Source organism: Carassius gibelio, chromosome A17 (assembly GCF_023724105.1).
Source record: "Carassius gibelio isolate Cgi1373 ecotype wild population from Czech Republic chromosome A17, carGib1.2-hapl.c, whole genome shotgun sequence".
In the NCBI taxonomy this organism is placed as follows: Eukaryota; Metazoa; Chordata; class Actinopteri; order Cypriniformes; family Cyprinidae; genus Carassius; species Carassius gibelio.
This window is the reverse complement of record NC_068387.1, coordinates 18,329,524-18,617,881: the sequence shown is the minus strand read 5'-3', so window position 1 is coordinate 18,617,881 and position 288,358 is coordinate 18,329,524. Positions and strand designations below refer to the sequence as shown.

The following is a 288,358-nucleotide window of genomic DNA, read 5'->3' as shown; positions in this document are numbered from 1 at the left end:
GTATTGTGAGACTTTAAAATTGTTTCTCAACTTTTCTATTTTACTATATTTTAAAATGTTAATGTAACAAAAAGCTGCTTTCGAAAATGATGGTTTCCAGTTTCAATACTGCTTTATGTATGGACTCAAAGTATTTTTTTTCCCTCTGTTCCCCTTTTACAGTCTGCTGGATGTATTGATGCAGGAGTCAAAGTTATACCTGGTGTTTGAGTTTCTGTCCATGGATCTGAAGAAGTATTTGGACTCCATCCCATCAGGCCAGTTCATGGAGCCCATGCTGGTCAAGGTGCATTAAATAATGTACAATGTTAAAACAAACTTCAGCTTAGTTTATTTGATAAATAAATGGTGCAAAATTTTAACATATTTTCCTTTATTTACGTCACATTGTTTATTATTATTATTATTTAAAGAAGTCTTTATTTAAAGCTGCGGTAGGTAACTTTTGACGCTCTAGCGGTTAATAAACAGAACTGCTTGCGTCTTGTGGAAGAACATTGTAGCTGGAACTACTTCTCTCTGTTTATGTCTATAAAGAATCACAAAGGTACTGGGTTACTCCGCCGCGGTACCCCCGAAGCAATCTGAAATAGTCCGAATATAAACACTTATTATAGGTGCACCCTAGTGATTCAGGACAAGCTAAAAACACGGTTTGGAAAATGGATTCATGGTGTACTCGCTTGTTATATACATTTTTCTACATTTTGAACACAAACAAAGTTACGGACCACAGCTCTGATTGGTTGATTTCTTACCGGGATCGATGGATTTCTGCAAATGGCAATAGGACCACTGGGAGGAGCTAGAGGAGCTTGATTTTTTTTTTTTTTTTTTTTTCACAGATTATTTCTCATATTCTACTGTCAGGACATAATGACAGGTTTAACAAATATTTAAAAAATGTATTTTTACAAAAGTTACCTACTGCAGCTTTAAATCTTAAATTAATTTTTTTCCCTACCGTAGATCTTTGAAACCTTTGTAGTGATGTCTGCTTTCATAATACAGTATTGTTTGAAAGGTTTTTTTTTTTTTTTTTTATAAAACTAATACTTTTGTTCAGCAAAGATGCGATAAATTGATAAAAAATGATTATGTATGTTTGAAATTTTATTATGTTAGGTTTTGTTTCAAATATATTTTATTATGAATTTTATATTCATCAAAGAAGAATTGCCTCACAGTTTCCACATTGATAAAAATAAGAAATGTTTCTTGGGCACCAAATCACATATTATAAATATTTCTAAAGCATCATGTTACGCTGAAGACCGAAACTTATTAATATTTCACAATATTACCATTTTGATTTGTGTCTGGATTGTACAGTAGGTCCCAAATATAGAGTCTGTCCCTGGAGATAACTGTGTCTGTGTGCGTCCTCTCTGTAGAGTTACCTGTATCAGATCCTTGAGGGGATTCTGTTCTGCCACTGTCGCAGGGTTCTGCATCGTGACCTCAAGCCCCAGAACCTGCTGATTGATAATAAAGGTGTGATTAAGCTTGCAGACTTTGGGCTGGCACGTGCCTTTGGAGTCCCGGTCAGAGTGTACACACATGAGGTACATGACAGCAATTTCTCCTTCCTCAAAGCGTTCAGTTATCAATCCGGCTGAGGTGCTTATTCTCACTGTGTGATTCAAAGGTGGTCACTCTGTGGTACAGAGCTCCAGAAGTCTTGCTGGGAGCCTCACGTTATTCCACACCCGTAGACGTCTGGAGTATTGGTACCATCTTTGCTGAACTTGCTACCAAGAAACCGCTCTTCCATGGAGACTCAGAAATAGACCAGCTCTTCAGGATCTTCAGGTATATAGACTTCTGAAACAACTTTGATCTTGTTTGAATGTTTTAATTTTGCGGCTGGTACGATTTTAACGTTCAACTAACTGTTTTCTATGTCAATATATCTTAATGTCATTTATTTCTTTGATGGCAAAACCTTCAGAATGATCCTTCAAAAATAATTATAATTTGCTGATTTGGTGATATGCTGGTTTGAAATAGAAATATTTTGTAACATTATACACATTATTCTCACTTTTAAACTATATAATGGATCCTTTTTTAGTATTAAAAACATATTCAGCATCAGTTAGAAAGAATATTAACATCTGCCATCCCAAGATAAAGTGTTCTGCTACAGTATTATGAAAGATGCTACAAACAGCTACGTGCATACAAATGATTTTCTGTGGTTGGTTTATATTTAGGACTCTAGGAACCCCTAACAATGAGGTCTGGCCAGATGTTGAGTCACTCCCGGATTATAAGAATAGCTTCCCAAAGTGGAAATCTGGGAATCTGGCCAGCACTGTGAAAAACCTGGACAAGAACGGCATTGACCTGCTCACGGTAAAAGGGCGTCCTAACATGCTGATGTCCTACTTATCTGTTTGGATTTGTCTCCATTTCTCACTTCACATATTCATTTTTATTGTCTCTTTTGTTTAGAAAATGCTGATTTATGACCCTCCAAAGCGGATCTCAGCACGGCAAGCAATGACACATCCATATTTTGATGATTTAGACAAAAGCACTCTTCCAGCCAGTAACCTCAAGATATAGACTTTTGATCTAAAGCAATGTAAGCCTTTCAATACGCAATAATTTTGTTGTTGTTAATTGGGTGGTTTTTCTACTTTTGTGTTGTCTGTTTTGTATGTCTTTTTAATGTTCTATTTTGTGTTAGATAAAACACTCGTTTGTAAATAAAACTTATATTTTTTTGTGGACCTTAAGTGGCATATAACAAAAATAACTGTTTATAATAAAGAGCACTTTGTAGGATCCCATCATGGACTGATGTCTTCTGTTTTCATGTACATTAATACATTGTGTGATTTTATACTTCACTTGCTCGCCAATGGATCCTCTGCAGGGAATGGGTGCCACCAGAATGAGGAAAAAATCATAAGTAATCGACACAACAGTCCATCAGTTAACATTCTGTGAAGTGATAAGCTGTATGTTTGTAAGAAGCAAATCTATTGTTAAAGAATTTTAACTCGAAACTAATTTCTGGTCAAATTACTAGTCCATAATCCATAATAACACCTCTTCAGGTAAATAATTCCACCCCCCATTCTACTTTCACATCAAAATCCAATGACATATTAGATTTTGAAGTTTTAGAACTTTTTCTGCTTATATACAGTGCTTGATCTGAGCCTATTTCTCTCCTAATTCAGACAAAATGACTTTTTAACTTGAGAAAGCAATTACATGGATAGAGGACTCATTTTAGCCAGAAGCATAATTTTAAAGTTAAAATGCCTTCGTGATGTATTTTCTTATCACAAACATGCTGTTTATAAGATGTCAATTGATGGACTTGTTTCTGATGGCACCCATTCACTTCAGAGGATCAATTAGTGAGCATACAATGAGGAAAATGATGCAAAATCAATTTTTTCTTTTTCAGCATGAAAGCATACTTTTCTCTTGCTTTCTGTGTTTACCATAGTGTTTGCCAGAAAATATAAAGGAAATGTCATCCAAGTCATTTGGTTCTATTGCCTTATGATTTCATGTTCTTTTCCATGTCTACTCTGTAAACAGTTAAATACTATTTCACTACAGATCACATCATGTTTCATATCATATTAATGATATTTTTTCTGAAATCGTTTCTTTGTTTAAACAGTGAATGAATAAGCTTTCTTTACACTCACTCCAAAGATACCTCTCCAAATGTGATTGCACAGCAAGCTCTAAATGACTGTGTGTACATAACCTATCCCATTTCTGAATAGCATTGGACACAAGAATGTTGTGAATAAAAATTCTTATACACTATTTTAACTAATTACTTTATTCTTCAGTACATGACTACCATGTTAGGTAATAAAGCTTATCACATCTTAATATCAGTAATACTCTGTGAAACTTTCATTTAAGTCAGTCTTACTAGTATTTTTGACTTTTCTAAGAGCTCTGCAATATAATGACTTCACAAAGGGTGCTGTCACGAATATTATGTCTTATTATGCACTGAAATTACCAAATGTATTACTTCAAAATGCCCCTGTTGTCCATTCAAATCTAACTTTTTTGTTGGTATCCGGTTTCATTCTTGTGGAGCTTTTCCTGTTTCCTCTGGCTAAAAATAGAAAAATGTTTCTGCTTAAATGTTTAATGAAATAATGCGTGTTTTCCTGCTTTAGGAATGTGTGTATGTTTCAGAAAAGGATGGGGACAGAGACAAACAACCAACCCAGTGTTTATACTTTGAAGACGTGCAGGAAACTGAGAGATACTAATGTGAATGTAAAGTATGAAAGAAAATGAGAGGATGTGGTTATACAGTATTTAGCAATGAAATCCAAAAATCAGATAACCAGCACAGATCATCCCACATATAAAAACATGGAGAATCCAGATAGGAAGAAACTAGACAAAAAATATTTATTTGAATAGGTTCACAGGGTTTCAGCTGTGTTAATATCTAGTTAAAACACATGCTCCTTTGAAAGATATACTAGGAACTGCTGTAGAGCAACTACAGATTCTCTCATCTTACAGGCCAATTGCCTCAGACTGTTCTCAGGTCAGAGATTATCAGAGTCATATCTGAACGCACACTGCGAGTAATCATGCACGAGCAGACCCCTTTTAAACACGTGCACACTAGATAAATGTGCATCTGCCTCTTACATATCATAAGAAGTTCTCTTACAGCTTGTGAGTCTGAAAATCTTGCTTCACCACAGTGTCTGGTATACAAACATTGTCAACCATAAAAAAAAGTTTAATAAATCTACTATTGGTCCTAGTTTGGTTGTGTATAACATATTCAAAATACATTTCTAAAACTGCTGTCACCCATGAATGTGTTTTTAAGCAGTATACGACAGGGGTTTTCAATTTTTTAGATGCCACAGACCCACAAATATGATCGTCCTGATGTGAGGGCCCCCATCCTAAAATGTATACGTTTTTAACATATAATTAATATTATAAATATATGTAAAAGTTTATTTGGAAAATAAAGATTTTTTTTTTTAATTATGTTATAAAATAGCACTGTATACTGTTAGATGTGTTATTTATTTATTTAAATTATTTTTTAATCAGTTATTTTATTTATAAACTTTTCCACTGACCCCACAGAATTTATTTTACTTCAGCTAGTTGTCGTTGCAACATTTCTCATTTAAAACTACATTAAAATTGAATAACTAACTACATATATATATACACACACACACACACACACACATACATAAATGGATAATTAACTAATTATATAAGCAATAACTAATAAAAATTATAAAATAACCAAAATGATGGTAAATATAAAAACAGAAAATAATTAAAATATCAATAAATATTTTAACAGTATCTTATTAATACTAGCACTCCCCTGCTGCCCCCTGGGAGTCTCCATACCTCGATTTCAAGCAAACCATCTGGCACAGTTGGGCATACAATAAAACGTATTTCTATTAAAGACATTACATTACATTTCTTTTTTTTCCTTCCTTCATACTGGGGGAGAGGTAGATGATGATGATGGTGGTGGTGGTGATTGTGGTGGTGGTTTAAAGACTTGACAGATAACTATCAGTCTGTAGAGGTTGAGGATGACCACTAGAAAGTTCTTAATAGCAAAGAAGACCAACATCTGATGGAACACATCAAAGTATATCATCACAATGAGACGTACCACAAGAAAGGGCCCATCCTGGATAAACAAACTCTCCACGATGTTCCAAATGTCTGTACTGTGTCTTAAAAAGACAATGTTACAACAGCCGTTTCCACCATCAGGCTCATCTGAGTTCTGTGGCCGGGATGTCACAACTGCAACACAGACACATAGATATAAACATTATTATTACTCCAATCCAAACAAAACCAATTTGCATGTTATACTAGTCAAGTTTAGACAACTTTTCTTTTCTTCGTTCTTGCAGGAAATTATGTTATGCTTTGGATCATGTTTGAATTGTTTCAATAAGAGGTTAATTTGTAAAAATGTTTGTTTTTAATTGAAGTTGAAGGGTTTTTTTGGCAGAGGGCCACTATGACTGTTTTTCGGACCGCAGATCACTTTGCTACAGAAAGTACAGGAAATCAGCGACTCTAAATGTTTATGCCAATTTATTTGTTCTTTGAATGGATGATTTTAATGCATTGTGTGTTAGGAAAAGAATATTATTTTAACATACTGAGTATTTATGGAAAACAAAAGCAAAACATAAAACAAGCTTCCATAGTTTACAAACCAGTGAGCACTGAGCAGGGTAAATTTGCAGAAGTGAAGTCAGTTGAACTTAAGGCAAATGGTTGAAAAGATCCAAATAATTCCACCCCTCTGCTCTTCCTATGGGGTTTGGTAATGTTTAAATACATGCAGCTGCCAAAGCGCTCATTCCTCAAAGGGAAACATGCATAGAGCATAACGCAACAAAAACACATGCTGTTGTTCTTCAAGTGACTGAAGCGATGTTACACTACACGGAGTTAGCATCCCAAACCGCTAGTCTATGTGAGCTCCAAGGGTAAGAAAAATACTTTTGATGGAGCAGGATGAAACATTTTCGATATGTGAGCATCAGACTGAAATTTAACAGAACAGCAGGGTCCTCCTTCAGTCCCTTGAGGGATCCTGAACTATTTTATAAGTCATGTTGCTGCTTTTCAAAGCAACATCTGTGACATTTGATGGTGAGATGTTAAAAAAAATGCAAACTGGTGATCACAAACCTGCCAGGTGAAGAGGAAACTGCAACATACTCCATGTCCACACTGCCAAGATTATATACACCAGCTGATGGCTGTTCTCCCTATAACACAGTGAGGAATGTGTTATGCAGGTTTGCATCAAATAATGCTTTAACATTAAAATGTGAGTCTTTATGAATTTGAAAATCAACTGGGTATTATGGCTGGCATTACGGAGCAGACACAAACAATCAACTCTGAATATCTGATGGCCATTCTCAGGAAAGGGGCCATTTGTGTTTGCGTGATTACTGATATCACTGGCAGGAAAAAACAGAGATACTGAATGTAGTTACAATATGTGACCCTGGACCACAAAACCAGTCTAAAGTCGCTGGGGTATATTTTTAGCAATAGCCAAAAAAACATTGTATGGGTCAAAAGGATCGATTTTTCTTTTATGACATAATCATTAGGGTATTAAGTAAAGATCATGTTTCATGAAGATATTTTGTAAATTTCGTGAATATATTAAAACGTAATTTTTGATTAGTAATGCATTGCTAAGAACTTTTTTTGCACCCTCAGATTCCAAATTTTTAAATAGTTGTATCTTTGCCAAATATTGTCCGATCCTAACAAACCATACATCAATGGAAAGCTTATTTATTAATTTATTATTTATTGTTTTATTTTAATGTATAAATATCAATTTCAAGATTTATTTCAAACCATTATGTGTGGTTTGTGGTCCAGGATCACATATATGATTGATTAAACTGTATTAATTGTGTAATGCAAAAAAAAAAAAAAAGACAGACAATTTTTTTTTTCATATTTGCATGTGACTATTACATTTTAGTGGATTAAATTAAAATAAAAAAAAGTCTGCCTTTTTAAATATATCATTTGCTTTGTCCTTTATTTTTTTCTAAAATGCTTAAGGGATTTTCTGAGATAATGCAAAATTTCTCTTTGTCCCTCATTAAAATGTGGTGTGGTGTGATGATATTTCCTAGTAAATGCAAGTAACATTAACCACACATTTTGAATGTAACATGGTTGACATTTAATTGCACAAAACACAAGTTAAAAGAGAAATGCCACTGGTTTTAAGTATTTATTATTATGTGAAATTTATTGTGAGTGATGTATGAGACATATGTTCCATTCCACTTCCTGTTTGTTGTTGTCGTTTGCACTGTGATTGAGCTCCGTCACTATATTTCTTTTTAAAGATATATTATTTTGATATTCTTGAAAAATATATTTTATACACCATCGTTTCTCTTTGATTTTCTAAGTATACAGCGTGCTGCTAACAGTCCCACCACGTCTACTCCGTGTGTTTCTCTGCACAGGCCTGGTGCACCCAGGACGCGATCTTCCCAGGTGTCCTTCACTCTGGTGCCTGGACACCACGGACCCTGGGTACATCCACAGCAGAGGACACAAGACAGGCCCTGGTGATGACTTCTCCCCCTCCGGTATTCGAGATCTCCACCCGGAACCGATTTGCTCCCCTCCGCGAGACGGGAAGCGAAGCTATGATCATCGGAGGACTCCATCGTCCGACACGTCCATGCTACGTTAGCAGAAGGTAAAGTGCACACCCATTGTGCTCGTTTCTGTGCAGATACCTGCAATCCTGAAGGCCGACGAGAGCCCCAGAGCGGTCGTGCTTCACACCGGGGTTAATGAAACCACGCTGCAGCAGACGGAGACGCTGAAGAGGGACTTCAGGAGCCTGATCGAGACGGTTCGCAGCACAACGCCCGCGGCGACGATCGTCGTGTCAGGACCACTGCCCACGTATCGACGAGGACACGAAAGGTTTAGTTGGCTTGTTGCTTTAAACGAATGGTTGTTGTCATGGTGTAAAGAACAGAAACTGCTATTTGTTAATAATTGTAATCTTTTCTGGGAGCGTCCTAGGCTGTTTCGCGCTGATGGCCTGCACCCCAGCAGAGTCGGAGCAGAGCTGCTTTCTGACAACATCTCCAGGACACTTCACTCCATGTGACTAGTAAGACAATTCTCAAATAACTATTATGATGACTTTTATTCCACCCGCTTTAATGATAAAAGTACTTGTGCTGTACAATCTATTAAGACTGTGTCTGTTCCCCGAATAGTGAGGTCAAAATATACATTTAATGTAGGATCTAGAAAAAATCTTAGCGTGATTAAATCAGAAAATTTTGAAAGTAAATGAACAAAAAATATTTTTTACGTTTGGGCTCATAAATATTAGACACACCCAAAGTAGTTATTGTAAATGAAATGTTCACAGATAATAGTTTTGGTGTACTCTGCTTGACTGAAACCTGGCTAAAACCAAATTATTAAATTGGTCTAAACGAGTCTACTCCACCAAACTACTGTTATAAGCATGAGCCCCGTCAGACTGGTCGTGGGGGAGGTGTTGCAACAATATATAGTGATATTTTCAATGTTACCCAGAAAACAGGATACAGGTTTAACTCTTTCGAAATACTTCTGCTTAATGTTACACTGTCACACATGCAAAAGAAATCTAATGTATCTCTTGCTTTGGCTACTTTGTATAGACCACCAGGGCCATATACAGAATTCCTAAAAGAATTTGCAGATTTCCTCTCAGACCTTCTAGTTACAGTTGATAAGGCGCTAATCATGGGAGATTTTAATATTCACGTTGATAATACAAATGATACATTAGGACTTGCGTTTACTGACCTAATAAACTCTTTTGGAGTCAAGCAAAATGTCACCGGGCCCACTCATCGTTTTAATCATACACTAGATTTAGTTATATCGCATGGAACCATTTCCTTGTGTCGTGCATGCTGCGTATAACTGATATTAACTATATGTTTCAGCGTTACCGTCTGGGCAGAACTATTGTTCAGGCCACCAAAGACAGATTTGCAAATAACCTGCCTGATCTATCTCAACTGCTATTTGTACCCAAAAATACACATGAACTTGACGAAATGACTGGCAACATGGGCACTATTTTCTCTAATACATTAGAAGCTGTTGCCCCCATCAAATTGAAAAAGGTTAGAGAAAATGTACAGTGCCATAGTATAACAGTAATACTCTCAAGAAAAACTCGTAGTCTTGAACGCAAATGGAGAAAACTAATGGAAACTAATCCAGTATTTTCTAATAAGATTACCAAGGGGCAACATGTATATTGAAAATAGAAGGGGACCCAGGACGGATCCTTGTAGCACTCCATATTTTGGAATATTAGATACACGCACAAACTGACAGTCACCACTTATAAGCTACTACTAAATGTTGTAGAAACGTAATTTTCTGTAAAGTTGCTTTGTAATGATTTGTATTGTAAAAAGCGCTATACAAATAAACTTGAATTGAATGAATTGAATATGTTTTACTGAATGTTCAGCGTTCAACATTTCAAATGAAACTACTAATTACTAGTTGCTGATTTTGATAGACAAAAAAGGCACCTGAGAATGGACCGACAGTAACCATAACTCCAATCCAGTAATACTGCACTGTATTTCAGAAATACTACTTTAATCTTTTTTTTTTTTACTAAATGTTATGATGTAATTTATTCCTGTGATGGCGAAGTCGAATTTTTTGTAGCCATTACTCCAGTCTTCAGTGTCAATTGCTGCTCAAGAAACATTTCTTATTATTATCAAAAAATTTGTGTTGCTTAATATTTCTGTGAAAACTGGGACAAAATTTTAAAGATATTTATATGAAATAGAAATCTTTTGTAACATTATAAAAATCTTCTAAAAATCTATCACTTTTGATCCATCTAATATGTCCAGTAGTGTCAACAATAGCATATGAACTAGCATTCAATCAAGCTTTCATGAGAACAGGAAGTACCCACTTGACATCAGAGAGTGTTTCACTGGTAAATTCTAGAATGTCTGCCGCCGTGCCAACAAAGATGAGTAAAAGCTGAGACAGCTCGTCACGCGTCACTCCTCCTAATGGGAGGAGCCACTTTCCAATGATGAGAAGAATCAGCAGAACCTGATGAAGACCAAGGATCCAGTCATTCGCACACACCGAGGTGAGCATGCGCTCCAAGTGCTGGAAGACACAATATGAACAGTATCTGAACACATCACACCATTGCATAATGAGGAGAACTGTCTGTGCTGTGAAGCACAGGAAATAGATTTCATCACAAATTGAATCCCAAACATGTGATTTGTGCATACACAATAGATAGATAGATATAGATAGACAGAGAGAGAGAGAGAGAGAGAGAGAGAGAGAGAGAGCAGATGCATCACAGTCAGAGCATTAGTCACTTTTGTACAGCAAAGCACTGACCCACAAATGAAAACCTTAAATATAAACAAATACAAATTACATTTCAAGATTACCTTTAGTGTTTCGTTACCCATTGTGTTGTTTGAAGGCAATATGCTCTTGACATTGTCCCAAGAGTCCAGTTTCCTACACTGCCAGACACAAAAAAGCACAGAGAAGAATTTAATGAGTGGAAAGGGACATTAAAATGGCTGTACTCATCCAAAAACGAATCAGACATTTTTTTGCCACGTATTGTTACACACACAATGAATTCGTCTTGGTGAGGCTTCCAATGCACAGAAAAAATAAATACATAAAATAAGAAGACAAATACATACAATACACACTGCAGGCCAAAAGTTTTTAAAAGAAGTCTTGCAACCAAGGTTGCATTTATTTGATCAAAAATACAGTAAGAACAGTAATTTTGTGAAATATCACTACAAAATAAAATAACTATTTCCTATTTTAATATATTTTAAAATGTAATTTTTTTTTTTTTTTTTGATAGAAAACAGCTTTTTCACAAAGAGTGCAAGGTCAAACGGGTTTGGCACAACATGACAATGAATACAAGAGGGCAGAAGACTCCAAAATGGAAGAATTGGTATACAGAATAATACCTGCGGGTCACTGGCTTTGTTCTCCTGATGATGTAACTCTAGAATCCATATGGACGGAATAATGCTGATGAGGAAGAGCAGGATTGCTGGAGAAAACCTAAGAGAAGACAGAAGATGCTTACATCATTTTACAGAACACACAAATACACACACACTGAACAATTACTGAGACGGTGTTGTAGTTGTTTTCTTTTAGTGCCAATCTAAAGCTCATTGCTGGAGACCCTTAAGATTATACTACAGTAGACTACTAGTATTCTTTATACACACTGTGTCACTGTGTCTGCAGTAACAATAGGTCTAACAGGATGTTTGTGAGGGGGAGTGAGGGAGGAAGAGAGGAAATGTCTATAACTTTTTAGGAAAACTTAATTAAAATATAACTGAAACCTAAGAACAGCTAAATAAGTCAAATGAACGCCACACACAAAGAGAGAAATTAAGCTAAATATTGAATACAAGTTACTTATACCACGAAGAGTGATTCATCCAGCAGAAACGAATCAACAGCAAGATTAATCTGTCAGTAATGTTAATCGTTTATTAATCTGTAGAACTGTAAAGGCTGTCACTCACCATTTGTAGTCTTTCCCTTTCCTTCGTTTTAAAGTGAAGATCATCTCCACGACCAAAGGGAGGTAAAGAATAGTCAGTAACCAGTACATGTTGTTATTTTTCACCGTTTTTACTCTCCAGACGCCGATTAGAGAGACCAAAATGAATAACGACCTAGTTATGATCGCGCACACGAATTTAACTAAAATCATGGTGAAGGCGAAGGTGTCCCGGGATTGTGCGGTGGAGAGTGCGCTTGTAGAGCCCCGTTGAGTGCCCAGTTTGTGTTGAATCCTCCCACCAGCGTCAGTGTGTGAAATCACTCACAGTGGTCAAATGTTTGTTCTGAAGACACAGCTGGATGAAGCCTGGAAGATCGTATATACAAGATAGTGCCATTTAAACGTACGTTTATTGTATATCTGGAAACTCTTTGCAGTTTGGCAAAACTTTCCCTGTTGAAAAAAAAAAAACAGTTTAAACCAGCCTAAGCTGATTGGATGGTTTTAGCTGGTTTAATTAAGATGGAAGTAGGTGGTCTCCCAACCTGACCACCTAAAGAGGTGGCCAAAACCCCTCTAAACCAGACTTTTTTTCAGCAGGTTTTTCAGGGTTCTTTCAGTGACAAAGGACACGTGTGAAACTTTAACTGACCGATAGAGGGCAGCACTCACTAATTATTTCAATATGCCTATAAAAAAGGTACACATTTGTATTGCGTTCTCTGTATGTCACGGACCAAACGGTCCAGCCATGAGGAAAGCAGAAGTTTCGTTAGAAAATGGGTTATTTTATTACACCCAAAAAAAATACTGAACAATAGAAACCAAAACAGAATATGAAACAGCACACAACAAAACAGAATATGAACTTAACAACCTCACCTAACAGAATGAAACACCAGGGAACATATATAGTGGCTTGACCAAACCAATTTACACAAAAAGGGGAAAATAAAAAATGGGAGACAAGTACAAACAATCACAGAGCCAACAAACTAAACCCAAACCCCCCTCCAACATGGCAGCACATGGTATGGCTTAATTGACAGGTCACATGATATCACAGTCCTCCACCCTTGGCCACACCTTTCTTCCCCCCCAAGACAGAGCTCTCTCCAACATGGTAACAAAGAAACAATGATTAATAAACAGAAAATATTTACATAGCCCTACAATGTAAAAATGTGTGCACTCCATTTAAACAGTGTGTTGCTAAGACAAATAATATTATATGATAACTGAAATAAACTATATTATCAATGTTTCTAAATCATGAATTGTTTGGGGTGTGTCTATTGCAAAAAATTACTTAACTTATGTACCTAAAACATAACTTGGGTGCTGGTATTACCCTTCCTTGCCAATTGGTCATCCTGTGTGGCTTGGGCCACCACACTGTATATTATGGCATCTCATTCACAACATCTGGAAAGTCGTACACCTTTTATGTACAGTATTCATAATTTAGCACAAAAAGCTACACATTCTAAAATATTAGCAAAATCAATATGATTCAAATTTTTCAGATTTGTTTTTTTTCTTTAATTTTAATATTAACATTAAAATTGTTACTGAAAAAAATCGTATCAGTCATTAAGATTGCTTGCTCATAATGTTTATTTTCAGTGATTAAATGCAGTGAATTTAGCCTTATGTCAGAATACAGCAACAATGACGGTTTAGCATGGACTACATTTACATATGGGCAACTGTTTATAGTATCAGTCATTTCACATAATAAACACGACGCATATAAAGTTATATAGATTAAGGTATATATAATGTATTCAAATACTAATAAATAGTTGAACTTGCGCAAATATTGAACATAGTAATAACTTCATTTAAACACGTTCATTTAGCAAACACAGTAACAAATGAAGAATGCTACAATGGTAGAGAGTCACATTATATGTGCTGCAATACAAAGCTGATTTCACTGATGTTTTTAAACGTAATATTTCAAGATAAATCAGCAAATAAAACAGCAGGTGAATAACAATGTAAAAAAATTAATCAATACATCAGTTTAATTCAAAATGAAAAAAAATATTTATACTTATACTTTGGAATTGCATGTGTAGAAAGCACTATTACAGATCATACATTTCCCTTTCACTGTAACTTTTTTTTATTATCAATATGACATTTTTGAGAGAAGAAAACTCCAAGCTATATGTCAGGCACTTTTACTGAGGCTGATAGAGTTTTCACGAGCGAAGACTTTCATAGAAGTTTTATTATTATTGTTAATTAAATCTAAAACAATAAAAAATAATACATAATAAAAATAGGCTTAAATACTAAAAATACTAAAAATGAAATATTTTTAAAGCTAAATATAAATATAAAAACAAATAAATGCATAAAGCACATACAATTATAAACTATAGGTTTTACATAAATAGTTTTAAGTGTTATTGAAATAAAAGGTTCACGTTGTACTTCAAAAGTTGACGTTCAGCCTACCTATAACATAAATATTAATAATTGAGTGTCTGATGTCATAGTTTTTCTCAAGAAAGCACAAGTAGCCCTTGACTTCTGGGAATGTGCCATTAAAAATAACAGAAATGTCTTCATGTCCAATTCTCTCCTTTGGAAAGAATACTCTGCCCTGAAACACTGGATCCACAAACAGAGAGTCAGATTTCCACTGAAGCACCACCTGACTCCATCTTTTCCACTGAACAAATGCAGCCTGACCAGTCAACACAGCAAAAACAAGACAAAACGACCCTCTGTCCTGACCCTGCAAACAACACTTTTGGAGATCTGTGGGACTAAAGAGAGATAGAAAATGCAAGTGATAGAAATAAATATAAAAATATACTTTGAGAAAAGCATTATGACACAAAAGTTTACCTTTCACCTCAAAGTCAACCTCTCCAAGTGGCACTTTTTCTGTCCATCTTTAGTCAGCACACATTGGTACCGACCGCTGTCACCTGTCTCTGTGTAAATAATAGACCGAGAGAAATCTACATTTCTGAGGCCTTCTGCAGAAAGATATGTCCTGTTGAAGTATCTGCTGCCCTGGATAATTCTGCCAAGCTGGAACCACACAACAAGATGCTCTCCGGTCCACCACTGGATGTCCAGAAGATCAGACGTTATGATCTTGTGATGGCTGTCCTGACAGAGAAGAGTGACTGATATACCATGCTGGATGTCATCTTGATGGGTCAGTACCACAACCAGCCTCACTGAAAATAAAACACTGAAGAAGACTGAAGGGACTCGATCACTTTACAATGAACAGATTGACTTTTTTCACATTTAAACATTGATCAGGGAACATAAACAGAAAAACTGAAAATGTGGACTAAACCACATGATGCATACGATTACTTCTCTTTAGAGGAAGGTTAGACTATATTTCAGAATAAGAATATCTACTGTATATTCATGCTTTATATATATTCTGTGTTGATGCATTTATTTTTTTTATTTATTTATTTTTTTGCTGAATTTGTCATTTATGTTAATTAGTATGGGACAGATATTTGGTCTCCTACTTCATTTGATTCCACCATCATTACAAGGCTGCAAGGGACCTGGAAAAATGTCATCCTGTCAAGCTGAAAACATCTTCAAAAAGGTACATTTGGACATTTCTGTCACTACCTATTGTCTGCCTCAAATATTGCCACATGAGTTGTATATGAAAGACCAATATAAATAAAATCAGTTGGAGAGCTGACCTTGAGTGTTATTTTTGTCTTTGATGTGCAGCCACCCACAAGAAGAACAGCTTGATTGCAGAGTAGAGACCACACAGCCATACATCTGTCTGAAGACTCTTCATTTTATGTCTGATCTTGAACATTAACACCATACAATAGCATTTTTTGTTTGCACCGAAAAGAACAATTTATGAATAACACTTATAGGATTAGAACAACACAAGGGGTGTTAAATACCACATTGTGTAGAATTTAAACAACAATAGCAGTATTACACTGTAAGGTGCAATATTAACACTAAAAATGCAACACTATGAATGGTGTACTTTTAACACTAGACAAACCTTATATTATCTTTAGTAGTGTTAAAATTGACACTTTAAGTGTTGAATTGACACTGAATGTTTTACTGTGCAGAACTTGCCAGCATGTGCATGAGAGCTAATTTTTATAGAAAGACTTCCCAAAAACTGGCACACTTAACACACACAGTAGTCTCACTCTGGATGATCTTTAATGAACAGTCACATTTGGTATTCATAAACATGGCAACAAGAAAAACAGTATTTACTGATCATATCTGTCAGTCTTGAGGCACATTCACACAGAGAGCTTGATTTTGGTTACTGTCCTGTGCAACATTTTATACAGGATAAGATTAGAGTAAGGCAATAAAATTCATGAATTTGTGGAGTCAATAAACACATTTTTTTTGTTCCCTTTTCACCTTTATTTCACTAATGAAGGGCACAGATATTCCTGTTTCAAACAACAGACAACAGGCTTCCTGTGTAAAAAAATGTAACTAAGCAAACAGTTCCCGCTTTATCAGTCAAACAGTCATATCTCCAGCTGACACCACACTTGTGTCTAAACAGTTCTCACACTTAAACAGTATATACAGACAAAACATTCAGACAAACACAATCACACACACACACACACACACACAAAATCAGAACTCCCATAAAACACAAAACACTCACTGGGGTTTATGTTTTTTCACTACCATTAAAAGATTTGGGCTCAGTAAGATTTATGAAATAAATAAATAATTTTATTCAGCAAGGGTGCATTAAATTGTTCAATGGTGACAGTAAAGGCGTTTATAATGTTCCAAAAGATTTCTATTTCAAATAAATGTTGTTCTTTGTATTTACCAAATAAGCATAAAAAATGAACCAAATCAGCATATTAGAATGATTTCTGATCATGTGGCACTAAAGACTTTAGTAATGGCTGTTGAAAATTCAGCTTTGCCATCACAGGAATAAATTACATTTAAAATATATATATATATATATATATATATATATATATATATATATATATATATATATATATATATATATATATATATATATATTTATATATATATTTTTTTAATTGTAATAATGTTTCACAATATTAATGTTATTACAGTGTTACAATATTACAGTATTATAATGTATATTGTACTTCTTTAAACACACGCACACAAACTTTAAGAAAAAACCTAAGAGAAAATTTATGAGTACATAAAGTGTAGAATTTATTATAGTTTAAAAAATAATATCCTAATATTTTATTTTAAATGATGACCACAGATTTTAAGATACTGGCAGAGTTTTCAAAAAATTTAAAATAATGCATCCATGTCTGCTGCCATTGGTTTCTATTTTTGGAGCTTAAGGAACAAATAACAAGTTCAGAAACAGTAAAGCACAAAATCTTAGATATGCATCTCTGAAATTGAACTTTTTCACCACCAGAGGGTGCAAGAATGACCCCATCAGGCCTCTGACAGGACAGTGCAAACTCCTCAAGAACCTGGACAGAGCTGTGTCCAGAAATAGATATGTTCTACACAAATCAGTTCTACTTACTGTTTGACATTCTATCAGAAATCATCACACACCATTAATACTGCAACACATAAAACAAAAAAAACTATGAAACAAGAACATCAATATAATAATGAGTAAGAAAGGTTAAAGGAGAATTGCGATCAGTAGAAAATGAAAAGACTGAGGTTAAAGTAGAAGGTTTCAAGGCTGAGGTGGCATGTAGGTTCTTCAATGATCAATTGGCGTAAAACTCTTAAAGCATTTGTTTTTTTGTCACATCCATCTGGATAATGTAATGATATGCAGTATGCATGCAGTAGAAGACCTCAGAGGCGCATGTCAAGGGTGATTACAGGCACGCAGACCACAGGAGGAATGATCGGTGTAACTAAAGAAAATCCCCGTATAAAGGTTTAAAGGCTGAGGTGGCATTTAGATGCTTAAAGGATCAGACTTCATGCAGTACAAGTCCAACATAAAAGACACGTGGAGTTTGCCACAGCAGAAACTGAACAAGACATCCTTGTCTGAGAGTCACTGTGTTATAAAATAAAATCACAAATGGTTTGGGGATAAACAGGGCTGGGGTCTGAATTTCAAGCAGAAAAAGCACCAAGAACACATGAAAGATTCACAGTGGGAGATTAAGGTTTTTTTTGTGTGTGTGTGTGGAAATTTAGCTTTTACTCTTTGTCTCCGTTTTCAAATTTTTCAGTTTTTTTTTATATTAAAATCTTGATTTGTTATCCTTTTTGCCTTAAATCAGTTTTTATTTAATCTTTCGCTTTTATTTTTTTTTCTGTTGCACTTTTTTTTAACACTTCTTAGTTCATTGAGCAAAGATATACTTTTCTAGCATTAGCTGAGGGGAGCTGGGTGCCCCCCAAAAGGGTCTGATTGCCACATGGGCATATCTGGAGGATTCTTTTATCTTGGGCTTCATCTGTATCTGGTTCTGTAATGTACCAAGCTGAGGTTGTTATGCATTTTGGGCCTGTTTGAGAATGTTCGCCCAAGTTAACGCCCAACGCTGATGTTGCAGGTCTTGCAGCTGGGGTCTTTCTTAGCATTGACCGTTGACAAGCTCATCAACTGGTGGCCGCTGATCTGAGAGACAGTCCCCTGGGCCAGTTGCACCGGCTCAGTATAAATCAGCTCCAGGATCACATCCTGCGCATGCTGAAACACCACCCGCCCATCCTCCCCGCTTACACGTGTGAGAAAGCGGTTGTTTGTCACATCCAGCTCTGGCAGGCGATCTCTACAGTAAAGGTCTCCACGCGAGCCCCGGGGAGCCAGGACGAGGATAACATAATGATAGGCAGTGTACATGCAGTAGAAGTCCCCGAAGTAGAGGCGAGTGTCAGGGGTGAACAGAACCTCGGCGGGTATCTGGAAGCGGAAGCGGCCGTAGGGGGAATCCTGTGGCGGCTGACCTGTGTTAAACTCAGTGTTGCAGCTGAAGAAGATCCCCTCCAGTTTACCGCTGAGAGGTGAACCATGACTACCGCTGTTATCCTTTACCGAGGGCATCATTCGGCTGCCAAGGACATCCCTGTGAGAGAAAAAAAGACATTTCTAAAATTCCTTATTCACATGTCTTTATATCATTACTCTACTGTTAAGTTGCTTATGCTCACTAAAGCAACATTTATCTTATTTTGCAAAAACAGTATTGTGAAATATTACTGCAAATTAAAACAACAGTTTTCTATTTTAATATATTTGATAATTTATTGATTTGGTGCTCAAGAAACATTTCTTATTACTATTAATGATGAAAAGAGATGTGCTGTTTTATTTTTTTGCCATGATAAGTTATTTTACTGTGATAAATTTTTTCAGGATGAATACAAAATTAAAAAGAAAATAATTTATTTGAAATAGAAATCTTATTATAAAAATATTATTTTTCATATAAACAATTTACAAAATATTATTCAACTATAATATAATATAATAAACAACTATTTTGTATTTATTGTAATCAGATTAAAGTGTATATGTGGAATAAAAGTATATATATATATATATATATATATATATATATATATATATATATATATATATATATATATATATATATATATATATATATATATAGATATTTTTTTTTTTTTTTTTTTTTTTTATCATACTGACCCCAAACTTTTGAACATAAATGTAAGTGAAAATATAAAGGCATTTCACAAAAAGCAGAAAGTAAACCTGACTTATTAATGAGGAAATTATTCCACAAGAGGGAGCTGTTTGCTTCCTAATGCCAAACTGAAAATCAGAAGTAAAGAAAGATAATCTTCATCTTCCTCAACCTGGATTACCTGGATTACCTTTCCCTTCTCTCTCGTATCCTTAGCATTTTTTACTAAGTTTATTTTTTTATTATTACCTGCAGTGTTGGAAGTAATCCTCATTCTGATTTCGGTAAAAGACGGAGAACTTGAGCATCCTGCCAGCAATGACTTCAGCCTTCTGCAACAGCTGTGTCAAATGCACTGAGGAATAATCTAGAAAATTGATGAAAATATTTAATTAGTCTTGTTAACCACATAAAAAGCCGATCAATATCACAACATTTTATTATCTTTATTCTCCTATTTCAGATTATTTTGGTATTAGGTATTTAAAAACATTTTTTTGTGAAATGTATGTGTGTTTTTACATTTTAATTTCAATCTCTTTTTCTAATACCAATTTACAGCACTTTTAATTACCTTTGTGTATCAAACAGTCTCTATAGTCTTGTCTTGCATTCTTTTTTATATGTATGTGTGTGTTTGGGTGATTTACCTGCTGTACAAAATTCAACAATGTCACTCCATTGTGATACAGAGTAGTCTCCATCCGTCTGTTTGGATGCTATTTGCACGGCAACTGTGTATTCTGTCCGTGGACTCAGGAACCAATGGCCTCGCACTGTCATGGGCAACGGGACTGCCTTAGCAACAAGCTTCGTAGGCACATCCTAAAGACAGAGAGTCATCCAGGAAAGAATTGACTAATTAGTGACATTTAATCATTTTTTTATTATGACTATGAACAACAGAATGAAATGTACTAAAACTCTCTCATAAATAGGCACAAAAAAAGCCAATTAGTATTATAAACTTTTACAGACTTTGAAACCCCAGGCAATATGTCACATGAAAAAAATCTACAGAATATTTGTAGAGTCATTGTGAAAACTAAAATTTTACTTGGCTATATATTTTTTACATAAAGGACTAAATAATTTGTGTAGTGAACTGAATCATTGAGTACCTTGTGTTTGAATTTGTTGGAGTTTTTGTTCTCCTTCTTGTTAAGATCAATGAAGTAATGTGTGATCTTCTCTGTGGTATGAGGGTCCATTTCCCAGCAGATCTTAAAGGAGTCACATGTGATGTTACTGATCTTGATGTTGCGAGCAACAGGTAATTCCATTCCCACCACTCCAGGATCCTCAGCCTTACCTGAGATAAAGAAAGAAAGTGTGTCTAACATCCTTTGTACTGTTTGAAATATTTATCCGTATGTGTTTCTCTATAAATACTGATACACTGACCCACATACACAATCGCACAGAGCAAGAAAAGTGCTTTGTTGGCTACAGTGTGTGCACTGTGCTATCTTAGTGTCCAGAAATGCACAACAGGAATGCCACACACACTCTAAACAAAGCACAGTGAACATTGAACCGCCTCTTAAAACCATGAATGGGGTCATGATAAAGCTTTACTGTACAATAAGCACCCTCAGCTCACTGTTCACTACACTGAGCCCTTTCTCTCCTAAACTGATTTCTTTACTACTGCTGACATATTCCTCTGGAAATAAATGACTATAATATGAACTCTGTATGAGTATTGCTTTATTGGAGGATGCATATCTGAATATGGACAGATGCTCTTATACTAAATGAATTATTGAACCCTGAAGTTTCACTAACATTTATGGACAAATTAAATTGATTAAAAAATGACAGTAATGACATTTATAGTGTTACAAAAGATTTCTATTTAAATTACATTCTGTTGTTCTGAACTTTATTAATCATATAATCCTGTAAACATGTATCATGGTTTCCAGAAAGTAATAAACACTGATAATAACAATTTTATCCTGAGCACCAAATCAGCATATTACAATGATTTCTGAAGTATTATGTGAAAAGCCAGCTTTACCATCACAGAAAACATTTTGAAAAAGTTATATATTAAAATTGAAAAAGGATATTTTAATTATAATCATGTTTTGCAATATTTTTACTGTATTTTTAATTATTGCAGCCTTGGTAAGCATAAAAGACTTTACAAAAACATTGTCAGAAACATTAAAATTAAATCTTACTGACCCCAAAATTTTGAATGCTAGCGTATGTTTCATGCACCCTTGCTTATGACCACAGAACAATCCTTTAAAAGCCTGTTTCTGTCTTTGAATAAAAAATCAATAATGTAATAATGAGACTAAACGAAATAAGAAAGTCAAAATTTTGAGAAATTCACATTGTGTCACAATTATAGTTTCAACTACAATAAATATAGTTCAAAACAAGAAATGAAGTCAGCATAGAGAGACATAAAGTAATTTGGAAATACAAAGCCACATTGTGTAGTAAAAAGCCATATCTGTGATGAAGTCGCAATTATAGAAAATAAAGTGACAGTTTCAAAAAATAAAGTTGCACTTATTTGATATAAAGTAAAAAATTAAAGAGACAAATGCACCAGAAGACTAATAAAACAGTGAAATGTCTTCTAGAAAAATAATAGTACTCACAATGTTCGGCTGAGTTATAGATATGTTCCTGTACTACACTAGTCCTCCTACAACACTGGCTCTAACAGAAGAAGCTCTCCAAAACCCGCTTCTACCAACAGCCTCTCTCACACAAACAACAGATGTCTGTTTATCAACCTTTGATTTTCTCTTACGTCTTCTCACTGCAGAATCTGCTTTCCTTCACACTTTAAGAAACTGGTTTGATGCTGCATACGTTTAGAATACGCAAACAATTTTATCTCCAGCAAATGTTAATGTAATCTTATTGAAGCCTTGGTCAAACGGTCATTAAAAAAACTCACTACAAAATCATAAAGCAAGTGCGTAGAAATGAGATTACTTTATTTGCACCAAAAACAAGTACAAGACCAGCAGTATGCATCTCTCTAGAAACACCCACAGGTCCTTCGACATGCTTTAACAAAGACAGATGTTTCCATGGAAGCAAACCAAGGCCATTAATCAATGTAGCATAATTTAAAGAGGAAGATGGCAAAACCTTCACATACACAGTGATTACAGCTGCAGGAAGATAAATTAATTTTCATTGTCTCCATTTCTCAGAAAAGATGACACCTTTTATACATCATGCACTACCGTTGAAAAGTTTGGGGAAAGGTTTTTTTTCTTTTAAAAGAGCTTAATACTATTTCATTTGTCATCAAAAATGACAGTATAGACTTTTTATTGATCAAAGTACCCTGGAAATAATGCATCACGGTTTCCACAAAAATATTAAGCAGCACAACTGTGATAATAAGAAACATTTCTTGAACACCACACCAGCATGTTAGAATGATTTCTGAAGGAATAAAATACATTTAAAAAATATAATAAAATAGAAAACTTTTTCTATTTTATATTGCAATAATAATGTTTTAGTGTTATTTTGATCAAATAAATGCAGGCACATCAATCAACCACAAACTTTTAAATTGAAGTGTATATATAGACAAGAATTTGAGACTCAAAACAGGAGAGCACAGACAGAGAAATACCTGCTGAATCATGGGAGAGTATCAGACGGGGAACGAAAAGTGTGGAGCATCTGGTTCTATATCGACTCTAATAATGTCTAAAAGCCTCCTGAGGGACCACAGTCTATTTAAAGCAACACACACACAGAAGAACCTACACTACTGAAACATCAGACATTTCAAATAAATCATTCACCAAAGTCCATTTTAAATATCTCCTTCATAAACATCTAAACAACCACGAATATCCATCAACAGAGAAGCTTGTGTGAGCTGCTTTCTCATAAAACTGCATTATTGCATAACAAAGCATAACAGAAATGTCCAGACCGCACAGACAGCACATCTAACATACTAAATAGCAAACACTCACAAATCCAAAACTACAGCGAGGTCTTAATGTGAGCAAACAGCACTGCATTTGACTACAAAATTGTATTGGTCCCTGTGCAAGCAAACAATGCTTTTCTCCTGTACGAGCTTCAACAGAGAGCGAGATTGCTGGTTAAATCTGTAAATGTCTCTGTGTTTTTGCAGAATGCTAGTTTAGTAGGGTTTAGATTTTGGTTAATGAGCTCTGGACCCACTCCAAACTGCACACAGAATTGCATATTATTAAACACATTTTCCATTTGCATAACAACAATCTGTGCACAACAGTAAATTCATATTTTAACAGTTTAGTCATAGTTAGTCAGGCTTTACATGTTTTATGATATCTACTGCAAGTGACAGAACCTGCCACCAAACTAGCATGAAAAAACTTGGTTAATGGTTATATACTGATTATTAAAAATATTTATCTACACTAAATAACTTTACATTTTGTTTTATAAGGTTTTTAATGTTAATCCAAAGCAAACCATTCAAACAATTCCCACAAAAGCCTGCTAACATCTAACATGAGCAAAAAATATATAATAATAATACATTTTAAATGTTAAATATATATATATATATATATATATATATATACATATATACACACACACACACACACACACACACACACCCACACACACACATTTCTACATGATTCTCTTAGGATCCTAGCTCCAAATATGTGTGGGGAATTTTGCTCTGAGCATAATCTGTTTCTCTCCGCCTACAATAAAGACACATTTACTTTGCAATTAACTTTTGCCAAGATGAGCTGCAGAGCTCACAATGAGTGCTGTGCACATAATATAATGGTAAAGCAGGCTGCTGTTTTCTAGTTTATGAGCCCACAGCTTCTCTAGGGGAGGGAAAATGAACTTAAGTCAAGCCTCAAGCAACATATAATAATTACAGCACTTAATCATACAGAATGAACTATTTGCATTTAATTATGGATGATTTTCCAACCAGTCTACCAATTAATTAAGCATGTGCTGTCTGTTATTCAGTAATTCAAAATGAATGTCTTCCCTAGCTGGGAATTTGTTTCTTTTCTTTTTAAACAGCGCTGAATTGTATAGATGTTTTGTTTGTTAATTCTCTTATATTTCACTTATCACATACATCAAAGCCTAGTCTTCATATTGCATCTCTCTTCATACTTGTATCCCTTGCTCAAGGGCACAATGATGGAAGAAACAGTTTACAGTTCACTGGTTGCCTCTTACTGGAATCAAATCTACAGCCGCTTCACTACAAATCCAGGTCCTTATTAGATAGGCTCACTTCAACATCTTAAACTGTTTATGTTATTTGTGCAACGTTTCTCTAAATGTATTTGTTCATTTGTTTCCAGCTGCAGTCAGGAATTCCCAAGGTTGCTCAACATCCTGCATGGAACACATTCAGGTTTCTAGCTAATCTGATTTAGATATTTACACCAGCACTCAGCTGATGGATTAGAATTAGTCAATCCTAGAAGTTTCAATCATAATATGAATGCACACATTAACTAAAATCTTCTTTAAGAGCATAGTTTTTCAATAAAAATATCCTAAACATCATCTTATAAAGATCTTAAATTAGGGTGTTTAAAGTCAGATACAGCTGTGTCTGGTTAGGACATCTGAACAGATGAGAAGTATGGTCCATGTTTACTACAGATAATTAGAGAGTTCAAGTAGTACCTCAAAAACAAACTCAGTTTGTTACAATTAAACAAAATGAAATGAGCACTGAAGTGTAAACGTGGTAACTCAAAGAGATAAGAAGCACTGTGCTGCCAGTACAGCAATCTATTCAGGCTAATTAATGCTGATTCAAATACATTCATGTGGGGAAGATAAAAGGGGTGAGTCATTGTGGAACACTGCATTCTTCTGAAGCCTGCCAAATTGCGTATTTGCAGTTTGTTGCTTCAGTCATTCTTAAAGAGGATGACACATTTTGACATTTTTCAAACACATGCTCACTATTGAAGCACTGATGGTTGTAGTGCTTATTAAAAAGACAAAGGTGATTCCTTCAATTAAATGGATTTGCATTTATAGGCTTGCACTTCCACTCAAACAAAATGAGATGTTATCAAGTGATGAAAGTGAAAGGCAATTACTGTATCCTCATGTAAGACTCTACATCAAGCCTGTATGCCTTTAAAAGCCACAGCAGGTTCCTCCCAATATGAGTCCTGCTCAGTATGTGTGCGCAAGCACCTGACTTCACTTTCTGCTGTGAACATGTAGCTGTTAAAAATGTCTGATGCTCCTTGTAAACAGCTAAATAAGTTTAGTGATTCAAGAAATGTGTTTATGCATTATTTAACACATTTTAAATATTCATATAAAGTCATAAAGTAACATAAATATATGTCTCATGCTATATATTATATATATATATATATATATATATATATATATATATATATATATATATATATATATATATATATATATATATATATATATTGGCATGTGCTCCTTGTAAACAGCTAAATATGTTTGGTTTAAAACTATAGTCTTTTTTTTCAAGGAAATGTTTTTTCATTATGTATATGAATTATGCATATGAATGTAATGTATACAAATTATTAAGACTAAACTAATATTTATATATCCGAAACAACACATATGAAAACAAATAAATTGCAAACTATAAGTATGCTATGAGTTGTTTAGGATATATGAATATATTTGACTATTATTTTTATATATTGCATGATATAAGTATATAAAATATACAAATAAAAAAATGAACATTAAAATATATATAGCTATCATTGTCAAAAACCCTCACCCCCAACACATCAGCATCAAGTGCTTTAGGGCACCTGAGATTTTTATATTTATATTATTTTCTACAATACCAGTTTCTTGGTTTCAGCTTGACCGACCGCATGATGATGAAAGGAGATTGCAAGAGAAAACACAGCTGACTACATGAGGGTAGTGTCCATGGTGCTGAAACGAAAGCCTCACACAGACAGTGAGATCAGATACCACAGCCAGCACACACAAAGGCAGCCTGCCATGTTTCACTATTCCGCTTTTCATGGATGTGACAGGCGATTTTTTTCCTACAGCAATGTATAACCCCGTGTTACTACAGTCTCTAAGCGCTCAATACATAAAAAAATAAACGAGGTCCCTTAGAAAGGTTTGTTAATAGGGGAAAACAGGCGTAGATAATAGTGTCAAGTTTACAGTCTCTCACTGTGTGTTTCTTACCGTCTCTCTCGCACAGCTGGAGCGACTCCAGGCTCACGTTCTTGGTCATGCCCTCACGCGGTCTTACCGGGCTCGCGACCCCGTGTGCCTCCATGTCTGCAGAGGCGTGTGGATGTCTTTGGAAATAATTCTTCAGCTTTGGCTTGGAAAACCAAGTAGGCTGAGTCTGGTGCTCTGTCTCCTTGATTCCTCTCTTTCTTTTCCTTGTCGTTTTTGTGGAAAATGCGTCTTCACCACCACCACACTGTTGGACATGGATACATGGCCAGAAGCATAGACACTAGAAGTAGATTAATTTAGTTTAGTGGCTCAATAAAATGAAGGTAGTTGTCCTCATCTTCAGAAAATAGAAAGGTATCTTAAGTTCCCTCGTTCTGACAAACGCCACAAGTGTTTTCGATGTGGAGAAAGGGATTGACGCGAAATGAACAGAAGAACGGCGCGTTCAATTATGGTTTATGTAAAGAAGAGATCACGCTCAACACTATCGTTGATTCTCAATTTCAGCACACTTCGATCCTTTACCTCCGCTCTTTATTCCACCACCCATTTCGCTGACGTCACTTTAAACGGTCGAACTCATGTCCTTATTTGGTACCGAATCGGCCCCTGCGTGAACAGGGTGGGGATATTGATTCATCCAGTGATTCGAATCTTTTGAATTCGTTCTGTAAGACAGTGAACCCTTACATCAGATCACGAGTAAATGATTCAATAAAAAAATTGTATTCATGACCGACAAAACTTCAATTATATTGTATTAAAATGCATTTCTAGATTGTGTATGGTCATTAGACATTTAAAACAGTGGGTGGTGTTATGAGTGACATTAATTCACGACAAAGTCTTAAAATGAGTGTCAACACTGTGTATTATCAGCCATTTTTACATATTCATAAGCGAAAAATAGTCACTGCATTTAAGTGCAGAAGAATAAGTCGTTCACTTTCCCTAAGGTGGCTTTACAATTTTGCTAAAACGGTACAAACTGATGGATTATTTGGAGCACTTTTCCCCCCACAAGGCTTTTATCAAATTAGCATTTCCTATTGATGTACTTTAAAGCAATCTAGGCAGAAATAGATTCTAACTGAAATCTACACCAAACAAAAGCTTTTCCCCTTCATGCATCTGATCTTCAGTCTGCAGTTTCTTTAGCTAAGGGTGGTTTATGTCTCACAGGATTAAATTAGCTTATTCTAAAATGGTTAAGGTTCAAAGATTAGTTGCTTGTTAAATTACACACATTTATTTTGCATTATACTTTTTCACATCATGCTGACAGCTTCACCCTCTGGCCTCCCTCTCTCTCTCTCTCTCACTCACACACACACACACACACACACAGTTCCTCATTTAGAGGCAGATGTACATTGATATGCAAAACACACCACAAAATCCCACACGATCACCCATGTCTTTGCTTTTACTTGAATTTACAGAGAAGTGCCTGTCTCTGTCCTTTGAGATGTGGGAAGCAGAGTGATATTTTAGTTTTTCTGTGAAATTGCTACTATCATCAACCTTAAACTTGACCAGTTAGCCTCATTTAATTTGCATTCATCAGACAACAGCCATACATTTATACCTTTTTCACTCCCTCTCTTTGATTTGATTGTGTACCTAAATAAATTGTAGTTTATGTTGAATGTCTATAGATTTATAGTAACATATAAAGATCATTTGATATGGCTTGCAAAACATTTTATTTTCTAGAACAAAACCACAAATCAGTGGGAAACATTTGAAATTTTTGTTCTTACACTTTAGCTTGAAATCCCTTTCTTGATACGTTCATAGAGGAATACTCTGGCAACACTCACAATCACAGGCAGCAAATGGCTTCTGTCCATTTTAAGAGACACTGATTTGGATTTACATAACATTCTAACAAGGTAAAAACATGAACATTCTTTCCCTTTGTCAAAGACTTAAATGTGATACAAATGCCAGTGTGACATCCAAAACAAAAACATTTCTCCCAGAATGCTCCACTCCAAGACAATGGTAGCACAATTAGAACAGAACAGTTGTTCTCTCAAAAAAAAAAAAAAAGACACTGTTAAACCAGTGAAGTTACTTCAGTTGAAATGTTGGAATAACTGAATGAACACACATGATTTGTTAAATGCAAAGAAAACAGCATAAATCTTGATTGCAACATACTCACTGGTTCCATTATGGTGAGGAATATGGAGGTGAATCTTACCTTTATACTTTATATCTCTATAAAGTCTGTATTTTTCATGTGAATGTTATGGTATTTTCACCTTGGACCTACAATCAAGCAATTAATATCACTGAGCAATAATACAAGAGTACCACAAGCATTCTGTGCAACGTTTCAATATTGTCCAAAAAAAACCAAAAAGAAAACACACAAGCATAAAAAGAAATTAGCATGGCTTCTTATGGTGAAGCATTTAACAACAGATGTTTCAAAAAGCTCTTTTCTCTTATGCATTATACATTCCTGTTTGTAGGCTGTACCGTGAATATAATACAAACCTAACATAAATGAAAACCAATTAAAGTCCAACACTGATTTACTGTGAATGCTTCTATTAATATACACAATCTGGTTGGAAAGGAACAACTACATACATATGTATATATATAAACTTAATAGAATGATGAACAAAAAATGTAATTTCTGATCAAAAGCAAGTATCTGAAAAATCATAAATTTACCAACAGTAGCCTTCGAGTTTCATTTATGGCTTTGAGATATGATTAATGGATTAGTACAAACATGCACATAATTATGCACACAAACCTGAAAAAAAAAACACCTGCCAGATACGTGTTTGCACATACCAACATTAAACTTCAACAAACACCCCACTTAGACTTGAAAAGTACCTAAGACAGCTTAAATTTGATGTCTGTGCTACGAGTAATAATGTAAATACTTATTAAAGATTTTCCTAAACAAATAACAGGAATTTTATGGATAATATTTCCAAACATACAGTATTCCTTCAAAAAAGACTTCATTTACACCATAAGAATGGCTGACATCTGTCTGAGATTACTATTACACATTCTGACAAATCTGACCACAGATTAAACAATAAAAACAAATTATGTCAAAACAACCAAAACAAAAAAATAAACGTAATGCCTTTTAAAAAGATTAACATAAAAAATATGAAAACATAATGAAACTATAAAATTAAATAGAATATATTTAAAATACAATAAGACCACAATAACCAATGCGTAATTAAACTGAATATGAATATAACAGTCCGGTAAACAACATAAGCATCAGCTGGTTGTGATTGCCAAGCAGATGATCTTTTGAGTGTTATCTGGAAATTCCTACTAAATAAGTGGCTTTGCTACTGGACAGCCCACTGTTACAAAAGAAAGACACTGCATACAACCTACCGGCAAAAACAGCAGAGTTTAGAGATTAAAGTGCTAGACACCAATACTGAAGCACTCTTGCTGACAGTACGGTTAGTTTTTAACTCTGTGCTTTGCCTGTTCATCCAGAGTAAACACGACAACATTAACAGCACATTCTCTTAACAAAAGTTTCTAAATTCCCTTCCATATATTTAGGCACAAAAACCAACCTTCATAACATTTTTTTTTTTTTTTAGATCTGAGACAATCTGCATTGCTTTATGGCTTTCTGTATCAATAAGAGTCCTGTATGAAGTGGTTTGGGGTTCACATTCCCACAGGTAAGAGATCACCAGCGACCACTGACACTCGCCATGTCTGGGTGGAACTGGCGCAACAGACGACCGCTGGCCCCGCCTTCTAGGAAGGAGGAGCGAATGTTGGGTGTATCAAAGAGCTTCCTCCTGCTCTTATTCAACTCTGAGGAGACATTCAAATATCATCAGTAATCTGTCAAGTAAACACATGAGCTGTCTCTCTGCCTACATACAGGCAGCTGTATTTTAAGACAGAATCTTAACTTAAATGGAACTTCATAAGTTACTTATTTGAAACGCTCTACATAGGCAGATATTCTTTTAACAGTCACCAGCACACATCACATACAAGTAAATGATAACAGCATTTTTAGGTGCTGTCTAGATAGGCTGGTTCACTAAGTTTGTAGTAAAGATACTACATAGTATTCCAATGTTAAGAATTTATTAAAGGTCATCATGGAAGAAACTGCTTATTTTACAAAGCAGTGATTTCACATCATATTCTTTCCACATCTTTTATTTGAGTTAGTCTCTTTTTTCTGTTGAACTGTAGCTTAGATTTAAACCAAGTTTACTGACCCGAGATCGCCAGTGACATTTTCCTGCGAGCACCAAATGTTGAGATTCCCAATTCCTTCAGGTCTGGATCCGTTAGTGTGACAAATGTTTGCAGATCTATCTATTAGACAACAACGTACAGACATACACATACTGTAAAACCACTAATCCACATTTATTACAGTGCTTGCAATGTGAAATAACAAAACATCTCACTTTATTTCCTAATGCAAGTAGAATAATCAACAAAAAAAAATAATCAAGGCATATTTTCCACACCGTTTTTTTTACTAAAAGAACACAAGAAGGAATAAAATAAAATAAACACTTCATTGACCTTTTTTGAGTGACGATGCACACAATAATTTGCTTTTATCATTGCGAACACATGCAGATCTAAATTCATTATTTAAATGTTGTTCATGAATTACCTCCTGCTGCTGGAAGATGTCTGTGTATTTGCCGAGACCGAGTTTGCTGAACAGCTCAGGGAGATCTGTTCCTTTAAGAGATGAACTGAGGGAGCAGCCATTGCTGCCAGACATAGAGATACTGTCCATATAATTACTGCTGCTGAGATACTGCTCACCTACTGACCCAAACACACAGATAAAGTGAAAGACAGAATTCCTGAGTAGGCAGTTCATTTGTTGCATCTTGTTTAGAAGGAGTAGAAACTCTTTAGTCTTACGAGATTTGTTCTTGATTCTCTTTGAGCTGCTGACAGCAGGGGAATATTCTGAATTTCCTGGCAGTCCGTTCCCATTCAAATCCCCCCAATTATCAGATTCGGTGTCGTTACCCAAACCCTCCTGACTCCCAGATTGTGAGAGAGATAGATGAGAGTCCTGAAACCATACAAACAAAAAGCAACGTTGAAACCCTGCTTTTTGAAATAATTTTTGAAGACATCATTATCAAAATCCTTAGATGAAACTTCAATTAAACAAAGTTCAGGCTGCATGTGTCTGTGCACTAGTGAGTTCGTACCTCATAAGTTGTGCTTATGCTGGGTTTATACGGTACATGGTGTGCCCTGCGCAGCTCTTTCATGCTCTCTGCTGGCATTGATTTAGAAAAGCCCAATCCGCTCCAGGTATCTGTCGGGGTCCGAACCTCTGTCACAATCGGCTTCTTTAGCATGGCTATACAAAAACAACACAAGTGTTTAACCACAGCCTAACTAGTGATCACACATTCAGATGTTATTTCATGTATATTTTTCCTTTCAGATGTTATATTAAGAGATCAAGTCTTTGCTCACCTTTAGTGGCCAGTAGCTTCTTTTTTTCATAGTCAAAAGCCTGAAAATCATTAGTACACAGTGTGACTATGTTCTAATTTGTGTACACTTGCATGTGAAAACAGTGTGTGTTTATATGTGTATATAAACCTGCATATGTGGGGCAAGTCGTCTTTCTGCAGCTCTCTCACTTCCTGGTGCTCTTTTGTCCGCCACAGGGTTCTCACAATCAGAATCAGACAACACACACTCAACACTGCAGACACACATACAAACAATATTTTGAATACTGCCTTTCATGCAGTGTGTAATGTAGCTTTACGTGAATGTAAACATTCTACAAAAGAAAAAATAGACTCTGAATAGCCTACACGAGTCATCAGTAATTCGAAACCCACTTCCATGATGGCTACACCTGCCTTTTTTCTACGTTGTTCGTAAACTTGACCTCACCCTCAAACACTGTATCTTGTACATGTGGTTAACATCATGTCAAGAAGATGCTGTGTCCTATGGTGTTAAAATAAATTTGTGTTATTTTCACTTCTGAAAGATGAGGCTACAAAGAATCAGTGGTTTTAATTATTTTTTTCCACTGTACCACATCAGTACAGCCCCAATCTTTTTTGTGTTCCCATCACGACTGCTTCTGTAACCTCGTTGAGTTCAACACAGGATTCACAAAACGCTTGCACTTGAAAGATGTCTCAGTACACAGTTTATTTGGACCAGCTGGCTCCACTGAATCACAACCTGTATGTATGATAAATAATAGATGTTTATATGTGTTTATTAGTATTATTTTGTATATATTTATATTTTTGAGTGTTCAAAATACGAAACTATGGCAATGGGCATATGGTTTCTGGCATGTGCTGTTCTCTGCAGACCAATCACAAAAGACTGGGTCATCTGACCAATCAGAGCAGGGTAGGCTCATAGAAAGGAGGGGTTTAGATGGACTGAATCTTAGAACTGCTTCAAATTAATTGTTTGAGAATCATTGGAAAATTAGGAAATACTAAATGCATATTTTAAGAAAACAAAAGTGGTTTTGACCTTGCATGAATGCCAATCTTTTGTTGGAGACTCCCATAACAAAATAAGAAACCTTAAAAACTGCAGAATTGGGGCACTTTACAGCTGCAGTATAACCTTAAATAAATGAACAACTGAATTGTTATGATGAGATAAGGTCATTTTCTGATTAAACCTACTGAAGAATTGAGTTCTTGGCTCTCTGCAGAAGTTCCACTGTTTGTCGTTTCCCTGACGAGGCCAGCATCTGCTTCAGTTCACTCCCATTGGCTGAGTGAGACGGGCTTCTGGGCATGCCCACTTCAACAAACGTATCCGTGCCTGATACACAGATAAACAGTTGAATAACTATATAATGCATCAATACGGTGCAGAGAGAATTAGAGTTGCAAAAAAATGTGAGATAGACAAGACAGATATTCTGCATTTACAAATGCGCAGTGTAAAGTCATGAAAACACGTTGCCTCTGAACTCATGTTCTGTGGAGTGACAAATCATGCTTGACTATTTGGCAATATGATAGGAGAGTCTGGACTGTGCATAACTGTGCCCTAGTTACCTCACAAATGCTCTAATGGATGAATTGGCAAAGATTTCCACAGAAACGCTCCAAAATCTTGTGGAAAGCCTTCCCAGAAAAATGGAAGCTGTTATAGATTCAAATGGGGGACCTACTCCATTATTAATATCTATGTATTTAGAATGTGATGTCATTAAAGTCCCTTTTGGTGTAATGTTCAGGTGTCCCAATACTTTTGTCCATATAGTGTATTAAAATAAAAGTGTTTTATACCTTCATCTGTAGATTTATTTGAAATCGATTCTGATTGGGCATGTCCAATAACTTCCTGGGTTGTGTCACAGTGGGCAGAGTTCAGTGATACAGAGGAGATTCGACTGTAATAACTCTGGACATGCAACATCCAGCAGAAACACAAACAGGAAACATAATGAGATTAAAACAGTTTGAACAGATGCACTCATATTGGCATTGTCTTATCCACAAAGGACACATATGATGCTGCCTTGATTTTGGACAAAAATACTTTTCTTAAAAAGCAGCATATTAGATTATATTAGATTAGATTCGTCTTTATTGTCAATATGCAGAGTACAAGAACAGAGTTAATGAAATGCAGTTTTTAAATCCACAATGCCTAAAATGTTGCCTACACATAACAGTTTGGTAAATCTGATGAAGTTTCTCACATGTCCATTGAGATGTTCTGCACTGGCTGGTTTGTGTATTGGTGCGAGTCCAGGTGGAGGGGATGGTGTGTGAGCATGTGCTTGACTCTGGACCCCTGAGAGCAGAAGACCACTGAGAGTCGACTGAGAAACTGACTGCAGCATCAGGTCTGTGGAAAACCCTGAGCCAACGAAAAAGAGAAAGAAGGTTATGTAAAACACACACACACACACACACACACACACACACGTATGTGTGTGTGTGTGTGTGTGGTTGAAAAGAGCACACACTCACCTGTTGTGTTAGCTGATGAACTGAGTGCACTGGCCCAAAGTGAAGGTGTGTGACCAGGAGCATGTGAATGTGTCTGTGAAGGTGAATGAATGTGCTGTGTGTTGTTCAATGCTCCGTTCTGAATCTTTAACACAGAGCCGTGCCCCTTAAGAACACAGTTTGGGTTTGGGGAACCATTAGGAATGGAGCTGACAGATGACCTTAGAAGACCAGCTGATGATGAGAGAGAAAAGAAAAAGTGCAAAGTAAATTCTTTGTGCACAAAGTGTATACTATTCAACCTTTTTTTTTTTTTTTTTAGTTCCACTATAACTTTCAAGTGAGATACATTTCAACAACAAAGAATATTAGCATACTACTTGATCCAGAGTTATTTTGTATCATTCATACACTTTCTGTTAATTTTTTTAATTCAATTTAATTATTTCAGATTTTTATTTTATTTTTATTTATAATTTTTTTTTTACACTGAACAAAATTATAACTGTATACTGTAACTGTATTGCAAATATCCATAATTTGTGCATGAGAACAACCAGGCTTGAGTCTTGAGAACAACAGAAGTGACTGATTTAAGTCACATTAATAGTGTGTGTGTGTGTGTGTGAATGTGGAACACAGGCAAACACAACTGTAGCTTATTATGGGTCTGCTTGGCAGCATGAGTTGTAATCTACGAACACAGACAGTAGTAATTATAGTGACTGCAGAGCTAAAGCAGGACTGTGTATGCAGTATTGATATAAACAGGCCTTGCTTTGAATACACAATCAGTGAATTACTTTTACATCATAAATGTACCTTACACAAGCCATAAAATATATATTTAAAAAATATCTAAATATACAACTACATTACCCAGAGTGCTTAGCCTCAGTCCAGCTGAAGCGAGGGTGTCCAGTCCAATGGAGCCAGGCAGGGGAGGGGAGGCAGGAGCATGTCCGTTAACAGCCACATGGCTGATAGGAGGCGGCACACAGCTGGACTCCAGCCCCAACAGTATCCTGCGTACCTCATACATACTCCCAGCATTCCTTTCAACACTCTTTACTATCACAGACTGAGAAAGAGACATATAGTCAGTGACAGAGGCTAAATGTACCATGTGTACACAAAAGAGCTGGCTATTTACTACCTTTCTGGGTTGCTTCGGTTTAGGTTTAATACTGATGAAGACATCCAGCTGCTCCATAAGGGTCATGATGACCTGAGACGCCACCTCCATCTCCTCCTTAATGTCAAACAGCAACACCAATGGCAGACAGCCCTAAAATATACAGACACACTTATAAAATTAATCCCCAAAAACACACCTTTGTATCTTATAAACCCAAAACCAGCATAATTATACCAAGTTTCCTTAAAGAAATGTTCCAGGTTCAATATCTTTTTTTATGTATTATTATTTATAATTATTGTGTTTTAATATATACTATAATTATTATATTTAATATACTACAATTATTATAATATACTATATTTATTCATGACTATTATAATTATTTTTATATGATATAATATATTAATATTATTTATAATATTTGTTATTTATAGGTATTTTTGCTGTTGACAGAGCTTAATCTTTTTAATCAGAATGTTCCTTTAAATCATTTTTATAAATCGAAATAAAGCTGCATTAAAATGTAAATACTACATTAAAAACTTGTTGTTTTGCCAATTAAATGAAATAACGTTAAGCTGAGCTTATTTTAAAAAGTATTTAAAATTAAATAAAAATCTTAAATTACTTATAACAAACTAAAATGAAAATGTTGAATATAACGTTCTATAATAGCATAGAAATAATACTAAAATAAAAGTGTTGATTAGTCTGCTACTCCTACAATTCACAGACCAACTGATTTTGAAAATATGTCGTTTTGCACATGCCTATTATGAGACCTCTAAGATTAGATCATAGTTTGAAATGGCAGTGAGACTAAATCTGCGTTTCCAGTTTTGAAAAAAAAAACAAGATCAGAGGAGAAGAATAAGTCTGGCATGAGTCTTGAAATCCCTCTGGTTGGGCACGTTTCTAAAGCCTCAAGGTCTTCAGCCAGCCCAGCATGAGTATCATCATCTGTCAATATTTACAGTGACTTTCATCCAAAGATCTCTCTCAATTTCATCTCTTTCAACATATTCACCGATGAGCCACAAACATGGAGAGAGACAGTAAATTAAAGAGCATAAGACAGAATAGAAAAAAGACAGACAAACTGTTGCCATACCATTAGCTGCTGTCTAGCCGCACATACGGCATCAATGCTGCCCTGTATGTAGACTGAAGAGCGGCTAGTGAGTGTGCTGTGAGTGTTGAGCTCGGGGAAGTGTATGTGGGCTCCAGTGTTTTGGGAGATGTTCTTGACGTTGGCTCCGTTGCGCCCCAGAAGGAAGTTGTGGTGCTGGGGTGCGATGTCCAGTTGTGTACTGACCAGCACTGAGCTGGCCAAAGACCCAGCTAGGTGCTCCAATAACAAAGCTGTACCATGCTGAAATACACACAAATATGTTAGCACACACTTGATATAGATCTGCAGTTGCAAAAACACACACAGGGATGCCAGCGTGTGAGCTTACACATAAACGCACTAATAAAACCATCACCCATGTCCTGTAATGTCTAACATTTCTTGGTAGAGGCTGCTTTTTCTGGTTTCATTTCTGGCGGCTCTACTTGAAAATTAAATCTCTCCATTTCATGAAGTGACCTAGTTTCTGTACTTCTGCTGCTCAAGAGCTTCACTCATTTCATATCTGCTAATAAATGCAACTGCTGTAGGAGGTTTTGATTTTTTGGGGGTACAAAAATACACACTTTTTGGAGATGAAGTAATAAAAAAAAAAAAAAAAAGAATTACATTTTATTTTTGACATTTTATGAACATCATCACATTAACATCTCATGGAAAATTTTACCAAGCATTTATAGTAATTTTTTTCACCTGAAATGATTTTCACATTACCATTCAAAAGTTTCAGGGTTAGTGAGACGTTTTATTTTTTTTATACTTTTCATCAATTTAATACATTCTTGCTGACTAAAAGTGACAAAGAGTTTTAAATTGTCATTAATATATTGTTCTTTTGAAATTTCTTTTGAACTTTCAAAAATATATCCAGCCACGAAAACAACAACTTTTTTCAACCCTTATAATAATAAGAAATGTTTCTTGAGCACCAAATCAGCATATTAGAATGATTTCTGGAGGATCATGTGACACTGAAAAATTACATTTGAACTTAATTATAGAAAACAGCTGTTGTTGTAACTGTATTTCCTGTTGTTACTGTATTGATCAATTAAAGACTGATCTAATGTTATCATCAGTTTTTATTATGCAATCATATATAGTTCACTACTTAAATAATACAAGCATAATATTGTATAATGAAATTATAATAAAATAGATTAAGTAAAATACAAACAAAAAACAAAACATTAATTTTTAAGTCTATCACTTCATCCCTCACCTTAACGCCACTGGCATTGTTCTGGTTGCCACGGATGATGGCAGTGTTGCCATAGAGACGAGAGGGTGGTTTGAAGGAGATGGAGACGTTGTAAGTGTGGGAAATATGCTGAACTACAGGAGAGGAACAGTCCACGTGCTGCACCGGACCACTGCATTCAAACATCAGCATCAACGGCAACAGCTCCTACAGAGAGCATGGGGAAGAATGATGCTTTTGAGGAAATAACAACACAAGGGTTAAAGATGATGACATTTCTACCACTAGGGTGCCGCACATAAAGCTCCTGGTTGAGGCTAGATGTCATACAGCAAAAACTACTTAGCATGCATACATCAATAGAGAATAATTTTTCTCACACTGCACAACAATTACTATTTTTGCATTATTATAAGGGGTAGGTTTAGGGTCACAACCCTAAACAATGGTTTACTTTTCAAACAGGCTCGCTAGGGGGCGCTAAATAAGCCTTGAGAAAATAGACAGAAATGCTTATAAGGCTGTCAGTGTTATTAATTATACAGCCTTATACATTGATATAGGTTTGTAAAACTATTTATTTTGTAAGTGTAACTTATAAAATTAAGGCAAAATTCTCTATAATCCAAATTTAATTGAAAGGGTTTCTCTTCAGTCTTTACATTGAATACTGTAATGGTGGGTAGAAAACGATTAGCTGTCAGCTTAATTGAACATATTTATAGAAATATTTGTTTACAGATTATATTTTAAATTGGTTAAGATGTAGCACAGACACAAATAAAAGACGATTCATATTCAAGACATTGTTTTTATAATCCTTGCTACATTATAATTGTTCCTTTGTGTGAAACATGGCAACAAAAAGTTTGAAAACCTGCACTTAGTGTCAAGTGACTATGAAAAAAAAAAGAGAGCCTGTAAAGCAAAGGTAAACTTTTTAAAAATTCTCACCCGTATTTTAACTCTGGCTGCTTCCACGCCAGTCAGCTGCCCCGCTATTGACACCTGAGAGAAAAATAGAGAGACAAAGAAGTGATTGTACTTCATGATCTTTCTTCAGAACACGTGCAGATGTTTATTTCTTTCTGACATCCTGAAAGCTTTTTATGTTGAGCTTAAATAAGACACAGTGTCCCATCCAGAAACCTGATTTATTACCCATCAAATATTACATGAGAGTATGTGTGTGGCAGTGCACCAGTAAAAAAAAAAAAAAACATAATTAAGGTCCTGCATGTTTTTTTTTCTTTCCATCATCTCATCCCGACAACCACACGTTTAATCACGCCCTGTGAGAATTAATCCCGGTTCGGCCCAGTTCAGAGAGTCCATCTGGTTTGGCTCTGAAGTCGGTGTTTGTCCATGCATGCACTTGTATACGCTGCTAACATTCCAAACTGTCTGCACTCCTCATCAGACCACTCAACAGTCTATTTAAACCTGAGAGCCATCCAACAGCCAATCAGATGCATCATACTCCAAACCATTCTTATCCTCCAGCCAATACAAATTGCTTCATGTCCCTCAGCCAATAAAATGATTCTGCTAGAGCTTAGCCACTGCTATATAGTAAATGTTGACTGTTTTGTGCTAAAATTTGCTAAACATATTCCCATATCAGGGATAATTCAAGCAAAAAAAAAAAAAAAGTGGTCATGTATTCACCCTCATGTCTTTTAAAATCTGTATAAATTTATTAATTTTTTTAAATCTGTATACATTTATTTCTTGTTCCCCGAAGCCATGAATTTTACACATTAAAACACCAAAAAAAAGTGCAATAAAATGTTATGACTTGCGCAGTATATTTCTTAAGACCAAAATGCAAGTAATTATTTGCTGGAAATCTTCCCTCAAGTGCATCACGATTAGTCCACAATACATGCAAGAACCAATGACATCATCAGTTACGTCATCTTACAGCTTTAAAAAAACAAAAGCACCAGCACATGAAAGAATTTTAGGGGGAACTTTTACGAAAATAAAAATGGAGATCGTGAAAATAGATATGATAAAATGTTAAGATGAAAATGTGTATGGCTGATCTGCTGGTCTTGGTTGTGTCTGTTACATTTCATGTGTGTGTGTGTGTGTATGTGTGTGTACCTGGTTGCTCTTCTCGCCCTGGCTGTGTCTGTTGGAGTCAGGGAAGTGTATGTGACAACCAGTCTCCTCCATCACTCGTTTGATGTTATTCCCTCCTTTCCCAATAACATGGGAGTGCTCGGTGTGTGACACGTCCATCTTCAGGGTCACACGATTACTCTGTAGGTGTCAAAGGTCACAGTTCGGAAAAACAGCAGCGCATTCATGGAAACCTATTAGAGCTGAATTAAAATCCTTTAATCCTACTCCTAACTCTTAGTAGACTGCATTCAAATACATTAATATTCAAAAAGGTAATTTAGCTTTTGTAGAGGTTTAGTGTTTGTTTTTTGTTTTTCAAGGAAAAAAAAATATACTGGTTTAGAAAAGTAGGTCTTTGTAGATTTTTCCATGACAATCATAAGCTTAGCACTTACCTTTGTGTCAAGAACGGACATTATTTTCTCTTTTGCCTCTTGCACATCTTCCCTTTTTCCGCTGACCTTAATATGTGGATCTGTGAGGAGGAGGTTGAAGAGAGCAGATGAAAAGAAAGGCATACACTAATAAAGATGCTTACATTCCATTTGTTTCTCAATGCAATAAATTAAACGACAGCTGCGGATAGACAACCCTTTACATACATCATGAGAAACAGATTTACTGCTACTCTCTAAAAATAGCTCGTGTAGTGTAACTTCTTGGAATTCTGTTTTTCTCTACACACATTCTCTGACTGCCGCACTTCCCCTAAAACACTCCCACGAACTTTGGGATTGGGCCTAGAGGAGCGTGGGGGGGAGTGGGGGGCTTTGGGATTCAAACAGGAAGGATCACTGTCTGAGACACACACATACAAAGTACATTGCTATTAGGAGAGGTATTAGAGTAACACCAGCAGGGGTCTCCTTGTCCAGCCCACCACACTATCCTCTTCCTGCCATGTGGTAGTCATCAACTCCAACATGTGTGTGTGTGTGTGTGTGTGTGTGTGGGGTTGCATCTGTGGCCAGTATGTTTATGAATGGAGAACGTCTATGCATGTCTGTGAGGAATGTAATAGTTCATATGTGCATATATGATGTTACGATACCAATGCCCATGTCTGTCTTTAATTTGAAGTGCTTAACATATAGATGAGGCCGAGTAGCTATATATTATAGATTATCTTTCCTTTTTTGTGTTGATTAAATATATATAATAAATAAAGAAAACCCTTGACCTCAAGTATCTTTAACATGGTTTCAATAAATTAATTTATTTCTGTTCTCAACCAAACTGCCTGGTCTTTTCTCCAGTTGAGAGTGACTTTTTTTTTGTCTGACAGACAGCCTCATTTAAAAGTGCTTTACTGACTCAGGACGGAGTGGAACAGACATCTCTCAGATTGAGAACATCTGTTACAGAGGCAGACAAAAGAAAAAAGGAAAAAAAAATCAAGAGAAAATGAGAAACCAGTTGGAGACCTGGGAAAGTAAAATATAGTATGTGAGTCACAAAAACAGATACAGAAATACAGAAAACACGGAGAGAGAGAGAAAAAAAAAGATCTTGGGCACATCATTAAAAAGAATTGTGATTTGGCTGGGTATCTTATCATGGGGTGACCTGCACTATGTGAACGAAATCTTAATTTATAAGGCTACCTGATAGGATTGTGTCCATTTTACGGGGGTTATGTGATTTTGAGGAGGATTGTTATTCTGAATGTTAATTTCTTTAGGAGTTTTAAATAGACAAATTACTGAGTGTAGGTGAACCTCCAAAAATACACTCTTTGAATCTTTCCGTCATGTGGCAATGAGCAACACACCCAAAAAACGTTTGCAAACATTCACAGTCAGACAGATAAGCACAAAAACAGGTTCACAAAATACTAGCTTCAAAACTACCTTCATATGAACATTCATCATCAATTGTATGGAAATGCACAAAATAAGAGCCTGTAATTTTTTGAATGAGACTCACAAGAATTAAAGCAATCTGGCCTCTTGTCTTTTAAAAAACATTAAAAGGTAGCAAAGAACATTAATCTCATTTTAAGACTCTTAATCCATCCAATTTCATGTCACTCTTCAACCACACTAGAATCAGTTTTTTTCCTCTCACATTAATCATTTAGGAAAAAGCCTCAACAGCCTGATTATGTTCCACACTTTGCTATGATGTATTGCCACAGAATATTAGAGAACTCACAGACTTACTCCACCTAATCTCCATTACACAATCAGGCTCTAGTTAACATTTACATTTTACATACACCAACATTTAAACATTTGGGTCTGAAAGATTTTTTATGTTTTTGAAAGAAGTGTCTTGGGCTCACCAAGGCTGCATTTATTTGATTTAAAAAAAAAAACAGTAATATTAAGAAATATTATTACAAATTAAAATATCTGTTTCCTATTTTAATATATTTGAATTTATTCCTGTGATTTCAAAGCTGAATTTTTCAACCGCCATCAGGGTCAAATTATCTTTCAGAAATTATTCTGATATGCCGATTTGATGTTCATAAAACATTTCTTATTATTTCAATATTAAAAGCAGTTGAGCTGCTGAATATTTTGGTAGCAGGTAGTTTATTTTTGATAAACAATCTTTGATCAATGCCTAAATGGGAAATGTTGTGTACCTATCGAAACTCTTAAACAGGTCCCTAAAACAAAATCTCTTTAAAACTGAGACAAAAACAAACTGAGAAAGACAGCAAGTCTGAATACAACCAAATTCTCCATCGGGGCAGTTACTTATTAGCAGATTGTAGGTTTGGCGTGACATGGGGCCAAGTATGGTAACCCATACTCAGAATTTGTGCATTCATCAGAACTCTCTAACCATTAGGCCATGACTGCCCATGGTTTTGTGGATTGTGGCATGTGACTAGCAGACCTACTTTCCATCTGTCTGTCTGTCTGTCTGTCCGTGTGTGTTGTGCATACCTTTCTTTGACTTTGCTCCAATCTTCAGTTTGGATGGCCAGGCAATCTGAGTGTTGGTTTCATCCATGACCTTATACACAAAAACCAATGACATAAGTGGAGGCAAATGAACGTTAATCCAAATATGAATTCAAAAACACATAAGCCTGCTAAGGTAATATTAGCAAATCCATGTTTAGCCATTCTCAAACACAAACACACAAGAACGCACACATTTCTGTTATGCTAAAATATTCACACTGACAGTCTTACAATCATCTCTCTGGCTGAAACATGCCACACTTTTTCCCGTTCTCAAACACAGCTGCTTCGAAAGCCCATGAAACATGTTACAGCCAGTTGGCAGAGCGTCTTTGACAGCCCTAGTATGCTAACCAGTGGCATATGTGAAGGAAAAGAGAGAGAAAACAAGAATGTGTTTTGTGTGTATATAAAATACACAAAAGAGAAACTTATGGTCATTTGCAGCTACATGAAAACACAGGTTCGATGTTTATTAAAAGTCTGCCGTGATTTGCCTGGAGCGCAGTCCTCCTCTGGAGCGCTTCACTATTTTTAATGGTGTTGTCTTTAATGTAATTCATTTTTTTAAGAGCAAACCGCAGCTTTGGCAACACAGACCTTTGTCTCTATACAAAACACATTTCTGTACCCGTTTTGTGGCGCACTTTCTTATCTTCCTGCCTAGAAAAACCTCTTGGCTTTCATGGTCAGCAAGGCTTTACTGTACAGCAGTTCTCATGAGAAGTTTTGGCAAGGAACCCAATTTCTTTCAGGAAAAAAAAAATCTGAGCATGAAACTGCAGAAATGAATACAAAAAACCTCCAGTGTAGATTTCCACATGACATTTAAGAGAACTTCAGCCTTTGTGCTAATACCAACAAGGATTACATTTATTTTAATTAAACGTGGCATAGCTTTGCATCTGCTCCTCTCTGACAGATTGTCTGAATATAATAAGCAGTCATGTAGTTTTATCTCTTCAAAGAAGCTTGGAAAGGACAGGCTGTCGTGAGTGATCATGACAGTTACACTCATGCAGTGTAAATACTCCAGAATGCATGTTTACACCACAGGCTGCACGTGCTTGTGCATAAACTGGAAACATTCAGCCTCATGTGCTCTTCTAAAATTTACAGCCCATGCTTTTCCAAGTTTCATTAGTCTTGGACCTGTGGTTCAACAGCAGGCTTCAGTTTTTATCTTGGTTTGACACCCTAAAGGACAAAAAACATGAGAATGTTTTTTTTAACTGAAGGAACAAGTTTATTAATCTCCCCAGATCTTCTTAAGACTGTAAATCATATGCACAGCTGTGATTCATCCTGTGATTTAGAAATGTGAAATTAAGGCTTGAAAACAGCAAAGTTCAGCAGAGCTACAATAAAACAGCAATCTATACACACCCTGTCTACAGTGTGCTTAAATCAGGCAGTTTCCTTCAATATTATAACATGCAAACACATCAGCAGTCTGACCCAAATAAAGCATAACAATTCTGACTATTAAAACATCAACATATAAATTACAGGGTTTTTCAAAGTCCAAAATTCATGCTTCATTCTCGATCATTCTGCATTTGTGATTTCATGAAAAACAACAACAAAATACATCTTAAGTTTGTTGATCTTTGTTTCATGTGTATTTATGTCTTGAAAACAGATTTTTTTTTTTTTTGCATTTATTACATTGCAATTTTTACAAATTCTGCTGATTTGAATGTCACCAATGTAACAATATGTAATTAGCTAACAGAGAAACAGAACAGAAAATTATAACTAAAAGTATACAACTAAGTATTAAACATACAGGTCCTGTGAAAAAGTTCTTTATTTTCCATAATGTAATGATAAAAATTAAACTTTCATATATTTTAGATTCATTGCACACCAACTGAAATATTTCAGGTCTTTTATTGTTTTAATACTGATGATTTTGGCATACAGTGTCATGGTCTTGTCATGATCCTGTCTCTATCTCTCTCTTTTTCTCTCTCTGTCTCCCCCTGCTGGTTTATCCCCTCCTGTCTCCCTCGCTCTTCGCTTCTGTGTCACAGCTGTCTTCACTTCTCATTAAGATAATTTCCCCTCCACCTGGTTCTCATCTTGCCTCGTTATTTGGGCTACTTCTACCCTCTCGTTCCCGTGTCTCTTTGTCAGATTGTTACTTCCGAATGAAGCCGTTGCCTTTGGCGTCCATGTTAGCAGTTGGTCTTGTCCTGTCCTGTCCTGTCTAGTCGGGGTGAAGTTAGTTGTCTGCTATCATTACCTGTACATCTCTGTGCTCACCCATTGCACCCCACAGAACCTTACCTGCTGTTCTACGCCGCGACCGCCCCGCTCTGCGAGCTCCGATCCCCGGCTCTCCCCTGAGCCCGGTCAAAGCCTCCACCTCGCCAGCCTTCTGGTCGTTCCAGCCACAGAGGTTTCCTGTGTTAGTTAAACCCAGCCTTCGGGTCTTCCTTGGTTTTCATCTTTGTACTCCTTAGTTGGATTTTCCTGTGGCTTTCCTTTGTTTGATTAAAGACTGTCATTTTGCCCTCGCATTTGAGTCCTCTCTCTTCAACATCCATCACAGAACAATCTGACCATATGATGGACTCAGCGAGTGGCAGCCCGTTCCAGACCGCCGTTGAGCACCAGGGCGTCCTCCTCGGGAGGCATGAGGAGGACATCTCCGCTACCCGACACGCCGTCGGTTCTTTGGCCGCCCAAATGTCCGAGCTGTCCAGCCAGGTCCACAACCTCCGTCTCCAGCCTTCCGCCTCTTATTGTCCTCCTGGTCAGACGGAGCCTCGGATAAACAATCCTCCGGTCTATTCGGGTGAGCCAACTCAGTGCCGCGCTTTCCTTACCCAGTGTGAGGTGGTTTTCTCGCTCCAGCCCGTTACATATGCTAAGGAGAGGGCCAAGGTGGCTTTCGTTCTTTCACTCCTCCACGGGTGGGCTCGCGAATGGGGAACGGCCAACTGGGAGACGGAGGCAGAGAGCATCTCAATCTTTGAGCGCTTCAAGGAGGAGATGATCCGGGTCTTCGACCGCTCCGCCTACGGAGAGGAGGCGTCCCGTCGGCTTTCCACACTTGGATTTCTCCGTTGAGTTCCGGACCCTCGCTACCACCTGTGGGTGGAACCAACCCGCACTGACTGCTCGCTTCCTGGAGGGCTTGTCTCCAGAGGTGCGGGATGAGGTCCTCGTCCGTGAGATCCCCGCCCGGCTCGACGACCTTATCGACCTGGCCATCCGGGTGGAGAGACGGTTTGATCAGCGCCGTCGTGCTCATCGCCTAGAGGAGAGTCTCTTCTCGCCGCCTCGAGTCAACCCCTCCCACTCAGAACCGGAACCCATGCAGCTGGGTGGCCTGCGTATTTCACCTAAGGAGCGTCAGAGGAGGATCTCTAACCGCCTCTGCATGTACTGTGCTAGTGCCTCTCACTTTGTGTTTTCGTGTCCTGTAAAAGCCAACGCTCGCCAGTAGGAGGAGGGTTACTGGCGAGCGCTACCACTAAGACCATCCCTTCCACTTCCTGCACGACACTTCCAGCGCATCTCCAGTGGGCGGGGTCGTCAGCCTCCTGTGCGGCCTTGATCGACTCTGGGGCCGAGGAAACTTTGTGGATGAGAAGTGGGCGCTCCAACAAGGTATTCCGCTCACCCCGCTAAGAGACTCCACCTCTTTATTTGCCCATGATGGCAGCGCCCTACCTAGGGTACAGAAACAGACTATCCCATTAACTCTAACCGTTTCTGGCAACCATAAAGAGACAGTTTCCTTTTTTATTTTTCAGTCTCCTTTTACTCCTTTAATACTGGGGCACCCTTGGTTAGAACTTCACAATCCACACATTGACTGGGCTAAGGGGTCTGTTTTGTCTTGGAAGTTGTCGTGTCATGTTAAGTGTTTAGCCTCGGCTGTTCCCCCCGTGTCTTCTGTTTCTGTGTTGCAGGAGGAGACGGGAGATCTGACTGGGGTACCGGAGGAGTATCACGATTTGCGAGGGGTTTTCAGCCGTTCTCGAGCCATGTCTCTTCCGCCCCACCGTCCGTATGACTGCGCTATTGATCTCCGCCCGGGGACCACGCCCCCTCGGGGTAGGCTCTATTCTCTTTCTGCTCCCGAACGGGAGGCTTTAGAGAATTATTTATCTGAGTCTCTCAGCGCCGGCACAATCGTTCCGTCCTCGTCGCCTGCCGGCGCCGGATTCTTTTTTGTTAAGAAGAAAGACGGTTCTTTACGCCCATGCATAGATTATCGGGGGCTGAACGACATCACTGTTAAGAATCGTTACCCCCTGCCACTGATGTCCTCAGCCTTTGATATCCTGCAGGGGGCAAAAGTCTTTACCAAGCTCGACCTACGTAACGCTTACCATCTCGTACGCATTCGGGAGGGGGACGAGTGGAAGACCGCCTTTAACACGCCCCTCGGCCACTTCGAGTATAGGGTCCTTCCCTTCGGATTGGTTAACGCCCCCGCTGTCTTTCAAGCTCTGATCAATGACGTCCTTCGGGATATGCTCAATTTATTCGTTTTTGTCTATCTCGATGACATTTTGATTTTTTCGCCCTCTCTCCAGATTCATGTGCAGCACGTTCGCCGCGTTCTCCAACGTTTGCTTGAGAATCGACTCTTTGTTAAGGCCGAGAAGTGCTCCTTTCATGCTTCGTCTATAATGTTTTTAGGCTCCGTTATCTCAGCAGAGGGGATCAGAATGGACCCTACCAAGGTCCAGGCCGTGCTCGATTGGCCCGTCCCTGAGTCTCGTGTCTCGCTACAGCGCTTTCTCGGTTTTGCTAATTTTTATCGCCGCTTTATACGCAACTTCAGTCAGGTGGCCGCGCCACTCACCGCCCTCACTTCGGTTAAATCTCGTTTCGGTTGGTCCGGTTCTGCGCAGGAGGCGTTTGACCGGCTTAAGACCCTTTTTACGTCCGCACCCATCCTCCGCACTCCAGATAGCTCAAGACAGTTTATCGTTGAGGTCGATGCCTCCGAGGTAGGGGTGGGAGCCGTTCTTTCCCAGCGGTCAGCGTCGGATAATAAGATACACCCTTGCGCGTACTTCTCCCACCGCCTCTCCCCCGCTGAACGTAATTATGATGTCGGGAATCGTGAGCTCCTCGCCATCCGCCTGGCATTGGGTGAGTGGCGGCAGTGGTTAGAGGGATCCTCTGTTCCTTTTATTGTTTTGACGGATCATCGCAATTTAGAATACATTCACTCCGCCAAGAGATTGAACTCGCGTCAGGCTCGCTGGGCCCTTTTCTTTACGCGTTTTGATTTTGTCATTTCATACCGTCCGGGCTCTAAGAACGGTAAACCAGACGCGTTGTCTCAACTTTTCGATCCCTCGATCGGCCGCACCCCCCGAGAGGAAATTATTCCTTCCGGTCGGGTGGTGGGGGCTACGGTCTGGGGGATCGAGAGACAGGTTAAACGCGCTCTCTCTCACGTCGCTACTCCCCGTAACTGCCCTAGGGGCAGCCTCTTTGTCCCAGTTCCCACACGATTAGCGGTTCTTCAATGGGCCCATTCCTCTAGACTAGCGGTTCATCCCGGTGCTCGAGGTACTGTCGCATTTATCCGCCAGCGTTTCTGGTGGCCCTCTTTAGAACGTGATGCGCGCCGTTTTATCGCTGCCTGCTCTGTTTGTGCCCAGACCAAAGCGGGCAACTCTCCGCCTGCTGGTCTCCTCCGACCGCTACCTGTTCCCTCTCGCCCGTGGTCCCATATAGCTCTCGACTGTATCACCGGTCTTCCGCCCTCAGCCGGTAAGACTGTCATCCTGACGGTAGTCGACCGCTTCTCGAAATCGGCGCACTTCATTCCTCTTACCAAACTGCCCTCTGCTAAGGAAACGGCCCAGATTATGATTGATAATGTGTTTAAGTATCACGGGTTGCCCACCGACGTCGTGTCCGATAGGGGTCCGCAATTCGCCTCGCAATTCTGGAAAGAATTTTGCCGTCTCATAGGTGCCACTGCTAGCCTTTCCTCGGGTTTTCACCCACAGACTAATGGCCAGGCCGAGCGAGCCAATCAGATTGTTGCCCGCATGCTCCGCAGTCTAGCCTTTCGCAATCCCTCGTCTTGGGCCGAACAGCTTTCCTGGGCTGAGTATGCTCATAATTCCCTCCCTTCCTCGGCCTCTGGTATCTCTCCCTTTCAGTGTTGCCTCGGCTATCAACCGCCCTTATTTTCATCCCAAGAGACCGATTCTCACTGCCCGTCCGTTCAGACCTTAATCAGTCGCTGTAAACGGACCTGGAAGAGGGTGAGATCCGCACTTTGTCGTTCTAAGAGACGCATGTGCGTGGCTGCCAATAGATCGTGTGTCAAGAGTCCTCGCTATGTCGCGGGTCAGAAGGTTTGGCTTTCTACATCTAATTTACCCCTCCAGTCTGACTCCCGTAAACTGGCTCCCCGCTTCATCGGGCCATTCCGCATTATCAAGATCGTTAACCCTGTCGCCGTCAAACTCCGGTTGCCGCAGAATCTTCGTCGTGTTCACCCGGTGTTTCACGTCTCCTGCATTAAACCGGCCTCTCGCTCCCCCCCTCCCATGTCCTTCTCTGCCGTTCGTATCGAAGACTCCCCGGTCTACACCGTCCGCAGGATCATAGATAGGCGGCGTCGGGGTCGTGGACACCAATATTTAGTCGATTGGCAGGGGTATGGTCCTGAGGAGAGGAGTTGGGTCTCCCCTAAGGATATCCTGGACCCCTCGCTCATTGATGATTTCCTCCGGTCTCGCCAGCATTTCCCCGCTGGAGCGCCTGGAGGCGCTCTTTGAGGAGAGGGTACTGTCATGGTCTTGTCATGATCCTGTCTCTATCTCTCTCTTTTTCTCTCTCTGTCTCCCCCTGCTGGTTTATCCCCTCCTGTCTCCCTCGCTCTTCGCTTCTGTGTCACAGCTGTCTTCACTTCTCATTAAGATAATTTCCCCTCCACCTGGTTCTCATCTTGCCTCGTTATTTGGGCTACTTCTACCCTCTCGTTCCCGTGTCTCTTTGTCAGATTGTTACTTCCGAATGAAGCCGTTGCTTTTGGCGTCCATGTTAGCAGTTGGTCTTGTCCTGTCCTGTCCTGTCTAGTCGGGGTGAAGTTAGTTGTCTGCTATCATTACCTGTACATCTCTGTGCTCACCCATTGCACCCCACAGAACCTTACCTGCTGTTCTACGCCGCGACCGCCCCGCTCTGCGAGCTCCGATCCCCGGCTCTCCCCTGAGCCCGGTCAAAGCCTCCACCTCGCCAGCCTTCTGGTCGTTCCAGCCACAGAGGTTTCCTGTGTTAGTTAAACCCAGCCTTCGGGTCTTCCTTGGTTTTCATCTTTGTACTCCTTAGTTGGATTTTCCTGTGGCTTTCCTTTGTTTGATTAAAGACTGTCATTTTGCCCTCGCATTTGAGTCCTCTCTCTTCAACATCCATCACATACAGCTCATGAAAACCCCAAATTCCTATCTCAAAAAATTAGCATATTTCATCCGACCAATAAAAGAAAAGTGTTTTAATACAAAAAAAGTCAACCTTCAAATAATTATGTTCAGTTATGCACTCAATACTTGGTCGGGAATCCTTTTGCAGAAATGACTGCTTCAATGCGGCGTGGCATGGAGGCAATCAGCCTGTGGCACTGCTGAGGTGTTATGGAGGCCCAGGATGCTTCGATAGCGGCCTTAAGCTCATCCAGAGTGTTGGGTCTTGCGTCTCTCAACTTTCTCTTCACAATATCCCACAGATTCTCTATGGGGTTCAGGTCAGGAGAGTTGGCAGGCCAATTGAGCACAGTAATACCATGGTCAGTAAACCATTTACCAGTGGTTTTGGCACTGTGAGCAGGTGCCAGGTCGTGCTGAAAAACGAAATCTTCATCTTCATAAAGCTTTTCAGCAGATGGAAGCATGAAGTGCTCCAAAATCTCCTGATAGCTAGCTGCATTGACTCTGCCCTTGATAAAACACAGTGGACCAACACCAGCAGCTGACATGGCACCCCAGACCATCACTGACTGTGGGTACTTGACACTGGACTTCAGGCATTTTGGCATTTCCTTCTCCCCAGTCTTCCTCCAGACTCTGGCACCTTGATTTCCGAATGACATGCAAAATTTGCTTTCATCCGAAAAAATTACTTTGGACCACTGAGCAACAGTCCAGTGCTGCTTCTCTGTATCTCATTTCCTGCACACGCCTGTGCACGGTGGCTCTGGATGTTTCTACTCCAGACTCAGTCCACTGCTTCCGCAGGTCCCCCAAGGTCTGGAATCGGTCCTTCTCCACAATCTTCCTCAGGGTCCAGTCACCTCTTCTCATTGTGCAGCGTTTTTTCCCACACTTTTTCCTTCCCACATACTTCCCACTGAGGTGCCTTGATACAGCACTCTGGGAACAGCCTATTCGTTCAGAAATTTCTTTCTGTGTCTTACCCTCTCGCTTGAGGGTGTCAATGATGGCCTTCTGGACAGCAGTCAGGTCGGCAGTCTTACCCATGATTGCGGTTTTGAGTAATGAACCAGGCTGTGAGTTTTTAAAAGCCTCAGGAATACTTTGCAGGTGTTTAGAGTTAATTAGTTGATTCAGATGATTAGGTTAATAGCTCGTTTAGAGAACCTTTTCATGATATGCAAATTTTTTGAGAAAGGAATTTTGGGTTTTCATGAGCTGTATGCCAAAATCATCAGTATTAAAACAATAAAAGACCGGAAATATTTCATTGGTGTGCAATGAATCTAAAATATATGAAAGTTTAATTTTTATCATTACATTATGGAAAATAATTAACTTTTTCACAATATGCTAGTTTTTTGAGAAGGACCTGTATTATAAAATTGTTATTACTATTATTAGATTTATGTTTTTCATGCAGTTTTAATATTATAAAAACTGACATCCTGTCAAATTTAAATATTTTAAATTATTTTTTTTTGTTCTGTTTTCTGTTCCAATTAATACATTTTAAAAATGTAATTTATTCCTCTGATGGCAAAGCAGATTTTCCAGCAAAAAATCATTTTTGTTAAATTTATTGCACAAAGCTGATGAGTCACTTGCAGACACTAGAAACAAGACAAGATCCTGTTATTTTTGCCACATTTTACTCCTCAGTAAAGTTAAATATTGTGTTTCTGTTGAACAGTGGAAAAACGTCAGAACACTGATGACCTTGAACCAAACGAAGGCACAATTAAACATGCCTGAAGGAAACTCGAACATTTCAGAAAGATGAAAAGGTGAATGGTGCTTAAAGTTTGTACAGGCAGAGCACCAGTTCCCATCTCAATTCTGTGTGTTTGCGCTGTGCCGCCACACTGCTGTGCATTGTATAGGTCTTTATTCCCAACCTGCTCTCACTTTCTCTCTTGCCTGCTTTCTTTGGCTCCGATCTGCAGATGAGGGAGATTTCTGACAGACCACACAGTAGTTTTGGGGTCTGCGGTTTATTTTTGTGAAGGACCAGCACATACCTCTCAAATGGGTCAGACGATTTCAGAAAAACTGGGTTAACTATACATTTGAAAATGTTCCTTTCCTTTTCCCCTCACACCCAATATCATCCTGTCACAGGTATGCACTCACCGTTAACAGAAGAGAGAGTTTGAAACGGCAGTGACTTCAAAGTACTGGAGTCACACTAACTCTGATCTTCATTAGGTCATTAAAAATGGGCACCGTGATGTAAAACAGAGTGTTTCTATTTGACAAATGATGTGTATGAGAGAGTGGATGTGCACGAGCATGTGTAAAGAGATCTGCTTCCGGTTTCCTTTGTTGATTCAGCTGAGGAGCACTCAGAAGAACGAGCAAAGAAAAGAGGTGTAAGGAGGAGAAAAGGAGGGAAACGGAATGAGAAAAAATAGAAAGTGCTGGGAAGCCTTCAGTTTGAATGGAGGCTGAGCAGCACAGGTGTGTTCTCTGGAAAAAACTAACAAATCCAATATAAACTCTGTAGTATATTTACTGATCTATAATACAGGCTCCTTTTGAACTGATGGGAATTAAAGCAATACTCCACACAAAAATGAAAATTCTGCCATTATTTACCTCACATCATTCCAAACCAGTAAGCATTGCTTTTCTGATGGAACAAAACAACACTGGAGCCCACTGACTGAGGGTAAATAAATACAGATATTAGGGGTGGTGAAAAAAATCGATTATTGATTAATCGCGAGTATGTTATGGACGAGTATGAATCGATTATTAAATTTTCAAAAATCGATTTTTTTTTTATTTTTATTTTTTTTGCATTATTTTATTTTGTAAAAAAAAATTATACCGGGAGTTGAACGTCACGAACGCGCCCAGTTCCAGTTAGCAAGCAGCCAGAACAGGTGTGTAAAATGGAAAAACCAGGAGCGAGCAACCAACCGAACCACCCAGCTCCATCTGGGCTCAAAGCAAGCGTGTGGATTTATTTTGGTTTTCATGGCAGGAGCTCTAACCCTCTTGGCGCCATGGTCGAGTTTACTCGACAAGATGCGGCACTGAATAAAACGGCCGATTTTGTCAAATAGGGTGTCAAATTTCACGCGACCTCCCCTGCACCAGATAGCAGACATGTAATACTTAATCTCTGACTCAAAAAAACGTAATGCTCCTTAACAAAATATTCGAGAGCGCATTGAATCAGTGCGAAAAAAAAGCGGAGCTAGTGTGAGAGTGAGCCATTTTATCTGACCAATGTTGTCAACGTCAGCGAGTATTGGCATTAGATTATTATTATTATCATTATTATTTTTATTATTATCTAATGGCATCAATAAAGCTTCAATAAACCCTCAATGAAGTGTTGGGACTTCTATTCGCGGACACTGATTCTGAAGGGGAATATCTGTATCCAGAAGATGACGGTGATATTGAAAGTGAAAGTACACCAAGCACAAACGGTGAATCCTTTGCCCAATGTAAATGGTCCTTTGCCAAATGTCAGAGGTGTGAACAATGTTTGCAGGGGTCGGAGTGTTCATTGCGAAATTAGCAGGCGTGTTAGTGTTGCGGGGACGAAGCGGGAGATTTTTTCCGCGCTAGACATGTCTTCTGACCGCACCTCTCCGCAATCGCGGTGACAGTATTGTAGTGGAAACTTTGTCTAATGCCTCTGGGTATGTTAGACGAGGTCGAAATATTCATAGGACAGTTAGGAGGCAAGGTGGGGAGTCGCAATGACCCTGACAGTAGTCCGAGCTGTGCACACTCGGCGCGTGCGCGAGGCAGATCTGGCCGCGCTGCTCATAGCAGAAGCAGAGGCGATGTGACACGGGGCATAGATTTTGAACTAAAAAGGTCTTGTCTACTTGTGTTTGTGTGTCATATGAATAATATATATGTGCCCCATACATGGAATCAGAGTGCCTGCTGCATGTAGTAAACTGAAAATCCCAACCGCTACATGCATTCGGTTTGTTTCTACCATTTATTAGTAATGATTTACACAGTTTGTTTACTACTTACTGTTGTGAAATGGAAAATCAATAATCGTTAATCGAGAATCGTTAATAATCGAAAATCGACTGTAATCGAATCGGGACTTCAATAATCGTAATCGAATCGAATCGGGAAATCAGACAGATTAACCACCCCTAACAGATATATTTGTATTATACACATTACCGTTCACATTTTAGGTTAAAATGAAAAAAATTTCTACCAAGGACACATTCTATTTATCAAACATGACAGAAGACATTTATAATATTAAAATATTTCTATTTCAAACTAATTTTGTTTTATTAAAAAAAAAAAAAAAAAAACTGAAAAAAAAAAAAAAAGTCTCACAGATTCCACAAAAATATTAAGCAGCACATCTATTTTTAACAGTTATAATAATACTAAATTTGTACTAAATACTATAGCACCAAATCAGCTTACCTGAATTATTTCTGAAGGATCATGTGACATTGAAGACATCATGGATCATGTCATTACATTGAAGTAATGATGCTAAGGAATAAACCACACCCTCAAAGGAATAAACCACATTTTAAAATATATTAAAATGAAAAATCAATTTGTTTTATTTTTACTCCTTTATTTTAAATTGTAATATTATTTCACAACATAACTGTTTTTACAGTACTTTTGATTTAATAAATGCAGCTTTGGTGAACATATGAGGCTTTTTTAAATAATTTTATATATATACACATACACACACACACACACACACACACACCCCCGCCCACTTTATTAGGTACACCTGTTCAATTGCTTGGTAACACAAACTGCTAATCAGCTGATCTCATGGCAGCAACTTAAAGATGAAGATGACTTGCTGAAGTTCAAACTGAGCATAAGACTTCAGGAAGAAGTGGGATTTAAGTGACTTTAAATGTGGAATGGTTGTTGGTGCCAGACGGGCTGGTCTCAGTATTTCAAAAACTGCTGATCTACTGGGATTGGCAGTTCTGTGGACAAAAATGCCTTGTTGATGTCAGAGGAGAACAGGCAGACTGGCTAGAGATGATAGAAAGGCAACAGTAACTCAAATAACCACTCGTTACAACCAAGGTATGCAGAATACCATCTCTGAACACATATGTCGAATCCTGAAGCAGATGGACTACAGCAGCAGAAGAACACACTAGCTGCCGCTCCTGTCAGCTAAGAACAATTTGCACAGGCTCACCAAAATTTGACAATAGAAGATTGGAAAAACAAAATCCCCCTGACTGATAAAAAGGTCTCTGAAGATGCTTTATAATGGCAGTGGATGGGTGGTGAAAGCCCAAAAGTGAAGCAATGCGTTTGTGTAAGAAAAATATCCTTATTTAAAACTTTATAAACCGTAATCTCTAGCTTCCTCTAACTGTTGTACGCACGTTAATGAGAGAGTGGCGTTCCAGCGGATGAGGTTTATAATGACTGCTATTATAAAGCTTGGGAGAGCCAGGATATTTTTTACTATAACTCCATTGTATTCGTCTGAAAGAAGAAAGTCATAAACACCTAGGACTGCTTGAGGGCGAGTAAGTAATAGGGTCATTTTAATTTTTGGGTGAACTATCGATTTATTACTGAAACTTACTATGACTGCAGAAGTGTAATGATTCAAGATAACAAAGGTCCAAGATAATACTCATCATGTAATGTTCAAGATATTAATCATAAAGATATGGAAACAGAGACACAAAGAATGGCTGAAAAGCAAGTATGAGCAACAGTCATAATTCCAACCCTTTCACAACAGGGAAGGAAACTCAATAAAATGTTTAATCACTGAAATGATGACTCTCTACTGCCTGCCTCCCAGGAAACCCAGTGATATCGCTTCCCATGTCACCACTAAAAATCTTTTTTGATACTAGTTTACTAGTGGATCATTCTCAAAAATCCAAAATATAGACAACATCAGACAGAACAAAATAGTACAAAAAAGGAATACACATGACATACATAGGCAAATGTACATGAGACACAGAAACTATAAACCTATATTTATGAGGGTTTTATGCCTTTAATGGGAGTGGACATTGGAGAGCTGACAGGAAAGTGTTGGGTGGAGAGAGGGGAGCGGGATCGGCAAAGGACTGAGAGGCAGGAATCGAACTTGGGTCACCGTGAGCCCAGTACCGCTATATGTCAACACACTAACCACAAGGCTATTGGCGCAGACACCTTTATCTATTTTCTAAACATATGTTATTGATCTTATTGTGAATTATTCATCTGTGCAAAATTAACAGCTCATAATTTATCAAATTGTCTTGAAAAGATCCCTCACTACATCAATTTCATATAAAATAAAACAAATTAAAATCACCTACACACCAAATAAACTGCCAATAAATTTACCAACTGAACAGTGAATTGTGCTTCTGTATTGTTTATATATCATACATAAAAACCTGAATCATCAAGTCTGCTGTAATTTGATCTCTTACGAAGATGCATACAAGAAAATGTTTTCGGATGCATAAAAATGTCTAAATGCACCATGAATTTCCTGGGAACTGGCATTTGCTAAAAAAGATAACCACAAAGGCCTTCTGGATCGACCATAGGAAGACAGCAAAGTGCAAGTGAGGACAGAAACCAGTGATCGTATCAATACCGCAATCAGAGAAGCACTGTTCATAGACTATACACAAACCACAATCATTTGAGCCAAACCAAGAACATTCTGATAATTTCATTGGCCCTTGTTATCTCGGTTTATTAGAAACCTAAGCAGGGATAATTTTTGGACCAAGTCAATCAAACTTCTGAATTGGCTTCTCCATCGAGTATCTTTGGTCAGATGTACTGTGTGTTTGAAGAAGCCTCACCACAAACTCACACACACACACACACACAAACCAATATACGCTGGAAACACCAGCATGCTACTGCAATATGAATGACAGCTGTGATAGAGTTTGTGCGTTACATATCTACACTGTGGGATGCTGCAGATGGAAGGTCTACTTCCATCCTGTTTTGAAGCTAATGCTGAAATTGGTAACAATAAATGCATTCTTATCATTTAAACATAATACAGTGAAGCTTGACGAGCTGGCTCCCCAAACAATGTATATACAGGTAAAGTGGGACATCACAACATCAAAAACTGGGCCTACTGTTCAAAATTCTTGCGTTAATAAGATTTTGAAAGATTTACAAATGTTTTTTTTTAAATATGTCCTTTATGCTCACCAATAAATTTATTTTTGATCAAAAATACAGTAAAAAAAAAATCTATTATATTTTAAAATGTTTTTTTTTTCTTCAGTGTCACATGATCCTCCAGAAATCATTCTAGTATGCTGATTTTGTGAACGTGACCATTTTTTTTTTCAGGATTATTTGATGAATAGAAAGTTCAACAGTAATTATTTGAAACAGAAATATATTTTAACTTTAGAAATGTGTTTCCTGTCGCATTTAAATAAAATATTTAAAAAATATCTTTAAATAAAATGTTTTCTAGTAAAAGTATTAATTTCTTTAAAAAGAGAATGTTACTGACCCAAAACTCAAAACAAATTAAAAAAAAAATGTATTACCTTCTGAAAAAAATCCTCTCCTCCATTTATCCTACCCTCACTGGCCGCTGTGTGAGAAAAAAAGAGAGACATTTAGATTAACAACTTTCTGAATGATATTTATGCAATAGGTTATGAGAATCCATGCTATATTGTGAATGAGTTACATTTTAAGGTTGCTATCTGGCACGATATGAACATTTTAATGCCAGATGCACATTCTCAAGATGTATTCAAAAGACAACTACAAAACACACACATACTAGAATCACACAGCATTCTCATAACCTGCTGAAACTAAATGCAATTCATATGTGACACACATGCTTTTCTTTTACACACACGCAAGAAGCTGTATGCAAGCTCACACTCATGCACTGAGTTATAGATGACAAAAAAACAGTTCATAAATCTTAATAAACACACTCACAGCATCCCACACATGGTATGACGCTCGCACATGGCTTAATGCATGTACAGCATGTGTCTAAACTACTCTTGGACACTGCAAAAAATCTATTTAAACTGAAACATTTTTCCAACCATTATCTATTAAAATGTAATTAAACTGTGATGTTGAAAAACAAAACTGTTCGAAGACTCTCAGTCAGGTGCGATGAAAGCATTGGGCTCACAGGAAAATCTGAGAATTTGTTTGCTTTGGTGGGACGCTGAGTCTCCAGATGTTTGGTTGAGATTGATCTATCATATAAAATGAAACATTCTTGTGTATGTGGCTACATAGAGGGTGACTCATCTAATAGTGCCTAACCCTCTCCTTCACTTTTCTTTATCTTGAAATAAACTGAAATATGGATTTCATTGAGAGGTCAGAACAACAAACCCCAAAATGGGAGGAAATAAAAGGGTTGGAAAAAGGACAATCTTCTCATCTAAATGTCTTAATGACCCTAAAAAAACACACACACACACACACATCCACCCATCTCTCCTGATCAAAACAAGGAAAGGAAGAGCTACAATTACAAGAAGTGCCCATCTTATTACCAAGGTTTGGTTTGATTTAAAGCCTCCTTCAATGCACAGCATTGCACCGGCTAATCAATGGAGCAATGCAGGGATTTATACGGCAATGATTACATTTGGAGATTCCTTTGGAAAACAAAGAAATGGTATCATCACAATTTCTCAACAGTGTCTGGCATGTGGTAGAGAGAGAGAGAGAGAGAGAGAGAGATGGATGAAAACATGGACATAGAAGTGGTTTCAATCTTCAAAAAACCCCTGTGTTCCCAAAACAAAATACTTTCATTTATTATACCCGGTTTTAATAAACACAATCAGTGTTAAAAAAAAAATATATTATTTCTTGTACGTTGCAATTTTTGCCTGTTATACTAAAATTTGAGACATGTCTAAATACAGTTTAATATGCATTTTTGTTTTTTTTTTATTTAACAATAAAATCTAAATTAGATCAAATTGTACCATATTCATGGAAAATACAACTACTTCACAAATTTTAGTCAGAAAACCACTTCACACTTTAAAAATCACAAGCAACTACACTTTAAAACAAAGAGCCATTCACATTAGCTCACACAAGTCTGATTTTAGGTGAAGTGAGGACAGAGGAAGTTGTGAAATCACTTCATATCTCTTCTATCAGATGGTGTAAATTGAATCAACAGTTTCATGGGATGTTTGGATAAAATTGTATCCCTGCAGCATCTGTAATGAATACAGCATGCAACAGATTAACACTTCTGAAATAAACCTGTCCCCACTACGCACAGACCAGAACATAAATGCTTATGGTTCCATGTTAACTTCAAAAATGTTACTTTAAAATACTCTTCTCCTTCTCATACTCAATGAAACAGGCGCACATCCAATAGAAAACATGTACATACTCAGGCTCACACACAGAGAAAAATATGAAAATAGCTAGCCACAAACCAGACAGAATGTTAAATGCAGAGAGAGAGAGAGAGAGAGAGAGTGTGTGTGTGTGTGTTAATTTCAGGCCTTTCCTGTGCTCTATTTAGGATGTGTGTCAGAAAAACTCCAGAGAAGTGTTTGATTATAGCACGGCTCCAGTAAACTATGTGTGCGTTAGGAATGTGATGAATAAGCGAGTGTAAGAACAAAAGTGTATAATTTGAGTGCAACTTCCCTTCAACTCTAGAGGACTGAGAGTGGGCAAGACATCAGAGAAACTGACCCATGATCATCATCTGGATTCAAATCTTATTCAGAACTATTAAAGATTTGAAGCCATCGGTTCTGAGTGGCGTCACAACCTACACTGCAGTTCAAAAGTTTGGGCTCAGTAAGATTTATCTTTGGCAGAAGTTAATTTTGTTCAGCAAGGACACATTAAATTGATCAGAAGTGACTGTAGACATTTATTATTTTATAAAAGTATTGTAATTTAAATAAATGCTGCATGAAAAAAATATTATGGCTTCCACAAAAATGGGCTGAATGCTTCTCAGAAACAATGTGTACCACTAAAAGACAGAAGTCTGCGAAACTATTCAACATACGATGGAAAATAGGGCAATAATCAGGCAACATGAACTGCAGAACTATTTGGGATTATAAATTACAGATGTGCTGAAAACCCATTCAAGACCTCTCCAAAGGTAGTGAGTGAAAAGGATTTGTCTGTAATGAGAATTAAATAATGTGGACATCTCATCTCTTGATGACGATAAGGAACTTTACCCCTGTCTGACAGGTTATATGAACAAAGATGAGCTTTCAGCCAAACTAAAACTCTCCCGACACAGTTTTAGTATTCCAATACATCAGCTTCTTAAGATTTATCACTCAACTATTCTATTAAAACAATGCAAAACCTAGACCCAAGAAACTGATTTATATTTGCAAACATACAAACAGAAGTCTTCTTGGAAGAAATCTGCACCAATTCTGACAGTGAATTTATAGCACTAGCAAAAAATGACCTGCCAGTTGCTGAAACTGAAAAAAAAAAAATGAATAAAATAATATTAAAAATCAGCATGGTGCATCTGTCAATCAATAAAACTTTTGTTATCAAGACAATAGTACCTCAAAATTCATTCTAATCTAATACTACAACATGTAATTAATAATTCATAATTACACATCAGTTATATTGATTTGTTGCTTAAATGTATTGTGTGCCTTTAATATTCAAACTGCACATGTATGCATAAAAAAAAAAAATCTAAATCCAAGACAACAGACCTGTGCTTCCCTGACAACAGTGCGCTGAGGCATGAGCACATTCCCAAAACACATCGCAATTCCTGTTGCTTTGCTCACCAATCCAGGCACATGCAGCATGTTAAGAATGATGGGATTATATTATGCACCCAAATTATACTCAATAAATAAAACCCACATGTCAGAAAACATGCTGCACGCACAAGCAAATTAATAAAATACACAGCACAGTTATGGTGGTATCAAACCCGACCTACACACACATTCACACACAAAATATTAGATAGAAAATTAACTCACCGGCAGGTCATCCAAGATGTAGAGGAGTTTGTTTCTTTAATTAGAACAGATCTGGAGAAATTTAGCTTTACATCACTTGCTCTCCTGGTTATCCAATGCAGTGAATGGGTTCCGTCAGAATGAGAGTTCAAATAACTGATAAAAACATCACAATAATCCACAAGTAATTTAGTCCATTCAATAGTATGTTTGTAAAAAAACAAATCCATAAAGAATCTGGCCAAAATACGAGTCTATAATCCATAATAATGCTTTCTTCAGTGAAAAAGTCCATCCCGTGTAGTCCTCTCACATCAAAATCCACAGACATGTCGGTTTCGAATAGTTTCCGCTTGTAAACTATGCTTGCAATTTTCTCTCCTAGTTCAGACAAGACAACTTTTTCACTACAGAAAGAAAAATTATGTATAGAGGGCTTGTATTTTAGCTGGAATCAAAGGTTTGAAGTTATAAATGCACAGCTTTTCACTTCACAAGATGTTAAACGGTGAACTGATTCCTGATGATTATTGTGTTTTTATCAGCTGTTTGGACTTTCAGTCTGACGGCACCCATTCACTGCTGAAGATCCATCAGTGCGCAAGTGGTGCAAAATTTCTCCAAATCTGTGAAGAAACAAACTCTTCTAGATCTTGGATGGTGTGAGATGTACTGACATTTGGATATTTAATATGTAGTTTCACATCCTGCTGCAATAAAGAAAAACCTACAAAATCACAAATTTGGATCAAAAAGCCACTGGGGGGGGGGGGGGGGGGGCATACGATTTCCATAAAGTCCCGAAATAAACTCCGTTAAACAAACATTAAATTATTTTCTGAATTCCTTATCACATAGAATATAAGGTCAAATCGTCACATTCCTCAGTTTTTAATTAAAACCACACATCTAATGTAACAGCCATAGGGGTAAAGTAAAAACTGAATCCTAATATACAAACTATTCCCATAAAAGTAAGTGAGAGAGAGAGAAAGAGACAATGCATTATTAAACTGTTTACATACTTTTCCCTCCGAATCGTCACTTGTTTGAGTGATTGTTTCTACATAAAATAACTTTTGTGCTTTCCTATTAAACCCTAAAGCTGTTCAGATTCCCTTGCGTGAACATTAATCATAGGTGAATCACTTTTCTCCATTAGTCTTTCTGAATAAGTCTTTAAAAATGAGCTGATATAGTTGTAGACTGGCCAAAGGGGAAAAGCACAAGAGTGGGTCTCCCTTCTGTTTCTCCCTCACCACGTTCGTCAATGTTCTTTTTAAGAAAAATTATTTTAATTGTAACTCTCTCTGTCCTGTTTCTCTCACTCTCTCTCCTATTTCCAGGAAAAGGGGAGAGAAACTGTGCCACACAATAAACTTTCACACAAAAACACACATCGCTAGATTTATGATCACGTCTACTGCTGCATCCGACCAATCAAAACAACAGCCATTCAAAACACCTCCAGATGTTCCACATCATCCAGAGCAAAGAGATGATTACGAGTCACTGAATCATAGGTGTGGGAAAAAATGCACTCATCACTACAACGATTGTAGAGTAAGCATATGAGTGTGTGTGATGTGAAAGGAGTTGTCGACAGTCTTGAAAATGTGGTAGCCTGGTGCTCTTAAGCACTCTTGTGCTGAACTGACCTTTGACCTGGGGGTCCAAATATCAAGGAAGCATTTACTCATGCAATCACACACATGAAGACATAAAAGTGGTGGAACGGGACTGAGAGTCTCAGTTTTTCCACTTTTTTCAACCATATAGTTGTAAAATGCAACAAAATACTAGAATGTAGTAGATATCAAAAATATATAAAGAAATATGGTGAATTTTTGTGAGGACATTTTCACCTGCAGTTGCTACAGACATAAACTGTTTTTGTGAGGAATAGCTTATCCAGAAATTTTAAACACTGTTATTATTTATTAATTCAGCAAAATACGCATCAAGGAATACACACTCACACACACACATGCACACATACATATGTCATATACAGTGCCCTATACAGTGTATTGGAACAGTAAAGACAAAATGGTTTCTCTGCTGTGGAGTCAAGACATTTGCAAATATGATTAAAATATGAATGTGCCACAAAACTACAGAATGTCACATTTTATTATTAGGTCTCTCGACACATACATGTTTAACCAATTAAAAAGGAAAACACTTTTAGAGTTCATCCCACTATCTGATGTGAGCAAAAGTATTGGAACAGTTGAATTTAAGGCAGATGTAAAAGATTAAAAGCTAATATTTAGTTGCAGATCCCTTGAATGCAATCAGATTATTGAGTCTGCAACCCATAGACATCACCAGACTCTCGGTCTTATGCTTTGAAATGCTTTTCCCCAGCCTTTAATGCAGCCAATTCCAACTGTTTTGGGGAGTTTCTGTCTTTAGTCTCCTCTTCAGCTGGTGAAATTAATGTTCATTCGGATTTAAATCTGGAGATTTATTTGGGCAATCTAAGACTTTACATTTCTTTGCCCTGAAAAAGTCCTTGACTGAACTGGCAGGGTGTGTTGGGTCATTGTCCTGATCCAATATGAAGTGCTTTCTATTGAATTTGGTGGTATTTTCTTGAATATTAGAAAATGCCACCATTCATTCCGTTACTGCCATCATACATTAAGTCATCATTAAAATTAAGAGGTCATGTTCTAGAGACAGCAATGCATGCCCATGCCATGACACCACCTCCACCAAGCTTTACAGATGAGGTTGCATGCTTAAGATCATTTGCCGTTCCCTTTTTCCTCTCCACACTTTTGATTTCCAATCACTTAGATTAAGGTTAATCTTTGTCTCATCGGTCCATCAACTCAGTTCCAAAACTCTACTGGCTCACATTTGGGAAGAAACTTGCCTTTCTGTTTTTGGTGCTGATCAGAGGTTTGAATCTTGTGTATCTTCTTGTAATCCTGTGTCAAATTCTCCTGCCGGTAGTTTCCAAACTCTTGATTTCTCCATGCCCTTTGTTTTTCCTATAGTTCTAACTGACTTCCTCTTTTCTTTTAGCATCAAAATAGCTTGTCGGCTTCCTCGTCTTCATCATGGTTTGTGTGTGTCATTGTCGAATGCAAGACTTAGAATGCAGAAGCAATGGATATAACTGATAAGAAACATTCCCTGCTTTTAATATCTAAAGAATTAACCCAACAGGACACAGCTGAACACTTAGAAAGACCTGGGAGGCAATTGTTCCAATACTTATGCTCACATCAGATAGGGAGATGAAACTCTGAAAGTGCTGATTTTCTTAGCTGGTAAAACATCTTTGTGTTGAATCACCCAATAATAAAATGTGACATTCTGTAGTTTTGTCTCATTTTCATCTTTTAATCATTTTTACAAATTTCTTGTTCAAATTTCCAATACTTATGGAGGGCACTGTATATATATATTCTATATATATTCTATATATATATATATATATATATATATATATATATATATATATATATATATATATATATATATATATGTATGTATGTGTGTGTGTGTGTGTGTACAGTGGGGCTCGAAAGTTTGGGCACCCTTAGCAGAATCTGTGAAAATGCGAGTTATTTTCAAAAAATAAGAGAGATCATACTAAATGCATGTTATATTTTATTTAGTACTGTCCTGAGTAAGATATTGTAAATAAACTATATTAAAAGATATTAACATTTAGTCCACAAGACAAAAAAATTGCTGAAATGATTCAAAATACCCCCCTCAAAAGTTTGGGAACCCTTGGTTCTTAATACTGTGTTCTGTTACCTGATGATCCACGACTGTCTTTCTGTTTTGAGATGGTTGTGCATGAGTCCCTTGTTTGTTCTGAACAGTTAAACTGAGCAGAGTTCTTCAGAAAAATCTTTAAGGTCCTGCAGATTCTTCAGCTTTCCAGCATCTTTGCATATTTGAACCCTTTTGAAGCAGTGACTTTATGATTTTAAGATGCATCTTATCACACTGAGGACATTTGAGGAACTAAAACACAAGTATTTAAAAAGATTCAAACATTCACTGATGCTCCAGAAGGAAACAAGATGCATTAAGAGCTGGGGGGTGAAAAAGTATATATATATATATATATACTGTAATTCCTCAAATAAAAACTGGTAGTCAAATAAACGGTAATATATATATATATATATATATATATAATAAACGGTAATATATATATATATATATATATATATATATACACACACCAAAAGTTTGGACACACCTTCTCATTCAAAGAGTTTTCTTTATTTTCATGACTATGAAAATTGTAGTCACACTGAAGGCATCAAGGGCTATTTGACCAAGAAGGAGAGTGATGGGGTGCTGCGCCAGATGACCTGGCCTCCACAGTCACCGGACCTGAACCCAATCGAGATGGTTTAGGGGTGAGCTGGACCGCAGACAGAAGGCAAAAGGGCCAACAAGTGCTAAGCATCTCTCAGGGAACTCCTTCAAGACTGTTGGACCATTTCAGGTGACTACCTCTTGAAGCTCATCAAGAGAATGCCAAGAGTGTGCAAAGCAGTAATCAAAGCAGAAGGTGGCTACTTTGAAGAACCTAGAATATAACATATTTTCAGTTGTTTCACACTTTTTTGTTATGTATATAATTCCACATGTGTTAATTCACAGTTTTGATGCCTTCAGTGTGAATCTACAATTTTCAAAGTCATGAAAATAAAGAAAACTCTTTTAATGAGAAGGTGTGTCCAAACTTTTGGTCTGTACTGTATATATATATGTACTGTATATATATGTGTGTGTGTATATATGTGTATATATATATATATATATATATATATATATATATATATATACAGTACAGACCAAAAGTTTGTGAGTGTGTATATATGTATATATATATATATATATATATATATATATATATATACACACACACACACACACACACACACATACTTATGAGTCAACATCCGTAACTATATTGAGTTTGGTTGGCTTGTATGTATGGTAACAAATGCAACTACATGGCCTGCTATAAAAGACCAGAAGTTTTGTGCATGTTTAGAATACGTCAACACCAAACCACTACTGACCTAAACTTTAAAATTCTTTAACATAAAAGTTTAAAATTCTACTGTACTAAAATTACAACAAAAGAAAACCAAAACGAACTGAACATTATTCTGCAGTAAAATAAACTGAAAATGGCCCCACAAATTTAGCTAATCATGGTGAAATCTGACTTGTGAAGTGGTCCTTACGATTTGAAATGCTCATACATCAGCCAATTTGGCACAACTGGTTTGTGTGAAGTTCAGTTTATGGTCAGAACAGTAAATAGCATTAACCTAGATTAAAAGAAAACTCTGTGTCTATGAGAGTTCCTCACTGGTATAACTTCAAAAGACACAAAAACGACATAAATAGGTTTCTATGTGGGATAGTTCAACGAAAATGAAAAGTCAACATTCATTGTCATTCCATACCTGTATGGCTTTTTATGTAGAACATAAAAGAACAAATTTTCAGAAATGCCTCAGTGTTTTGTTTTGTCCATTCAGTAGAAGTTAACGGTAACCAAAACTAGTTCTTCCAAAGAAGAATGAAAGTCATACAGTTTGGGAACCACATGAGGTTGAGAGCATAAAAAACAGTATTTGTGTAACTATGACAGAGGTTCCCTTGATGGAGGAGTAATATTGCTCTCATATTTATAACTTACATCTGACATTTTATTGTGATGCTACTGAATTCATTGACTGGAATTTGGAATTTAACTTTCATGGCAGTACAATAATAAATGACTGAACTTATTTCTTAACCATGTTGTGAATGTCTAACCGCCACATATTTGTACTCAATGAACATGAAGAGCTTTTTAATAGTTCAAGTGCAGTTAGTTCATGTGACTGCGGGTCGTATTTGGCTACTAAATTAATCTTTTTATCACCCCAATGCTGGTTTTTATGTGTTACACAACGATCAGTGTCCTCAGCACTTCTCTTTCAAGAGGGATTTCGAGGAAACATTGTGTTATTTTTATACACAACTATTTATGCTTCTCGACGCCATGCAACACTGCTAAAAGCATTTTCCAGACATCAAATTGTCTTCCCAATTCATTATGACAGTGTTTAAGAAGTTAACATACCCAGTAACATAGTTTCGAGTTTCTTGCGGTCAACTCGAAACCTTTCCTCGGTCCAGTCTGGGTCAGGCGGGGAGATGTGGCCGCAGTGGCCGCTAGAGTCATCCTCGGACACGGCTGACGGCGAGTCGTCACTCCGCTCGCTGCTGGAGCAATGATCATGATGCATGAAACCCAGCGGCTGTGCCATTGCGCTTTCAAGTGTTACTAACGTTCTAAACGCGGTTCATATGTGGAAGAGGCAAACGGCAAGTCAATATAAGGAGTAAAACATTACGTTTCCAGGCAAGTTTTTCCTATTCTGCCTTTGAAGTCCTTTAAGCCCCTCTGGCCAGTTACTGCCCCCGAGAAAAATCAGTCTGCCCCTAGATTCTTCTCCCCTCCACTTTTCCTCTGGCTCCAAGACCAGAACACACTATTGTTGGAGGACATGGATCCGATGCATGGATGGATTATGCTCCTTTGGGAGCATTCACGTGTCAGGATCACCGCCCACTCTCCTCCCAAAACTTTCTCATCATCAAATCCAGTTTGCGCGCCTAGTTTCCCGTGCACGCGCAAAATAGAACATTATTACATTTTTAAAGTTGAAAATAGATTACAATGCAGTCTTACAAAACGACTTTTATGCACATTTTCTAAGATTCTATGATAGACATGTTTTCAATTACTGAATTAAATATATTATTTATATGTTGCCTATGCATGTATTTATTTATTAAAAACCTTTTTGACTTAAAAAATGTCTAGGCAGTGTAACTCTAGAGGAAAAAAAAACATAATTAAAAGAATGGCATTCTTGAAAAAAGAATCGTTGGCACTAGTTAAGTAGTTTGCTGGAATGTTTTATAAATATCGGTGAAGCATTTATTATTCCAATAGACGTTTGCAGTGTGGCCTAGCATACATGAATTTCATGTTGTTGTCGCTTAAAACGAAAAACCTTATACACACACACACACACATTTCAATAAAAACAGAAAATAAGACAAATACACCTATACCTTATTCATAAATTGAAATATTTCATTCTGATTAAATGGAGCAAACTCTAAAAAAAGGTAATTCACCTAAAATTTTACGTAAACGTCTTTGTATTTTTATGTAAGAGAAAGTGTTTTCACTTCACAAGGATGTTGACGTTTTTAGTCAACAAATCAACCCTTTTGTAGAAAATATTTTTAAATGTATAAACATCGCCATCTAGTGGCACAAAGCTACGACACAACATAAAATTTGAGCAGAATGTGTTTAGAAGGTTGTCCAAACTCGGTCCAGGAGGACAGTTAGTGACTCCTGCAGAGTTTAGCTCCAACTTGCACCTTCCTCGAAGTTTTTAGTATGACTAGTATTACCTTAAACAGCTGGTTCAGCTGTGTTTAATTGGGGTTGGAGCTGAACTCTGCAGGGCCCTCCAGGAGCAGGATTGGACACCCCTGGTGTATAGTTGCATCCCTGATGTGAGCTAATTCCAAAATTACACAGATATGGAAAACATCTCATTGTCAAACAATATACCAGAGTCATCATAAAACAGCTGCACTGAGACATATTTTATAATAACACCTTTTTAATGCAAAAACAATAAAAATGATCCAGTATTGTATTTATTTCTATACAATAAAATTTCTAAAATGTAACTAATTCATTGGAAAATAAAACAATATTTTTTTGTTATGTGTTAACTGACAGTTTGTTCCAGGATGCCTCTGTGAACAAGGGACAAGTGACTCGGCCTCCTGAACAAGGATTTTATATGTATTTACTGTACGTGTGTTTGTGTTGGGGATGTTTGTCTGTTGATAAACGTCTCGTCTCTGTACAGTTGCATTGCAGAGTCGTGTGCAGTAATAGTGTCCATGTGCAACCATGTCAGAATCTTGCCATCCAGTTACATCGCATACTTCTGAGTCCATTCCCTTGCCAGTCTGTTATACCTAAAAGACAAGAATAGACATCTTCATTAAAAGGAATAGCACTCTTGATGAAGCATTCGGAGTCATTTGGGTACTCAAACACTTTTTGTATTAAAAAATAGTAATAAAAAAAGAAAATGTAGAAAAGAAATGCAGTTTTGATTGACCCAGATGGTTCATACAGACACATCCCACCATATCGCTACCAATTTTATCCCCAGTGTTCATTTGCAGTAAAAAGATGACAGAAAGTTCAATCTCTTTAAGTTATTCTTGACTGTGCTGTGATTATTGACTGCTTTGATGTCGTGCAATAAGGTAGGACATTGTTTTGATACTTCTATCCCCTCCTTCTATCTCCCCCCAAGAGTTAAATGCATACAGATACAGCCATTTTACAAATAAACTCACACTTAAAAAAGCTCACTTACTTATCTTTGTCCGATTTGTAGATGTGTGCAATATCTGGAACTAAAGGGTCATCCGGATTCGGGTCACAAAGGAGGGAGCATATGGATAATAAAACTGAAAAACAGCAACAGAAAACAGCTGATTAATTTTAGTGGTGCTAATAAAAGTAAGATGAATATTTCTCATATTTAATGAAATAAAATCACTTAAAGCCTTAATTCTGAGCTCCACCTCTTTCAGTTGTATACTCCTTGCAATGGAGGATTATATTTCCTTTATCAGGATCTAGATGTAATCTAATTGGACGTTTATGATGAAAAGACCATATTTGTGCTCTCTAACCTTTGGATACCGTGAGGGCGGGTGACCACTGGGAGCGCAGAATGTCCAAACAGATGCTTCCATTACTGTTGATATTTGGGTGGTAGATTTTTGTTGTGAAGGCAACCTTTAAGCAACACAGTATCAGGTTATCTAATGACAATTCAGTCATTGAAGGGGAAAGAACAGTTGTATTTCTCCACTCACTTTTGGTGGTTTAAAAGGATAATCAGTCGGGAAATGGATTGTGAGGAAGAAAACCCCTCCCTGATATGGACTATCACTCTAGGGGGAGATAAAAAGAAAGCATTTGTGTATGACAGAAGCCAATCCCTTTGTTTTACTGAGCCAATAACTAATTTCCTAAAATAAACATTAACCTGGAATTACTCATGTGTACTTACTGGGCCCATTATTGTCGCCTGCCAGTGAAACACTGAAAGTGCAAATAGAAGATATATTGAGCAGACCGTCCTGTCAAAGTATTAAAGGCCAGTGATGAGTACATAGTTAGCAGGCACACTTACAGTCTTCTCCAAGTGGTCCAGCTGAGCACTGCGAGGGTGGATCCCGTTGCAAGTCCTGTAGCTCCTACAAATACAGTATAAATGCATGTAAATGTCTATGCTTCAAAAACAGACTTGCATGTTGCTGTCAGTTCAGATAAAAAAAAAAAAACGACAACAACAACCTAATATCAAGTTTTGATATATATAAAATTCATAAGCAGTAACCCAGGTCTTATAAATGAATAATAGGAAATAAAGAATGTGTTTTACAGTATTGATTTAATAGCTTAATCTCTCTTTCTTGTTATTTTAAATGTTTATTTTTAAGTAAACATTGTTATGTGCTTCTGTAATTTAGTCAGTTTTGTACTTTAAATTCAAACTATTCATTTCAGTTAGTTTCCAAGGCTCTGTTTACGTTTTTCATCGCATATTTACATTTCATTTTAACATTATTTTCATTCATGAAAACATTTTATTTTAATTTAACACACACAGATATATATACATACCAACGTTATATTATAATCAGTGTAGTTATGACTTTCATATTATATTGTACGCTACATAGATAATTATTTTATGAAATACTTACTATTTAAATAAGGTAAACCTTTTTAACTAGAGCTGCTTAAAACATCCGTCGACAGTCTAAATCAATACAATGTTACACACATTAGAATTATAATGTAACATTTTTGATGTCCTGTAAGACTTCTTACAGTCCTCTTTGTTCTCAACATCAAGCTCTTCTCATCTGGCCGACAAATAAATTCTTCTACCCTTCTGACTTTAGTAATGGGGACCGAGAGATGGTTCACTGTATCAGCCATGTGTAGATCTTTTGGATCGCCGGTATGCTATTCTTCTCTCACGACATCTATTCCGTTTAGAAAAAATATATATATATTACCTTTTGGATCCTTTTCAAAGCCATCAGACCTCCGCTTCTTTTCTCCGCCTGAGGATGTGAAGGGAACAACAATGAGAGGGCGGACATTAGGGCAGTCTACTTCAAAATAAAAGTCTTTGTAACCTGTCATGGAACTGTGCGCAGACAGCAAAATAAAGCACCGTGTGGGATGGCTTATTCTGTGAGGTTCAGGATGAGAATGATTTAGATTTGATTTAGAATTACTATGACTTTAAATAATAATTTATTTAAATTAGTTTTAATGCATTAGAACACAGACACTTCTGTTTATTTGAGAAATTCAGATGGCTGTGCTCAGCCCTCATTTTAATGGAATTAGGTTATTGGACACTGGAGTCCTGGCAACAAATAAGAGTTATCCATAAAATCCTGCACTAAGTGTTTGTATGTTCCCAAGGAATGATCAATGAATACTAAGTGATTTAAAGCACCTGCCAAATTAATGCATGTAAATGTAGCCCAAAATGTATTAGGCAGGAAGGCAAGGCAGAGTGTTTAGTAGTGGATGGGTGGCGAGGGATTACTGTAATTCATTTTTGATGCAGGATGCAGATGTTCTGTTTGCTGATCGCAAATTAGAGCTAATCCCAATAAACAACATATCAAACAGAATTACTGCCTGCATCATCTGCAGTGGGCTCCACTTCACTGTGGTGTGTACATTTACTTGTTGGAAATAATCTGCCTGTTTGTGTTGTGCCCATATCTTTCAAATCATGTCTGTTCAGAGATAATTTCATGTTATTGTTGATATGTTATTGTTGTTATTGTTGATATATATATATATATATATATATATATATATATATATATATATATATATATATATATATGGTATATATATATGATATATATGGTATATATGGTGTGTATATATATATATATATATATGGTATATATGGTATATATATATATATATGGTATATATGGTATATATGGTATATATATATGGTATATATGGTATATATGGTATATATGGTATATATGGTATATATATATATATATATATATATATATATATATATATATATATAATGTTTATATATTATTATATTATTTATATATTATATATAATTTAGAAATGTATTGTGTTATATTTAATGTATTATATATTCTAAACACATTTTCAAAATATGAAGCAAAGGGTTTAGCTCTTATTTATTTGATTTATTGCAGCTTGCAGCCTTCTTTCATATGGCCACCAGATGGAAGCACTACACGATCAAAACATGTTCAGCTGTTTGCGTTGCATCTCTTTGCATTCAGATTCAGGACACTCAGAAAATGTACAGTAAGTTATATATTATATATCTGCCACCCCATTGAACGCAAACACAAACAATATTATTTATTGGGGTTTAGTGTATTGTACCAGCTGAGGTGAGTAGACCTACACAGATTAGCCTATGACATTAAACTTTAGTAGTCAAACCACGAAAATTACAACATTGGCTTGGGTATGTGTTTTAGTGATGCATTAAAATGCCAACTGGTCTCGCTTCAGACAACCTTGTCAATTTCATCAGGGAAACGCTGAACTAAATCGGCTTTGTTCAGTGATTTCACAGGGCTTGCCAAACGACTACCGAGTGCCAAAAACACATCTGCATGTTTGGATCTCTCCGCACTGCTAAGCTACTTACAAATTAGCAGTGGACATAATATTTTCTCTTCATCATTATCATAAACATCACAGCTTTGGTGTCTGCCAATCACAGACACTACAAAAAACATGGCTAATTCCTAAACCGCTAAATCCTTTGTGGGGTTAAAGTTAAACCTATAATCAGAAAAGATGTTGAAATGGGATTATTATGATTATTCTCTGTTATTATTATTATTATTATTTAATTATTATTATTATCTGTTTTATATGATTATTATTATTATCGCGACATTCAGCGGTCTGTCAGATGTTGCACTTACAAAATTATTCAAAAAGTAACGGGGTCTACTTTTAGAGGGGAAAAAATAAACAATCACACCATTATAAATCACACCGTGCTACAGATGTTTATTGTGACTCTTTTTTGGTATATGCCCTAAAAAAAATTTTTTTTTTCATTAATAGCCATGAAACAAAATGCAGGATTATCTTCCGGTCTGATCCTGTGTATAATAGTTTAAAAAGGACCCATCATGTTATTCTGTTAAGGGCAGTTGACACGAAAGATTATTGGGATGATAGTATTTTAATAATTTAATTCCTGGGTCCTGAGCTTGTCTCGGGCTGAAGTGTTTTTAATCTCTGTTTTCATGCCCCTCTCCTTTGTTAATCTGTTTTTCTATTATTCTCTTTAAACCCCTAAAAAAACAATTACTTTCCCTAATGACATATTATTGAGATTACCTCAAAAGCAATAGATACTATCAAATAGTTTATATACCCATTAACAAATGACAGTAAATTTAGCCTAAATGATAACTGGTATAACACGCCAATACATATATTATTAATAAAGTAATAATAATGTTTAAATATTATTTTGTTTACAATTATTTATGTTAATATTTGTTAGATTATTCCAAAGTTGCTGAATTGTAAATGGTTGTTTTTAAAGCAAAGCCATCTGTGTGAGAATATGAATTATGATGATATGCCACGGAATTAGAGCTAAACCTTTGCATTAAACAACTGGATAAAGAAGTGATTTTAATGAAAAATGAGAATCAAAATATGGTAATATTACAAACACTGTGCTAATCGGTTTCCATTGACCAGATGTGACTTCAAACATGGAGATCTAAATAATAACTGTCTAGAATAGAATAAAAAAATGAACGTGATTTTGTAGATCTGCAGGTGATGTTATTGCAATGCTGCATTTAAAATATCTGCAGAGCTTTTGCTGAGGTTGTCAAAATAAAAATATCTGGTAACGGATCGTGCAAGCTGCTGTGTATTAAATATGAATGGGCTGTTGAGTAGTTTGACAGTTTCTGGGAAACAAACTGCTTAATCTTTTTTTTTTTGTTTGGCTTAAATAAGTGTTAACAGACCATCTAATGGATCAGTTGTATAATGGAAGACATCTGTATACGTTTCTCATGTGTTTGACAGCAAGAAGACTGGGACCAGTGATGAGCCTTTTTCTTAAACTTCCTCTTCTATGTGACATGTCAATGTCTTTTTTTTTAAAGTCAAGGCAATATTTTTATGTCTGTGTGCTGAAACATTAAAGAAAACAGAAAGCAAGTTTCAAAAGCATAATTTTTGTTGTTGTTGTTTTCATGATGTGGTTTTGTTTTTGCTGGTATTATATTGCTCTGTTGATGACATTGATCAATGCAAAATATTTATCATCACAGCAGGTGAAGTGCTTTAAAATCATTTCTCTTCCATAGACACACACTTTTTGACAGAAAGAGAAAGAAAATAGAAATAATTTAAAACTCATTTTAAATCAGATTTATGGATAATTCCCATAATATTTAACACTTTTTACATGAATATTTTTTACACATGAAAGATACAATAATTTAGAATAAAACAGTCTCATATTCAAATACTTGATAAACAACAACAAAAAAATAAATCATAACACAGGAAAGCTGACAAAACAAAACCATTTTCAAAAGATGACAGACTGTATAAACCTTTAGTCCTTTTTGTCCCGTTTTACGGTGTGTGCACTTCAATAGTGTCCATATTCATTTGCATATTTAACTCTCAGTTTCAGAATCACTGCTGTCTCCTGTGCAAGGTGGTGATCTTTTCAAAGTGCATTTACTCTCTTGTTTTGAAGTGCTGGACAAATCTATTGCCATGTCCTCTGAGTCGTCTGCTCCGGTAGTTCCACTCGACCATGTTGTGTCACTGTCCTTCCCCTTGTGTTCGTCTGAATATGAATCTGAATGCATTGATTCAGGTGAACCGGGAGCTTTTTTTGTGATTTCCAGAGATTTTTTGTGCATTCCTGAAAGAATAAAATGCAGATGCAATTTAAAAAAAATGTAGCTTAAGTTGCCAAATATTTGTAGTTGGATTACAAAACACTTTTAGGTCAGAACCTGGATCTGTTTAAAGCCCAGTTCATGTAAATGTTAATTTTATGCATTGCAAGTGTAAAATATGGGCAACAGCAGACAGACATTCACAAGACACCTCAGCTATGTATTCAAGTGATCAAATACATATTTGAGACTTTGAGTATTAAATAGAAAAACCACCTGCTGGCTCACCTAGAAGCCAGGGAGCACAGGAGCCCATCATGCCATTCTTGGCTGAATTGATGATGGATTCTGGAAGTGGAATGGAGTGACGGACCATGGCACCATACAGCCCATATTCTGCCATAACGCTGCTGCGGCCCCAGCACTTCTCCCTTTTCCTCCACTTAGCACGGCGATTTTGAAACCATACCTGGGCAAAAACAAATCTGAGCATTAGCTAATGGAAAGAGAGAAAGATCAAGTAAGAAAAAGAGAGGGAAAAACTGTGAAAATCATTGTATACCTGTATCCTGTCCTCTGGTAGCTCTGTCTTCATGGCCAGCATTTCTCTTGCATACACATCTGGATAGTGCGCTTCATGGAAGGCTTTCTCCAGCTCCTCAAGCTGATGCGAGGTGAAAACTGTCCTGAAAATCAAAACGAGATGTGTGGTTAATAAAATGGATCACCAGATCCTTACATAACAAACATTTAATGTAATATTTAATTTCATTACATACCTGTGCCTTCGCTTTTTCCTCTTTTGTGAGTTCCCTGAGTTTTTCCCATCATTGTGATCCCCAGAAAGACAGTCATCATCTGTAATTAAAAACATTATTTATTTTTATAAAAAATAAAATTCCTTGACAGATTATAATAGAATTTCATATGTTTGGTAAAGGAGATTTATTATAATAAAACATTATATATATATAATATATAATATATATATAAAGTAACTAAAATGTTCTTTAATTTAAGTTATCAGTTTTTACAAATTCAAAAAAGTCTAAAACATTTAATATGACTTAATAAACCTGACTATATTAGGTAAAATCATCAATTATATCAAGTAGATATTTTTACCACTAAAGATTGCCAATTTTTATTTAGATTATTATTTCAGATTCTATCAAATTAGAAGTAAATGAAAAAAATCAAATAAAAAAATAATTGCAAAAAGATAAAAGGTAAATTTCAGGGTCAGTTTCAGCACCAACTTCAGTGAACAGCTCTTTGGCTGATTCAACAAACAATAAAGTGATTTGTACCAGAATAGGCGTCCCGTTGCTGTTCTAAATTCTGCATGAAGTGACTCTCTGTCCGTGACTGCAGGAGAGGGATGTGGCTCGGGAGGAAACACGAGGAACCGGGAGGTTGTTGTGCTGCCAAACTGCAGAGAAAACCCAAGCCGAGCGGAAAAGAGCCTCCGGGGAAAGCAAATCCTCCGAGCGCCGCGCTCTGCGCCTCTCCATTGGACCCCCCACCAGGACCGGACTGATGCGGCTGAAGTTCCGACTCCAGACCGAGCAGATCTGTGATTGCGAATCCTTTGGACCTAAATCCAGATCCATTAAGACGTGATTTGTCGATTCCGAATGATGGATAAAGTTTAACCTTAGGTTTTTCGTCTATAGCCTCTTCTTTACCCGTCATGGTGGCAGTGTGTAAAAATTCACTCTGTCTCTGAGGAGGTCAGGTTGGTGGGACGGTTAAGCGCTCTGGCGGGACCATTTATCCGTCTGTCCAGTCCAGCAGATAGCCCTACTGTCCAATCAGATTCAAAGTCTGATACGTCCATGAGAAGGCGTTTCCCTTTTTCAATCACAAAGGATTAATTGCCACCAATTTTCCCTTTAATCCGATAAGGATTTTCCTCTTCTATCTGAACTGGTCCTAAGAATTTTTGCCCCTTTAGATGGAAGATTTCACTCATATGCGCAGACTGTAACGCGTTGTGGATTTGGAAAATGTTTAATGTTTCATTTGGATTCAGAATATAAATTAATTAGAAACAAGAAACCAGAACGAGATAGATATTCAAAATTGTAGTGACTAACTAACGTTTCGTGATATTTCTTTATCATTCGATATCTGTAATCTAATTTGAAATATAATGCCGGAATAAGGCTACTATAACAAGGCTATTAATTAGCCTATACTGAGACAAAATAAATAAATAAATAAATAAAAATAATTATGTTATAAAATAATAAAAATAAGAACTTAAAACAATCTTCTTAATCCTATAACCATAACCATTCATTTAAATTATATATATAAGTTTGCACTGGACTACATAGGCATGTAGATTAATTGTAAATAATTAAAAAAATTCTCAAATTGCAGTTGTTGCGATTTAAATGATTTTTTTTATCTGCCTTAAAAATGCATATTAAAGAGTCTTTTCATATCCTCCTGACAAACAGATGGAGTTTGTCCTCGAGGACATCATTTTTTAGCGATTTCTCTGACCACTTCCTTTCATTGATCTTTATAATGGCCGATATTAATTTAGTGATCAAATTCAATAACCTTATGGAAATATGATAACATTTTGTAATGATCATTTAAATCGGACAATTTTTCCAATTGTTTCTCATAAATCAACATCTCAGGAAAATGTTATTAGGTTTGAAATCAAAATATGACTTTCTTTTACGAAGCATGATATCCATTTCATACATGTCCACTATAGAGGACACTAAAAGCATGTTTATTGCACATTTTGGGAGACAACAAATGGACAGAAATTATATTTCAATATTCCTTTGAAATATAAGATATTATTATGAAAATCTTGCCAATTATTATTCCCATTATTAAACTTTTTTTTTTTCTTTACATGTTGACCAAAATAACAAATTAATATGCAAATTATATACAGTGAATGTACATTGCAAATTATGGGACCGCCCGTTTATGGCCATTTTACGCACATGCTGCATTAAATAAAATTGTAGCCTATTCCCACCTTTCACCAAATTTCCTGTCTGGAATTATATTGGAATAAAAACCTAGTTTTCTCGACGTGATAACAGAGAATCTGTTTTATTTCGTCGAATGAATTATTACGTCAGCAATGAGGAAAAAAAAGCTCTTCAAGCATAAAGTATTTTGGAAAATGAGGTCAAAGTTAGGGTGACGCTGTCAGGTCGACGTGAAGCAGTAGAGTAGCAGAGGGTATCACATGTTTCAATAACAGAGCGAAAACATCTCAGCCAGTCTGTTTCAAAAAGCAGCAATTAGAGAAATCGTCTTACACGAGATAATTAAATGAAGTCCATTAAATTCGTTTACAACATTAATCTTTCATATAAAGAGCTCGACTCTGTAAAATCTGCTTTTAGTGCCCGTTTCCACCAGGACAACCTCCAGGTTGGTAGAGAGCTGCTCCACATAATCCTCAACTGTAGCCTAATGTAACATAACTAAAACTATACCTAAATGTGATCATACTGCAGAAAAAGGAGGGATGGATGGAGATCATTAGAGGTCACTCTGAATATTAATCTCTGATTTTTTTTTATTTTTTTATTAAAACAACACCAACAATATTACTACTACTAATAATTATTATTATTGTTAGTAGTAGTAGGCTAGTAGGCTGTTATTATTATTATATTAATATTATTATTATTGCAGCAACAATATATATATATATATATATATATATATATATATATATATATATATATATATATATATATATATATATATATATATATATATATTGTAACTTGTGAACATATAGGCTAATGAACTAATAATTTCATATAATAATTTCTTAAATCGATCAAGAAAATGAAAAAAATTTAATTATAATGGAACCTTTTTTAGCAATTATTTCATATAAATAGATACATTGTGAAATTGCGTTAACATAATTTCCTCACACTGTTTTCTATTTCAAACGCAAACCCTTATATATTGTTAATTTTGCTAGTTAATTATTTTGATTCTATTGTAAAATATTTATGAAACCATTTAAGTAACGCATCTTTCAGAGTAAAAATAAAAATAAAAATTCTTGACGGCTGATTTTTGGTCTTGCTTTTGTTTTTAGGCAGATCAAACAATTTAACGGAAACAGACGAATAAAACAAATCCTTACAGAAATCATGGCGCTGAAAGTAACTGAAGCGAACAACACACAACCTGTGCTTGCGTTAAAGTGAGGGACTAAATTATGTTATTTTAAGGGCCAGATTACAAGGCTGGGTTTCATGGTGTCATCAGATAGGATAATCCTGGATTAAACTAATCAGTAAATGTTTCTCCGCTCATTATTTTCCAGAGAAGATTTCCAACCGATTCTCCTCCGCCAAGATTATTAATCTTTTAAAGAGCGTAACATCAAAAAATCGCTCTTTGCTCTAATTTTCTCTGGACATGGCGCGCGGCACATGTATGGAGGTTGTTTGACTAATAGACGTGCCACGTGTCCCAATTCTGAGCAGCATCCGCCTCTGGGAAGAGCAGCAGCCCCGCACGCGCGCACTCGTCACCCACCCAACGAGCTGCAAGCAGACTGGCTATTAAGCAATGGGATTTCATACAGATTTCACATTTAATATAGGGGAAAATATTCGATTTTATAAATTAATCTAAGTATGTAAAAAAAAAAAAATATATATATATATATATATATATATATATATATATATATATATTTGCAGTTTCTTAATTATTTGTGAGACTTTTTTTTTTCCAATGTAAACAAGAAAAATTACCACAGGACCTTCACATTTTTCTTGAATGGCTTTAGAGGAACAAGATTTCTCAAAGGATGCTTATTGTACAACATTGAGCAGATGTTCAAATCTGAATCCAAATCCTCGACTCTTGGGTAGCTGTGTGTGTCTGTGCTCAAAGGTCAGAGGTCTTATGCGTTTGTTGTGGAAACATCTGGGCCCTTAGATTTCCAGATGTTCCACCCAATCTATTAAGATTCCAGCTGATTTGTAATCATCAAGAACATGACACACTGCTACTTAAACTCAATCTGACCAATCGTCAGTGCTCAACAACTTCTCATTGCTTTTCAACAACACTAGACGATCACGCTAGACAACTTGTTTAATGTTCCACAAATACGCCATCTGGAACACTTAGTAGTCTAAGAAATTCAATCAGAAGAAAGCTGCAACGTCAAGGTTAAGCTTCATCCTGAAATGGCAAACAAGCTGTAACCCAGCATCCTATTTGTCCCAAACCAGAGCAAAATATTAAAAGCGTATATTATTTGTAAGCAAAATGAAATGCCCTCATCCCAACCCTATATAATCTTTTATAAAATAATGAAAAACCGATGCAGATGTCCATTCGACTGCTTTCAAACATGCAAAGGGAGACCAGCCCGATAATCATTTTGCTGCAATAGAGGAGAACAGGCTTAACAGCATTTGTGCACAAAATTTCTGAGGGCAAAGATTTGCGTTTTGATGGGTAATATTCTGTAAGCTGCTGATCGTTTTTCCCCCTAAACGTATGCCACATTAATGCCATGAAATGTAATCACAAAAGTATTCATCCTCATGGTAAATAATTTATGTTGAGATTAGGTTTTTGCATTCTTAGCTCCTCTGGCAATTCATTCTGTTTTTGAAATTGGATTTCCTTTTGTTGCTTCACTATCCTTACACACTCTAATAATTGCTCGTCTGCGTCTGTATGTTTATTTTCACTGGATCTTCAATAAGTCCAGTTCTCATGAGCCAGCAAACCCTGCAAGGTTCAAGCATGCTCTAAGAAATTATTCTCCTCACTGAAATGTATCAATTTTGTTTCACATAATTTCTTTCTCGCAAAAGACATTTGAACATCACTGAACATTGATTTAAACTGTATGAAAAAAAATTGCCAGAAAAAAAGAAAGTCAGGAACGACATGAGAGCAACTAAATGACAGAATTTACATTATTGGGGAACTCTCTCTTTAAATTTGAATCAATGCATGACATGGCAGGTATTTGACAGGTATTGAATACCTTATGACTTGTTTATCAGTATTAAATGTCTTGCTACTGACAAACATCTTTAGAATCTGTTACCACCCACTGAGAGCAATAAAGGCAAAAAACTAACACACACACACGCTCAAATAGATGCATTGTGGGAGGACGTGTGCTACAGAGAGTGTGTGAAGCGGTAGGACGCGGTTTTCTCCCGCTTTGGGGAATAAGTACAAAAGCACGGAAGAGCCCACCTGGGACTAAGAGAGCCGGGTTAATTAAAAACCTTATGCACACACACACTCATATTCACCCTCTGATTAGATGACCTCTGATATCCCTTCTGTGTCAGTTACACTCAAAAGCAAAGAAAAATTGGCCAGTCAGTTACAGCTATGAATCACTTATATTATGTGAATTTGCCCCTCGGGAAGACACTCCAAATTAAGCTAAACTGCTGCTTTAAAATATATATTTTTTTGTGTGAGCATGCTGGATAACAGTCTACTAGAATGTGGATTAGTGAAGTCCAATGTGTCTAGTTGTAGAAAATGTTGCAGATTTTAGGGGTTTCATTAGTTAGGTCACACTTCAGTTTGGGGACCAGTTATCAATATTAACTAATTATTAACTACAACTTTTGCCTCAATAAACTCCTGGTTTGGTGCTTATTTATAGTCATAAGGTAATTGTTAATGGTGTAGGATTAATGAATCTAAACTATGGTAATGCATTAATATTTGCTTAATAAGTACTAATAAACAGCCAATATGCTAGTTATATGTATGCTAATAAGCAGCAGCTACAAATAGTGTCATAGACTTGAGTATCTTTTTAGTTTATCTTCCACAGAAGAAGGAAGTGAATACAGCTTTGGAACAACATTAGGGTTACTTAAATAAACTAAAAGGGATAGTTCACCCAAAAATGAAAATTTTGTCATCATTTACTCATACTCATTTACTCATGTTGTTCCAAACCTGTATGACTTTCTTCTGTTGAGCAAAAAGACATTCTGAAGAATGCTGATAATTCTACTTCTGTTGTATGGACAACAACAAAAAAAGGGTGCCGAAACTGTTTGGTTACCATCATTCTTCAAAACACCTTGTTTTATGTTCCACAGCAGAAAAAAGACAAATTGGTTTGGAACGACATGAGGATGAGTAAATGATGACAGAATTTTTATTTTTGGGTGGACGATCCCTTTATATGTATCATTACACCTTTAACAGAATCAACAAAAGCTTTAACTGTTAAAAGGCAAGGCAATTTGGCAGATGGAAAAGGAACTCATAATTTGAATCTTGAGTGTTTGCGCGGCACATTGTAAACGATAGCAGTAATTGCTATAATTCTGTATCCAGACAGTGATTATGTCCTGGGTCATCTTTAACAATGCCCTATAAACACCAGACCCAAATGAGTTTGTTTTTAATTGTTTAGCTGGTCTATTGTTTATACTAGATAAGGAGGCAACAATAGTCTGGCCACGCGTCACCCCCTTCAAATCACACCCGTTCACCGCCTCTGGCCCACTAATTATTCAAAAATGCACATTTATGCAAATAGCCCTTGTAGATTAACCTAATTCAGTGATGTAAACAATGGATAGTCGTGGGGTTGAAGTTTTGTAAATTAGTCAAGACCACTAATGATATCTGATGTCTGTCAAGTCTGAGGATATTTGGTCTTCTTAGAGCTTTATAGTCTTGTGGTAATCTCACGTCTGAAGTGAGGCCACGCCACGCGGTGCGAGACATGTTACAAATATGTCAACTTGCGTAAACAACGTTTAGCAGAGTAACAGTTTAGGATTAAAATATTATTAGGGGATGCACAGGGTCAGAGGTATTTTATAAATATTGTAAATAAACTCCATTAGCCTTCCTTTGTAATTATGTTTGCCTTTATATGCAAATAAGCCACGTGCTCAATACAAAGCAAGCTAGATTCTGGCAAGATGCTAGTTTGGGATGGTTCGAGGTAATTTTGGATAATTCAGTCATATAAGAACTTTTTTACATTTTATATGATAACTATGATAATATGATATGAAATATTATAATCAAAGAATAGTGATTGAGTCTTAATCCTCTGGTCCATTGCTTAAGTGTCCCATCTTCAACACTTTCACTAAAGCTGCACATGCAGCTTCGGTCATCCTGAGACACACATGATTAGCAAAGCTTTGTGACCCTGAAAGCATACATTCAATAAAGGAAAGTTTCTTTCTGCAAACATTAATAGAAAATAAATAAGAGCCGAAATAGTGGTTTAGACAGCATGTCTGTATTCATTTATTTCTATGTGGGCAAAGCTGCATTTTCAGCATCGTTACTCGAGTCTTCAGTTTCACATGATCCTTCAGAAATAATTTGGAAACTGTTTTTCTGCTCAATATTGAGGATTACTGAGGAAACTGTGCCTTTTTTCAGGATTTTCTGATGAATTGAAATTCACATTTATTTGAAATAGAAATCTTTTGTAACAAATGTATGTATCACTTCTTATCAATTTAATGCATCCTTGCTTAATAAAAGTATTAATTTCCTTAAATCTTACTGAACCCAAAAATGTGAATGATAGTGCACACATATTACTACTGGATGATTGACTGGAAAGCTACACACACAATGAAACAGCTATTTTTAGGAATAAGCTATATATATATTTTTTGTATAAAATAATAAATATAGTTTAGTTACACCACTGCCAGTAGCTAGTTACACTCCAACCATGATTACTAGTTACTAGACACATGATTTCACAATTTAAAAAAAAGAAAAAGAAAAAAGAAAAAACATTTTGGGGGAGGAAAAGCAAGATGAATGAGAAGGAGACAGATGAGGTGAAAATATAAAGGTTAACAGATGCGCCTAACCACTGGTTGAGCGCTGGGTTTGTTTGATGAGTAAGCCAGTTCACTAATGAACGACACTCTTTGTATAGCTAAACTAACTGAACAAGACACACTAAGTTCATTAGTGAACTGGCTTACTCATATTCACACGCCATAACAGGCCTGTCTGACTCACTCAACCTATTAGACCATGATTCTTCTTTCACCCACTCCTTCCCTTTCCCCCTCACTCCTGTCTCACTCTGCCTTCTTTCTATTTTTTTTTCTCCCAATTTACTTAAAGTGTGCTAATTGGAAGGAATCAGGTCAATTAAAAGATGGGGCCTCATTATGAAGCCGTGATCAGTGACACAATGTAATGTCCAGACAACCAACCGTCACTGTGCCGCACCATGGAAAAAGAGCCAATGCACTCTTTATCTAAATGTGGCAATAAAAAGCCTCTGTGTCTCAGCTATCTGACTTAGATTTTTAGGTGCTCTGGAATGTTTCATTCTGATTGCTCAGGTGTGGAATTCTGCAGCTGGATATTTTCATTCGATGACCTCGAAACTATATATTTAATCAATGACCCAGGCAAATGATTTCTGTGCTCTCTCGTGGGTCACATTAGAGAATATCTATTCAAATCAATATGATTTCTGTTTTCACTGACTGCACATTATTCCTTACTACACATTATATCCTTACATCTATGTCCAAGAGATGATCGGTCTTTCATTCATAGACTATTGCTCAAAATGTTTTTTGTTAATTAAATATTTGATTCAGCAAGGACATATTATATTGTTCAAGTGTGTCAGTTAAGACATTTATAATGTTATAAAAGATTTCTATTTCAAGTAAATGCTGTTCTTTTGAACTTTCTCTTCATCAGAGCATCCTGAAAACAACATGTACTATGCATTCCACAAAAATATTAAGCAGCACAACTGTTTTCAAACTTGGTAATAATAAGAAATGTTTCTTAAGCATCAAATCAGCATATTAGAATGTTATTAGATCACGTGATATTGAAGTAATGAATGCTGAAAATTCAGCTTTTCATCAAAGGTATAAATTGCATTTTAAAATGTAAAAATAGGAAACATTTATTGTACAATATTTGTACAATGAGATCAGATGAACTAAAGATGTAGAAACAGATGTAGATTTAAATAACACATGTACACTTTGGCCATATTAGAAATTTGACAAAGCTGAACTTAAGTTGACTCAATGCACCCCTTGTCCTCAATGGATGGAGAGGAGCGGTTTAGCTTTAACTGGCAGAGGACTTTTCTGAAAGTGATCGCTAGAAATCATAAGAGTATTATAAAAGAACAATGAAAACAAAATCTGTCTTTGATTTGAATAATAGTTGCGATGTTAAATCGGACAAAGGGATTATTAAAAGAGTGGAGCGACTATTGTCCTTTTTTATGTCCATCTTAAAAATAATCACATACGTTATGAGGCATATGGTTCATATCTGGGCGGAGGGGAAAGGAAAGAGCAATCTTGCACATGGATTACCAACTTATATCTGCAAGTATCTTTTCTCACAACGATGATGACGTGATTATAATTCAACATCCAGGTCAATGGCAGAAAGTAATCTGTCTTTAACTGTTAGGTTACTGTATAATTGTCATGTTGAGGAGTTAAGAAATATATTTTTACATTGATATTGATATAAATAGATAATATATTTTCTAAAATCACCTGTCCAAGGGTTGCAAGATACAATAAATCTTAAGGAATTAAAAAAATTATATTAAAACCATTAATTAGCAGAACATGAGGTTTGATGAAGTGCCCTAAAACCTGAGGTGTTTGGTGCTGAGTGGCAGATGTTGAGTGCTAGGATTCAAAAACTAACCTTGAGGAGTGAGACAGCCTTGAAAGTTCCTAGCCCTTGTCACAATGTCTCTCAGTCTGGCTTCAATGTGTCACAGGTGATGCAGAGCTCCATGAGTGCACAGGTTTCCCTTTCCCCAAGGCCATCCCATCCACCTCATCTGACAAGATAACTACATTTGCCTTTAGATTGAAGTTCTAGTGCCTCAAAATTCCTTTTAAGAACAAAATATATGAGGGAAATTAACAATGAATATAAAAGGAAGAGGCATGGAGTAATGACGATTTTAAAATGAATAAACATTTTACATAAAGTACGTAGAGAAAAATAAAAAATAGGTGAGTTGCAAATAAATTCTTGCATTTAAACCAACCACAACCCATATTTATGAGGCGATTGTACTATACATTCAGCTCATTTTCTCAGTTAAGTGCCATTACCCATAATCCAGCATAAGCACTGGAGAGCGCTTGTCCCCATCTCTGAGTCCATCTCACCCTTCTTTACCACCAACCACCATCCACTCACCCGCCACAGCCACCCCACCCTCTGCGGAGGCAGGATTAGGCCAAATGAGGCTAAGAACAGATTGAAAAAAAGGAAGAAAAGGAAAATAAGAAGAAAATCGGATTTAAAAAAAATGCAAACACTTATTCACAATGGATAACAAATGAATTATCCCGTCCTTTCATTTAGAAATCAAAAGTTTGTGGTAAACAGGCACAAATTTAAGTGAAATTTTCATTAAACTGGGAGAAAACATGACAATTAGTAAACATTGTTCATTGGTCTTTTGTTCTATATGCCCAGTGGAAAATCAAAAAATGTACATCTAATAATATATATATATATATATTATTCATTACATTTATACTTATATAGTGCTTTTCTAGGCACTCAAAGCGCTTACATAGTCAGGGGGTATCTCCTCCACCACCAGTGTGCAGCATCCACTTGGATGATGCGACAGCAGCCATATTGCGCCAGAACGCCCACCACACACCAGCTTACTGGTGGAGAGGAGACAGAGTGATGAAGCCAATCAGCAGATATGGGGATTGTTAGGAGACCAGTGGGTGAATTAAGCCATCCTGGGATTTTTATTGACCACAGAGAGTCAGGACCTCGGTTTAACGTCTCATCCGAAGGACGGTGCTTGTTGACAGTATGGTGTCCCCATCACTAGACTGGGGCGCTAGGACCCACACAGACCACAGGGTGAGCACCCCCTGCTGGCCTCACTAGCACCTCTTCCAGCAGCAACCTAGTTTTCCCAGTAGGTCTCCCATCCAGGTACTGACCAGGCTCAGCCCTGCTTAGCTTCAGTGGGCAACCAGTCTTGGGCTCCAGGCTGATATGGCTGCCAGCCATATATACATATGTTAGTGCTGTCAAATGATTAAGCGTGATTAATTTCATCCAAAATAAAAGTTTTTGTTTACATAGTATATGTGTATGTATTGTTTATTTATTAAGTATATATAAATACGTACACATGCTGTATATATTTAAGAAAAAAACTTTTATTTTAGTTTTGTATATTTTAAATATATTTATATATAATATACATTTTATGGATATAAATATAATATATACATATAAATATAATATAAATATTTTGTTCAAAAGAATGCTTGAATCTGAATTCTAAAGTCACTTATGAAATTATTCTTCATATTTTTGTACAATTAAACATATAACAAGCATTATCATTTGATAGATTTAAGGCATGTGCTTCAGAAGATTCTTTTACTGCATGCATTAGAAATGTCATTGAAATGTAAGCAATATTTAAATATCATTTAATGACGATGATAAAGAGAATCTTATTGATGGCATATCACTTCATTTTATGGATTATGTCATTGCAGGCCAGAAATCCAAGATAACACAGATTAAATGATCACAGGAAAGACATCAGGAGGAGGCAGACATCTTTATGAGTTAATCTTCTCACCCACTAATGAGTCTTCTACTGGATTGCTTAAATTAAAAGCAAATGTTAAGAGTGATTTGGCTGGCTTGCTGAGAGCCATCCTACATAAAGCATTAAGTTATTTGACTTCGCTCTCATTACTGTTATTATGCCCTGATAGGACAAAACAATGAAATGACCAGGTTATTCGGATATTAAACGGTTCCTGTTCAGAGCTCAATCAGCGTTAATGACAACAGGGTGGCAAACAGAGCTGAACAAAAGAAGGGAGACTTTGAGAGAGGGCTGTAAGATTTAGGGCTTGAGTACTACTTGAGCTGCTTGATGTCATTTATTATTTACTGACTTTAACAAGCTGTGAATGCATTTTCATTCAAATCTGATTTTCCAGTAAAAGCTCCTCTCCTGTTGTTGTAACACAGTGACATGCTTATGTTAAGGACACTTTATTTAAGGCTTACAATGATAAAACAGAAATATGTTTTCGTTATATTTCTGATAACGAATCACATGCTTTAGTGCTGATCTTAGCTCTGGCGGCTGGCTTTCTGGTGCATGCGAAGGGGATTTTAGACAGTGACAGTAATCATCCTTTCATTTTAGAACAAAGAACAGCTAATCCTCATAATATTTTATAGCTAATACCAAAGCAGGGTTTTTTTTAATGTAAAGCGTGGAATTGGTGTAGAAAGTGATGTCAAAGTGGACAGGCCATCAAATCTGTTGCTAAAAAATACCAGAAGCATTGTTTTCTTTCTTGTTGTTAAGCATGACATTGTAAGAAATGTTAAAGTGGACAGACCACTGGATCTGTTTGATTAATACCAGATTGTCCCTGAAATGAGAGTTATGCACTTATAGCAACATGCACTGCCATACAAAAGTGTGGAAATGGATAAGACCATGATTTTAGCACATATATTCATTTCTACATATTTTTGTGAAATATATATGAAAGTCAGAAAATCATAATTGCCAAAAATGTAATCATAATTATAAAGTATGTGCATTATTTTATTTTACTAATTTATTTTTGCTCTAATAAACTAAAGTAACTGATGGTGAGAGAGTCAGAGAGGATATGATTTTAGTTGGGATTCTCCCTGTTTTTGTGATTTACGGAACATTTCTTTGAGATTAGCCAAACCCACGCAGAGCACATTAACTAAAGTAAATTTACTTAAATTATTCCATTATTATTATTATTTTCCTTGTCCGCTCTCAGAAAAACATTATATAATGAATCAAAAGGCATTAGCCCTTTTATCCTTTTATATTCCATCTATAAATGGTAGAATGTTGGTGGATGAGAATTGGATTTGAACAAGCCATCCATAACAAATGAGAGTCTGGATGAGGTTTTAACGTGCAGCAGAGCATCATGGGAAATCTCAGAGCTGTTACCTTCACTAAGGACAAACTGATTATTATTTTATTTTTTTTGGGTTAAATCATATCATGATACACTTAGAAATTATCCTATAATCAAGGAAATAATCTAAGTTGAATAATTTTATTTTATTTTTTAAATTAGAAACTCTTTTTTTTATTATAAAGATCTTGCACGTTTCACAGTTTACATTGGAGGCACAATTTTCTGCGAAAGACACACTTGCATTATGACTCACAAAATAAAAAAGGTGAATTATGCTTATAACAGTAATTATGAACTTTTCCAAATGCGACATTTGGTCTGAAAACAAAAGAAGATTATAATTGCCTCACATACATATTGACCCTTTTGTGATGGCATGTAAACAAAAACCCAATTTAAGAAGAAAAAAAAAAAAAAAAAAAAAAACGATATTAAGTTGAATATTTTTTAAGTGTTTATTTTATTTTTCTGAAGTTTTGTCAACATACAACTTTCAGGAACACTTCTAGAAGTTAATGCATCTTGATGAAGCTTTTAAAATATATATATATATATATATATATATATATATATATATATATATATATATATATATTTTTTTTTTTTTTTTTTTTTTTTTTTTTTTTTTTAAACTGATCTGCAAGAAAAGTAAGGTCAATTAAATGTGTTTTTTCAACAGTCATAATTAATTAACTACAGTTAGTCCTTATTATTCTGTGAGATATGATTGCGTTGCAATAAAGATGATTTTTGATTGTTGCATGACTAATTTGACTCTTAGTTCATAATTAACAATTAAAGGAGCTTGAAGAATCTCATTATGTTATGTCAGCGTTAAGCATTGGTGGTCAAAAACTTTTAAATGCTTTCAGAATTGGTTCTAGTTAAAAATCTCTCATCATTTTTAAATACATCAATAATACTTTGCCTTAATCAGAAAATACTGAAAGACAGGCTATACCATGTGATTGCCCCCCGCTCTCTTTATGTACACTCTTTCACATACATGTAATACACGTGATTCTGTATAAGAAGGATTATTAGAAAGGATTTAGAGCAGGATTTTATTCACAATAAGTATATTAGAATAATTGTTAATCGATGACTCCTATTACATCTCTTAAATCTTCAGTTGGATTACAAGAACATCTGGACAGCAAGAAATTTCTAATTTATCCTCTATAGTTATTGTATATGCAGCCCACGTGGGGTTTCTGATGTTCAGATATGGGGTACAGTTTGGTTGTAATTGCTTGTGTCAATCGTCTGCTCACTCTGTTACATAGAGAGCAAAAATGTTAGATCCTTAAGAGCCTTAAATCACATTGGATTATTTACACTGCCCTCTACATGAAAATATATAAGATACAAAAATGAAATCATAATGTGTGTTCAATAGGATTTTCAGGGAATTCCCGGCTACGCTTCCTGGAAAAAAAACAAAAAACACTAAGATAATAAGGAAGAATAACTAATTCCGTTACAGTACATATAATGTTATATTGAATGTTCTGAGGTCTTTTATTCTCAGATTAACAGAGCAGGGTTAGACTATTGTTTCATTCTAGGAAGATCTTAGATGTCTTATTTCCTGTGTTTGAGCATAGACCTGAAAGAAATAATCTGTTATGAAACAGAGTTTATAATAACGAAATACTATTAAAAGACTTGTACAAGTGGTATAAATATCAGAATTAAGGACGTTTACACAGAGGGGATCACATTATTACATGATCCATTGAACGCCAATGAATTAAGAGAAAAATACGTTTGTATAGGATAAATATGCAAATTTGCTATGCAAACATGCAACATTAGAATATAGGGAAATAAAATCATATATAATGTATAACTAATTTAGACTAGTAAATCCATCTGGATTTTGGTCACTTGTTTTGAAATTATGAAATATTATGTTTCACCTTAAAAGGGGTGTTTGGGGGTATTGGTGATGGTCTTTGTATTTCCATCCATTTTATGTCATCTGAGTCTAAAGACTCAGGTTTAATCATCATTGTTAAAAATATGTGATTAAGGGACCATTAAACATTAAATTGCCTGAAAGCTATTAGGAGCTTACATGCACCATACAAAAAGTAATTTTAACTGTAAAAGATTATAAAAATGCAGTAAAAACATATTCATTGTTCAGTTTTTTTTTATTTTACAGTAAAATATTATTAAATGTACAATTTATGGAAGTGAAATAATTAAGTCATCTTATAATTTCAACTGGATTTTTTTTTAAATTACATATTAAAACTCTATATTGATGCTATATTGAGGAGTTTAAGAGTGTGAGTGGAAAAGTAGTTACAGAAGAAAACTTGTTCAGACAAACACACTGGAAGATAAATTACCCAGAAAGACTTGTGGTGGAGAACTAACACTGTCTCTTCATCTAAATAAAGAAAATGAACAGCAGATGTTTTGTTAAAACTCCTTTTATCAGCAATACATGCATTTCTTGACCTTCCTTCCCTTTTTTCTCTCTATCCATTTTTTACATTTACATTACATTTATTACATAAAAATCTATTGTTGTCTTACTTTTTAAAGTATTCTCAACAGTTTATTTTATACAGTGTAGGGGAAGCCATGTATGCATTGTTCTTTGAGGGGGTGCAGAGTGCAACAGTTTGGAGGGATGGCCATCATCCCCTTCCCCCTCACAGCTGTCTGCCCACACAGATTTTTGATAAGTGAGAATGGTCTAATATTAAGGGGGCCGTGGCCCCTCACCCCCTGTTGGACCTTGTGTCCTAGATAGATGCGCTAACACACATGCACGTAAAATGAGAGCATATTGTCCTTTCAAGCTTGCACTGTGCTTGCAGACACACTCAGTGGGAAGCGTCAAATGAATATCATCAAAACCATCTCCATTGCCTTCATTATGGGTCACTCATTGGCTTAAATTCATGCTAGGATGGGGGCATCACATGTTGCATGAGAAAGTGTAGGAGGGAACCACAGACTGGACCATACAACAGGCCTAATGATGGTTAATTAAGGTAATGAATGGAGATGTGCCACAGGTCATGTAGCTGCCACAGCCTGGTAAACTTTAACAAAACTTAGAGGGCCTTGGTGGAGACACCAGCTGGTGCCATACTGAAAACAGCACAATGAAAGTGTAATTGGCTCTCTGGGTCTCAGGAGCTTAAGAGGAAAGCATTAAACAGTGGAAATGGGGCTTGAAAATGGCAAAGGTAACTTTAAAGAATTTGTGCAGAACCTGTTGCTCATATGACAGGCACATTTCAAGCAAATTATTTCATTAATGGAAGATTGTATGTTTGTAAATCATTAAATAGATGTATTGTTCAAAATTTAGACAAACATATTTAGAATAATGCCACTTTGATATTTTGTTTTCTTGTGCAATTAAATGTGGCTCAAATGCCCTAATGCAAATCTGCTCAAATAAAATGGATCAACAGATTCAAATTATAATTTGGACTTTTTGGGGGTGGGAAGTATCAATTAACCAATTATTTTCTTACAATCTAAACTGAAAATCAAAATAACTAAAACTAACTTTAATAGTGTTAGTTTTAGGCGTGTTCATGAATATAAATATGTATATATATGTAACTAAACAGGAAGGGAATAAAGGCATTATTATCAACTATAATTCCGAATTTGTCAAACGAAAATATTTGAATTTAAAAAAAAATTATGTAAGTAATTTGGAACCTATAGTCTTTTTTTTTTTTATAAGCACTCGTTTATTATAACATTGCTGCCAGTACACTGCTGGGTGTGTACGAGGGAGCGCGCTTTTGTATCATTACATCGAGAGCGCTTCGAAAGCTTAAGGAGCCGTCTGCTCTCCATACCAGTCCTCCTCGCGGTACTTTTTGATGTCAAACACCGATCAGTCTGTGTAGCGTCGCTTCAAGTCTAACAAACCTATTGGAACGAGTAGTAAATATGATCCTAGTATTGTGGTTCCGAAACTGCAGTCTCCGAATGAAGTATATTGATTGGAATGTGTGACGTGCTATTCGCTCCACGTCACCTCCACGCTGGACGTTACTGACGTAATCAAAACGAGACAAGAACGACTTTTGACGATATTTCAAAGGGAATATCATGCCAAATTCTGACAATGGGTATTCATCGACAACGAAAACACGACTCGCATTCGAAGGAGTATGATCTCGCCACAGAAAGCTAGGTATAACCGTCTTAAATATATAACTACATTGACTCATAATACGGAGATTGATATCCATTCTCACACTGTGTTCTTGAGAAAGGAAGCATAAGTTAGTTTAAATAAAGTAAAAGTAAAGTATAAAGTAAGTATTTTGGATCAATTTGCTCACCACACCTGTTTTGGTGACTCTCTAGTTTGTATTTTCTCACTTAGCGTTAGTGTATGTGTGCTTATCGCCCACAAACCGATTTAATGCGTCAAATAATGATGATAAATATTGGGAAATCGACTATTCACTTAAATGAATAGCGTACATAGCTATATTTTGAACTGTCATCACAGTCAGAAAATCAGTGTTGACAAAATAACCTTATTTTTCATATAACGCATACATAATGCAGCAGCGGTTTGTTTTTTCATATAAATAATTTTTTTTATATAATATGTTATACGAGAACAGGGATGTAAATATGTTTTGGATTTGTTAAACATGTAAATGTTTGTTATCTTTAAATCAGACAACATTGTTTTCACTTGGGTGGGTGATATTTCAGACTAGTTTTATAGCAAATTAAATCTCCTTTTTGTGATGTTTTGTTGTTGTTGTTGTTTTGGAGGTAGTGGAGAGAGTCGAGAAGCCTGCTGCTGCATTAGGAAATTGACTCCACATCATGTACCTCTGGCTCCCATTATGAGGTTCCCAAAGCTAGCTTTCATCTTTATGTTTGTGGTCTGCCTGGTGGTCTACCTCACCTACGTCAAACGTCATTATGACGACTCCAAAACACCAGTATCTGACCAGCTGCCCCAGCATAGGATGGATACCCATAAACAGTGGACCTCAGCTCAGGTGGTCAGTGATAATTTCCAGTATGGCATTATGTTTGATGCTGGAAGCACTGGAACCCGGATTCACATTTTCAAATTTCAGATCGAGCCAAATGGTATGTTAAAATTTTAAAGGTATTTGAGTCCACTTGTCCATTTCAGTCCACTTAAGGACACACTGCAAATAAGACCGCATTTTCGGCCTGTTCAAAATAACAAAAGCTTTCTTCTGTAAATGTAGTCTGGTAACTTCAAATATGTTCACTATATACAAAAAATTAGCATGCAGTGTAATTGTTATTAAATAAAACATTTAAAAAAAATTAATTGATACGAAGCTGAAATAAATAAAAATGTAAATGTTAGCTGAAAAGTAAAATTACTAAAATATATATAAAATAAAAAGAAATAAAAATAAAATAAATGAAAAGGAAAAAAATCTAAATTGAAAATAATTAAAAAGGACAAAAGCACAGAAATGACTGTAATAGTTTATAAAATAGCTCTATGGTAAATTAGTATGGTAATATTTCCCACCAAAATCCATAAAGTCATCGGTAAATGGTAAAAAAAGTAATAACGATAAATACAGCTATGGTTTTTGGTGGAAATACTGTGGTAAATGTTTGTATTTCCTGGTTGGATCAATTTGACTATTTAAATAAAACAGACTGATATTTGAAACCAGTAGCCAAACCATATTTTTACAGTTGTGGCTGTCATTGAAATACCGTAATGCTTACTCGCCTAATTATTTATCAAGTTACCTTACTGCCAAATACCATAGCGTTGCTATAGTAAAGCCATGGATATGTTGACTGTGTGGGCGTTATCCACAGATACTAGGTTTACTGCCTAGTGCAGCACTATTTGTCTAATGCCATAGTTATTAAATCCCAATTCTGAGCTAAATCAGTTAAGTGCTGCTTTAGCCTTTATTGTTAAACCTATGATTGTCATATTATAATAGACAGCAAATAGTCTATGCCATTAGGCACACTTTCTCATCCACATACATGCATGTATACATCATAGCTGAGCCTGATGGGTCAAAGGTCAAACTGGAGAGTATGGTTGGATTTGATCAGAGGCTGAAACATTTGTTTATATTGTTTATTATGCAAACATTAATATAAGCCATGAGAACACATGATTGTACTGTTATATACATTATTACTTTTCAAAAGTTTGTTTTTAAAAGATGTTTTTGAAAAGAAGACTTTTCTGCTTGTCTTTGTGTATTAACAGAAGCTCCCAAATTAGCCCATGAGACTTTTAGAGCTATAAAACCTGGACTGTCTGCATATGCTGATGACCCAGAAAAGGTAACCAGTAAAATGTGATTAAGTTTTATAATTGTGAACCTCAAGGTTGTGATTATCTTTTCTGTCTGGAGTTTAAAGATGATATTAATGTTGTTTTAAAGAGTAAGGAGGGGCTTTTGGACCTGTTAAAAGTTGCTAAAGACACTGTTCCTGAGAGATTATGGGGTTCTTCCCCTCTCGTACTCCGAGCCACGGCAGGGCTCAGACTGCTGCCTGGTGAGAAGGCCACAATCCTGCTGGACAAGGTCAGAGAACCATTAGCCGCCAAGTGAACATTCACTATATACCCTCTAACAGTTAGTACTTATGGCTAGTGCTTTCAGTTAACTAAATGCATACGATTATTAAGGTTTTAAGGGATCTGAATTGCATTCACATTTATTAATCTGTCAGAGGTTTTAATACTGTAACCCAATTTGGGAGATGTTAAATGACATGGTAACGTTAGAAATGCTGTAATGCAAACAAAGTTCCAAATCAACTGTAAAGGTGGAAGTAACATCTATTATTTGTTTAAATTCATTAAAGGCTTAGTAAATATTATAGAAGTGTGTTAAAGGTTACCGAGACTAGAGCTATGTTTTCAGGCATTTCGTGTTCAACCAGTCGACTTGGTATATCCTAATTATTTCAGTATCTGTAATGCTGTGTTAACTCTAAAGTCTCTTTGCTCCAGGTGCGGGAGGTGTTTAGCGAATCCTTGTTCCTGTATAGACCAGACAGTGTGTCAATCATGGATGGCACAGATGAAGGTATTGTGTTAATTACTCCTGTCCCGTATGTTAGATAATGCATATATGGGACTTTAAATCAATCTTTAAAAATAGTTCACACTAGTAATAATGATCCCATGGGATAATGTCCCATGTGCACTATAATCTCAGCAAACAGATTAGCACCCATTAATTTGCTATGCAGTAAAGTCTTTTTTAAAGATACAAAAACTAGTGTTTAGCAAAAGCCAAGTTGATAATACTTTTTTGTTGACATACAGTTGCTTTTTCTTAATGGGCACCAATTTGTATTTGAGATTTTGTTGTAAAATGAATGTTTAAACTCTATAATAATCTGAGTCTTATTATCAGTGTGAGTCTAAACTCTCCTGGACGCACAAGCTTACCCAACCAGTTTAGTTCATCGCAGCAAATCATACAGACTTATTGTTAATGCTGTGCCTAAGTAGTATATGTCAGGGAAAGAGCAGGGATGGGAGTTTATAGACACTAAGCGAGTTTGGTTATTTCTGAGTGCTACAGCCCCATTCTTTGTTAAGAAGTAACCTACATTCAAAACAAACATACCATTTATAGGAGTTTTAGCATAAAGATCCAATGATGCACTCATTAGATGCCTTTGTGATCCGGTCGGACCTTAACTTGATGTTAATGCTAAACTCTCTAAATTCACCAGCATATGTTGTACTCTCAGATTTGATTAAAAAAATATATATTAATATTTTTATTCAGCGATAGTTAATTACATTAATCAAATGTGACAGCAAAGACATTTATAATGTTAGTTACTAAAGATTTCTATTTGAAATAAATAACTTTTATTAATCAAAGGAAAAAAATGAATCTTGGTTTCCACTTAAATAATGGTCAATGCAGTTATTTTCAGCATTGATAATAATAAAAAATGTTCCTTTGGCAGCAAATCAGCATATTAGAATGATTTCTGAAGAAACGTGAGACTGATGGCTGGAGTAAAATGGCTTCTGAAAATTCAGCTTTGCCTGCACAGCAATTTTACAGTGTTTTTGATCTAATATATTTCAGCCTTTTTGAGCATAAGACACTTCTTTCAAAAACATAAAAAAAGTCTTACCAACCCTAAACTTTGTAATGGTATGATAGCTTAGATTTGTTATACTTTAAAGGTCTCATATGATGTTTTTATATACCTATGCTTTTATGTACCTTTGGTACACTGATAATGTTGGTCATCATTTATTTCATGGCCCTTAAAATTAAGTCTGTTTTTTTTTTAAGCTATATACGATAATGCTATATGCAATTTCAATAAGCCTGTCCTGATGTTTTTGCTCTGACCAATTATGCAAACATGAGTTGTAAATGTGAACTGATGGATCATCAAATCTAAACGATTAAGGCTCTAAGATGTATATTTGTTATTTAAATAATGATTGAAGATAATTGTTTAAATTATGTAGTTGATACTTTTGATACATCCCTTTTCTTAAAAAATGTTTAAAGGCTGAAATGTGAAGTTCATTATTTTATATAGCCTTTTGATTACTTGAAAACCTGTATCTGAACTGTAAGTCATGCTTTTACAGTCATTTTAAATTAAATTAAAATTAAATTAAATTAAATTTATGCATTTAGCAGATGCTTTTATCCAAAGCGACTTACAGTGCATTCAGACTATAAATTTTTACATATCATGTGTTCCCGGGGAATCGAACCCCCAACCTTGATAGCCCAGTGCTCTACCAATTGAGCTGCAGGAAAACTACATTTTACAGTTTAATATGTCATCATAGACATTGCTCTACGCTGCTCATATGATATTAATTGTATTTGTACAGGTCTTAAAAAGGTCTCTAAAAGTCTTAAGTCTAAAATCTTATTTTGAAAATCCTGCAGATACCGTGTATGCAGAATTCTTGTACTAACAATTAATGAACATTTGTTTTAACATAGGCATGTCAGCTTGGATTACCATCAACTTTTTAGCAGGTAAGAAAATCTTAGTAGTCACATTATATTTCATGTCATAACTGATTAATTTGGACACAAATTTATTACCCTGCCCTAATGCATTTTTATTCTTTACTGTTACTTGAAAATGTTTGGCTGGATATTAATATAATTATTTAAAGTCTCTCTCTCTCTCTCAGGTGGTCTTCATGGTACTGACACTCCTACAGTAGGCATGCTGGATTTAGGAGGGGGCTCGACCCAGATCACATTTGCTCTACAGGATGAAGTGAGCCATGTATATTCATATACGTGCACATATAGCTCTAAATCCCCTCTAATGAAGCTATGTCACTCCTAACAAACTACCTTGATGGTCTCCTGTCCTATGCATTAATTTTATCCGCAAATGTCCTGCTAATCCGATACATAACGGTTGTTGTACATTTGGCTGAGAGAGTTAGAGAGATTCTTGCTCTTGAACTAGGTCAGGTCTTGTACAGGGGATTGAGGACCAATTTATAATGTCATGACTCCGTTTCTCCGAGAGCTTTAGTTTTAAACATGAGCTCGGAGGAGAAGTGCTTTGCCGATTTCTGCATAGTTATAGTTGATGACAGATATTGTGTTAAATATATAGTCTTGACAAGAAACTTGCTGAAGCAGGCTGTGATGAGATTAGTATTAGAATAGTAATATTTGTCATTCTACCAAATTTCTACTTAAGAAGAGAAGAAAGCAACCTGTAATGCATCAATATTTGATTGTTTGTGTTTTGTTCCTGTGCAGAAAACCATCCAGACCTTACCCATTGATTATGTGACATCGTTTCAGATGTTCAACATCAGTCACACTCTCTACTCACACAGGTAAAGTGACCGGGGCTTAGGTTGGCATCAGAATTGTGTGCCAAATCATGTAATGAATAAAGCATTGTTAAATGGTTGAGTTTCTGGATATTGATCTGATATTGATACTTCTGGTGTGCGATATTGTTATAAGAATGTGCAAGCTGACATAATTAAGAATGTCACTCATTTTGCAATAAACAAGCATAAAAATGTCCAAAAGCATTCACTACATGATGAAGCCTGTCAGCCAATAACTGATATAGTGCTGATATCATGCAGCCATCAGACTAGTCTTCATTACATTCCATTTAATAATCTTCAGCACTCAGAAATGCAGTATCACCATATTACTCCATCTGTTTAAAACTTCTCTGTGGCTTTTCTGTACAGTGATGTGACTTGCAATCCTCTAGCAATAGGGTCAAACCTCTGGCCCATGTTTGACACCCCCACCCATTGGTTCCTCTGCTCAGCCAGGGCTTTCTAGGTTACGTGAGCTCAGTGTTTAGTGCAGGCAGCACAAGTGTTTATGAGGCAGTGTGTGTGTTCGCTTTGCCTCCCCTCGCACTCCTGATTAGAGCGTAATCACACAAGCCTCAAATTACAATCCCATCTCGGGACTCATCTCCAGATTACTAGAATTACTAGTTATTCACGGAGGGAGATTGGACACAAAAAACCCTCCTGCAGGGACCAACCAACGTCTGTACTCCCTGAAATTTGAAAGGCAAGAGGGTGATGAGGATTGTATGTGGGGTCATCGGTGCATTGCTTCAGAAGTGTGCAATTCTCATATCTCAATCATTCATATAAAATATAAATTTTTATTAATGTTATATCTATATATATATATATATATATATATATATATTCTATTAAATATTTAAAAAAATAAAAATATAGTCATAATAAATAAAATAATAATTGTTTTGTATATTCATCCAAATTAATGTCTGTTCTTTTTCTCTGTAGTTATCTTGGCCTGGGGTTGATGTCAACCAGACTTGCTGTGTTGGGTGGGATTGAAGGACAGCCTTGTATGTGGTCTACAATCTCTCTTTATCTTTGGCTTTTAAAGTCCTCATTCGCTTGATAAATAAGCCATTATCTAATCTCTTAATAATGCACTGAAGATTAATTCTTTGGTGGCCAGCTGTTGCACTGGATTTAGCTGAGGCCAGCGAGGAAAAACTGCCATCAGTGCAATAGATTCTGCCTGCAGTTTACTACTGTGATTTTCATTTATTACTCTACAGATGTAATCAGATTTCTTTATTTATAGTTTTGTCCACTGTGTAAGTGTATCCCGCTTCTCTCTGAGTGAGCTGTAATGTTATTAAAACCGAAGACATGCATGTTTGTGTAAACGTGTTTTTATGTTTAACCACCAGGTGGCAATATAGAACTGGTAAAAAAAAAAAAAAAAAAAGTTTGATGTGCATAAATAATTAATTTGGTTGCTGTGTGTGTGTGTTTTTATCTTCAGTAGCAGTACCCCAAGAGCTGGTTAGTCCATGTCTCGCCCCAGATTACTCTGGACAGTGGGAGCATGCTGAAGTACTCTACACTATTAAAGGACAGAAAGCAGGTATGAAAAATACTGTCTGCCTGGGTTAGGTTTTTGTATGTTCATTTTTCTGTACATTCAGTTTTACTCCCCGAAGATTTATCATTATAATCTGATCTTTTAGAAAAAATTAGTTTTTTATTAATTTATTATTTATTCAGTGGTGCTTTCTAAGGTACATAATAATTATGATAACAATTCTTATTAAATAATAATAATAATTTAACTTTGTTTAATTTAATTTGTTAATTACAATACATTTTGTGTCAATCATCCAACTTAAAACAGCATCACTTGTGTGTTTGCTCTCTTTAAGGGGAGCCCATCTATGAGACTTGCCTAACAAAAGTGGAAAAGATGATCTACAAACGTGTGAAAAAAATCGAGGGAGTGAAAGACATGGACTTCTACGCATTCTCCTACTACTACGACAGGGCTGTGGATCTGGGCCTCATTGGTATGAGATTAGTTTGATTGCTGTCATTAGCTTTCATTCAAACATTGTTTTTCAGATTTAAGTGAAGAAAATACATTGACTTTCTGTGTCTCCGACTCAGATGAAAGCACAGGGGGGACTGTCAGAGTCAGTGATTACATTGAAGGTGCCAAGAAAGGTAAGTGTGATTAACTGATTTTATTGTGATTTTAATGATTTTATATATATATATATATTTAATGATTTTTATATATATAACTTGCTGCGGGAAAAATGTAATGTCATCGTGCCATTATTACTATAATGTTAGATTATTAGAGCTGCTCAAATGCAAATGTAGACCTTTAATGCAGTCAATTTGGAAAAAGCATCTGTCAAATGCATAAATGTAAATGCATAAATTTCGAAAATAATCCACTATACTTTTGCGAAAAAAATCAGTTTACTTTTGCTTAAAAATAAAAAAATCATGAACTCTTCTGCTCCAGTGTGCAATAACATGTCAGCCGGAGGAATAAAGGAGTCTCCGTTTCTGTGTTTGGATCTCACCTACATCTCTGTACTTCTTCAGGAACTTGACTTCCCACCTGATAAAGAGCTGAAGGTGTGCTACTCTTGCTTTATGATTCCTGACTAAATAGGACTGTGAAATAGTTAGTGTGTGGTGACTTTTGGACACCATTAACTACAGCAGTGTGTGATTTATCTGTAATGTTTTGAAGAACAAATGTCAGGGGTGATCCTGTGATTTGGTTTAACCCTGTCATTTCTGTTTAAATTTCAGCTGGCAAGACAAATAAATAACGTGGAGACTAGCTGGGCCCTCGGTGCCACTTTCTATTGCATAGAGTCACTCCATAAACATGGAACGTGCTGAAAACATAAGACACTTGCAACATTTGAACCGCTCCACAACCCAGTAAAGCATGAATTGCTTTTAATGCTCTGGGAAAAATACCTACATTGATTGTATTTGCCATTTTGTCATTGAATTTATTCAAAATGTGAGTTTTTATACATACCTCTGACTTTCTGAATGTTTCTGTTTTCTTACTAGTATGTGTGAAGGTTAAATGTATGTACTGGTTTGGGTGTTTACAGCATGTCAGAATCATATTAGTCAGGGTTAAAACTGATCAAAAACACTTGATTGCCTCAAGCTTGTAACAAGAAGTTATTTCATTTTTATATATTTAATTACTTTGTAGCTTGGAGATTGGTTTAATATATTACATACAGTATGTTTTAACAAATCATGTGTTTGGTATTAAATATGATCTGCTCTCAGAGGGAAGAAAAACAGACCAGAGCTGTTACTGTCATGTCCATGTACTTTTACTTGCTGTTTAATGTGTCCATTATTAGACGTATCAAATGTTTATATAAAATGCCATATAAATACAATCTGAGAATGTAGAAAATTTTGCTCTGTGTGAAATATTGAGAAATTGGCCATAAAGTTCACGAAGGTCTTAAAGTGAAACAGCAGGATGTGGTCTGCCTTGTGTTCGCTCCCATCACATCTTTCACCGGTTCAGAAAGTAAACTTTCTCGGCATCAGCAGGTGTCACAATACTAAAGCCTGCAGGGGTTGGGCTTGGGCATTCCAAATGTGGCAATATATTGCTCCGTGTTATTCACAGGATGTTGATTAAGGTTTTTAGAAAGTGTGATTTATTTTCAAATTCATATAGTATTTACTAAATGATTTTTTTTAATGATTTTTTTTTTACCTCTATGGACCTGAATAAACATATCTATCTCTGGGAAGCATAAGCAGTAATCTCAGTGTGGCAGTGGAAGCCATTGTCCATATAATGAAAAGAGTTCATTGTAAAGAATATATTGAAAAGATGTCTTTTGCCTGAGAGCACAGCTATTCCTCTCTAAACCCATGAAATAATTGCATTGCATTAAAATAACACTTGACTCATGAATTTGTAAATGTACAAATATTACCTATAATTAGTCAATATGAGATTATAAAATATATTATTTAAAGCCATCTTTCAAGAAACTCAAAGGCAATTTGCATAATATAAATTAATTTAATAATAATTATGAATAAAAAGTCTGTAAAACTATATAGTAACGGAATTTCGGCTCTTATGAACGCAAGGAAATTGGTAAATCTTTAGTTAAAAGAGACAATACTAAACTATTATATAACAGTTCCTGGCCAAAGTTGTTTATAAAGAAAATTTTTGTGCGTAAACCTGAAGTCCGTTAGCGTTGCAAAGATGATTGACATATCTCGCAGCCTATGAAGACGGAAATACGAAAGCGTCACTGGCAGTCTGTAAAGCCCCGCCTACTTTCTCTCCAGTTGACATAAAGGGGTGTGTGTCTCTAGGGAACAGTGCTTGTAAAGTACTTGTACACCGCACCAACCTGTTCACAAGGAGTCAAGGGGTCCAGAGTTTCATTATTTGCTTTTTAAACGTGTTGTCAACATGTCCAAACCTTTAACCGACCATGAAAAGCGCAAGCAGATCAGTGTTCGAGGTATAGCCGGACTGGGGGATGTTGTCGAAGTCAAAAAAAGCTTCAACAGGCATCTTCACTTCACCTTAGTGAAGGACCGCAATGTGGCCACCCCGCGGGATTATTACTTCGCGCTGGCGCACACGGTGCGGGATCACCTGGTGGGCCGCTGGATCCGCACTCAGCAGTATTACTATGAGAAAGACCCAAAGGTACGGAGCTCTTCCTCTTCTTCTCTGTGCAGGCAGGAAGAATGAAGTGGCATGTTTGTGCAATAGTGGAAAATCCAAAAATGCATGTAATATCGAATTATTACGTAGCCCTGTTTTACATACATCTGTAACGGCATAGTAGACATAAATGCGTTTTTGAATAAATGGATAAATAGTTTGATGCTCCAACATTGCATCACTGCAGAATTGTGATACAAGTGACTTCTGTTAAGATTAAATGCATAAACCATAGTGAATCTTAATGTTGAATATAACATAGACAGTTAAATCTTTTATTGTGAGTCATTCATTAATTTCACTGTTATATTTGGAAAGTAAAGATGTTCTTTGCGCAGACATCCATTGACATGGGGTAGTCAGTTGTTAGTTTGGGCTTCTTGTGGCAATTGTGATCTGTTCCTTGTCACATTAGGCCATGTTTAGTAACAAGTATTTTGCAACCACTTGATCTTCTGTTCTCACTAGCAAGTACAGATTAACACCATGATACTGTCAAACCCAGTAGAAGATAACAGGCCTTATCTAATTAATTGACATGATCCATGTGCAGAATCACTAGTGGCTATTAATAGACTCCTTTTACCTTGGAGCTTTACTATGATTTGGGAGGTTATGATGTGTCTTTTTTTTTTTTTTTTTTTTTTTTTGGAGAGTAACAAGCTGAAAGTGGTTTTAAAGTCCGGTCTTTTTGGGTTCCACTAATGGCTCTTCCACTATAAAGTCATGTTTCTGAAAAACCTGATGTTACTTGTTTGTTGATGAATATGAAATTTAGTCTTGTATTTTGTCAAAGCAGCCTTCTGTGAGAATCTTCTGAACTTTAGGCCTTTTGGAATTAATTAATTTTTATTTTTATTAAAACACTATCACTTTTTTTTTAAACCTAGAGTATGTTGTGATTAAGCACCATCTACGCATGTTAAACCAAAGCAAGCATTTATTTATTAATGTGGTACTCAAATCTTGTTCAGTGTGGATTTGAGGCCTTCAGCAGGCTGTAAACTACTCGCAGTGCAGACATCTTATGAATGGACTCTTATGAAAAGTTGATCCCAAGCCAAAGAGATCAAATTAAGCATGTTGTACTTGAGCAACCTAGAAGCGACATGACCAGATTATGATTTTGACTTGGTTAAGAGGGAAAGCGTAATAATTTGTTGTTTTTATTCATTTGTGATTGCATTACAAATGATTCCATTGATTATTTCTGAAATGGCATAATTTTATAGCTCAGTGTTTTACTCTCTTGTTCTGCTTTGAAAATGTACTCTAGAAAAAAATGCAATATATTGGTTTACCATTACTTGGGTATTGTCAGACCATTACTTAAATACATTTGCATCTTATATTGTCATGTTTTTATATGGTCTTCTCTTCTGCCTACATGATCTGCTTCAGATGTCTCTGAACACTCATGCAGTCACTTTTATCGGGGATATATATATATATATATATATATATATATATATATATATATATATATATATATATATATATATATATATATATATATTATTTTTTATAATAATTTATTATTATTATTATTTTTTGCAGCGCATCCACTATCTGTCTCTGGAGTTCTACATGGGCAGAACTCTACAGAACACCATGATTAACCTTGGGCTACAGAATGCTTGTGACGAGGCCATCTACCAGGTAAAGTGCATCACCTATGATAGCAAATGTAATATTCTAGTACAGCATTTATTACTTAATTGCAGAACTGGCCCACAGCTCTATTACCTAAACATCCTGAATCTGTAGAAACAGCTGATGTTTTTGCCCTGCTCACCCACAGAGAGCTCATTGAGGATGTACTTTAGACCAACTGCTACAGGCTTGAAAAATGTTCTAAACTCATTTTCTGAATGTGAAACACTGAAGTTGTCAAAATATGAAACTTTATGAAGTTTAGATGATCAGTAAAAATGTTGTTGCCCGTTATGGAACATTTGTGTTGTTAGTGTATGTTTTTATAATAAGATGGTTTTTTTTTTTTGACATGATGGTGCTGATCTTCAGCTTGGACTAGACTTAGAAGAGCTGGAGGAGATTGAGGAGGATGCAGGACTGGGAAATGGAGGTCTTGGGCGACTTGCAGGTACCTTTTAAAACACCCTACACCTTCCAGTAGAGTATATGACCCCATCATAATGGGTGTTTGTTGCCCGTTTTCTCTCACAGCTTGTTTCCTGGACTCCATGGCATCTCTGGGTTTGGCGGCATATGGTTATGGCATTCGCTATGAGTTTGGCATCTTCAATCAGAAGATCACCAATGGCTGGCAGGTAAACTGAATTTGAAAAATTTTGATATATAAGTTTAACGTTTAACTCTGGAACAACTTAATTTTTTAGGTCGAGGAAGCTGACGATTGGCTGCGTTACGGTAACCCTTGGGAGAAGGCCCGTCCAGAGTACATGCTGCCCGTGCATTTCTATGGCCGAGTGGAGCATGCAGATGAGGGACCGAAGTGGGTTGATACCCAGGTCAGTCAGTCTTGACCTATTTCAGTGAATGATAGGTTGTGATGCTAAAATGATTCTGTTCTGATAGAATCACAGGAGAGAAAAAAAAACATAGCCTAATTAAAATAATAAAATTCAACCACATACAGATTTTGTTTTTGAATAAAGACTCCCCAAGGCTGCATTTATTTGATCATAATACTATAAAAACAGTATTGTTATGCTGCTTTATATTTCTGTGAAAAGTGTGGTAATTTTTTTTTTTTTTTAGGATTCTTTTATGAATATGAAGTTCAAAAGAGCAGCATTTATTAAAACTTGATATTTTTTGTAACGATAAATGTATTTATTGTCACTTGCTGAATAAAAGTATTAATAAAAAAAATTATCCTACTGACCCCAAACATTTGAATGGTAGTGTAATGGAATTGTTTGTTATAATGGTAAAAACGATGCAATTTTTAAAAGATGAAAGAGAAAGGAAAGACATACGTTTGTGTGTCCAATCAAACTTTACTTGGTGCATTAGGCACAAGGTCATCATTTAATGGAAATGTTTAATATGTTAATTGTTTAATTTTGTACAATAACAAATTTTAGCACTGGCTTGGGTTGACCAAAAACCTGGCTAAAATTTCAGAATTAAAAAATAACAATCAATTGATGTCTTAGTGTCTTTTTTTTGGCAGGTGGTGCTTGCGATGCCTTATGACACCCCCGTGCCTGGTTATAAAAACAACACTGTGAATACTATGAGACTATGGTCTGCCAAAGCTCCTAATGATTTCAACCTGCAAGAATGTGAGTCCACAGAATGATTAGCTCACATGTGTTTATACACACTCTCTCTCAGACACACACACACACACACACACATACACACATTGAGTCCTTATCCAGAAAAAAATAAATAAAAAATAAAAAGTGAGAGGTAAATACTTTTGTAAGTAAGATTTTAAATAAATGCTTTTAAAGAACCCTGAAAAAGAAAATGTATCACGGTCTGACCACTAACATGTGAAAACAAAAGTAGTGTGGCTAAAACGTTACTGTACATGCTGGGAGTATTCCATCTGGATTATCATTGATTTATAAAAAATTTATACTTCTAAATATAGTATGATTTTGAAATGCTCTCTGTTAATTGTAGTTAATGTTGGAGATTACATCCAGGCTGTGCTGGACCGAAACCTGGCGGAGAACATCTCCCGGGTGCTCTACCCTAATGACAATGTAAGTGTGTGTGTGCCTGATGGTGTAAATGTGCAGAGAGAGAGACAACCGAGAGCAAGAATTTGTGATGTGTATTACTGGTATGCAACATATGCTGTAGCTGTCTGGCCTAAGCAGACTGAAAACTCTTAATATTATGCAGTAGTGCCACAGATATGTGTAATGCAATGAGGAAGTATGAAACCACAATATGGAGTCCTGAGCAACTCTGTTGGCTGATATTTCATCATACACTAGTGTATATTAATATTGTTCACACAGCTACTGTATAATACAGGCAGAAAACACCATGCTTTATTTTAGTGGAAAAATCGAGACCGAAAATAAAGTGTTTTGTATTTTTGTAAAGCTTTCAGTGAGTATGCCTTTAATATTAATTCATTTCTTTGTATGTTCATGTGTTAGTTTTTTGAAGGGAAGGAGCTCCGTTTGAAGCAGGAGTACTTTGTGGTGGCTGCTACTCTGCAGGACATCATCAGACGCTTTAAATCTTCAAAGTTTGGCTGCAGGGATCCCGTGCGCACCTCTTTTGAAGCTTTCCCTGAAAAGGTGACAATACATTAAAGACCTTTCAATTGGTTGGTGTTTTTAAATCTGACACGCATTTTTGTGCGATTCAACCTAGTATAATGCTTTCAAAACAACTCTCAGGTGGCAATCCAGTTGAATGATACTCATCCAGCTCTGGCGATTCCTGAACTCATGAGGATCCTGGTGGATATAGAGCGGCTGGACTGGGAAAAGGTGTGATGTTCAGGCTATCCAACTGTGTGTTAAGATAAAGGAATAATAGTAACTAATAACTCATTTGTTCATAGACATGCATTTACTGAAATTAGTAGATATGGATGTTTTACGGCAGAAATGTAAAGCAAACCAATTCCTTGGTTGTTTTGTTGTTCTGCATTTTTCTGCTTCGTCATTCTGACATAAATAATAGATATAGCAATGTTAATGTAAAGAAAAGTATAGTTCACAAAGCGAGCCAACTTATAAAATAAAATAAAATTTTTATGGATTATTTTATTTTATAATTTTTATTTTTAATAGAATTTATCAAAATTCGTATAAAAGTGTGTGTGTGTGTGTACCAGGTATTCCCTACATTTATGAGGACCAAATACAGGTCAATTGTGAACTTGTGGGGACATTTTTTTGGTCCCCATGATGAAACAAGCATATAAATCATACAGAATTAAATATATATATATATATATTAGGGATGCACGATATTGGATTTTGGCCGATATTCGATATGCCGATATTTTCTAAATAATTTTGGCCGATGCCGATACCGATATCGATATATATACAAATATATACTGATATATTTACAAATATATATACTGATATATTTAAACTTTAATTTTACTGAAGAGAAATCCATGTATCTATTCTGTACTGATTCTACCATAAATTTATTATTTTACAAATGTAGACAGACATTCACATCTGAAAAACAGGTCAATTATTTCACTTGGAGAATATCGGTTTGGCTCATCGGCAGAAATATTCATATCGGCCGATACCGATAATGGTCATTTTAAGCTTTTATCGGCCGATACCGATATTGTGCCGATATTATCGTGCATCCCTAATATATATATATATATATATATATATATATATATATATATATATATATATATATATATATATATATTTTAATCTAAAACTGCAGAAGGTTTTGTTTGTGAGCTAGGTTTAGGGTAAGATAGAAATTACGGTTATACAGTATAAAAAGCATTACATCTATGGAATGTCCCGAAAAAACATGAAAACCTGTGAATGTGTGTGTAGGCGTGGGAGATCACCACAAAGACTTGCGCATACACAAACCACACAGTGTTACCCGAGGCTCTGGAGCGCTGGCCTATCCACATGTTTGAGACCCTTCTGCCACGACACCTGCAGATCATCTATGAGATCAACCAGCAACATCTGGATGTGAGCATTCTCACTTACGCCACCTCAAGATCATCATGTCGTTAAATGAACTGGTTTGTCTGATGGAGTCTCTGTTGTAGAGAGTTGCTGCGCTGTATCCAGGCGACAGGGATCGTTTGTGCAGGATGTCCCTGATCGAGGAGGGCAACCCAAAGAGGATCAACATGGCTCACCTTTGTGTGGTTGGGTCACACGCCGTTAATGGAGTTGCACGGATTCACTCAGACATCGTCAAAACCACTGTGTGAGCAGAGCACATCAGTCATATATATATATATATATATATATATATATATTAATCGGTTTCAAAATTGCATTCTGTGTAGAGGTACTAGTTAGGTCAATTGTATATTGATATGATGGATATTTACTGTAGAAGTTGGAGACACTTAAGACATGTTTTGGTGGTTTAAGATTTAAGGACTTCTGTGACATCGAGCCGGAGAAGTTCCAGAACAAGACAAACGGCATCACACCTCGTCGCTGGCTGCTGCTGTGCAACCCCGGCCTGGCTGACATCATCGCTGAGGTGACCTTCTGAAAGAAGTAGCTCTTGCTCGTTTCTCCCCCACAGGTTTTCTTTCTGTCTTATGCTTGTTTTTCCTTTCAGAAAATTGGTGAGGAATTCCTGACAGATCTTTTCCAGCTAAGGAAACTGTTGGACTTTGTCAATGATGCACAGTTCATTCGGGATGTGGCCAACGTCAAACAGGTCTACAATTATGATGTTGTTGTTGTTGTTGTTGTGTTTTTTTTATGTATCTTCTGTGTTTGGTATTTATTGTGTCAGTCTTTTTTTTTTTTCAAAAGTAAAACTTTCTTGTTCATGTAATTTATTTATTTTAGGAGAATAAGCTGAAGTTTGCAGCGTATCTGGAGAGTGAATACAAAGTAAAGATAAACCCTGAGTCCATCTTTGACATCCAGGTCAAAAGAATCCATGAGTACAAGAGACAACTGCTCAACTGCCTTCATGTCATCACTTTATACAACAGTAAGAATTACATGTACACACAGAAATGTGTTCACACGGGGTTGATCAGTCTGAAGACAGAGGAAGTGACCAAAGGTTTTACACTTTTATTAATATCGGTTTTTCTTTTACTGATGTAGGTTATTTTATTCAGTTAGATATATAGACAGGGTGTACATAAGTGATGCACATACTGTATGGGACCAAAATAAAAAATGCATTGGGTAAATAAGTTTAGACCGCTCATTTGTGCACCGACATGGTTGACCGCTATTAATGCACAATCACCATTTTAGATAAACTAATACTGAAATACTTTGTCTAGATTTATGCATTCAGTTTGAATGGAAATCTTATAATGTGCTGCTGGTTTAACAGAAAAACTGTGGCATTTCATTCACTGGTGTGCTTCTCTCGATAGCGCTAAAACCAGCAGCGCATAGGTGTACTTGCCAATGCAATCTGCTTTCAGGTTTGAAAATATTGTACATATACATATATGTATGTGTGTATAAGAAAATTTTAATATTAGCATTGTATTTTTAAATGTACTATAAAATAACTACTTTTATTTCTTACTCTTTATATATATATATAAACTAATATAATATTTTAGTTTATCATTTTATTTAAAAAAAAACTAAATACAGTGAAGTAATACTATTATTACTGTTATTAATTTTATTTTATTAAAGTTATAGTTAATGGCTCCCGCCATTTTAACTCAAATGATTGGTATTCTGCACTTTCTAGGGATTAAAAAGGATCCAAACAAGAAGTTTGTTCCCAGGACAGTAATGATTGGAGGAAAGGTATGTGCATTCAATTGAATTCAGTTCACTTTTTAAATCGTTGTTGTTGTTGTTGTTATTATTATTATTATTATTATTATTATTATTATTATTATTATTATTATTATTATTATTATATAGATATGCAGATCATGGTTATACCTCCTTTTGAAGCATTTTAAAGCTGGGGTCGTCAAACCACTAGAGGGCCTCAGCAAATATCTTAGGGGGGCTACAGGTTGGCTTCAAATGATATGAAGTTATATATAATATGTAATAAAAATATCAAACTTAATTGAAAACAAGCTACTTTGGGCCTTTGAATCTTGTGCTGGACAGTGGGAGGCATTCAGTTAAAAAAGATTGAGAACCATCGCTTTAAAAGAGTCCTAAAAGGTATTTTTGTGTTGTCCTGCACTGCCTCCTGCAGGCAGCACCAGGCTATCACATGGCAAAGATGATCATTAAACTGTTCACCTCAGTGGGGGAGGTGGTCAATCATGATCCTGTGGTGGGAGACAGACTAAAGGTCATTTTCCTGGAGAACTATAGAGTCTCTTTAGCTGAGAAGGGTGAGTAAACGTAAACAACTGTTAATGTATAGCCAAAAAAAAAAAATTTAAAAAATCGAATCCGGTTTAAGTTTATATATATATATATATATATTTATTTATTTGTTTTTGATGTAATGGTTTATGCAGATATTTGACTGAATGTGTATCATATGCTCTGTTCTTCAGTGATCCCTGCTGCCGATCTGTCCGAACAAATCTCTACGGCAGGTACAGAAGCCTCCGGTACAGGAAACATGAAGTTCATGCTTAACGGCGCGCTGACCATCGGCACCATGGATGGTGCTAATGTGGAGATGGCGGAAGAAGCTGGAGAGGAAAACCTGTTCATCTTTGGCATGAGGGTCGAGGATGTGGAGGCCATGGACAAAAAGGGGTGAGAGAGTATATGGCTATAAATGGGATAAAACAGGAAACAAGAAAGGTATGTGTTCGAGCAATGTTTCTCAATTGGTGGGTCACGACCCAAAAGTAGGTCGCAAGACTTTTCTTAGTGGGTCGTGGAATGTGCAGTCAAAGAAACGTCATCAACAACAAAAAGCTAATTCTAAATGTTTTTCTGATGCGGCACACACTGTATTTCACTTTACTGAAGCGCAAGAGAAACTTTATTTTAGGTTTTAGTTTTAGTCTACAATAACAGCACTGTTTGTGATGCAGATACAATGCCAGGGAATACTACGAGCGTCTGCCTGAACTGAAGCAGGTGATGGATCAGATCAGCGCTGGATTCTTCAGCCCCAAAGAGCCTGAACTCTTCAAAGACATCGTCAACATGCTCATGAATCATGACAGGTGGGTGTTTGCAACCTCTTTAAAAAAAAAAGTTCGCATTTTCTTATGTGGCTTTTACAGGTATATCGAATTTATTTGTTTTTATAAATGAGAATACTTACTACAGTTTTAATTTTTAATTGTACCCCAATATATTGATGTTTGTAATTCATAGCCGTTTTATGCAACAATTATCAGATTTATTTTTGCCTGACTTCTGTTTTTCTCTCTCAGGTTTAAGGTTTTTGCAGACTATGAAGCATATATCAGCTGTCAAGAAAAAGTTAATGAACTCTACAGGGTGAGTAAGGACTTCTCAGTGGCTGAGCCCATTATAGTAATACCTGAAAATTATTCCATTGAATGCAAATTTTTATTTTTTTACTAATGTGATATGTAATAAAAGCTTTACAAAAAAGATCTTTATAGATTTGGCATTCTCTATTGTTAATTATATATTATTAAACTGTAAAATATTTGAGAACTGAAAATGTCTGTATCTGACACAAGGGGGCGCCAACACTTCTGTTAATAGTTAGCTGAGGGTGATATAATCTCAAAATGACCACTGTTTTGATTGGTCTTACGTTACTTAGTCTATCACTGCTCAAAAGGAATAACTGACCTTGATGAATGGACATGTTTGTAAAACTGCTAACACAGCTGGTTTCCAATAGCTGCTGTTTTATTTTTTTATTTGGACTTTTTCCTTCGTTATGTGTAAAATTCCCCACTCTTTTCTTCAGAATCCTAAAGAATGGACCAAAAAGGTCATCAGAAACATTGCTGCTTCTGGAAAGTTTTCTAGTGACCGCACCATCACAGAGTATGCACGTGAGATTTGGGGCGTAGAGCCGTCTGATGTCAAGATCCCTCCACCCAATGAACCACGTGAATGAGGGAGTGAGCAACGTGATGGTTAGATGGTGTCTACTGACTCCGTCTTTCCCAGTGTGCTGGTGTGCCTTGACTGGCTTTACCTGATTTAGATTCAGATTCAGGTTTCTCTCTCATTCTCAGCCTCCTTGAACTTCATTACTTTAGACTACCCACAACACAGAACTCTTTCAGGTGCACTTACGTTGTAGTATGCTTTAAATCACTTACTTTCACATGCACATCCAATTATCATGGTTCTATTATGCAAATTCAATTTGTTGGTCATATGAGACTCTTTATACATCAGTTGCATTCCTTGTTTTACTTTTGAGAGTGGCTGTTGTGTCGAATTGTTACAGAGATCATGCTTTAAGGACAACTGATTTCAAGAACACAGTGGGACCGAACAAGAGCCTTTGAGTAATTTATGTAGCTAAATCTGCAACCTAAAAAACCAGTGGAGACTTTACAATCATTCACATTCTCAAATGTTTCTTAAATGCATGTCAGACTATTTGACCAACCACCTTTTCTCTGTTTGAATTCAGTAGAAATAGTCTTTTTGCTTTAAAATGCATGATATAACCAGACAGAAACAACAGCCTTAAAAAAAAAAAAAAAAAATGGATGCATGGATGTAATTTCTCCTGATTTGTGATGTGGTTGTTCAGTGTCCAAATCAATTTTTTTTTTTTTTTTTTTTCAGAAGCAGGTTAAAGGGTGCCTTGTGTGCATACTGTGCAATATTAACAACACTAGAAGAACACACCCCTTTTAAATGCTTCATAAAAAAATGATAGTGGAGGATCTATGGCAGCTGGCTGATGCAAACTCATGGGAATCCATAGTGTGTGTGTGTGTGTGTGTGTGTGTGTGTATCCTTTTAGTGTTATAGTTGCTTTTTTTTTGTCAGGGTGGACGCTGATTCAGTTTTTTGCTTTACCATTTCACATTCTATTACCAAATCACAAGATGTGTGTCATTGTATCGGTTCATTTTACAAAGCACCTTGAATTTTGGCAAATGGAGATTCATAAAGCAAACCCTGCCTTGAGCTTCAGCTCTTTAAACATCATTTCAGATTGCAGTCTGTCTTGAATGTATGCTTATGGATGTGACTTTGAACATTCACCCATTGTATTGAGGCCTTGTTTTCTTGCTACCTTTTACACAAGTACTGTATAAAATTGATGGTTTTAAAACCATGTTAACAAATAATAAAATGCTGAAAACAAAAACAATATGCTGTTGACTTAAAATGAATAAAGGCAATTCTAATCGGATGTTGGAGCGATAGAATAGGTTGATTGTTTTAAAGATTGAATGCTGTTGTCATGTAACACAATATTCATATCTGTCAGAATAGTAACGAATGACCTGAACAGGTGCTGGGTGTGGTAAAAGTGTACACATGAATGAGGTATTGCCTAAACCTGGTACAGTAAACAAAACGGCTTATCAGCACGTTAATTCAGTTAAAATACCCCAAGCTTCTCATACGTGCTTCCTCGCACTGCTTTAACTAGTTCAACAGGATTCTTCTGTCCCAGTCTAGTAAAATTATTCAACCGGTCATTGGGGTTTGTGAGGGTATTATATTTACAAGAAAAGTAATAATGTGTAAACGTGTCATTTTTTACTATATATTTTTTTTCTGCTGTAAACTTTTTTGATGTTGTATAAAAGCCTTGTAAATAATTGATATCAGAAAGTGATCCATTTCTTTTCCAGTCTTTTTATTGTTTACAAGCAAACATACTGTACTTCCATCTGTGCATGTGTCCAGTAAGGTTTAGCAGCTTAGAAGAAAACAAACATTGTAAACCATTTGGTACAGTTCGCAAAAAGTAACAGTTGTTGTAATAACTGGGCAGTATTTCATTTAATTACTATATATGTATATATTGAATTAAAATATGCAAAATTTGGTCAACATCAACAAAGATGGCAGAATCAAATCTGTGTTCAGAACAGTAACTTCCAAATATTCTGTGGTCCATTTTTGCATCCTAGTACAATGGAATACAGAAGTGAGCCGCTTCATATACATACAGTATAGGTATATATGGGTTGGGGTCTTGTATATGGTTATCCTTCAGCTTTATATGAAATTATTGCACCTGGTGATCTTGTTAAAATGAATTTTTTTATGTTATTTCTACATAGTTCTGCACAAAAATCTACTTCACTATGAAGAGATTTTTGATGTTTTTCTTTCAGTGCATCAGTCACACACTGGCAGAGGAAAACTTATTAAAAATGATTGTGATACAATTTCTTTCTGAGAATAATCAGCAGAGAGACTATATCTACGATTGAAGCTTGCATGCACACGACCTTGTTAACATTATTTCCCCTTAACAAAAATAATTAAGCAGAAAAATTTGAGATAAAACAAATACAACCTGACACACCGAGCAACAATACATCAGATTTGGAGTCTTAAAGGGTCTGCGTTACAGTGAAAATAACTTGAAATATGCAGATAAGAATTATCAAATGGTCAGTGCACAGTGAAGAATATATAGTTAGTATATTTACATGACAAGATGTAAGAGCAAGCCAAAGATGTGTCATTATTGCTCAATGTTTCGTAGAGTCATGGATCTTGGTATCAAAGTCCTTGACTTGAGTATTGCCTCATTTACTTTGTGCATGTTGAAATCCATTGCACATATTCCACCTAATTAAAATACACAATTATGAAACATTGCAAGATACACTGAAAGGATAAATTAGAATGGACTTGTTAACGTTACTTCTAAATGTAAATTATTATTTTTTTCCTTTTTAAAAAAAAAAAAAAAATTATATATGTATATATATATATATTTATATTCCTGATTTTACTAAACTTCTGATCAATTATAAAGCAGCCTTGGTGAGCATGAGACAAAAAACTTGAAAAATCTTTTTTTAATATTTGTCACTTAGGTTTCCAATTTTGGTATCCAGCATATTATGGTAATAATAATTTGATTTATTTTATCAATTTTTTTTTTTTTTTTTTTGGAATGTGCAAAGAGTGCAAAAAGACAAAGAAAATATAAAACCCACATAACCAAGAAAAGGAAAGGTTTTCTCATACAGTTTTGTTATCTTTTGACTGTGCAACAATCTTTTTCCAGTAACAGGCATGCAAACTTGTATTGATCTACAAAATGCATTAAAAAAATGAAACATCAGTGGATTTAGAGAGTCATTAAAAAAAAAGTCATTTCTAAAGCGCATTCAGTTTCTGATTGCAGCGGAGTTGCAATAATATCAACTAAACACGACAGCATAAGCACAATACATCCCATAAAAATATCAGTTTTAATGCCAAGGCAGCATAAAATTCTGCAATTTAAATTACTATTTCAATTGGAAGAAAAATAACGACAGAAAAAAAAGAATACATTTTATTGTACACAATTCAAGTTCAACCTAAAACAACTCACTGTTTACATTGAGTGCATTTCAGACTTTAAATAAGGTCCATGATATTGTCGACAAGTTTGTTGTTGTACGTTCATAAAAAAAAAAAAAGGAGTGAATTGCAGTCAGCAAGCACTGACAATGACATCATTATAGTATGTTGTCCTGCTTCTTCCCTTTGACTGTAATTCTTGTGTGGTCTTCAGAGCACCATCGCTAAAACTTCATCAGTGCGTCTCTCCTTAGAAGAGGGTTGTTGACTTGAACATTATTTCAGTGCATATCAGCATATTATTTTGCATACTTTGTGCTCCAGCTGCCCCTTTAGATCTGTTACCATAGCACCAGGAAACGGTGTAAGAAATCACCCAGCCCTGACACACTCCAAATGACTCTCTCCCTCCGTAGGTTTTAAGTTAACAAAGGAATGCAGAAGAACTTCAGTCCATGATTGTGTATGTGCATGAACACATTAGTACATTGTGTATGTGTGTTTAACTGAGAGTGTGTGAGAGAGAGGAGTCGGCTGAAATGATCCTGATTACACGTGAGGATGAGGCGCATTGAGAAAATCACTAAGAGAGAGAGAGAGAGAGAAAAAAATTATTTTAACTCAACCACTTTTATAGAAAATATAATGCTCAAATAAACAATAAAAATCTGTATTTAAATCAATATAAATTCCATTAAATGTGTATACAAAACAAAATAAGCACACTTTTCGCAAAAAAGTTGGCATTTTTTTCCAATTCTAAAACAATAGCTATATTAAATATATCCAGTAAAAATGACCTTGCAACCAGTTGCTTAAAAGTAATTGAAAAAAAAAAATGTCTAAGCAAGGCAGTTGTGTGAAAAAGTCTTATACAACAATATATTTTGTTATCCAATGCAAATTCATATAATTCACATGTGGACTCATTGTTAAACTTAAATCTTATTTGACAAATATAAGTCAATAGTTAAGCTGAATTAATAATATTATGTATAAAACTAAACCTTATTACCGATACTTAAAATCTCAGGTTACTTCACAGAAATAATTTAGATCACATCAGTTTTGTTGACAAATTGTTTGACCTCTGGTGTTCCTCCTAAAGAAATGTGCAGGGTTGCCTTCCTGAATGATCATTAGCAACCGCCCCATCTCAAATAAAACCATATCTCTGTATTCAGACAGGGTTGATGTTCAGTATCAGCACAAACTGGAACATACAGACAGTGACTTCAGTCTTAATTATTATCGCCACAGCTGTTTCTCTGGGACCTGGAGCAGAATGTAGAAACTACACCACCTGGCACAATCCTAAAAATAGCTTGTATTCTCATCCAATAGAATAAAAAGATGAATGTAGCCAAACTGTTTGGTCAGCACTAAGCAGTGGGGAAAAACTACAAATAGCAGCAGTTTGTAAAGTGTACACACCTGAGTATATTTGGTAGCTGGGGGCTCTTGTAGATGAACTTGTGTCTGTAGCCCAGAGAGCTGGGGAACGGGATGAACTGAACCTTGTGACCTCTCAGACTCTTGCTCTGAGCTGCCAAATCATACAGCTGTGAAAATTTTTTAGATCTTTAATATATTATATATATATATATATATATATATATATATATATATATATATATATATATATATATATATATATATATACACACATACACATATACATTTACATATACATATATACACACACACACACTAGGAACTATTATGATTGATTATTATTAATGCAATATGGATTTACTGTTGTTGTTGTAATATATATTTATTATAATTAACTTCAAATAGCTATAGCACTCTAGTTCTGTTTTATATATAGCATAATAATGTTTGTAAAACAAAACCAGTTTTAATGTAACCTTTTTCAATATATGATTTTCTTTGACATGTAACAGGTTGTTTAATAATTCATTTATTCTCAGTGTTATAATCTGTTGCTTAGCCTGACAACAATGGCAGATAAAGGTAAAAAGTGATCAAATGATGTGCTTTTACAATAGCCTGGAACATGGCTCCTCCAATCAGAATTTCGAGTCTGAAGTATCAGTTTTACAGTTTTAAATGAACCGTCTTATTGTCTGACACTGATGTTATACCTTCTTTCCCAGCTGGAAGGGTACAACAGTGTCATCTTCTGCATGCAGGATCAGAACCGGACAGGATATGTGGTTGACACTAACAAGACAAACAGATAATTCAGTATTTTGAGATACTCAAAAACTCTAAATAAGTACTTCCTTATAGGGATTCAGGACACAGGTCTGTTTTTTGTAGTCTGGGACCTTGCACTGGAGGATTGTGTAATGAATTACATGATCACTTCATCTATGACTCAAGAATCAATGCCCACATGCCACTGAACACTAAAGCGGTTTATTTATACACATGTACATCTAGTATGTTTCTAAAGCAAGTTCTCAGAGAAAGACAAAGACTCTAGCATGTGAAAGTGCTACAGAATAGAGACCGGGATGATTATCTCAACACAGCTGCGGACACTGTGCTATATAAACACAGAACAGACTTTGTAGATAAACAAGTAAACTTACAGAGAAATGGACGAAATAAAAGAACCTACTTCTCGTCACTGGCAAAGCGAATGTCATTTGCAGCTATAGAATCCAGGAAGAACCAGTCAAAGCCTGGTAGATATCTGTAAACCTGTTCAAATAACATAAATATTATTTGTTGCACAATGGCAGTATGTGACACCTTGAGATTGAGCAGGAAGTTGGTTTCTCACCATGGAGAAGGGATGGCTCTTGGCTTCCTCTCTGATATTGGTAAAGGGTGACTCTAAAATTAGGGAGTCTGGGGGCGTTCCTGCAAGCACAGTGGAAGAAAGCTTGCATCATTCCTTCATGTTTAAAATAGTGCCTCAACTACAGGCTTGTGCATCTTAAAGACTTATTGGAAGTGCTTTGTGATTAAATCAGTTCAGTCTTAATCCAGTAAAGCCAGTGCCTATGAAAGGTTGCCTATTTCTGAAACATCAACACAGTCATCGCTTACTTAGATTCATAAACGCTTTCTTTACGGAGATTTAATTCACCTTCATGGTTCATAATATGAGCGAACTTCTTTCAACTAATTTTAAACCCAAATTAAAACGTTAGTTGTTTACACTCAAATTTGAATTTCTTATAACTTAAATACAGCTATTTTGTGATTATTAAAAATTTAAGACTTATAATTTGGCATGCGGATTTGGTGCTTTTGTAAAACTGTCTTTACAGTCGCTTTGTTAATTTTAATGCATCTTTAATGAATAAAGGTGTTAATTTCTTTAAAAAAAAAAAACATTTGAACAGTACTGTACACACATATAAAGTTTTTTTTTTCTTCATAATTTTTCCAGGCCTTGAAGTCAAACTTTCGGATATTTATGATTTTCCAGGGCTGTGTAAAGCTGATCATTATTTAGTCGCTTTTCCTTGGGGACAAGTCCGCAAGGTTATGCTTTTCTTAGGTGACATAGCGTTCATTCATGTATTCACAGTGATTTGTAAATGGCTGGTTGCCATTGGAAGAATAAAGCCATTGTTGGAAGTTTATGCTCTGTTTGTAGTTTCACACTGCAGGCTACTATTTGTTTCAGTTGCAGCATTCTAAGAAAACACAAATGCATGAATGTATGTCCACATACCCCTGTCACAGAGCCGTCTCACTAGGTTAGTGGCCACTCTGGAAAAACAGGAACGTACAGCATCAGCAGCAGTTAAAAAATGCCACAGGGAGTTACACAATCAATTCCTTTACATCAAAGAAAAGCTCAAATGTAATTCCAAGAACTACAGTATCTACATCTAGAGAAGGAAACACCATCAACAGTGTTCTTTGAGATGACTCTGGAAAAATTCATCTCACCCTGTGCCGAGTGAGTGACCCCATATGTACAGGGGCTTCTGACCAATCCGCTGCTTTATCCACTGGTAGAGGAAGAGAGCGTCTGATGTCATGACTTTCTCTGAAGGGCTTCCATCAGAGTCACCCCAACCTGCACGAAAAAAAACCATGTGGTGCTTCACTCAAGGACAGCGAATTGAATTGGGAATTGCATGATAGGATAATGCATTAAAACTGACACTTAACGTACCTCTATAATCGAATGTGACTATATGGTAGCCTAATGAACAAAGAACCTGCAGAGACAAGCATATAAAAAAAGTGTCTAACATTAACTCAAACAGACAGATGGACAATAAGACAAGCAGTGGTTTCAAATCTTAAGAAACATTTCTTATTATTATAAATATTGAACACAGTTGTGCTGCTTAGTATTTTTGGGGAAATGTGATACATTTTTCAGGATCCTTTGATTAACTATTAGCCAACACATCTTTTGAGTAATATACCTTTTGGCGATTATAAGTGTGGAGGCTGTCAACAATGCATTTGTACACATGAAACAAACCTGTAATCATCCATTTACAGGAAAAGGTTTTAAGATCTGAGGAACGATTTCTTGTAAAACAACTAATGTCATTTATATGTTGCTTTGTCCCTGTGGACTGGGCTACATGGGTAAAACAAGCAGACTGCTTAAAACTCAAATTGCTGAACTTCAAAGCGCAATTAGACATCATGACCCAAGAAGTCCTTTCCTCTAATTATGACACTATATGTAATATTTATTACACTATATGTGATATTATATTTTGTTTTGGTGTGTGTTAGTTTAGTTTTTTGCAATTAGGTATTTTTTGGTTGATTTTCGTGTAAGATATTGTTCATTTATATTTACATACATTTATTTATATATATATATTTTTTTTTTTTGCAGACAGGTATTTCTTGATATGTATATGGTTAGTGTTTTCAGTCAATCGTTGTTTTCACTTGTATGCAATCTGTTTATTGCCATTATGTGTTTTTATATGTGGGTGATCATGTGGTTTAGGTTTGTGCTGTATATGAGGGCTGAGCTGTGTATTTGTTCATTGTCTGATGAAGAGCTTTTAGGCTCGAGACATCACCTGTGGTGAGAACATATTTTTTGTGGTTGAGCAACTTGAGTTAAAGCTTTCAGCCTGTTGGATGTGCGCTCTTTGGTTGAAATTTTAAAAAGAATTATAAAATCTTACTGACCCCAAACTTTTGAATGATTGTATAAATTCAAAGCAGTTGCTCTTATTTCTTATACCTTGTACAGCTGAACTCTGTGATCCCCTCCTCTGAAACAAACACAAAAACACACTTAAGTAAAATGACCAGAGAACTGCAAATTTATCAAATTACAGAAGAAAAATTGGACTCCATTGCCTAACCGACTGAGGATCACACACTAATGTTCAAATCATTCCGAACACGACAGACTCACACAGAAATACACGCCTTGTTGCTAGTAAATGCATAATAAATGAAGGCGATATGCTTTCTAAAATTTGGTTCAAAATATTAAACAGGTTTGTTCTCCAATGATTAGACAGAATCATAGTTGGTGCACATCATACATTACACAACTGTTGGTCAAATCCACAGATCTGATCTCCCAGACTATAAAGCAGTGTAAGTGTAGTGTTAGTGCTAAGTGTTCCCTTAGTGTTTGTGTACCTTGTTCCAGTGTTGCCATGGAGGTAGAGGATGACAGGATGACTGGACTGGAAGCTTTCGTCATACCATTCAGCATCTTTTTCCTGAGCCTCCCTCCACATCACTGAAGGTACTGTGTGCCTGAGAGAGACAGATGGATAGAGAGATGACATGATATACAAAAGAGATATGCAGCTGTTAGATTTCTGCTTCCTACGCATGAAATGGTGAAAAAGAGTACATTAAGTACATGACATGTGCTAGTGTTAAAAAATTTGAGGTCTCATATTCATCGAAATACAGTAAAAACAGTAATATTGTGAATTCTTAAATTTCAAAAAGAACAGCATTTGTTTGAAATAGATTTTTTTTGTAACATTAGAAATGGCTTTACAGTCACTTTTAAGTTTAATGCATCCTTCCGGAATAAAAAAAGTATTTTTTTATTTTTTTATTTTAAAAGAAAAAAGACTTTATCATCAAAGATTCTATTCAATACTGAATCTGACCAGTGCACAGCTTATTTATGCATAGAAAACTGCATAAAGCATCAGCGGCAGGAAGTTTATATGTTTATAAGTTCACGGTTACTTAGTAAAAGTCAAACACACACAGTCACACTCAATGGCCAGTGGCCACAGGGATTTACACATTTTGGGCCACAGGCTGCATTTCAACAAGCGCAGGACTTTTTCCACGCCCTTCAGAAATACAGCCATGGCCATAAGGCAGATAGAGAGGGACAGAAATCTGTAGGGTTGAGAACTTGAGATGAGAGAGTCAGATAAGGCAGAGAGATGGATGGTGGAGGTAGGCCAGGCTGTGTCTGTGTCTGTGCTCTCACCACACTCCAATGTTGATTCCCTCCTCGGGCTGCAGGTAGAAGTTGTGAGTGTGATTCAAGCCCTGATCCTGTGGTCTCTTCAGATCTATAAAATATGGCACTCGCACTGAAAGAGAGAGACAGAAAACAGTCAACATGAAACTGAATCCGATGCATTTCTGAGTCAAACAGGATATTGATATATATAATTTTTAAGGATATTTTAAAATGGGGAGGTTTTTCCGTCTCTTAAATACAGATACAGTTTGACAGAATAAGAAATAGTTATTGAACATTTACAAATATGGTTGTAAGTAATTTAATACAGAAGTTTTTGCAATTCCTCATACTGCCATGTTTGGTCTGAAAATGGAAAACAGTCATGTAAATTTGAATCATGACTTGCTGCAAGAAACTGCATGCCACAAGCTTTCTCAGGAGACTGATGACTTTAAGTTCACTGACCTTAGTCACATATTTTTCTCTGAGGAAAGCAGACACAGGGATGCTTACAGTCACACTTTTACACACATTCTGTGCATTATTAGCTCAAACTGAAAAACAGTAGCAGAACTGAGTGTGAAGAAACACATCAGCTGACAGGAGCAATGCAATCACTGCTGACACTGCTTCTGCTAACATCAGCCCAAAACACAACACAACAGAACGTGACTAATATCAGAGAAATGAAACTATGATGTGACATAGGAATTATTTGAGAAGACGGAGAGATGTGGGTGAGAGGCTGAGCGGCAAACAGAGTAGACATTTATCTGGATTGATGGATGAATGATATCTTTGTTTTGTCGTTTCAGTGAAAGGCTGACTATGGATTCAAACTCCAACGTTTCGAAATGTCTTAATGAATGGCATGAGATCCAGCAGACTCTGTTCTGTGATGGACATCAATTTAAACAAAAGACATCAAGTGGCAAAACAGGTGTTGAGGCATCAGTAATTAAAAACAAAGTAGAGATTGTGGGACTTTATATTGATCAAAAATGACTACAAAAGCGTGCGTGACTGAATGTTTCTCAAGAGTTGTTCTGAGCATCCTGAATATTTCACAAGGGAAAATGCAGTGTAACAATCTCCTTGGATACTACATTCCCCTTGAGGCTAATTGCTCTAAGCTTGTCCTTTCCTTTGCAGCAGCATAAGATTATAGAGACTGACCCATATTACCATATTCATTTTTTTAAAAATCTACAGAAACTAATGTACAGTAGCATCCAATCCAAAATATAATGAAAACTTACATGGCAGTTTAGCTTGAATAAACAAAATGCTAATGGAAAATGACTGGTCTAAATATAAAGGGTTAAACAAGTCAGGCTAGATCATCAAGACACTCTAAAAATGTAAATAAATAAAAAGTTTACAACGATAGGCTTAATACTTACCAAATGTAACAAAGACAGGGCTAAATACTCACATAAAAAACTGACATGAATACCAAAGTTGACAAATTAGGACTGACCAAGAAACTTGCCAAAGATAGCAAAAGTATGTCTAAAAAAACTCAAATAATCTTTAAAAACTCTAGCCTAACTATCAATGTTTACACACTGTTTGGCCAAACCATTCCCTGAAGTTAAAGAAAGACTGAAAATACTCACCAAAGTTTAAAAATACTAATTTAGCTTGTATTGATGGACAGACTTTGATGATAACAGGGATGGCGATGTAGATTCCCAGCACACAGATCAGAAGCTTCTTCAGCCTCCACATCAAACCACCCCTGCAGACACAGAGAGAAGAACTGATTACATTAAACACGCTTTCCTGTAACACCAGTGTTGGGAACGTTACTTTAAAAAAGTAATTAGTTATAGTTACTCACTACTTGTTCCAAAAAGTAACTGAGTTAGTAACTGAATTACTCTATAATAAAAGTAACTCGTTACCAGGGAAAGTAACTATTTGCGTTACTGTAAAAAGTGTTTTTGGCCACTAGCTTTGTAGATGGGTGTCACACATTACATGCACGTTCTTGCCTTTGACCACAATGAATTTGAAGTAATGCTAATATCTTCACCTTGAAAATGCCAACTTTTCATCGGATTGCTCCTCACTCGCCATCTCTGCTGCGAATCTGTGTAGCTGTTGCGTGTGTGTGTGTGTGTGTGTGTGTGTCTGTGTTTGGCGCCGCTGGCACAGCCACGTGTGCCGGCATGTGTGTAAAAACACTGGCTCTGATTGGCTACGATGAAACACATGACTCTGCCTTAGCCAATCACAACCGCTTATCTCGTCATTAACCCACCTGCTCACTCGCTGTGTGAGTCAGGGGTCCGTTCGGATAGTTTATTAATGCATAGTAACGCACCGCATTTAACGTTCAGTAACGTTAGCGGCGTTGTAACGACTGGAAAAGTAATTAGTTAAATTACCGCGTTACTGAAAAAATAACGTCGTTACCTAACGCCGTTCTTTTAAACGCCGTTATTCCAAACACTGTTTAACACACATATAGTAGATAAAGTAATAAATATAGTACTGTGTCCTATTCAACAAGACCTGCGATGATTGGTTAAGAACAACATTCTCTCGAATTTAATTGGCTGAAAAACAGTTGTAGCATATATTAAGGGAATCTTACATTTTTGGAAAATTTAGGAATGTTTTCGGACATACTCTTCTCTTTTGAACTGAAGGGTTAAAAATCCTCATAACATGGCCTGTCTTTCTCTTGGTCTCTCTCACACTCAGAGGTCAGACAGTAAGCATCTTAGTGGCCAGCGGTGACCTCTAAATTGTGCCGGGGTGTATAAAGTGTCATGATTCAAATTACAGGAGAAAGCAAGAGGAACAAACTCACCCTGTCTGACTTACAGCCCTGATCTCTACTTTATGTGTTTGTGTGCCTTATATGCAAAATAAATGGGGTCATATGATGCAATTTCAAGTTTTCCTTTCTCTTTGGAGTGTTATAAGCTGTTTGTGAATAGATAAGATCCCTTAAGTTGCAAAGAATAGTCTCAAACCCAAAGAGATATTTTTTATAAAAGTTAAGACTCGTCCATACCCACCTGAAATGCCTTGTTTTAAACATGCCCCCACATGTCTATGTCACTGTGTGGGAAGATTTGCATAACTCCGCATTTATGAACAACTAACTTGAATTCCTCGCTGTTGCCCCTGGCGCCATGTCAGATCTAAATCTGAAAATGAAACGACTTTGTTTTGCCTTCCAAAAGAGGACACAACTAGAAATCAGTGGTTAAGTTGTATGTACAACATACAACTGTGTTCTGGAAAAGTTCAACTCAAATATTCAGATGTGTGCAGCACATATTATGGAGGACTATTTCCTGATCCTGGGAGAGAAGACTACAATGTCAGCTGTTCTGAGTCTGTAAGTACGTTTACATATTTAAAGGATTTGTCACTGATGATTCAAATGTGAGTTTTGAGAGTAGCGCCTTTTGTTTGTCGTTTCTCTGATCACAAATGCAGACATGGTTAAGGGGAAGTCGTGGCCTAGTGGTTAGAGAGTTTGACTCCTAACCCGAGGATTGTGGGTTTGAATCTCGGACTGGCAATACCACGACTTAGGAGCCCTTGAGCAAGGCACTGAAACCCCAACTGCTCCCAAGTCCCCACTGGATGCTACAAATGCGTTTGTAATGGGTTTTATTGTTTTTGTCTTGTTGCTCCGGTGTTCTGACTGGGCCACGCATCACAGTATGGTAAGGGGCGTAACATTTCCGTTACACGCTTGAGGCATTCGGCCAATCAAAACGCACTGAATAGCTGGCCAATCAGAGCACACCTCGCTTTTCAGACTGATGAGCTTTGTAAAAAAAACTATGCATTTCAGAAAGGCGGGGCATAGAGTAGAAACAACAATGTTCAGTATCTGGAAAATAATGTTTTTTTTTTTTGTTTTTTTTTTTTAACCATAAACCACATAAACACATTACACCAAATATACAAAATAATGTACTTTTTTTTTAGCAACATCATATGACCCCTTTAAAGTGTGACTTTACGATTCTAGGAGGTTTGTGGTGAAAAGCTGCTTTAATCTAGCTCGTTTCATTTCCTTAAACTCTGAAAGGAATTTTCCTACCCAACTCATGACCAGGGGATTATTTAAACACTCAAATACTAACACGCAGACACGCACGTATGCACATGCAAGCTCTCTCATACACATTATACATATGTAAAACTTTATTATGGTTTCCACAAGAATATAAAGCAGCACACAATTAGCACATTTAAATGATTTCTGAAGGACCATGTGACACTGAAGACTAATGGCATTCTAAAATACACTAAAACAGACAACAGTTGATTGTAATAATATTTTATATTTCAGTTTTTACTATATTTTAAAGGTACGGGTAATAGGACCTGCCACGAGAGGGCACACTACCAAAACAATAACATTCGCATGGTTTGATGACGCTAAGAAGAAGCGTGGAATGATGGGATTTCAACTGTTTGCATGAGTACATTACATACAAAGTCAATGCAAAGGTGACTATGGATCAGACGCGTCCTCGTGCGGGCCTAGAGACGCGATGCCCCGCATTTGCTGTGAAGCTGCTTCTGCATTTGACCACGAAACTGTTGTCATGTGGTTTCTACGTCAGTAAAGGTGGTAACAAAGGGTAAATAACGTCATTGACAGGCGACTGCACTGCCCCGTGTCACTGTTTAGAATGGGAATTTTCTCATGATTTACAAGTAGTTGAAAACGTTAGAGACATTGTTAGTAATCAGCTGGACAAAATATATAACACTAGCCTAGTAGTTTTTGGATATTTTACTGCGAATATCTTACAAACTATACCTTTTATATAATAAATGCATCCTTGTTGAGCATAATAGACTTGAAAAACTAGAAAAAAAAGAAAAGATTTTTTACAGCTCTGTTTATACTGTATACATTTTACCTTCTTCACAGTAAATGCATACATAAAGATGCAGTCATATGACACCTCAATGATATTCCTAAAACTATTAATAATGCAAAACTGAGAGAGAGTCAGCAAAGGCAGGACATGAAGAAGTGAGAGAATGTCCCAGACAGGGTGAAAAAAAAGAGAAAAAGCAATTATCCAGGAAGCAACGGAGCATCCGGTTTGATCCAGCTGACCCTGGATCAATTCCATAATGGCATCTATAACATCACTACGACCTTTCCTCTGCACTCGACTAGCTAGTATGAAGAAAGACAGTTTAGAATTTTAATTTACAAATGTAAACAAATTTGAACAAACTGAATAAAAGAATATTTTTGTTCTGCATTTATGGAAAGGATTACAGGAAATGATAGAAGAAGAAATTGGTCAATGTGTCAGCATGCAAATAACCAATAAGCCACAGCTCTAACCATATTATACTTATTCCAGGTGATTAATGCAGCAGGCAGCTGATCTTGTGTTCCCTGCAGAGATAAGACTGTGTGGTCACTTGGCAGTGAGTCACAGAAGGTTTGATCCGAGTGTGTGTGTCCATGTGGTGCATGTAAGTTTTTGCTTGTGTGTGAGAGTGCAAGTTGACTGTGATGAAGAGCAAGACTATTGTGCAACAACAGCACTGTTCAGAGACTCATTACTGAACAGTGCTTGCACAAAATACTAACAAGGAGCTGTTTGTGTGTGTGTGTGCCCATGTGTACAAACTTTATGGATGTTATTGATTATCTACGCAATAGTATCTGTTAAAACTAGCCATTTATTTGTCTATGTGGCTGGTTAGGTTAAAAGATACAGTTCTGTGCTTGTACGCACCAGTTTTGCAGGTGTATGTCTGCACAGAACATCCAAACCAGAGCTTAAACACCTTCAGGGTAACACTAATGTGTTAAGTCATGCTGATCCAGTGCCATATGGGCATTATTACGGCTGTATGGACATCAGGAGTCCAGACTGCACTGGGACAGAGTGTTTCTGAGTAGTGCACTGAGCAAAAAGACAGGAAGAAATAAGACAAAATAGGCTGAAAATCTTGGCCAAAAATAGAAACAGAAATATATTTAACAGATAGGATAACAGAAAGCTTATTCATATATTAAATTAAGTGTCACAACATGTACATAAAACATTCATCTCTGTAGTTTTTGGCTGAATCACAATATATGGTATCTCAGTATTTTCTATATTTTTGTATATAATATATCTATATAGAGCATAACATGAATCATGAATCCCTGCATTGATTCATATTTTTACTGCTTAGTGATCTGTAATTAAGACAGTTTTGGTTCTGTTCTAGTGCACCACTTTAGTAATTTTCTTCAGTTTGTGTGTGTGTGTGTGTGTGTGTGTGTGTGTGTATCAGTCTCTCCGTTTGACAGGATGCAACTCTCTCAAAATGATAACCTCCAACACACTACTCCTACACACCCCAACACTCAAACACCACAACACTTCACACTGAAATCACCAAGTCAAGAGCATGCATCTTAAAATAGAGATGGGATTTTAAACTTGAAAAACCACTAGTTAGTTTATTCTGAAGTCGCAGATGGTTATCCAATGACCTATTAATAACTATTTAGTTATTAATTGAAAATTCATAGTAGAAAGTCCCTAACTTACCACATTTCTTGGTCAATCTGAAATCTACTGTGATATCAGCAATGCTCAAAAAATAAAACTAAGCAGTTGTTTGACTATTTAGCCATTTTAGTGTAATTGTATATAGCAGGCATTAACCATGTAGGAAAAGTGAGAGCCTAAATGTACGTCTGATTCTACATGAATAAATGATCGAGTCATTTTCAGGTCACCATTTTTGAACAGATGTATAATTGTGTATTACCAGAGCAGACAGGCACTTACATCCTACTGTACCGAAATGATAAACCTACTTTAGGATTAAAAACTTCACAAGAACATTGAAGTATGCAAGAAACAACCTGAACAACATTTCATCATACCCATTCTACAATACAGCACTACTGAGAAAATACTGAGACATTTATCAATGCATCTTCTTTTGTATTCCACAGAAGAAAGAAAGTTATGCAGGCCGACTTTGTTTTTGATGGATCTCAAGGGCTTCAGATTCAAACGTAACTTCTAAGCCCAAATCAAACCAGCTTAACCCCTCCTCCAACCTCAAACTGTGATCTTGAAAGCCAGTTAGATCACTTCCTCTCGATTCTTAAGAAGTCAGTTTGAAAATGTCTCAGGAAAACTTTTGTCTCTTTCTTCTCTGTCAGACACCAAAGGCTCATCTCATGTCTGCAGGTACCAGACAACAGCTCCCTAAGTGGCAGACGTTGGTATGCTCTTAGACATCTCAGCTGCAGCTGTCTAGATCAATGTCCTAAATATCCTGGTATGGTTATAGAGCACTGACTGCCCAATACTAGCTCTATCAGTGACCATGATCGATTAGCAGTCAAAGTGGAGGGGGTTAAGAAAATATATACTTTTTTACATTATACTGGATAATGCTAACAGATAAGTAGTTCAAATACAAACAAAACATTATATCGAACTAGTATTGTCTCACGTCAACATAAAGATCAGATTCTTTTATATCTGTTCTGAGCCACTTCCAGTTGTGGTTTTACAGTGAATCATATACACATCCAATATCTGGACATCTGACCTTTGTCTAAACATATATCTGGTTTTCATTGGAATTCAAAGCCACCACAAGGAGAGGACAACATGTTTGTCCATAAAGATAATTTCCCTTAATGATGTATTGTGAACCAGACATGCCCCAACGCACCCCAACATATTAAAAAAATCTTTATTTCAGAAAATGTCCGATTTTCAGAACAGATATATAAAAAAAGGACTAGACATGAGATTTGGACAGACTTTAAATCTGTTCAACATGAATATGTTAATAAAAAAAGAAAACAGTGGAAGTAGAGAAAAGTGGAGCACTTTAAAAAACCTGCAGCTACAGCTACATTTGATAGTTTATGACAGGTCTGACGGACCGGACTCTCTGAGAGATACTGAGGTGACATTGAGAAACCGAGGTCTGGTAACACAGCTTGGGGTAGGAAGAGGACTTTAATGCTTCCTGCTTTTAGCACAGCAAAAAAAAAAAAACTGTCTTCTGGTAACATGATACAGGAAGTTATCTGCAAGCTTCCCTCATTAGACAAAATTAAATGGCATTCATAATGCATTTATCTTCAGTAATGTGACGTGTTTTCAGAAGAAACTAGCTTTACGATAATAATTCTACACTTACTGAATACTTTGATTCTCTGAATAAATGAATCGAGGCATGAGCATTTCTATAACGGCACCTGAAACTGAAAACAACATAAATCAAGTTTCAAATAATCTCCACAAACAAGAACAAGGACTTTTTGAAGGAAGTAAATGTGTCAAGTTTTGATTTCCTTTAAACAACAGCTGATGTAGAATTGCATGCCACACGGTCTTCCCCTTGCAATGAACTACGTAACAGTAACGCAAATGGGATGAGATCAAGTAAAACACATATACAAAGGACATGTGAAACTGTAGACGCTGCACTCCTAAGGCTGAAAAAGAGATCGAAGCGTGCTACATCTCAAGCTCTCTACTTCCTCCCTCACTCCTTCCGTCTTCACTTTCACTCTTCTCTTCTTTCACTCGCTCCACTGAGTGTCTCTGATCCTTCAGCGGAGCTCGGAAGAGACGTTTTGACAGAGATGCCAGAATTAGTTATGGCTCTGTTTGACCCAAGATTAGGCTCCTTTAAACGGCCTCGGGAAGGACCACTATTTGACCAACCCAGAATGAGGAGTTGGAAAACTACATTTATTCAGTATCAAGAAATGGGATTGCTGCCTCAATGTCTAGTCAGCCTTAAAGAAGCTTTTAAAGGTTGGTTTCAGGGTTCACCTAATATTGGGATTTCGAAAAGCATTTTTTTTTTTTTTGCACGATGCAGTTCTTCATTTTTTGCACGATGCAAGAACAGACCAGAATTTCAGGTTGAAATGTGCAGTGTGAATAATAGATGGTTTAAAGAGAAGCAGGGGTTCATTATTTAGGTTGAAGGCTAGTCCACACCTTCTTTAGATGAATGTCTTTACGAACAAGGGAATGCAACCAAGCCATTTATTTTAAAAGATCCCATCAAATCAAACTGACGTTTTTTCAGTGTTTCAGCTCTTAAAATCATGATGGAACAGAAATAGCAACCGATCTTTTCTTCCATATTGTCACAATCAGTTAAAACTGATGACTGGAAATAAAAAATGTAAGGTGGCGAGAGAGAGAAAGATAGAAGTCTGTCGTTTTGCAAGAAGACCGAGTTAATATCTTTTTAGATAACTTATGAGGTCAAAAATAAAGTAAACATTATACATATGCTTAAATGAATCATGCTCAATAAGATAAGAAACATTTAGAAAAAAAGACATGGTGAAATTTCATTAAATAGTAAAGTAAAAATTGTACCATCACTTCCATCTTCCTGGAAGAAATACTGACACCCAAATTTCCTCTTTCTATTAACAAATAAGTCAACACAGGACAGAGCACTGTGCTCTTAAACAGTTTAATGGGGTCTTTAACTTTGAAATCCATGTGCAATTTTTACAGGGGATTTCAGCTAATTTAATTTCATAGATCTTGTGAACTAAAGCTACCTTTTTCACCTTGCACCCGGCCTGCCACGTAAAGGTCATTGCAACCAGACTAACCAGCGGCAGCTCTTGTGTCGGACACATGACCGGCTCCAGCACACAATACCCCAGACCCATACAGCACCGGAGGAGAGTCCGATTACTGTGCCATCAGATAGCATTACAGTTCAAATCAGATGTGATGGTAGAACTTTACAGTACCATTTCCTGCTAGAGTTTCATGCTAATTTGGCAGACAACATCTTTTAAAACAGGACATTTTCCAGGTTTGTAATACTGGAATCTTTCATAACATCAGCTCAGTTGCAACTGCCTGACATAACATCATTGTTCGTAAAATTATTAAAGTTAAGAGCTGTAAGTTTTTCCACATACTGCTAAATCACACTATAAATCAAATTAATCAGATCATATAACATTACAAGCTCATTTATTAAAAATAAATCTCATATTCTGACTAAGGATGCATTCATCTGATCAAACATATAGTCAAATATTACTATTGAAAATAATTGTTTTCTATTTGCATACATTTTAAAATGATATTTATTTGTTATTCAATCCAGTCTACAGTATCACATGATCCTTTGGTTAAGTTATGTTTTGCAGTTTTTTTTGTTTTTGTGGAAGACTGTGATACATTTTGTTTTCAGGATTATTTAATGAATGGAAAGTTTAAAAGAACTGCATGTATTTAAAATAGAAATCTTCTATGCCTTTACTATCACTTTTTATCAATTTAATGCGTCCTTGCTTTAAAAAAAAAAAAAATTCTTAATGCCACAAATTCTTTTGAATAGTAGTGAAACAAGGAAACAATAGCAAACATGAGACACAGGTCTCTAACTGACCTCCAGGATCAAAGGTCACAGGCAATTCACTCAAAGCCAGATAGTATTTTCATGTGACGTGGCAACCATGAAACCTAATACAATCCTGTTATCTTAAAAGCATTTTGGGGTTGCAAAACACCAGCTGAGAAGCTGTGATCTGTGGGACATCCTCCAGGAACCCAACTTGCAACATGTTCTGGCAGTACTTATTGTTTCTTTGCCGAGTGTACAATTTTTTACTACCATATCGCTGGAACAAAACATTCATCTTCCTCACACTTTGATCAGCAGAGCAAGTCCTGGCTGAGAAGAATGACGTCACTACACCTTAATTTTTTTTACTGTTTAAACTCAGCCATCACAAGACCAAACAAACAGGAGAAATTTCTAGAACCTTTGCACATAAGGCCTAATATTATGCCTGATAATGTGAGTCATGTACAGAGATATGCCTAGACAACAGCTGAACACGACTATTCCCACCATGCATCCTCCTACAGTGATGCAATCTTACATTATTTTAAATTTAGCAGAAAAACATAAACTGTATGACTCAGCTCTGCTTTGAAGAAATCTAAAAAGATATCACCTTGCATCCACTGAAGCATTTAACAAAGCATTAGTAAAATAACTCTCCCCTGTGAGTAAGGGACCTATGATGGGCTTTAAATCTGACTTTCCAGATTCTTCCACTCAACAGAATACTCTATTTGAAGCAAAAGAGCTACCATGTACAAGGTCAATGCAATTTAAAAAATGGTGAAGATTGTGATTTGTGACAAAAATAACTTCCCAAAGTCAACAATACTTGTGCCACAATTGTACCTCCAATTTACATACAATGGTAATGTAAAACCATATTTCAAGGTTTGCCATCAGAAATAGAATTAGGTTTACAGCACAAAAATATGTAAAAAAAAGCAACATCACTTTTTTTTTTTTACTGAAACTAAGTTAAAACCTTAATAGTCTTGTCACATATTAAAATAATGATATATATATATATATATATATATATATATATATATATATATATATATATATATATATATATATATATATATATATAAACCTAGCCTGTAATAATTAAATATAAATAAATAAATAAATAAAATAGATAGATAAACATTTTAAATATAAATAAATAATCTGTAATTTCTTAACTTTTAGGAGTACACTAGCATTCAGCATACAGACCTTAAAGCTACAAGATGTTGACTAAAAGCCGCAAAAACCTTGTGTCTACACATAGTTTTTAAACTTTGCACAAATATCCCAGACTTACAAGCATCTGCCATAAGACTGCCATACTGAAACAATCACTTCACACCCCACCCAGAAGTTGCTGATCTAGTTTTGTGACAGGACAACCTAAATACTGCTTAGCGTCTCAAGAGAGTCACGTGGGACTCTGATTCATAGAGAATCATCTATGTGACTTCATGCCTCAGAATAGTTTAAAGCCAACTAAGATTTTAATGGACTGACAATAGTGCATGTAATATCATATTAAAAAGCATCAAACTGGACTTTGATGCTGAAAATACATAAGATAATGATGAAAACCTATAACATCAACACAGAACCATGGTTTTTAACCAGGAGCCAGTGGAGAAGATATGCATCGTGTAATTTGCAGGTAAACAGTTTCCTGCCATTTTTACCTATTAAATGATTTTGAACTAATGTAGAACTGCTGTAAAAAGTTATCACATAGAATTTTTTTTTTAATACTGGGGTCTGTACAGGTTGAAAAAAGTTTTAAGTAAGCTTTTCACTGGTAAAAACAGATACAGAGGCAGAGAGCACCAGTGGCACATGTGCAGCAGCAGCTGTCAGTCTCACCTCCTGTAGCGTCTCCCCATCTCGGTCCCCGGTCCTCCTGGCTCAGGAGCAGCGTCTGTCTTTTCGTGGCACTGCTTTAGATCGGAGCTGTCTTCCAGTACTGTACCCGTGAACGAGCTGTCATGGTCTGCGCTGCCTTTTCGCTTTCGCATCACTGAAACTTGAAACAGCAAAGATAAACACACTCAGATGAGACTGGAGATATTATACCGCAGTCCCGCGCGTATCTTCACTGAATCAGGCGGCAATGCTTATAACAAAATCTTGCAGCAGAGCTGAATCCGTTTGCTCTCGCGACGGTGTGTGTGATCCGGTGTTTCTCCTCCCGGCGCTTGTGACATTGAGCACTTTTCTCTCTCTACCGTTAAATTGTTTTGCAGGAGTCAGATATCTCTGCAGAGACCAGCTGAGCAGCTCAGCCTTTCCCCCTTCCTTCCCTGTACTTAACCAATCACACACAGCGCTTAGTTCACGCCGACGCTGCACCAGCCAATCACACACCGCTCTGTTCCTCCAATGGCCAATCACAAGAGCCGTAGCGCCCTCTCTCGTTCAGTGTAGTGTATGTTTACCGGATCATTTGTAACATGTAACGTTAATCTTGTATACTTTTTCCTTACATCTGTGTAAGTATGCAGCATTAGCGCCAGAGAGCGCTGCACGCTTTTTCCATGTTATTTTGCACTACAAAGCAAATAGAGTGAATTATTTAAAAAGATCTGGCAACATCAAATTTGTCCTACAGAGACTTCCGTACGGACCAAACCTGCTGCTCAGCCCGCTCGGTGACTTAAAACATGTCAGCCTCAGTGCCATAGACAATAAGACTAAGTGGTCTTGTCACGTTTTAACAAATAAGTCTTAGGTTTCGCCTGTTTTTGTTTAATGTATGAGATGCGCTAGGAATCTAATAACATGTTTAACTATCGAGCAGCAAAACCGTCGCACCCTCGTCCATATCTAAATAATCAAACACACACTGTGCATGGTTAACTACCACGGGATTCAATAAACTGTGTTTTAAAAGTTTAAAATATAAATGCACATATTAGAGAAGAATTAAGTACAAAACAGTCTCGTTTGCGTCAACATGACAGCACTATCGAACTAATAAAAACATAAGTAACGTTATCCGAGTCCATGCATATGAAGCTGTTGTCATGAACTCAGTAATTATATGAATCATAAAGCCAAACCTGTTCATTCTGATGGATTTCATTGTAGAGGTGTTGTTTTGACAGGACACGTGGACTTCCCAGAGTTCTTCCAGTGAATTTCCTCTCACGTGACCATAACCCAACAATAAAGGAAGCGGAAGGAGTTTCCAGTGCCTTTAAAATAGTGGCATTTATTTATTTTTTTCAAATGAATGACGGTGTATATGAAGATTATTATATTATTTTGGTTAAGTATATGTCAAAGAAAACACATTATTATAAATATTGTATTATTAAGGTGTGCATTTAAAAAATGAATGTATTTATTAGGACACACAAAAAAATAAAGTTATTGGATTAAAACTAATAACATGTAAAATGTTCTACCCATGTTGTAACAGATTAAACTACTACAGGTAGATTACATTTTTGGGACACCAGCACTGCCATAGGCTAGGCTCACATTTAATGTTTTGAGTTGTTTTGGACAAAAGGTGGCAGTATACCATCACTTCTGTCTGCAGATTCACAATGAAGGAGGGCAATCCTTTCACCCGACCACTTTCACAAAATTACACACGAAAAGTGTGGCGTTTAACGACACAATACTTTCAAGACATACCTCTTCTGTGCCTTTTCACATATTTACCAGTAGCTCAACTGTCTGGCTTGATTTGGTTTAATATCTAACACTTAAAATGTCAAGGAAGTCTGTCATAACACAAACAAGATAAACAAAAAAAGGTACAAAACTGTCACTGTTGCAAAGTTACACTTTTTTGTGCTGGCAAAAAAAATATATATATATTTGATGCTTTTGTACATTAGGGTCACGGTGCAATTTTTTTTTTTTTTTTTTGGGTGGGGGGGGGGGGGTGTCTTGTACCACATATACCACATGTACAATATCATATGGTGATCATCTTCACACTAGCTGCTTCTACTAAGGGCTACAATTGGTTTCTATGTAAGCCCATCAAAAAAAAGAACAGAAAAAACAAAACCAAGTAAAAAAAAAAGTTTGAAAAAAGAGTTTGATTTTATGATTTATAGTTTGATTTTGATTTTTTTTATCTAACACTCAGTCTGACAAGCAACATATGTCTCCCATCCATTAGCTCTAGTGCTTTTCTCTCCTGAAGCCATTCTTCTCATTGAGACTGTTTTTAACACTCAAATTAAAAGCAGTTACTGTTGTTCATCTGAATGCTTCTGTGTGTGACATGTGGGTGTATGAGCCCTTCACGTCCGTCGAAGCCTCTCCTCCTCTGTAGGGTCGACGTGACTCGCAAAACTTCTTCTCACATTGATGCTGACATAAATTTTTGTTGCTTTTGTGCAAACAGCAGTCAGATTGGGCTCTAAATTACATGTTAACGGTCCTCTGATCCTTTTCACATCTCCGCTCAAAGTGCAAGCCCTCTTTTAATATGTCACACGCATGAGAGTCATTTCTAAAGGCTGCTTGAGTGCGTTTGTGTGTGACGCACTCTCATTAATCTGTCCCATGCTGCTTTATGAAGTCCTGATTGCCGGCTCATTGTTTTCTCATTCACTTGTTTGAATACCCAACCTATAATCAGAGCTGTAAAAATAAGGCATTAAAAAGGCATGCTGCCATTTTCATGGTGACACTAACAAAGTACATTTGCATTCACACTGACTTTTTACTCATTTAAGCCATCAAAACTTACAATGCCCATCAGAACAATCTCCAGGCTTCAGCTCTGAGTAAAACTGCATTATGGTGTTAGAATCTGAATTAAACCATGGCAATTGAAGAGGAGGGGTTGAATGCCCTCAAACATGCACACATCTCTCTCGCTGTCACTCTTTCTTTTCCTCTTTTCTTATTTCTTCATTGGGACAAAGCTAATAATAACATAGATCTCTGATTCCAGTAATTAGAGTTGACTTATCAGAAGGAATATCCGGATGACAGCCTGCTCCCATGATGAATAGCAGAATGGAAAGTTTGAAAACAAGCTTCAGGCCGATTTGCCCTTGCTCTGCCACAGTTTCAGTATTCTCAATCAAACTTAATGGTCTCTGCTAAGGCTAAAATGGAAGCTTTAACTACATTTCAAGCAGAAAATTTCAGCAAAAGGTTTTACATTTTTAGACTGTCAAAACGAGACAATTTTGAAACCTTAATACACTTAAAATGTAATATTATATTGCATTATATAACAAAGCAAGCTGCAATATGACATAAAAAATACAAAAACAAATGGACAAAAAAAAAATGGACACTTTTTTTGTGATAATGGGATAGAGTGATATATCCACTAAAATGACTAAAACATTAGTGATAAATTCACCAAAACAACGTTAATGGCTATGAAGTTATACTGTCCAGAAGTTACAGAGGAAATCGTTTGTTTGCACTTGGTTTTATAATTAATTATATAATGCACAGAAAATTATTAATTTCAGATGAGATGTAAGCGTGATGTAAAATACATACACTACTGTTCATGGATAGTTTGGATTAGTCAGATATTTTTTCTTGAAAGTCTCTTATGCTTACCGAGGCTGCATTTATTACTGTGTTGACCAAACATACACCATATTGTGAAATATTATTACAATTCAAAATAATTGTTTTCTATTTTAATATACTTTAAATAATTTGAATTACCAGTGTTGTTCTGTCTAATAAGCTCTTTTTTTGCGGACAGCATTGATTTGAAACATTTACATTTACATTTATTCATTTAGCTGACGCTTTTATCCAAAGCGACTTACAATTGCTATATATATGTCAGAGGTCGCACGCACGCCTCTGGAGCAACTAGGGGTTAAGTGTCTTGCTCAGGGACACATTGGTGTCTCAAAATGTTTTATAATAATGTGAAAGTCTTTACTGTCATTTTTGATCATTGATATGATATAATAAACATGTAATCCAGCTCTGTTCTCATCACTGGACACATACAGAACAGTACAGTATATACATTTTACTGACGCATAGTTTGACTTCAAAAATACCCAGTTCAATCATTTCGGCCCTCATCTCAGTTGTCAGGGCCCTTGTTTGACTTAGTTGTGGGTGTTTCTGTTAAACAAACAAATAACCAGACAATGAAATAATTACAGGATTACCTGATAGAGGGGCGAGGAACATGTGCTTCACAATGCTGAAAATGTGTCAAGCGGCCACTTCTCATGATTTCATGATTCTGTTGGTGACAGAGTTGTGTGTGGGCGGCACCTCTGAAGATGCTCTCTAATTATCACCCTAGCAACCAGCCAAGTTCTGACTGATGATCCCACCTCATTGATAAGCTTCCTAAATCTCTCTCTCTCTCAAACACACACACACACACACACACACACACACACACACACACACACACACACACACACACACACACACACACACACACACACACACACACACACACACACACACACACACACACACACACACACACAGAGACCCTGTCCTGTTTGAAGTTGAGTGGTCCTCCACTCTCTCCTCTGTTAAAATAACACACACACCCCTGTCGCTTGTACAAATAGAATCAGAAGAGCTTTGCGTTTAGACTCATATTTAGACGGGGTGGGATCCTGGATGAGGGTGCTTGAGTCTAAATATAATTGCTGGGTTCATAATAAAATCCTTTTATTAATACTTACCTGCCGGGCGTATGGGCGGGGACTAGTGAGGATGATGTTTTAGTGGAGAGTAAAGTACCCTCAGCACTGGAAAAAGGGGTTAATAAAAACATCCTGTAAGTGAATGATATTAAACTACTTCACACAGCCAGTTCTTTTGTTCAGTTTACTCCTGAAATGTCAGTCAACTCTATACACATAGCATTTTAAAATATAAAAAAATTGCTCTATGCGTTTAATAATTAAATATTTTTTGTGATACTTTAAATATATCTTAAATATATTGTAAGCTCATTTTATTGTATTATTATTGTATTTGTAATCATATAAAAGACACTAGGCGGCAGTGTTGACTCTTTAAAGTTATCTTTTTTTTTCAGCACTAAAATGTGCTTTGGCTTCTCAAATTATCAGATTTTATTTCTCTAATGCCAGTAATTGTTTCTATGCAGAAATTACTTTTAGGAAATACCTAAAGGTAGGCCAGAGTTTAGTCCAATGCATTAATACACACTTTATTCGTTCTGAATAGAAGGAATGCTTTCACATCAGTATACTAACTAAAGTAGTTTTTGGTTTTTGTTGGGGTTGTAGTAGGCCACAGCAGTCTGCTATATTGCTTTTACTGGCGCTTAATACTTTGCTTAACCATAATAATAGTTTAAAAAGTGTGACAGCAGATCTTTGAAAAACAGCATTTCTGAGCTTGGTTTCAATAAAAGCTGTTTTTAAATTAACAAGACAGTTGTGAGTTTTGAAACTTACAGGATGTTTTTATAGTACACTGACCTATTCTATATCAAAAGATCAAGGGATAATTGATTTCTCAATTCATGACCCCTTTAAGGCCCTGAAATCTTTAAGAGTTTTAATTGTTGTACACTCAAATTCAGCTTCAGTCGAGCCAGTCTATAGAAGACCAAAATGTCCTTGATTTCAAATAATCCAGCAATTATATGTTCTTGTCGGAACAAGAAAACAGTGGCATTTCCCTTTTGAACTGAATCAGTCATTCTTCGCAGGACACAGGAGTTAAGTGGCCACTTCTCAGTATAAAAACCTCATTGAATGGAACAGGTTACAGTTCAATGTCTCCTACATTATAGCTCATTGTCGAAGGACCTAAAATGTACTCTGTGAAAACAAACCAAAAAATGAAGGACCCTTTTCCTTCTAAACAAAAGCATATACTCTTGACGCATCCATAGAAAATGAAAAAAGGCTTATAAACTCTTAAAATCTGGTGCCATTATATGCTTTAAGTTGTCAATGTCAATGAACTAAATCAAAGTCGGTGAGAATATTGCTTTTATTTTTGTATAGAATGGTTGAATTTACAAATGGCAAATCTGCCTTTGCAATTAAAAGACAGTTTTAAAGAGGCACAGTACTGCTGTACTGCACATAACTGAAGTAACACTGCCATGAATTCATCTGAAAGAAATCTATTGTAAAGTCAAGGTCTGTCTAAAACCACCTGTTGACAGGAGGTCGGTTAAAATTGATTTCTTGGAGGATGTAAAGAAAGTGTAATAACAGGGGCGCCACATTTATAAGGGAATTAGTATCCAGAAAGAAATTAGCTTTAGAGTGTCATAGAATTCAAACAAGCAGCACCCTGCTTACTAAACCATTTTTATTTCAAATTATTTTAAACGTTTCCAGAACGGCCATATTAATAAAGCACCCTACAGCCCATACACTTATATAAGAAATCTATGAATCAGTTTGTGGGATTGATCTGATTTGGTTAAATACAATTCCAATCAAAAATAAATTCAGACAAAAATAATGTAAATTCATAAATTGTGCTGCACAACCTTTAATCACCATGACAATTTGTAACCATTTTACACTTTGGCAAATTGGTAGCTAATTTTTACAAATTCGTTCAAGCTCATTTGTATGTTTTCCTTCGATCTGCTCATGCCCCACTAATGTTTAGATTTATTTGTAGACCTATACTTACTTTTTTTCTAGAAATCATATGTTTCTGTATGAATCACATCATACAAATTCAGCCTCCCTCAGATTTAAAAGAGAAGAATGCTTTAGCACAAGGTCACTCCTGTAACATTTCATGCACAAGAAACACTACAGTCATTTTTTGAAATACACATACTTTTTATTGGGTGACAGTTTAGCTGTTAGTACTTGGCATTGAATCTTTTTGGATATGCATATGGCAAGAGCAGTGATACTGTATCCACTGATTAAAAATAACCCAGTAGGTATAGTTTGTGAGTTTACACAGCGAGTGGAAGTCCACGTCAGCTCTAGTGAACGACTAAGAGACTATCAAGCATTTAAAGCACAGACTCTAGCAAACATTGAAATTCTTCTGTTTTTCTAATCCTATGAACTGGTCGGTTTTCTTTTAGCAAAAACCAGTTAAATAAAATAATTCCAAAAAGCCATTCAAAATCAAATTCACAGTGAATTATTAGCAAACGTCCCTCTACAGCAATGTACCTCTTAATAATTCAGGCTGAGTGATCAAAATTAAACTGATAAACAAAAAATAACAAATGGATAGAACTCTTTATGTGCTTGTACAAGCATATCATAGCAAGAACTACATTTTATAAAGAGGCTATACTTTTTTTGTGTTATCAAATAAAAAAAATGCCCATGAGTAGAAAAAAAGCAAATGTTTAAACCAGATTTAATCTTTTAACATTCACACTATCAGCACAAAAAGTGTGTTTAATCCACAAATCTGGAGTGTGTCTGTGTGTGTGCTCTGCCCTACAAGTGCATGCACATTACACGTGATGAGATCACTTCCTGCTTCTATTGCCTTGCACATCAAATGAGAGAGTGATCTGTGGTAGCTTGGATTTTATTATCCAAAGATTTACAATAGAATATTACCAAAAAATAAAAAAGGTCTCATTTGTTGGTCTCTCATGCGAATCGTGCAGATCATATGCAATTATTAGCAATTAACAATCAAATGAGCAGCGAATCCAGATTACATTGATAAGCTTAAGCATTTTATCCTGCATGTATCTTGCTATTTTTTTTTTTTTTTCATTTTTAATGATATTATATTATTTGATGATGTTTTATTCACAATCTGTGCAGATGCTTTGCATGATTTTCTAGAAGGAAACTTCTGATCCATCATGTTTTGATCCAGGATCTCTGCTATTCTCACAAATATTAACTGTCCTGTGCGAAAACTATTTGCCGCTTCTTGTCTTGTATTGCTATTGCAAATCTATGGAAAAGCTACTGCATGACAGAGATCCCAAAGATCGCCGTAGTTGAGTTACACACTGACTTTCAAACAATAAAAATGTTCAGTTATCATCAGCTCAATGATCTAAAATGGTTGATTAATACATTTCCATAGTAACATTACAATTTTGCAGCTGAAGCTTTGACACACAGACTTCACAATGGCAGAACAGCATGATGGAATAAGTGGGAATACATTGTAGAACGTCACATTGCAATACCTTTATTGCTTTCTTTTTTTTTTAGCATTGCATTTATCTCAGTGCCTTCCAAACCAAACACATGAATATTGCCTGTCATTAGTGGCATAATCTACAGACCACAAATCACTCACCTCATTTCCCAAACAAAGTTCTTGTTTCAAATGATAACTGTGATTAAAGATAAGTTCAAAGGTTTTTTCAAAGGTCTTGTTTCTTATAGAGTAAACAAATGCATTTGGGAATTTGAAAATGGGAAATTAGAGGTTTGTTTGGGGTTAAGTTACAAATGGTCTACAGGGGGTGTAGTTTGGGGGTTATGGTTTTTGGGAATGGGATTACATTTCAGACTTGGGGGTCATGTTTGGGTTTGGATTAGGTTAATAAATTAATTTAGTATACAAATGAAAGCTGGTGAGAGTGGAAGAAAGAATGTGTGCTCTTAAGGCCTGCATACACACACTGTTCATAAAGCTGCTAATGCAAAAACAACACTAAAAACCTGTACAATCTCTTTAAATACTGTATATACAGAAATAAACATTTATTTTGTCACATATTCCCCAAAATAATCTCCTAAACAAAAATAGAGAGAAAAACAAATCTGTGGCTTCTCTTTCTAAGGAGCAGGATTAAAGGCAACTAGCATATAGCAATGGCTATTTTTTCAAATCATGTTGCAGGTACAGCTAGCTGTTTCTCTGTCACTGCCACTTCAAACGATGATTAAGATTCACATTCTAGGATTTATGCATTCTCATTCTGCTTAGCGCAACATACTGACCAACAATATGAAGATATGCTGAATTTCACGGTCCATAACTTCTCACATGCCTTGACTTACAAAAAATAAAATAAAAACAGACAAAAAGTCAACATAATGAGATGTAAGAACAATAAATATTAATAAAAAAAATGTTTTGCCACAGCCCTGTAGCACTAGTGAGAAAAAATGCTGTTTTATAACAAAGTTCGGGAGGAACAGTCCCAGTTCATTAACCTGATTAACACAAGTGGAGACCAATCAGTAATCAACTCATGACAAGGTATAAATAACAGCAGAACCTATCTCTGTTCATTGACAGTTTTCAGCATCCCTCCTCCACCCCATTTCTCCTCACTTATAGATCCATCTACTCTTACCACAACCGGGGGGAGTACTTTGGATTCGGGCCACATCCCGAGCTCGGAGCCCTCCACCCGGACAGCACGCCAAATACGCATAAACCTACGGTATTAATATACGTAGATGTGAACTCGTGAACTGATAGTAATGTTGTCACAGGAATCAGCACCTTTGTGATGTGTAGCTCAGGTTTCGGTACCATTCTCAATAGTCCTAAATGTTTGCGATGGAGAACATACTGAGTCTATGTTTCAGACTAACAAATTGGTCACAAATCCAGTAGTCAAAACCATCTGCTTTACCTCATCATGGTATCTGGACTGGGCCCTGAAGGTAATAGACCAGAGTTTAAGAGCAAAGCAGTATGTTTTCTAAGAGAAAAATTGTATAGTTCTGCCATGGTGTGTATTTAAGGCTAATGTAGCTGCCTTAACCTGAACTTGTCTTGCTAAGTTATTATAGAGTGCTATCCCAAATTGCACTACTAGCAATATGCAGCTGTATTTAGGCTCTATCCATGCAGAGTTTGCATCTCTGTGCAGAAAATAGCCACTAAGAATGCAAACAGACTAAAATAGAAGCATAAAGAGAATAAGGGACTGAGACTAGATGAGAATCAATGAGACAAAATGAACTCAGCATTGGCCAGATATGAGAAGTTTCATCTTGTGGAGTTCAGTTGTGGATTAGAAATGAAAGAACCAAATAAAATAACACAAATCGCACAACTACTAAAGCAAATGTCACATGGAAGGTCAGCAAAACATGGTATATTAGAGACTCCAAACCTTCATCTCTCATTCATTCTCTATTTTGAATTTTATCTTTCTTTCATGTATTCTTCTATATTGACAACATTTTACTCTGCATTCTGTTTTGCTTTCCAGTCAAAATATCTATACATCCTTTAAACAAAAAAATAATAAATTGAGATGCAAAACTGCACAAGATATTAATACTATTTTAAAGAATACATCTTGAATTAAGTTTTCCTTTTTTGTAAGCATATTTTAAAGATTAAGTGGTTTATGTTTGTAACAAGAAAACAAAAGCATTTGCAAATTTTGTTATTTGTAATTATTACCATAACTCCAGCCCTACTGTGTCACATGATTCTTCAGAGATCTTTTGAATATGCTATTTTGGGGCTTAAGATAACATTTCTTATTTTTATCAATTTTGAAAAGAGATTTGCTGTTTAATATTTTTGTGGAACGCATGATACACGTGTTTTTTTCTGGATCCTATGATAAAGTACTGTATTTTTACATTTGAAATAGAAATCTTTAGTAACAAACGTGTCTATAGTCTCTTTGGAATTTTGAACAATTGAATATGCAAGTATTACTTTTAAGAAAAAAACTATTCTAAAAATGCGTTTTAATATATTAAGCAATTTTAAAAGTAACAAATATATTTAGGTTTGTAACAGGACAACAAAAGCATTTGCAAATTTTGTTATTTGTAATTATTACCATAACTCCAGCCTACCGTGTCACATGATTCTTCAGAGATCTTTTGAATATGCTATTTTGGGGCTTAAGATAACATTTCTTATTTTTATCAATTTTGAAAAGAGATGAGCTGCTTAATATTTTAGTGGAACGCACGATACATGTGTTTTTTTCTGGATCCTATGATAAAGTACTGTATTTTTACATTTGAAATAGAAATCTTTAGTAACAAACATGTCACTTTGGAATTTGTATCAATTGAATGTGCAAGTATTCATTTTAAGAAAAAAAAGCAATTTTAAAAGGAACAAATATTTCATGTTTTAAGGATGTTTGGTTATTTTTACTGGAAAACTACAATGCTGAGTTTCTGCAGTGTGTGGTTTATGCATGCCTCATCTTCTTCTATTGGTTAAGGAAATCGATGCTAGCTTTGACACTGCGAGAGGTTGCCACGTCGAGAGCCATGGCTCTTATCTCAGTGTCTCCGAACTGCATGAGCGTCTGGATCTCTCTTCGTGCCGCTGTGCTCTCAGTACCGCTCACATCCAGCTTCAGCGTACCACACTTCCTCACACCTGGGTCCGTGATGAAACTGACCGACTCTTTTTCTGAGCAGTATACGTGAATGACGATCACCTGCTGTGACGGCTTCGCCGGTGTGTAGCTACGCTTTACCGTTTCTCCCAGCGCCACTGACTGATCGGCAGAGATGAACGTATCGAAGACGTCGGTGCACCACTGCGTACCTTCCTTCACAAGCATCTTCTCTGGTGGGTGCTTCCCCTCTACGAAACGGTTCAGGACACCCACGCCGTAGGTGAGTGGAGAGCGGCGCACCTTTATGACGCTGGGATCCAGGCCGAACAACACCGCCCCCTTGAGGATGGTCAAGCCCACATCATTGGGAATAATGATTCGGCTGCGGCCCTGAAGCATCTTCTGAACTGCCTGTTGCAGCAGAGGAGACTCTGCGAATCCTCCCACCAGGAAAAGAAACTTAATGTCTGTCACCTCTGGACTATCAAATAACTCGGCTGGAGAACATATAGAAGAATAAAAGTGGAGAAACAGGATTTTGGAAAAAAAAAATGGCATTAGTCCATTACAAGATTAATCACAAAACGTTTCAACACATGGGCATTTAACCAAAGAATGTTATGCACTCCTCCGGTTTTCAACAAAAATCCAGTTTACTAGCAGTGATGTCCCTGCTTGTAGTTTTTGATACATATCACAGCTGGGCTCAACCAACATAAGAGCCAAGGGACTGAGTTCTGACCCAGTTCTGTGTGAGTATTTTGGGCAGATTGTCGAGACTCCCCTGACTGGGCCAATGCTTGCCCTAATTGTGTCTCCCAGTAGCTCATTAGTTTATACAGCTTGAAACATTCTACTAATGCCTGGAATACACTACACAACTTTTGCCCAGATCTTTGCCCCAATTTGCAGTCTGGAGGAGCTGGCACTAGTTGTCTAAATATTGAGCACATACTGGGTCAGTTGACAGATTTCACAGAAAATCACATGGTATATAATGTGCACAGAAATTTTAGGCTATTTATCAACTTCAGGTTGTGGCTCCATGTTTGATATTTTGGGATACTTTACCAATAAAAAGAAATATAAATATTAGATGGGGGAACTTAAGTGAAAATGAAAAAAGGCGCCTTGGCAACTAACTAAGTCGAAGTGCTAAAATAACTAAAACTGAAATACAAATTAAAAGAATGCTATTAAGAAATATTGCTTTAAACTCTAGAAATATCATTTTAAACTCTAGAAGTCAATATCATATTAGTGTTCCAGTGAATTACTGCGTAGTTACTCACTCAGGTGCTGTATAATGTGGTCTATAGTTGGTTTGAAAAGTGCATTCATTGCATCTGGATTCATCCTCAGCATGCCCTGCGAAGACCACTTCACAAACTCCACACTGTAGAAGAGACGAAACTAGAGTTATAGACTGAAACAAATAACAGATTTTCCTCATTTGGCCTTGGTTCATTTTTAAAAATCATCTTGACATATTGAAGAATATTGAGAAACTTGATATTATTGAGTTTTCATTATTAGGTTTTCCACTGCTATAAAAAAGTCAGTGCATGTGTGCTAATAGGTTTCCAGTAAACAGATGCATATATTCCCAATATGGCTGCGCTGTGCAGTTTGATGCAGGGCTGAACAAACGGGCTTGTATTAAAAACTGTCCCCTGTTGGACATGAGAGCTTAAAATCCATAACATTCAAGTTAGAGAAGTCTTAGTCATTGCTCGCAAATTATTTTTTAATTACCATGTTAGGAAAGAATATAAAAACCATAAGAACCATTAAATGATGCAAATAATATAACAGGTTCACATTTTTTTAATAAAACGATAAAACTCTTAATTGGGTATTTTGTGTCAGATCTGATACTTCTGCTCAGGAAGCATCCATTACAACTAGTTTTAGAAGACATAAATAAAACTAGTTGAAATTAAACAGACATGATATTTAAAGTAATTTTCTGAGAATTTTTTTCTATCGGCTGCGATGCTAAGAAATTATAGAAGCCTCTGTAAGCAATTATCTAATTTAAAAAATGACTTGCCTATGATCAAATCATTAGAGCTACTGGGTGAAAGTGACATAAATTAATATTCACGACAAGCTGAAAATAATGCATAACGTCCCCTCTCTCTGCTGTTTTTTAGATTTTCTTGTTCCTATGCCCTTTGATTATGAGTGTTTCGCACAAAGTCAGCAATCACACACACAAACAAACATGGTATTCATTCAGCTGACGTGGCCATCTTTATACAGGCCCTGATGGCTTATTGAATGGCTGTGTGTAAAGTATTGACAGCAGTCATGAATAGACAGATTAACTCTCCAGGGGCTGTAGGTCACACATGCCTGACCTCAAAAGAGACCGACAACAATTACCACAAAGGCGGAGAGTCAGCAGGACTCACAAAAGTCACCGCTTTATGAATACAGAGAAAAGCATCAAACTTGACTGGATCGTATTAATGGGTGATTTCTCCTACAGCATTTTAGACACTCACTTGCTCTTCCTCAGCGCATGCTCTACGCTGTGTCCTCTGAATTTCTTGTAGTAGTCGATGAAAGAGAAGGGCAGGTTAATATTTAACGGGTTGCTTCGGTCAGGAGTCGCTGCCCTTTTACGGGACTCAAACGCAATCATCAGATCCACCCAGGCAGCAGGACGCTTGATCTTAAACTGGTCAATGAAATCCTGTCCGAATATCTTACACAGGAGCTTCTCAAATTCATAATCTATGCCAATAGAGCCATACGGGCCTCCTGCGGAGAGAATGGAAAGATATAAAAATCATTTCGGATGAATGGAAATAATGACATCTCAGAATAGCAGGACGCTTTTCATAGGAAATATATGTTTTTTAAGCAAAATATTAATCTCAAGCTACAGGACATAAAAGCTGTGTCTTGTACCTGAGGCTTTGTAAAGCTCCTTCAAGTGCCCTTCTGGCATACAGATCTGATGCACTGTAAGATCCACCGTCCCTCCTCCACAATCCACAACCACATAACGGTCACCTAGAGAGCAGAGCACATTTGAGTCACCATCAAAAAATAATTCATCAGGGTGGATTTACATCTCGTCTGGCGACATTTTACACTTTTTCTCAGGTACTCTCTGCAGATATTGGATGTGAGTGATGCTGACATGTCCACCAAGTACTTTTGAGAGGAACAGTGACCTACATTCACGGTTCACTGATTGATAACTCAAGTAGAAGTCTTTGGAATTAAAACTCTATGTAGGTTCTGTTGAATATACACAAACTGTATATTTAAAGAGACAGTTCACCCAAAAAATGGTTGGAGGAATGTACTCTCTCATGATGGTCCAAACCCATATGACTTTTTCCAAAAAATGGCATGTTGGACATTACGCAAAATATATTCACTTGTATTCCACAGAAGAAGAAATAAAATCATACAGACATGGAATAAAATACAATGAGTACATTTTCACTTTTTAAGTAAAGTGTCTCTTTAACAACAGAAAATATACTGAAATTTGAACTATTTTGAAGAAATGTAATTTGTGTGGGGGTTATTTCAGCAGTGTTGAATAGGAAAAGCATGCTGAGGCAATACTGATGTCTGAGCAGCTGCTGATTCAGACAGCAGAATAAGGGCAGAGCTCACCAGAGCAGGGATTTCAAACTAAGCATCTTATCTTCTCAGCAAGGGTGCATCTAGTCTCAGGAAACACATTCAAGGACCACCCACAGTCTGCTTGCTGACTCCAATGCATATACAAGCAAAAACAGCAAGTGCTGGCAAAAATCTTTGGTTCCAATCTGACCGACTTTATGACCGATTATCAGCAATATGATCATAATCATAATGGTAAAAGACTATGAAAAAAAATTCTACATTAAAAACCTTTTAATTGGTGAATGGTAAGTTCCCTATTGTTTATGGTGAAAAACTGTAATGGGATATTTAATGTATTTTTACAATAAAATACTGCCACCTTATCATTTACAGTGAAAAAAAAGTAAACTGACAAGAAATTCACAGAATTCTCTGTTATAGCCCCCATTTGACAATTTCTTTATTCAGTGATGTATTTTATTTTATTTAAATGTTTAAAAAAAAATCTAATATTGTCACATAGTTTCTATAGTGTAAGCACAGACAGGCTAAAATTCTAAACATTTTGCCTATACACATTTTCCACTATTTTTAATGCATTTTCTATACAACCACACATTAAAACAAACCAAACACCAACTGGTCACGTTACGTGTCAGTCAGACAGTCTCTTCCTGTTTGAGTGGGTGATTCTTGGGCAGAATAAGCTGCACTGAAGTACATTTTTTTGCTGAAAGGTCTGGCTATGTGAGACTAGTGTGCATCCTTCCTAAGAGCTTCAGAATTTGGGATTTCTTAACTTACTGTATGACAGCAGCATCAGAAACAGCAGGAGAAAAATACTACAAGAAAAAAAAAAGTGTGTGAGAAGACAGACTCTACCTTCAGTGAGTTCAGACCAGAGCTCTCCTATGACATTCTCCACCACAAAGGTACGGCTCTGTCGGTTACGGCGCACATGCTCCTTGGCTGGTTATTGAAAGAGAGAGACAGGAGGTGTGTGTGAGAGGGAAGGCAGCATGAAGCTGTTTGTGTGTGTGTGTGGCAGTTTTATAGGCAATGCGACAGGATGGAAAAGGAACATGGGCTGAATGTGGTTTCTGTAAGCAGAGGGATGCTGCTGGAAAAGAAGTTCCAATGGAACGCAAAACTCATTTAACTTCAGGGAAATTCAAAGAAAATTTAAAGAAAAGCAGTAAAACTGCTGTAATTTTTTGTTACTTATTTAAAACTTCAATTTTAGGGATATACAATTTTAAAGTTCTGGTTGTAATTATTACATTTAACAGTGAACGAGCATTAGATTACAGTTAGATGACCTACAACTATCCATATTTTAAATATCCAATATCAATTGATACCAATAAATAACAAAATAAAAAAATCAATATCTGAAAATTACTGCTATGGTACCAATATATTGTGCATCCCTTGAAATTTTCAAACATGCAACTTTTGTTTGAGAGAAAATCATTTTTGTGCATTTTGTGCAATAACCCCCTATGGGCCAACCATATTATATGGAGCCCTGCACCTGACATGACATGCAAGAAAAAATAAATAAATTGTGCGCACGATTTAATAATTTGTTCCCTCAGTGTACTAAAATATGCACACAATTACTATTGCGTTCCCTCGATTTGCTATTGCGTTCACTTGATTTGCTAAATTGTGCGCACGATTTAGCAAATCGAGGGAACAAATTAGTAAATCATGCACACGTTTTAATACATTGAAGGAACAAAGTAGTAAATCGTGCACACGATTTAGTCTACTATTTTTTCTTGTCTTGTGCGGGGCTCCGTAATATTATGATGTTGCAAATAACTAAATATTTAACTAAACGCCTGATATGTAAAGTATAATTATAACTCAATATTGCAATTAAACCATTAAGTCTTAAACATTTAGTGCATCTTCCCACGATTATTCCATTAAAAGACTTCCTCTCTTTTTCACTTTTGTGAACTTCCTGACTGTGACCAGAATGTAAAAATCTGTTCATTTACTGTGGAGGGGAAGATTGTCCTGATCTGATAAAGGGCAGTTGGTCTGATGACAAATGGAAAATGGCCATCCTGGCAGTTTTAAACAGGCCCAAACAGGAAGCTCTACCGCATGGAGACTGACATTTTCTTCAGTGTACAGAAAACAATGAAATGGACCAGCGGACATTTTTTCAGTACAGTGACAGCTTCTGATGGGGTGTGAGAGACCTAACCACTCCAACTAACAGTGTTTCAGACTCAGGTCTGAAATTCTTGCACCACCTTCGTAGCAAATTCATCACTCATTGCACTCACAGCCTATATTAGATGATCTAAACATCAAGTTAGTAACCAAAACGTGTGAATTCAACAAGAGATCATAACCTTTGGTTTTGTGGAACAGTTTGGGGGAATAAGTGGTTCAGATGAATATCGATTCTTCATTGAATCCCAAATAATATCATTTGGTCCACTGCTGTCCTGCTCCACAATGGGTGGCCACACACAATCGCTTCCTGTCTCAGGCTCTCCACGTCATTTAAATTTAACCATGTTTTCATTGCTGTCAATTGAATATCAAATATACTGGCTATCAGAGCACAAATACTACCGATGTTAAACTAATCAATAAACACTACTCCTTTTGTCCTTCATTCATTCTTTTTCTCCCTCTCTATCTATAGAAAAGGATATGCAAAGAGGTCAAATGCGATTTCACACCCCTTTCGATGCATCTTGATCATTTAGTTAACATATTTCACCTCTTTTATTTGTCACTGACTGTATCCTTACTGCAATTTTTGCTGTTATTTTCAAATTACAAGCAGAAAATCCATCTGATCAAATTCTTTCTCTGTAACTCCTTTTATACATGCAAAAATTTAGAGTCACAGATGTGCTTGCTGATGACTGTAGAGCTGCTGATGTCATCAGACTGAGGTCACTGATGTCACACGGAGATCACAGCATATATGTGCACGCCCGCTGATGTAGTGTTCTGTTCTGATAACTCTCTTATCATTCTTAATTGCTTAAATGTTGACATTAACCAATAACAATTAACATTTTATCAAATGTGATTAAGAAACAGTTTAAGAAATATTGTCAACATTTTTGGCATAATTGAAATTTTTGTTTGTAATGCAAGGCATGACCTCTAACAATCACACGATTATGAATAAATGCGCATGCAAATTAAAAAAAAAATGTATGAGGCATTGTGCATTTGCAAAGCTGTTTCTCATGCTGGCATCACCATTCAGCAGTGGTCCAAATGACTGTTACCTTCTGAATGAACATGAAAAATGACTTATCATTGACATTTCTAAAATCACAGGCCACTTTAATGCTATTATGTCTGATTAGATTTTACTTTGGTATGTGACATAAACTCTTCACAATATATTTACTGTGGAATGTAGGATGTTTCTTCAACTATGGGCACTTCTGACCCTGTGGACTCCTTTAAATCACACTTTTCACATTCATACTAGTTTATTTAATTTGTCCATTTGTCTTGTGGCTAATTTCATAGGTAACATTTTATCTAGAATCAGTTTAAAAATATTTATACATAAAATATATAAATAAATGATATAAATAAATAAATTAGATAAATAATAAGGTAAATATCAATCCCCGGGAATGTAAAGCTGCCCATAGTTGAAATACCACAAAAAGACATCTGTGTGTTCATGCATGGTAGTAAATACACTAGTGTTCAAAAGTTTGGGGCCTTTAAGAATACATTTTGAAAGAAATCTCTGCTGCTCACCAAGGATCTTTTCATTTGATCAAAAATACAATAAAATAGTAATATTGTAAAATAGAACATTTTAAAACAGATGTTTAAATCTATTTTAATATTTAAAAATCTATTCATCAGAATTCTGACAAACACATCTACTTGAAATAGAAATCTTTTGGAACAACACGTCTTCACAGTCACCTTTGAGCAGTTTAATGTGTCTTTGCTGAATAAAAGTATTTTAAAAGTTTTCAAAGTATTTCTTTACAAAAGACTTATGGACCCAAACTTATGAACAGTAATGTACATGCAAACATCCATCTATCACTCCCTCCCTCCCACTGTTTTCTGCAAGCATCATCACCTTCTCTCCCTCACTGCGGTGAGAGTTTAATAGGCATGTTGGACTGCAGGAATCCTGCAGTTCTAGCTCAGGAGTAATCCTCAGTTTAGTGCTACAGTAGTTTAAAATGTTAGAACTGATTTACATTGCACTGTTAATCTGGTTTAAACTCCCCATTAGGAAGGAGTGAATGTTGGAAAAAATTTATAATTTTATATTGAACAATGGAAAAACATCTTTACAGTTACTTCTACTATACTTGGTCAAACATTTTTGCAAGGTCTGTCTATATCTCTCAAAAAGAAGAACCTACATCATGACCAGCCCAACTTAACTACAGACTCTATTTGGACTTTTGAAGAACTATTCACTGGCCAAAGGTTGGTGGCTCTAAAATCTTGGTTTATCCTCAGCAGAATGCTTGTGGTTCACCTGTAATATGGTAAAAGATGATATGGGTGGCTTACCCTGGGTCATTCCCATCCCAACATTCTCAGCTGGGCTGTAACCGTTCAAAGCCGCTTGGTTGCCCAAATCAACCATTTGGTGGAGACGGAGTTTTCTGCAGTAAATGGACGCAGCCTCTGGTTCCAGAGCAATGATGATTTGATCAGGGTTTTCACGAGAAGCCAAACCAGCCTAGATGAGTATAGAGCACAACGGCAAGACTTTAAAACAGGAGTCTGAAACCCAGGCTCATCTTGACTTATACATAAAACATACCAATCATTATAAATGAAGCTTTCATTTGTTATGAACATTTATTCTCAGTAAACTTTAATACTCCAGCAAATTCACATTTACTCATCTAAACATTTACTTATTTACTTAGCATTTACTTATCTTAACTTAACTGTACTTAATTGAAATAAATAGATATAAAAAAAAGAATTGAGACGCAAAACTTAAATTAACATTTTTAAAAAGTTAAAGCAATAAATTGCTAACAGGAAATAAATGTAAAATAAAACTTAAATAAAAAAGTCATGAAAATGCATAAAATACATTTTTTTTTTTTATAAACTAAAAGTAAACATTTAATCTGAAACTATGAAGAAAAAAAATCTGGTAATTAATTAAACAAATGTTTTCTAATAACATTAACATTTTGGCTAAGTATACAGTTGCTGGTCATATAAATAGAATATCATCAAAAAGTTGATTTATTTCACTAATTCCATTCAAAAAGTGAAATTTTGGACCAATCAGACGCACAACTATTTGTTACATTTAACAAATAATATCGCCTCTTCATCTAACCAAAGGGTTTATGAACCCTTCCCCAAAAAGGAAGCTATCACCTCAAAATGGACAGAACAGGCCTCTGGTTCCCTAGCTACCAAAGGCCCACTATCTCATAACACTTATTCTCATAACACAGTCTTATTAATTGACACATTAAGTATCATATGCACCTTTTACAAAGGTGTGTTTGAACTAAGAAACTGATGTTTCCTTCAGGCTGTAGATCTGCTGAATATCAAATTGTACCATAGCTTCATGTCTTTATTTCTTTTCTTTTTACTGCTTAAGCTTTAACCCTTTTTTCCTATGCCAACTGTATGCGAGTGTGTGTGAATGTGTGTGTATGTTAGACCAGTTTAAGTGTTTATGTAGTTAATAAAGTCTTATTTGTATCACACTTGAGATTGTTCATTGTTTTCTCATAACTGAAGTCCCTAATCATGCAGATTTTTGCTACATGCTCTGAGTAGTTTTGTACAGTTAGAAAATTATTTTCCTTAACCAGGAAATGTAAGTTTTTAGAATTGACAGAAAGTTGACACTGAGAGGTCAAGTAAATATTTCAAACGGATCTAAATATTTATAATTACTCATAACTAGTTATGATTGATTATTCATATTTTCCCTTTGAGCTGATTCGTAACACTTGTATATTATATTAATTCATTACACACAGACTGATATATTTCAAATGTTTATTTATTTTAATTTTGTTGATTTTAACTGACAACTAAGGAAAATCCCAAATTCAGTTTAAATTTGAATATTACTTAAGACCAATACAAAGAAAGGATTTTTAGAAGTCTCGGCCAACTGAAAAGTATCATCATGTAAAGTATGAGTATGTACAGCACTCAATACTTATATGGGGCTCCTTTTGCCTGAATTACTGCAGCAATGCGGCGTGGCATGGATTCAATCAGTCTGTGGCACTGCTCAAGTGTTATGAGAGCCCAGGTTGCTCTGATAGTGACCTTCAGCTCTTCTGTATTGTTGGGTCTGGCATATCACATCTTCCATTTCACAATACCCCATAGATTTTCTATGGGGTTAAGGTCAGGGGAGTTTGCTGGCCAATTAAGAACAGGGATGCCATGGTCCTTAAACCAGGTACTGAAAGCTTTGGCACTGTGTGCTGGTGCCAAGTCCTCATGGAAAATAAAATCTGCATCTCAATAAAGTTGGTCAGCAGTAGGAAGCATGAAGTGCTCTAAAACTTCCTGGTATATACAGTATTGTTCAAAATAATAGCAGTACAATGTGACTAACCAGAATAATCAAGGTTTTTCGTATATTTTTTTATTGCTACGTGGCAAACAAGTTACCAGTAGGTTCAGTAGATTCTCAGAAAACAAATGAGACCCAGCATTCATGATATGCACGCTCTTAAGGCTGTGCAATTGGGCAATTAGTTGAATTAGTTGAAAGGGGTATGTTCAAAAAAATAGCAGTGTGGCATTCAATCACTGAGGTCATCAATTTTGTGAAGAAACCGGTGTGAATCAGGTGGCCCCTATTTAAGGATGAAGCCAACACTTGTTGAACATGCATTTGAAAGCTGAGGAAAATGGGTCGTTCAAGACATTGTTCAGAAGAACAGCGTACTTTGATTAAAAAGTTGATTAGAGAGGGGAAAACCTATAAAGAGGTGCAAAAAATGATAGGCTGTTCAGCTAAAATGATCTCCAATGCCTTAAAATGGAGAGCAAAACCAGAGAGACGTGGAAGAAAACGGAAGACAACCATCAAAATGGATAGAAGAATAACCAGAATGGCAAAGGCTCAGCCAATGATCACCTCCAGGATGATCAAAGACAGTCTGGAGTTACCTGTAAGTACTGTGACAGTTAGAAGACGTCTGTGGGAAGCTAATCTATTTTCAAGAATCCCCCGCAAAGTCCCTCTGTTAAAAAAAAGGCATGTGCAGAAGAGGTTACAATTTGCCAAAGAACACATCAACTGGCCTAAAGAGAAATGGAGGAACATTTTGTGGACTGATGAGAGTAAAATTGTTCTTTTTGGGTCCAAGGGCCACAGGCAGTTTGTGAGACGACCCCCAAACTCTGAATTCAAGCCACAGTACACAGTGAAGACAGTGAAGCATGGAGGTGCAAGCATCATGATATGGGCATGTTTCTCCTACTATGGTGTTGGGCCTATTTATCGCATACCAGGGATCATGGATCAGTTTGCATATGTTAAAATACTTGAAGAGGTCATGTTGCCCTATGCTGAAGAGGACATGCCCTTGAAATGGTTGTTTCAACAAGACAATGACCCAAAACACACTAGTAAACGGGCAAAGTCTTGGTTCCAAACCAACAAAATTAATGTTATGGAGTGGCCAGCCCAATCTCCAGACCTTAATCCAATTGAGAACTTGTGGGGTGATATCAAAAATGCTGTTTCTGAAGCAAAACCAAGAAATGTGAATGAATTGTGGAATGTTGTTAAAGAATCATGGAGTGGAATAACAGCTGAGAGGTGCCACAAGTTGGTTGACTCCATGCCACACAGATGTCAAGCAGTTTTAAAAAACTGTGGTCATACAACTAAATATTAGTTTAGTGATTCACAGGATTGCTAAATCCCAGAAAAAAAAAATGTTTGTACAAAATAGTTTTGAGCTTGTACAGTCAAAGGTAGACACTGCTATTTTTTTGAACACACCCCTTTCAACTAATTGCCCAATTGCACAGCCTTAAGAGCGTGCATATCATGAATGCTGGGTCTTGTTTGTTTTCTGACAATCTACTGAACCTACTGGTAACTTGTTTGCCACGTAGCAATAAAAAATATACTAAAAACCTTGATTATTCTGGTTAGTCACATTGTACTGCTATTATTTTGAACAATACTGTAGCTGCGTTGACTTTGGACCTCAGAAAACACAGTGGACCAACACCAGCAGATGACATGGCACCCCAAACCATCCCTAGCCGCGTTTCCACTTGTGAGCTTAAACCGGGCGTGCTAGTGCGTGCCAGGGCCAGTCGCGTTTCCACTGTCACTTCCGAGGCTTCCTCTGGGCCAACGGTCAGGATTTTTTGGCCCAACGAAAACCTTGGGCCAAAGCGGGCCAGCTGGGGCTAGAGGAGGGGTTATGAACAAAGGCGGAGTTTCTCCGCGTCTGGAGAGCGCCAGCGCAGCAGATCATTTTGAAAGATAATAGCTATATAACTTTAGCATTAAAGACTTTTTAAAATCAGTTGAGTTCAAAAATCACTCTTACTCAGCAGCGAGTGTTTGAAATAACTTGATCCGATGTAGATTATAATCACTAAAAAAGGCAGAAATCTTTATAAGCGATGTAAAAGATTATGCACGCTAAACATTAATAACGTTACCATAGTAAACATGGTAAATGCAACCAGGAGAGATCAGACGAGACAAGATAATTTTACATCACTTCAAATATGAAGAAAGTGTAAAAATGTAACAAAAAGCGACAACATCCAAAAATCCAAACAAACACACACACACGCAGTAATGCACACACTCACACACGCTGAGCTGAGAGACACTCTTTGTTTTTTGTGCACTGCAGGGTTTGCTGAGTTATGAGGCGACAGTGTGAGCAGAATGCAGAGAGCGAGAGACAGAGGTGAGGGAATGCAGTGTCCTTTCTTTCTGTTCTCCTTATCCTTTAAACAAAGAGCTGAGTCACTACACACACACACACACACACACACACACACACACACACACACTGAGGCAAGCTTTGCAGGAATTCCCACTGCAGGTATCAGGTGTTGCAAACTCCCTATTCTCTAGATTTTTTCTCTCTTTTCTTGATGTGTATCTATATACAGGTATGTCGCTCACTCGCTCATGGCTTCCCTGCCTCATTTCGTCTTTTCTCTGGATGGAGATGAAAGACGCCGAAGCCACACCCTGCTCTTTCTCTCTTTCTGTCTCTCTCTTCAGTGTGAGAGAATGCACCCCTTTGATGACACTTGTGATCACATCACATTTATATTGGAAACACTAATCTGTCCTGAAGCATCCTAGATAAGATTAAAGCATTACTTACTTGTTAACCAATCATCGCTCAAAAACAAAGCTTTAAACTTTGCTATTTACATGGCAAAATGAAAAGAATAAAATGAATGATCTAAAATTTCTTCACAGAAGAAACTTCTGTATGCCGAATTCTAAAACTCAGTTACATGTGATTAACACTTACGTGTAAATATCAGGCATAAATATATACAATAAAATAAATAAATAAAAAATAAATACAGCTCAAATACATACCCACCCCCAGTCATCCACAGATCCACACACATGCACACAAATCACAATGGTGGCAATTGTGACAGAGACAAAGCGTTAATCAGCTTCACATGTATGGGGTCTCTACAGTGGTCCAATGAAAGAAAATGAAAACAGACAAACAGTGGCTGTATCTAATAAATGAGATCACTGTCTTTCCTATTTCCTTTTCCATTCTCTGTCTTTCTCTCTACACCCTGTATTTCTGTATATCTCATTCCTTTTCTATTTTAGATGGACATGACAGCAGAACAGTGCTCCTTTACCTCCTCCTCTTTCACTAACGCTGGTGGAAGAGCATAACTCAGCGCTGCAGCACCAACACCCACTTTGGATTTGTACAACCCATCCTTCAGACTTGTGTGAAAATTACATTCATTGAAAACACATTACACACATTCTACACAGACCTCTCTCTAATTTCAAAACACAAAGTAGGTGGTTAAAGTGAGATGTGTATGTTTGTGCATATGTGGCTGTGAGCAAGAAATGTTATACCTTATACGATGCCTCTCTCATAAACTGCTTGGCTGGCATTTTCCAGATGGCCGGTACAGTGATGACCCATCTGACGTCAGCATTATCAAAATCTGACCCTGTTTGGTCACTCAGCTCCTGTATCCAAGGACAAAAATCAACTGTTGACACACTGATAAAGTTTGAGGTCAGTATGATAGTTTAAAGAAATTAACACTTATTCACATTAAATTGATTAAAGGGGTCATATGATGCTTTTTTAAAAGATCATTATTTTGTGTATTTGGTGTAATAGAATATGTTGATATGCTTTAATGTTTAAAAAAAAAACATTATTGAAACATAGGTTCTCTATGCCCCGCCTCTCTCAAATCCGACAAGCGCAGTCTGCTTTGATTGGCCAACTGACCAAGTGCATTGTGATTGGCCGAACACTGCAAGCACTCTTCAGAAATGTAACACCCCTTTCCATAATCACATCTTCACAGCTTCATCTTTCAAAATAAATGTAATGACAGTTAACAATGTCGTTAGTTTTACAGCACACACACACACACACACAACCTGATGCGTTTGAACATTCAATAGCAAATCCTTAAACTAACAAAACATACTTCCAGCAGCTGATTCAGAAGTGCCAGATTTTCATAGTAAAGTGAGAATTACCTCCTCTCCTAGATTCACGCAATAAATCCATAAAATGTGTTGCTGTTTTGTTGTAACTTGTACAGTAATCTTTAAGATTCCTAAATGTATCTACTTAAGTGTTTTTGCTTTCGCCCTAAATACACACAGCATCTCCTGAAATGGCTGCTTCAACACTAACTGTGGTTACTGAAACCATGCCTTCTTTCTTTTTGCGTGAATATTTGGGTGGCATTACGCAAATATTTCCACATAGTGATGTAGACGTGGGGGCGCATTTGAATGAGCCATTTTAGGAGGCGAAGTCTTAACTTTGATAAAGAACATCTCTTTGGATTAGAGACTTTAGTCTTTGCAATTTTACAAATCTTCTTCATGCACCAAGAGCTTGTAACACTCCAGAGAGAAAGAAAAAATTTTAATCTCATCATATGACCCCATTAAATGACAATAAAGACATTTAAAATGTTACAAAAGATTGTCTATCAAATGCTGTTTGAACTTTCTATTCAAAGAATCCTAAAATAAAATGTATGTTTCCACAAACATATTTTTGACAATAATAATAATTTAGAACAAAAATATGGAAAATGCTTCTTGTGCACCAAATCACCATATTAGAATGATTTCTGAAGGATCAAGTGACAGTGAAGACTGAAGTAATGGATGCTGAAAATCCAGCTTTACTATCTAAGGAAACAGATTACATAAAAAAATAAAATAAAATAGAAAATAGAAAATAGTTACATGAACATTTTATATTTACTATATCATATTTCACATATTACTGTTTTAATGTAAAACTGTCCAAAAATCTAGCATTAATAGACATAAGAGACTTCTTTAAAGAATAAAAAAAATATCTTATGAACCCCAAACTTCTGAATGGTAGAGTGCTTTTTAGAATTATGTAAGTAGGCCGGTTTTAACTGAATGTCCAGGATGATAATGGTACTAAAACATACCTTAAGTGCCTGCTCCTTAAAAAAGGCCAGAGCATAAGCAAAAATATCCAGAGCTTTCACCTTTTTCCCATTGGCCGCATCTAAATCTGTACCAATGGATAGATTCTGAAGAAGACAAAATGATAATAACACCCCTCAGAAACAAGAAAGAGCATGACATCTCATTTAAAATGTATTTAGAAACTTGATAGACTTGATCGACTTATCACCTTATTCCCAGTGAGGAAAATATACTCTAGTCTATAAAATTTAGTTTAGGGATTTATGTTAAATGTAATTAATTAGATAAATCATTAACAGTATTACTTCAGTTTCATGAAGCTTTGATTGGTTAACCTGTTAGTAATGAGTTATTCATTTGCTTGCAGTCCTTTTTATGTATGTTACCCAGTAGCAGTGAAGCATATTTTAGAGAAGTCCATGTCCTCATTCTTATGATCAGTAATTTCCTTAACACGTAAATCTGCTGGGAAATTAACACGTAAATTTCCCCTCAGGTCCAAAAACATCAAAAAAAAAATCCTTATTGTATGAGTAAGTCCTTACTGCAGTGGTGTGGAGTTTCATTTTAAACTTCTCCAGGTAGAGCCATTGCTTAGACTCAGTTGGATCCAGGTCATGGTAAAAATCTCGGGCTGCATAACCAAAACTGTGGAACTTCCTGTCTGGGGTCAGAAGAATGGTGGTGGGCGTCTTCTGATTGTATACACCTGGGTCCCCACCCTCCCAGCGCCTAGCAACAAAGGGAAATCAACCAATGGGAGAGTGAGTTTTACAAACATCTAAAGTAATCAGGAAATAATTCCACTGGGCAGAATGTGGAGATGCTATAGCTTTTCACCTCTTCTCCTGATTAGGAGAGACCTAAAATATCACCCAACAGAGCATCCTCATCCTCATTATCCATATCAAGGCAGTCATAAAACCAGCACAAGCGCGGCACAGAGACAGAGGTATTTAAAATATTCATGGGCTTTTACTTCCAGGACGATGCATAGAACAAGCAGCCTGACTGTCTGAGCTGACATAGAGCGAAGCACATATGCCAAAATTATCATAATAGAGAACTGACATCATATACATCCTGTGATTTCATAGATCCACTAAAATTATACTGAGAACAACCAGTAAAATGTATTGAAAGAATGACAACGTAACTCTTCAGAAATGGAAAAGGTTAATTCTGAGGAATGGATATATGTTTGCTGCTTGGTTTGATATTTCATTATGTAATGAACTAAAATTTAATCATATTAAATCATATTCAATAAAACAAAACAAAAAAATTATAATAAAAATTGTAATAGTCCATAATGTTTCAGTTTCAGAATTCATTATTTTGGTCTATGTAAACAACAACAAAAAAAATTACTAATGAATTCTGTGGAATCCCTTCATCTTTCTCAAAGCAGCTGTCTTCTTGAATCTAAACCGATTAGTAAAAGAGTTTTGTGAGTTTTTTAAAGGGAAGATGTGTTTATGTAAAGATTAAGGGACTAGACAACCAGTCCACCCCAAATAATCTCAAAGGAATTTTTTTTGTGTGTGTTGGGTGTGTAAATCTCTAGCAGGAGACAAACCACAATTTGAATTAACCATACTGAACAAGTGCACTTGTCTTTCAAGAGAAGGGCAACCTCTCACACTACAGTGTTGATTCAATCATGATCCTATATGTGACTGTGGTCTTAAGTGTCACTTTTTCACAATTGAGGATAAGATAATATTTGTCCGAGATACAACTATTTGAAAATGTGGAATCTAGAATGTTTATTTACACTTACACTCAAACTTTCATCTTTTATTCAAAAATGTGAACATACAGTATATAGTGAGGTGACTGTCTATAGATGTACATGTGCCTGTACTTGTGCTGTTTAACAAATAATCGTATATTTCTAACTTTCAAAATGAGTCTGATGCCTAAAATTAAGCCCACATGCCTGTTTGGGCGGGAAACACGTAGCTGTCTCTGCCCAACAGGTACTCTGGAGAACTGACCTTAGGGTCAAAGGTCACATGACCAAGTAACAGAGCAGCTGTAGGTTTATCCTATTATAAAACACACACAGACACACACTAATGTTAGACAGTTCGATATAGGGTGGGTGACATACTGGAAGACACGATTAGCCGGTAGAAATTTGTCACCCGGCAGAGATGTTTTACTATCATCTCTATCGTGGTTACATGCTCATGTGAAGTTACTGTGCTACATAGTCATGAAAACTTAAAACAAGTGATTTAAAGCAGTTGAAATGCAATCAACAGCAAAAGAGAACTCATTTCGCTACATGCACGCGCTGAGTCTGTGAAGATGGTGCTCATAGAACGCGGGAGTATTGAACAGAGTTATTTGAATTTATAGGCCTTAAATGATTAAATACACACACTTTTATGTGTCAAAATGCCCATCTTTTGCAAGTGTCCTCGTAAACACAGTAGGTCTTAAGTGAAAGCAAACAGCTGAGAAAGAAAACACATGTGGAAACGGGTCAGCTCTTAAAGTGATAGCAGTGTCTGTCATTTACATTAAACAAAAAAAGAGAAAATCTCTCACTACTATTGACTAAATCACTTTTGTAACTTTAACAAGAAAAAAATACATATTTAATTTGCACAGTGAAGGATATGCAGTGTTTCTATACAATTGACTTTGTAAAATGTAGTACAGTTTTTAGCATTTCTTATTTATTTGTTTTACTATCATCTTTTTTCAGTGAGTTTTTCTTTCTTTTTTTTTTTAATTCAGGCTTGAGTTCATTTTTAGCTAAATTGACACTGGTGACAAGAATCATCAAATCAATTTCTATGGTACCAAAATAAATTATATAAAAAAGACCTTATTTAAATCAAAAATAACTATATTGTGGTATATATCGTTACCATGAAACAAAATTACTCAAATTGTGATATAAGATTTTGGTCAAATGCCCACCCCTATTTCGGACCAGTACATAGACAGTGGGACTGTATATTTCTAATAATTTTTAACGGGGCATCTTAGTGCCCAGAAAGAAAGACACCTGTGTGTTTGACTGAAATAGAAACATGATCATCTATAGACAATCAAATTAATGTGTACAGAAGAGTGGAGAGTCTATACAGAGTAACTAAATTACTTTTAAAATTATATAATTATTAATAAAATTTTATTATTTATTTTAAGAAACAAAAAAAATTTAAAAAAATTATACTTTTACAAGAATATACTTAATTATAATATTTTAGATTTTATTTTAATTTTTAATTTATTTATTATTTCTTCACAATAAAATCACACGCAAAAAAAAAGTCTCACCTCATAGTGTAAATGAACTCTGGTTCATTAGTGAAGGCATATGCGTAGCCACTGGAGGTGGTGCCAAAGTCGATGGCCACCACCACCACATAGGGGTGTCTTGTAGGCTCATTTTCTTCAGAGTCCTTCTGAAGAAAAATGAGGGATATAGAAAGAGGAAGAGAGTATATTTCAAGTATTAAATTGTTGCATGAAATTGCAGCTCAGTGTAAATAAGAAGTTCCATTAAGGCCAGATTTGCACACTGGACATGTCCTTCATGTAATGGGTGACGTCATGCTGGCAATAAAAAGCAGCGCTCACCAGTATGTGTGTGGGGGAAAGAGGCGTGATGCCTGGGTCGCCCATACTCTTGGCTGGAGATGGAGTGGCCATTGCATCTGCAAAGAAAGAGAGAACAGTGAGAAACCAAACATTAAAACTACAAAGACAAAAATACAGACATGTTAGTAATTTTGCTTATATAGCTTGGTAATACTAATAAATTTCAATGTTTTAACAACATTTTTGTTTTCCTTTGTTCCTTTATGTTGGGTCTCTAGTAACAGGACGAATCTGAAAATGTGTTTTTTTTTTCCTAAAGAAACATAGTTACCATACATTCTTGTAAATAAACACCTCACCAATGCATACTGAACTTCAGAAACACTCTCAAAATCCATTTAAATGGCGTCAAAAGCACTCTAGGGTTCAGTTTGATGGTCACAGATGGAGAACAGGCCTAAGTGGCACCATCAATGGTGATTCTTCACTAGAAATTATTTTCAGTGAGAACGAGACTTAAAAGCATCAATTAATGTTCAACGAATTTGTCTGAAAGACCATTCATTTGGCCATACTTTTTTTTTTGTTATAACATCGCTTATGTATAACATTTTACATTATTTGGTCATAAAATCATCAAATCCTTTAAGAGCTTTAGACCACTACAGCAACAGCTGCTCCCCTTCACACTGACATTTGAATCGAATTAGAGGTTGTTTTTGTCCATTCCCGTCGTCCTCATTAGCCGGGCCTAATAGCTTTACTAAAACACTCAGATGCTGAGCACCCTGAACGCTAAACGAGCGTCTGGGTTCCTTGCTCCACGGGACGCCACGTTTTTCTGAGCCTTCATCCTTTTTTTACCCGCCTTTACCCCATACTGAGCGGTGGAGTGAACAGAATGAGCATGGTGCTCTTCAGCGAGTAATTATGGGTTGAGTGACTGGCTACCTGCGGCTCGCTCTTCATTTCAACCACTCACCACATACAAGCGCTCCAGCTACCGAGATTGATTTGAAAATGGGACAATGGAACATCAAAATCAATATCGATGGAGTAAAATGATTGTCTATAATGATAAATGCTCATAAGTGAACTGTCATTCAGAACACACTTGACCATCTTTTTATAGTTTTCTGCGAATGGATTTGCGGTTTAAAGGAACTTATGTTTGTTTACATGGCAACATGGCTCACTGTATGGGGACTTCATTATAACACATTAAAGTTGTGTGAGGGTAACTACTCGACGTCAGTGGCGACCGTTTCCCTTGCGGCTGATTGAGTTCTACTTGATTAGGACTGTGATTGTGTTTTGTATGTGTGTGTGTGTTGTGTGTATTACACAGCTTTTCACTGAGGCTCTTCAAGTCAAAACAGAGAATCCAAACATGTATAGGAATTGGAAAGCAGAAAATGGGCATAAATGGTGGAAAATTACTTGCATTATGGCCAGAGTACGGAACAGACCAATTCCTTTAATTTCCCTGCTGTTTTAAAGACTCATAAACACACGAGCATGACAGTGTTTTTATCTGCAGTCTGGCCTGACCTGAAAAAGTGTGCCACCAATTATTGTCAACAAGAGAAAAAAACACACACACACACACACACACACACACACACACACACACACACACACACACACACACACACACACACACCCCTTCTTTTACTCAGAATTGGCTCACATAATGAAATTGTTTTAACAATATCTTTCAATATCTACACAATAAACATGAAATATAGTATAAGATAAAAGAAAAATGTTTTCTCAGATACCTTGTCAGATACATTATTATTATTGGGCAAAAACTTCACTCATTTGCTTGGCAGTTTTTTTTTTGCAAAACTTCAAATCCAGCTCACATCTAAGGTTTCTGAAAACATTGAAAACAGAAGGACACTGTCAATAAGGCAATCATACTATTACATATGCGTTGATCCAAGCAGCGAAAATAAATAGAAATCAGAGAGAGAATGAGAGATAGAGTATCCTGTTTTCACCCCTCCTCTCATCCACATGAGAAAGGGAGTGAATGAACGGGTGGTCAAGCTCCATTCTGGAATGTTATAAAAAATTCTGACAGGAAGCAGGAAGAGTCAGAGGTCATACCTCCTCTGTGGAATTACAAATTCAGAGGAATTCCAAGAAACTCAGTAGACAGAAACAATAGAGCTAAAAAACATATGGACCACTGACATGCACAGACAAAAGTGGATTTAAGTCTGGAATCAATTATCTATCAAATATGCAACACTGATATATTGGAATCAAAGTTAACAGAGAGAATCAGAGATCTGAGATATTTGAAATACAATCAATCAATGTCAGCCAATGGCACTTTCCTATTTATTAATTGTATTATTTTTATAATTATTATTAATAATTGCATATACAAAAAAGGAAGTTCAAGTTTCAAAAATCTTTCCACCTTTTCTTTTTTCCACCACTCCTCACTGAGAAACTTTTACTGCCTCAATTCCCTAGAGAAAAGAGAATAAAAAGAAAGAAAAAAAAACAGATATTACAGTAATGTACTGTAGAATGACTATATTAACTGGATTGAAGGCACTTGTAGTCTGATCTTCTAAAGAGGAGATCTTTTCTTTCTTTTGTCCTGCATTATCAGACATATTCTGATAATGCAGGACAAAAGAAAGAAAAGATCTCTTCTTCAGAAGATCAAACTACAAGTGCCTTCAATCCAGTTAATGATTTTATTCCATGACACACAGAGAAAGGACAAGACAATCCCATCGGTAAAATATTACAAATCTGGAACGCATATAGTTTTGTTCTATTTTGAATTATTAGAATAGTAAATGTTAAATCAAATCTCACCATGCCTGAGGCAAATGGCCGCTTGCTCTGTAACTTTTGGTTTGAATGTGTTCCAAAAAAATTTAACCAAATGCAGATACAGAAAAAAAATCATTTATCATGATGTCAAGTTGAGAATTCCCTGGTAAGCGAAACCAGAACAAAAAGGGAGAAGGGAAAACATAAAATGTATGGATATCTCAAGCTGTAAAACAAGTGTTTTTGATAAATTTAATTTAATTGTACTAAATAGAACTTTCCATGAATGTACACATTACAGTCTATAGCTGATTTTTTAGGCCAAAGTTAAACACACTGAGCTGGTCAAAGTGTAAACAACAGTATCAAAGTGGGGCAACTAACAGGGCAGGACTGCTCCAGTTCAAGTGTATATGAAGGTCCGTTGAGATACACAGCACTATAAATGCCAAAAACAGAACACAGTCGGCATTCCTCTCGCTCACACTGACTGTCTCCAGCTGGCCCTGTTCACTCACAAACAAACACTCAATACACTAATAAACACACACATTCATACACAAGCACACATCCCACACACAGTGGGTGAGAGAAGCTGGGCAACAGCTGTGACTGCTGCAATGTTATTAGTTTCTCTGGGTTAGGGTTATAAACTTTAGCAGAGACATTCGCGCTTTCTTCATAGGAAAATAATGCACACCATTTAAGATTTTTTTAAACACACTAATATTACAATTCTGCTTGATACCTACCCACACATTGCTAATAACTTCACACTGTGGCCATGAAACAGCTGAAATTTAAATTCTGTAATATTTATTCAAAATAAATAAATAATGATTTAAAATATGTTATTTTAAATGCTGCAAGTGAACCTAAACATCACAATGCTATAATATACATAACGGAAAATGGATAGTTATCTTAAAGTAAGATTACATTAAACAGAGTTATTAGATTTCCAATAATATGGAAGATCAACTTTAAGTGAGTTGATGAGCTGATTCTGTTTGATATGGGACATAATGATCTGTGAGTGTTAGATTCAGGCTAAATAATAAGAAAGAATGTGTCTGTAGGAGTTCCTCTCATCTCATAACGCTGGAATGTGAAGTTTGGAGAAAAATGAGAGGGTTCGGAGAGTGCAGAAAACTCCTATTACCTTGCCAAAGATGGAGCAGTCGAGTGTTTCGACATCTGCATCTAGGCCTACAACTCCGTCACACCCCTAAACCGCAAGCCATAAATCTTAAATAGCATTACAAGTGCTTTTAAGACTGTTTAGAGGGGCATATGACGCATCATCTCATCCCAACAGTCTCCTCCCAAATCAATACCAGTGCCCCACTACCTCAGAGACACATGATACATAATGAGAAGAGCAGAAAGATATAAAGCATTGATTTTTGCTGAACTGAATAGAGCTTGAACCAGCGGTCATCTACACAACAGAGCAGCTTTCTCTTTGCAATGTTATACTAATAAAGTCGAGAAATCAGAGTCTCCTGTGAACTTCAGTATCTTACCAAACCTGCACTTTCGTACAAAGGGGAGGAATACATAAAATAGAAAAAGAAAACATATATAGTAAAGAATAAACATAAAGAGACATTAATGGAATGCCATAATGACCAGCTAAGACCAGCAAACTAGCTTAGGCTGGTTTAGGATGCTTTTTTCAGGAGGGATAGTTACTTAACCATAGCTATTACAAGCATAGCAAATGGAATTTTGTTAATGAAAAAAGAACACTTACTAAAAAAATTTTACCATCATGGAAACTGAGTTAATATTAACCTTTCTGAATGAAGGTGAATGCATTGGCCAATGTACCCTGGGAGAACACAGACGGTTTAAACTGTTAAACGTGACTACTAATGAATACTAAAGAAAGAATGTCTTTTGAAAGGAAGTTGAAAGTCTCTGTATTTATATGTATACTCATTTGCTTGTGTCTCTGAAAGGAAATTCTAAAAATGGTCTCTTGGACAGCCTGATTACAGCTGCAGCATCAAAGCATAAGGAAAACCTCTCAAACTCAAACAATCACAAATGACACAATCCACAGTAAATGGTCAATCAGCAACTTTCAAAAGACCATGAGGTTGCTTGAAAATCATTTTGTTCAGTGAATGTTTCCCATTCCAAAAACGTTAAGCTCTACATCTGTGACAATCTGTCAATCACCATGAAAATGATTTTGATTCATTTGAAAGACTTAAAAGTGACATTATGCATTAACTCAAGACTTGCATGATGACATTGCTTACTAAACTTTTTTATTCCAAACCTGTATGACTTTCTTTTACTGTGCAACATAAAAGAAGAATTAATTTTGGTCCATCAATACAATGGAAGTCAATGGTAATGGGAACTCTTTAGTTCAAAATATTCTCCAAAATATCTTCTGTTGTGTTCCACTGAAGAAAGAAAGTCATACAAGTTTTGAACAACGTGAGGGTAAGTGAACAATATAACTTTTTTTTTTACAGATCTTAAATTAGGCCTATTTCCATACAAATAAATAGTTTATATTCCTGCAGTCATGCTTTGAAATTCAGGTTAAACTCAGCATTGTACACTTGAAGTACATGCTTCCCTGTAATCCCACTATATAAACTACTATATATATATATATATATATATATCCATTTATCTCCCCCATTGCCCTTGAGAGTCAATGCCAGACACAGCTTGACTGGATTATTATTTCTCTCCATGCTGGTGGGGTCAGATTCCTCACACAGTGCTGTCAAGCCCACAGGGAATTATTGGCGGCATGTACTGTAAATGCTTCTTTTCATGCCCACCCTTGTTCAGAACGCTACAAAAATAAGACCACATTTTCACATGAATGCTGTCTGGTTTGAGGCAGCACAAATGTGTCACTAACAGTCTGTAATCTGGCAAAACACATCAACGTCTTTTTCTATCCAACCTGAAGATGTCTACAATCTATGAGTAACATCTGTGTGGCTGGCCACACCATCTCTCCATATACTACTGAAAGGAGTATATGAATTATTCAAAGAAATGTGAAATTATTCAAACCCTCTCCAAAAGCAAAGTATACCACCAGCACAATGCACGACAGACCTAGTAACTCTCTAAGCAACAGTCAAAATAAGGATCAGAACTGAAAAAAAAAAAAAACTAATTTGCTCATGCAGGTTGCACAACACAAAAAACATCTGCCCTTTTAATTTCTGAAACAAAGATATCAGAAAGTGATGAGTTCCCTGTTGAGGGGATATACTGTATATTTGTATATTTCCTATTGTTACATCCTATTTAGTAATAGGTTTAGCAGACTCGTCAACAGTGACTATATTAACTCAGGGTCTCTTCTATATCAAATTAATTCTAACAAAGTGTTTATTGTGTTATGATGCTTTGCACATTTTCACAGCAACTTCTGTATTTAAAGTTTGGTTTGATTTCAAAGATATAACAGCCACAATTAATTATGGTTAGAATTTAATCTAATTCTATTATTTGCTGTTATATATTCTTAAATAAATTATGTGCTGTTATATACACTACTGTTTAAAGGTTTGATTTAAAAAATATTTTGGATGCATTGTTACAACTATATCAATATATATATATATATATTAGGGGTGTAACGATACGCGTATTCGTATTGAACCGTTCGGTACGACGCTTTCGGTTCGGTACGCGGTACGCATTATGTATACCGAACGGTTCGTTGGAGTAATTAATTATATTTGAAAAAAAAAAAAAAAAAGAGAGAGAGAGAAATATAATGATATGCGTTCAACAAGGTAGCCCAATAACCCAAACAACGTAACAGGCAACGCCCCTGACACTCCCGAAGAAGAAAAAAACACCATCTTATATGTTTATGTTAGGCTACTCAGCAGGCGCTCGCTCACTCAGTACACGCTGAAGGCTCGTTGCAAAATGTCGAATGCATTTAACAGACCAGAAATATAAGATCCTCCAATAACCAACAGGTCTGGTGTTTGGGTGCACTTTGGATTCCCTTTAAGCTATAATGGTGATGGCAAGAGAGTGGTGGATAAAAAAACAACGGTATGTCGCATCTGCAACATGACAGGGTACACCAGCGGGAATAAAAAAAAAAAAAAAAAAAACACCAGCGGGAATATCTGGGATATATGCGTCAGTACTATCTGGGAAAAGACGAAAAAAAGGAGAAACATGCACGCAGCAAACTATCCCTGCAGCATTTAGACACTATAGCTTACAGGGAATCCAACCCAAACACCAGACCTGTTGGTTATTTTAGGATCTTATATTTCTGGTCTGTTAAATGCATTCGACATTTTGCAACGAGCCTTCAGCGCGTGCTGAGTGAGCGAGCGCCTTAGGGGCCGTTCACATATCGTGCCTAAAAACGCATGGAAAACGCTAAGCGCGTCTTTCTCCTCCTTTCCAAAGCGCTTGGGCAGAAGCGCTCATGAGGCGTCTGTCTTTGCTAAGCAACAATGACGTGCTCTCTCCATGAGACGCGGAAATTTCAGCGAAGGATAAATGGATTTGCAGCTCTAAAAATCGCTTGCAGTAGCTCTGCTACTAAATTTATTTCAAAATTGCAATCCATATACAACTATGATCAGCTGTTCCTTCATCTTGGCTGAGCTCTCAACGTTGTTACGGGAAAGGATGAAGCTGATTGGTTAGTTCTTGTCACATGACCCGGGGTGCGCTTGCGGCATTCTGAAAAGTTGAGATGTTTTTACATTTTGCTGTATCTAAAACGTATCGAACCGAACCGAACCGAACCGTGACATCAGTGTATCGTATCGAACCGAACCGTGAATTTTGTGAACCGTTACACCCCTAATATATATATATATATATATATATTAACAAAATATATTTTAACAAAATTTACTGAGTTGAATATCACAGATGTACAGCATATGAACATATGTGCTGGGTGGAGTCTGCTTGGCCTGACTGACTGTCTCTTGGCAGACACATATTTTGTAAACGAAAGCTTGACTGTGCATAAAGGGTGCTAAAAAGTTCTTTATTTTCAGTTGTAAGGCTTCAAATGGGTTTTTAACATAACACTACCACGTGTATGGTCAGTTGACATTTAAACTGTCCCTACTCACCCTTCTACAACCTTCTCCTTTCCTTTCAAAACCGAGGCAACCGCAGCGAAAGCCTATACCATGACGTAATGCCAGAATGGAATTTTTGAGCTTTTGTGAGTGTCGTAGCAGGCTTCCAAAACTCTACATCATTCACACCACGATTTTCAACTACATAGAAAAAAAGACCGCTTTCTGTCCCATCTGCAAGTTTTCCTGCCTCGAAACTGTGCAGTTGTTAAGATATGCATTTTATTTTTAAATGAATTATATTCAAAGCCAGATATTTTCACATAAAAAGGACTTTCAAGTAGTGATTAACGCCTTAAAAACATATAAACAAAATATTAAAGGGTCATGAAACCCCCCTCTTTCAGCTCAAGTCTAGCTCACAATCTTTTTGAAAAATGCAACTGAAATGGGCGTGGTGGCTGTGAGAAGGCGGGAGGGGAGTGGGTGTGGTACGGCAGGAGAGAGGAGAGGAGAGGGGAGGGAGGAAACTCTCATCGCCAGCATATCGACTGTCACTAAAAATAAGTGGTAAAACGTGAGGAAATACTAATAAAAAAAAATAAAAAAAACTGGAAAAGTTAAAATCTAATTAAATACACTGACACTTTATTTTTGTCTTTTCAAGAGTTACTGAATGCCCTGCTACATATATCCTACAGTAATCGTAATTCTATTTAAAACATATTAATGTACATGAGTAATTACAGTCATTATAAAATATAAAGTTGTTTATATACACACTATGAATGCATATATTTGAAAAAAAAAAAATAACGCTTAAAAAAAAACATTGCGTACATAGCATAGATCTACGCGCCCGCTGAACCCCAAATAAAGATGGACAGTGACATAGAAATTTGCAGTGGCAGCAGTACGCAGGGCTCTGTGGAGGTGGAGGACTTCTCTCCTCCTGATTCCCAAGGGCTAAATGGAGATATACTAGATGGCAGTGCAGGTCCTCTGCCCTATCAATTTGAGCCAATAGCCCCAGCCGTGACTGTGGACGAAAACATGGACGAACCGGAGGCTGTGCGGATGGGAGAAGTGTCAGAATGGTAGCTAGCTGATAGCTAACTAATCAGAGAAGACTAAAAACTCTTCTGCAGGCACTAGACCTGAAAATAGCGTTTTCATTCATAAACGTATAATTTTGCAACAGGTGTACTTGTGGTCACTGTACCAGGCTGTCTCCAAGAGAAAACTTGTGCTGTAGAGAGGTGGCACAGGTAAACGCAACTTGACACTCAATTCACTGTATTGCAATTCAGTATGTAATCAGTCAAAATAGGCGTTTTATCATATGTAGGTTTTGGGCATGTTTCCATTACACACACACATATATATATATATATATATATACACACACACACACATACACATACGTGTGTGTGTGTGTATATATATATACATATACATATAATACACCTTTTATTTTATTATTACTTTTAATTCCTAACATGTAGGTGATGCACAGATGTGAGCAGGTTGGTGGGGCAGCATGCATAACTGCTCATCCAGGTTTTGAACCTGTCGCCCTAAACACATTTGTTTTGCAAGCTGTTTATGGCACATATCGCCAGCTCTATGGTGACATGGAGAACACAGTCCTCAATAGGTTAGTAACATTCTTACCTGGTGTTAACTAAACATATCATTTCAGATTAACATACATTTACAGTACAGGTAGCATTTTAGTATTTTATGTAATGATCCATAACAAGTTAAACTAAAGTTTCAATCTCAGTTGCTACAGACACCTGGCCTATAGGAATTTTGTCCGGTGGTGCTGGGGGTACCTTGGCCGACACATTAGGGTGGTGATTCCTTCGTGTGCTGTTACCCGCATCAGAGAGCAGTTCCCTGACAACACTGGAACCTATTCAGGTTTTCAACCCCCTCCCCTTGACTAAAATAAAGAACTTATCATTTCAATTTTTCCATGTAATTTGTTTATTTACTTTCGATCACAGACAGACAGAAGGTGGTCTAAATCGTGACGTGTGTTGTGCAACAGCTTCACTCTTTTCAGGTCTTTGAAACTGTGTGCAGAGGTGGTCAGGAACTTGCAGTCCTTTTAGAGATTCCTGAAACAGTTGTGGCTGCTCCAACACACTTTCAAAAAGCAGATCCTGCAATCTGTCAACATATTCTGCAGAACATTATAAAAAGAATTAGTACATTACAAATAGATAGATAGACAAAGACAGATAGACAGACAGATAGATACATAAATATAGATAGACAGACAGATAGACAGACAGACATATACATATATAGATAGATAGATAGACAAAGACAGACAGATAGATAGATATAGATATACAAAGACCGATAGACAGATAGATACATAAATATAGATAGACAAAGATAGACAGACAGATAGATAGACAAAGACAGATAGACACAAAGACAGACAGACAGACAGACAGACAGATAGATAGATAGATTGATAGATAGATAGATAATACCAAATGTGGGATTTCTTTTCAGAAGTCGTACTGTGTACTCTCCTCTTCTGTAGCGTGGATACTGCATATGCCATCGGAGCTCCCCTGCAGCTGTTGTTGCTTGTGGTCTTCCGCTATTTTCATTGTAGTGCATGGCTGCAAGTTGAGTCCTAAAAAGTAGGATCTGAAACATTAGGCCGGTGACACACTGACTGCGTGGCGTGAGCATGGCATTTCTGTTGTGTGTCAGCTGCGTGGCGTTTGCGAGGTGTTTTCCATGTCTTTACACACCAGAAGCGTGTCTGACCGCTGCTGCTGCTAGGTGACATATGATGAGCCTCAATGGTGATATATTTGAAATATGGGGAGAGAGTTGTGGAAGGCCTATACTTCATATTAAACATAAATATATAGCAGCAAAGACATCGTCGGCAGTGTTGACGTCAAAATAGGCTATTGAATATTTTGTTCTGTACTGACAGGTGCAGTATTTGAAAACCGATAATATTGTTTTTACATTAGGCTCCATTTATATTTTTGTTTGTCAAAACCTAGAGACTTTCAAACATCAAAATTACATGTATTAATATGTATTCGAGTCAAAATGACATATAAACATCTTTTCCTATTCAGGTTTGCATGGAAACGCTTCCAAGACGCTTGTATGTTGCTTGAAAAATAGGCATCGGTTCCATTTCTAGCATGCACACGTTTTCCGAGACGTTTTCCTGAGACCCGAATCACGCAGGCAGTGTGCAAGCTCTAACCTGTTAACATGGGAGCCAAAATAAAAACGGACATGCCACGCATCCAGTGTGTCACCGGCCTTAGATCAGGTAGTGCATGAACAGTTAAGATGCAGAGATGTGTTTAGAAAAAAAGTAAACTGTAAGAAAATTTTTAATGCAATTAAACTTAATTTGAATTAAAACCAGAACATACCGGCACAACATCCCCACAAAAGAGAATGCCACGCTCTTTGGTGCAAACTTGAGGATCAGACTGTGATATGACTCCAGTCCTGATGTCTGGAAGTCAGAACTTAGGTTCTCTAGGTCTTTCAGCAACTTGGGTGCCAAGATGACCTGAGTGAGCTTTTCACATGCAGCAGTACCTAATTATAAAATAAAGTAAAAACATAAAATATATTGATAAATCACTAGTTTAGACATTATACAAAATGTAATGAATTAAACTACAATAAATGTTAAAGGTTATTTACTTGGTTTAAGCCACTGTCTTGCCTGGTCACCAACAAGAGGAGGATGCTGGCATCTTTGGAATTCACCTTCATGCTCATGGATATCTTGTACATGGTTAACAACAGATCTCCATTTTGCAACAATTTCCTTTCCTGATGATGATGAGGCTCCACACCAGTAAAGGTGATTCACGATGCTTTTTTTCCAGGGGCCAACCTCTTTGCAGCTTCTTTGCTTTGCAAGCTCATCAATTTTCTTGCCAACACCTAGAGTATGCAAAAGCATTAATACGATATGATAGACACAACAACACATACATAACATATAATTATGAATCCTTGTTTTTATAGATATGGCTATTATTAGAACTACTAAATTATTAACCTTTTGCCATGTGCCATGCATCATATCTGTGCAAAATGCTTGGTCTACTCTCTCTGAGGAACTTCATCACACCAGGATGTCTATCAGTGACAATCTTTCGCACAGTTACTCCTCTCTGCTCTAGCTCTCTCAGGCTTCTTTCTAAACCTTCCTTCTCCATACGCTGACTGTTGCCGACTTCATTGCTCTGAAAAATCATATCAACCTTCTTCAAAAAACTTTAAGCATGATTGTGTTCAAAGACAAATGTATGATCTGCTTTCCACTCATTCAATGCTAATAAACAAATCACTACAACCTTACCTGAATGAGCTGAATTTCCATGATCTTGTTTGCTCTGAGGTCCATCAGCGAGTATGTTCCATACTTTGCACTGTGTCCTAAACAATGTCATATTAGCATGTACATTTTTAGTGCTTGAAATAAACTCTGTAGTAGTAATTTATAACAGCACATTTTTATAGCTAACTGAAATGGCATATTATCAACATAACTGCACATACCAGGTGAGTCAGCACGCATGTCCCCACCCAGAACTACATTCCTTCCTTTGAGTGCTTCTGCAATCACAGTATTTTGATGCTGTTTCCACTGCCAATTGATTGTTGGGAATAGGAATGTCCTTTGGTGTTTCAGGTATGTAGTGTGGCAAATCCCCTGAATGTTGAATGCCTGCATAAACTGACCCAAAAGAAAAACAGTTAAATATACAAGTTAAAACTGTAAAAAATGATTATTATACAAATCCCACATATTTTGGAGAGAAAAAATAAATCTTACCTTGGTGACTTGCAAGAAGGATGAGCCACTAAAGAGCACAGCAGCAGCAAGCTGCAGATTCCCAGCTGGTATGTTCTTGACATACGGTTGGCTGGCCCACTGTTTGTGATGTTCACAATGAACACAGGTCTGGTCCACATGTAGAACTGTACCCACTGTTCTGCTCTTTATTGCACAGTGTCTCGAGCAGGCAGGGCAATTCTTGAACAGGTCCATGAGGTTTTCCTCATAAACAATGAATTTCCTCATTATATGGGGTGGTGTTGCAATTACAGTGCTACAACAAACAGCAATATAAATAAACATTATTAATAATAATTAAATATGAATGTCTGATGAATAGAAGTACATAAAAAAAAACATGACCAGTCTATGAGTACCTCTCATTATAGATGCTGCTGTCAGTCATTCCTGGTTGGAAACTACAATCAGAATCCTCAGCCTCTCTTCTGGGTCTTTTCAAAGGGGTAGAGGTTGCAAGAGGACCTTTTTCTAGTGGTATGAATGGTGTGGAAGTGTTGCAACCAACATGCCTTTTCTGTTGCTTCACCTGAGTGCCTATTACATTAGATATTTCTAAATGAAATAAATACATTGTGCCTAATACACTTAAATAAAAAAACTCTGAAACTATTAACGATTTTTGATGTTTAATACTGTAAAGTGTGCAACATACTCTTGCTCCTTCGTTCAGGTTTCCAGCGATGTTGCGTTGACATATGCTTCATGTCGGGATGGGTTTGACATGCAGCATCTTTTTTGGCGGGCTGTTCGGTCTGACACGCCATCTCGCAACACAGTTTAGGCTGACAATACAAACATATTAATTTCCAAAGACTTCCCAAACATATTTAAATATATTACATATTTAATTACACGAATTAAGCATACAATTGAGGTACTATCGAAATATCAAATATTTTAATAACGAGCGCTTATTTAACAAAAGGCAAGTAAAACGAATAGGTTTAAATTTTAGACACACACATACCTCTGAAAGTATAGAAAAGTCCTCGGGACTTGGCACCGCATCAATCGCGAGACGCAACTTGCATTGGTAGTCAACAAGGCCAAAGTCCACCATTCTCCAATTCTCGAAGCTCTCTCTCGAAAAATGTTTGCTGCACACATATAATCTGGATGTGTCCGTGGTTGATGGCCAACCAACCGCCCGCAGCCAGAGTCTAGCCCTGGCAGCATCGCGGGGAAACATATGCAACCCATTTGAACTTTTGCACCACGAAAACAAACACTTGCGTCCCATGATCGCCTCACTCATCTACTGCGCGATATCACAGCTTGCTTGACAAGTCTGTCGTTGGGAAGATCCACGTGGTGTCATGAATAATTAAGAGAGTGTCTTCTCATTGGATAAAAAACTCAGTCTCATTAATAATTATGAGACACCGATGAGTCATCAAAGTACTATCGTGCTCTGCCACGTCACAGCCTGTGACGTGGACAGGATGAAGATTTTAAACCCGGAAGACGAAAATAGCGTATAAAAACTAAAATTTAACCATTTCCCCCCTACTATTAAATCTAACAGATGCTAACATTGTCTTCAGTGGTGTTCAACACACATACCTCTGTTAAAATCTCAGAAATTTTGGTTTAGGGTTTCATGACTCTTTAAGGTGTATAAAGTGTAAACCACAAATTTTGGAAAAAAACCTTGCATTCATTGTATTATAGAAAAACTCACAGAAGAATAAACAATGAACAAGAGACAATGAGAGTGAGTCTGACCGACACAGATGCTGCCCACAGACAGCAATCATCAAATTAAACCATTTTAAGTGAACGTATGTGTGAAGCTAAAAGCCAATGAGCTGACCTCAAACAGCAATGCTAATGGCTCTGCTTTAAATTACATTACCCTGTCGTCCTACCTCTCCAAACACACACCCAGTGACCCAGACACCCCCTACTAGCTGAGCATCTCCTAGACTGCAAGGACAAACCTTGCATTTTACTCACTGAACACATGATGGAATACAGAAAATACTGCACTGGTTAATAAAATTCACATGCATTTTTAGATCTAGCAAAAACAAATTCACATTTTTGTGCATGAAGTAAAGTGAATGATATATTTGCTCATTTATTTCTAAAAAGACACCATCTCTACATTTTCTCTCCTCAGCCATGTGTTTTAGTTATTTAAACAGATGTGGATCCACATCACATCTTGTGGCCATACCCTGACAGTGGACATTATCTCCACTCTCTTGGTCATGTCATACTGCTGAGTCCAGAGTAACAGGGTTTCTGGGTCTGCATGTGTTAGTTTGTGTATGTTTGTTTGTTAATCATCTGTGTATTTGGCGATTTGTGGGTGTGTTTGCATGCATGAATTCTGAAGACAAACATGATACCCCATATCCCATCCATGCTGACTAAGCAGTCCTGCCCCAACCACAACTGTTTAACATGCAACCACCTTCAGCATTGCAGTCAGCCTCACTGTACTCCAAAAGACATACTATTGTGTGGTACGTGATCACAAACCTGGTTGATTCATAGATTCAAAATAGTTTTTCAAATGATTTTTTTAGCAGTGTGATTTTAGTATCATTAAAATACTATTATAGTTTTTGTTTTTATATTTTCAGTTTTCATTTTAAAGTTTTAGCTATTTTGTTGTTTTGTCATTTTTTTTTGTAGCTTTTGTTCATATATTTATGTGTGTGTGTGTGTGTTTGTGTGTGTGTGTGTACACCGTTTTTATTAATTTAATTTAAATTAATTTTTATGTCAGTTTTAGTTTTAGTTATTTTAGTAAACAAAGTTTAACTACAATAGAAAAATACTGCCTTTTTATATTTACCGTAATTTCTTTATACTTTTTAATAATTTATTTCAGTTAACATTTATTTTATTTCAAATAACAAAATAGGTTTTCATTTTAGTTTCAGTTTTAGCACAATACTACAATAACCCTGATTAATGGGGTATGTTTAAGAAAAACAACTTGTACAGTGAACAATGCATCAAATTCAGAAAATAGCATATTCATAGAACTCCATTAAAATGAAAATACATCAAGAATACATCTAAAGTCTGAAAGCCATGTTTGTTTACATAAGGCCTGAGCATGAAAAATTCACGACTACCCATCCAATAAACCATTTCTGGGTCTAGTCTTCTCTTCTGTACCCGCCTACATGCGTTACCTATGAGGCCTTTCCCCTTTCCTCAAACAATGACTGCTTTATACTCAAGGCCCGAAGTACCACCGTGGGAATGTGCTGAGGGGGAGTACATGTTTTATTCTGCTATTGGCACCCTAACCAGAGGCTGGCGACGCAAAGGTTAAAACTGCTACATACAAGTACTCAAGGCAGTTGGTGTGGAAAAATTGTCAATTTCAGGACAGTATGGAGTTAATTTGCACATTTTAACAAATGGTCCAAAAAACATTTGCCAGCAAGTTTAATGTTCCCATGTAAATCTTCTGGCGAGGTGCAATTAGCACATCAGTGCCAGATCTGCAACATCCTGATCTATTAAAGTGCCCCTATTATGGATTTTGAATATGACTTATCTGCAGTGTGTAACACAGCTATAAGTGAATGAAAACACACTCCAAAGTCCAAACCAATAGGCCACGACTTCCCCATGCAAGCAAGCATGTCAAGCCTGTTGTTGGGGACTCCAAAAAACAATACCTTTCATAACCTATAATAGGGACGTTCACTGTCCCACTTATTTCAGCGAATCGATTCTTTCGGATAGTTCTTTTAGAAGAACGGTTCAAAATGTTTTTATTTTTTAGAACGGTTCATAAATGATTCGGTGATACAGCGATGTAACTGCGTCACCACGTGGTCTCTGACATCCCGGCGTGGACTATATGATCTAAATCTAAATCTCTTCAGGTATAATGCTGTTTATTTGAAAACGTAGTCATTTAGAACCAAATAAATAATTTGGATCTCTTGGCGGATTTTTTGCACGTTTTAAAAAGAAGCTTTAACTTTCATATGATATGTGTATCAATAAAATTGTCACACAATCAAGTCAATATATGCTACGTTTAGAACGTTTTATTCATAACTTTGCAGCTCTTCGGCTAATCTTAACTTTTTCGATCCTTTCGCTCACACGGTTCAATTGATTATTGGTTCATAGCGAATCGGTTCTCGGTTCAGCGAGTTGACTCGGCATGTGCTCGGATCTATCCAGTGCGATCAACAAACCAACGATTGTGAAGCAGTGTTCTGACGATTTGTGCTACCCTGATATATTTTGCTACCTCCCATTAAAACAAATGGTAGCATAATTCGATAGCAAAAATGCTACCTACCAGATTTTGCTTCCAGCATGATATTATTAGGTGCGGTACACCTACCCCAAACATAACCTTACAGTAGGATAAATACAGCGTCGGTAGCATAATCTGATAGGTAGCATTATTCGTCAGATCACCGGTTCAACAAGAATTATTCCTTTCACGATTGGTTCGAAAAGACGCCAATGTCGTAAAGATATTACGCATCCCTCTCTCTGAATATCACCTTGACGCCGTCTAATGATGTCTACCACACCAACAACATCTGGAAAACCATGCGCATGATGACTATACAGATGTTGTTTCTGTGTCAGAGATGCGCCCCTCCTGAATCACATTACCTCGCTTCAGCAGTCAAACTGGAGTCCTTCCTAAAGCACCGACAGCAGCAGTAGTAGGCTAGCCTCGTGCTCATTTACCTTGCAATGCGCAGAACTGTCAGAAACACGCCAGACCTTCAAACAAGCAAAATACACATCCGCGCTACTGTAGGAAATGCTGTTTTGATCCCAAAGCCATGCTGTAGGATAAACAATCGCATTATAATAAATTTATCAGCAGTGCGATTATTCCGTATCAAAACGAGGAAATTACCGTTATGTTTAATATGTGTTATGGACGTATATTTAAGCACTGTGGTGTGTTTGGTTCGGTGGTCGAGGAGCCCTACCTCGTTCCAGCTTCACCTGGGATGATGATGATGGAGCGCGCAGACTTTTGCTGCAATGACTCAACGCTCCCAGGAGCGAGACCACGTGACCCAACTCTGCACCCCTTCTATCTCAGTCATCCAAATCTACACTGCGCTTTTAAAGTCAGATACAGTTTTATGCCATGGTAGTCGTGAAGGGATAAAATCCCGTACAAGATTAATAATTTTCTTGAGATGGAATATAATATTTATATCCAGTAAACGTGCTTTCCAGGTATAGGCTACACTGTAGAAAATGTCAAAACTTACTGGAAACTGGTTGCCAGAACATAATAAAATGACACCAGTGTTACCTAATTAAATCATATAACGTCCCATTTTAACAACGATTCATCATGAAAAATATTGTTATATACATTTAGATATATAAATGTACATTTTTGTAAAATATTATTTTAACTTAGGCCTATATGGGAACTTACCAATTTTTACTGTAGTAACCTATTTTTATATTATTTCCCCGTTAAAATTTACATATTACATTTTTTACAGTGTATCTATGCCACGAAATAAAGCAATTTAAAAGTTGTGGATCTGTCTCAGAGGGGTTTGTGAATAATTACACTTACTGTAAAGTAGGTGGGCTCTTATTCTGTGAACGTTGATAACGGGTTGCACCATATAGAATAAACTGCTCAAACTGTTATAAAAGTGATTTAACTTTTTAACTTACCTGATGTCGTCAAGTCTCCTAATTCCTGTTACAATCCCACTTAATGTCTAACTTTAAACCCATCTTGTTTCTTCACTATGCTCTTACACCCACCAGACTTCCAGCACAAAACTCTAAGATTAACTCTTTGGTGCTCATTTAAAAGTAAGTATCTCAAGTTTGACCAAGAGCTGTGTATTTTTCAGCCCGTCTGACACCCAGAAAAAGGAAGTGTACCAATCCAGACTTTACGTCTGTTGGCTGGCCATGCATCCCGCCCTGCCCTTCAGCTTGACTCATGTGCAAGACTAGACCATTGAATACAGTAACGGAGTCAACACAGGCCTCTGAGAACTGAAGTGGAGCAATTAATTCTGTATAGCTATACTATCTCTAGACAATGTACAATGTGAAGATATTATACATGAATTGTGTAGTAAAAAGTGCAATATAAATGTTTACACTCATAAAAACAAAACTGTCACTGGAACAGTAAAGTTAGTACCAATATGTACTTTCAAGGTCTGTCTGTCTGTCTCTCATTACACTAGGTAAAATATTGTTCCATGGAAACTCATCAAATATCGAATCATATTCCACAGCAATTGCACATGGTCAAATAATACTGCCACACTATAAACAGTATTGTTTGGAAAATAATAGTGTGCATTGTCTTATGTAGTGTTGTCATTTAATAGATTAATAGTGGGTTTTAGATGCACAAGTGGTGCTTTGAGTAGATCTGAGGAAAATTATTATTATTTTAATCAGCACATGGGTGTGATCTCAGCAGGTTGGAGTTTACATTTCCACTTTTGCATTTAACAGAGCTTTAAAGTGACTTATAGTGCATTCAAGCTATAAATTTTTTTTATCAGTATGTGTGTTCCCTGGGAATCAAAGCCACAACCTTTTGCACTGATAATGCAATGTTCTACCACTGAGCCACAAGAACACTTTTTACCATTTACATGACAAAGACACTAAATATTCATGATATCACACAGAATAAAGCAGAACACAAAACATCTCTACTGTAGACACTTTCACAGAAGAATCCTTGGGCGAAACATGGACAAACATTTCACTTTACATTTGAGGTTACCTGCTGTTACTTACAGACAGAAAAATTAATTTGGCCAAATTTTAGCCTATTAGACACATCCATTTATACATACAATTAGTGCTGGATGTTTTTAATTACTAAACTAAATTCATCGACTATGGCATTTAAAGGAGGAAACCAATGGCCAAGTATGGTTATCCCTATCGTTGCTAGAAAAGTCTCAATGCCCCATCTAGTGGTCAATCTGAATTTGACCCAGAGGACCCCAATCAAACTCCAAACATACATTGTATTAACATAATGCTAATTTTACTCTAATATATTTGTAAAAAATATTCAAAGTGTCCCATACATATTCATATGTGAAACAAAAACTTGTTTTTGAAAATGTAGAAGTTAAATGATAGAAACTAAAAACAAATGGCTATATGAAAAATTTGTCATATTTTAGATGGTTTTCTATTTCCAGACAAAAAAAAAAAAAAAAAATGCATATGTCGACTTGCACAAATGGCACATTTATTGCTGTTGGATTCCATTAGCTTGTTTTGACACTGTATTAAAGGGTTAGTTCACCCAAAAATCTAAATTATGTCATTAATATAATAACTCACCCTCATGTCGTTCCAAACCTGTGAGACCTCCATTTGTTTTAACTTAGAGGGAGTGTCAGCCACATTAAAAAAGTTAACAGCTTAAGTCATTTGTGGATTAATGCGTATTGGAGACGCGAACCGTTTAAAACGATTCAGTTCAATTTGGTGAACTGGTTCAAGAAGATCCAGTTACATCGGGTGATTCATTCGTGAACTGGATATCACTAATCTGCAGTGTTTTGAAATCTCACAACAGACCCGGAAGAGAAGAATATGCTGAATAAAGCCCTAGTTTTTGCTATTTTTGGATCAAAATGTATTTTCGATGCTTCAAAAAATTCTAACTGACCCTCTGATGTCAAATGGACTACTTCGAAGATGTTTTTCTTACCTTTCTGGACATGGAGAGTATACCGTACACACAGTTTCAATGGAGGGACTGAGAGCTTTCGGACTAAATCTAAAATATCTTAAACTGTGTTCCGAAGATGGACGGAGGTCTGACGGGTTTGGAACGACATGAGGTTGAGTTATTAATTACATAATTTTGATTTTTGGGTGAACTAACCCTTTAAGCTTCTTGTTCACTGCTTAAAGATTGGGGTGATTTTGCACCAATACCAGACTTCAAAATCTAAAATCAAATTGCTGCCCCAGTACTGGCAAATATTAGCTGGAACTCAAAAAGTATGAATGAGCCATGTCAAACTGGATTGTAAGAGTACTGGAGAGGTTTTTTTTTATATGGATATATCAAGGCAACGGTTGGTTGAAGCAAAGTCACTCAATCTGAAACACATTTGCATTTTGGATATATATATACTAGGTAATCTATCCAAAAATCACATATAAGGATATATATTTAAATGACTCAATTTAAATAGTTTACTAGGCTTGGATTAATTTTGTACCTGATGTAAAACAAAAACAGAATATCACTTTTGACACATGATGTTTTGCAAACATGATGACTAAACTATAAAACTATTAGGCCTACTGCCTTCATTTTTGTAAAAAAAAAAACAAAACAAAAAAACAAGCTTTGATAGCTGTTCAAAGTTAAAATACATGTGCAAAGAATGTTTCCTGAACAAGACTGGACCCTTCTTTACAAAATATATTGAAAATTGTATTGTTAAATTAATTTAAAATAATTCTGAATTGAGATCATTTTTCTAGTTAACTTAAAGCTGCGGTAGGGAACTTTTGACGCTCTAGCGGTTAATAAACAGAACTGCTTGCGTCTTGCGGAAGAACATCGTAGCCGGAATTACTTCTCTCTGTTTATGTCTATGAAGAATCACAAAGGTACTGGGTTACTCCGCCGCGGTATCCCCGAAGCAATCTAAAATAGTCCGAATATTAACACTTATTATAGGTGCACCCTAGTGATTCAGGACAAGCCAAAAACACGGTTTGGAAAATGGATTCATGGTGTACTCGCTTATTATATACATTTTTCTACATTTTGAACACAAACAAAGTTACGGACCGCAGCTCTGATTGGTTATTTTTTACCAGGAGCGCATGACTTTCTGCAAATGGCAATAGGACCACTGGGAGGAGCCAGAGGTGCTTGATTTTTTCACAGATTATCTGTCTCATATTCTACTGTCAGGACATAATGACAGATTTAATAAATATGTAAAAAATATTTTTTTTTACAAAAGTTCCCTACAGCACCTTTAAATCTAAGCAGTAATGTAGCCTAATCACCATCAGAATTCAGAAGATAAAAACATCTCTGGTGTTTTTTTGATACATTGTTCTAGTGTGCTTGATTTTTGAATTTGAATACAAACTTCTTTGCTTTTGCTTTGGTAGCAATCTTATTAGTCTGCTCCCGATGCACTTGTCATTCACAGTACGCGCAAATTGAAAGCGTCGCGTCTGGCGCGTCAAACAGCGCTCGCGCTTTTTTAAACTTGAATGATGTGTCCAGAAATGACGCTGATAAACAGAAAAAATTAATATTTAGAATACATTGCAATCATTCCAAAACAGATGACAATAACTCACACACCTGCATTAGCTGTACTTCTTTCTTGTTTAGCCTTTTGCAAAGGTTCGCAGCACCTGAAAGAAAGATATGTTAATTACAGCAAACATTCAGAAGGCGGGACCTGCTTTGAAACGGCAGCATTAATTGGTTTAATTGCAGGTGAGTGACAATCCAACTATATCCAATGAACAATGAGGCTAGTATTTTGCTGCCGTGACTGGTGGACTGGCACAAGGTGAGGCCCCGCCCTCGCCTCAAAGCCCGAGGCCCCGCGCAGTTGCCTGCTCTGGGCCTGCTCTGCCTATAGGTCGCGCTGGCCGTGTATAGTATAGGCCTACCACATAAACCCTTGAACACACACACACAAGTCGGGAGTTCTTTCGGTCCAAAGATTTGAGCAGCATTTACTCACAATCCATAGCTTTCCAACTGATTGGAGCCGCGCTCAATTCCAGATTCATTGACATTACAAAGTCCGGTAGTTTAGATTTACTTGTGAATGGTGTAAAAGAGACATTTTTACTTTACATTATTGAAAACAATAACGTGGCTTGGTAGGCTATATGTAGGCTAATAATGTCCTAAGTGTTAAAATAGCTACAACGGGATGCTGCAGTGTTACAGTAATTGATATGTGTAAGTGCTAGGCTATGATATAATGAATTTAATTTAGTTGCCATTTCGCGTTTATTCATTTCATAAACTTTTCACCGTTAGGCCATTAGGCTAATTATCATCAATAACATTTTAATGTCTCTTGAATGACATGCTTGTTTTAAAAAACCCTGTAAAGTTCTACTTAATTACGTTTTATAGGCTACATTGATTTCAAGAAAAGACAAAACTGCAAAGGCCATATAAATTAGGAATGAGAAAATTACTAATTGTTTTTATAAGATAGGCTATAAAGTGGCCCTGTTGTATCTGTTTTTGTTGTTGTTTTTTGATAGGGGATTAATTAACCTTATAAACTCTTAGGCTAAACTAAATACACTTCCCAGTTAGCACTATAGGCTATAAGTTAATAAAAACGCAATAAGGCTTATAGCCTAGAGATGCTTTGAAAGATTCTGTAAGTGACTATTCCTGCGTGTATAGGCTACATCTTTCAGCACATTAATAATTACGCTTCTTTTTTTGTCCCGAGCCTTCATTGTGCACACGGCAGGGTTAAATAACACTTGTCTCTTTATTTTACCAGGAAGAAAATGCATACTCATACGGGAACATGCGAAGGTCAAGGGTTTGATCTCACTTATGTATTTGGCAGCAGGGAAGGAAATAATCGAATAATTCAGCAAATCTGTTTCTCTCTCTATCTTAGTCCAGGTATCAGAGCAATGCGCGAGACCTATCCGTGAACCCTCTTTAGTGGGTTTAGGAGAGTGATTTACACGAGATCGTTTCATTAAGGCATGCAAGAACTCATTATTAATCTGAAGAGTAGCCTAAATTAATTCAGATAAATTCTGTAATCAGTTTTATACATAACAAATTAAGTTATTTTTCGTCTGTTTGCAGATATTTTGCTTATGTTGAACTGTATTAATGTATCACCGAGTTTAATCACTTAACGTTAATAGCATATAGCCTACACAATATTTAACAAACCTACAATAATTTTAATTTTCAAAATAGCCTATAGGCTACCAGTTTTAAACAGTTCCCTATATGGGAAGATGTTGTTTCGGGTCAGATTATGTTAATTAGGCGATTTCTTGTTAGATTAGCCTATAGCCTATATTTATTCATATAAAGGTTATTGAAGTATTCGTAAAATATCTATAAATTTATTTATAAAATATATTTATATTATTTATTATTTTTTATAAAATGATTTTAGATCCAGTTGTAATAAATAGGCAAATATTTCTTGTCAGGACCTTTTTTACGCTTGAATACTAATAAAACAATTACAGACGAATAAATTTCGACGTTTAGGATCCTCGTGTAGTTGCACGCTATAAACACGCAAAATTCTTATAAACAAGCTCAATTATTAGCCAAAGTTATAAAACAACTCTTCAATTAATGGCAAGGAATTCCGCACTGAGTGCTCGTGGTCGTATTAATTCAGGATGAAACACAAACTGAAAAAAAATAAATAAATATAAATAAAATAATAATAATAACAATCTATTGGTGTTTATTCAGATGACACCTGGCAAAGTTTGAAAACATGAATGGGCAAGTGCGCGGCTCTGAAAGCACTGATCAGGGCATCAGGCGATGCATCTGACGGCTTTAAGACACGCTAAGAAATGGCCCTTTCTCCAAGCAATTAAAAAGTTTGAATGCAAATGTAGCTTTTGGTGAAAGCTCTGGTCGTGACGTAAAGTGCATTAGGCTATATTCTGTGTTTGATATGATCCACATGCCTTATGTCAAAATGTATTATGCTGACAGGACAAAAACGCAGTTATGGCCTTAAGCGATAAGAAAGCAACAAGTGCCTGAGCACGAGATGGTATGTGCTTGACACGAATTAATATTTAAATAACATTAAATTTACCTGCTAGAACTTTATCATAACAAAATAATATAAATGTGGAAACATTGCTTGAGACTCCATGAAGGTCTGCAAGGAGGAACAAAACAGAAAACAAATATGTCTCGGAGTGTCTGACCTACTGGCAGTCACATGTCTTGACAATGTGGATGTTTCCAGCTTTCTTGAAAAGCCCGGACTCCTTCACAGGGTCCAGCGGTCGCCCCAACAGGCACAGGTCTGTTTAAACAGGGTGCTTTAGCCAAAGCATTGCAGGGTTTTACGATTCTCTTCATTGGGTCACTAGTGGCTCTCTTATATTCTCTTCTCTTATGCAGTAGGCTATATAGATCTGGAGATATGAGTTTGGATTGTCTCTTCCACATAGCTTAAGCCCGGATTGTCCTAAAGGAAGGGTCTATGGATGTATCCTCTCCGAAATGTAAGTCAATAAACATTCTTAATCAAATCAAAGAAATTGGATGACTCTTAATACACGAAGGCTATGTCAATTTACATATTTATAATATATTTACAGTCTTAAGTTTAGCATTATATTCAGCATTGTTAATTATGAATTATAGATCACAATGTTTGATAGTAAGCTCTAAATCTAATAAATCACTGACATATTAAATAAATTGTTTATTTGTCTGTAGTTTTTAGGCAATTTACCTGAATTCTGCGAATCGTGTTTAGTGCAAAATTTGTGTGTTCTCTTAGGCGGGATAATATCTGAAAAGAAAATAAATGTTTTCAGAATGCTTGTAGACTGAAGTCGAGTGCGCAGACGCGGCCGGCTGGTGGCGAGAGTAACATGCGAGGTGACCGCACAGTCTGTGTTTAGATATCTGCTTAAAATTAATTAAATCTAGAAATATTTGAAAACAATTATTCTCCAATGACCACGTGATTTTTTGTGAATCTTAATGTTCTGTAAAGTGAAGTTTACCTAGGTCAGATCTGAACCTTTATTTAGGTTCATAAGTGTTTTCGCACTTGTTCATCATTTAGATGTGACGCATTCCGCGTACATTGCATTAGAGATTTGAATCACGCTAATGGAATGCATCCTACTTGATTTCTGTGAAGTTTGTTTTCCCTTTAGGCAATTGATACAGTTTCTTCTTAAAATCGTATTCTTTTGCTCAATGAGGAAATACGATGAAGGCTCGGTTATGATTAAGCAAGCATATTATGGTGTGTCAGATATTGTTTGCGTGTGCCCCATCTGCACCCCAGCCAAGAGCAAAACCAATGAAACCCGCTCTGATCCGTGACGTCAGTGATTCTTGTGCCCTATCGATGACTTCCTGTCCTGATCGAAGCGACTGACCTCCGCGTGAACCTAACTTTAGTCGCGAGCAGAGGCGCATGCCACCCAGTCTCACAGGCGTTTAATTCGGAAAAAGGAGAAACAGATTGTTTATACTCCAGATTGTTCCACGTAAATAGGCTAATGGTCTCAGTACCTATACCAATAAGATTAACCTATGTTGAAATGTCCCTTTAATGTTTCTTTTAATAACCAATCTAAGAGTAGAGCATGTACCGGGGAAAAATTAAAACCTTAGTCCTTTTCCTTCGTTAATCTGGACAAGGACATTTGCCTTACAGAACTAACAGCAACAAAAGTTCATTTGAGGCACAGAAAATAATATTTTCGCAAACGAATAGCCTACTTTAAAATTTTGTGAGAATTACCTAACGCAAAAAATTATATGTAGTCAAATACAATGTAAAATATTTCTCACTATTACTCGTAACAGGCCTATATGCTAAATGGTAACAAAATATATTTCAAAAAAAAAAAAAAAGTATAGAGAAGGTAAAAACTCCTTAAAAAATACTCCATGAGCAAATAAATGAACCACCGTCTAAAACAGTTATCTGCGGAAAAAATCTGATGTTTTCTGGCAAAATAAATATTTAATAAATCACTCTTTGAACTTCTAAATCAAAACATTGCAAAAAATATCCTTATGTGCTTAATTAATTTACACTGGTAAATGGTAAAATCATTTAAGAGCCCACGCACACACGGCTAAATATCATGTAGAAAACCAAATAAAAGCAAGATTTAAAAGACGCAGAGAGAGTGTTTGATTTTTTTGTTTTGTTTTTACATCAAATTAAATTATAGCTAGCTACATGAAACAATAAAATAGTAGGCTTTCTTAAAATAATAAATTACTACTTTGTATTGTACTTTGCAAAACTGCGTAATTATAAAGAGTAGCTAACTAATTGCATAGACGTCAGCGTGAATTGAGCTAATAATCATATAAAACAAATGTTTATTTTCCTTTTAGATTTCTCTTAGCCTAGTGTATTTTTTTAATGTCATCAACAACAACAACAAAAAAATTCCCAAACCATTTAAATGATCAGATTTATCTGATAATTGCCTGCCTTAACTTCAGTTTCAGTAGCTAATTGATATGCGTTTTGTTTTCAAAGATTTCAAAGTTTGAAAATGAATAAACAACATATAAATTGCCATTAATGCTAGCTTTAACAGATTGTAAGGCAGATTGGTTTTTATATTTTATATAAAATAGAAGCCTCGGTTAACATTACACTGGCCAGTGGCGACCTGCCATTCATGTCATCCAAACAGAGAAGCAAACAAATATATTTTAATGGTAGCGACTCAAGCGCGCAGATTTAGCTACACTTTATTACGTAACATTTATACAAATAGTCTAATAATAACAAAATGTAATAACGCATTATTATTATTATTATTATACTTTTATTTTCGACAAGTAGGCTAGTCTAATAGGCTTCTTAGGCCTACATTATTATGATTATTAGGTTATAAGTAGGCTATAGTAGTAGTAGGCCTATAGCATCGTTTTATTTGTAAAATGCTTTTTCTTTATTAAGAACCTTGTTTTTGTCATTTTGTTCATTCAGTACGAAAACGTCCACATTTTGACCGCAGTTACCGCGTTACTTTCTAGACTAGAGCATATATATATAATATATATATAAATATCTTTCTTGTTCCCCCTTTTTTGTTACATATACATGGCTAAAATATGGCTAATATTTATATAGGCTAATGAAATAATACCGCCATTAAAAAAAAAATTAATTAGGCTATTTTTGGTGCCCCCTCAGCACTTGGTGCCCTACGCACAGTGCGTGATGCGCGTGGTGGGAACGGCGGCGCTGCTAATATCACACAACGGTTCCGTGAAACCTGTAATCAACAACCTGACACTGAGATCTAAATCATATTACGGTCATATAGGCCTATTTTGAATAACATATTGAAGCTGGGTCATGTTTTTTCTGTAACAAAATAAAAATGGTTAAAACAATTAAAAATACATTAGGCTACTATAAAACAGTTTTATTTTATATTAATTGTTGATGCGATCATGCGACGAATAATGGTGCTTCCCTATCATAGGTCACTTCGATGCTGCGGTGACGTCACCACGTATGGGAACACCTCCGGTGTGACGAATGTCTGAAGCCCTATACCATCCCGCCAATCCTATTGGCCAAATGGCGCATAGCACCACCCTACGCATGCGCACGCATGATATACCTGGGTGCAGCGCGCCATTTCGCTCAGATTTCATTCCTTCAGGAATAGCGAATCTTCTGTGCCCTATCATCTCGCGTTCTCCAGCGATTTTCTTCGAGCAGTGTTTAACTCCTCTTTCGCGGACGCGATGAGTCAACGAAAGGTAAGAGCCGTATATGGGTTTATCACAGGGAGGCACTCATGAGAGATTCGTTTGCAGCCTCTCTCATGTTCTCTCTGTGATAGCCTACGGCTATGGTAAAATGAGAAAAGTATCCGCGCTCTGGAGTCTATTTCTTCAGTCGCCTCGCGTCTAACCCCCACCGTTCGCTTCTGCGGTCGCCGAGGCCCCGCACGAGGTGTTGGTTAGGGGCGATATGTGCGGCTTGACTATGAGTACAGTGATGCACTGGAGTTTTCCACTTGCTCGCTCTCCCCTACTCGAGCGCGTTGATCAGAGCAGTTTTGCTTTATACTATGTTGTCTAACCGCAGCTTCTACTCAGAGTAGACTCTGACCTGCATAAGCGGTTCTCTCCCTCCGAGCGGACAGGAGAAACGCGCTTCCCCTTCCTCAGTGTGCTACATGGCGGACTGCTATTATATAGCGATGCCGTTTGACTACTTCTCTAGCCGAACGGATCGCGCCAAACTCCGCCGCGACCTAGTCTCGTCTAGACGTATCGAGTCGTGTCTATTTCGGCAAATTTTATTCTCTTATTACGGTTCTTACGAGAAGCCTCTCGCTCTTTCCCCACACTCTAACATTGACCGTCTCGCAGCACAAGCACTTCGAGCGTCACTGAACTGAGCTGTTATTTGAGCGCCCCTCAGACACTGCACAATTCAGTCTTCAGAGTTTGAGGGACGGCACAAGAGACTGGCGAATTTGGCCAGTTTATGACGGCTCACACAGCTGCCGCGTTCTCGTTAGCGGCGTGGCCCTATGTTTATCTTGTTGGATTAAATCCTGCCGTGGACACGCTTCAGGATTTTACACAACGAAACACAGCGAGTTTGACGCATGCATTTCCTTCTATGTTTGCCGGGGTCTGTGCCCTCCACTGAAGAGTGCTGTTGGACTGCTTATGCACATCCAACCCTCTCACTGCAGCCCCCACGCTCTAACATTGACTGTCTCGCAGCACAAGCACTTCGAGCGTCACTGAACTGAGCTGTTATTTGAGCGCCCCCTCAGACACTCTGCACTATTCAGCCTTCAGAGTCTGAGGGACGCCACAAGAGGCTGGCAAATATGGCCAGTTTATGACGGCTCACACAGCTGCCGCGTTCTCGCTTGCGCCGTGGCCTAATGTTTTCTTGTTGGATTAAATCCTGCCGTGAACACGCTTCAGGATTATATACAACGAAACGCAGCGAGTTTGACGCATGCGCTTTACTTCATGTTTGCCAGGGTCTGTGCCCTCCACTAGAGAGTGCTGTTGGACTGCTAATGCACATCCAACCCTCTCACTGCAGTCCCCACGCTCTAACATTGACTGTCTCGTAGCAAAGCCACCTCGAGCATCATTGGATTGAGCTATCATTTGAGCGCCCCCTCAGACACTCTGCACAATCCAGCCTTCAGAGTTTGAGGGACGGCACAAAAGGCTGGCAGAGATGGCCAGTTTGTGACTGCTCATACAGCCGCCACGTTCTCGCAATGGCGACGTGGCCCGATTTTTATCTTGGTGAATTTAATCCTGCCGTGGATACGCTTCAGGATTATACACAACGAAACGCAGCGAGTTTACGCATGCGCTTTACTTCATGTTCGCCAGGGACTGTGCCCTCCACTAGAGAGTGCTGTTGGACCGCTAATGCGCATCCAACACTCTCACTGCAGTCCCTACGCTCTAACATTGACTGTCTCGCAGCAAACAGCGCTTCGAGCAGCATTGGTACTTCCCCTGTGCACGAATGCCGCAGGCTTTTCCGTGCACGGACATTATGTGTATGACAGCGTTGCAGAAAGCGGAAATTTGAGACTGCTAGTATCGTTTTGGGTCGCGTGGAACGCTTGCCCGGCATTTCTCAATGGGTGTTACGCACAATTGTCACGGATACACCAATTCGTTTTTAGAGGCCCGCCTCTTTCCGCTGAATTCTTTCCACGGTGGTAGACTGATGGTAATAGCAGTGTTGTGACAGGAGATGTCAACTCTGCTGAGCAAAGGGGCTATAGAAGTCGTAGACCCCGTACTTCTCAATGCATGGATGTAGCTCTGGCCCCGTTGCGGCTCCAGGGCGTCCGTCTGTTAACCACTTGGACGATTGGCAGCGGCATTCCCCGTAATTTGTCTGGGGTTACTTCTCATGCGCCCTTTTCAGTGGAAAAGTGGCCGGTAAGACGAAATATTTCACCCCGTTGTCTTCCGCATCCGACGATTTCGGTGACACGGAGTTGTGTGATGTCATTAAAGCTATGGATGCCAACCGAGTTTCTCCCACCGGGGTTCGGCTGGGGATTTGAGCTTTCCCAGAGACCGTCACGACGGATGCGTCTTTGACCGGTTGAGGAGCTGTTTGTCAAGGACTACCAGCCCATGGAGTGTGGACAGCTGCACAACGCAGTTGGTATATAACCGGTTGGAATTACTGGCAGTTTTCTGGCTCTCCAGTAATTCGCGAATCTGCTGATCGGCCGTCTTGTGCTGCTCAGATCAGACAACACAGCGTTTGTCTCATACCTGAATCATTAGGAAGGATTACGCTCTCGCCCCCTGTGCAGGCTGGCGAGACATGTTCTTCTCTGGTCTCAGAGAAAATTTCTGTCGATCCGAGTTGTTCATGTCCCCGGACGTTTGAACTTCGGAGCAGATATGCTATCCAGACGGGCTCTGGAACAGGGAGAATGGAGATTACACCTCCAGACGGTGAATCTTTTATGGCGGACATTCGGCAAGCGAAAGTGGATTTATTCGCGTCAAACATGACTACGCATTGCCCGCTATGGTTCTCCCTATGCCCCCATCGCCCCTGGGCGTGGATGCATTAGCTCACAGCTGGCCCACGACCAGTCTGTATGCTTTCCTCCGATTCGTTGATCCCAGCGGTATTATGCAGAATACGGTGGGACAGAGTGGATCAGCTGCTAGCTGGTGGCTCCGCGATGGCACACGCAGCCGTGGTTTGCGGATCTGATCAGTCTGCTAGCGGGCTCTCCTTAGAGATTCCCCTCAGACAGGATTTATTATCGCAAGCACAGGGGCTGATTTGGCACCCGAGGCCGGATCTGTGGAAACTGTGGGCGTGGCCACTGAGCGGAGTGCATTAGTATGTCCCAGTCTTTCTGTTGAAACCACTGAGACTATATTGAATTCTAGAGCAGCTTCTACGAGACGCTTATATGCTTTCAAGTGGAGACTGATTACAGCCTGGTGTGGCAATCGTAATGTGGATCCAGTTTACTGCCCAGTGGCTTCAGTGCTGGAGTTCCTCCAGGATTGTTTTTCGGATGACATAACACCAGCCACTTTTAGGTTTACGTGGCAGCCATTTCAGCTTACCACGAATACATAGGCGGTGCCTCTATGAGGCGTCATCCACTAGTTTCTCGTTTCGTACAGCGTGCGCGACGGCTGAGGCCTTTCCGCCCTGTGCGAGTTCCTTCATGGGGTTTATCCATTGTGTTGCTAGGTTTATCAGGGCATCCGTTTGAGCCCTTGGAGACCATATCGGATAAATTCTTGACACTGAAGACACTTCTTCTCATGGCTTATCCTCCCTCAAGAGAGTTGGGGATTTACAGGCTCTTTCTGTTTCATCCTCATGCATGGAATTTGCACCGGGCTCTGTGAAGGTGCTGCTGCGGCCCAGGCCTAACTATGTTCCTAAGGTCGCATCTAACCTCTTTCGCTTTCAGCAAGTGGTTCTGGAAGCTTTTTCACCTGCTGAGGCTGGATCAGAAGATCTAAGTCTTTGCCCTGTGAGAGCTTTAAAGACTTATGTGGATCGCACAGCCCCTTGGCGTGGTTCTGACCAGCTGTTTGTCTGTCTTGGACATAAAAGTAAGGGCCATGCGGTTCCAAAACAGCGCATGTCCCATTGGCTGGTGGAGGCAATTTCTTTGGCCTATGAGGCGCGCGGACTCGCTTCGCCCTTAGGAATTAAGGCTCATTCCACTTGAGCTGTGGCTTCTTCTCAAGCTTTTCTCAGTGGATCTTCTATGGATGATATCTGTGCTGCGGCAGGATGGTCCTCACCGAGCACTTTTATCAAGTCCTACAGTCTGGATGTGAGGATGGCTCCTGGCTCCCGGGTTCTCTCCGCTTGAGCAGATGCTTCCTCGGATCTCAGTTATCAGGTACGTCAGGCGTTTTGGTATATCGTTCCCATACGTGGTGACGTCACCGCAGCATCGAAGTGACCTATGATAGGGAACATCTCGGTTACGTATGTAACCTTGGTTCCCTGAATAGGGAACGAGATGCTGCGGTTCTGGCCGTTCCGTACCTTGATAACTTCTTCATCTTCAGTCATGAAATCTGAGCGAAATGGCGCGCTGCACCCAGGTATATCATGCGTGCGCATGCGTAGGGTGGTGCTATGCGCCATTTGGCCAATAGGATTGGCGGGATGGTATAGGGCTTCAGACATTCGTCACACCGGAGGTGTTCCCATACGTGGTGACGTCACCGCAGCATCTCGTTCCCTATTCAGGGAACCAAGGTTACATACGTAACCGAGATGTTATTCTTCACTCACTTTGCTCACGTTTGCGAGTGCATGTAGTCCCCCCCCCCCATCAATTAAGTTTAATAATGCTTTATCAGATTTATCACTAGTTTAATTTAAAAGTCTTTTAAAGGTTTGGGAACAAGAGGTCGCGAAATACTCATCATTTAACGTCAAGAGGAATGGAGGGTCGTGTTATATTTATGGAGGCCACAACAGCGTCAAGATGGATATTGTACTTATTCCAATTAAATGCGTTATGAAAGAAAAAACACTAGTCTCTGTTCTCACGGTGTTACATCTGAGGTTGCCGAGCAACCGCAGACCGTAAACAAAGCCTGCGGTGACGCGCACATGACAGCAAAGGACTGTAAAGAACAAATTCTGTCATAAACCAAACAACCATGTCATATAAATGATTCTTGAGCCATAGAACAGTATCAAAAGAAGACCAGGGGTTTTACAACTTGAAGAACGAAGCCGCAGAATATTACAGGTCCAACGGGGTCCCGCGGAAGATAGAACGAGATTTTTTGGCAGAAGCCAGATGATATCTATGGTTATCTGGTTGGACAAATCAAATAATTATTGCTTTTGAGATATACAGTAGCAGCTGTTAACATTTTATCTAAGAATTATAATTATACAATTATAAATGACAATTGTCATTGAGTCTTCTCCAGTTTACTTGTTAATCCACCAGAATGAAGTCAGTATTGATTTAGTTCAGACAGACCCTCATAATTACAGACCAACATAATGAACTCCCATCAATAACTGCCTACTGGTCTTTTTCAGGCAAACTATTTTTTCCAGGCTCTCCTATATCTACTCCAGTGATTAGTAAAATCCCTATGAGAGAGGTGTTTGACAGAAGAGGATTGACAGCAGTTCAGACCCAAGTGTACTGCATCATCAGAAATGAGGAAAGGTATGTATATTCAGAAGTCATCAACAAGTTTTTTCCTACTTTTCAGAGCAGCTACCAGTTTGTCCCATGAACTTTATGTGTATAACAGCTGGTAGCTCTAAAGTATCCTAATTAAATTAGCTTTGCTATTAAGCAAACAAGATGGCTATCAGATCTGAGTGTCTCTGTTTTGATGTTTATAAGGAACTGGAACCTCATCGCCCTGTAACCTTTCACCGTGTGCCGTTTGCACCATGCTGTTCACAGCAGAAATTTGTAGAGACAGTGACACAATGATGAATTTAGGTCACAGCAGGTCCACATACCTATGCACACACAGACAGCACAGAACAACTAAAGTAGCAGAGCGTGTGCATTTGTACTTTGACCAGAGGCGTCATGCACATGCCCCCTCAGATTTTTGAGCCAAGTGGATATATGAATGCAGCTACCAACAGACAATAATAGCCGAATTTTTTTAATGATTTCATACAATCACACTGGTGTGATTAGAATGTGCAGTGCGGCACAGCATCAGCTGCTAAATTCAAATCTGCGTTCGCTGGCTGGTGCTGAGCCAGAGATACATGCGTTTTTACAGTGCTGCACATTGTAACCAATCACACACGATTCTGTTGAGTTTATGAATGCAATGACCAATCAGAGGCATTCAGTTTGTGCTTTGCTCTCTTGCTCTGAAGGAATTCTGCTTTCTGACGAATTCTCTCATCAGAAACAACAAAGAGTAGATGTGCCTACGATGTGAATAGGATTTCACATTGTAAACAGCTTCAGTGATTATAATGAGAGTTTTTGAGAGTGCTTAAAATGTTCTTTGATAATGTAAATGTTCTATGTTTTCTTTTTGTACAATGAAAGTGTTATAATTATTAAATTACAACATAATTTTTTATTTATTTCACATTTAATACAAAGTCAGTCGTATTAAAAATGTTTTATGGCATGACACCCATATCCGGTACTTTAGTAAAAAGAGAGGTTTTTATGTGTAGTTAATAAATTGCACTATTTACTGTAGGCTACTTTGCCCATTGCCCAATTTTATTTTCATGATTATGAAAATTGTAGAGTCACACTGAAGGCATCAAGGGCTATTTGACCAAGAAGGAGAGTAATGGGGTGCTGTGCCAGATGACCTGACCTCCACAGTCACCGGACCTGAACCCAATCGAGATGGTTTAGGGGTGAGCTGGACCGCAGACAGAAGGCAAAAGGCCAACAAGTGCTAAGCATCTTTCAGGGAACTCCTTAAAGACTGTTGGAAGACCATTTCAGGTGACTACCTCTTGAAGCTCATCAAGAGAATGCCAAGAGTGTGCAAAGCAGTAATCAAAGCAAAAGGTGGCTACTTTGAAGAACCTACAATATGACATTTTTTCAGTTGTTTCACACTTTTTTGTTATGTATATAATTCCATGTATAATTCCACATGTGTTAATTCATCGTTTTGATGCCTTCAGTGTGTACTGTATATATATTTACAGTGTATGGCTCTTGGCTGCTGTGTGTCATATGACAAGCATGATGAGTACCACCGCAAAAAAAAAAAAAAAAAAAGAGTCCATGACGCCCCTGACTGTGACTCACGTGCTTCAGCAACCAACCACTATGTGTGAACATCAGATCACTCTCTGTCTCATTCTCCATTTGCTTGCCTTATCTCTATCGCTCTGTTTGCAAAGTAAGTAAATGATGCCTTCTGGCATGGTGGCCATATTGCAGTTGAGTGCTGCTGTTTTCGTTTAGAAATTATGACAGTTTACATTGGGACAAAGAACAGGCCGACTGTAGGCTTGAGCTCAATGTGTTTTGGGAGTGCTTGAACGAGATGACTCCCTTTTCAACAGAACTTTCTGACTACTTTTCCAAATACAATACAGAGAAATCGAGCACAAGCTCTGTCCATCACAACAGCTCTGAAGTGGATCAGAGAGCATCTCAGTCCAATGCTGCAAAACTTATATAATATGGATAAAGTACTTAGGTGATTACACATGCAATACAAAATACACAAGCATAAGTCAAAGAACATGAAGGTTGTTATTATAACTAAGCTTTAATACACACATGCACAACAGAGGTTGCGTGTCTTTTGTCGGCATTGATTTCTTCATGGCTCATTACCTGGAGTACAAGGACAGCCTTAATAGATAAGAGGAGGAGGATGAGCAGAGGAATGAATCAGTGTCTGAGGCTCCTACACCATGCCGAAGACAAGAAAGAAGGTGATAAATGTAAAGGAGCTTAATGTTTTGCCATTTTAAAAAGTATTTAGCTGTATTGCACAGTGAAACATCACTGATGTGACATATTATTTGAGCTCACACATTAAATATATCAGAATAAAAAAGGGTTCCGAGTCATGTTAAGTGAGGTTGCCACAGGATCAATCAGCCCTTCCTTGTACACCAAATAAAAAACCTTGTGGGATTCAAAGACAAGAGGTTAAACAAGATTCCAGCCAATCTTCTGCACTCTGCTGTCATCTCCCTGACCTCAGACCTGTTGTAAAAGATTCCACACGTCTCTGTTATCATAGAAATCCTACTGGGAGCTACTCTCAAGAACAGTAGCAGCTTGTACTGAGTCACACGTTTCATTCTATGTGAGATGACTCTGTTTTAACCTTTTAATTGAATCCAACCTATATTGAAATCTTAGAAAAATCAAAGGTATACAGATTTAGAGGTGCCCCAGGTTACCTTTTCTACTTAAAAAAAAAATGTATCCCTAAAGAAATTAATAGTACTTTTGAAAAGGATATTTAATATGATGGCCTTCAGTTATATCAGTGGCTTAGAAAAAGCTGTTTTATTCTGCATGGAGTGGGTCTTCTCACATGGTGGCCCCTATGTCGACATTGCATGTTTAGATAAATGTTTCTCCCTTCATTTCCACAACCCCAGCATTATTGGACATGTTTGCTTGAGAAATAAGCAGGAACTAAAAACTTTCATGCTTCAGCTCTCCTTTAAGATTCCGATGACATAGGATAATATAGTGCACTTTAAACTGCAGATCCTTCAGTTTGACATCTCCATCCCCTGCACTTTCTTCTGCAGTCACTGTTCTTGTATCCAGGTAAAAAAGGCATTTTTATGAAATAGGAAAGACCTGTTGAGTTTAAGTTTTTAATGATTAGTTATTTTGAACATTTAAAAGAGTTCGAACAACATAAAATGTTTCTTGTTTGTTTTTTATTTTTTTGGTTACCAATGTGGGGAAGAGTAGAGCTTGTGCTTAGGTTTCCAATAGCTGTCATACATCCACATAAATGTTGTATGATTGTTTGATTGTGATGTGTAGAAATGCTGACAATATAGTCTGTGTAAACATGCTGACCCTCAAACTGATTTATTTTATTTTTTATTTTAATTACCATATGTACTCTTATGAAAAGGTAAAAGCCAACACAACACGTGTTCAATACTAAGTAAGATTTTTGAAGAATGCAAGTAATGATCAAGTAAAAATTTTCTCATGACATTGGCACAGTTACAGCTCATGTAGCCTATAGCTACATGAGTATATACTTCACCATAAAGGTAACCTCAAAAATCAACATAAACATAAACTCTTTTAAATGTCAAAAAATAACTAAACAAAAAACTTTAATATGTCTTTCCCTTTACCAAAAACACATCGAACAGCACTTCATTTCATCATTTATTTTCCTGGTCTCTCCCTATGCAAAGTGTGCTGGGAACTAGAAATCCACTGCCCAGTTTCAGTCAATGCAACATAAATGATTGGGTGGGTTGACAGTTCTTTTTTTAATCTTTTTTAGGGAATTCATTTCTTAGCTGTATGTGTGCATGTACTTGTCTCTGATTAAGTCTTTTTATTAAGCCTGAAATCAGATTCATTTAGTTCCTGAACCTCCAACCAGCCAAACAACTGATGCAGCTCATGAAATTACATTTTTATCATACTGTAGATTAAATGTGTTGCTGAACACAAACCAAATGTATGACAGAGTTCAAAGACCCGAGACCAATAATTTTTCTAATTAAGTAGAACATTTTTCATTAAAAGCTATGCTATTATAGGATGATTTGCACAAAAAGTGCAAAGAAAAATGTTTTTTTTTTCTTTTTTTTTAATTAACATGAATGTCAGAATTTAGCTGATTTGATTAGTATAATAATTACTGAAATGGAAAATCTTAATTATTTCTTAGTTTGATTTGTTTAGCATGTTCTTAATCCAAAAACTTTCAGGTTTAATGAAATTTTTAGGAGCAGATTCTTTCTTCTTGACCTGACCATTTACAGTATGTGTGCGTTTAAAGGCTGTAGGGTCTGGTGTATCCTTTCTCAAACTGGGCGGGCTGAGAGGTTGAGAGAAAATGGACAAATACAGTCGTCTGATGGCGACAGAAGAGGAACTGGAGCAGGAAGGGATTCTGGGTACGGTTCTATCTTTCACACATTCTCACACTTACATAATGGCAACTACTATAAGTTGCATCTATATTCAGAGAACAATGTATACCTTTGTGTCTTTCAGGTGCTAGAGAGAGAGAAAAAAAACAGCATCTTTCCAAACATTTAAGTCCGGAAGCGGCTGTGACTCAATGTCGTACAATGCATTGCAAATGGTAACAGACTGTGACCATCTCTACTTGATGTGACTTCATCTCCTGTCTGTCTGTCTGATATTATCACAGTTTTTGTCTGACCTGACTGCATGACATCAAAATGCATATTTGTTCCAATTCACATGAAAATATATTTTTAAGTGCAAGATTGTAAACAAGTGACTCATCATCACATGCACCATATTCCTGTGTGATATACTTTAGTGCTTGTATAGATGGTTTATACATTAAACAAACATATCCAAAGTCAAGTTAATTGTGTGTGTAATGTGTCAGTATTTTTTTCATTCCAGGTCCTCCAGATTTACCTGTAAGAAAAAAAAAAATTACAACAAGTTATTTTATATATATATATATATATATATATATATACAGTATATATATACACACACACCCAGTGAAATAAAATATGAATATGAATATGTAATTAATTACATAAGTATGTAAATATTTTTTTTATAAATTGTTTCAATTTGTAAAATACATCTGCAATTGGAGAAAACTCAGACAATGAACTCCGTCTCCCTTTTGTCTCCCCCACACAGACAGGTTTTTAGAGAAATCAAAGGTATTCTTCAATAATAAAGAGGCATGAAACAGCCCATCACTTCCTTCTCCACATCCTCTGCTCTCTATATACAGTACAGACAGGAGATACTAACACACACACACACACACACACACACACAGAGACACACACACACGGTGACTGAATGGGGCCAATTATCCAGCCTGTTCAAAAGGGCAGCAGTGTCCGCTTCATACAAGTGTTTGTGTCTGTTTATGTGTTTGTGTGAAAGGGTGTGAATGGACTGTTTTGTGTTAACAAGTGAGAGAAAACACAAAACCACAGCTGTGCTGCTAAACTACAGACCATAAGAATGTGACATGTTCAGCTTCTAACCAACTCGTGACATGTTCGTTATCTTGTGTACCTCTCAATTGATTCATAGAAATCCTGAATTTACTAACATTTTAACTTTTAAGTGCGAGAAACAAAGCCCTAAACGTACATGATGCAGACCAGAGAGCATTTTGTAAGTGTACAATGGCTGAGATCTGTGAAAAAAAATAGCTATTTCCACTCGGCGGGAGTGGAATGGGTCCTGACAGCATCCGCAGAGACACAAGAGAGATTTCAGACCAGCATTACAAGTTACTGTGGCCACCCACCATGCAATCATTCTGTTTGAAAAATAAACAAAATTACTTACAAAACAGACTAAATTAAGCGTTTTACACACACAAGCTAGGCTCTAAATTGTGGATTTGTCAATAGAGGTCGCTTTGTGTTGCTTGACTATGGTTTTGAAACAAGTGCAGGACTAGTGTTCCAGAACACCATAAAAAAGGAAACGTAAGAAAGACAGAAACAGCAGCAGAGCAAAAGCTCAGCATGGCGTTACATGATTACAAGCTTGTTGAGATTGACAGAGTGTTTATAGTACGTCGATTAAGAGAAACACGGAGACCAGAAGACGAGAGAGAGACTACAGTTGAGCAAGACGTTTACTCATTTACACCTCGCATCTTCAACCATGGCCAAACCAGAAACATCAACAAAGCAAAATACACTATGAGCAGGACAGAAGAGCTAGTAAAAATCTGAGTCAATTATTGATTGTATTCTGAGTGCTGTTGGGGAATGGAGTTGAATTCGCTCTAAAAGGAACTAGATGCTTTCTAGAATGTTTATTGTCCGGGTTTATGATCTCTTCCATATCTAGTTTTAAGGTCACACTAAAGTCCAATAATAATAATAATAATAGTAACACTTCACACAGTAAGGTCCAATTAGTTAATACACTAACAACTATCATTAAGTAACAATGAGCAATACTGTATATTTGTTACAGTATTTATATTTTATATATTTTTTAACATTAATTGTTCACTGCTAGTTTATGTTTGCTAAATGTTGAAATTACCATTTATCTAACATTAATACATTAAACATTTTTATTGTTAGTTAGTTGTTGTTGATAGTTCACCTAAAAATGAAAATTATGCCATGATTTACTTATTCTCAATCCATCCTAGGTGTATATGAGTTTCTTCTTTCAGAAAAATACAGTTGGAGTTATATAAAAAATAATAAAGGTTAATAAAGACCATCTAAAGCGATCTGTTTGTGAAAGAATAATATCCATATTTAAAACGTCAAAAACCATAATCTCGAGCTTAACTGTCGTACGCATGTTCACAAGAGAGTGGCGTCCAGCGGATGATGTAGGTGTAGTGTTAGACACAGGATATTTTTATGTGTGTGTGTGTGTGTGTGACCCTGGACCAAAAAAACAGTCTTGAAGGGATAGTTAACCCAAAATTGAAAATTAGATGTTTATCTGCTTACCCCCAGGGCATCCAAGATGTAGGTGACTTTGTTTCTTAAGTAGAACACAAATTATGATTTTTAGCTTCAGTCGTTGCAGTCTCTCAGTCGTACAATGCATGGCAAATGGTAACCGAATCTATGAGAGTAAACATGCACAGACAAATCCAAATTAAACCCTGCAGCTCATGACAATTCATTGATGTGTAAAGACGCAAAACGATCTGTCTGTGCAAGAAACTGAACAGTATTTATAAAGTGTTTTTTTCACCTCTGATTCACGCAATGTCCCAACTGTTAAAACTCTGGTGCTTCACAGCAGCAAGCGTGTGAAGCATTATTCTTATTCTTCTTTCATTATGGTGGATCACAGATTTATGAGTGCATTACCGCCGCCTATCTCTCAAGTGGACCATTGACACTCCTAATTGAGATTGTAGATAAATCCCTTTAAGTTACTGGGGCATATTTTTAGCAATAGCCCAAAAATCATTGAATGGGTCGAAATTATTATTATTTTTACTTCATGCCAAAAATCAATGGGATATTGAGTAGATTTTTTTTAGTGAGATTTTTAACATGTTTGTGTGTGTGTTATCATATGTTTCACCATTGAATGTACAATTTCAGCTGATCATAAGATGTAACTTAAATTTAATTGGACATTAACATTTATTGAATATGATTTAAATGAATATGTTTCAGCCTGTCTGAGTTTATCCTGCAATAACAACCTGCTGAATGTACATTATCCCACTTATTAGACGTAAAATATTGATTTGAGTTAAAGTATTTGAACGCAAAGCTTCCATGAAGACAGCAGTTGCGAGCAAGCGGCAAGTTCACACTAGAGGTACATTTAAGGGAAACGGTGCAGTCAAACCACTTATTACACAACATTTCACCAAAAAAAAAAATATATTATGGTGATATTTTTCCAATATTATGGAAAAATTTAAGACGAAAATGTTTTAAAATCTTTTTGAGTTTGTTAGATCTCTTACAATCCATTACAGCGTACAAAACATTATAGCAAAATGGCAGTGGCTGTGTTTGTATGAAACAAGAGCAAGACAGCGATAATTGTAAACAACCCTGAATCAAGTTTTTATAATTTATTAGCTAAACAAATGCAAAGCATCCACAAAGAAAAAACAGTTCAGAAAAACAGGATAACATACCTCGGAATGTCGTGACTGACCAATCAGAATCAAGTAATCCACAGAGCCCTTTAATAAAAATAAATAAAGTTGTACCAGTAGAACGGCCTAAAAGCTGTGAGGAAAAAAAATACTAAAACTTACTAGACAATATACAAAATACTTTTTTAATATAAACTTGAAATATCTCTAATATTGACTTTCATGCTATGTGGGCTTTAGTATACAGCAAGTTGACTGCATGAACTTTTCATGAACAACAGTAGATTAATCAATATTTAACATGGTTGTTTACCAGATTCACAATGTGTGACATTACAAACATCCTTGTGGCTTTCAATGGACCTCAAAGATTCAAAGCTAGATCTGAAATGGCACAACAGCATTCCACAAAGCTCTTCCATTCTCACAGCACAATGACAGTCCACACTAACACGCTTTTAAAACACTTCTCAAACACAGCCTTGAATTGGAGTATACAGTGTGTGTTATTCCCTGTTGCAGGCCAGGGTCAGGCAGGTAAAAAGAAAAGAGAAAAGAAGAGGGAGAGGAAGAGAGAGAGAGAGAGAGAGAGAGAGAGAGAGAGAGAGAGAGAGAGAGAGAATAAAGTTTCATCTTGTGTCCGGGAAGATTTAACCCCATGAAGAGCTGTAAGCCTAGCTGGAAATTGTGCCTAAGTTTGTGAAAGCCGTGGAGAGCAGTGAGTGAGCCTCAGCACAGATACACACATCTCCGGTTTCACAGCACAACTACATCACAGCAGCTGCAGCTCACCAGAGGGAATGAAATCCTGTTGAGTAACGAGGCATGACAAACATCACACCATTCTGTAAATCTGATCTAGTATGTGATTTGGACCGAATAAAATTCTTCTCTGTGGACTGGATGGGGTAAGATACAAAATTTCAAGGATCAGATTTACAGTGGAAAATGTGAAACTTAGAAAACGTCTCAAACTGCCAGTGACCAAACACTTCATCACTGACCTCAAGTCAAATGTGATGCTTTAAACCCATCCAGAATAATATTCTAGCCTTGTAGACTATCAAAAAATACCTTCACATCAAGGTCTAATGTTTTTACATTTATTTACTTATTTTTAAGCATACACACTGCCATCAAAAATTGGGGGTAGTATGATTGTTCTTTATTCTATTTTATTTTTTAAACAAAATAATATATTTATTCAGCAAGGTTAAAAATATTAAGCAGCAGCAAATCAGCATATTAGAATGATTTCTGAAGGATCATATGACACTGAAGACTGGAGTAATGATGCTGATTCAGCTTTGTCAACAGGAATAAAACATTTTTAAATATATTCAAATAGAATTGTTATTTAAACAGTAAACTATAATAATAATTCTCAATATTACTTTTGAAATAGTATTTGATAAAAAAAAAAAAAAAAAAAAAAAAAAAAAAAAAAGCCAGCATTGGTGAGCATTAAAGATGCCTTTCAAAAAACATCAGAAATTTTACCTTATATAGTTCTACAAAGTTCTGAAGGGCATTAGAACATCATTATCAGTATTTTACTTTTTTAAACAGTAGATTGCTTGTTATTTAAAAAAATAAATAATTAGTTATCACAATTTGACAATATAAACATTTTGAATTCTGCATTTCAAATAAAAAGAAAAAGTCATGACGTTTCCAAAAAAATCTATCTATGTCATCTTTGCTGTAAGTTAATATGACAAAAGCAGGTATGTGCTCAGCTCCAGACAATGGGTTCGGAAAAGTATTCTGCTGTATAATAACACCTCACAAAAGTCTGACCTGCTTTAATGAAGCATTTAGAGCATCACAAAGATCAGCCGCCTCTCACAATTTCTCCTCAGGGAGACATAAATGAAACCTCCGGGCCCGTGACTATACATATACCTGTACTTTCAAAATGCTTCACTTAAGCCACCCATTTAAACTAAACTGCTTTATACATTTTATTCAGTAATCTGTTATTGTCATGTTAGCATGTCAACAATTTGAAAAAGAATAACACATTTCATTATAGCTCAGTCAATAAATGTACAAATAGCATCAATTCATGTCTTTTATTTTAAAAATTTGCCTCAGGAATAATAGTCTTGTGAGATTGACGACCTGAAATTGCCTCTCTTCTATACTGCTGTAAAAAAAAAGCCAATTTCTTTGAAAGAGCAGTGCTAAACCTGAAAAAAATATCCAAGTTCATGAAACAGTAAAAAGATTGTTAAAAGGGGATACGTTCACACCAGTGCCTTGTAATTACTAAATGGGATGTTACAAGGTTAATGCTAGTCTAGCCAAAGCCATTTGAAAACACACAAGGTTGGCACATGTTCAAGGCTATTCACCAGCGCCCCTCCAGAAATTCTTCTCATACAGACAAAGCATGTGTCAATAACTTTGTTCAGTGAGGATGGTCCAGCCAATGTATGAGACTCTTGATTTAGTTTCAATACTATTACACACTCAAAGGCATTCAAAGTCCCTCAAAGCAAAGACAAAAAAAACACGACTAATGTGCTTGTTCCAAACAGTCATTACTTATGGGGTGCTCTTTCACAGTTCCCAGAGACTTTGTGGATTTCTGAGTATTTTTCAAGCATCAACTTTTTATTTTTCTAAAACAGACTCAAATTGTTGACATGCTGTAACAGCATAAAGCTATAAAATGTAGGCCGACTGACAGTTGAGATCGATTGGTTTTGTCCTGAAATCTTTATCCCAAAGTGTGCTCAAGTTTGCTATAGTGATCTTTTACTTCTTTCATTCTGACAGTTTCTTGTATAAGTGGCATGTACACTACCGTTTAAAAATTTGGGGTCATTATTGGGATTGTTTTGTTTTTTTTTGTAAAAAAAAAAATGTTGAAACATTTGCTCATGAGGTTATACAATGAACAAAATTATAAACGCAACAGTTTTGCCCCCATTTTTCATGAGCTGAACTCAAAGATCTAAGAATTTTTCTATGTACACAAAAGGCTTATTTGTCTCAAATATTGTTCACAAATCTGTCTAAATCTGTGTTAGTGAGCACTCCTCCTTGCTGAGATAATCCATCCACCTCACAGGTGTGGCATATCAAGATGCTGATTAGACAACATGATTATTGCACAGGTGTGCGTTAGGCTGACCACAATAAAAGGCCACTCTAAAATGTGCAGCTCCATGCATTTTGTTTGTGTAAAAAGAGCAGATACTCACAACCTATGACCTATGAAGGCTTGAGTTTATCAGTGCATATTGTGGTTGTCGGGTGCCGCAGTATGTCCTGGTCCCTTGTGTCCTGGCCTGGCTGTGGCGTTTGCTTAATCTGGGGGAGATCCAGAGCAGTACTGGAATTCACTGGATGGGAAGGGTTGAAAAGTTAAACAGATGATTTGGTTCAAGAGACAGAGAAAATGTGCTGAAGTGTGTGTGTGTGTATGTGTGTGACTGACTATTATTCTTTGCAGCCTTCAGCACTTCCCTTCGTCTATGCAGGGCTTTCTCCAGCTCAGACTTCGTTGATGGCGACGGATGGCGTGTCCCAGGCAAAGAGGAGGAGCCGGGACACTTGACGGAGTTCTTAACAGAAAAACTCTGTTATACCAGCAGCTATTTTTAAACATATTTGAATTATATTGCAATATGTTTGTTAAATTATTTTTTTATTAAAAACATATATACTTACATCTAAAAACACATGCATTTTAAGTGATAATATTTATAATCAGTTATAAATAAAATAAATGAAGCACTCCTGATTTCCTGATGTTCCTGTACGGCAGAATCTGTCTTTTCTTTCTGCAGGGAAAACCCATCAAAGAAATAATTAAGCAGACTATTTAAGTCGGTGTTATTGCTGCATATTTATAATGTTAGTGTAATAATAATTGTAAAAAATAATTTTACTATGCTGCTCTTTTTTACTATTTGGTGCTCATGAAACACTGTACACTATATATTATTTTCCATGTTGAAAACAGTTGTGCTGCTTATTATTTTTGTGGAAATCATTCTGCTTTTTTAAAACAAAAATCTTCAAGAGAATAGCATTTATTTGAAATAGAAATCTTTTGTAACATTATTAATATTTACCGTCACTTTTGATCGACTGAATGCGTCCTTGCTAAATAAAAGTATTTATTTCTGATTATATTTGATCGGCTAATAATATAAGTGATTTCATTTAATGGCACCGATTCACTGAATAAAAGAATGTTTAAAGTAGTGAGTGTTTTTGTGTTGGTATGAGTTTGTATGAAATGTGTACCGATCCTAGCCTGCCTCTGCTGGTTCTCTGGGAAACACAGAGTTGAACTCCTTTTTTGATTCGCTGCATCATCTCATCCACAGCTTGATGTCTGATGTCCTTTTCTGTCAAACACACACACACACACATACACAAATGGGATTTCTATTAGAAAACATTTAAACAGATCAACACAGATGTAGATAAACACATCTGCTGCTTTTCATTAGCAGTCATTTCATGCACAGAATAATATCAGACATACTGACACCACTAAACAGAACTGCATGGGCTTCTAGTTGCGCTGGCATGCATATTATCATAAAAAAGAAATCAAAAGAAAGTTGATCTATGTTTTTTTTTTTTTTAAAGTGGCCTTGGCAAACGCTTTTAGTCATTCTGTCATTAACTATAACAAATAAATGTGAATATTACCTGCTCACCATTTTTCTTACACTATAAAAACCGGTCTAAACATTCTCTTTTACAAAGGCTCTAAACTGGCATTGCGTTTCAGAGCAAGAGCAGAGTCAGAGCAAGAGTCCAATAAAAACCTTCTATTTATATGAGATCATAAAAATGTTGTTCAATATTAACAAGAACACCTGAAAGAAAACTGAAATGATTCGAGAAAGTATCTAAGCTTTGGCCCGCACTTATACTTATTATAGGAAGTGAAAGAATTTTAGTCAATCCATTCAAAGATCACCATTCCCTGTAAATATTCAAACCCAGTGAAAAAGAAAATCAAGCGTTAGTGATAAAAAGAAGGCTAAAGTTTAATGGTCATATTCTATATGAATATCATGCCAATAATTGAAAAAATGTCAACTTTTAATCATAAATGGGTTATGACTTATCCAAACTCTGTACAAAAGTGTTTGTCCTTCAGCAAAAAAGCTGCAAGTCTTTCATTTTTTCTCACAACTTGTTTTTTAGTATAAGGCTGAAAGAAATGCATGGCTAAGGACAAACTTGAACTCGACCAGATCTTTCATTTTTACCCACTGTGAACAGAACAGAAGTTTACTTTATGTGAAAGTGTACATTAATTACATTCCATCTGGCATGCACTGCAGATTTTTCATTGACACTTAACGCTGATCAAACAGGTCAACATAACCGCCTGAAATCTTTCATGTGGCTCGACGGCGAACACAACTGTAGGACAGCCCTGCTAAAGAAACGAAACAATGAAAAAAGCCTTGAACCATCAGCCATCAATGATTACAGGTGCTTTTAAATGATCAATCAATGTAATCTTTGCATGTCCTGTGTGAATTATTATAAAGCAAAAGGTTTACAGATTGGACGTGAACTTCACACTTTACCTTCACATCTTTTTTCTTATGAAGTATAGACAGTAATGAGCTTAAAGAGAGAGAGTCAAAAAGAAAATAGAGAATTAAAGCAAAGTGTCCTGTTTCAACAAGAAATATGTAATTGAAAGTTCCCAATGAGTAAACAGCATGGGTTTCATCACAAACAGACACTCACCTGAGTGGGTTGCTGGAGGTGGAGGAGGGTGTCCTGGGGCAGCTGGTGGTGCATAAGAGACCTGCTGGAGCTTCTTTTTCAGTTCCTCCACTACAAAACACACAAAGATACTAACACTAGGTTATTTAGAGTGATGTTCAAAAGTTTGGGCCAGTAGGATTTTTTTTTAAAATAAATTAAATTAATAGTTTTATTTGGCAAAGATGCATTAAATTGAAATACCAATAAAAATGCATAATGGTACAAAACTTTTCTATTTCAAATAAAATACTGTTCTTTTGAAATTTCTATTAAGGAGGTGGATTTTTTTTTTTTTTGTCACATTTTAGAGTGTACATTGTAGACCTTTTTAAAATGATGCATGACAGATCTTTCTTAAAGATAAGTAGTAAGTTATTGCAGTAAAGCCTAAGATTAAATGCCTTTCTACCATACTTCCTGTCTAATTTGGCAGAGCTGCTCTCTTGTCGTCTCCAGATCGATCGTAATCTGCTTCTTCTCAGCCAGGATCACCTAGTTTATCCCTCAGCTCTAACACCACTAACACAAATAAACAAGAAAATTATTTAATAATAAAAAAAAACTGGAGTACAAAACATCCTAAATTCTCAAGTGTCTGAGAATGAACTGAGAACTGCATTGTTATACTGAAATTATACACTTCTCCTATCAAATAAATCTGCGGATGCAAAAAGTGATAAAAATATTTTATTAAGCATTACATTGTTTGACAGTGCACTGACCCACCTGTAATGACAATCTGACAGTGGGAGGAGTTACAGACACCTGACTCCTCCTCCTGTGGATCTTCATCATCATCTTCTTCCAGACTGATCTCAGCGATGACATCGGCACCCAGGTGGGACATATAGAGTATACTCTTCCTCTTCAGAGAACGGTTCTGTTTGTTCAACTGAGAAAACGATATACATCTGTATATTTGAAAGATACTTTTATCCAAATCAGCTAAAAGTGCATTTAAAGTATACATCTGAACTCATGATCTGAGTGCTGCTAGCATTGCAAAGTACCAATTGAACTACACTATCAAACATGAATTGTATCGGTCTCAGGAAAGAAAATGAAAACCCAGTGTCTATTGACAAAGCAAAAAAAAAAAAAAAAAAGTTAATCTAGTGAGGTCAGTGTCATCGCATTTATAGGAATAATCACAGAAATGACACCAGTAACACCACAAATGATATAAAACCCAAGCCGGTGATTTTCTGTATTTGCCACAGAGTGAAAAGATATGAGAAATCAAATCAGCAGCATGTAGGCAGACCAGCCCACTGGAACCCCAGCAGGCGCCCATGCAATTCCCCTCAATCACACAGCCAAACACACACAGCACGAACACTCTGGAAAAGAGCAATAATCATGGGCAAAATAATAGACATTTCATTACAGGAGCAGCGGCAGCAGACACTCCTGTTTTCATAAATAATTACAGCATTCTATCATGTGCGGCCATGGACCCCCTCCCTCGCCACATGAACGTACCTGCATCCGAGAATTTACATTTTTTTGAACATCCAATTAAAGTAATTTAAGACTGGTCATTCACACTTCAATTAGGGAGGCCACTTAATGGAAATTCAGAGAGCCAATGGGAGTGGAGGTATTTAAATTAGTCCTGGATGACATTCCGGTCGGGGAGAGAAAAAGAGTGGCAAAAAAAAAGCCCCCTCTTTAACAAGCCTTTATTAATGATGCCTTCCTTTCTGCTGAATGCATCTTTTAAAAACCAATCAACAACACATAATATGGGGATAAACACACAGACACACACACACATACACACTCGCTCTGCGATAATCATCTGGCATTGATGAGAGCGCAGCAGTGAAATTACACAGTGTCAGAAATCAGATGTGCGTCCCGAGGTGGCCAGGCCCCTCATCTCCTCTGATCACACATCAAAACAAAATGTCATGTGTTTGTATTGCACTTTGATTTGACTGCCACCACCCACGAACCCTCATCCATTACTGCTTTTTAATTCAAAATGTTCTAGAGTTTAAGAAATTGATTGTGCTTTTTTTCCCCTCTTCTTCTTTTTTGTCTGCCTCAGGGTCTCTTGGCAGACAAAATTACAGCCGTCATACACAATAAATCATACCGCTGAAATGTTGAGACTATTTGAGACGATTCCACTTGCCATCCTCCGCTCGCACCTAACAAAAATATTTGACTAATTTAAATGTAAATTTGGGATGAGTCAATGCTGTAATTTTCACAACGTATCCTTCACTCTTTAAAAAAAAAAGAGGTGAGATTTATTTTCCATTCTGCAGGCTGAGATGTAAAACAAATCAATGTCTTCCACACTTATTTTATAAATGTTTTCAAAATTAGTTCACTAAATTCAGTAACAATCAATATTTCATGTTAGTTATTTAGTTATTTACTGGGTAAGAAGCCTGAAAATAAGTGGAATAATGTATAGCCTGCTGCTCATTATGACAAGATATACATAAGAATGCAACAATACTACAGATATAAATAATACCAATAAATACACCGGTGATAATTATTTTCATGGCAGACAAATGGCCAGCATTCAAATTGAATACAGTTTTCTATAAAAAAGATTAATACAAACACTAAAAGCTAAAATCAATTGTTTTAAAGTTATCCAATTTAAGCCAATAATGTACATTATGAAAAAAATGATGATTTTAATGCAAGAAAATTGGACTTGAGAAACCAATCTAATGCAAAGTGTTTCCCGTCTTATTATAAAGACATGAGATATTTGAGATAAATTGACTGTGTTGAAAGAGCAACTAGTGACAAACACAAGTGCATCCTCAAACAGTCATGTGTCCTGACAGATGGAAGATGAACAAACCTGTGGAGGCCGAAACATACAGGACTCTCCTGCTGTTAGTCACATGGACGTGAGGGGCTCGTTGCGGGGGTGTTCACAGAGCAGCCAGGACAAAGGGCATCGGCACCAGTTTTCATGCGCAGTGGCCGTTGGTGAGCACAGAACAAGCTGGGCTGTGCATTTAAGGATGTCAGGAAACCATTGATTGGTTAAATCGAGCTTTTATCCAACACATAATGCTGAAGCACAAAACGGCCCAGCTGCAGGTCTATTTCCTCCGTACAAATGAAATGTTCTGCGGTCTTCCTCAACTGCAGGTCTCAGAAAACATCTGTGATGGCTTCACATACTTCAAGGGGAAAATTTTAACTATACCTCAAGAGAAATCTAGCAAGCGATTCTCAAAAAAAAAAAAAAAAAAAAAAATGCAGGACAAAAATCCTGTCATCCACGCTAAATAACAATAAGGCAGCAGGGTTTTGTCTCCTCAGTCAATTTTGTGAGGTACAAAAAAAAAATCGTCCATTTTCATATGCACAGTGAAATGTCTTGATTTTTTCAACACAGAAAGACATCAAATGACAGATAGCCGGCTTCTAACACACAGCACAACAGTGTGCTTTTTCAATTTAAAGACTATTTTTCTCCTGGTCTTTATCTCTTTTATCGGTGTCTTTATTTATTTCACTGCTACTGCTCTCTCATTTCTCTCTCGGTGTGTGGTGATCAGCGCTCATCATCGACAGACAGCAGAAGAAAGTTGATTCATCCATCAGAGAGACGGCAATGAGCCGGTAATCGTCCCCGCTAATCTGCCTCACACCTGGGCTTTTAGAGATCCATTTACCTGCTGAGCGCTCAGTGTAGATGCCACTTCACTTTTCAGACCTGACTGAGCCTGAACGGCAGAACTGAAACCCAACTAAACAATGTGCTGAGCTGGGACTGATGGCAAATTGAATACCTCTGTAATGAGCGAGTCTGGTGAGGTGGGCTGGCAGGCAACACCAAGATGCAGGTATATGGGAGGGAGACAGCCTTTAAGATTGACACCAGCATGAACTGAATGGATTGACTGCACATGTGGAGTACAATTGTGTGTGCTGTGCTCAGGGTGAAGGAGGAAATAAATGGATGTAAGGGTGGTTTGATAGAGGCATGATGGACCCCAATTTATATACCATGAAAGCGTAAGCGAAAACATGGGTATATGATACTGGAAATATATCATAAATAACAAAACAGAGAGCAGAAGAAAATCCAATTGATCAAAACAGAACAAAGGAGAATCAAATGGATCAAAACAATGCTGAGTAGAATCAAATGAATAAGAAACGAACAGAATCAAATAAAAAGAACAAGAGAGAATCACATCAAACAGAGCACAAGATAATTAAATGAAACAGAATAAAAAATTAATAAATAAATAAGAACAAAACATAATTAATCATATCAGAAAAGAGAAGAACAGAGCAAAATTTAGTTAAACAGACCAGAACAAAACAGAACATAATTAACTGATACAGAACAGAATTAAATGGAACCAAACAGGGTCAAATGAGCAAGAATACAACAGAAACAAATGAACAGAACAGAATCAACTGATTCAAAACAGAACAGAGGAGAATCAAATGAAACGGAACATAACATAATGAAATAAAACAACACAATTAAATTACAGAAAAACAATAATCAAATAATTCAGAACAGATGAGAATAAAATGAAACAGAAGAAATTTAAATAAACAGAATTGTATAAATAAACAGACAAAATAATACATTTGTACATGTTGCATTTAATACTTTCAGGTGAGATCATACTTAGAAAATCACGATGCCTGCAACAAAAGCAACTTCTGCATCAGACAGTTGCGGTCTGACACTCCTGGTGTATGAAGCAGCTGAACCTACAGTTTTTATGGTGGAAACAACAAATGCTTACACAACGCTAGCAAGGATTTGAACTGTGTTTTGAATAGCTGATGTCACAGTAGTCATACAAGTGCTCTGTTGTGGGACATGCTATCCTTCATCTAAAATTACTTGAAACATCTTTGCAACTCTTCTATAATTATTATACATTTAGTTTTATTTCATATAATTTAAAGATGAATATGGACATGGAAGATTTGTATACATTGCATCACAATGAGAATGACAAATTAAATATCACCAGAATCAGCATAACCCAGGGCATGAAGGGATATAAATCAACAACATTTGCATAATGTTTTAATATAAGCATTTTTGCAATAATCTTTATATGTCTAGAATGCAAGGTGGCGCTGTATTAAAACCTATTAGATACTTCCGGGATATCCTGTCAATGAAACCTACCTAACTTCTGACTAACAGTTGTAATGGAACAGAAACGGATGAAATTTTGACAGGAACAGAACAAGAAGCAAAATAAAATGTTATAGTTCCGAACAGAATTGAAAATTTGAAATGGTCATTTATCGCTGCATATGCAGTAAAAAAACAACGTGCTCAGTTGTAAATTCATCATAGGTAAGTTGTAATGGTAATGCACCAGCATTTAAAGTTTATCCAAGGATAGTGTAAGAAGGATTTAACAGATGTAAACAGAAATATAATTAAATCATTGACCGATTAACAAAAATAAAGAAAAAAAGTGTGCTGTAGTTCAATATGACGCGTTACAAAGTTCTCTGAAAGGAAAACTAGACAGCAGAAAGTAGTATTCTTTTTGAATTATGAATAATGTGAGTTATAATGTGAGAATGTTGAGTTTTGAATAATGTGTCGCTTCTATCTGTATAACCAAAGACTATAGAAGACATGTCACTTGAATAGTTTTGAATGGGGAAAAATGCAACGCTCAATATGGCCGCTCAATTACAGGAAGCCCCGTCTTCTGAATGAAAGAGCCAATCGCTAATCGGTAAAGTCAGCAGGTCACTACAGCTGCCGGCTGCTATAGAAACAGTCAGCAGGACTGCGCAAGTGCATTGGCTGATCTTACCAGAGAAATAAGCTTCTTATAATGGTATTTGAGCCAAAAATAACCACATTTTATGACACGGTTGTTGTCAGATTTCTTTGGTGATTTCAAATATGAAATTTAATCCTAAGATTAGTGAACAGTTTTGGAGAATTTTGTTTCCCCATTCAAAGACATAGGAGGTGCACTTGGATGCCTGAGAGGTGTTTCAAAGATGGCCATTGAGTGACATGACTCGTCTTAAAAAGACTTTGGTATAACCAACCAGAGTTGGTATGACCATTGCACCGGGGCCACACGCTCACACAAAACATTTTTGCAACATTGCAGCCAGTTCATTATCAAAAAAATAAAAAAAATAAAATACAGTTAAAGAAACAAATAAAAAGTAATGTAATGTAATAAGGCTAATAAAAATGTGACGTGAGCCTATTTTTTCACTCTCAAAACCGAATCTTATTTAAGTAGCATTTTTTTTAAACATTGCAGCAAACAGATGATTCTGTATTGGCTGTGACTAAGCGCAGTGAGTTATAAAAACCCAATATAATATACTTTTCAAAATGGACACTACAGTAATGGGTGGTAAGCTATTGAATGTGATCAGCACAAAGAGAGTAATCAACTGTAATAAGTTAAATTTTTCTAGACTAGAGCAAAGGGTTCAAAAGTAATAAATGTTTGAATAGTAATTTTTTTTACTTGTGGTGGCGCTACAGAGTTGGTCATAGAGACCCCAAAGTTGGTCAGATCACCATTCATGAACATCACCACAAGTGTGCCAGTTTTCAGCATTTTCCTATTTTCCCTTCATAGGGCTGCCATTGACTCCCTTTTGGGAAAAAAATAATCGTAACAAGAAGAAACATACAGATACAATAATTAAATAAATCAGAATAGAACAGAATCAAATGAATCAGAACAGAACAAAGGAGAACCAAATGAACCAGAACACAACAGAATCAGATGAAACAGAACATAAATAAGGGCAATCAAATGAAACCGAATAAAACAGAACAGACAATTATAACTTTATTGTAAAACCCCACCTTTGAGGCCAAAGCTTCTACACTTTCTCTGCATGTCTTCTCGATCTCTAGATTCTCCTGAATGTTGTTCCCCTCTTCGATCACCCTGTGTGACACTGAAGAAAAGCAATATGTCTAATATTTTGATGTTTTTATGACACAAACACACTATAGTTGTCACTACTGGCAAGCACACAACTAATTTTCTGTCATGCACATGCTGGAGCAGTCAGCATGATACATCGTGACAAGGTCACAACATCATACAATTACTCTGTCCAGAGCCCTGAACCTTACAACAGCTCTTTATTAGTTTTCATGCTATCCAGACTCCTTTTGAGCAAGTCCACTGGGGACATATGGTGTATGAAGTAGCTGAAACCACAGTTTTTATGGTGGAAACAACACATGCTAACAAAATGCTAGCAAGAATTTGAACTGTGTTTTCAATAGCTGATGTCATGGTAGCCATTCAAGTGTTCATTAGTCGGACATGCTGTCCATCTAAATTTACCTGAAACATCTTTGTGGTTCTTATATAATTATTATACATTTTGTTTTGTTTCATAATTGAAATTTAAAGATTAATATGAACATATTAACTCCAAATTTGTCTCCATTGATCCATCACTCTTTTGGACAATTTAAGTGAACAGTTTTCCATCATCATCTGCATATTTGAACCATTTCCAACACACACTATTTTTATTGTATTTATGATTAAAAAAAAATGCAGATCTGAAGAGCATTAGAGACTTATTTCAAAAACATTAAAAAAGGACCCCAAACTAAGTACATAAACATATTTATGGTGAAAAAAATCATTTGTCCTTCTTTCAGATTTTCTTTTCCACTCAATCACCTCTCCAGCTTGGCCTTCACACAGCTGTTATCTATTCTATAGATCCGTTTGAATTAGTTCAGTGCTTCCCTTCATACTGATCCTATAGGGACGGGAGACTGAGATCAGTGCAGGCCTGTTTACCCAAGGCTCATTGTTTGGGTTAATCAATTGTGTTTCCTTGCTTTCACCGGCAAATCCAGTCTCTCTGAGATATATTTCTAAATGCTTAGGATTAGTCTGTCATGCACAGAAAGAGTCTCAAAACAAGCTGATTTGAGACTTAACTTACAACATTCAAATTCAAAATGCAGTCAGTCTGATGAGAAGCCGCAATCTATCATCTTCCAAAGAGGCGGAAGATGGCGAGATGCTCTTAACGCCTGCAGCTCTTACCTTATTTATGTCCGTAATCACCACAGACTGGCCACGGACCAGCTCACAGCCTCTTAACTAATTACACATTGTGGATGAGAGGCAAAAACAGGAATTAGCCCCATCACGGTCAGCGTCTGCCTCCCAATGACACCTAATTAAAACTTGATGAACGCCCGTGTCTGCGATATCCAAGTTCCTGCTGTAAGCCTTTCACTGTCACTCATTAAACAGTACTTAGCTGCCAGTTAGTCCCCCTCCACCCCATCTTTCATTTCTCTCTCTCACGGTAGTACTAGCACTAAGTGACAGGTTAATTGTAATAGCTGCTACACATAAACCAGCCTAATGTGAGGCAGTCGCGGAGCAGGAGGGGGACGAGGGAGAGACTTCAGACGTCGGGCTTGGCAGCTTTAATTGTAAGTTTTGGCCTCGCCATCAACATTACATCTTCAAATCTCTTTCTTCTCGCGCCGTTCCTCCATTTCCCCCACCCCCGGCTCTTCGTGCACGCGTCTTCTCGGAGACAGACAGTGATTACGTGCACGAGGACGTCGAGTATAATGCTATCGGGCCTGGGTGTTGAAGAAGTGAATTAAAGCCTCTGATGCTGTTTCTACAGCGCCAAGCTTGATGAGGGGGCAGATGCCTTTGTGGTTTTATCATTAGAACACAATGATCATGTTGTCATCAACCTTGCCATCCCCAATAGAAAAGACATGATTGTGTGTTGGGGGCTTTTTCCTCGCTTGTTCGCCCCCCACCCAGCCAGCCTCCCCCTCGGTCGCTTTGCGCTGAATAGAAGCAATTTTCCAAGAGCTATGAAATCACGTAATAGCTCCTAATATGCAGCTGCTCTGCTAGAAGCTGCAGCCACTATTTAAGTGGAAGTCATATACAATACGTGTTTATGGCAGAGGAAACATGAGCAAAGGCCAAGATTATTCACAAAAACACACACTCTTCTCTATCAAATAATGACCTATTTTGTGCATTAAAATGAGAATGTAATGGATTTTCCACTCCTCCTCCCCCACACCACAGGCCATTTGTTGTGCTTTTTAAAATTTCGCCTTTTTATTCATATGTTTGAATTCCACGTTTCCCTGGTGAAGAAAAAGAAGGTGACATTTGTATAGACGCGCCAGAGAGGTGAAGTGCGGCAATTTGACGAGGGAAGGACTGCCGAAAAACCCATTTGAGACTGAAACCTGTCGCTTTCAAGACTCAGGTATGTGTGATTGATATCAACCCCAAACTTCAGACTAAGAGATCGAAAGCGGTCGATAGCTCCACTCATGTCTGCAAAAAGAACATCTCAGATCTGAATTAGGTACCTAATGTGTTCATCAAAAAATACTACCCAGAATTTCACACCCATGTGAGCACAATCAGTGTACTCTCAAATACATAGTTTGTTCACAAACAAGGAATTTTAGCAGGATTTTGAGAACTACTCCAGTTGCTTTGATTTAGTGCAGTTTGAGTAACATTAAAACATGTCTTGTTGGAAAACAGGGAACTGGTGATTACAGGAATTACTAGGTCTGTCTGTATGGAACGGTGTCATAGTTCTCGTAATATCCTGGGATAAAAGTTCAAAAGAGCAAAGCTTATACTGTAGCTTGTATTTCCCCCAGAAATTGAAGTGGGGGTAATCTTTATAAATCAATGGGATTTACATTTTTGTTTTAATGTATTACACAGGAGGATGTCTGATTGACAGTAAGTGATTCTAAGTGATTAAGATCTTAAAAACTAACCTTGTTCAAATTATTTCAGCTTCTGTAAGGCCTTATGTCTCTCCTCTTGCATTTTTTTTTTTACACTGAAACAAATTAAATATGAATTAAAATTAAATAATTGTTCATAAAAATAAATAATATATATCTGGTTCTGTGGCAGTGAGTAAAGTATGTACAGTACTGAGAGAACAGTTGTTGTTTTTTATTTGAAACTTTAATTTATTTACATTTTTTAAAAGCAAAACAATCCCAAAATATAATTGTAAAGGGATAGTTTACCACAAAATAAACATTCTGTCATCATTTACTCACCTTCAAGAATGTATAACTATTTTCCATTTTATATATTTTAAAATTTAATTTATTCCTGTGAATGCAAAGCTGAATTTCAGAAGCCACTATTTTACTCCGGACTTTAGTGGCAGATGATCTTTTAGATAAATGCATTCTTTGTGAACTTAAAAGTCTTCTTTCAAAAACACGTTTAAATACAATGAAATTCAGTGCAGTGCAATGCTGTTTTGACACCACTGACTTTCACTTTATGGAAAGAAAATGCTGAAAAATATTGGGGGGGGGGGGGGGGGGGGGCTATCCCTTTAGTGACGTGCCATATATACAAGTATGGTGACCAATTTGTGCTCTGCATTTAACCCGTCCAAAGTGCACACACAGCAGTGAACACACACCTGGAGCAGTGTGCAGTCATTAATGCTGCAGCACCCGGGGAGCAGTTTGGGGTTCAGTGCCTTGCTCAAGTGCATCTAAGTCGTGGTAGTGCTGGCCCGAGCCTCAAACCACAACCCAAGGGTTAGGAGTAAAACTCTCTAACTATAAGGCCATGACTTCCCCACAAAGACCATGCACAGGTTTTATAGAAGTGCAAGGGAAAAAATTGGGGCTGAAAGAAAGGACAGAATGACAGCAAATGTCTTACCTCCTCCTGGAAAATTACTGCTGAAATACAAGGACGCCAGTTAAACATGTCTTACAACTTCCCATGAACTACACGGTCAGTTAAAGCAACACACTATAAAGGAGATCAGCTCCGGAGGAAACGTCTACAGCCCACAACTCATGTCTAGCGTGAGGACTGCTCATGGAAACTAGAGCTAATATAAACATAGTATAAACAAAAGTATTTTTAATGAATAGCGGAAATTCTTTTCCAGGATGAAAAATACAGGGTAAGATGATAACTGTTATACTCATAACTCTACATTCTGCCTGTAGTATGAATCAGCATCAGCTCTGAATATGCATCACTGTCTCTGGGTTATTAATGTCACAGTGACCCAGACTACCATGGAAAAGGCCATAGCAGACAGTTAAAAAAAAGCGCTTTTGAACAAAAAGATGTCATACAAATATTGCCTTACATATTTCAGAGTGATTTCAGACTTGACAGTCTTGATTACTCAAATGACTAGAGCTTTCAGTGATGGCATCATAAAACGTCAAATCCAATCATATTAATTTTTCCGGACTATAAGTCGCACTTTTTTTTTATAGTTTGGCTGGTCCTGCGACTTATAGTCAGGTGTGACTTATTTATCAAAATTAATTTGACATGAACCTAGGGAAATGAACCAAGAGAAATGAACCAATAGAAAACATTACAGTCTCCAGCCGCGAGAGGGCGCTCTATGCTGCTCTGTGCGCCTGTAGTCTACACTGAAGGCATAGAGCGCCCTCTCGCGGCTGTAGACGGTAATGTTTTCTCTTGGTTCTTGGTTCTAAATAAATGCGACTTATAGTCCGGTGCGACTTAAATATGTTTTTTTTCCCTCATCATGACTTATTTTTGGACTGATGCGACTTATACTCAGGTGCGACTTATAGAAGAATAGGTACTCAATTGAAACAAGTCATACAAATAATGATCACAATACATGGCATATAATTTTAATACACATTATATTAAAGTAAATATGGATTTACTCTTGGTTCACCATTTTCCCCACTAATTCTATTAAATTTTACAGATCAGCTGAGAAATGAATTCCTGATAACACAGGCTATATTCAAAATCAGTTAATTTAATTTGGTTATCCACAGATTAAAACCCATTGCGCTCACTTTGCTATAGGGAAAACAAAGAACTAAATGGGCAATAAAGAAAGATGTCAAGACAACCTGCAATAAACGTTTCATCTTTAAATGAAAACAAAAGAAATGCCAGGATGCTCAAAATGTGTGCTTGTGTCCAAACAAGCCTCTCAAAGCAAAAGGATTTATGTTGTATTTGTAAATGCAACAAACAAGTAGGCTACAGAGAATGCTATAATACAATCTTTGCTCCACTTCAGAATTTGTTGGTTGGTAAATAGATTATCTGTTTCCCTTGTACAATAACTATTATGGGCTTTTTCTGTCTGATAAAAAGGTTCAAATTAAGTCGACATCAAGATTGTTGTAACAAGAGTGTTGTAACTTCTTTCTGTTCTCCTGTTGACGCCATTGAGAGTTCCTGTGATAACGGATTTAAAAACTCCAGGTTAAGCGTAACGCGAGAGACACAGGAAATGACACCTGGTCACACACCTATGGTCATCAGCATGCTCCGTTAAAGTAAAAATTTACTTCGCAAACCATAGTTCTCCCTCGAATATAGTTACTAAAAAGTGGTTACATGGTACAATCAAAAATGGCTAAAAAAATAAGAGTACAAATTACACAATTTTTTTTGTAGTTTTTCAACTATAGACAGTTCTAGACCTAGTATGGACTTTGAGAAAATAAATAAATATATAGTTTTACACACTTTCGTTTAAAAAACTTTTTTTTCCTTGGTAATCATGGATATTTCTATGAGTTTAATTTTCATATCTTAAATAATGTTATGTTTTACAGCATTATGTGGCGGAAATTTTGGTGGTGTAAATGACTTGTAAATATTTTTAGAATAAAATAGCATTTTATAAGTAATACACACAATAACTATAATTTTCACTTTTTGCTCAGTTCCTTGAAATTATTAGATTACGCATTACACAAACAATAATAAGAATACATTTTAAAATAGATATTTACATTCATTTTTCCAGTCTTCTTTACCCATCAGATTTTAGATTTCCTCTCCTCCCTAAACAAATTCAGAGTTAAAAAAATAAAATAAAAAGGGGGGCAAGATTTTTGGACCTTTATAAAATGAGGCCACACTAATAAGACACAGTAAAAAAAATAAAATAATATTTATACTGTTAATATAAATATATATATATATATATATATATATATATATATATATATATATTAACAGTATAAATCTGAGACACAAGTAAAACAATGAAATCGAACATAAAAGCATTTAAATAATAGCACAAATAATTTAACAAAATGAAATCTGTTACTTTTAGTAAAATCAACCCACTGGGGCATAAAAGTGCCAGAAGTTGAAGTAAAACCAACTATAAGGAGCTATAATATTGTTAAAACTATCTATCTTGGTAGATTTTTGCAAGAACAGTCCCTAAGCACAGAAAACAATCAACTGGCATTTTCATTCTCTTCAACTGATATTGCTATTTATTATGTCAAATAACTGAAGTAGTCAGCCAATCAGGATATAACAATATAATTTAATTAATCTGAGAGGTTTGACAGGTTTAACAGCCATCAACACAGGTAAAACGCATTTACACATACAGAGTAAGAGGGGAATGTTTAATCAGTCTCATATTTCAGCACATAATTCAAAGCACAGATGTTGTAAACATCCTCCATCCTCCTCTAACAGGGAAATAACAGCTGTCACTGACAAGCATACACACTATATGATCATTCAACACCTATCATTTACCTGTCCGTCAGCATAACACAAACTAAGTTTGGTACGCAAACATTCATTTGGATTTGTTTTTTGGATATTAAAATAAATAAAAGTGTTTATTTTCAAGGGAAGGGGCCTAAATTAATTTGTAAATCAAATATTCTCATGAATTGCAAGGGAATGTTTCAAAATATGATTTTGGTTTGTGCACTTGTTTCAAAATATGACTTTGTTTGTGCACTTGTTGCAGTGATGAATTGAGGATGTGAATTTTTCCCTTTGAGCTCAAATGTTTTTAATATTCTCTTTAGGCTGTGGTTAGTGAAATAACTCTCCAAAAAACAAATTCTTAAAGAAAAAAAAGAAATGAACGACAGGAAATTGTATGCATCTCCAAAACGAAACAGTGAAACAAAAGCAAATCACGATTACATATTCTATCCACAGTAAAGCACACACAAACATGTATAACACAACAATGGGGGACAATGGAATAATCTCTGGTGGTAATAACACATGGGATAAATGTCACACATGTTTCTGAAACCTTTTAAACGCATATTAAATGTGTATTATCCCAGAGTTATGCCCTGTAATTCTAAACACCACTTGTCAGAGTATAGGTGGACACAAGGGATGAGGTTTTCTGAGGGAGAAAGGTCATGTGACCTTTAGCCCGGGCCTCCAGAAGCTGTAGTGGTCTTAGGAGGCTCAGTGACGGGCAGCGGACTCCCTCGGGTAGAATTCGGCCAGTGTGCTCTGAGGAATTCTCTTCAGCATTTCTTTGGGGAAGATTCGGAGCAACTGCCAACCGATGTCCAGCGTCTCGAACACGGTTCTGTTGTCATAGGGACCTAGAGAAATAGACACATACCTCATAAACTCAAAGCCACATGACATAACACTCAAGCTTTTATTATGCATTATAGCTTTTGAATCATTTGTCACATACTCAAAGACTTATATCAGCTTTGAGCCATGGCCAAACATATATCTATTATTTCAATCAGTTACAAAATGTATGCGCCAGACTGTTCTGACTTGCGTATGCTATACATAAAGGTTTAGTCTTACGGTTTTCTTAAAAAGCATTAACAAAAGGGAGCTTTCAAAAACCTTAAAACTCCCATAGACTTAAATTGGCATAAATTTATAAATTAATTGTGCGCTCATATGTCAGAGGCTGTACCGCACTCATGGGAAGTTTTGTTCTCTGTAAATAGAAGCAATAACTGAGATTGTTGGAGTCCAACATGTGTCAGTGGAACTCATGTCCTTTTCTAACATTGACAGTAATGAGACAGAAATGACATTATTAGAGATTTCATCCCAAAAATAGGGCTGTGATCAATATAAAAGATGCACATATATATATATATTTTTAAGTGAAGTGGAGGGTTTGATGGGGACGGAGGGCTTTGCACCTCGTGCCACACTGAAGAGCGACAGCATTGAGAAGAATATTCACTGAGGTGAAAGAGCTTTATGACAGAGCAAGAGCAGGTGCTGATAGAAATAGATGCTGTATAGTGGTTTCCAGTATACAACATAATAGTGTTGGCATACACACACGGTTTAGAGACCTTGAAATAAAAAAAAAGAATAAAAAAATCCTCTAGCGTGGCAATCTCTGCTTAAAATAAAACAACACCTCCAAAAACTGGTCCCTTAAAGGCTGGTTAATTTCTGCCAAATTTAGACCTATATAAGGTAAATGAGCATGCAATATAGAAAATCGCATGCTAGGGGTTTGTACCTTGAGCAATGAAATTCTTTTCGAACTTCTGCAGGAACTCCAGGTACAACAGGTCGTCCGAGGTCAAAGCTTCCTCACCCACAACAGCCTTCATAGCCTGAACATCTTTACCAATAGCATAACACGCATACTATGGGATTAAGAGAAAAACAGAAGGAGAATTAACCTGAAAAATCACAATTCAATGGCCAACTTTGGTATGAACATTGCACAACTTATCTACCAGCTGGTTAGAGACATCAGCATGATCTTTGCGGGTCATGCCCTCTCCGATGGCAGATTTCATCAAACGAGAGAGAGATGGCAGTACGTTGATGGGAGGATAGATCTTGAAGTAGAAAAAAATAAGAACAATGAAGAGTCTGGTTATGAAAAGAAAATAAAAAAAACTGTATTGTAACTTTGAAAAGGTTCACCTTAAAGATGAATGATTAAATATTGATAATGATTTCATGTGTATGAAGCACATTAATGAGTCCTACTGTACTTTTGCAGATTTTGAAGTGGATTATGTACATCTAACCAATTTTCTAATCACACAAAGCTTTTCAGCTGTTGTGACCGGTCAAACTTCTCACCTGTCTGTTGTGCAGTTGTCGGTCAACATACACCTGTCCCTCTGTGATGTATCCCGTCAGATCAGGGATTGGATGGGTGATATCTGTAAATGGGGGCAAAAATTTAATTGTGAAGTGATGTATGCCAAAGTATGGTGATCCATTACTCAGAATGCATGATCTGCATTTAACCCATCCAAGTGTGTAACACGCACAGTAGTGAACAACACACACCCAATCTTCGGGTTACAAGTTTGATTCTCTAACCATTTTTATGCAGTCAAAACTTGTTATTCTAGTCATGAATTAATTTTTTTATTATGCGTTATTAATAGCATTTTTAGACCATTTAGTTTGCAGACTTGATCTAAAGATACTAAAAGGTATAGTCATTTTGTGGTGTTCTGGACAGCACAGAGATGTAGCGAGTTATCAAGATAAGAGGGCAAAGAAAGAAGAAAGATGGAGGTTTCCTGGTGCTGCTATTATAGGGAGCACCCATTCAGAAACACACACAGGTCCTTCACAGGGACGTTTCTATAGTAACCAAAGCCATCAAGAGTGCTAGTTACGGAGCGCAGATGCTGTCTCTGGCCTGAACACAAAATAAAAGTAGTGCACATTTTATATCATTGACCATCCACAATCATTCTAGCAAGGTTTTAACGGCAGAAGGACACTTTCATCACTGAAGAAAATTAATGAAACTTCATTCAAATCATATATATTTTCTCCAGCAATCAAGTGTGCAAGAATGTGTGAATGTACTTGGCTGTAGCTTAGAGACAAAACTGAGAAGTGACCTAAAACTTGCGAAACCTTTGTTAGGGCAGATTACAGGATGTCCTCATTTAAAAAAATAAATAAACGTACTAACAAAAATAAATAAGTAAATTAATAAATTAACTAACACAAGAACTGTAACAAACTAAGTAACTAGAATAAAGCTAAATAATTAAATACATATCCAAATAAATTACTTAAACTAACAAATGAAATAAATAAAAAATACAAAAATTAATAAATAACTGAATAAATAATAAAAACATTATATATCTTAATAAATGACAAATTAAAAATTAAATAAATGAATAAATAATAAAAACCATTATATCTTAATAAATTACTAAACTTTACCAAATAACTGAATAAATAACAAAAAAATCATAATTAAATATATATATATATATATATATATAAAAAAACACAAATAACTAAACTGAAATAACTAAATACACCTAACTAAAATAAATAATAAACTAAATTAAATAACTAAAAATACATTTAATTAAAAAAATAATTAATAAAAATAACTAAACTGGAGAAAAAAAACTATAGTAACCAACTAAATGTTAAATGATTTAATATTTGTTAACATTTTCTTTACATTTATTTTTACCAGGCTGTTTCATAGAAGTTTCATAGAAAAGTAATAGCACACTTCTCAACAAACTGCTTAAAAGAACAGGATGAGATACATGCTGAAGTTGAATATTTGATCAAATGTCTTTACGGTACATTATCAAAAATCAGTGTTCTATGAAAATGTGTGTTCATGTACCATCATTAGGCATGGTTAGAATGGGGATCTGAGTGATTGATCCATTCCTGCCCTCCACTCTTCCAGCTCGCTCGTAGATCGTAGCAAGATCAGTGTACATGTAACCTGGGAAACCACGACGACCCGGCACCTCTTCACGGGCAGCAGACACCTACAACCAGACAAATAAGACAAACAAAACATATCATATTAATTAAAATTCTGTGTATGAAGTTACACAGGAGCATCTCATAACCCTCGAGTGTTTTCAGCTTTTTATTTTCTTATAATTACATGGAACATGGAATTCAGTTGCTTCAAACAATAGCATAAACATCATTCAACGTAAATTTTGATAATCGTAATTATAACCGCATTTACAATTTCAAGGGAATAATCGACAATTACGATTTTTGTCAGCCCTACTAAACGGTTACATCTGCTCCACACCAACCGATCAATGACTGTCATTTCAAGCCGGTCACATGATGTTAATCTGTTTTCTACTTCTGCATCTGCAGAGCGAGGCGCTTTTATAAGCAGAAAATACGCTCAGATCTTCTCCCAAGGTTAAAACAAGTGTAGACGCTGTTCTGAGCCTCACCTTTACCAGGCTGAATGGGAGAGGGAGTTAAATGTTAATGCTCCCGCCGCTCTTTGGAAGCGGCTGCCTATTGCAGGAGCCAAAGCAGGCAGCTTCGACAGGACTGAATATATCCCAAGGTTACAGCGGCACAAAGACAGGAAGGAATGAATGGTCCTTTCACATGCACGCTAACTATTTCAAATTATGCGTTTGACACATTTAGACATCAAAACATGTTTGTGGCACAAAAATGATCATCACTGGCATTAGGGTTGAAGAAAGGAGATGCTGCTAGAAATAAAACTTCTTCGGAAGGCTGAGGAACATATGTAGTATGGAATGAAGTATATGTGAATCTGTTTGTCTGTCTAAACATCCCACTGTTAGGTTTAGAATGGCACACTACCATACAACTCATACTATTTTGCCGTTATGTGGACGGTTACTTAATAAATTTACTCAAATGTGCAGAATACCTCACTTTATGGTATCAAGTGTCTCTAATGCAACACACTCCATTTTCCTCACTCATTCAGTGCGACGAATCATTAGCAACATCCACCTTGATTTTTTTTTTTAAACATATTCACTCATGATTTAATTCCAAAACTACATTTTGCAACATTTAGTTTTTCATCATTTTTTGTGCAAGAGCATTTTTTTTTTGTAATGTTTTATTAGAATTTTTTTTATTTGTAATTTTTCATATAGAGGAATTCACTGCATGTTGTTCTACTGTATATGGTTGTGTGCGTGACCAATAACATTTTACACTGGGTTTTGTTTAAAACACGATTTTTAAACTCGCTGAAATCCATTCATTAAGATTGGACACAGTGGCTCTTCTTCATATGCCACGCAGAAAACACGATACTAACTGTAACACTGGCCATTGCTCCAGCCTCAAACATTGTTTCAAATGTCAAGAGAGGTTTACGGTGCTTTTGTTACACGAGATTGTGCTTTTCATAGCCGTCATATCGGTTTGTTGACTCCCAAACAGCTGGAATATGATATAAAAGAAATGGCCCTGTACATGCAGTCAACTACTCATTTTGCTAAGCAGAGTCGAGAGATGCTAAGTAAAGTTATTTATATGGTACATGATGACGCAATATAAATGTGTTTGCTGTGCATGTAGCCTAAAAAGTGCACAGTAGTACGATGGCTAGGTAAATATAAAATGATATAGAGACTAGATAAGGAGATTTAGGATTATTTACTTGACAAGGTCAATTATGTTTAAGCAGGTATGAAATTCAAACGGAGAACAACACTATATGCGATGAAACAGGGCACTGGAAATATCACCAAAAAGCAGAGAAAATGTTTGCAGATTTGCTTGCCCTTGCATCTAATAGAAAAACCTACTTTTCCCTTGAGTGTCAACATGAAGAATTTATATGAGATACAAGTGCATTATGTCTCTGTAAAGGAGACCTTCAACTATGTTTGTTGAAATGCTGAATTTATCATAAGATTTAGTAAATAAATTAATAAATAAAAGACATACTTAAAAAATGCATTGAGTGAGTTCCTGTAGCTTGTCCATTTACCAATATAGCCTAATCCCTTTATTTGATCCGATAGTGCAGTGAAAAGAGTAATATTATGATATACTGTTACAGTTTAAAATCACTGTATCTATTTGAATACGTTTTAAAATATAACTTATTCCTGTGATGTCAAAGCCGAATTTTCAGCAGACTTAACTCCAGTCTTCAGTGTCTAAAGTAAAATTCTTAAAAAAATGAAATAAAAAACACCTAAGTGATCACCATGAATTTTTGTAATGTGGAAAAAGTAGGTGTATTATTTTATTCTTCTCGGATTACATTTTTATTTATTTATATATATATATATATATATATATATATATATATATATATATTAAACCCCTTTCACACTGCCATTCCGGCAAATACAGGGGTAAAGTGTTCCTGTAATTGTTCCCTGGTCGCTAGATTTGGCACTTTCACACTGCCAGTGATGACCCGGTATATGTGCGTGCTTTCACACACAACCCTTGAAGATCCCGTAACGACACGTGACATCAGCGTGTGAGGTGTAATGTACGAGTCGACAACACTAGGCACGTTATACTTTAACTGAAGCAAGCAAACGATCTTGGCGTCAGCGCGGAAAGTGAGGAACTAACTGATCTCTGCTTCATTTCAGTTTGCACATATGTTTTCGTCGCGAATGTTGATCTTCCTTCAAAAAAGCCGGTAAAAGAGTCGCGCGATAATGCACGTCATCACTTCGATATGGAATTAGATCTGGCTTTTGTTCACATAGCGCTCGTACCGGGTCGAACCCCGCAATGTTACTAGGTCCCCGATCCGGGTTCAATTCGGTAATCAATTCCAGGACGTGGTTGCTTTCACACAGAAGGCTAGCCGGCAATGTTCTGGAAATATTGCGGGTCCGACGTGCCGTGTGAAAGGGGTTTAATTAAAATATATTTTAATTAAATTAAAATATATTTTAGTACTTTTTAGCAACAATCTTTTTTTATTATTTTGTATGGAAGCTAATTAAAATACTTCTCTCAAAAATCTGAGGCTTTTGTACTTTAATGGACCTTGCTTCTGATATCAATTATGAGGAAAATGTATTTTACGGATATGATATCATCCTCACCTCTCTCAGAGCCTCTGCATAGGAACTCATGTCCGTAAGGATGACCAACACGTGCTTCTCACACTGATAAGCTAGATACTCCGCAGTGGTCAAAGCCAGACGTGGGGTGATGATGCGTTCAATGCTGTGCAGAACAATTCAAAAGAATAAAATAGTCAATGTTATACACAATATACAAATTGCATTACATAAGAAGTCATTGTAATGAACTCTCACGTAGGATCATTGGCCAGGTTCAAGAACAAGCACACGTTGTCCATAGAACCGTTCTCCTCAAAGTCGGACTTGAAGAAACGTGCAGTCTCCATGTTGACCTGGGATTCAAACAATCAAACAAACAAACAAACAAAAAAAAAAACCAAACAAACATGTAAAAAGCCAAACAAATCCAGAGTAAGACCTTCACTTCCAGTTCCACCAGACTCTAAAGAACCAACAATGTCAGGTACTTTCTTGTTCATTATTCAACCAAAATCTCCACAATTCAGTTCAAAATGACCTCTTGAAGTACATTTCTTGCTTAAGGAAAATCCTTTGGCTTAGTATTTTGACCACCCGGCACATGAAATCAAGATCTAGAGTTACAGGGCGTCAAAAGCGAATGCATTAGTCTGCACCAGGAGCCCGTTGGCCACAGGACACAAGGCTGGGTCAGTGACATTTCAAGCACAGGTTAATGGAAGCCATTCACACATGAATACACAGGCGAACCTGAAACCGGACACAAGTAACACCCGTCTGAGAGGACAGACCGCAGCCACTCAGGTGACAATAACAAAGGTTTGGAGAGGAAGCTGACAGGTGAGGGCAGAAGGTTAAGGTGGTGTTGAAGAGCAGGATTAAGCCACCTATAAGGACCAACATTCATCCACTCACACAAAAGAGACACAATTTTACATTCTGTCCACTAAGAGGATCATTTTACACACGCATCCTGAAAGTCATGAAAACAGTTGACCAATGCATAGGCACCTAGATGTAAAACAGGATTTACTGTTGTAAAGAAAATGAACACGCAAGAAACCTCAAGTAAAACAAGCTTTGACCATGGTATAAAAATAAAATAAAAACATATACTTGGAAACTGGCACAGATAAAGAGACAGAAAACCACTTACCCCCATAGCAGCAAAGACAATAGCGAAGTTGTCTGCACTGTAGTCCATCACATCTTTCTGTTTCTGCACCAAACCAGCCTGACGACAGATCTGAGCAGCAATCTACCAGTCAAAAAGCACAGAACCAAAAAAAAAGTTAGAGTAGTACAATTTGATTAAAAAAAGTAAGGGGTCGGGTAAGTTTAAATGTTTTTGTAAAACGTTCCTTGCACTAATCATGGCTGCATTTATTTGATCAAGGACATAGTAAAAACAGCATGTTTGTAAAATGTATTTTACAATTAGTAAAATGTATAAAAAGTCATTTATTTCTGTGATGGCATTAGCCTTTACTCCAGTCTTCACTCTTCAGTGTCACATAATCTTTCAGAAATCATTCTAATAGGCTTATTTAGTGCTCCAGAAACATTTCTTATTTTTATCATGTTGAGTTCTTTGTGGAGTTCTCTGAACAGTTCTCAGATGAGTCCTTTGATGAATAGAAAATAGAAATGGTAAAGCAGCATTATTTGAAATGGAAATGTTTTCTAACATTATAAAATGTATTTACTGTCACCTATGATTTATTTAATTCATTCTTGTGACACAAAAGTATGAACTCATTTAAAAAATAATAATAATTCTAATGCCAAACTTGCGAACGGTGGTGTATAATACATTATTTGAATCTCCAATATTATTTTACTTGATAAGAAAAAAAAAATCTGTTTAGCATATTGAACATAACACACTATAGGGGTAAAATGCCCATTTCTATTATGTACAATATGTGTGTGTGCGTGTGTTTGCAACAAAGAGATTAAGACCACAAGCATGAGGAATTTCACGCTTATCACTTAATATAATGGTCCTGGACGTCTAATCGAGCCTGACCCATGACTGAACTCTGACCCAGAACACCTGTTTCTCTGAGGGGATAAAGCCGGCTGTGACCCATGACTCCGGTTTAATGAAACGAGAAACTTTTATATCACAGTACAGCAGCTTCATTAGTGAGACACTGAAACCCACTTTACACTTGGGCTGTTGGAAGTTCACACCATTCAATCTTGGCCTTTGATCGTATATTTTCAGAACTGACAATTACTAGAGCTTTATGCTCTTTTCAAAGTCTATATACTGAAAACGGTATTTTTTTCCCTCAATTTAATCCAATTCATTAACTACTGTCCTGTTCTTCTTATTGCAATGACAAAATTCAGTACTCTCTCTTCCTTGATGATTCACTCCTTAAGACCTGGAACAGGTTTCTTCAGACATGGAAGAGATCTGAATGTACTGTACTTTTCACACTTGTAATTGTGTTAACTGTTAACTCTTGAAGCGATTGTAATTCTGTTCCTTAACTCACTTCAACATTCTAGCAGAACATTTTAACACTGTATACTTCTCAATTAGCAGCGCAAAAGCAGAATTACTCTTGGTATTATATATATATATATATATATATATATTAGGGGTGTAACGGTTCACAAAATTCACGGTTCGGTTCGATACGATACACTGATGTCACGGTTCGGTTCGGTTCGGTTCGATACGTTTTAGATACAGCAAAATGTAAAAACATCTCAACTTTTCAGAATGCCGCAAGCGCACCGCGGGTCATGTGACAAGAACTAACCAATCAGCTTCATCCTTTCCCGTAACAACGTTGAGAGCTCAGCCAAGATGAAGGATCAGCTGATCATAGTTGTATATGGATTGCAATTTTGAAATAAATTTAGTAGCGGAGCTACTGCAAGCGATTTTTAGAGCTGCAAATCCATTTATCCTTCGCTGAAATTTCCGCGTCTCATGGAGAGAGCACGTCATTGTTGCTTAGCAAAGACAGACGCCTCATGAGCGCTTCTGCCCAAGCCTTTGGGAAGGAGGAGAAAGACGCGCTTAGCGTTTTCCATGCGTTTTTAGGAGCGATATGTGAACGGCCCCTAAGGCGCTCGCTCACTCAGCACGCGCTGAAGGCTCGTTGCAAAATGTCGAATGCCTTTAACAGACCAGAAATATAAGATCCTAAAATAACCAACAGGTCTGGTGTTTGGGTTGGATTCCCTGTAAGCTATAGTGTCTAAATGCTGCAGGGATAGTTTGCTGCGTGCATGTTTCTCCTTTTTTTCGTCTTTTCCCAGATAGTACTGACGCATATATCCCAGATATTCCCGCTGGTGTTTTTTTTGTTTTTTTTTTATTCCCGCTGGTGTACCCTGTCATGTTGCAGATGCGACATACCATTGTTTTTTTATCCACCACTCTCTTGCCATCACCATTATAGCTTAAAGGGAATCCAAAGTGCACCCAAACACCAGACCTGTTGGTTATTGGAGGATCTTCTCATTTCTAGTCTGTTAAACGCATTGGCTATTTTGCAACGAGCCTTCATCGCGTACTGAGTGAGCGAGCGCCTGCTGAGTAGCCTAACATAAACATATAAGATGGTGTTTTTTTCTTCTTCGGGAGTGTCAGGGGCGTTGCCTGTTACGTTGTTTGGGTTATTGGGCTACCTTGTTGAACGCATATCATTATATTTCTCTCTCTCTCTTTTTTTTTTTTTTTTCAAATATAATTAATTACTCCAACGAACCGTTCGGTATACATAATGCGTACCGCGTACCGAACCGAAAGCGTCGTACCGAACGGTTCAATACGAATACGCGTATCGTTACACCCCTAATATATATATATATATATATATATATATATATATATATATATATATATATATATATATATATATAAATTTGTTTAGCAAAAAATAATTACTTTAAATGAAGATATGCTTTTTAGATGTAATGTATAATGCATGTACAATGTTTTTCTAAATATTTGGAAATGATTATGGATCATCTGTTCATAACTGAAATGTACATGTCTTTGAATGTTGGAGGCACTTGACTGAAGGTGGAAACTGTTTGCAAAGACTGCGCCAAAACTGAGGCTGAAACAATGGCCGTGAGGTTTAAAAATGATTTAACCTTGAATCACTAAGAACAACTTCACAAAACCTATTTAACACAAAATTAATTATAGTTATGAGAGTCAACCAGACTAGTAAACTAGCGACAAAAATGGTAGACATAATTGACCTTCCTACACTTCCTACAATTCAAGACAGCCTACTTATATCCTTAACAGCTCATGTCGTGGGCTATTACATTCATTTTCCAGCCTGAAGGCGGATAAGTTTGCAGCTGAGTCACTTACAGTCATAGCTGGAGGGAATAACCGACTATAATAGCCTATTTATGATCTCTGGGACAGAAATGACAAACGCAAACATCTTTATAATAATGAACAGAGTGGTGTTGTATACAACGAAAGTCCTTGTAATTTGACTTGAACATTATGTACCTACTTACGTGTGTATTCCTCTCCATAACTCATGCGATAAAGAGTTGGTAGCAAAGAAATCATTTATGACCCCTGCTCTGTCCTTTTAAAGTTTGAGGAACCAATTTAGATTTCAAGAATCATTTATGGTTCTTAATATTATTAAGTTCAGCAAGGACAGCATACTCATGTTGGAATGAAACAATCCAGCTGACCTAAAGCATGTACTGGATGTATTGATCAGTACTAAGTGGTTGGTTTTGTTTGCTTTCTCTAGAGCTCTCGAAATCATAGCGTTTCCTCCCGCATTCACATGAGAGGAGAATGTGATGAAATGAACTCTGACCCACCTCACTATTTCCACAGAAACACCACAGGGTGAAATCAATCACAGATCCCTCTCAAATTAACGTTAATCACACAGCCTTGTCTCACTTGCAAGCGTAATACAGAAAAAGGCACTGTGGCTGCCTCACTGCTGCACAATAAAGCACTACGTTTGATCAAAACACCTCAAATGAGGGAATTTAAATAAATCCCTCTAGGTTTTATTCAAATTATTTAAACACACTGGCAAGCAGCAGGGCCTGCATTGTATCATCTGTTCGTGAATTGGGTATAAAGACACATTTCTGCAGTGCACGTCAAAGACCGTTAAAATCGGACTAGTTGAATGCAAAAACAAGATGAATCGATTAACGTGACGTGACCATGCACTGAAACAAAAGTACAGGTAATGTGTGCTAGTGATGAAGTATAATAATTATCCAATACCATTCATCTCAAAATCAAGGCCAGATTTAATACCATGTAGTGTTCTTTTAATTTCTCTATAGATTATACTATAATATGAATTATTTACTGTGTGACGCTTCAGAAATCTTTCTAATATGCTGATTAGCGTTTAAGAATTTATTATTATTAGTAGTAGTAGTATCAATTTTAAAAACAGTTTTTGCTGCTTCCTATTTTTGTGGAATTTGTGATGCACTACCTTTCAAAAGTTTGAGGGTAAGCTTTAAAAATATACATTAATTAATTTATTAAATGTAAAAAGATTTCTATTAAAAATGAACACTGTTTATTTTATTAATCAAAGCATTTAAAAAAAAAAAAAAAAAAAAAAAAAAAAAATCAAAACAGGAATTACCTGCCACTTTTTTTATATCAGCCAAACAAAATTTCATATTGGATGCCAACCTGCAGAGCAAAAATTAATGCTGTATAATGCACTGGCTGTGCTGTTACAAACACACCTCATTATGCGGTAGCCCCGCAGCGCTAAAGATGGGGATCTTCTGTCCACGGGCGATGCTGTTCATGGCATCAATAGCGGAGATGCCAGTCTGGATCATTTCCTCGGGGTAGATACGACACTGAGGGTTGATGGGCTGACCTAAGAAGAGTCAAAAAGAGTACAGTGATCTCACCTGAGCGGGAAAAAAATCCGGTACAAAGTACAACTTCTATTTCTAAAGAAGGAAAAGAGGGCTGCTGAAAAAAAAAAAAGAATTCTTTAGGCTAAACTATCCACAATGGCCATGACAAATGATAAAGGCTTATATTTTAGAAAATTTTTTTCTCGTTAAAGCATTTCAAAGTGCTACACACCATTTGGAGTGGTGTGACCTTGAGGCCTGATCAACCTTTTATTACACCCCCTCTCATCCATTCAGCTCATTCAGACGTTGCCCTGAATCGCCATTGTATACCTTTGATAGCTGAAAAGGTCACCTTTGCCATTTCAGTTTAGCAGAGATCAGGGTCATGAGGTCAGTAAATGGCTTAAAAAGCACAGAAAAATCTCAAAACATTCAAATATCAACAAGGAGGAATTTGAAGCATTTATGAACATATTCTGGCATGCTGGCCTCTCAGTAAGCTGCAGACTAAGAGTGCACATCGCACAAACAAAGACAAAGAACATTTAACATGGCTGGTGGCAGCCTAAACTTTAAAAATCTAAAATCAGCTAAAAAATGTTAGCATTTTTATTTAAAACAGACCAAGAGTAAAAAATAAAAAATAAAAAGAAATCACAGAATTGTTCAATCATTTATGTCCCTCTCAAGAAGACACGTGTTCCTGCAAAAGTTACATAAAGTAAAAAATAAATAAATAAATACATAAATCTCTTACCCATGATGTCCAAATAGTCCTCAGCCAGAACAGTAGGACCCCGGTCAATGGGTTTACCTGACCCGTTGAAAACGCGTCCTGAAATAAAATGACCCGTTTTTCATGACATCCATATTGGTTATGTAGAAAACACTTTGAGACTATCAATACATGAATAGCATTAGTTAAATGCTTACCAAGCATGTCCTCAGACACAGGTGTGCGCAGGATGTCACCAGTGAATTCACATGCGGTCTTCTTAGCATCGATACCTGAGGTGCCTTCAAACACCTGATGGGCACAAAATGTAAATATTTTTCAGTTATGACCTGATCTTGGCCTTAGAAACAGCAGATATTCATATCTAACAAATCTTTACAGAGAACAGTTATATTTGGCCAAACATCTGAAAATGCTTCTGAATGAAAACGTGCCTGAACGACAGCCTTGGTGCCAATGACCTCCAGAACCTGCCCACTCCTCTTGGTCCCATCGGGTAGGGTAAGGTGCACGATCTCTGCATAACGTGGAAACTAGAGGAATGGGATAAAATCAGAAATTAGGATGAGGATCAATATACAACACCATTCTAAAGTCGATTCATTATGCAGGGTAATTTTGTCAATTTAACTTAACAGTTTAAAGTTAATTCAGCTGTACCATAACAGAAAGAAGTGACAAAAAAAAACATATATTTTTACATTTTAATAAAATTTCACAACATAAGCAGTTCTGATAAAATAAAAGCATCTTTCACATTTTTTTTTTTAATACAACATTTTTAACTATGTTATTGCTTAAACATAAAATATATATATATATAATAGAAAATATAATGTTCAGAAGTTTAACTATAAAAAGATTTAAATTTCATGTTAAAAAAAAAAAAAATCAAGTTTACAACGCGCATATTTTGAAATGCTTTAGTTTTTGTAAACACTGAAAAGTACTCACTTTGACATTGTCCAAAATAACCAGTGGCCCATTTACACCAGAAACAGTAGAGTAGGCTGAGGATGACAAAAACAACACAATATGTAAAAAACTTATTCAACAAACATTTATTTTTCTGACTTTTTACTACCTGCAAAAGGAAGCCATATAATATCTGAAAATTAATATTCACATTTACACCTTCAGTTTGCATTTTTATTTGACCATTTGAAACACCCCTGAATAGCAAACATGCAATTACTAAACAGACATATGGGGAACTTTTATTGATTCTACGTTGCTGCATGTCTTTTTGACAGGCGTGAGTCCAGGCACGCGCACACACACACACACACACAAATGCATATACCAACTGTAAGCAATAGCTATTACCAAAAAAGTGCATGAAATTTGCTAAAAAAGCCCACAATCACATGGAAATGAGGACTCTTTCTCTTGACACCTGTGCATCTAATTGTACACAGTGACCTTTACTGGAGCATTCTAAATGGCTTTCATAAATTTCCATGTCCAAATGTCAGAACTAGAAGAATACTGTTAGCACATTCAAGGTGGCTTTTTCAGCAGATGTCAAGATGGGGGACGACATCTTACACCCTTCCATGAGGGACAATTACGTGGCTCAGACTATGGTAATTTATGATGGTTCCAGCTGCCCAAAAAGTCTCATATAGTCTATATAAACTATTACATTCATTTAACAGGCCAGGGAGAGTGGGGCACAGATGTCACTTTGAAAGGACAGTCCATCCAGAAGTCATCATTCATTTATTCACCTTCATGTCGTTTCAAACCTGCATGACTTTCTTTCTTCTGTTGAACATTAAAGAAGATATTCTGAAGAGTGATGGCAACTAAACAGTTTTGGTTCCCATTGACCTACACTGAATGGACAGTGGGAACTGAAACTGTTTGATTACAAGACATTCTTCAAAATATCTTATTTTGTATTCAGCAGAAGAAAGGAATACATATACATTTGGAATAACATGAGGCTGAGTAAATGATGAGAAGTTTCATTTTGGAGTGGACTATCTCTTTAAGATGCCACTTTTTTCCCCACATCATAACTGAGGCTCATGTGATTCCTGAATCACTCCTTAAACAATGACTCAGAAAGCCAGCATAGTATGCCCAAAATATAACAGAAATATTAGACATGAGAGAGAGAAATTGCTAATAGTCATAGCTGTGGTGTTCATCTGGGTGAGGAAGGTTCAAGTCTTACCTGCAACCTGTCACATTACCTTAATTTCTGTCCAATCTTTCAATTAATTAACTAATTATGCCGAAGCAAGAAAAAAAAATATATATATGTATTTTTAATTTCCTTAATATAATTAGTGCTTTTTAAAGGAACACACATTTTTATAAAAAGAAACCAAGTGTTTTTGGTAATTTGGTCATTATTTCCAGTCTTCAGTGTGACATGATCCTTCAGAAACCTTCCTAAAAACCAGAGCTTTGGTGCTCATAGATGACAAAGGTTCGAATCTGACCTGCAACATGTCACAATGCCTTCTTTTCCATCCAATCTAATCATGCAGAAGCAAAAATAAAACTAGATTTTCTCATTTCCTCAATTTAATAAGTGCTATTTAAATGAACTCTTAAGTTTATTTATGGAAAGCCAGACAGTGTTTGTGGTCCAGGCTGCAGGTGCATGCTCAGGGTGGGCTCTCATTAGCAGCAGAGGGTGTGATCTAGTTTTGGCCTTTTACTTTGCATGGGAAAACATTAGCCGTCCTGTCACAGGAGCCAATTTGGTGTATGTCCTTTCACTTTGTTTCAGCGTGTGTGTATACACGTGTGTGAAAGAGAGAGATTGTGCACGCTAGATGGAGAAGAGTCCGCTTTGTCTGCTCTGGGTCGTCCATCTCGCCTCAGTGTGTCGGTTTTGTGTGCACCGCAAGACTGCAGTCTAATATCAAAGGCAGTAGGAAATGAGAATGGACCGTCTCTAACGCCCAACACAGCAGCCCCACAGGGAGCAGACACTATGCCACTAATTAGGCTTCAGACAGCACAATCATTTGTCAGTGCACTATTGCCGTTTCCCACACACACACCTGCACATCATGACTTTCCTTACTGGCTGAGGAGAAAAGGAAGGGTGAAAAAGAGAAACATGGTTCTATCCTTAAGTTTTTTTCCCCCTTGCAATTAGTATAAAATATAAAAAATATATGTAAAAAATATATAAAATTTTACCATTTTATATACATTTTACCATATAAAAAATATATGGCTTTATGTTTTTGTTGTGATACATGCAAGAGTTAAATATACACACGCACTATGATCAGACATTTGTTTGTTTTTAATACTTTTGAAAGAAGTCTCTCATGATAACCCATGTTGCATTGTTTTGACCTCAAATACAATTAAAACTTTGGTCCCACGTTATACTACTACGTACGTACATTAAAAATAAGTACAATGTACGTATTTTGTTCATATTGTATTGAAAACACTTTTACTGCTATTGGAGACAAATTTGGTGGTATGAGTTAAGGTGTTACGGGTGGGTCAGTGTAATTATAAATGTAATTACAGAAATTAATTACAGATTTAATTACATGCAGGTAACATGCAATTACATGCATTTTTAAAATATAAGTACAATGTAAAAACATATGTACACAATAAGTGCATCGTACCAAATGATTAATTTAAATGCAAGTACACAGTAGTTAAGGCCACTTAATATTCAGTGTCACATGATCCTTCCAAAATCATTCTAAAATGCTGTTTTGCTGTTCAAGTAACATTTCAATTTTGGAAACATCTGAACTACTTGATATTTTTATGAAAAGCGTGATACTTTGTTTTAGGATTTTTCGATAAACAGAAGGACTTTATTAAAAATATATATAATTTGTAACAAATGTCTTTACTGCAACCTGTAATTAATTTAATTCTCTGTTCCTGAATAAATAATAATAAAAAAAAAAACTTTTAAAATTTAGTTTATGCATTGAAAACATATGGAAATACAACACTGGAAATACATAATAAAACTTATGGAAACATTATTTTTTGTACATATTGTATTTTGGTCAGATGATTATCAATAGAATTTAAATAAAATTGTTATCATATTGAAATTCAACTATTTTCATTTAAGTATTGTCACAAAATTCTATTCTACCATGAATACTATAGACTGCTGATATTACAGCAAAATTATATGCTGTCTTCCAATATGTCTAATACAATAAGAAATCCCACAAAAAAGATGAGCAGGTGAAAGACTTCAGCTCCCATTATGATGATTCCCTGAGCAACACGTCATCCCTATATAAATGAGTCTCATAATTGTCATTATTACAGTGAAAAAAAAACAGTAGTCAAATCACCCCAACACTGAATATTCGCTCTCTCAAAACACACAAAAACAAATGCGTTCCACAAATTCGCAAAACTCCCTAAAATGCATGCTTCCTGCAAATTCCATCATTTTTCAAGACATTATGGCTTTCCCTTCCCTCAGTCCTTTTTTGCCCAGACAAATTGCAGTATGTGCTTCACCGGGAGGTGCTTATAAAATGGATTTAATAGCTACACTTACCCTACAAATTGCCCATATGTTCCAAAGGAGATACATATGTCTATTTACTGAGAGGTGATCATAATTATGAGGCTGGAAAATTGCAGCCATATAATTGTACATCAACCCCTTCAAAGTCTCTCGAACACAACACAAACTGCTAATGGAAACAGTGAGAAGCTGAAATCTTTACTCAAACAGCTTCTGACATGCTCCGATATTGTGCACAACATTAGACGAACGCTAAATGAAGGCACGCAGGTGCTAATTTGCTCTGCCAAAACAGGACGCCGCTTGTTTTTTAGTCAAATAATGGAAGCAAAAATAAACATGCACCTAAATATGCTGGAATAAATGAACAAAACAGTGTACAGTGTACGAAAAATCTGATCATAAGCAAAACAAAAACAATTTAAAAAAAATGGGAGTGACGAAACGACCCTGGCGAACCTTGAGCCAATTGCCTTCCAGCTCTGTGGTGAAGATGGCGGCCCACTTCAACTCCACACACAGAGGACTCAGTGCCTCAGAAGAGGCCTTGTAAAATAAAGATAAAAAAATGGCTATACATTCACATGGTGTGAAGTAGCAACATTTCCCATTAGGCTTGAAAAACTTTCCCCACCCCTCCCAGGACACTTGAGTTTGAGTGTGTCGGTCCGAGGGCTAGGCATGCAACACCAGAGCGGGTCAACATGAGGCCTATGGAGCTGCCTGGCCCTTTTGTGTGCCGAGATGTTAATTGGTTCTAATCCGACAGTAGAAGCTGTTTTGGTAGCCTGACCCCGCGCCCTGAAGGACACCTTGGTGTGAAATACTAAAGGGCCCATTCAATTGGTGCTGAAAGGAGGCATGGAGCATTCCAACACATTTCCATCTCTGCTGTGAAAGAGAAGCACTGACGGCGAGGGGTAGGGGGTACGGTGGTACAGGCGTTTTTTGGGGGCTGGTAGCATTGCACTGAAACTGAATTAACGATACAAAAGCACAGGCAAAGGTGGCAGGCTTGTCTCATTCATGCACATCCTCCTGTGCTTCTTTTTCTTTTTTTTGCTGAGCATTCCCCACAGTGGTTTCCCATAAGACGTAATAAAAGAGAGCGCTAATTGCCCCATGTTTGGGATCAGATAGACACAAATGCAACTGTCATTAAACAGACATACATGGCTCACACAGTTCCGCCATGATGACACCCGCTAAACTTAACCAATAAGAGAAACATATCACTTGATAATGAATTCTGAGGCATTGTGTGTTCTAGCTGCAAAAGTGTTGGAGGGGACAAATGTCCGTATCCTTCCATGGACAATCTCTGAAAGCATAAGGAACAGTCAGGGTTTAAATTGAAGACTGGGATTTAAATGTACAACTATTTTTCCCCTAAGAAATTCTAGGGAAAAATTTGTTCTGAAGACACCAAAGTGGATTTTGCATCAAAATCGAATTATCGAACCTGTTGGCAATGGCTTCATAACTCAGATTCATAATTTGGAGACTTGATATGACATCTACATTCTGACTGAGAGAATAATGAACAGACTATTTAAGCTGTATAGATGAAAAAATATTCAATGACAAACTTAACTGAACCACCTGCTAAAACACTACAAAACTATGCAGTTATTCTGCAAGTATGGACAATGTTCAACTGACCGGTCGTCGCAAACATAAATGTCACAAAACGTATAACTGTGCTTTTGATTAAATGCACGTTAGCGCATTTCTGTGAAAAATAAATAAATAAATAAATCTATATTTTTGTGACAATAATTGGGGCCGCAGCCCTATAAATACCTACAATAGCTGCCGGATTCTGAACTCAGTGTTACATCTATTCAGAAATACGATGAACACTGAACAAATGTTAAAATTGGGGGGACACAATAAAATCCTTTCAGGAAAAAAGGGAGAAACGCTGGATGACCGATAGATAGATGTATGAAAGAATCAGTGCGCACAGGGGACCTTGATGGTATTCTCTTGGACTTCAATGCTAACAGAGGGAATCCAATTACGGCACTGACAGCACAATGTGCTTCACACTCAGAAGGGCAGGTTTTGAATTTAGTGCACTACGTATCAAAATAAACGGAGCAAAATTTGTATTGAAAGATGATCATTTTGCATGCATAAAATATGGATGACAAACTGGAGATGGCCTTCATGATTTCACACTCTAACATATTAATATAGCCTCCTTGAATAACTAAAAAGTGCTAGCTAATTAAATTTGAACAATTCCCCAGCAAAGAGTTTTACTGTGTGATTATGAACTGAAAAGTCACTGGCCAGAAAATAGTCAATGTGATAATTAATTACACATTTTGAATAAAAAAAGTATCAAATAAATGTTAAATTATAAAATAAACAAATTTTCTGTTATTGAAAATAATGTAATGCCCTTTTCAAGAGACATTTCAGAGATGCATTGAGTCTGAAGCTACGTTTGGAATAACGCAACATTAGGATTAAATGAGAAAATAAATTAACTTGACATATCAAAACTACTAAAGCTACCACCCGCTAAAAGTCCTCTAAAAAATAAACAAAAGCAAGACCTGCATGCAACACACAGATAGTGTGATAAAGACGGACACGTACATACACGCACAATTATGGCTGTTCATCTGTCCTAACAAAGACCTCCACAGTGATGACACCCCATCAAACAGGAATGCTTTTAACCCCACAGGTAGAGGCAGAGGCTGTAACGGAGGACTCCCCACTTGCATGCACTGATTGGGCCATGTGTAATCAGACGACTGTATGTGTGTGTGCCTGTATGAGGGGGGAACGGTGGGAAGAGCTGTAATCTGTGTGTGTGTCCTGGCGGGATGCAGACTGAAGGGGTGCAGCTAAACTGAGACAGCTGGTTAACCCTGCTGCCTCTCGAGGAGAGGTGGCAAAGTGGTGCAGTTACAATAGATCGAAACAGCCGTAATGTCACTGCAACAGTTTGAGAGTGATTTGCAGGGATAGGCGGGTTTTCACCCATACGCTGCCTAGCAACAGACCTATAACAAAAGTCCAAAGCGGGCCCCCTATGACAAGGGAAGTTTAGGCTGTTTGTCATATTTCATATTCAACTCCACGGGAATGGAGTACTCTTTGATGACTGACATGACCAAATATTTCAAACCTAACTTTCGTGTCTCAAAATCTTGATTTAAAAAATAAAATAGCCACACAAAACTTTAGACATGAGTTAAATGCGTATTTAACACCTTTAATTCTTCTATTATTTCTGTACATGTAAACTGTAAAAAAAGAAAAGAAAAAAAGATTCTGCATTTTTTTTAATGAGTAAGACAATGAAAGACAATTCATAGACAATCATCAGGCGTTTTAAGATAGACTAAAGACTATAAATCGTTATCCTCTATACAAACTTAATCTTAGATTTTAAATCACACACTAAAATATAAATATCAGATAAAACAATTATGAATGAATAAATAATAAATAAATAAATTATTAGAATTAAATATATCATGTAATGTATTATGTAATTAGATTAGATTTAGATCATATTTATAAATAAATGAAACATTTTATTATAATTAAAAATTAATTGTATAACACATACTATGTAACTATGTAACATTTTGCATGTTCTGTAATGTGCTTGTCAGGTTTTTAACTGCATCATCCTCCATCTGTTTTTTTTTTTTTGCATGATTTCTGTAAATTGTGCTGAAATCGTATGTAAATGTAAAAAATTATAGCAGAATTAAAACTTTGTAATCAAAATTGCATCCATTTATTCAAAGCTTACTAAAAACACACAATTATTATTTTTTTTTAAATACAACATGCTTTTAAAACATAACCATAGATCAAAAAGGACGAAAAGCAGTGCGTCTTATGTGATGCGCATAATGGGATAAAAAGGCTTTTTTCCCCTTTTAAATCTAAGTAGTCTATAATTGTATATACTTGGATACTATTTTTGAAAGTCGACTATTCTATACTTTTCTATCATTTACTTTTCTTTGATGGCAATATGAAGTCAAACGCCCACCGGGGGCTTTCTTTTTCCCTGTCACGACAATTGATTAATTACAGGACGACAAAAGGTTTAGCAACAGGAAACAGTGGATAAAATAAAGGAGGGCTGAGACATCTGAAAGATTTGTTTATAACCATGTCATTACGGGTAATTGTTTCTTCACAGAAATACCATTACCATGCTGAATGTCTTTTCAGCACATTTAAACGTCTATTCAGCATTAAAACAAAGCGAACAGACAGTCTGGGTTAATTGCTTTTGTTGCAAATGACGTGATTAAGACAAAAAAGGCCTCTGCTTCCACAAAAAAGATGAACGCACTGTACGTTTACTTTGTTTGTTTGTTTCAACAGGCATCTTTGAAATTTGACCGGGCACAAGCATGCTAACAAATTACTTAAACACACCAGCCGATGAAAAAAAGTTATGTGGGGGAAAAAAAATTTTGATTAAATTGCAAATATTTGATATACTCTAAACCTGCATTCTCTACATACCAAACATTTCGTAACAAAATGCAAAAATACCTTCCTGCTGCTGCGTCCTTTCAATGGCCTCAATATTATTGTCTTGTTTTTACATTTTGAAAAAAAAAAAAAAAAGTTTTAAACTTGAAGGTCCTTTCAGGGTTTTTCAGCCTTTTTTTAAATGACAAAGCAGGACCAATCAGACCTGCACTCACGGACACGGCCTCTCGACTGTGATGCCATATCAGGCACTGCAGGGACTCATGGGTACAGATCTATGTGTTTGCCTTCCCATCAGTCTTCATTGCCTTCAATCACAGCCCACTATCAGCATGCACTCTGCAACTGATGAGGCACAAAATGGTGCTGCTATCTGGCATGCCTACATTAGAGAGGCTTTTTTTACAGTATCCTGAGAGGCGTTTCAGATCGGGGGTCTTTACGCATGCAGCTTCTTTGGCTTTCAGAAGGGAAGGCTTCAATTCTTCCATTAAGTAATTTATTTTCTTCCTGGTTTGCTAAGAGGCTTTTAGCCTGAGCTTTCCTTTGACACTCTTTAAAATAAAAATAGAGGGAGAAACATGCTACCTGTGCTCCGCAGTATGTTTTGAGGTCTAAATTAATGAGATTTACAGTGAATGACATCAATAATACACATGAAAGGGGAAAAATGAGAGAAAGATGCCAGACGAGTTGTAATTTTAGCAAGGTTCTCCATTAAAGGGGTAAACAAAATTAACTACTCAAGTGCTGAAACATCGTACACAAGAGTCAAATTCTGTTATCGAAGAGAGATGCCAGTGACTATGTGGCGTCATCTGATGTTTCAGCAGGCTGAATGCAGGATATTGAGAGGTTTCAAGAAAAATGGAGAGAATAAAATATAGGTTATTAGGAAAAAAAACTACAGCTAGACCTACAATAAAAGATAAAATGGAAAAAAGCAATCATTGATCATACCGGTACATCTCCTATGAGTGTTTGTCTCATAGGATCCTACTTCCCCCATAAATAAAATATACACTTCCTTTAACCTCAACGCAGAAAAATCTCAATCTCTACCTCCAAACTCAAAACCAGTATACTAACATTTATTAGGTTTTTTTTTCTTCTGAAAGAAATTAATGTTAATTCAGCAAGGATGTATTAAATTATTAGAATGATCAGTTATATAACTTGTTGTAAATGTTACTTGAGCACCAAATCAGCATAGAATAATGTCTGAAGGGTCATGGGTCACAAAGAATAGATATATGGCTGTTGAAAATATATTACATACATTAAATATATTGAAATAGAAAACCGTTTAAATTGTACACTTCCAGTATTACTTTTTTTTTTTAACCTTGTTTTGATCAAATAGTTGCAACCTTAGTGAGCATAAGAGACTTCTTTAAAAGAAAACTTTACTAACACAAAACCTTTGAACAGCGGTGTAAAACAACTAAAAAGAATTAAGAAAAATACACAATTTTGCAAAAATTGGGTCATACGCACTAAACAGTGTACTTAGGGTCTACTTCCTCCATTTCGGTAACCATTGCATCAATCAGTTTTTTCCCTTGTTATAGATAGTGCCAGGTTCAAATCTGACCATATATTGCACTGCATTACAGACCTCAAAAATAATATTAGATTTCAGATTAGCAACCTATATGACACGCAACTCCTAAACATTGACAAAGTACACTTTAAGCATACACACACTTACAATATACAGCACAGGGGCCCCTACAGAAAAACTGATGACTGACTCATCCTGTACACCACTTTGTCCAATCAAATGGTCCAGAATGACCCCCAAATAAGACATGATGGACCAGGATGAAAAGCACTCTTCAGTAGCCCATATTTCTGATAAGACTAAAACAGCACGAGCAGATTAAAAGATGGAGCAGAACCAGTGATCACACAGTCAAATTAGAGCCTGGCAAACCAATACTCTCATGTATATTTGTTAATTAACTTCCTGACAGAATCATTATGATAAACACTATTTTGCAACCTGGTAGTTAAAATATTCTAACATTATTCCAGAGGAAAATATGCAGAACAGTAAACTCCTTTGCGGCATTTGAAAGATTATGAATAAACATTAAAAATGACTACACCTCTGCAACAAGGGCTTTCAATCAGCCTTATTAAAAGAAACAGATGTAACTTTTTCTGTTACAAAAAAGTCACATGATTTGAGGGGAGCTGAAGGTTCCTCATTGCACATTATTCAGCAGCGCGGCTGGGTGTCACGTGATAATGTCACATGAGAGGGATCATCACTCCATCTCTCTGTGTGCATTAGCTATTGCGTGAAAATCGAAAACAAAATCATAAAAACATCCATTACGATTACCAAATACACACCTTAACTGCATATACAAAATACATAGACCACATTATCAGTATTTAACTTATGAAGCTAAATAAACCATTCACAGATGGAGCCTTCAAAAACTCATGTACCACAGTCAAATACCAACCTATATAAATATATACCAACAACAAATATAGGATGTATTGTAGTTTTTCGATTTCAGGTCTCAGATTAAGCGATCTGCCTATAAATAATGAGATTTAATCCTGCTTGGCTAGCTAGCATGTTTACACTTGCTTAGACCTTCAAAGACACCAAAGGTTATTCCATTTTTTTTATTAAAATTAGCTTAAATACAACAATAATTTTGTTTATTTACACAATTACCGGTCAAGAAATATATATATATCTTTTTAGGCAAAGGTGCTGATCGATTAACGTTACTATAAACAGCTCAAGCTAGTGTTAGCATGACAGCTGTGCTACTTTGACTCCGATATGACACAACACTAGCAATAGATAAGCTCTATCCTGCTGGTGGTTAACCCCGATCAAATGCAAAATGCATATTAAAGAGCAATAAAGAGAATAAAACTAGAGAAACGCCAGATGTGTTGTTGCTATTAGCTGTATGAATGAAAAGTGAACGCCACTCACTCAGTCTGGGCTGGGAGATGTAGTTCCTGACCACGGCTTGAGCGTGCTGCCGCGCCGCTGCTTCAGGGCCGTTCAGATCCACGGGACGATTCGCTACTAATGTAGACATTGTTATTATTTTGCTTAATTAAATCAAACAGTCTAAGTGTAAACTGATCTGCGCTGAGTGCGTATGAACAGGCCAAGTCATATGACAACCGTGGTCAGGAAGTAGAACTCGTGCACGCTCACGTAAATACCGTGCGCGTCTCGCCCCTGACCCTCTTGTACAAGCGCGTTCGTGAGTAACTGTGTATTGTGTTATTGTATTAAAAGGAAAAAATCACAGTTTCCAATAATTTACACTTTGGGGCCCCATTTTATTATTGTTGTTTTTATTATTTCTTAAACATAAATTCTACGTTGTAACATGAAAAGTAGCCAGTTATTAGATTTTGAGATGTTTAAGTTGTAAGAATTTAATAATTCTAGATTTCTGCCTGTTCCACCTATTGACTTCCTTCTTCACACACACACACACACGCGCGCGCGCGCACACACACACACACACACACACACGCACCAGCGCGCAAACACACACACACACACACACACACACTCACAACCATATAAGCATTTTATCACAGTGGGCTTGTTGACACTGAGGGAAAAATACTTTTTAATGCCAAGATATCTCTTTATTATTATCTAAAAAATAAAAAAAAGTGAAATCAAAATAAATAATTTAATTGGTATTCAATCATCACTGGTACAGTCACTTGGTTTTAGAATTCACATTAATAGTTAACCACAGACTCAATGCTATAATTGTTAACAAAAGTGCATTTAAATACTGGCGAATACACTGTGTAGGAATATTTTTATTTTATGTTTAAAACATGTAATACATTTGCACTAATTTGTAAAAAAGAAATCCCTTTGACATTAATAAATATTATTCTGTTGATCAGTGTCAAAAAAGTCAAATTAAATCCTCTTCAGTGTTGTAAAACAATAAAACTTATATGTGGTGAATATTTTTTATAGGCAGGCACTGTAAGTGAATAAGAGAATAAATGAATCGGGAGGCAACTTATTTTACTGAGGTGAGGGCCCTGCTTATGAAATAGCAGCACAGTGTTAATTAAGGCTTGAGCATTGAAAAGCAGTGCATACAATACAGTTTTTAAAAGGTTCTTACTTTTTATGTTAAATTGATTTGAAAGGTTCTTTATTATTAAAATATTCAGAGATTCGTCCATTTACATATGTTTTTTATAAGAGACTCAGGCTTGTATAATCTTTGCACAAATGTCTTTTGATTCATGGCATGCTTTAATGAAAAATACATCTTAACATTTTATACATTGAGCACACACATAAAACATGGTACTTTGTTGTTGAGAGAACACAAATGGCAACTTCTTGCTAAAGACAATAGAATTTCACAAGTACAAATTATCAAGATGATCAAAACATACCTATGATAAGATGAGATTTTTAAGTGATGCATAATACATTATTTTTAAAATGGTTTAATTTCCAAATTCCTAGTGATGAGTTATGCTATATAATCTTAAGAGAATAAACTAATTCACCGTGACCATGGAAACACAAATGGCAGCAAAAGAGCTCACCCATTTTAACTTTTTATTTTGCTTTATTTTTAATGTGATTCATCTCAGAGTTGGCTGATATCGAGAAACAAATAACAAGTAAACGGTCACTATATTTTTTTGTGGAGAAGTCACTAATACTACAGAATCACACAGATTATTCATAAAATATCTGTCTATAGTGTGACTCACAGGTGCATGGCCTCGGTGGAAAACAGCATGTGCCATTATGAAGCTTTTGTCAAACTCAATCATCTTAAGCTTTTGCAGTGTTTTTTTATTTTTTTATTTTACTATTTCTGGCTAGTGAAACCAATGGCCATTCAGTCATGATAATATGATATCAACTTTCCAGTTATTTGACCTGATGTACACAAATACAAAGCCTTTGCAAACAAGTATATTTTGAGAAACCTTTTATGCAACATCCTTAAGGCTTTATGATAAAGCTTTATATATATATAAACCCAAAGTACTCAAAGTGAAAGACTGGTAAGAAGAATAAAGCCTTTATCCTTCCTCTACTCTTTCACTTTGAGAACATTGGATCACATGGGCTGCGCTAACAATTCTATATGAAACCTCACTCACACCTGGAATCAATCATCTAATTATATAAAAGCTTACCTGGAGGAGTGGATCAAGGTTATAAGTTCCTCCCAATGGTAGATTTACCTTTAGGAATTTCACATTTATATCTTTAAGAGCATAACTCACGAAGAATGGGTTTTCTCTGTAGTGTCAGTTTCAGGGACACAGAGACATCCATCTGCCAATGCTTTCTGTTACTCTCTGTCTCTCCATTAAGGCTTCACATTTTTTAACTACTTGAAAGTGCTTCAGATAGAATACCACCTAAAAGCAATGAAAGACCTTAATGAGGTGACTTTTTCTGCAGTATATGGCAGGAAAGCTAAAACCTGTCCTGCTCGCAGGCTTTAAAAGCTTTCTTTTTTTTTTTTCTTATCAACCAATAATCCAGGTGCAGGTTAGGAGACAGTTATGGCCACTGGATCAATAGATAGATGTAGTTAGAAAGTTTTTCTCATCCTAAAAGCTCAAAGCTTTTTTTGTAAAGCAATATTTTGTGTTTATCTGAAATCTTATTTTGTGTGTGTGTGTGTGTGTTGATGAAACTTTTTTCTTTCATTCAAAATATGACCAGAAATGTGTATTAAAATTTGATTTTGCGTTTTTTTCATGAGAATGAAATAAAGTTTTCTTTTTGTAGAATTAATTTGCATCTGTGGAACTTTCCATTTAATTATCGCAGCTACACAAGCTGTTTGAACAGACTCTTCACACACTTATCTGTGATTTTCATTCTCCCACTGGATTCATCTCTCTCTTCATGCAGCAGGTACAATAGGTCCAAAACTCATATCTGCCCTAACTCTCTCTCTCTCTTTCTCTCTTAAACACACACTTACAAGCACACCCATACTGTATGCATACGAGTTTACACACATACACATACTCCAATGTGAAACATGTTGGCAGGGAAAAGCACTACAGTTTGGAGTGGGTGGGTGTTGCAGTGATGATGCTGCCGTTTGTGAAGTCTCTTGAGATTCAATCCAAATGTTTCAGACAGAATGCAAAAAATAGCAAATTAATGCCCCTGAAGAGTACCCACCCACAGGAGTCATGTCCTCGCTTAAAATACAGAAACCGTCCAAACATAAAAAAAAAAAAAATCTTGGAAATTGAATCGAAACGCAGGGCTGAAACTCTGACGCTGAGGGAAACAAATCCTCTGCTAGTAGAGAATTGTGCTTTTGTTAAAATTCTAGTGATTTTTAATTGCATAAAATATTACACAACAATGTGAAAACATTATGAAATGGGCTATTTTGGTGTAGTGCAACTCACACGGATCAACCAAACTGATGTGGCTCTCCAACGCCTCAATGAGATGTTTGTTGCTTCTAATGTGGCGATTAATGGTGTTTACACCACCTGCTAAATTGCTGTTTGAAACCTGTGTGATTGATAACAACATTGTTATGAATGTAGACATTGATATTGGCATATCACTGGCATCGCTGATTATTGTTTCAAGACATCTGCTGTGGTATATATGTAATATGCCACCTGGCCAGCAGATATCTTTTTCTTTTCATAAACAGCCATATGTATCTCTATACTGTAGGTAAATACTGTAAATCAGCTCAGAGTCATTTAACTCTTATCAGCCTTTATGTAACGTCTTCGATCAAACCTTCCGAGAAAAAACAAACAAAAAAAAAAAACAAAAAAAAAAACTACAAAGCTGTCACTGGGATGGTACCTTAAGATACTTTTTTTGATGCCTAAATGGAACAAATTAGAACATTTAGTAGGCCTACTTTAAAAGTATATTTTATTACTTTTTTTTGAAAGTGTAGAGCCCCAGTGGCAGTTTACTTAAATTATTTGTCATTTATTGCATTATTTCTCGACCACATTATATGAAATTGGGTATGTTTACATGAGAATGAACCCAATCTGATTTCAGATTCAGAATAAATGTAAAATGAACCCTAAATTCTGCAATACAGTTTACATACAGTATTTGTTTACATCTGCATTACATGTACTCAATTCAAATCAAATCAAAACAACATCTAAATGTCGTTTTTGATTTGACGAAATCTAAAAAGAAAGACATATATGTCCAAAAAAAAATTGTAAGAAAATATTTAGTAAATGTTCGATCGCATCCACTGACCAGTTAATAAGACATGTAAATAAACATATGCATGTTCGTATGAGGTAAAATGTATTTAAACATACATCATGGCACATGGTATTTTTTAATCCATTTGAAAAAAAAATTTATATAAGTATTCAAATGTTTATTCCCCCAACCCCCCCCCCCCCCCCCCGTTGATTGGATTATTTCTAAGCCTTTCAGTCTAATGTAAATTTCATTGTCCAGTTCAAATATAAAGTGATTATTTGGGTTCTTGTAAATGTAGCTGTTGTTGCCTTTTGTATTTTTTAAATTTAATTTCAGATGGCATAGGGTATCTTGAAATTGGGCCCTGGTGAGTCCATGTGCCAAAGCTACCAATGTGTAGCTGCTCTGCTTTTCGAAATCCTCTGATTGGTTTATTGGATTAGTTAGTTAGAAAAGCCTGTCAGCATGTACGACACTTTAGGGAAAAACAGGGAGAGCCATGACGGGATTTAGCACTCCCCGGGAACATCGGGGTCACGAGTCCACTCCATGCTCATACAAGCTTCTTTCACAGCTTGTGTTTATGCTCTGATCACCATATGTAAGCACAAATAAAAGAGGAAGTGAGGGACACACAAAGAGCACAAAACACCCACAGGATGCTGCGTTTCCTCCCACCATAGGCCAGGGTTTAAGGGCTAGTCATGTGACGCGTTGAACGTGTTGGTGGTCTCTCTCAATCCCCCCACCTTCCCTCTTTCACACTCTACCCCATCGTCTCCACCCGTTCCCTCACCCTCAACCACAATGCAGCTCGACCTTCAGCCTAATTGGGCTGCAAGGGAGGAGAGATGGAGGGGGGGGGGGGCTGTTTTTTTTTAAGGAAGATTCCCAAGACTCAGAAGGGAAAAGACTGCTTAAGCAAATGAAAAAGGCCTTTAGTTAGAAGACTTCAATCAGTGCATACATATGAACACATAGACACACACACACATACATGGGATGATCCAAATTGAAAAGTAGAACTGGCATATAATAAATGCTAAATAAAAAAGGCAAAATGTTTAAAAACAAGGCTCTATATTTTAGCACCATATTTTTACAGAATACAAGTTTGGTCCTAAAGTCTGAGATCACTAGCATTATGATGCCTATCTCTGTTTCTTTCTTTTTTGTATTACCAGCATACTGTAGCAAATTGACTGATGGGGGAAAAATAAATAAATGAATTAAACAATTCCAGGATTTTTCTAAATTATATATATATATGTATTTTGAATAAATATGAACTGAATTTCTATTTTAAATTCAGGATTCTCAATGCGAATCCCAGACCATATCTGCCAGAAATCTTTCACATTTCTAGTTAATACTTTTACTTTTAATACTTAAAATAATCAATTAAATTATAAACTTAAATGTTTTTAAAAAACAATAACCTAGTTTTCCAATGCAGATTTATTTATTTTTAAACTGCTAGGACGTGGTGACCCATGGGGGCCGATGAGGGTGTGGTGCAGATAGGACAGGAACTCAGTGTTGCAAAACTCCAGCTGCAGCATGAAGTTCTGCTTTCGTTTTGGCTAGTTACTGCCATTCTACAACCTTAAGACTTTTCTCTAACATACATTTACAAAAAAAAAAGACTTTCCACTCTCTCTTCCCTTGATTCGAGTCGCTCTGGGAGACATTTATGTCTAAATGAAACTCGAATACCTCAACAGGAAGATGATTTGTCATTCCATGATGTTCAGAGACATTCATTCATGCAAGGTTGTGTATCTCTCAAACATCACAAGAGCAGGCAGAACTGGCAGTGTTAAGTGACCTTGGGCGATTTACACAGATGCTGAGAACATCACATAAAGACACCATCACATCTTTTATGATATACACATGGAATGAAAGACTGAAGAGATTTGTTTGGTTTAGATTTTTTTTTTTAGTTATATATAATATATATATATATTTATATCCACACTCATACCACGGTACACAAACTTCAAGATATTTAACAATAACACCACCAGAGCTTTGATTGGCTGCCCCCCCCCCCTCCCCAATACATTCATTCTTTCATTATTTGCAAATATACTAATTATCTATTTATTACAAAAGTGAATAATTTAATAAAATAACAATTTTAGTAACTCAATCTTCTTGCTTTTATAATGCAGTAATCATACCCTGTTCGTCCCTCAGAGATCTGCCTCATCTCAGTTTTCATTATAGAAAGGGCTTCAAATTCTTCTGGAAAATACTTTGCGGCATTGGTATAGGGGTTGCCGCTTACATTTGGTCCAATAATGCAAGGGTCATGCTCCAGAGCTTAATCCCAGGAAATGATATCTCAAGTTTTCTCGAAAGGTTTTCAGTTAAACACGCACTTAACATGGAAACCAGGACTACAACTTCAGTACCATCATACACACACACACACACACACACACACACAGACAGAGGAAAAATATTTAAGACATACAAACTCACAAACTGAGACTGCCTTCAAAAGTCATTTTGGGGAGCACCCTCACAGAAACCATTTAGAGAACAATGAACACAGGACTATTGGACTATTTAACGGTGTGACAGCATTTTCCTTCCATTTAGTAAAAGAACATGTTTAACCAAACGAATACAAAATGGTATAGACATCTAATAGCTTCATATGACAAATTCACGACCTCTGTAAGAAAATTGTGTTTAGAAAGCCACAGTATGACCGTATTGTATGCTAACCTTTAGAAATGAATCCCAATTTAATATATATTTCATTATTTGGGACTTGGTAAACGGCACTATGTAAAAATCACACATTTGGATCGCTCTTTGAACTGAAAACATGAAGTATGTTGACATTAGTTTTTATCAGGGGTCTATGTTCTTTACGTGTTTTTTTTTTTTTTTTTACCCATCAACTTTCAAAGTATTTTTTAATCTGAATATAACTGTCCAGCTCCAAAAAGTGTAAGAGAAAAAAGTGTCCTGAAAATATTGCCTCAGCAACCATTTTCATCCCTCTTCCCCTCCATAATCTCTTGCTACATTCCTTCCTCAAGCTCTCATTAGTATCAAATTGGAGAAACTTTGATTTAGTGCAAAATGCTCTGAAAAGCCTCCTTTTTGTCCACCTTTATACAATTCTGAGAGGCATCAAGTGTGCAGGTTGACGACAGGAAAAAACGCAAGACTGACAACACAACAGCACTGATGAGACAAAAGGGGGCAAAAGTGATTTAAAAAAAAGAGATAATCAGAGCTCAAATTAATTTCAAAATAACAATAAAAATAATAAAAGGACAAAAAGAAGCCCCTAGAGATCATTCCAAGACTTTCTTGTCTAACACTTCTTTGCCATTGGTCCGCAAATAGGGTTCAAATGCGGACGAGCTCAGGTAGCGGGCAGAAAGTTCCTGCAAGTTCCCTGCGAGGGATCCAGCCATGCCAAGTGGGGTGGAGGTGATGCGTGAGGTGACTGACCCAAGCAGAGATGGCATAGGGAAGTTAAACAGCCCATGTGCAGGAGGAGATCCCTGAAGCCCCGTGACTGTCCCGGAACTGGTCACCGTCGGCAGCGGCGGACTCCCCCCGGCTGTGCCTGAGCTGGCGGCACTGCTGCTACTGCTGCTGGAGGAGCCTCCATTAGCGGTGATGCCCAGAGATGACCCACGAAGGGCTGAAGTGAGCGACGAGCTCCCGCAGTGGGGAAGCAACCCTGGCAGGCCTGGGGGAGTGAGGAGCCGGCCCTGCTCCAGGAGACGCAGGACGCTGCAGGTGGCAGCTGTCTCAGAGACCACGGAGCGCAGCTCTGAATCCTTGCCCTGATCCTTCTTCTGCTTAGTGCGACGATTCTGAAACCACACCTTTACCTGTCAAAGGAATGATAAAGAGAAATTAGATTAAAATAAAAAACGACAAAGCAATGTACAATGTATTTTGGCAAGTAAAAAAATAAAAATAATAAAAACCTATATAATGAACAAAAACACGCACCTATTCTTTTGAAAAATACCAAACACAAGCTCCTTTTGCAAGGACGGATTGATCAATGCCGTTTTGAATCACGTAAATGTACTGTATCCATTTAATTTGGGATTGCAAAGAAAGAGGAATGGCAATTTCCTGATAATACATATTTAGATCAAGATCCATTGGCAGAACAAAATCATAATATATATTTATTTTCTATAGAGAAAAGGAGGCCCACTTTATATTTGCTGTACTTCAAATGGTTGATAATAGCTTCAGAGGAATAAGAACAATTAAGCATGACTAACATATCAGATATGTGTCAAGCAGTTTAACTGTCACACATAAATAAATAAAAAAAAAGCTTAAATGCATCACAACATTTTTTAATACTATTTAGATATTTTGTGATAGATCAAGATTATTAAATAAAGAATAAGATGCTGTATTTTACAAAGCTGTTAGTTACATAAGTGCATGCCTTAACAGTTTCATCAGTGTTGTAATGGAATGCTAAATATTAAGTTATCTTATTAAACCTGTCACTAAAGCACTTAGTCACTAAAGCACTAAAATGCACACTTTTGTTTGCATTTGTTTAATCTCTTTGTGAACACCATGAACAGGATGGTCATGAAAAACACAGTTACAAGTTGAGTTACAAGCAATTCATTCTTATAAAAACATAATACTTTTCCCTCTAGATCTCCATGCATTCTTGACTCTACCTTTGAGAAAAACAAAATGCATTGCTGGTACACTTTCACAAATGGATGACTTTCCTTGTTTGATCTTTCCACAGAACATTTCATGTTTCAGAACACAATGTTAATTTCATGAAGCCCCATTAAGGAGCACTTCACCCTCCTCATCAGGCGGCCGAGAAGAGACACAGGAAGCTTTAATGTAATCAAGGCATGGATTTGAACTGCACTGCAGCATGGGGCATTAGAGAGGGCATTAGTGAAGCTAACTCTGTTGTGCTCCTTGTGTTAGCAGCACCGATCTGCCTCAGGGTTATAAATGTCTTAATTTCACCCCACAGGAGAGCAGAAGAATTTAAAAATCATTAGTGAAGTGGTGATGTGATAGAATGCGACACAGTTCAAATGGCCAATAGAATTACAAATGTTGAGACAGCATTGTTGGTTTGCAGGTTGTTTAATTAGGGGAGCCCTGATCGATGCATCACTGCAGTATTGAGTGTCTTTTTATTCTTAATAAATGTAGTACTTGGTCACATGTTCACTAATGAATAAACAAATAAAAATGTGGATTCCAAAATTAGCTTTACTATTGCAGTCAGAGTTTCACTGTGCTGCAGATTATCCAGGGAGACATAGAGAGAGAGAGAGAAAGAGAGAGAGAGAGAGAGAGTGCATGTACAGTTCAGTCATGTAATCTCAAGCTTGTGACCTTTTGCCGACCCCTGTGCAAAGCATGTGCCACGAATGCATTGCTGGGCTTATTTTTGCAAAGCAGGCCTTCATGCCACTAACAATCCATCAAACTACTGAACTGATGACCAGGGCAAAAAAAAAAAAAAAAGGGAATTATCCGGGGAAATGTCAAGAAGATGTAATCGGATCACTGATGTTTTAAGTGGTCTGAAGGGATGCCATAAGATGATCAAAATGCTAATTAAATAAATATCAATATCAAAATCATAATAAAATCATGTAGTCAGAACAACCTGTTACTAGGTAACTATGTGTCTTTTAATTGTACGGAGTATCAATAATACATACGCCACAAGAATAAATACTTTCTGGGAGAGGCAAATATGTGTGATACATGTTTGTGATTATTTTTGTGTGTTTTTTTTTTTTTTTTTTTTGATTTCAATAGTTTTTGTAACGATTGAATTTGAAGTAGTAATTGTATTAGTATGTATCGATATGTACATTTGGGTGTTTACCTGAGTTTCAGACAGGTTAAGTTGTCGGGCAAGTTCGGTTCGTTCTCGTCCCACAACATACTGGCACCGCTGAAACTCCATCTCCAGTCTGTACAGCTGTTCTGCTGTGAACGAGGTCCTAGTACGCTTTGGTCGATCTAGATCCAAACCCTTGGGCAGAATAATCTCTCGAATTGAACCTTTGGCATCTAAATGTGATAGGAAATTTTTTTTCAGCAAATTGTCATACCTACTGTAAGATTATCATTAAAATAACTGTTCATTCAATTAAAAGAAAACATTATATCATAAAAACATGCTAAAAGTGATGTCTTTTTGAGAAATTAATATAATCATGCAAAACATTTGAAACATTAAACAGTTTTGTGGCTAAATAACCAGCAAAACATATGACATTTTTAATCAAGAAATTATTTTCCTCCACAAGCTGTTAAAAATGTTTTTGAGGTATGTCATGGCGCATAAATGCTAAACAAATACAGACTAGATTTTTATTATTTTAGTAATTTTTAAGAAAACACTAACAATTCATCATGTAGGAAACAGTTGACTAAAATAAAATAAAAAAATTCAATTAAAGCTCAAAGCATTTCAATGAGTAAATAAAAACTTAATTTAAAACACAAATACACAAAAAGTTCTGACAAATCACACTGCACAAAAATGTTAAATTTTTTCTGTCTTTTGCATATAAGTTATAAATATTAATGGGTCTTCTATCTCGGAACAGATGAAATGATTACTATTAAAAGTGTTTACTAATCAAGTATTTAATAAAGCAAATGCATAAAAACGTGTAGGTAAATGCATGATTTAAAAATGAAAGAAATAAAATATTTAAGAAATACACAAGTTAGCTGGTGAGTTAAGATTTAAAATCAAAGTCATTATTTTTGTGGTTATTTGTGATGTGCAGAACAATGCTCCAGCAAAAATTTAAGCGATAAATATACTCTTTATTTAAAAATAAGTTAAGCTTTGTGACAACTTTAAAATAAAAGTAAAACACACACACACACACACACTGGTCTCCATAATTATTCAAATCGAGATACTAAATAATTGTATTGGTTGCTGAATTGTGACTGAAGAAATTACACAATAATTTCATAAGGTTAATTTGCTCATATTTCGGCAGGCCTTCAAGTCTGCCCTAGATTTAACTTCACCACCTAAATAAATTAATGGAGCTGATTGCTCTCCAAAATTTCACAATCAGCTGACACAAGCAGGAGGGGCTTTACAACTATGTAAGTAATTCAGTAATAGAAATAAGTATTAGTATTAGTAATACAAATACAGACAAACAGCTTTTAGCCAAATTATCGCAAAAACATTATAATAGGTTAAAAAAAATCTTGTGAAATATGATTCATTTACAGATACATTTCTGTGCATCTCAATGATACTGTTTAAGGAAAAAAGATGCATGTCCATTAAATACTTTAGTAAAAGAAACTGAATGTAACAGAATAGTTATTTATTTTAAAAAGCTTTAAATCTTAAAAAGTTAGCTTTTTCATTATGTATAAAAATAACTAAATCATTTCTTAAATCCCTCAATCACAGAAACTGTACTGTAAAGAAATACAAATTTCACAATCATATTGTACAGTACTAATTATTTTCCAGATTGGATAATTGTTCTATTTATTTAAGTGTTTTGTCGGTTTTTGTTTAGTGTAATGGTAATACATATTTGAAATTATTGGATCATAAAGCTACGACACTCCATAAGAGCTGACAAAATAACACTCATATTTTTTTTTTCTTCAAAACAGAACCAATTTTGCCCTGTTCTCAATGCAGCATAGATCAATTTGCACCATGCACTTGTGCATACTCAAATCTATACACACTCACTGCTGGAGGAAAAAAATAAACAAAACTAAACCAGCAACGCAGAAGAACTATCACAAAATATATAAATTAAAAGTTCCCATTAAGTCCATTTCCAGTAATAATTTTTTGTGAAGTACAAATTGTACCAAAAGCTCCACTGGAGTGTTTTAAAACTTACCCCGAACTAGAATCCTCCGGCAGTAATCAGGGTCTGCTGAGCTTGTCCGGCTCTTTTCGCAGTTTTCCACCGGTCCGGATGGAGAAAAGGACTCCTGCTGGTCCTTCAGGAACGTTTTTGAAATGTTCCCCTGTGAATCCTTTCCCTCTTTCCCCTCTTTTAGTCCATTCTTCAACAACATTCCGGACTCCGAGTCTTGGCTGTAGCGGACTTCCATAGTATCTTATCCTCTGCGAAGATTTCTCCTTCTTTTTCTCCTTGTTGGGAAGAAATAACTATTTGAGTATGGACACACACTGCTTATTCTGGGTAATACAGGTTTTGGTCTTTCTATAAAACAGCAGCTTGAAGTCGAAGTCAGATAGCTAATGTGCCACCAGCACCAGCCTGGTCCACTGATCTGCCCTATTATCCCTGTGCAGACTCACTTGCCCAATGATCATAGACTTCTCACCCAAATTCAAAAGTAATTTAACAGCTCCTCTCTTTGTAACATTCACATCAGGCTGATCTCCGGGTAATCAGAGCTGTGGACGGATGCATGCTCGCCGCTTCAATTGATTACGGTAATTTTGCTGCCTCCACATTTGCGTAACCTCATGAATACTCTAAATTGTTTGGGAAATTCACATTGTCCTGATAGAGGGGTCCACTCACTCCGACCCCCCTCTCCGTCCTCGTTTGCACAGAATCAAGGTAGATGATTTGCCCCGAATCGCCACGAGGCACAATCACAGAGCCGAAGGGCTGCCGGAAAAGTTCCACTTCAGTCCTTGATGCCCCGGCATAGGCCGTTCCCCTTTTCTCAAGCTGTAGTTGTTCGGTGGGGCTAACTTTACGAGCAGGCTGGCGAATCTCCCCTCGGATAACGGTCCGATACCAAACGCTGCACCCACGTAGCTAATACAAGCAAAGAACGAAAAGAGAGAGAGAGAGGGAAAAATCGGTGAAGAGCAAAGAGAGAGAAAGAGAGAGAGAGAGAGAGGGAAAAAGAATGAGGGAGGGAGGCGGAGAGACCTGGAATACGAAAAAAAAAAAACGGAATCCACTTCGCTCGGAATCTGTAGTGGTAATGCACACGGATTTACAAAAGAAAGAGATGAACACAAGGGAACTCTGTCAAGCTGGGGACAGTGTGCAACAACAACCCTGAGTTACACAGCATCTCTAATACAACCCCAAACTGGATGTTACGATAACTCAGCCTCCTTACCCTACAAAAAACCTGTTAAAGCATTGCTAAAAAGAGAGATCCCAACGCTAACATCCAAAGCGACCCCCTCCTCCTCTCTTCTCCCACTCCTTCCACACCACTACACACCCACCCACCCACTCAGTCTCGCCTATTTTCATTGTCAACTCAACAATATCTGAGGGAACAGCAGTGGTCTGTAATCCAATAAGACCATTGATTAGGCTACAATGATTCAATTCAAGCCAATGGTTGTGAGCAGGGAACAGGCTCGGACCCTTCTTGTCACCTTGCATGGCCAGAGGCCCTCTTCATCCTGAACTCCCCCCCTCCTGAAGCCATTCAGTCCTTTATGGGAAATGGAGAGCAAAAGGAGTGAAAGATGGCAATTATCTAATTGGACTATTAACAAACAATTCTGTGAGTGTGTCTGGTAGGGAGCAAAAGAGGATAGGGTGGGGGGTGCGGGACTAACTTCATTTAGTGAGTGTGTGCGGCAGCCTGTTGGAGAGAGGGAAAGGTTGTTTAAAGAAAAGATGAGAGGGAGGGATTGTTTAAAGAAAAGGTAAGAGGAGGCTATGAAAGGGGGCCGCAGGGGCAACGGGGTGATTCTGTGCCGAGCTTGGGAAAAATAGTTTGGTGGGACGTGCACCAGCTGTGGTCTGAGACGTTCCAGGTAGACTAAAGATGAAGATGTCCTGCATGGAGACTGTGGGACACAAACTGTCTTGGTACAGAGCCATCTTCAAATATCTGTTTATTTTTAAGACTGTTGGTCATGTGAAATTCCTCTTGAAACATATGTTAGGTTAGGGATGCAGGTTTCCTACTATTGCGTAAAAGACAATAATATAATCTCTTAATTTACTTATATAACTAATACGTACCCTTTAAGTTATGAATATCAACCTTTAAGGAACGAATATGTACAATTAAGTTATAAATATCAATCCTTAAGGAACTAAAATGCAACCTTAAGTTGTAAATTATATATTAGTAACTTAAGTGTAAGTAAACCCTAATATCAAGCCTTAAGGTACTAATGTTCTCTTTATTTACATCAAATCTTAGGGTAGTAATACATGTATTTATTTTAAATGTATGAATATTTACTCTTAAGATACAAATATGATTTCTTAAGTTCTGAAAATCAACTGTTAAGGTACTAACATGAACCCTTAATTGATAAATATCAAACCTTAAAATACTAATACAAGTGAATCTAAAAAATGTGAATATCATGGAAAAGGTCTTTATTTTTTGTAATTTAATTTAAAAAAGCTAATTTCTATTAGAATTCTAGATTCATTGCGCACTGACTGAAATATTTCAAGAGTTTTTTTGTTCTAATTCTGATGGTTACGTTACAGCTGCACCTGTGTGTGTGTGTGTGTGTGTGTGTGTGTATATATTTATAAATTATTATGTATTCCTTTTTTTTATGCGAGAGAGAGAGAGAGAGAAAGACAGGATTTTCAATATGGCATTTTTTGGTCTTTCATAAAAATTGTCCACACATTTCTTTGTGAAGCTTATTCAGATATGCCATAATGTAGTAGCTGTGAAGATCCCAGAACAAAATGAGTGCTGTTTTCTCTTCCATTCTGTTTGTCTCTGTTGTGTCACTGCTGGTAAAGCCTCCCATCTGAGGGCAAGTAAAGCCCATGGTGTCAGAATGGCAAAACTCACCACCTCATTTATATAGAGACAACAGAAAACACTTCTTCGTCAAAGAGAAGAGGGACAAAGACAAGAGGGGCGGAAACACACATAGACAGAGACAAAACGACAGATGGTGAGACATATCAATAGATAAATAAGAAACAGGGCATGACATGACAATACCTGAAGATGGGAAAGGCACATTTTGTGCCGCTCCTTGTGAGTTTGGGCGATGCAGCATGTGGGTTACACAGTTATCAGAACTCTTGCAAACCTTCTGTGAATTTTGGAAAAACAAAACAGGTGAGTATAAGAATGATGGCAAAGGCCAAGGCTATTGATCACCACTTTCATGTTAAATACAGAATACCTGCTTCATAAAATGTCTCCGTGGGTGTTACTGTATGAATGCCTGAAACTATTCAGACTCCTATAATTCAACATTCATGAAATTTCATAATTATTTAATATCATAATTCAGACAAAAACAGATTAACAGTAAAGCAAATCATTATGCATATGCACCAATATTACAATTCTGGCCTATACTGATAAACAAATAAGATTTTAAGATTAGGTTTTATGAATATTTGTTTTAGGTTCAATTTATTTTAGTTTAGTTTTAAAGTTACAGGTGAAAACCAATAAATGGTATAATGAATTAAAATCTATGCTATTTTAGTGAAAATATTCTAAAATAAAATAACAATACATTTTCTTTAAAATATTCTAAAATAAAAATAACATTAAAAATGATAAATTAAGTAAAACACAAAATATCAGATTTACATGTTGTAAGTGAACTACAGTGTAAAAAAGTTGCATTTAACAGTGTTATTAAATTATTAGTGTTTTAAAGATTTGCTTCAAATAATCATTAAAAATGAGCAGGCACAAATAAATATACATTTTGGTATATTAAAAATCTCTAATATTGACTGTTAAATCATTATGGTATCGATATGCTTCTCTAATCACTAATTAATGATTAGCTAATGTAATATAAAAATAAATGAACCAAACTTAGTGGTTGCTCATTCCTAATACAGTAAAAGGAATCCCCATGTTTAAAACATTTTTTTAAAAATTTTTATTACTAATACTATTTTATTACTAAATACATCACACACAGATGCCACCCAGCACCCCCAACTAACACCAGTGCATTCTTATTCTGCTAATACACCCATTACCAGACAAAGTGTGTTTTGGCTGTAAAAGAGGCAGAAAGGGGGAGACTTGAGTCCTATCTTGCTCTTAATAGCTCATTAGTAGAGCTAAGCAGGCTCTCTTCTGTTTCGCTAGCACCTTTATTCTGCTAATGTTCCTTGTACTTCTTTCTGCCATCTATGTCAAATGTACATGGAGCACAAGTAGAGCCAAAACCTGGGAACCATTTCAAAACATAACATGCTACTACTAGAGAGGGGCTGCTCCGAAATGATATTCAGAGGTTCATATTCTCACACAAAGGTTGATTGTTGCTTGTGTTTGGGGGGATGAAAGAGGCAGCTGCTTCTGTCTAGTCAAAGTAATAAGGTTCAGGAGTTTGAACCTTCACATGACATAGAAAAGCAAACAAGGTCTGCACTTAAACTCAAGAGGCACAACGTACCTGTAATGTCCAATGAATCCATAACATAATACAGGTCATGATTATTCAAATACAGCATTATGATTTATGAGCCTTTTTTATATAAAAAAAGACAATGCATTAGAATTGAAAAGAGATATACCTATCCAAGTATCTATCTATGTAGACTTCAACAAAAAAAAAAAATCAGTAGAAAAATGGAAAAGTTACTGAAAGTTTTCGTCCAGCACATGTGACATTTACTCTAACCCTAAAACACAAAAAAAAAATCCATTCTGTTATTCAAAATATGGGTAAAAGCCTGTGAAAATCAATACGGAAAAGTCTTTCACATTTACACAGTACACTGGGCCCTGTTTTTACAGACTTTTCTTAATCTGTGTATATACACAATTTAAGTGGAAATTACTGGAGAATGTTTTATAAAATAATATTTATAAAAATGATGCACCATATTTTCCTCATCTCCGTAGGATACTCTATACGCTAAAAACGTACATTTTTGATCAAATATGCTATAGCTGATTTTGCACGTGTATAAAGTGTGTATTTATAAACAATCATTCAACCAAAAATTATTTGAAGTACTTTCAGGCAGGTCCTATATTCATTGTTCTCACTGAATCGCAAATCGCAAGGGGTTTGTATACTCGCAAGGATTAGCTGCAAACCTTGCTGTTTTCAAATGGAAGTGATTTTCAGATAATTGTTCAGGTAGGTATGTTGGCAATGCTTCCTCTCTTTCTCTTCCATCATGTTACCTAAAGTCTCTCATTCAGATTTAACAAATCAATACAATCTTTCATCTTCTGCTCTCCTGTTTAAATAAAACAGTGCTAGCAACCATCTTCAAATCATAATAGACCATATAATACCAGCAATAACTCAGCTTCATCTAAGTGTGTCAGTCTGACCTGGAGTCTGTGTGTGTGTGTGTGTGTTAAGCACACAGGCTGAGGTTTCTCATCATTTTGTGAGGGTCTAATGTGATGTTTCAGAGCCATTACAGGTGGAGCAGGAGGGCTGTTTGTAGCATGGTGCTCATCTTTGAGACAAAATCTCAATCACTCCAATTTCAATTAAATGAGCTGGACTGCAAAGAGATGAGGAATTTGTGTTTATAGTTTTCTTTTATCTGCCACAAAAGCTTTAACAAAGGCAAACATGGTCGTATGAAATTAAATTGTAAAATTAAAAAGTACAGTCATTTAAAGTTTTTAAAGAATTCAAAAAGGCAAACAAAAGCTTTGCCATCTAAGGAAATAATTATTTGAAAGAAAAACACATTTAATCATCTAAACAAAGAAACTGTAAATACATTTTCATGAACAATTAATGATTTTCTTTTCTCTTTATATAAAGAAAATCAAGATATTTGCAATATAAAAGCATGTTATGTTTACAAAAAATAATAGATTTAATTCATTTCCTGACAAATGCAGAAATATTATGCTCCCAGTGGGACAATCTGCAGTTATAAAATGTCAAGCAGCATTTAGGCTTTTTAGGATAAAGATCTTCTTTCCCTCTCCACTGTCCAACTTCAGCTTGGTTTCAGGATTTCATCAACAAAGCTCTATTTATAGGAGCCTCCTAAAGACCTCAATCTGTTACAGCACCGCTATGAGTATGAGGGTAAATGAATGTTACATGCTGTGGAATATAATGCACAAATGATTTGCAGGTTTGGATGGTAGCAAGGGGATCTATATGTGAATGAATATGGGAGAGTGCTAAAGTGATTCAAATAGATGCAGTCAGTAAAGTCTGGTTAGGACACCTCCACTGCACATACACTGAAAGCGCAGGTGTTTCCTAAGATTTCTCTTAGGGAAGGCGTGAGCTGGGAACACAACTATGTGTAGGCTAATACAGGCCCAGGCATATTTCAGCAGTTGGTTAATTGAGCTAATGTACATGTTTGAGAAGTCTCTATAATCAAAAGCAAAGAGGAAAGAGAATACGTAGGTTAAAACTGGTTTACAAAATGTGGAGAACGGAAATAACCCTGATAACATTTGTCGCTGTGTTTCTACAGTGTTTGTGGCGCCATCTCCTGTTGGCATAACTACACCGCATGATAGTGACAAGGCTAATTGTCTTTTTTTTTACTCCGGTAATTATTATTATTAATTTTTTTAAGTAAAGTCATTTAAATTAATTCATGTGTAGTATACCTTACAGGTTTGGCTACAAATTCCACACGCGCAGGCCCTGTCTGGTCTCTTCTTTGGCTAAGACTGCATCCGTTTGGATATAGTTACTCACTTGAAGAACACTTACCTCCTTGGTCCTCTCCTCATCCCCGTTTCCATTCTCCTACTCCTCTCCTACTTCCAGTCTCCCGTTGATCTTCCTACAAGAGAACAGGGAAGTGTTAAGTATCTCTCAGTGACTGTTTTTGTAGTGTGTATGTGTGTGTGTTTGGCTACTCACCATTTATCTCCCGTCTCCATTATATCCTCTGCTCTGCTACCTGTGATAAAGTATTTTGAATAGTTTTGGAAAACTTCACCGGTCTGTTCAGTGTGTGTTTTTGTGACAGGCGAATAGAGGGTGAGTATGTGGTCATATGTTTAAAATGCAGGTGTTGTCAAACTGAACTATTAGACACTGTCCTTAAAGAAAGACAGGAATTAGTCATTGCACGACCGGCGGAGTCAGTAATCGGTTGACTGAAATAGCACTTCTTTTGTGCGGTACTATAGTAAGGTGTTCTTGCCCTGCCTACTGGCAACGTACTTGTTTTTGGACACCTTGGGCGATACCTGCAAACAACCACACACTAACAACAGTGACAATACTGGCAATGATAACACGTTGATACTGTTATGTGATTCATACTGTAGGTGAGTAATAGACTTTTCATGGGATAAGAAAAAAAAGCTGTTGTTCTTCCAATCAAATGCAAAAAAAGAACAAAATAATAGTTGCAACGGATCATTCATCATTCTTATTTTTCTATTTGTATTTAAATTTGCATGTAGAATTACAAAGAAATGGGATGTGAATTTATTAACGAGTAAGAAAATGTTATGCTGAATAGGTTAGCTACAATGACCTTTTGAAATAGGCCTAAAAAGAGTAACAGCACTCAAGCTACTTTACCAGTTATTCCCTAGACAGCCTGAAGATATTTCTTCAGGGCCAAACTTGCATTTATTGATCTGGATCCTATTAAAATTCATTGAAAATAAGTCAGCAAGTGAATGCTCCAGACTAAAATACTGCAACTTCATATAAGCAGAACATCAGACATCATTTTGGAAATGAAAGTGCAATATGCTTATATGCAATGTGAACACTTACATACGTTTAGAAATTAAACGTATGAATCATTGTGAGAGAGATGATAGCTTTACAACATTTTTGTAGAAAAAAACAAACAAACAAAAAAACTATCGTTGAAGTGGGATATGATGTCCAGTTCCCCTTCAGAGTGAATGTATGCTCTCCTGTTACTTGGATTTATATCACTGTCATAGTATTCTGTCTGGCATATAATTCTTTATGTTCTGGCATGTCTTAATATTTATGTGTTATGAAAACGGGCACTGTGGATGCAAATGTTGACTTTTGACTCTCAAAGACGGTCATAGGAACTTGGCCATAGTTCTCCAAAGTATTCTGGAAAACTAGCTTTTCAAGCTGTGCATGCACCTCCTTTGTCATTTGTGTACATTCTCATTTGAATTTCACAGGCAGCTGGATCCAGATCTCTTCACAAACATTCAACAATGCTTAAGGTTAGCTAGTATTTTTCCTCATTGGATTTCTTTAAATAATTGTAATTGAGATTTTTGTTAAAAGAGAATTTGTTGTACTTTACCCTTTACCCTTTAACATTGTTTTAATTGTCTGTTTCAGTAGACAGTGTAGATCTTTTGATCATAGATCATATGATGTACATACACTTTTGCAATCAAATTACATTATTTTTCAACCACTTAATTTTCTGTTTCTGGTTGTTTGCTTTCAACAGAAAGAAGTCAAGCCCTACTGGAATTTGTCAGTCAAAATCTTACATGCGAAGCTCCATCAGTCCTATGACTACTGTGAGACAATTTGTCTTCTCAACAGCAGCCAGATATATTCATTTACACATTTTCATTTTCCTTTTTAACAGAAGTGTAAAGTTAAAGGCAAACATGTCTAAACCTGTTTGCAGTTTTTATTTTTTTTTAAAAAGTGTGTTGCTTGAACTTGCTCTGCTAGGTACACATGCCTATAATTTTTCTAATCTCAAAGTCTGTGTCAGTATACAGTATTTAAGTATAATCATTTGCCTACTTAACAGATTTGTAAAGGCGTTTCTGGGCTTTCAAAAGTCTTCAGCCGTAGTTAGTGAACTCACTAACTTTTCTAACCCCACCTCAATTTCTCTTTAGTGTCTTCATCTGACTGCTATGTCATCTTAAACTTACCCACGGCATCGGCTCGTACAAATCGCACAAAAACCATCTCAAACACCGAGAAACCTGAATGGAATGAAGTTTTCACCTTCAGGGTGCACAGCAACATCAAGGTAAACCACTAAATTATTTGATCTTAGAATGTTTCTAACCTCCCTTATTTATCCCTCCAGCAATATGAGCTCTAATATTTACTTAGTCGAGTTTTTGTGTCATTTGACCCCTCATTAGAACCAAAAAATCTAATGCTACACTTACACTCCTTACATTTTGTTCTCTATATACACAGAACATTCTAGAGATCTTGATCTATGATGAGGATCCATTAATGAGAGACGACCAAATTGTCATAATCCTATTTGACATCAATAACCTCACACCTGGGAAAAAGGAGACCAAATGCTTTATAATAAATGAAAAGGTCAGTGCTATATGGAGATGTCATATCTAAACAGACATTACAACATAAAATGGACACTTGGGCCTAGTTGGCAAAGCACTTGATATTTGATTTGTGACTACTATTACTTTCTTTCCACTCTCAGACCAAGGATGAACTGTGGGTAGAGTTTGAGATGACTAAGAGGTGAGTGAGACTGCCCTTAGCAGTTCTAGTGAGCAGTTGCAAAAATATATACAAGCAAGAACCTCTCGTACAGTCGAATGTGCATGTTCGTACACATACATATGATCTAAGTGTCTGTTTTGTGTGTGTCTGTGTGTTGCAGCTCTGAGACACCAAGCCCATGTTTCTCTAATGGAGTTTTGGTGGTACGAACCTTTACTATAGCTTTCTTAACTGTATCATTGGTAATAGTCAGATGAGTTAAAATAATAATTTTCTGATGTACAGTATAAGAAGATTCAGATTTTGCTGTAGGCTACATGGACTACAACTCGAACTAAACACTCAAAACAATGTTTATCGGATGAGCTTTATACTTTCTCTTGAAATAGGCAGGTCCTTTCTGTGAGCTGAATGTGGATATAGACAAGCTTCTAAAGAAGACTGAAGGTAAATGCAAATGCTTAGATATTAGATAGCTGCTGGAAATTCCTGTTAAATTGCTCTGCAAAGAGTGATTTAATCTTAGAATGAGTTTTTTTTTGCTTATTCTCTGTGTGTTCCAGCAACACAGAACATTTTTTTCAAACTGAAAGGGGCATACAAAGAGGATTTCATGATCTCAAATTCTGAGGAAAGCTCCAGCTTCCTGAAAACGTTACGTTACTACATCAACCGAGACCTGGAAACTGAACTCAATCTGACCTCCGAGACTGTTGTCAGCCCAGAAATTGTAGGTCATCCATGACAACAGGGATTCCTTACACACCTTGTTTATTAAAAATTGCTGTAAAGTCTACCTCATAAATTTTACTACTTACTCATGTATGTATACAGTACTTGTAGATTTATAAAGCACCTGAAACAAACAGAAAGTGTGGCTTTTCTTCAGGTTGGGACAGTAGTAGTGGATGCTGCTGTTTCAGACCCTGTAGACACTGGATTGACTTCTATCCCTTTAAAACCATTACCAGCCAAACAACAGATTACTGTCTCTTTGCCTCTGGGGGAGGTGAGTTATTGATTCATTAATCGATTACATTTTGAATTTGATGCTCCAAAAATGTTTTATTGATAATATAGTAACACATAATACACCAACTGAATCATATACTTTTCTTCCCATCATTTCTCATAATTAATATATTAAACAATCCTGTATTTATATTGATATATTATATTCATGGGTGCATTTGATCTAAAATGTTTTATAAACCTGTTTTTTTTTTTGTGTGTGGTTTTTTTTTTTGGTCAAAGAATAAAGTTGATCTGCAACTGAATACGGACGATCGGTAACAGTTCACATCTATCCTCATTAGTAGTTTAATAGTAAATTATAATTTGAATGTATAAAATTAAACGTTGTAAGTTACAATACTATTTATCAGCAAACCTACCTAATCTCAGAATAAAAATGGTTTTGTGTGTGTTCTGAAGCTCTGATGAAGAGCTGGATGTGCGTCTGGAGTTTGACATCCCAGTGGAAGAAAAAAAATTTCTGGTGAAGAGAAAAAAAGTCGTGTCACAGGCTCTACAGGCAGCTCTGAATCTCAGCTCTGCACCTGACCCCAGCAAGGTGCTTTAGACACAAGCACAAATAACCCAGATATTCAGCAAATTAATTTAAGAGATTGTTATGTTTTCCTACTGTATATGCACAGTAGAATTTTGGATTTTGATTATATTGTTTGTATAGAATACAAATACCCAATAACAAATGGAGCCAAATTTGAATCTGTGTTTGATGTGACTCCTCAGGTCCCAGTGGTGGCTGTGGTGTGTTCCGGAGGTGGGAGCAGAGCATTAACAGGCACATATGGTAGCCTGAAGGGTCTGCAGAAGATCCAGCTTCTTGATGCAGTCAGCTACATCACAGGGGTTTCAGGTGCCACTTGGTGAGAATGAGGAGTCCTAATGCATTTTTAAGCATGACTGATAAAAACCAAGAATGCATCAGTCAGACAGCAAGCAGATTATTACAAAAATTACAATAAGTTAAAAATCGATAATTTGAGGGGTTGCATATGAACAGTTTGACCCTATGGTTGCTGCACTGTCATATGGGAAAATAATTTCGAAAAATGATATTTTTGTTCAATCTTTGTATTTCAGGGCTCTAGGCTCTCTTTATGGAGACCCTAACTGGTCAAAGGGTGGCATTGATAAGTCTATGGAGTCTGTAAAGAAGGAGCTATCTAAAAAGGCGCTCAGTATGTTTTCCTCAGAACAGCTACAGGAATACAAACAGAGGATGGAAGAGCGAGAGAAAGAAGGACTCCTTGTGTCTCTCATCGACATGTGGGGTCTGGCTTTAGAGTACCTTTTCCAAGGGAAGGTAAAAAAAAAAAAAGTGTTTCCTGTCAGTTTTGACTCTGTATTAAAAATGTGTACATGATATAATACTTTACTTTTATAGAAACACATGGGTACTCTATCTGAAATGCAGAGGACAGTGTCTGAAGGCCAGAACCCTCTACCCATATTCACAGCTGTTAACCTGAAGAATGGCAAAACAGAAAATATAACAGATGCTGGTATGAACTAATAAAAATTTTACGGCCATTCAGCTTTTAGTCTCAAACTAAAACATATATGGAAATGTACATACAGTAAACAACCCATATGCGGTAATTTCATAATACTGCAGTATTAATTGTGTCAGTCAGATAATGCTTAAGCACACTTTCTATAATGAAGATCATTTGTTTAGGATGGTATCTAATGCTACCTGCTATACTGGTCATACACGTTATGTGAGTCAAAGTGACATGATATTATCAGGCGTTAACTGTATGTTCTGCTTTGTTTCAAGAGTTCATAGAATATGTACAGTTCTATACACTTTACATAATACTTTTATATAATATGTACAATAATAAATTGTTCATATCATCAAATTATGATGATTAATTTTTTTTTAGTTAGTTGGTTTTATGTACTCTGTCTTTTTCTGTCTAATTAAGTCCTTCTAAGGGAACCAGAATTTCTTATAGTCAAAAGTCTATTTGTGTTCATGCCATTTGAAAAATGAGTTCATTTGGAACAATCTGCAGCATGATTAAACATAGACACGTGAATCGCGCTTATTAAAGGTTTTGATAATTAAGGTATGATAATATAATTATGTAAATAAATATAATGAATATAAGTTAACATACGTTGTAATTAATATAAATTGTCATTTAAGTGCACTATAAATTGAGTCATTCATGTCTGCTGGGATGTTTAATACAATGTTTGAAATAAATGTAATTTGGTTATATTAGATTAAACGTTGCAGTTTAGCTGTGGCATCTTGTACATTTTGGTCAAATAATTTTCAATGCCTGTATATTATTCAAACTTATTTAAGCGCCAGAGTGATATGCAATGTCCGTTGAGTAAATTCAGCTATCAGCTTCCTGTGAAGTGCTGTATTAATGGCTATAAGAGACTATTCAGCAACTCCTTCTGAAGATATAGACACATGCAAATGATTTTCATATAATCTTTTTTTTTTAATAGGCACATTGTATGGTTAAGAAAGAAGTAGATAAACTAGCTTGTAGCTTGATTTAGCGAATAAAAGTGCAGTAATCTCATGTTTCTTTGTTTTCTAATTAGAATGGTGTGAATTCACCCCATATGAGGTTGGATTTCCCAAATATGGTGCCTTTATACCTGCGCAGAACTTTGGGAGTGAATATTACCTTGGTCATATGGTCAAGAAACTCCCTGAAACTGGGTTGTCTTTTCTTGTGGGTGAGTTTGAGTGTATGTGTTTGAGTCCATGCACATTAGAAAGACATGGAACAGAATAAAAACTGAAGGCCATATTTAAGAGAAGGAGAAAGAGAAATGTTGCGAAATTATTATTGTTTTGCGGATTATGGCCACTAGGGGGAGTCTACATCTGTATCTGAAGCTGAACCTGATCCTGTGTAAACTTTAACCAGTCACATTAATAACTCCAATCCATGTGTGTGTTTATGAAGGAATGTGGAGCAGCATTTTCTCTATAAATCTGACAGAAATCTGGAGTATTGCTACAGGAGTCGCCCCTTCTTGGATGCCTTGGGTTGGAGGAGGAGTGAGTAACACAGGTGAGAGTTTGTGAAGCATTTTAAATCCTATGTGTATACTTAACAGTTTTATAATTATTATAAGAAAGGTTTCATCAGCATATTGGAATGAATATGAAGGATCATGTGACAATGAAGACTGGAGTAATGATTCTGAGAATTCAGCTTAGCCTTCACAGGATTAAATTACATTTAAAAACATATTATTTACATTATTTACAAATACAATGTTAAAGTTGAAATTGTAACAATATTTCACAATATTACCGTTTTTACTGTATTTTGATTAAATAAATGCATTACATTATCATCAGACCTCTTTCAAAAAAACAAATCTTACCGACCCTGAAAATCTGAATGGTAGTTACATTTGTGTCTGTCATTATTATATATTGACTTGAATCTAACTGTCTTCTTGTCTCCTTCTGTAAAGAGACTGATAGTAAACCAACAGCACTTGGCACATACCTGATCAGCCCTGTGACTGACTTTGCTAAAGTGCTGTGTGACTTTATGACCATCCGCCCCATTGTCAGCCAGGTTTACAACTTCCTGAGAGGCTTCAACCTGCACAACAGCTACAATGAGAACACGGGCTTCATCGCATGGAAAGGTCTAGGGCTCTATTTATTCCACTGTCTATTTCAAGTGTGCACTTTGTTTGTTATATTATTTCTTCATATGGACTATATCTTAGTGTTATTTCATGTGTGTAGATGTAATTTGATGATGTCTGTCATTGCATGAAATGGCTTTTTACACCTAAATAGCTGATACTGTTGCAGTATTCCATAATATTGATGCTCTGTCTACAGACACACACCCAGATGCCTTTCCTAACACCATGACTCCAGCTGATCCTGTGCTGAGTTTAGTAGATGCTGGGTTTGCTGTAAATGCAGGATTCCCCCCTGTGGTGCGCTCTCACAGACATGTGGATGTTATTCTGTCTCTAAACTACTCCTGGGAACCAGATCAGTTTAAGGTGAGGGAGACCTAGATTAGGTAAAAAGTGATTGAAATGTAAATATTACAGACTTACAGGAAAAAAAATGTAAATAAAACATCATGCCTGTTTTTATCCAACAGGTGATTAAGCAAACTCAGGAGTACTGCGCTGATCGCAAGATTCCATTTCCGAAAATCGATTTCAAAAAGGTGGAGTCAGAGTCACTGAAGGAAGTTTATGTGTTTGAGGATAAAGAGAATCCAGATGTTCCCATAGTGCTTCACTTTCCCTTGGTCAATGTCTCATTCAAGCAGTTCAAGTCTCCTGGTGAGTACTATCATCGCACTTTAACACTTAAAAAAATAAAATTCTGAAGAAGATGGCATCCTAAATAATATTTGAATTGTCACTGGTATTCTTTCTTACACTGTTTGCATATTGAATTTTGACTGGTCTTATCTTCTTTGCGTGTACAGTATTATTAACCCATTTATATTTTTATAAAACACAGACTGTCATGACAATGACAAAGCAGCTCAACAAGCCAAAGCTTACTTAAAACAATATTTAACAATACCTTTGCTACATTTAAAACACTTTTAATGGTTTAACTGCAGTATATTGTGATTGGATATTACCATTACTTGGTACATCAGCACAAATAACCAAGAATGTGCATAAAAAATTGCTAATGTAGAATCATGTGTACATGTATGTGTGTGGTGTAGGAGTGAAGAGAGAGGGAGAGAAGGAGTGGAAGGAGGGAGCGGTTGATGTTGAATTTAACAGTAACACTTCCCCGTATATCACTCACAAACTGACCTACACCCCGGAGGACTTCCAGAGGCTCATCAACCTCACTTCCTACAACATCCAAAACAACAAAGATGTCATTTTGAATGCACTAAACAAAACATTTAACCGAAACAGACAAAGGCAGACAGGTGATGATAGCCACGCCAAAAAGAAGGCGGCGGCGGTAAGAAAGACCAGTTCAGTGGCAACACCAATTCCAAGACCACAAAAAACACGAAAGACTGAAGCACGGTGATCTGTGACATGATTACTGTGATGTAAACCTCAGCATATGAAGTCTCTTTTTATTTTATGAAGTTTTGTCAATGTTATTATTGAAAAATTGTTTATGATACAATGAAAAAGCATATTTTTTTCTGTCTGTTTAACTCATTTCTGTCATTTCATCTCTATTTTCTTCATCAGCAATCCACAGTGTACAAAACGATTCATTTGTGATTGGCTAATTAAGCACATAATTCTTTATTTATTGATTTTTATATATAAACACTCACGACAGCTATATTTTAACAATCTCAGGTAGTGACATATTATGGTATTCCACACTTAAAATATGTGGCAAGTTCTTCTGGACAATATGACTTATTTACTGTGATTCCCTGTTGTTTCCCTTTATTAGTATTTGAGTGTTGTTGGGTTGTGTTGTTTCACTATAAATGTTAATAGTTTCACTATAATCCTTGAGTCCTCCCTGGATTAAAAGCAGGCTTTGCAGGGGCATGAATGAATGTCAACTTTACAAACAAACCACAATAATGAAAGCATCAACGTCCGATCAATGAAAGTTATACAGACAAAAGAGAATTCTTATGGAGTTGAATGATAGGGCCTGATCTCAAAATCCAAAGAGGATTTTAGTATATATATATATATATATATATATATATATATATATATATACAGTATTGTTAAAAATAATAGCAGTACAATGTGACTAACCAGAATAATCAAGGTTTTTCGTATATTTTTTTATTGCTACGTGGCAAACAAGTTACCAGTAGGTTCAGTAGATTGTCAGAAAACAAATGAGACCCAGCATTCATGATATGCACGCTCTTAAGGCTGTGCAATTGGGCAATTAGTTGAATTAGTTGAAAGGGGTGTGTTCAAAAAAATAGCAGTGTTGCATTCAATCACTGAGGTCATCAATTTTGTGAAGAAACAGGTGTGAATCAGGTGGCCCCTATTTAAGGATGAAGCCAACACTTGTTGAACATGCATTTGAAAGCTGAGGAAAATGGGTCGTTCAAGACATTGTTCAGAAGAACAGCGTACTTTGATTAAAAAGTTGATTAGAGAGGGGAAAACCTATAAAGAGGTGCAAAAAATGATAGGCTGTTCAGCTAAAATGATCTCCAATGCCTTAAAATGGAGAGCAAAACCAGAGAGACGTGGAAGAAAACGGAAGACAACCATCAAAATGGATAGAAGAATAACCAGAATGGCAAAGGCTCAGCCAATGATCACCTCCAGGATGATCAAAGACAGTCTGGAGTTACCTGTAAGTACTGTGACAGTTAGAAGACGTCTGTGTGAAGCTAATCTATTTTCAAGAATCCCCCGCAAAGTCCCTCTGTTAAAAAAAAAGGCATGTGCAGAAGAGGTTACAATTTGCCAAAGAACACATCAACTGGCCTAAAGAGAAATGGAGGAACATTTTGTGGACTGATGAGAGTAAAATTGTTCTTTTTGGGTCCAAGGGCCACAGGCAGTTTGTGAGACGACCCCCAAACTCTGAATTCAAGCCACAGTACACAGTGAAGACAGTGAAGCATGGAGGTGCAAGCATCATGATATGGGCATGTTTCTCCTACTATGGTGTTGGGCCTATTTATCGCATACCAGGGATCATGGATCAGTTTGCATATGTTAAAATACTTGAAGAGGTCATGTTGCCCTATGCTGAAGAGGACATGCCCTTGAAATGGTTGTTTCAACAAGACAATGACCCAAAACACACTAGTAAACGGGCAAAGTCTTGGTTCCAAACCAACAAAATTAATGTTATGGAGTGGCCAGCCCAATCTCCAGACCTTAATCCAATTGAGAACTTGTGGGGTGATATCAAAAATGCTGTTTCTGAAGCAAAACCAAGAAATGTGAATGAATTGTGGAATGTTGTTAAAGAATCATGGAGTGGAATAACAGCTGAGAGGTGCCACAAGTTGGTTGACTCCATGCCACACAGATGTCAAGCAGTTTTAAAAAACTGTGGTCATACAACTAAATATTAGTTTAGTGATTCACAGGATTGCTAAATCCCAGAAAAAAAAAAATGTTTGTACAAAACAGTTTTGAGTTTGTACAGTCAAAGGTAGACACTGCTATTTTTTTGAACACACCCCTTTCAACTAATTGCCCAATTGCACAGCCTTAAGAGCGTGCATATCATGAATGCTGGGTCTTGTTTGTTTTCTGACAATCTACTGAACCTACTGGTAACTTGTTTGCCACGTAGCAATAAAAAATATACTAAAAACCTTGATTATTCTGGTTAGTCACATTGTACTGCTATTATTTTGAACAATACTGTATATATATATATATATTATATATACTAAATATATGTAAAAAAGAAAAGAAAAAAAGTCTAATGAGCCTCCAGGATGTGTCACCTTTACTTTTATAATTTAAAAGAGTCCACACCAAACAAGGTATGGAATGTTGGCATGCAGCCATTGATAACAAATGTATTTTTAGCCAGAAGTTTTGTTTTTGACATACTTACAGTTTTAAACACAAGGCACCAACAGATATTTTATCAGGGTGTGAAGGGCTGGAGATAAACAAGTTTTACAGGTTTACTGTGTTATATTAAAGAAAATATTTAACAAATTTAATATTTGTTTCTACAAAATGTTCTTTTCAGTGATAATTATACTGTATGCAATAAGTACAACCTGGAGAGTTCACTTCAAATGAGTTAAATAAATTCACATATTCCATAAAGTATAAATGCTGCTGTTTCAGATGAAATTCAGATGAAAATACCAGTTCCATTTCATTGTTCTTCACATAAGGAGTTTATGCCCTACTGTAACCTCAGTGTCACAGTGCTTCAGGGAAAATCCACAGTCCATCAGCCCTCAAAAACATTTTGACGTGGTGAAATATTGATAAAACGTTTTTAAACAGGTGTTCTGGCTTTATTGTGTGTTTGTGCACCTTTGCTGACTTTAATTTACTGCATACTCCATCTAACCCATGCTCAGTGTCTTTTAATGGAAAAGAATGTGTTCTTGTTCTTGAATGAGTGATGAATGACACTAACAGTAAAATGCTGGTGTAGTAATTCTATACAAATAAGAATAATTATTTAATTATTATATGATTACTTAATAATTACTTCACTTAACTAATCATAACAATTATTCTCCAATGGCTACATTTTTTCCATTGCCCTGGGATATAAGAAATCCAGCTATTTTTTGGTTGTTGTTGTTGCATATTATCAGAACTGCTGCCATATTATAGGCCAGAATTCTAGAATTATTTTATCTGGTTGTTTTGCATTTCTAAAATCATTCATACTTTATGAACTTGAGTAAAGGTGCTTGGTTGTGACGTGATATGATGGGTTTGCAAAGCGGAATTTTGACCTTATATTTGAGTCCTCTAGTGTAGAGCAAGAGAAAGCATTTGAGCTAAAATTAACTCACCACTCACATGTTATTGTCCCTTCAGAATATTCTAGAATTCCACATATTTGATGCTGACAAGTTAACGAAAGATGACTACTGCTCCACCATCCTATTTGACATCAGTAACCTCGCACCTGGACAAAAGAAAACAAAATGCTACATTATTGATGATGAGGTATATCATTTGATCATTTTATTTTATTTCATTTGTGCAAAGTCTTTGAAGTGGAAGAGTTTTGAGTCCATTACTTTAAATCAGTGTATGAAAGTCAAGCATTATAAATTTAGATTTAGTCCCTTTTTGTTTAAGATTTTACATAAATAGTTTAAGATTTTATATAAATATGACCTTGTTCAACTGTAAAGGTGCTGCATTAAGAACTGTGAAAAATATGTGATATGTTTCTGTGTTTACTCCAGTGGAGAAGAACATGATGTTAAAACTGCAAGATGCATATAAGGAAGACTTTCAGAAGTGGATACTGATAAAATCTAATTTGAATGGTATGCATATATTTCTTCCAAAATTATAAGAAAAGCTATCAACTAACTGGAATAATAGACTCTTTTAGGGTGAAGTGGATCTGCAACTGATCACAGAAGGCCGGTAAACAATTTGAATGGCTCTAATTGCAGAAACAGTTTTAAAAAAGTACTTTTGCATGTGATCCATCAGCCATGAATGATTTTAATTGTGTAACTGATAGTTAAATGAGACGAAGCACTGTAAACCAGTCTGATTCCAGCCATCTCTCAAAATAATTGTGTGTGTGGATTTTGAAGCTCTGACGAAAAGTTGGAAGTGCATCTAGATTTTGATATTCCAATGGAAGAAAAAAAAATTCTTGTAAAGAGACAAAAAGTCATGTCATGAGCTTTTCAGTAAGCTTTGAATCTCAGCTCTGCACCTGAACCCTGCAAGGCAAGAAAACAAACACAAACTTGAGTATAAACACATTCAACAGAAACACTTCCTGGCACTACTTATTTAACTTCACTTCCTGACACTTCCAGTCCATATTTTTAATAATGTTCCCATCAATTTTAATTTCATTTATATATATATATATATATATATATATATATATATATATATATATATATATATACATACACGTGTGTGTGTGTGTATTTATTTATATTTTAAGAATTTTGTTTATACAACACAGAAATAATGTAAATGTAAATGTATGAGAATTCCAGTACATTATGTAGAAGAATAACAAAATAAAACTATTTGCAGTACAAACCAGTTTTTATAATTGAAATAAGGATAAGAAATACCAGTTTGCAATATCAACCATTGTAACAACTGAGAATAACTGGAAACAGATAGCACTATACTATTTGCAAATTCAACTTTCAAATTGCCCTCAGGTCTTACGATAAAAATAAGGTGAATATGGCATTTCTTGTTCTGACAGATGCTTGTTTGATTCAGTTATGAAATATATAAACATAAGATTGATGTGAGTTTCCAGGTCCCATTGGTGGCTGTGGTGTGTTCTGGCTCGGGACCAGAGCGATGACGTGTGGCACATTTGGAGGCCGAAGAGCTCTGCAGACACTCCAACTTCTTGATACAGTCAGCTACATCGCTGGGATTTCTGGCTCCACCTGGTGAGTATAAAGAGCATTTCTAAAATCAGTGCTTCATCAGGCTAAGCTTCAAAACTCAGATTTTACAACAGATGTCATAAAACATCAAACCTTCTTTAATTGTCGCTTTATTGTGAGGTTAAGTGGTCAGAAAATGAGATCTATAAAAGTGTGTTCAGTATATTTTCCCCTGAGCAACAATGGCTCTGCAAAGAGAAGATGGATGAGAGAGTGAAAAAAGGATAACTAGTATCTCTTGTCAATATGTGGGGTCTGGCTATAGAATTTAACATCCAAGGGATGGTATTGACCCGTGACAGACATAATACATTTTAAACGTAAATAAATGCAGGCAAGCTTCTCAATCAGAAACTTCATCAATACTTTTCTTACTCAAAAAAAGAATGGGAACACTATCTGACCAGCAGATGGCACTGTCAAAGGGCCAGAACCCTCTTCCCATCTGCACAGCTCTCAACATGAAGTATGGCAAGACAGGATCCACCATAGAGACAGATAAGAATTGATTTTAATTTACTTTGGCTGGTTTAATTTGCCTGCTACTTCCTGTCTTACAAGATAAAGGTCCATTAGGGTTAATAAGTTAATTATATTTGTTCCTCAACGGATCAATTGTAGCTCTCTGTATTGAGAGCAACTAAAAGAGCTTACTGTAGATATGTTGTCCATGTTTCTCTTTGCTCTTTTCTCATTCAGAATGGTGTGAGTTCACCCCAAATGAGGTAAGATTTACCAAGTATGGTGCCTTTATACCTGCACAGAACTTTGGGAGTGAATATTACCTCGGTCTCATGGTCAAGAAACTCCCACAATCTGGAATTGACTCTTTATTGGGTAAATATATTTTAATACTACTACTAAGGTTTTTTATGTTAAATATTATGACTGGCAGTTTTATTCATATTATTAAACACATAAAATGACATTAATTACATGACCACTTAAGTTTCCTTAAAGATAGTACACTTACATTACTTTCATAACACGCTTAAGTACACTGTACTCTATAATGAACTGAAATTAAATGTTTTACTTTATATTTTAAATCTTAATTTTTTTATATATTATATTTGATGTGCTGACTAACAAGCACACTGTTTTTATTTGATATTACTTTTAATTTAAATGTTTAAAATTTTAACATAATCATTATGTATAAATATTAGATACATCACACAAGTGTCAGTAGAAATTATATTAAAGTATATTAAAATTTGTCATAAATGCTTGTCCGTAAATTTGGGATTACAGTTTAACCATATTTTAAAGACAACAGTAGAAGAAAATAAAATAAAAATAAAACATGCAATCAAGTGTCTAAAAACATTAGTACCTTTAGGGTACATATTACTACTCTAAGATAATAATTATCAGAATAAAAGCAAGTTAAACATCTTTTTTTTTTTTTTTTTGTGTAGACACAGATGACAAACCATCAGCGTCATACACACTTCAGGTCAACCCTATGACTGTTTTGGCAAAACTTCATTCTGATTTGGCCCCACTATCAGCCAAGTGTTCAACTTCCTTAGAGGCTTCCACCTGCACATGAACTACAGTGAGAACTGTGGATTCACCACATGGAAAGGTCAGAACATCATTTATGCTGTGAAGTTAAGCCTAATTAATACCATTGATTCAGCTTTATCAACCTGGGAAAGGATTAATTATAAAGTGGACTTTCTGCAGATGTCTTCCCAAACTCCCTGACACCAGCTGACACCACACCAGCTGAGTACAACTTTACCAATTAAACTGTTTTGTCAACTTTATTTCTTCTAAAAGCAGTTGTGTTTGTCTGTTTGTGTGGCAGGAGTGAAGAGAAAAGGTAAGGCGGAGATGAAGGATGTAGATTTTGATATTGACTTCACTATTGATTCCCCGGGAACACATGATAGATAAAAATTGATAGCCTGAATGCACTGTAAGTGGCTTTGGATAAAAGCGTCTGCTAAATGCATAAATTTATTTATTTAAAATGTAATATATTCTGTCCATTCCCCACTCACAACCTTATATACCAACCTGAGGATTTCCAGAAGCTGACCAGCCTCACCACCTACAACATTCTGAACAACAAAGACGTAATTCTAAACATGCTGAACAAAGCACTGAAGAGAATCAAGGAGAGAATTCCTGTCACAGAGGCGTCGAAATTCTGGTTTGATGATGACACTGGAAGTTGAGGCTGACAGCAGGAGCAACTGGAGAGTGATTTTTGTCTATATTTAACAAAAAGGATTCATTAAAAGGGATAGTTCACCTAAAAATGTCATCGTTCATCACCCTCATATTGTTCCAAAATTGTGTGATTTCCTTTTTCTTTGTAGATTGGTTTATTCTTTTCTGTTCTATAGCAATGAAAGTGAATGGTGACAGGGACTGTCAAGCTCAGAAAATGACACAAAGCATCAAAAAAAGTTTTAGTTAAATGTGTACACTATCATTCAAACGTTTGTTTTTGTTGTTGTTTTTTCACTCACCAGGGCCCGTTTCACAAAGGAGGTTAAGTGAAAACTCTGAGTATGTTAACCCTGAAATGAAGGAAACTCTAGGTTTTCTGTTTCAGAATGGGAGGTTTGTCAAACCCGAGAAATCAGGGTAAGTAAAGCCTGTTTCCGAAAGAGAGGT

The 288,358-nt window shown here is 36.5% G+C and overlaps 14 protein-coding genes, 2 long non-coding RNA genes and 2 pseudogenes across 31 annotated transcripts in view; 7 read left to right on the top strand and 11 right to left on the bottom strand.

Moving 5' to 3' along the window:
- Positions 1-2,798, top strand: part of LOC128031669 (cyclin-dependent kinase 1-like) — a 4,267-nt gene extending 1,469 nt beyond the window's left edge. The window contains exons 4-8 of the mRNA XM_052620003.1: positions 163-286; positions 1,395-1,565; positions 1,649-1,812; positions 2,217-2,358; positions 2,458-2,798. Coding sequence (XP_052475963.1) covers positions 163-286; positions 1,395-1,565; positions 1,649-1,812; positions 2,217-2,358; positions 2,458-2,571 — 715 coding nt within the window. The 3' untranslated portion in view covers positions 2,572-2,798. The remainder of the gene's footprint in view (positions 1-162; positions 287-1,394; positions 1,566-1,648; positions 1,813-2,216; positions 2,359-2,457) is intronic.
- Positions 2,799-4,385: 1,587 nt separating this feature from the next.
- LOC128031666 (transmembrane protein 26) lies at positions 4,386-12,712 on the bottom strand. The gene is made up of 6 exons (XM_052619997.1): positions 12,171-12,712; positions 11,595-11,691; positions 11,043-11,120; positions 10,538-10,743; positions 6,715-6,794; positions 4,386-5,808 (listed from the first exon to the last, which is right to left on the bottom strand). The coding sequence occupies exons 1-6, from the start codon at positions 12,359-12,361 to the stop codon at positions 5,489-5,491; spliced, it is 972 nt and encodes a 323-aa protein (XP_052475957.1). The 5' UTR covers positions 12,362-12,712; the 3' UTR covers positions 4,386-5,488.
- A 4,631-nt stretch (positions 12,713-17,343) lies between these two features.
- LOC128031664 (phytanoyl-CoA hydroxylase-interacting protein-like) lies at positions 17,344-27,599 on the bottom strand. Its single transcript, XM_052619993.1, has 5 exons — positions 27,007-27,599; positions 20,925-21,115; positions 20,454-20,628; positions 20,053-20,170; positions 17,344-19,218 (listed from the first exon to the last, which is right to left on the bottom strand). Exons 1-5 carry the CDS (start codon positions 27,098-27,100, stop codon positions 18,681-18,683), a joined length of 1,116 nt encoding a protein of 371 aa, XP_052475953.1. The 5' UTR covers positions 27,101-27,599; the 3' UTR covers positions 17,344-18,680.
- A 1,089-nt stretch (positions 27,600-28,688) lies between these two features.
- LOC128031642 (protein bicaudal C homolog 1-like) lies at positions 28,689-68,489 on the bottom strand. 5 transcript variants are annotated; one of them, XM_052619948.1, is made up of 22 exons: positions 68,032-68,489; positions 58,470-58,516; positions 43,487-43,556; positions 40,982-41,061; positions 40,566-40,724; positions 39,411-39,464; positions 38,478-38,663; positions 37,235-37,495; positions 36,139-36,270; positions 35,862-36,063; positions 35,004-35,216; positions 34,730-34,890; positions 34,314-34,428; positions 33,699-33,840; positions 32,632-32,737; positions 32,503-32,542; positions 32,229-32,383; positions 31,997-32,086; positions 31,930-31,966; positions 31,670-31,830; positions 31,260-31,359; positions 28,689-30,840 (listed from the first exon to the last, which is right to left on the bottom strand). In XM_052619948.1, exons 1-22 carry the CDS (start codon positions 68,216-68,218, stop codon positions 30,710-30,712), a joined length of 2,829 nt encoding a protein of 942 aa, XP_052475908.1. In that variant the 5' UTR covers positions 68,219-68,489; the 3' UTR covers positions 28,689-30,709. The 5 variants fall into 5 exon arrangements, with proteins under 5 accessions (XP_052475908.1, XP_052475909.1, XP_052475910.1 ...); XM_052619949.1 differs by having other exon boundaries at positions 31,670-31,827; XM_052619950.1 differs by having other exon boundaries at positions 31,930-32,086; positions 68,032-68,171; positions 68,306-68,489.
- A 1,089-nt stretch (positions 68,490-69,578) lies between these two features.
- Positions 69,579-72,223, bottom strand: LOC128031674 (ubiquitin-conjugating enzyme E2 D4). Its single transcript, XM_052620009.1, has 7 exons — positions 72,099-72,223; positions 71,204-71,267; positions 71,081-71,112; positions 70,884-70,961; positions 70,698-70,803; positions 70,376-70,469; positions 69,579-69,965 (listed from the first exon to the last, which is right to left on the bottom strand). Exons 1-7 carry the CDS (start codon positions 72,183-72,185, stop codon positions 69,920-69,922), a joined length of 507 nt encoding a protein of 168 aa, XP_052475969.1. The 5' UTR covers positions 72,186-72,223; the 3' UTR covers positions 69,579-69,919.
- Positions 72,224-75,576: 3,353 nt separating this feature from the next.
- Positions 75,577-77,878, bottom strand: LOC128031665 (visual system homeobox 1-like). Of its 2 annotated transcripts, none has more exons than XM_052619994.1 (5): positions 77,324-77,878; positions 76,793-76,871; positions 76,576-76,699; positions 76,290-76,482; positions 75,577-76,036 (listed from the first exon to the last, which is right to left on the bottom strand). In XM_052619994.1, exons 1-5 carry the CDS (start codon positions 77,706-77,708, stop codon positions 75,783-75,785), a joined length of 1,035 nt encoding a protein of 344 aa, XP_052475954.1. In that variant the 5' UTR covers positions 77,709-77,878; the 3' UTR covers positions 75,577-75,782. The 2 variants fall into 2 exon arrangements, with proteins under 2 accessions (XP_052475954.1, XP_052475955.1); XM_052619995.1 differs by having other exon boundaries at positions 75,582-76,036; positions 76,302-76,482; positions 77,324-77,873.
- Positions 77,879-93,883: 16,005 nt separating this feature from the next.
- LOC128031660 (ectonucleoside triphosphate diphosphohydrolase 6-like) lies at positions 93,884-103,337 on the top strand. 3 transcript variants are annotated; one of them, XM_052619988.1, is made up of 14 exons: positions 93,884-94,202; positions 94,806-95,128; positions 96,261-96,337; positions 96,439-96,582; positions 97,014-97,089; positions 99,004-99,039; positions 99,201-99,289; positions 99,790-99,869; positions 100,824-100,888; positions 101,341-101,439; positions 101,735-101,875; positions 101,976-102,032; positions 102,343-102,458; positions 102,639-103,337. In XM_052619988.1, exons 1-14 carry the CDS (start codon positions 94,180-94,182, stop codon positions 102,729-102,731), a joined length of 1,419 nt encoding a protein of 472 aa, XP_052475948.1. In that variant the 5' UTR covers positions 93,884-94,179; the 3' UTR covers positions 102,732-103,337. The 3 variants fall into 3 exon arrangements, with proteins under 3 accessions (XP_052475948.1, XP_052475947.1, XP_052475949.1); XM_052619987.1 differs by having other exon boundaries at positions 93,887-94,202; positions 101,338-101,439; XM_052619989.1 differs by having other exon boundaries at positions 93,894-94,202; positions 94,802-95,128; positions 101,338-101,439.
- An 856-nt stretch (positions 103,338-104,193) lies between these two features.
- Positions 104,194-115,449, top strand: LOC128031647 (glycogen phosphorylase, brain form-like). The gene is made up of 20 exons (XM_052619959.1): positions 104,194-104,550; positions 106,126-106,227; positions 106,594-106,672; positions 106,756-106,859; positions 106,929-107,060; positions 107,729-107,840; positions 108,190-108,272; positions 108,678-108,821; positions 108,924-109,016; positions 110,073-110,219; positions 110,300-110,463; positions 110,634-110,748; positions 110,830-110,931; positions 111,066-111,213; positions 111,946-112,004; positions 112,414-112,555; positions 112,724-112,931; positions 113,216-113,350; positions 113,564-113,630; positions 114,076-115,449. Exons 1-20 carry the CDS (start codon positions 104,308-104,310, stop codon positions 114,226-114,228), a joined length of 2,532 nt encoding a protein of 843 aa, XP_052475919.1. The 5' UTR covers positions 104,194-104,307; the 3' UTR covers positions 114,229-115,449.
- A 2,145-nt stretch (positions 115,450-117,594) lies between these two features.
- Positions 117,595-137,554, bottom strand: LOC128031662 (lysophosphatidylserine lipase ABHD12). 2 transcript variants are annotated; one of them, XM_052619992.1, is made up of 14 exons: positions 137,430-137,554; positions 136,234-136,393; positions 125,604-125,725; positions 124,006-124,111; positions 123,183-123,302; positions 122,773-122,803; positions 121,726-121,771; positions 121,497-121,626; positions 121,276-121,313; positions 120,373-120,452; positions 120,208-120,290; positions 119,726-119,804; positions 119,052-119,179; positions 117,595-118,200 (listed from the first exon to the last, which is right to left on the bottom strand). In XM_052619992.1, the coding sequence occupies exons 2-14, from the start codon at positions 136,383-136,385 to the stop codon at positions 118,167-118,169; spliced, it is 1,149 nt and encodes a 382-aa protein (XP_052475952.1). In that variant the 5' UTR covers positions 136,386-136,393; positions 137,430-137,554; the 3' UTR covers positions 117,595-118,166. The 2 variants fall into 2 exon arrangements, with proteins under 2 accessions (XP_052475952.1, XP_052475951.1); XM_052619991.1 differs by lacking the exon at positions 137,430-137,554 and having other exon boundaries at positions 136,234-136,679.
- Positions 137,555-143,114: 5,560 nt separating this feature from the next.
- On the bottom strand, positions 143,115-184,200 carry LOC128031650 (heat shock 70 kDa protein 12A-like). Of its 5 annotated transcripts, none has more exons than XM_052619965.1 (12): positions 184,097-184,200; positions 166,458-166,534; positions 166,155-166,282; positions 163,400-163,586; positions 162,854-162,958; positions 161,265-161,381; positions 155,714-155,885; positions 152,051-152,137; positions 150,494-150,598; positions 150,085-150,343; positions 148,867-148,970; positions 143,115-148,071 (listed from the first exon to the last, which is right to left on the bottom strand). In XM_052619965.1, exons 2-12 carry the CDS (start codon positions 166,527-166,529, stop codon positions 147,440-147,442), a joined length of 1,968 nt encoding a protein of 655 aa, XP_052475925.1. In that variant the 5' UTR covers positions 166,530-166,534; positions 184,097-184,200; the 3' UTR covers positions 143,115-147,439. The 5 variants fall into 5 exon arrangements, with proteins under 5 accessions (XP_052475925.1, XP_052475927.1, XP_052475928.1 ...); XM_052619967.1 differs by having other exon boundaries at positions 166,155-166,279; XM_052619968.1 differs by lacking the exon at positions 184,097-184,200 and adding an exon at positions 183,768-184,028 and having other exon boundaries at positions 166,155-166,279.
- Positions 174,661-176,212, top strand: LOC128031678 (uncharacterized). Its single transcript, XR_008188129.1, has 3 exons — positions 174,661-175,545; positions 175,783-175,934; positions 176,064-176,212. It is a non-coding gene; the product is annotated as an uncharacterized LOC128031678 (long non-coding RNA).
- LOC128031649 (uncharacterized) lies at positions 176,284-180,827 on the bottom strand. Of its 2 annotated transcripts, XM_052619963.1 has the most exons (11): positions 180,124-180,827; positions 179,809-179,938; positions 179,513-179,690; positions 179,133-179,409; positions 178,856-179,033; positions 178,656-178,732; positions 178,353-178,539; positions 177,989-178,234; positions 177,709-177,880; positions 176,788-176,936; positions 176,284-176,468 (listed from the first exon to the last, which is right to left on the bottom strand). In XM_052619963.1, the coding sequence occupies exons 1-11, from the start codon at positions 180,409-180,411 to the stop codon at positions 176,284-176,286; spliced, it is 2,067 nt and encodes a 688-aa protein (XP_052475923.1). In that variant the 5' UTR covers positions 180,412-180,827. The 2 variants fall into 2 exon arrangements, with proteins under 2 accessions (XP_052475923.1, XP_052475924.1); XM_052619964.1 differs by having other exon boundaries at positions 179,809-180,825.
- A 6,967-nt stretch (positions 184,201-191,167) lies between the features above and the next one.
- On the top strand, positions 191,168-204,968 carry LOC128031679 (uncharacterized). Its single transcript, XR_008188130.1, has 4 exons — positions 191,168-191,384; positions 199,958-200,090; positions 204,382-204,499; positions 204,600-204,968. It is a non-coding gene; the product is annotated as an uncharacterized LOC128031679 (long non-coding RNA).
- A 7,922-nt stretch (positions 204,969-212,890) lies between these two features.
- Positions 212,891-225,645, bottom strand: LOC128031621 (shootin-1-like; annotated as a pseudogene).
- Positions 225,646-227,251: 1,606 nt separating this feature from the next.
- On the bottom strand, positions 227,252-253,283 carry LOC128031659 (V-type proton ATPase subunit B, brain isoform). Its single transcript, XM_052619986.1, has 14 exons — positions 253,052-253,283; positions 242,058-242,113; positions 241,538-241,636; positions 241,301-241,394; positions 241,125-241,202; positions 240,242-240,381; positions 235,662-235,763; positions 234,761-234,858; positions 234,545-234,668; positions 231,337-231,487; positions 229,797-229,879; positions 229,442-229,546; positions 229,219-229,348; positions 227,252-228,316 (listed from the first exon to the last, which is right to left on the bottom strand). The coding sequence occupies exons 1-14, from the start codon at positions 253,158-253,160 to the stop codon at positions 228,174-228,176; spliced, it is 1,512 nt and encodes a 503-aa protein (XP_052475946.1). The 5' UTR covers positions 253,161-253,283; the 3' UTR covers positions 227,252-228,173.
- A 6,006-nt stretch (positions 253,284-259,289) lies between these two features.
- Positions 259,290-272,295, bottom strand: LOC128031667 (ventral anterior homeobox 1-like). Of its 3 annotated transcripts, none has more exons than XM_052619999.1 (6): positions 272,100-272,295; positions 271,932-272,019; positions 268,253-268,346; positions 265,216-265,472; positions 263,196-263,383; positions 259,290-261,177 (listed from the first exon to the last, which is right to left on the bottom strand). In XM_052619999.1, the coding sequence occupies exons 4-6, from the start codon at positions 265,430-265,432 to the stop codon at positions 260,629-260,631; spliced, it is 954 nt and encodes a 317-aa protein (XP_052475959.1). In that variant the 5' UTR covers positions 265,433-265,472; positions 268,253-268,346; positions 271,932-272,019; positions 272,100-272,295; the 3' UTR covers positions 259,290-260,628. The 3 variants fall into 3 exon arrangements, with proteins under 3 accessions (XP_052475959.1, XP_052475958.1, XP_052475960.1); XM_052619998.1 differs by having other exon boundaries at positions 271,947-272,019; XM_052620000.1 differs by lacking the exons at positions 268,253-268,346; positions 271,932-272,019; positions 272,100-272,295 and having other exon boundaries at positions 265,216-266,180.
- Positions 272,296-272,379: 84 nt separating this feature from the next.
- On the top strand, positions 272,380-281,143 carry LOC128031646 (cytosolic phospholipase A2 zeta). The gene is made up of 21 exons (XM_052619958.1): positions 272,380-272,512; positions 273,365-273,409; positions 273,646-273,718; positions 274,052-274,188; positions 274,365-274,496; positions 274,621-274,661; positions 274,804-274,846; positions 275,033-275,090; positions 275,207-275,373; positions 275,533-275,652; positions 275,898-275,932; positions 276,078-276,216; positions 276,399-276,535; positions 276,753-276,975; positions 277,057-277,174; positions 278,244-278,381; positions 278,615-278,722; positions 279,135-279,314; positions 279,517-279,686; positions 279,791-279,977; positions 280,379-281,143. The coding sequence occupies exons 2-21, from the start codon at positions 273,401-273,403 to the stop codon at positions 280,699-280,701; spliced, it is 2,538 nt and encodes an 845-aa protein (XP_052475918.1). The 5' UTR covers positions 272,380-272,512; positions 273,365-273,400; the 3' UTR covers positions 280,702-281,143.
- A 3,053-nt stretch (positions 281,144-284,196) lies between these two features.
- Positions 284,197-287,913, top strand: LOC128031620 (cytosolic phospholipase A2 zeta-like; annotated as a pseudogene).
- The last annotated feature ends 445 nt before the right edge of the window (positions 287,914-288,358 follow it).

Bases quoted from the DNA above. Each gene is read 5' to 3' on its own strand.
- LOC128031647 (XM_052619959.1), top strand. From the start codon at position 104,308: ATGTCCAAACCTTTAACCGACCATGAAAAGCGCAAGCAGATCAGTGTT. The intron at 106,860-106,928 runs GTAAACTGAATT...TTAATTTTTTAG, and splicing joins AGATCACCAATGGCTGGCAG to GTCGAGGAAGCTGACGATTG. The intron at 107,061-107,728 runs GTCAGTCAGTCT...TTTTTTTGGCAG, and splicing joins CGAAGTGGGTTGATACCCAG to GTGGTGCTTGCGATGCCTTA.
- LOC128031665 (XM_052619994.1), bottom strand. From the start codon at position 77,708: ATGACGGGTAAAGAAGAGGCTATAGACGAAAAACCTAAGGTTAAACTT. The intron at 76,872-77,323 runs GTACAAATCACT...TTTTAATTACAG, and splicing joins GCAACGGGACGCCTATTCTG to ATGATGACTGTCTTTCTGGG. The intron at 76,700-76,792 runs GTATGTAATGAA...TTTGATTTTCAG, and splicing joins AGGAAAAAGCGAAGGCACAG to GACAGTTTTCACCTCGCATC.
- LOC128031667 (XM_052619999.1), bottom strand. From the start codon at position 265,432: ATGGAAGTCCGCTACAGCCAAGACTCGGAGTCCGGAATGTTGTTGAAG. The intron at 263,384-265,215 runs GTAAGTTTTAAA...TATCACATTTAG, and splicing joins CCGGAGGATTCTAGTTCGGG to ATGCCAAAGGTTCAATTCGA. The intron at 261,178-263,195 runs GTAAACACCCAA...TTCCTTTGACAG, and splicing joins TTAACCTGTCTGAAACTCAG to GTAAAGGTGTGGTTTCAGAA.
- LOC128031649 (XM_052619963.1), bottom strand. From the start codon at position 180,411: ATGAGTGAGGCGATCATGGGACGCAAGTGTTTGTTTTCGTGGTGCAAA. The intron at 179,034-179,132 runs GTAAGATTTATT...CTTTTGGGTCAG, and splicing joins CCTTCTTGCAAGTCACCAAG to TTTATGCAGGCATTCAACAT. The intron at 178,733-178,855 runs GTATGTGCAGTT...GACATTGTTTAG, and splicing joins CATGCGTGCTGACTCACCTG to GACACAGTGCAAAGTATGGA.
- LOC128031664 (XM_052619993.1), bottom strand. From the start codon at position 27,100: ATGGAGGCACACGGGGTCGCGAGCCCGGTAAGACCGCGTGAGGGCATG. The intron at 20,171-20,453 runs GTAAATCACCCA...TCAATTTTCTAG, and splicing joins TGTTGAATTTTGTACAGCAG to ATTATTCCTCAGTGCATTTG. The intron at 19,219-20,052 runs GTAATAATAAAA...TTTCTCTCACAG, and splicing joins GATTACTTCCAACACTGCAG to GGATGTCCTTGGCAGCCGAA.
- LOC128031659 (XM_052619986.1), bottom strand. From the start codon at position 253,160: ATGTCTACATTAGTAGCGAATCGTCCCGTGGATCTGAACGGCCCTGAA. The intron at 241,637-242,057 runs GTGAGTACTTTT...CCATTCCTCTAG, and splicing joins TTATTTTGGACAATGTCAAA to TTTCCACGTTATGCAGAGAT. The intron at 241,203-241,300 runs GTAAGCATTTAA...ATTTTATTTCAG, and splicing joins TGTGTCTGAGGACATGCTTG to GACGCGTTTTCAACGGGTCA.
- LOC128031650 (XM_052619965.1), bottom strand. From the start codon at position 166,529: ATGGCCACTCCATCTCCAGCCAAGAGTATGGGCGACCCAGGCATCACG. The intron at 155,886-161,264 runs GTATAACATTTC...ATACTCATCTAG, and splicing joins TGAGAGAGGCATCGTATAAG to GCTGGTTTGGCTTCTCGTGA. The intron at 148,971-150,084 runs GTGAGTGTCTAA...TCTCTTCTACAG, and splicing joins CATGCGCTGAGGAAGAGCAA to TGTGGAGTTTGTGAAGTGGT.
- LOC128031642 (XM_052619945.1), bottom strand. From the start codon at position 68,218: ATGGCACAGCCGCTGGGTTTCATGCATCATGATCATTGCTCCAGCAGC. The intron at 41,062-43,486 runs GTATGCACAACA...TCCTCCTCACAG, and splicing joins TGGAGCAAAGTCAAAGAAAG to ATCCACATATTAAGGTCAGC. The intron at 34,429-34,729 runs GTGAGAAACTTC...TTGCATGTCCAG, and splicing joins CAGAACATCTCAATGGACAT to AGTTATTACAGTCGAATCTC.
- LOC128031662 (XM_052619992.1), bottom strand. From the start codon at position 136,385: ATGCGAAAGCGAAAAGGCAGCGCAGACCATGACAGCTCGTTCACGGGT. The intron at 120,291-120,372 runs GTGAGAAACCAA...TTATTTGAACAG, and splicing joins AGAGCCATCCCTTCTCCATG to GTTTACAGATATCTACCAGG. The intron at 119,805-120,207 runs GTAGGTTCTTTT...TTGTCTTGTTAG, and splicing joins CGCTTTGCCAGTGACGAGAA to TGTCAACCACATATCCTGTC.
- LOC128031666 (XM_052619997.1), bottom strand. From the start codon at position 12,361: ATGATTTTAGTTAAATTCGTGTGCGCGATCATAACTAGGTCGTTATTC. The intron at 6,795-10,537 runs GTGGGTACTTCC...ACTGTGTTATAG, and splicing joins GAAACACTCTCTGATGTCAA to GGAGAACAGCCATCAGCTGG. The intron at 5,809-6,714 runs GTTTGTGATCAC...TCTGTGTTGCAG, and splicing joins GTTTCCTCTTCACCTGGCAG to TTGTGACATCCCGGCCACAG.
- LOC128031674 (XM_052620009.1), bottom strand. From the start codon at position 72,185: ATGTCCGCCCTCTCATTGTTGTTCCCTTCACATCCTCAGGCGGAGAAA. The intron at 71,268-72,098 runs GTAATATATATA...CTGTATTTGTAG, and splicing joins CTTTGAAAAGGATCCAAAAG to GAGCTACAGGACTTGCAACG. The intron at 69,966-70,375 runs GTAAGTGAGCTT...CTTGTCTTTTAG, and splicing joins TACAAATCGGACAAAGATAA to GTATAACAGACTGGCAAGGG.
- LOC128031660 (XM_052619987.1), top strand. From the start codon at position 94,180: ATGATCTCGCCACAGAAAGCTAG. The intron at 95,129-96,260 runs GTATGTTAAAAT...GTGTATTAACAG, and splicing joins ATTTCAGATCGAGCCAAATG to AAGCTCCCAAATTAGCCCAT. The intron at 96,338-96,438 runs GTAACCAGTAAA...GTTGTTTTAAAG, and splicing joins ATGCTGATGACCCAGAAAAG to AGTAAGGAGGGGCTTTTGGA.
- LOC128031646 (XM_052619958.1), top strand. The intron at 274,189-274,364 runs GTAAACCACTAA...CTATATACACAG, and splicing joins GGGTGCACAGCAACATCAAG to AACATTCTAGAGATCTTGAT. The intron at 276,217-276,398 runs GTGCTTTAGACA...GTGACTCCTCAG, and splicing joins CTGCACCTGACCCCAGCAAG to GTCCCAGTGGTGGCTGTGGT.